General features: G+C 44.9%; 3 protein-coding genes across 5 annotated transcripts; all 3 read right to left on the bottom strand.

The window, feature by feature from the left end:
- Window positions 1-100363: 100363 nt before the first annotated feature.
- On the bottom strand, window positions 100364-118866 carry LOC142368787 (P2Y purinoceptor 3). Its single transcript, XM_075450964.1, has 3 exons — window positions 118673-118866; window positions 112300-112426; window positions 100364-102853 (listed from the first exon to the last, which is right to left on the bottom strand). Exon 3 carries the CDS (start codon window positions 102704-102706, stop codon window positions 101273-101275), a length of 1434 nt encoding a protein of 477 aa, XP_075307079.1. The 5' UTR covers window positions 102707-102853; window positions 112300-112426; window positions 118673-118866; the 3' UTR covers window positions 100364-101272.
- Window positions 118867-120856: 1990 nt separating this feature from the next.
- LOC142369063 (schwannomin-interacting protein 1) lies at window positions 120857-186946 on the bottom strand. 3 transcript variants are annotated; one of them, XM_075451300.1, is made up of 7 exons: window positions 186580-186946; window positions 178481-178714; window positions 173473-173630; window positions 157784-157886; window positions 157459-157584; window positions 121938-122055; window positions 120857-121841 (listed from the first exon to the last, which is right to left on the bottom strand). In XM_075451300.1, exons 2-7 carry the CDS (start codon window positions 178712-178714, stop codon window positions 121741-121743), a joined length of 840 nt encoding a protein of 279 aa, XP_075307415.1. In that variant the 5' UTR covers window positions 186580-186946; the 3' UTR covers window positions 120857-121740. The 3 variants fall into 3 exon arrangements, with proteins under 3 accessions (XP_075307415.1, XP_075307416.1, XP_075307417.1); XM_075451301.1 differs by having other exon boundaries at window positions 173473-173627; XM_075451302.1 differs by having other exon boundaries at window positions 173473-173597.
- An 8345-nt stretch (window positions 186947-195291) lies between these two features.
- Window positions 195292-270377, bottom strand: ache (acetylcholinesterase (Yt blood group)). The gene is made up of 9 exons (XM_075451755.1): window positions 270134-270377; window positions 236538-237020; window positions 232376-232599; window positions 232014-232274; window positions 228342-228564; window positions 227653-227898; window positions 227304-227496; window positions 211474-211643; window positions 195292-199294 (listed from the first exon to the last, which is right to left on the bottom strand). Exons 2-9 carry the CDS (start codon window positions 236959-236961, stop codon window positions 199173-199175), a joined length of 1863 nt encoding a protein of 620 aa, XP_075307870.1. The 5' UTR covers window positions 236962-237020; window positions 270134-270377; the 3' UTR covers window positions 195292-199172.
- Between the last annotated feature and the right edge of the window lie 17981 nt (window positions 270378-288358).

Genomic DNA, 288358 nt, shown 5'->3' with positions numbered 1-288358 from the left:
GGACACCACCTGATGACATCTGTCCCTGGCCTAAGGCTACAGCTACCTGCTAAGGTAGCTGAGGAAGGCACCTTTAAGTGTATTCATCAAGTCTTATCTGATCATTTTTTGATAACCTTTGAGTTTACATTACTTGACTATACAGTTTCTGAGAAGAAATTTACATATAGAAGGTGTCTATCAGAGGATGCTGTAACCAGATTTAAAGAATTAATTCCATCATCCTTTTCTTCACTGCCATGTGCAGATATGACAGAGGACGACTACCTAAATTTTACTCCAGCAACACGTGACTCTCTTGTTGACAGCACTATAAGCCGCTTTCGGACAGAGCCGTTCTAAGAAAGTAGTTATCAGAACGGTCCTCCTCGAATTTCGTTCTGATAACTGCCCTTCCCCAGCGGAACTGTTTCAGTCTGCATCCCACATGAGTCGGACCTGACAGGGACTGATGCGCCGCAGCCGTCTGCGACAGCAACGTGTTACTTTAGCGCCACATTCAACAACAAAACAGAACAAAACAAAACCCGGTAAAAGTAAGGAGAGAAGAAAAAACACCACCAAGAAGCTAACATGGAGAGCGGGGAGGCCACCGTGTTCATGGTCAGCATGATGGTGATATTAATCATGGACGATCACATCAGGCGTCTAACATGGAGGCTGGAAGAGCTCACAGAGAGAGTCAGGAGACGAAGGATGGAGCGCAGGCCATACTTCTTGGTTTCATGAGGGAAGGAGAGCAGAGCGCCGCAGACCAAGGAGACCACGTGGAGGTTTAACTTATTAAACACGCCAAGGTTGTGTCCGTGTCGTATGAGGAAACATTTCAGCCTGACAACATGACAAGGGGCGGAGCTACCAACCACCAAACACCTCTGTCAGATGTGTTCCTGTAGAACCCAGAACAGACCCAGCTGAGGAGAAGGAGCTGAAATGGTTCCAGGAACTGAGGGAGATGGTCCCGACTCCCGAGTTTCTGCATGTGCGAATGCGGGAGAAAACGGCCCCGTGGATTAAAAGGTTATAGGAACTGCTAAAGGTTCCTACAGAGCGAATGCGGCTATAGTTTCAATGTGTACAGCACTGGACAATGTTGCCCCTCTGAAAAGGAAGGTAATCAGTCAGAAGAGGCTGGCTCCTTGGTATAATTCACAGCTCTGTGCTTTAAAGCAGACTGCAAGAAAGCTGGAGAGACAGTGGCGTTCCTCTAATTTAGAAGAGTCTCAGTTAGTCTGGAAAGATAGTTTAACAATGTATAAGAAAGCCCTTCGTAAAGCTAGAACTGCTTATTATTCATCATTGATAGAAGAGAATAAGAACAATCCCAGGTTTCTCTTCAGCACTGTAGCCAGGCTGACATAAAGTACAGCAACTGTAGAAGTATCTTTAGAACCTGATTTGTATTTAGACGGCTTCTGCCCAGTTGATCTCTCTGAACTAACAACAGCAATAGTCTCTTCTAAACCATCAACTTGTATTTTAGACCCAATCCCAACCAGACTGTTCAAGGAGGTTTTCCCCTTAATTGACACTTTGTAACCACACCCCGGTGCCGCCTCTCAGCCGACACGCCGATTTTTCCTAGTAGCCACTCGTGGTATTGCAACAAAACATCCCTTGTGGCCCAAAAAGCATTTTTCCCATAGACCGCAATAGTAAAAGAGATGCCTGTGAAACTGCTCACAGTATGCGTCCAGCTGTCCGTCCGTCCATCCATCTATCCATCCATCATCTTCCTCTTCTCCGGGGATCGGGTCACGGGGGCAGCAGCCTGAGCAGAGAAACCCAGACGTCCCTGTCCCCGGCCACTTCCTCCAGCTCTTCTGGGGGGACCCCGAGGCGTTCCCAGGCCAGCCGAGAGACATAGTCTCTCCAACGTGTCCTGGGTCTTCCCCGGGTCTCCTCCCAGTGTGACGGGCCCGGAACACCTCACCAGGGAGGCATCCAGGAGGCATCCTAACCAGATGCCCCAGGAGGCATCCTAACCAGATGCCCGAGCCACCTCATCTGACTCCTCTCGATGCAGAGGAGCAGCGGTTCTACTCCAAGCCCCTCCCGGATGACCGAGCTTCTCACCCTATCTCTACGGGAGAGCCCAGACACCCTGCGGAGGAAACTCATTTCGGCCGCTTGTATTCGCGATCTCGTTCTTTCGGTCACTACCCACAGCTCGTGACCATAGGTGAGGGTAGGAACATAGATTGACCGGTAAATTGAGAGCTTGGCCTTCTGGCTCAGCTCCTTCTTCACCACGATGAGCCGGTGCAGAGCCCGCATCACTGCAGACGCCGCACCGATCCGTCTGTCAACCTCCTGCTCCATTCGTCTCTCACTCGTGAACAAGACCCCGAGATACCTGAACTCCTCCACTTGGGGAAGGATCTCATTCCCGACCCGGAGAGGGCATTCCACCCTTTTCCGGCCGAGGACCATGGTCTCAGATTTGGAGGTGCTGATTCTCATCCCAGCCGCTTCACAATCGGCTGCGAACTGCTCTAGTGAGAGCTGAAGGTCACAGCCCGACGACGCCAACAGAACCACATCGTCCGCAAAAAGCAGAGATCCGATTCTGAGGTCGCCAAACCGGACCCCCTCAACGCCCTGGCTGCGCCTAGAAATTCTGTCCATAAAAATTAGGAACAGAATTGGTGACAAAGGGCAGCCCTGACGGAGTCCAACCCTCACAGGAAACATGTCCGACTTACTGCCGGCAATGCGGACCAAACTCTGACACCGGTCATACAGGGACCGAACAGCCTGTATCAAGGGGTCCGGCACTCCATACTCCCGGAGCACCCCCCACAGGACTCCCCGAGGGACACGGTTGAACGCCTTTGCCAAGTCTACAAAACACATGTTGGGCAAACTCCCATGCACCCTCCAGGATCCTGCCGAGGATATAGAGCTGGTCTACTGTTCCACGCCCAGGACGAAAACCACACTGCACCTCCTGGATCCGAGATTCGACTATCCGGCGGATCCGGCGGATCCTCCTCTCCAGTACCCCCGAATAGACCTTACCAGGGAGGCTGAGGAGTGTGATCCCCCTATAGTTGGAACACACCCTCCGGTCCCCCTTTTTAAAGAGGGGGACCACCACCCCGATCTGCCAGTCCAGAGGCACTGCCCCCGATGTCCACGCGATGCTGCAGAGGCGTGTCAACCAAGACAGCCCTACAACATTCAGAGCCTTGAGGGACTCGGGACAGACCTCATCCTCATCCAGCAGACCTTCACAATACGTTTGGGCCTGCCAGGTCTGACCGGCTTCCTCCCCCACCAGCAGAGCCAACTCACCACCAGGTGGTGATCAGTTGACAGCTCCTCCCTTCTCTTCACCGGAGTGTCCAAGACATACGGACGCACGTCCGACGATACAACCACAAAGTGGATCATCGAGCTGTGGCTTAGGGTGTCCTCGTGCCAAGTGCACATATGGACCCCCTTATGCCTGAACATGGTGTTCGTTATGGACAGTCCATGACGAGCACAGAAGTCCCACAACAAAACACCACTCGGATTCAGATCGGGGGGGGGTGTTCCTTCCAATCAGCCCCTTCCAGGTCTCACTGTCACTGCCCACGTGAGCATTGAAGTCCCCCAGCAGGACGAGGGAGTCTCCCGCAGGAGCACACTCCAGTGCCTCCTCTAGGGCCTCCAAAAAGGGTGGGTACTCTGAACTGCTGTTTGGTGCATAAATACAAACAACAGCCAGGACTCATCCCCCCCACCCTAAGGCGGAGGGAGGCTACCCTCTCGTCCACTGGGGTAAACCCCAATGTAAAGGCGCACAGCCGGGGGCAATAAGTATGCCCACACCTGCTCTGCACCTCTCACCGCGGGCAACTCCAGAGTGGAAGAGAGTCCAACTCCTCTCTAGGAGACTGGTTCCGGAGCCCAAGCTGTGCGTCAAGGTGAGTCTGAATATATATAGCCGGAACTACTCAGCCTAGCGCACCAGCTCAGGCTCCTTCCCCAACAGAGAGGTGACATTCCACATCCCAAGAGCCAGCTTCAGTAGCCGAGGATCAGACCGCCAAGGTCTTTGCCTTCAGCTGCCACCCAGCTCACATTGCAACCGACCCCCTTGGCCCCTCCCATGGATGGTGAGACTGTTACTCTACTGCGTATGCTCTATAGGCCGCAAGAAACTTTTTGGGCATATGCGCCAGGCGAGCAACCATTGAAATCAACGGTGGCCATTTTGCAGGGCCTTATCCTGTTAATATAATACATCCATGTTTGTAACGGGGAATTGGAGGAAAGCTTAGCCACAGATGTTTTTAGCATAGTTCCAGCGTGAAATAATGTTGCGAGGCAGGAGACGACGTGGAGGGATTTTCCACAGTATACATTTATTTACAGATACGGGCTATAAAAGGTCTCAAGGCATAAACTATAACTCTCAACAAAATAATAAATGAAGGACAAAAATGTTCGTGGCCTGCAGCCTTCACCAACGTCCACATTACTGAAGTCAAGGAATTTGACTAGGGGAGGAGCAAGGGTGATACCAAGTGACAAAACAAAGGCGTCAACTTGCAATGCTCTGATTTACTCTGGCTGTTACAACTTCCATATTGGTTTTGATCAATCTGTCTTTGTTGACAGGATATGTACCTCAGACTTTCAAGGTTGCTGTAATTAAACCTTTACTTAAAAAACCTACTCTTGATTCAGAAGTGTTAGCTCATTATCGACATATATCCAATCTCCCTTTTTTGTCTAAAGTTCTTGAAAAAATAGTTGCAGCTCAACTTTGTGATCATTTCCACAGAAATAATCTGTTTGAAGAGTTTCAGTCAGGATTCAGAGTGCATCATAGCACAGAAACAGCACTGCTGAAAGTTACCAATGATCTCCTCTTAGCCTCTGATAGCGGACTTGTGTCTGTGCTTGTCCTGTTGGATCTCAGTGCTGCATTTGATACGGTCGATCACAGTATCTTATTAAAGAGACTTGAACATGTTATTGGGATTAAAGGAACTGCATTAGGCTGGTTTCAGTCATATTTTTCTGATAGATTCCAGTTTGTTCTTGTAAATGAAGAATCTTCCATACACCAGAGTAAGTCATGGAGTTCCTCAGGGTTCTGTGCTTGGACCGATTCTTAACTCATTGGCTGCCTTTGACGGCTGCTCACGTCATTTCGAATAGTGACGCTCCCTGCCTTTGACGGCTGCTTCCGTCAATTACGTTTTTTTACAGCTAGGCCTTGGTAGTCATCTCTCCTATGTTGTGTAAAAATTTCACGCTCCTACGCACTCGGGAAATTATCCTGTAGGTGGCATAAGTGTCATGTAGCTAATGCCTCAGTGTCACGACAGCCCTGCACAGATAGTTAATGTGAATGTGTGACCGGATCCGATCACCGAGGTGGCAGTATAATGTGATGAGTTTACACTGTATGTAAGGAAGATGCAGGACCTACAGACTTCATTTGCAACTGTGTAAAAAAGAAATCAGTCTTCACAAAAACTGTTTGTCAGAGTAGAAGAGGGCATGAAACAACATGGAAAGCAGATCCTATTCCAGGTCTGGCTTTATATTTCAAAAAATAAAGAAGAGAGAGAAAAAACGATCACAACGAATTAGCATTTAGCGAGCATGCTATCTGGAACAGCTAGCCTATTTGTGATTCTGTATGCATGCTATCTGGTCTGGAGAGCTAGCTGAAACTTTAGACATGAATGGATATGAATGCTACTATGAATGCGGGATGGGATCCGATCGTGTAGAAGCACTTTGAATTGCCCTGTGTATGAATTGTGCTCTATAAATAAAATTGCCTTGCCTTGCCTAGATGGCAGCACTGCACCTTTGTTTTGATATGTGATTAGTTTACACTTCGAAGAAGATGCACAATATAAACCAAGACGCACGGCACGTTATTCAATCACACTTAGCATGGCCATGCGCAGTCGTGGACGTGGTGACCTTCGGGGGCTCAAGCAGCTCACCCTAGAGCAAACGTTCCATGGAGCCAGGACACAACCCGGAACCTCACGCGAGCCAACGCTACAGCCAGACAGTGACAGTGATGGTAGTTCCAGCTTCAGTGAACCAGACCCCGACTCCTCTGACGAGTGGATACCCCCTGGCTCTGGGACTAATAGCAGAGCCTCCTCTCCCCTAAGCCGGAGATCGCTCTCTCCTCGGCCATCACGGAGACACGATGATGGTAAGTCGATCTGACTTTTTCATGAGCTTCAAAATATTGTTTGATTGCTACTGTGTCATCTGTGTGTTCGTTTCTGCGCACCAGTTAGCTCCACGGTTCTATTTTACACAGCATCTTTTGAATTACAATGTTTTGGTTGTGTTGTTGATGCTGTGGCGTGCGCGTTTCTGCCTGTCAGTTAGCCACCCAAGTCATTTTTTACCTCGCGTCTAATCTTATTGTTTTGGAAACGTCTTTTGATGGCTTGCGTGTTAGTTTTTCATCATTCTAGTCCATGGTACATAAGCGCTATCAGTCTTGCTTTTTATCGTTTCAGTTGTGGTGTGGTAATTTTATATTTGTCATTTATAGACACCACGCGCACACAGCATCATCCCTCTACATCAAGCAGAGGGCGACATGCACGGCACCGCCCCCATGCCCTCAAGCGTGCAACCAAAGCAAAGAATAAAGGTAAGTCGAAATGACATTTTCATGGACTTCATAACTTTTTTGATGGCTAGCCTAAGCTCAAGTGTTCGTGTCTGTGCATCCCTTAGCTCCACCAGTTCAATTTTACGCAGCATCTTTTGAATTACAATTTTTTGATTTGTGGTGTTGATACTAGTGGCGTGTGCGTTTCTGCCTGCCAGTTAGCTACCCAGTTTTTTTTTTTTTTTCCTAGCGTATTTTGAATTTCATTGTTTTGGAAACATACATTGATTGCTTGCACCGTTCTAGTCCATGGCATATGAGTGTCCCATCAATCTTGCATTTCATTGTTTCAATTGTCTGTGAAGATTCTTATTCATCCAGACCATGTTAGGTGAAGATGTTGTTGCAAGCAACTGGCTTGGGCAAAATGTTTTTCAATCTCCAAGTATAGTAAACTCGTTGGCTACTAATGATTTTGAAAAGAGTGGTATGATGAGTGTATGTTTTCTGTAATTTGCAGATACTACATCCAGCACTCTCATCCAACGTCCCTCTACATCAAGCAGACAGGGCTCACGCACACTGCCGCACACTACCAAAGCAAAGAAGAAAGGTAAATTATAAAAGTAAATGTAATTCTGCTTATGGCACCACATGAATAAATATGAATGTATACTTATGGCAGTTGTATGTGTATAATTTTCAGCTGGCAGACATTCTGGCCAAGACACAGGGGCCTGGCATGAAGCTGGCTGGCAGCCAAGCCAGATTCCATTCACCGCTACTCCAGGACCCCAGAATGCTGCTGCCGAGCTGGACAGCGACCAGCCAGCTGACTTCTTTGAGCTCTTCCTCACCAATGAACTGCTACAGAACATTTTTGATCAGACCAACCTATATGCACATCAATATTTTCAAGCACACACAGAAACATTGCCACATAGCCGACATAAATCATGGACACCAGTCACATTGCTAGAGCTAAAAACCTTCTTTGGGCCAACCTTCCTAACCGGTTACGTCAAAAAACCCAGCATCGAGATGTACTGGAGTGTGGATGAGGTGGATGGCACTCCCCATTTCGGAAGAACCATGTCTAGGAACCGTTTCCAACTAATTTGGCGATTCTTACATTTCAATGACAATCACAACCAAGACGTCACTGACAAAATGTACAAGGCGCGCCCAGTCTTAGATTACCTAGTTGGCAAATTCAGGGACCTTTACCAGCCAGGCCCCAACATCTGTATTGATGAGGGAATGATGCAGTGGCGGGGGCGCCTATCATTTAGGGTTTACAACCCCCAAAAGCCAGTGAAATATGGCATTAAGTCATATATACTCTGCGACTCTGCGACAGGGTACTGTTTCAACATGAGGCCTTATGTCGGGGAAGCCAGTACCCTGCCAGAGATAGTTTTTGACTTACTGAATCGTCTCACAGGCCATGGATATACGTTGTATATGGATAACTTTTACAACTCGATCGCTCTCTGTGAACAATTGCTGGATGTAAAGACAAATGTGTGTGGCACACTAAGGAGGAACAGAGGGGAGCCTACAAGCATGAGGGAGATGGCAAACTTGGAGGTTGGGGAAAGAGTAGTGCGGCACAATGGGAGGGTGATGGTGGTGGTCTGGCAGGACAAGAGGTTGGTAAAAATGGTGACAACATGTCACCAAGACCAGATGCAGAGGGTTGAAGTGTGGCAGAGGGGAAACAGAGACAAGGTGGCTCAGGTCAAACCAGAGTGTGTGGTTGCGTACAATAACCACATGAATGGTGTGGACAGGCTAGACCAAAATGTTGCCTTCTACACCTTCATTCGAAGGACCTTGAACTGGTCAAAGAAGTTTGTGGCCTATCTCTTTCAGCTATGCCTATTCAATGCATACATCCTCTACCGAGCCAGACACCCATGGGCGTGTAAAACCCTCTTGGAGTTTATTCGACGGGTGGTGAGGTCTTGGACGGTGAGGCGCAGATTGGGAGAGGATGAGGTTGTCGAGCAGACACAGGGGGAGGGTGGAGGTGCTGAGGGGGGTGTGGATTTGGAAGGCAGAGGTAATCAGAGAGCACCTTACAACACTGACCCACACAGCAGGTTAGATGGCGACCTATTCAGACACAAACTTGAATGCTTGAGGCCCACCAGAATGAAGCTGAAACCTGCAAGGAGATGTAGAGTCTGTCTACGCAGGGGCATACGTAGTGAGACAAATCTGTGGTGCACGTCGTGTCGCGTTCCCTTGCATGCAGGAGATTGCTTTACAGATTATCACACCAAACGTAACTATTCACAAGAAATGTAACACACACACACACGACACTAAATGCACTTTGTTGCATGCTGATATGTTTCTCTGTTGAATATGTTGATGTGCCTATATGTCTGTTTATTATCTAAATTCTGCTTGCTTTCCATGTATTGTATTATTCTATGTTGCTACTTCTTCTTTATCATGTGTTGGACAATCCTGTCAGTGTTACTTACAACTGTGCACTGCACCTAGATATTTGTATACAAATAAGCCTTTTTTTTCAAGTAAAACCAAATCTATGATTTGTGTTCTATATTTATATTTCTACTCTAAATAAATAATTTCTTACTGTCTAAACCATTTTCTTTGTTGTTTCTACTGTATTATATAAGGATGAAAAGAGAGTCTAATCTCTCTTTTGGTATCTTTGGTGTTGATGTAGACAAAGAACTCAATTTTCTGTTGGACTTCAAAAAACACCCAAAATGGTGAAAAACGGCTGGCAGCACGGGTGGAACTGCTGTGAAAATGGCTGGCAGCCAATGAGTTAATTACTTTATGCTTCCATTAGGTAACATTATTAGACAGCATGGCATAAATTTCCATTGCTATGCTGATGATACTCAGCTGTACTTATCTATAAAACCAGATGAACCCAATAGGTTGGTCAGACTACAAGCATGTCTTAAAGACATAAAGACCTGGATGACTCAGAACTGTCTGCTTCTAAATTCAGACAAAACTGAAGTCGTTATCTTTGGACCTGAGCGTTTCAGGGAGAAATTGTCTAGCTATAAAGTTACTCTAGATGGTATTTCCTTGGCTTCTAGTTCTACAGTGAGGAACCTTGGAGTTATTTTTGACCAGAACTTATCATTTGACTCGCATATAAAACAGGTTTCTAGGACTGCCTTCTTTCACCTTCGTAATATTGTTAAAATCAGGAACATCTTGTCTCAGAGTGATGCAGAAAAACTGCTCCATGCATTTGTTACTTCAGGATTGGACTACTGTAATTCTTTATTATTGGGCTGTCCCACATATTCTCTGAAAAGCCTTCAGCTGATCCAAAATGCTGCAGCCAGAGTTTTGATGAGAACTAACAGCAGAGATCATATTTCTCCAGTTTTAGCTTCTCTTCATTGGCTCCCTGTTAAATTCAGAATAGAATTTAAGATTCTTCTCCTCATGATAAAGCTTATAGTTAGGGATGGCTCAGGTGACCCATAGTTAAGCTGCTATAGGCCCAGCCTGCTGAGGGGCCTCATCTGTCACACCTTTCCTCACTTTCCTCTTAAACCCCAGCTGGTGGAGGCGGATGGCCACCCTTCCTGGTTCTGGTTCTGCCAGAGGTTTCTTCCTGTTCAAAGGGAGTCGTTTCTCTCCACAATTGCCTCAGGCACGCTCAGGACGGGAGATTGGACTGAAGACAAGTTTCTGTGCAATCTGTTGGTTTCCTTAGCTAGGAAATAGTTTTTTGAATTGGCTCTATATCAATGAATTGGATTTTTTTTTTTAAATTTAATTAATTGGATTTGATTGGATTATGATTACAATGGATTTAACTATATTATTGGACTTTATAAGTGCCTTGAGATGACATTTGTTGGCGCTATATAAATAAAACTGAATTGATTAGGTGGGCTGTTCGCTGTGATTAATGTGTAAACTTGCCCGACAGACACACTGCTTCTTTGAGCAGGTGTGCACACCTTACCAGTGTGTTAGATGCACATGTGTTCCAGTAGGTGTAATCCACTACTTTAATGGCACAGGGCTGGACCCGGGCTGCAGCTGGGTGGGCCCGGGCTGCAGCTGGGTGGTCCTGGGCAGCAGCTGGGTGGGCCTGGGCAGCAGCTGGGTGGGCCTGGGCTGCAGCTGGGTGGGCCTGGGCGGGCCTGGGCGGGCCTGGGCGGGCCTGGGCTGCAGCTGGGTGGGCCTGGGCAGCAGCTGGGTGGGCCTGGGCTGCAGCTGGGTGGGCCTGGGCAGCAGCTGGGTGGGCCTGGGCTGCAGCTGGGTGGGCCTGGGCAGCAGCTGGGTGGACCTGGGCTGCAGCTGGGTGGGTGGACCTGGGCAGCAGCTGGGTGGGTGGGTGGACATGGGCTGCAGCTGGGTGGGCCTGGGCTGCAGCTGGGTAGGTGGGCCTGGGCAGTAGTTGGGTGGACCTGGGCTGCAGCTGGGTGGGCCTGGGCTGCAGCTGGGTGGGCCTGGGCTGCAGCTGGGTGGTCCTGGGCAGCAGCTGGGTGGGCCTGGGCAGCAGCTGGGTGGGCCTGGGCTGCAGCTGGGTGGGCCTGGGCGGGCCTGGGCGGGCCTGGGCTGCAGCTGGGTGGGCCTGGGCAGCAGCTGGGTGGGCCTGGGCAGCATCTGGGTGGGCCTGGGCAGCAGCTGGGTGGGCCTGGGCTGCAGCTGGGTGGGCCTGGGCAGCAGCTGGGTGGGCCTGGGCAGCATCTGGGTGGGCCTGGGCAGCAGCTGGGTGGGCCTGGGCTGCAGCTGGGTGGGCCTGGGCGGGCCTGGGCGGGCCTGGGCTGCAGCTGGGTGGGCCTGGGCAGCAGCTGGGTGGGCCTGGGCAGCAGCTGGGTGGGCCTGGGCAGCAGCTGGGTGGGCCTGGGCTGCAGCTGGGTGGGCCTGGGCAGCAGCTGGGTGGGCCTGGGCTGCAGCTGGGTGGTCCTGGGCAGCAGCTGGGTGGGTGGACCTGGGCAGCAGCTGGCTGGGTGGGTGGACCTGGGCTGCAGCTGGGTGGGTGGGCCTGGGCAGCAGCTGGGTGGACCCGGGCTGCAGCTGGGTGGACCTGGGCTGCAGCTGGGTGGGCCTGGGCTGCAGCTGGGTGGACCTGGGCAGCAGCTGGGTGGACCTGGGCTGCAGCTGGGTGGGCCTGGGCTGCAGCTGGGTGGACCTGGAACTGACTGGAAGACCACAGATAGTGAGAGTGGGTTATGTATGTTCCCCAACACTCACACTCAACACAGGGGTCGCCCAGGACTGCGCGCTGAGCCCCCCACTGTACTCCAGACATACCACCAACTCTACTGGGAAGTTTGCTGATGACACAGTGGCAGTGGTGCTCATCTCCAGGACCAATGAAAAGGCCTGATGGAGTGAGGTGGACCACCTGGTGAACTGGTGTATGGAAAATTACCTGGAACATTAACAAAACCAAGGAGATTGTGATTGACTTCCATAAATCCACATATCCAGAAGCGAGGAGTTAGTGATGGGAAGTTCGGCTCTTTCGACTCCCGAACGGCTCTTTATTTAGGATCTTTTGTAGCCTATATTTTACCTTAACTTTGCAAAAAAAAAATCAGGGTTTATGTGTTGAAAACCCTTTTCCTTTCAGTGTTTTTATGAGAGACCTTATAATTGCCTAATTCTTTGCATTTATTCTGTGACAAAACCACTTTTACATTTGTTTATTTCAATTAAACTTTTTTATTGCACAAATTAACAATAAACTTCAAACACATCCACAGAACAGAACCAAACTCCTTAATTCTCACGTGAATACCGCATGCTGGTCGCCATGCTGGCCTATCATAACAAAGCTCTGTCGTAACCAGAGCTGGGACTGAGCACTCAAAGTGAAACCTAAGCAGCAAATGGAAAGAAACTGGGAGTCGGCTCTTCTGATTCACTACAAAGAGCCGGCTCTCAGAGCCGATGCTTGTGCGCATGACCCATCACTACGAGGAGTCTTCTCAACCAGCACATAAAGGACAACACACACACACACACACACACACACACACACACACACACACATACACACACACACACACACACACACACACACACACACATTCACAAACACACACATACACACACACACACACACACACACACGCACACGCACACACAGACACACACACACAGACACACACAAACATACACACACACACACACACACACACATACACACACACACACATACACAGACACACACAAACATACACACACACACGCACACACACACACACACACACACAGACACACACAAACGAGTCGTTTCTCTCCACAATTGCCTCAGGCACGCTCAGGACGGGAGATTGGACTGAAGACAAGTTTCTGTGCAATCTGTTGGTTTCCTTAGCTAGGAAATAGTTTTTTGAATTGGCTCTATATCAATGAATTGGATTTTTTTTTTTAAATTTAATTAATTGGATTTGATTGGATTATGATTACAATGGATTTAACTATATTATTGGACTTTATAAGTGCCTTGAGATGACATTTGTTGGCGCTATATAAATAAAACTGAATTGATTAGGTGGGCTGTTCGCTGTGATTAATGTGTAAACTTGCCCGACAGACACACTGCTTCTTTGAGCAGGTGTGCACACCTTACCAGTGTGTTAGATGCACATGTGTTCCAGTAGGTGTAATCCACTACTTTAATGGCACAGGGCTGGACCCGGGCTGCAGCTGGGTGGGCCCGGGCTGCAGCTGGGTGGGCCCGGGCTGCAGCTGGGTGGTCCTGGGCAGCAGCTGGGTGGGCCTGGGCAGCAGCTGGGTGGGCCTGGGCTGCAGCTGGGTGGGCCTGGGCGGGCCTGGGCGGGCCTGGGCTGCAGCTGGGTGGGCCTGGGCAGCAGCTGGGTGGGCCTGGGCTGCAGCTGGGTGGGCCTGGGCAGCAGCTGGGTGGTCCTGGGCAGCAGCTGGGTGGGTGGACCTGGGCTGCAGCTGGGTGGGTGGACCTGGGCAGCAGCTGGGTGGGTGGGTGGACCTGGGCTGCAGCTGGGTGGGCCTGGGCTGCAGCTGGGTAGGTGGGCCTGGGCAGTAGTTGGGTGGACCTGGGCTGCAGCTGGGTGGGCCTGGGCTGCAGCTGGGTGGGCCTGGGCTGCAGCTGGGTGGACCTGGGCTGCAGCTGGGTGGGCCTGGGCTGCAGCTGGGTGGACCTGGGCTGCAGCTGGGTGGACCTGGAACTGACTGGAAGACCGACCACAGATAGTGAGAGTGGGTTATGTATGTTCCCCAACACTCACACTCAACACAGGGGTCGCCCAGGACTGCGCGTTGAGCCCCCCACTGTACTCCAGACATACCACCAACTCTACTGGGAAGTTTGCTGATGACACAGTGGCAGTGGTGCTCATCTCCAGGACCAATGAAAAGGCCTGATGGAGTGAGGTGGACCACCTGGTGAACTGGTGTATGGAAAATTACCTGGAACATTAACAAAACCAAGGAGATTGTGATTGACTTCCATAAATCCACATATCCAGAAGCGAGGAGTTAGTGATGGGAAGTTCGGCTCTTTCGACTCCCGAACGGCTCTTTATTTAGGATCTTTTGTAGCCTATATTTTACCTTAACTTTGCAAAAAAAAAATCAGGGTTTATGTGTTGAAAACCCTTTTCCTTTCAGTGTTTTTATGAGAGACCTTATAATTGCCTAATTCTTTGCATTTATTCTGTGACAAAACCACTTTTACATTTGTTTATTTCAATTAAACTTTTTTATTGCACAAATTAACAATAAACTTCAAACACATCCACAGAACAGAACCAAACTCAAGCTAACATTAATAATGTCCTCAATTAAACTTTTTTATTGGACAAATGAACCAAAAAATTTCAACAAATCCACAGAACAGAACCAAACTCCTTAATTCTCACGTGAATACCGCATGCTGGTCGCCATGCTGGCCTATCATAACAAAGCTCTGTCGTAACCAGAGCTGGGACTGAGCACTCAAAGTGAAACCTAAGCAGCAAATGGAAAGAAACTGGGAGTCGGCTCTTCTGATTCACTACAAAGAGCCGGCTCTCAGAGCCGATGCTTGTGCGCATGACCCATCACTACGAGGAGTCTTCTCAACCAGCACATAAAGGACAACACACACACACACACACACACACACACACACACACACACACACACACACACGCACACGCACGAACAGAATAAAAACATGCAACAAAAAATATTTTGCAGTTCAAATTTATTTAGATCGCATCAAATCACAACAAATGTCATCTCAATGCACTTCAAGAGGTTAGGGTCAGGAAGGGCGGCCATCTGCCTGGACCAGCTGGGGGTTGAGAGGACAGAAAAGAGGGGACAACAAACACCGTAACACACTGATTTCCTCATTCATTCAGTCAGCAGAGCGAGTTCTTCTACTTCTAGAAGTCCATCAGGCACAGCAGGAGGCGACTGTTTCCACCAACATGTCCTTTAGACAACGATCCCGTGGATGAAGGAGCAGCATTACTGCGCAGAGAATTAAATATTCATCAGGAGATGGTTATCATAGATGTTTTAGCATTTCCAGACAATTATCTTTTTGATAAAAAAAGACATTAGAGACAAATAAATATTTGTATGAATAGGCTTAAAAAAGATATATATAGGCCTATTATATTTTATAAAGGCACTTGTGTATTGGGGGTGGACTCCCTCCAGGGACTCCCTCAGCCACTGGCCCTCCAATATTCTGCTTAGGGCCAGCTGCTCTGCCTCCGTCAGAGGTGGCGGTGCTGGGCACCACCCGTTTTACGGGCATCTGCCTTCTTTCTGTTGGCTCAATAGAAGTCTGTGTTAGTGTAAATAAGCTTAATTATTTAACAGAACATGATATAGATGAGAAGACATTTATGTGTGTGAAAACAGCATTATGTTGGTGATAAAATAACTGCACAGTCAAATAGCCACTTAATATTTACCTTACAGTGTAAAACATGATCAAAATGAGGTACCTCCATGCCGAGGTCTCACCTGTTTTAACAATGTTTTTAGATTTCATCTTAAACTGCTGCCAACTGCGCTTCTCCCCCGCAGGATTGCACCTAAATGAAATAAATGAATGGGCTACCATTCAAGCAGTTTTCCTTGTAATATTATTGTGATTGCAAAGGACTACATTTAAACTGACGCATTGACCCGAGCAGCAATGTTTTCCCAATGTGTTGCACTTCTCTGTACTCAGAAGAGTTCAGGATTAGACTCAGAGTTTGTTGAAGCTGCTTTGTGAAACGGAGCCCAGGTGTTTGTGTATGAGTGCAGATGGTCACTCCTGTTTTATCTTTCTGCAGGTGTCTATCCACTCCTTCTCCTTCACAGTCAAAGCTACTAACAGCACTGAGAGGCACCAATATCACAGAGCTTAGGACCATCATGGCTATTCTACATGATACAGACAGGGGGCTGATGACACTGTAAAGCACCTAAGAATAATGGCAGACTGGGATGCTTTTAGTCCACAGCCTGGATGCACTCTGTGAGCCACATGGAGATGATATCAATCACAGTGTGAGAGATTGCATCAACTTCAGTGTGGAGAGTATTATTCCCACAAGAACACTGAGGAGCTTCTCCAATTACAAACTCTGGGTTGCCTTGGTATAATTCACAGCTGCGTGCTTTAAAGCAGACTGCAAGAAAGCTGGAGAGACAGTGGCGTTCCTCTAATTTAGAAGAGTCTCAGTTAGTCTGGAAAGATAGTTTAATAACGTATAAGAAAGCCCTTCGTAAAGCTAGAACTGCTTATTATTCATCATTGATAGAAGAGAATAAGAATAATCCCAGGTTTCTCTTCAGCGCTGTAGCCAGTCTGACTAAGAGTCTGATCTCTTCTGAGCCAGGTATTCCTTTAACTCTCAGCAGTGATGATTTCATGAGCTTCTTTATTAATAAAATTGTTTCTATCAGAGAGAAGATTGATGGAGTCCTTCCCACTATTATCAGTGATGTATCATCAAGTACAGCAGCTTTAGAAGTATCTTTAGAACCTGATTTGTATTTAGACGGCTTCTATCCAGTCAGGCTCTCCGTAACATTCTATTACTAAGACTTGAACGTGTTCTTAATTGTTCTTAATTGGGATTAAAGGAACTGCATTAGGCTGGTTAAAGTCATATTTATCTGATAGATTTCAGTTTGTTCTTGTAAATGAAGAATCTTCCTCACACACCAGAGTAAGTCATGGAGTTCCCCAGGGTTCTGTGCTTGGACCGATTCTTTTCACTTTATACATTGTAGTGTTCTCAACTTTTGAGTTAATTAAACCTCGTTAACAGGGGAGCACCATCCTTTGGTAGAAGGAAAAAATCTATTTATCTTAATTCAATTCAGATTATTTATATAGCGCCAAATCACAACAAATGTCATCTCAAGACACTTCAATAATATAGTCCAATTCAAGCCAATTGGAGTTCAATTCATTGTAATCATAATCCAATCAATCCAATTAATTAAATTCAAAATGAGGCAATTCAAAAACAGTTTCCGAGCAAAGGAAACCAACAGATTGCACTGAAACTTCTCTTCAGTCCAATCTCCCGTCCTGAGCGTGCCTGAGGCGACTGTGGAGAGAAACGACTCCCTTTGAACAGGAAGAAACCTCTGGCAGAACCAGAACCAGGAAGGGTGGCCAACCGCCTCCACCAGCTGGGGTTTGAGAAGACAGAAAAGAGGGGACAATTTTCTGTTCTCAAATAGACATGATCCACTCAGGGCCAAACTCAATGTGCATTATCACTGTATTTGCCTGAATAGATCAGCATGCCAGTATTGGTGGTAAAAGGAAGAGATATTTTCTACACCTTCAAACACTCAGCCTGTTGATCTAATTTACTTGAAGCTTTGTCAGTAAATTCTTAAGATATCAATGACGCCTCAAAGTTAAAATTAAATTTTTGCGCATGCTGTAGCCATGGCATCATGACAAATATTGATATCTCGCCATGACAGCAAAAGTTGTGCTAACTGATACATGTAACATCGAGGCCTCACCAAACCACATAGAAGTAAAGTACACCCCAGCCTGAGCACATCTAAAGGACAATATTCCCTTACTACTTGTAACAGATTAGACAAACATCACTCAGTTTTCATCAAATTTACAAGGCAACATTAAATGTTTTTCTGTAGGGATCCTCTGACACCCCACAGTTGAAAGAAGTTGATTTATTGCTACATCGCATAACATTCAGGGTCTGGGTGGTATCCAACCTTTGTGTTCGTGACAAGAGCCCTAAACTGCTACCTCACCTGACTCGCCTAGAGGTGCTTATGTCAACTGGTGGATCAAGGCTTTTTATCGTGTTTTTTATATGATGTATTTTAGAGTGTTGTTTTAAAGCAAGCAGCATCTGTGACTTTTAAGATTATTTTGTGTTGCATGATGTGTGATGAACACTTTGCATGCCTTTGATATTTTTATGTTGGACTTTTATTAATTGACTCAAAGTCCTTGATCTGACCACACCCTCACCCCGTATCACTGGCTTGCGCAGAGGAGCGCCAGTAACGAGAAATGGACATCAGGTGCGCTCACAGATTGACAGCATGGAAATAAGTGGGGAGGTTGGACACAGAAGGGGGAGGGAAACAGAGGAACAAGGGAAGGAACGGCATGTAGGCCCGGTTGGCCCGGTAGGCCCGGTAAAGGGGGAACCGGCAAGGAGGTAACGGCATGTAGGACGGACAGTGGGACCGGTAAAGGGGGGGACCGGGGGAACTGACACAGGGGAACAAGAAAAGAAGAAAGGAAGGACAGCAGCAACGGCAAGGGGAGCCGATACGAGGAAGGACAGCAGCACGGAACGACAGCAGGACCATGGGAACGACAAGGAGAACGGAGTGAAAGGAAGACGACCACACCTTTGCTGGGGCCAACTGGGTGAAACAGGAGCCTGCCGTCGGCTACGCGGATATGAGCAGGGGTTTCAGCCCAGGACGGCGGTGAGGTGACGAGGACAAAGTCTTAACACAACGACCTTTGTTCAAGTGGTGAAGGAAAGTACTTTCTCCTTCTCTAGCTCGTTGAATGTGTTTTTCCTGTCCCTGTTGTTGCTGGAAAGCTGAGTACTCTCCTTATTCTTTGAGGTGCAGTGGCGGGCCGTGATCACGGATATCCGCTCAGTACACAGAACGGAGAACTCCACGGACCCGCCCACTTGACAACTGACGGCGTACTGGACATTGAAGACCATTCAAAGACTCTGTGACCCTTTGACTGCTACATTTTATCCATTTTATTATCTTACCTATTTTATCCCCTTTTATTTGTTATAATTTAATGGTTTTAACAGATGTTTTTTTTTTCCATTTCTGATTGACACATTTTATTGTTTTTTTAGCTTTTGCCTTTTATTTGTTTTTAGTCTATTGCCGGTTGATTTGATCCCCAAATAAAATTTAGGCAAGGCAATTTTATTTATAGAGCACAATTCGTACACAAGGTAATTCAAAGTGCTTCACAGCTACATAAAATCACAAGAAGGCAATAAAATCATTAAAAATAAATTAAAAATAAAAATTTAAAAACCCATTAAAAATAATCATTAACTAATTAAAAAGTGAAGAGTGCATATAAAATACTTTCAGGTGTCATATGCACAGCTAAAAAGAACTGTTTTCAGCCTGGTTTTAAACATTGTCAGAGCTGAGGCCTGTCTCACATCTTCTGGAAGACTGTTCCAGATTTTATTAGCATAAAACTGAAACGAAGCCTCACCTTGTTTAGTCCTGACTCTGGGCCCCAGCAGGAGACCCCTCCCTGGGGCAGGAGACCCCTCCCTGAGGTTCTCAGAGCCCGAGTTGGTTCATATGGCTTTAACATGTCAGAGATGTACTATGGCGCTTGACACAAGCAGAGCTGTTTTAAAGTCTATTCTCTGAGCGACAGGAAGCCAGTGCAGAGACCTGAGCACTGGACTAATATGGTCGTATTTCCTGGTTCTAGTCAGGACTCGAGCAGCAGCGTTCTGGATGTACTGCAGCTGTCTTACAGCCCGTTTAGAGCCCAGTGAGCAGGCCGTTACAGTAGTCTAACCTGCTGGAGACAAACGCATGGATCAGTCTCTCTAAGTCTGGTTTAGACACTATTCCTTTGATTCTGGCAATGTTTTTTAGATGGTAAAAAGCTGCTGATGTTACAGATTTAATGTGGCTGTTAAAGTTCAGGTCTGAGTCCAATATTACCCCGATATTTCTAACTTGATAGTTAGGTTTTAGAGAGAGAGTCTCAAGGTGACTGATAACACTTTCTCTTTGTTTCTGTGGGCCACAGACAATGATTTCAGTTTTGTCTGAGTTTAGCTGGAGGAAATTGTTTTGCATCCACACACTGATCTGTTCCATGCAGCGACACAGTGTATCTACAGGCCCGTGTTCTCCTGCCATCAGTGACACGTAGATCTGAGTGTCATCTGCATAGTTGTGGTAGGACACATTATAGCTGCGTATTAGCTGGCCTAGTGGAAGCATGTACAGATTGAACAATAGGGGTCCCAGGATTGACCCCTGGGGAACCCCACAGGTCATAGCCATTTGGTCTGAGACACAGTTACCAATTTCAACAAAATATTTCCTGTCCTCCAGATAGGACTTGAACCAGTTTAAAGCACGACCAGAGATTCCCACCCAGTCTTCTAACCTCTGTAATAAGATCGCATGGTCAACTGTGTCAAAGGCAGCACTCAGGTCCAGCAGAACTAAGACTGTGACTCTACTTGCATCTGTGTTCAGGCGGATGTCATTTGTCACCTTGATCAGAGCTGTCTCAGTGCTGTGGTGGGGCCTAAAGCCTGATTGGAAAGTATCAAAAGCATTGTTAGACAGGAGAAAGTCACTAAGCTGTTGGTATACAACTTTTTCTAGGACTTTGCCTAAGAATAGCAGGTTTGATATGGGCCGGTAGTTGTTCAGTACTGTGGCATCAAGATTGCTCTTCTTTAGAAGAGGCTTAATGACAGCGGTTTTTAAGGCCTTTGGAAATGTTCCAGTCTGGAGTGAGATGTTGACTAGATGAGCGAGTTGTGGTAACAAACTGCTCAGCACAGACTTTAGGAAGCTAGTGGGCAACTCATCAAGGCAGCGAGTTGATGAACTCAGACTGCAGATGGTCTCTGACTGTTTTGTCAGTAACAGGTGTGAAATGTGTCAGCTCTAGGTGTCTAGCTGGCTGCAGAGTAGTTATTTGTGTTGTGGAAATTATTGCATTTTTAATGCCTTGAACTTTGTCATTAAAGAATGTTGCAAACTCATTACACTTGGATGTAGAAATGAGTTCTAAAGGCAGTGAAACTGGAGGGTTTGTTAATCTGTTTACTGCAGCAAATAGGACACGAGAGTTGTTACTGCAGTTTTTGATGATTTCAGAAAAATAACTCTCCCTTGTTCTACGCAAAGTCTGGTTGAACACACATAGCTTTTCTTTGTAAGTCTCATAATGAACCTGGAGCTTTGATTTGAGCCATTTCCGTTCGGCTCTCCGGCACTCCCTTTTCTGTGCCCTGACCGACTCTTCTTTGTTTAATTGTGAATCCCAACCTTTTGGTGCCTATCATTTCTCAACAGTGGAATCATTGCTGGTGTTACTGGTTAATATTTGATTTTGGAAACCCACGCACTTGTGACACCCACAGTTTTTACAAGGTGATAACTTACCTTAGTAGTCATGACTAAATGTGCAATAAACGTAGGGTTTAATGTGCTCACTGCTCTATCTCTGTCAGTCCTGCTATCTATGAGGTTGCTCTGCACCCTGACACTGGGTGTAAACACTTTTTAAGAGCTAATCCACTGACGCCGTAAACATTATTAAACCTAGGAAGTGCCCCGTGACAGATGCATCTGTGGACATTTTGTGTTCTCATCATCGAGATTTGAGTATTTTTGTCATTCATCTTGGGCATTCACCACTGCCTGGAGTACACTCTGAATATGTCTTTTTCTTTACATTTGCTGATTATCTCTGCGTTGCTCATCTGCCTATGTTCTTCTGATGGTAAGATTAACAAGTCATTTCCACTGAGGCATCTAAACTATGTTTTGAACCAAGGCAACAATTGTAGATTTCACAAGTTTGTTCATGAACTAATAATGAACTTTTTAGCTGATTTTAGGTCGGCTGAAGTGTTGATGGAGTCCTAACTTTATAGAAAACCAGCGAGCAGATTCTTATCTGTACCGCTACCTTCAATTTAGTTAGTTCACTTTTGAAAGGAGCAAATGGTGACTTTGTCTGGAGTCATTTAAAATTTAGTCTATATGGTTGGAACTGGCCAAACTGCCATTGCATCTCAAACTTAGAGTCAAACTTAGATGCTGGAAAGGGGTTTTCTTGTTGAGTTTTTGGTTTTGTTATTTTTTTGGTGGTTGGCGTGAACATAAAACGTTTAGGACTTTGACTTCAAAGGCAAGAGTTTGAATTGAGAAACATAAATGCGCATCTATACTTTTTTTTTGGTCAAACTTCTATGTATAACTTGTAAAACACTTTTTGCTTCCTTCTGATGAGAACTAAATCAACCAATCAGCTTGTTTGACTCAAAGTGTGCATAAAAGGTTGTGGTTCTCTTTGTGTCAGCCACAAAAAGAATTCCTCAGAATGAAATGGATTTGATAGTACAGTAATAACTGGAATAAATAATACTGTAGAAATGAATTATGGAAATGACGATGGATATTTCATAGTACTAATATCAAATGATGATACTCTTTAACACAATTTCTACACAATTGAAATGAATATTTGATATGCTAAGTTTAATACAAAGTGAATGAATATCATATCATTTTGTGTTTTGTCTGTGGGCCGTGCTGCTCTTGCAGGTTCATTTGACCACTTTGTCACTTCTGATTTTTTCAAATGTAAAATCATAAACTTAAAGCTAATTCATAGTTACAGTGGAGTAAAAGTTAACACAGTTAGAACTTTTCAAAAGAAAAAGATCATTCTAAAATCATAATATACTAAATCTGTAATTGCTAGTGCTAATGTAGGAAAATGGAAAGTTGAGATTTCATTGTGTGTAGTAGGAAAACTACAAATGCAGTCAGCTCTGATATGTCTGAACAGCTACATGCAAGAGGTTATTGGAAACCTGTTTCAAGAAAAGTTGGAAAGTTTTCTAAATCCAACAACAACAAAACAGCTGAAGCAGGAACACACTCAGTAAAATCTGCTCCAGAGTCATGTTCCATCAGCTTCCTTTAATGACACTTTTTTAACGCTTTGGGAACTGAGGACACTGACTGTATGGACTCAGGAATCTGGGTCCATTCCTGCTGAATCCAAGATTTCAGCTGCTCAACAGTCCGTGGTTGTTGTTGTCTGGTTCTCCTCTTCATGGTGTGGCATACGTTATCCACAGGATGGATGTATTTCTCTTATCTTCTTTAAGTCTGTGCTGAAGAGTGCATTGGGCAGCGGCATCAAAGCCAGTGTCCTGTTATCCTGCACTGTTGCATCTTTGAAGTTTTTGGATATTCTGTTCTTTGGCGCCCTTGAATTGTTTGATAAAGACTTTTCGTTAGATTGATAGCTTGCATTGGGCCAGTCTACATTTGGGTCCCCCTCCATCTCTTTGATCCTGGATCATAACACGAATAATGAAAAGAAATACAAGATTTGCCAAATAGTCAGAATCCTAAAATCCCTCTTGAAGAGTAAACATATCAGAAAAGATACAAATGGGACGGGCACATGTCCAACATACCTTCTTAGGAGGTTTGATTTTCTTTGCTTCACTCATTTCTACATGTAGCTTTGAACTTTTTGAATTTTGAAAATTTTAAAGGAAATAGATTGAAAGAACATGAAATATTGATTGATCCATTCAAAGGATACCTGTTGGAACAGAGAAACAAGTTAATGACCACAATAATGTCACATGTACATATTGAGAATTTAAACGGGGGAAAAGAGAGTAAAGTGAGGAAAGGTGTGACAGATGAGGCCCCCCAGCAGTCTGGGCCTATAGCAGCTTAACTATGGGATGTTTCAGGATCACCTGAGCCATCCCTAACTATAAGCTTTATAAAAAAGGAAAGTTTTAAGCCTGGTCTTAAAAGTGGAAAGGGTGTCTGCTTTCTGAACCTAAACTGGCAGCTTATTCCACAGAGAGGGGCCTGATAACTGAAGGCTCTGCCTCCCAAACTGGCAGCTGGTTCCACAGAGAGGGGCCTGATAACTGAAGGCTCTGCCTCCCAAACTGGCAGCTGGTTCCACAGAGAGGGGCCTGATAACTGAAGGCTCTGCCTCCCATTCTACTTTTAGAAACTCTGGGAACCTCAAGTAAACCTGCAGTTTGGGAACGAAGTGCTCTGTCAGGAAAATATCTTACAATGAGCTCTTTAAGATATGATGGAGCTCGGTCATTAAGAGCTTTATATGTAAGGAGAAGAATCTTAAATTCTATTCTGAATTTAACAGAGAGCCAATGAAGAGAAGCTAAAACTGGAGAAATATGATCTCTGCTGTTAGTTCTCATCAGAACTCTGGTTCAAACCCACTTTTAGTTGGATTTGTGTTTGAAAAGTGCTATATGATTAAACTTAAGAGTTGAATTAATTGATGAGGGTTTTTCCAGTCTCACACAGAGGTTGGGCTTTGGAAAGCTCAAACATTTGCTCAAACTTTTAAACAACTCCTTTTGGCAAAGCTAATCATGATACATGATTACTGCAAAAGTAATGTATATGGTGAAGGATCAGACACATCTTTTAATGAATGATTTCTTGATTTCTTACCAGGAAAATATGGTAATGCAGGAAAAAGATAGATTCCAAGTCTATATTAGGAATTTATGAAATGATAAGAAATACTGTCAAATCATGAAATATTTTAAAAAAAAGTCCCAATTCACTTTCATTTGAATCAACAGGTAGATCCCTGCAGTCTACAGCCTCCACCGGCACAGAAACTGTTCAGACTTCTGACACCACCTTAACAACTCAACAAACCTCTCTGGCCTCTCAGTCTACAGCCTCCACCGGCACAGAAACTGTTCAGAATTCTGATACCACCTTAACAACTCAACAAACCCCTCTGCCCTCTCAGTCTACAGCCTCCACTGGCACAGAAACTGTTCAGAATTCTGATACCACCTTAACAACTCAACAAACCTCTCTGCCCTCTCAGTCTACAGTCTCCACTGGCACAGAAACTGTTCAGACTTCTGATACCACCTTAACAACTCAACAAACCCCTCTGTCCTCTAAGTCTACAGCCTCCACTGGCACAGAAACTGTTCAGACTTCTGTTACCGCCTTAGCAACTCAACAAACCCCTCTGGCCTCTCAGACTACAGCCTCCACCGGCACAGAAACTGTTCAGACTTCTGATACCACCTTAACAACTCAACAAACCCCTCTGCCCTCTCAGTCTACAGCCTCCACCGGCACAAAAACTGTTCAGACTTCTGATACCACCTTAACAACTCAACAAACCTCTCTGCCCTCTCAGTCTACAGCCTCCACCGGCACAGAAACTGTTCAGACTTCTGATACCACCTTAACAACTCAACAAACCCCCCTGGCCTCTCAGTCTACAGCCTCCACCGGCACAGAAACTGTTCAGACTTCTGTTACCACCTTAACAACTCAACAAACCTCTCTGCCCTCTCAGTCTACAGCCTCCACTGGCACAGAAACTGTTCAGACTTCTGATACCACCTTAACAACTCAACAAACCTCTCTGCCCTCTCAGTCTACAGCCTCCACTGGCACAGAAACTGTTCAGACTTCTGATACCACCTTAACAACTCAGCAAACCTCTCTGCCCTCTCAGTCTACAGCCTCCACTGGCACAGAAACTGTTCAGACTTCTGATACCACCTTAACAACTCAACAAACCTCTCTGCCCTCTCAGTCTACAGCCTCCACGGGTACAGAAAGTGTTCAGACTTCTGATACCACCTTAACAACTCAACAAACCTCTCTGGCCTCTCAGTCTACAGCCTCCACTGGCACAGAAACTGTTCAGACTTCTGATACCACCTTAACAACTCAACAAACCTCTCTGCCCTCTCAGTCTACAGCCTCCACCGGCACAGAAACTGTTCAGACTTCTGATACCACCTTAACGACTCAACATACCTCTCCTGCCTCTCAGTCTACAGCCTCCACTGGCACAGAAACTGTTCAGACTTCCGATACCACCTTAACGACTCAACATACCTCTCCTGCCTCTCAGTCTACAGCCTCCACCGGCACAGAAACTGTTCAGACTTCTGATACCACCTTAACAACTCAACAAACCCCTCTTCCCTCTCAGTCTACAGCCTCCACCGGCACAGAAACTGTTCAGACTTCTGATACCACCTTAACAACTCAACAAACCTCTCTGCCCTCTCAGTCTACAGCCTCCACCGGCACAGAAACTGTTCAGACTGCTGATACCACCTTAACAACTCAACAAACCTCCTTGGCCTCTCAGTCTACAGCCTCCACCGGCACAGAAACTGTTCAGACTTCTGATACCACCTTAACAACTCAACAAACCTCTCTGCCCTCTCAGTCTACAGCCTCCACCGGCACAGAAACTGTTCAGACTGCTGATACCACCTTAACAACTCAACAAACCCCTCTGCCCTCTCAGTCTACAGCCTCCACCGGCACAGAAACTGTTCAGACATCTGATACCACCTTAACAACTCAACAAACCTCTCTGCCCTCTCAGTCTACAGCCTCCACTGGCACAGAAACTGTTCAGACTTCTGATACCACCTTAACAACTCAACAAACCTCTCTGCCCTCTCAGTCTACAGCCTCCACTGGCACAGAAACTGTTCAGACTTCTGATACCACCTTAACAACTCAACAAACCTCTCTGCCCTCTCAGTCTACAGCCTCCACTGGCACAGAAACTGTTCAGACTTCTGTTACCACCTTAACATCTCAACAAACCTCTCTGCCCTCTCAGTCTACAGCCTCCACCGGCAAAGAAACTGTTCAGACTGCTGATACCACCTTAACAACTCAACAAACCTCCTTGGCCTCTCAGTCTACAGCCTCCACCGGCACAGAAACTGTTCAGACATCCGATATCACCTTAACAACTCAACAAACCTCTCTGCCCTCTCAGTCTACAGCCTCCACCGGCACAGAAACTGTTCAGACTTCTGATACCACCTTAACAACTCAACAAACCTCTCTGCCCTCTCAGTCTACAGCCTCCACCGGCACAGAAACTGTTCAGACTTCTGATACCACCTTAACAACTCAACAAACCTCTCTGCCCTCTCAGTCTACAGCCTCCACTGGCACAGAAACTGTTCAGACTTCTGATACCACCTTAACGACTCAACATACCTCTCCTGCCTCTCAGTCTACAGCCTCCACTGGCACAGAAACTGTTCAGACTTCTGTTACCACCTTAACATCTCAACAAACCTCTCTGCCCTCTCAGTCTACAGCCTCCACCGGCACAGAAACTGTTCAGACTTCTGATACCACCTTAACAACTCAACAAACCTCTCTGCCCTCTCAGTCTACAGCCTCCACTGGCACAGAAACTGTTCAGACTTCTGATACCACCTTAACAACTCAACAAACCTCTCTGCCCTCTCAGTCTACAGCCTCCACTGGCACAGAAACTGTTCAGACTTCTGATACCACCTTAACAACTCAACAAATCTCTCTGCCCTCTCAGTCTACAGCATCCACCGGCAAAGAAACTGTTCAGACTTCTGATACCACCTTAACGACTCAACATACCTCTCCTGCCTCTCAGAATACAGCCTCCACCGGCACAGAAACTTTTCAGACTTCTGTTACCACCTTAACAACTCAACAAACCTCTCTGCCCTCTCAGTCTACAGCCTCCACTGGCACAGAAACTGTTCAGACTTCTGATACCACCTTAACGACTCAACATACCTCTCCTGCCTCTCAGTCTACAGCCTCTACCGGCACAGAAACTGTTCAGACTTCTGATACCACCTTAACAACTCAACAAACCTCTCTGCCCTCTCAGTCTACAGCCTCCACCGGCACAGAAACTGTTCAGACTTCTGATACCACCTTAACAACTCAACAAACCTCTCTGCCCTCTCAGTCTACAGCCTCCACCGGCACAGAAACTGTTCAGACTGCCGATACCACCTTAACAACTCAACAAACCTCTCTGCCCTCTCAGTCTACAGCCTCCACCGGCACAGAAACTGTTCAGACTTCTGATACCACCTTAACAACTCAACAAACCTCTCTGCCCTCTCAGTCTACAGCCTCCACCGGCACAGAAACTGTTCAGACTTCTGTTACCACCTTAACATCTCAACAAACCTCTCTGCCCTCTCAGTCTACAGCCTCCACTGGCACAGAAACTGTTCAGACTTCTGATACCACCTTAACAACTCAACAAACCTCTCTGCCCTCTCAGTCTACAGCCTCCACTGGCACAGAAACTGTTCAGACTTCTGATACCACCTTAACAACTCAACAAACCTCTCTGCCCTCTCAGTCTACAGCCTCCACTGGCACAGAAACTGTTCAGACTTCTGATACCACCTTAACAACTCAACAAACCTCTCTGCCCTCTCAGTCTACAGTCTCCACTGGCACAGAAACTGTTCAGACTTCTGATACCACCTTAACAACTCAACAAACCCCCCTGGCCTCTCAGTCTACAGCCTCAACCGGCACAGAAACTGTTCAGACTTCTGATACCACCTTAACAACTCAACAAACCCCTCTTCCCTCTCAGTCTACAGCCTCCACCGGCACAGAAACTGTTCAGACTTCTGTTACCACCTTAACAACTCAACAAACCTCTCTGCCCTCTCAGTCTACAGCCTCCACCGGCACAGAAACTGTTCAGACTTCTGATACCACCTTAACAACTCAACAAACCTCTCTGCCCTCTCAGTCTACAGCCTCCACTGGCACAGAAACTGTTCAGACTTCTGATACCACCTTAACAACTCAACAAACCTCTCTGCCCTCTCAGTCTACAGCCTCCACCGGCACAGAAACTGTTCAGACTGCTGATACCACCTTAACAACTCAACAAACCCCTCTGCCCTCTCAGTCTACAGCCTCCACCGGCACAGAAACTGTTCAGACTTCTGATACCACCTTAACAACTCAACAAACCGCTCTGCCCTCTCAGTCTACAGCCTCCACGGGTACAGAAACTGTTCAGACTTCTGATACCACCTTAACAACTCAACAAACCTCTCTGGCCTCTCAGTCTACAGCCTCCACTGGCACAGAAACTTTTCAGACTTCTGATACCACCTTAACAACTCAACAAACCTCTCTGCCCTCTCAGTCTACAGCCTCCACCGGCACAGAAACTGTTCAGACTGCTGATACCACCTTAACAACTCAACAAACCTCCTTGGCCTCTCAGTCTACAGCCTCCACCGGCACAGAAACTGTTCAGACTTCTGATACCACCTTAACAACTCAACAAACCTCTCTGCCCTCTCAGTCTACAGCCTCCACTGGCACAGAAACTGTTCAGACTGCTGATACCACCTTAACAACTCAACAAACCTCTCTGCCCTCTCAGTCTACAGCCTCCACTGGCACAGAAACTGTTCAGACTTCTGTTACCACCTTAACATCTCAACAAACCTCTCTGCCCTCTCAGTCTACAGCCTTTACCGGCACAGAAACTGTTCAGACTTCTGATACCACCTTAACAACTCAACAAACCTCTCTGCCCTCTCAGTCTACAGCCTCCACTGGCACAGAAACTGTTCAGACTTCTGATACCACCTTAACAACTCAACAAATCTCTCTGCCCTCTCAGTCTACAGCATCCACCGGCACAGAAACTGTTCAGACTTCTGATACCACCTTAACGACTCAACATACCTCTCCTGCCTCTCAGACTACAGCCTCCACCGGCACAGAAACTTTTCAGACTTCTGTTACCACCTTAACAACTCAACAAACCTCTCTGCCCTCTCAGTCTACAGCCTCCACTGGCACAGAAACTGTTCAGACTTCTGATACCACCTTAACAACTCAACAAACCTCTCTGCCCTCTCAGTCTACAGCCTCCACTGGCACAGAAACTGTTCAGACTTCTGATACCACCTTAACAACTCAACAAACCTCTCTGCCCTCTCAGTCTACAGCCTCCACCGGCACAGAAACTGTTCAGACTTCTGATACCACCTTAACGACTCAACATACCTCTCCTGCCTCTCAGTCTACAGCCTCCACTGGCACAGAAACTGTTCAGACTTCCGATACCACCTTAACGACTCAACATACCTCTCCTGCCTCTCAGTCTACAGCCTCCACCAAAACAGAAACTGTTCAGACTGCCGATACCACCTTAACAACTCAACAAACCTCTCTGCCCTCTCAGTCTACAGCCTCCACCGGCACAGAAACTGTTCAGACTGCTGATACCACCTTAACAACTCAACAAACCCCTCTGCCCTCCCAGTCTACAGCCTCCACCGGCACAGAAACTGTTCAGACATCCGATATCACCTTAACAACTCAACAAACCTCTCTGCCCTCTCAGTCTACAGCCTCCACTGGCACAGAAACTCTTCAGACTTCTGTTACCACCTTAACATCTCAACAAACCTCTTTGCCCTCTCAGTCTACAGCCTCCACCGGCACAGAAACTGTTCAGACTTCTGATACCACCTTAACAACTCAACAAACCTCTCTGCCCTCTCAGTCTACAGCCTCCACTGGCACAGAAACTCTTCAGACTTCTGTTACCACCTTAACATCTCAACAAACCTCTTTGCCCTCTCAGTCTACAGCCTCCACCGGCACAGAAACTGTTCAGACTTCTGATACCACCTTAACAACTCAACAAACCTCTCTGCCCTCTCAGTCTACAGCCTCCACTGGCACAGAAACTGTTCAGACTTCTGATACCACCTTAACAACTCAACAAACCTCTCTGCCCTCTCAGTCTACAGCCTCCACTGGCACAGAAACTGTTCAGACTTCTGATACCACCTTAACAACTCAACAAACCTCTCTGCCCTCTCAGTCTACAGCCTCCACTGGCACAGAAACTGTTCAGACTTCTGATACCACCTTAACAACTCAACAAACCTCTCTGCCCTCTCAGTCTACAGCCTCCACTGGCACAGAAAGTGTTCAGACTTCTGATACCACCTTAACAACTCAACAAACCCCCCTGGCCTCTCAGTCTACAGCCTCAACCGGCACAGAAACTGTTCAGACTTCTGATACCACCTTAACAACTCAACAAACCCCCCTTGCCTCTCAGTCTACAGCCTCCACTGGCACAGAAACTGTTCAGACTTCTGATACCACCTTAACAACTCAACAAATCTCTCTGCCCTCTCAGTCTACAGCCTCCACCGGCACAGAAACTGTTCAGACTTCTGTTACCACCTTAACAACTCAACAAACCTCTCTGCCCTCTCAGTCTACAGCCTCCACTGGCACAGAAACTGTTCAGACTTCTAATACCACCTTAACAACTCAACAAACCTCTCTGCCCTCTCAGTCTACAGCCTCCACTGGCACAGAAACTGTTCAGACTTCTGATACCACCTTAACAACTCAACAAACCTCTCTGCCCTCTCAGTCTACAGCCTTCACTGGCACAGAAACTGTTCAGACTTCTGATACCACCTTAACAACTCAACAAACCTCTCTGCCCTCTCAGTCTACAGCCTCCACGGGTACAGAAACTGTTCAGACTTCTGATACCACCTTAACAACTCAACAAACCTCTCTGGCATCTCAGTCTACAGCCTCCACTGGCACAGTAACTGTTCAGACTTCTGATACCACCTTAACAACTCAACAAACCTCTCTGCCCTCTCAGTCTACAGCCTCCACCGGCACAGAAACTGTTCAGACTTCTGTTACCACCTTAACGACTCAACATACCTCTCCTGCCTCTCAGTCTACAGCCTCCACTGGCACAGAAACTGTTCAGACTTCCGATACCACCTTAACGACTCAACATACCTCTCCTGCCTCTCAGTCTACAGCCTCCACCGGCACAGAAACTGTTCAGACTTCTGATACCACCTTAACAACTCAACAAACCCCTCTTCCCTCTCAGTCTACAGCCTCCACCGGCACAGAAACTGTTCAGACTTCTGATACCACCTTAACAACTCAACAAACCTCTCTGCCCTCTCAGTCTACAGCCTCCACCGGCACAGAAACTGTTCAGACTGCTGATACCACCTTAACAACTCAACAAACCTCCTTGGCCTCTCAGTCTACAGCCTCCACCGGCACAGAAACTGTTCAGACTGCTGATACCACCTTAACAACTCAACAAACCCCTCTGCCCTCTCAGTCTACAGCCTCCACCGGCACAGAAACTGTTCAGACATCTGATACCACCTTAACAACTCAACAAACCTCTCTGCCCTCTCAGTCTACAGCCTCCACTGGCACAGAAACTGTTCAGACTTCTGATACCACCTTAACAACTCAACAAACCTCTCTGCCCTCTCAGTCTACAGCCTCCACCGGCACAGAAACTGTTCAGACTTCTGTTACCACCTTAACGACTCAACATACCTCTCCTGCCTCTCAGTCTACAGCCTCCACTGGCACAGAAACTGTTCAGACTTCCGATACCACCTTAACGACTCAACATACCTCTCCTGCCTCTCAGTCTACAGCCTCCACCGGCACAGAAACTGTTCAGACTTCTGATACCACCTTAACAACTCAACAAACCCCTCTTCCCTCTCAGTCTACAGCCTCCACCGGCACAGAAACTGTTCAGACTTCTGATACCACCTTAACAACTCAACAAACCTCTCTGCCCTCTCAGTCTACAGCCTCCACCGGCACAGAAACTGTTCAGACTGCTGATACCACCTTAACAACTCAACAAACCTCCTTGGCCTCTCAGTCTACAGCCTCCACCGGCACAGAAACTGTTCAGACTGCTGATACCACCTTAACAACTCAACAAACCCCTCTGCCCTCTCAGTCTACAGCCTCCACCGGCACAGAAACTGTTCAGACATCTGATACCACCTTAACAACTCAACAAACCTCTCTGCCCTCTCAGTCTACAGCCTCCACCGGCACAGAAACTGTTCAGACTTCTGATACCACCTTAACAACTCAACAAACCTCTCTGCCCTCTCAGTCTACAGCCTCCACCGGCACAGAAACTGTTCAGACTTCTGTTACCACCTTAACGACTCAACATACCTCTCCTGCCTCTCAGTCTACAGCCTCCACTGGCACAGAAACTGTTCAGACTTCCGATACCACCTTAACGACTCAACATACCTCTCCTGCCTCTCAGTCTACAGCCTCCACCGGCACAGAAACTGTTCAGACTTCTGATACCACCTTAACAACTCAACAAACCCCTCTTCCCTCTCAGTCTACAGCCTCCACCGGCACAGAAACTGTTCAGACTTCTGATACCACCTTAACAACTCAACAAACCTCTCTGCCCTCTCAGTCTACAGCCTCCACCGGCACAGAAACTGTTCAGACTGCTGATACCACCTTAACAACTCAACAAACCTCCTTGGCCTCTCAGTCTACAGCCTCCACCGGCACAGAAACTGTTCAGACTGCTGATACCACCTTAACAACTCAACAAACCCCCCTGGCCTCTCAGTCTACAGCCTCAACCGGCACAGAAACTGTTCAGACTTCTGATACCACCTTAACAACTCAACAAACCCCCCTTGCCTCTCAGTCTACAGCCTCCACTGGCACAGAAACTGTTCAGACTTCTGATACCACCTTAACAACTCAACAAATCTCTCTGCCCTCTCAGTCTACAGCCTCCACCGGCACAGAAACTGTTCAGACTTCTGTTACCACCTTAACAACTCAACAAACCTCTCTGCCCTCTCAGTCTACAGCCTCCACTGGCACAGAAACTGTTCAGACTTCTAATACCACCTTAACAACTCAACAAACCTCTCTGCCCTCTCAGTCTACAGCCTCCACTGGCACAGAAACTGTTCAGACTTCTGATACCACCTTAACAACTCAACAAACCTCTCTGCCCTCTCAGTCTACAGCCTTCACTGGCACAGAAACTGTTCAGACTTCTGATACCACCTTAACAACTCAACAAACCTCTCTGCCCTCTCAGTCTACAGCCTCCACTGGCACAGAAACTGTTCAGACTTCTGATACCACCTTAACAACTCAACAAACCTCTCTGGCCTCTCAGTCTACAGCCTCCACTGGCACAGAAACTGTTCAGACTTCTGATACCACCTTAACAACTCAACAAACCTCTCTGCCCTCTCAGTCTACAGCCTCCACCGGCACAGAAACTGTTCAGACTTCTGTTACCACCTTAACGACTCAACATACCTCTCCTGCCTCTCAGTCTACAGCCTCCACTGGCACAGAAACTGTTCAGACTTCCGATACCACCTTAACGACTCAACATACCTCTCCTGCCTCTCAGTCTACAGCCTCCACCGGCACAGAAACTGTTCAGACTTCTGATACCACCTTAACAACTCAACAAACCTCTCTGCCCTCTCAGTCTACAGCCTCCACCGGCACAGAAACTGTTCAGACTGCTGATACCACCTTAACAACTCAACAAACCTCCTTGGCCTCTCAGTCTACAGCCTCCACCGGCACAGAAACTGTTCAGACTGCTGATACCACCTTAACAACTCAACAAACCCCTCTGCCCTCTCAGTCTACAGCCTCCACCGGCACAGAAACTGTTCAGACATCTGATACCACCTTAACAACTCAACAAACCTCTCTGCCCTCTCAGTCTACAGCCTCCACTGGCACAGAAACTGTTCAGACTTCTGATACCACCTTAACAACTCAACAAACCTCTCTGCCCTCTCAGTCTACAGCCTCCACCGGCACAGAAACTGTTCAGACTTCTGATACCACCTTAACAACTCAACAAACCTCTCTGCCCTCTCAGTCTACAGCCTCCACTGGCACAGAAACTGTTCAGACTTCTGTTACCACCTTAACATCTCAACAAACCTCTCTGCCCTCTCAGTCTACAGCCTCCACCGGCAAAGAAACTGTTCAGACTGCTGATACCACCTTAACAACTCAACAAACCTCCTTGGCCTCTCAGTCTACAGCCTCCACCGGCACAGAAACTGTTCAGACATCCGATATCACCTTAACAACTCAACAAACCTCTCTGCCCTCTCAGTCTACAGCCTCCACCGGCACAGAAACTGTTCAGACTTCTGTTACCACCTTAACGACTCAACATACCTCTCCTGCCTCTCAGTCTACAGCCTCCACTGGCACAGAAACTGTTCAGACTTCCGATACCACCTTAACGACTCAACATACCTCTCCTGCCTCTCAGTCTACAGCCTCCACCGGCACAGAAACTGTTCAGACTTCTGATACCACCTTAACAACTCAACAAACCCCTCTTCCCTCTCAGTCTACAGCCTCCACCGGCACAGAAACTGTTCAGACTTCTGTTACCACCTTAACATCTCAACAAACCTCTCTGCCCTCTCAGTCTACAGCCTCCACCGGCAAAGAAACTGTTCAGACTGCTGATACCACCTTAACAACTCAACAAACCTCCTTGGCCTCTCAGTCTACAGCCTCCACCGGCACAGAAACTGTTCAGACATCCGATATCACCTTAACAACTCAACAAACCTCTCTGCCCTCTCAGTCTACAGCCTCCACCGGCACAGAAACTGTTCAGACTTCTGATACCACCTTAACAACTCAACAAACCTCTCTGCCCTCTCAGTCTACAGCCTCCACCGGCACAGAAACTGTTCAGACTTCTGATACCACCTTAACAACTCAACAAACCTCTCTGGCCTCTCAGTCTACAGCCTCCACTGGCACAGAAACTGTTCAGACTTCTGTTACCACCTTAACATCTCAACAAACCTCTCTGCCCTCTCAGTCTACAGCCTCCACCGGCACAGAAACTGTTCAGACTTCTGATACCACCTTAACAACTCAACAAACCTCTCTGCCCTCTCAGTCTACAGCCTCCACTGGCACAGAAACTGTTCAGACTTCTGATACCACCTTAACAACTCAACAAACCTCTCTGCCCTCTCAGTCTACAGCCTCCACTGGCACAGAAACTGTTCAGACTTCTGATACCACCTTAACAACTCAACAAATCTCTCTGCCCTCTCAGTCTACAGCATCCACCGGCAAAGAAACTGTTCAGACTTCTGATACCACCTTAACGACTCAACATACCTCTCCTGCCTCTCAGAATACAGCCTCCACCGGCACAGAAACTTTTCAGACTTCTGTTACCACCTTAACAACTCAACAAATCTCTCTGCCCTCTCAGTCTACAGCCTCCACTGGCACAGAAACTGTTCAGACTTCTGATACCACCTTAACAACTCAACAAACCTCTCTGCCCTCTCAGTCTACAGCCTCCACTGGCACAGAAACTGTTCAGACTTCTGATACCACCTTAACAACTCAACAAACCTCTCCTCCCTCTCAGTCTACAGCCTCCACCGGCACAGAAACTGTTCAGACTTCTGATACCACCTTAACGACTCAACATACCTCTCCTGCCTCTCAGTCTACAGCCTCCACTGGCACAGAAACTGTTCAGACTTCTGATACCACCTTAACGACTCAACATACCTCTCCTGCCTCTCAGTCTACAGCCTCTACCGGCACAGAAACTGTTCAGACTTCTGATACCACCTTAACAACTCAACAAACCTCTCTGCCCTCTCAGTCTACAGCCTCCACCGGCACAGAAACTGTTCAGACTTCTGATACCACCTTAACATCTCAACAAACCTCTCTGCCCTCTCAGTCTACAGCCTCCACCGGCACAGAAACTGTTCAGACTGCCGATACCACCTTAACAACTCAACAAACCTCTCTGCCCTCTCAGTCTACAGCCTCCACCGGCACAGAAACTGTTCAGACTTCTGATACCACCTTAACAACTCAACAAACCTCTCTGCCCTCTCAGTCTACAGCCTCCACCGGCACAGAAACTGTTCAGACTTCTGTTACCACCTTAACATCTCAACAAACCTCTCTGCCCTCTCAGTCTACAGCCTCCACCGGCACAGAAACTGTTCAGACTTCTGATACCACCTTAACAACTCAACAAACCCCTCTGCCCTCTCAGTCTACAGCCTCCACTGGCACAGAAACTGTTCAGACTTCTGATACCACCTTAACAACTCAACAAACCTCTCTGCCCTCTCAGTCTACAGCCTCCACTGGCACAGAAACTGTTCAGACTTCTGATACCACCTTAACAACTCAACAAACCTCTCTGCCCTCTCAGTCTACAGCCTCCACTGGCACAGAAACTGTTCAGACTTCTGATACCACCTTAACAACTCAACAAACCTCTCTGCCCTCTCAGTCTACAGCCTCCACTGGCACAGAAACTGTTCAGACTTCTGATACCACCTTAACAACTCAACAAACCCCCCTGGCCTCTCAGTCTACAGCCTCCACCAGCACAGAAACTGTTCAGACTTCTGTTACCACCTTAACAACTCAACAAACCTCTCTGCCCTCTCAGTCTACAGCCTCCACTGGCACAGAAACTGTTCAGACTTCTGATACCACCTTAACAACTCAACAAACCTCTCTGCCCTCTCAGTCTACAGCCTCCACTGGCACAGAAACTGTTCAGACTTCTGATACCACCTTAACAACTCAACAAACCTCTCTGCCCTCTCAGTCTACAGCCTCCACTGGCACAGAAACTGTTCAGACTTCTGATACCACCTTAACAACTCAACAAACCTCTCTGCCCTCTCAGTCTACAGCCTCCACCGGCACAGAAACTGTTCAGACTTCTGATACCACCTTAACAACTCAACAAACCCCTCTGCCCTCTCAGTCTACAGCCTCCACCGGCACAGAAACTGTTCAGACTTCTGATACCACCTTAACAACTCAACAAACCGCTCTGCCCTCTCAGTCTACAGCCTCCACGGGTACAGAAACTGTTCAGACTTCTGATACCACCTTAACAACTCAACAAACCTCTCTGGCCTCTCAGTCTACAGCCTCCACTGGCACAGAAACTGTTCAGACTTCTGATACCACCTTAACAACTCAACAAACCTCTCTGCCCTCTCAGTCTACAGCCTCCACCGGCACAGAAACTGTTCAGACTTCTGATACCACCTTAACAACTCAACAAACCTCTCTGCCCTCTCAGTCTACAGCCTCCACCGGCACAGAAACTGTTCAGACTGCTGATACCACCTTAACAACTCAACAAACCTCCTTGGCCTCTCAGTCTACAGCCTCCACCGGCACAGAAACTGTTCAGACTTCTGATACCACCTTAACAACTCAACAAACCTCTCTGCCCTCTCAGTCTACAGCCTCCACTGGCACAGAAACTGTTCAGACTTCTGATACCACCTTAACAACTCAACAAACCTCTCTGCCCTCTCAGTCTACAGCCTCCACCGGCACAGAAACTGTTCTGACTGCTGATACCACCTTAACAACTCAACAAACCCCTCTGCCCTCTCAGTCTACAGCCTCCACCGGCACAGAAACTGTTCAGACTTCTGATACCACCTTAACAACTCAACAAACCGCTCTGCCCTCTCAGTCTACAGCCTCCACGGGTACAGAAACTGTTCAGACTTCTGATACCACCTTAACAACTCAACAAACCTCTCTGGCCTCTCAGTCTACAGCCTCCACTGGCACAGAAACTGTTCAGACTTCTGATACCACCTTAACAACTCAACAAACCTCTCTGCCCTCTCAGTCTACAGCCTCCACTGGCACAGAAACTGTTCAGACTTCTGATACCACCTTAACAACTCAACAAATCTCTCTGCCCTCTCAGTCTACAGCCTCCACCGGCACAGAAACTGTTCAGACTTCTGATACCGCCTTAACAACTCAACAAACCTCTCTGCCCTCTCAGTCTACATCCTCCACCGGCACAGAAACTGTTCAGACTTCTGATACCGCCTTAACAACTCAACAAACCTCTCTGCCCTCTCAGTCTACAGCCTCCACGGGTACAGAAACTGTTCAGACTTCTGATACCACCTTAACAACTCAACAAACCTCTCTGCCCTCTCAGTCTACAGCCTCCACTGGCACAGAAACTGTTCAGACTTCTGATACCACCTTAACAACTCAACAAATCTCTCTGCCCTCTCAGTCTACAGCCTCCACCGGCACAGAAACTGTTCAGACTTCTGATACCACCTTAACAACTCAACAAACACCTCTGCCCTCTCAGTCTACAGCCTCCACCGGCACAGAAACTGTTCAGACTTCTGATACCACCTTAACAACTCAACAAACCTCTCTGCCCTCTCAGTCTACCTTCTCCACCGGCACAGAAAGTGTTCAGACTTCTGATACCACCTTAACAACTCAACAAACCTCTTTGGCCTTTCAGTCTACAGCCTCCACCGGCACAGAAACTGTTCAGACTTCTGATACCACCTTAACAACTCAACAAACCTCTCTGCCCTCTCAGTCTACAGCCTCCACTGGCACAGAAACTGTTCAGACTTCTGATACCACCTTAACAACTCAACAAACCTCTCTGCCCTCTCAGTCTACAGCCTCCACCGGCACAGAAACTGTTCAGACTTCTGATACCACCTTAACAACTCAACAAACCTCTCTGCCCTCTCAGTCTACAGCCTCCACCGGCACAGAAACTGTTCAGACTTCTGATACCACCTTAACAACTCAACAAACCCCTCTGGCCTCTCAGTCTACAGCCTCCACTGGCACAGAAACTGTTCAGACTTCTGATACCACCTTAACAACTCAACAAACCTCTCTGCCCTCTCAGTCTACAGCCTCCACTGGCACAGAAACTGTTCAGACTTCTGATACCACCTTAACAACTCAACAAACCCCTCTGCCCTCTCAGTCTACAGCCTCCACTGGCACAGAAACTGTTCAGACTTCTGATACCACCTTAACAACTCAACAAACCCCTCTGTCCTCTCAGTCTACAGCCTCCACTGGCACAGAAAGTGTTCAGACTTCTGATACCACCTTAACAACTCAACAAATCTCTCTGCCCTCTCAGTCTACAGCCTCCACCGGCACAGAAACTGTTCAGACTTCTGATACCACCTTAACAACTCAACAAACCTCTCTGCCCTCTCAGTCTACATCCTCCACCGGCACAGAAACTGTTCAGACTTCTGATACCGCCTTAACAACTCAACAAACCTCTCTGCCCTCTCAGTCTACAGCCTCCACGGGTACAGAAACTGTTCAGACTTCTGATACCACCTTAACAACTCAACAAACCTCTCTGCCCTCTCAGTCTACAGCCTCCACTGGCACAGAAACTGTTCAGACTTCTGATACCACCTTAACAACTCAACAAATCTCTCTGCCCTCTCAGTCTACAGCCTCCACTGGCACAGAAACTGTTCAGACTTCTGATACCACCTTAACAACTCAACAAACCTCTCTGCCCTCTCAGTCTACAGCCTCCACCGGCACAGAAACTGTTCAGACTTCTGATACCACCTTAACAACTCAACAAACCCCTCTGCCCTCTCAGTCTACAGCCTCCACCGGCACAGAAACTGTTCAGACTTCTGATACCACCTTAACAACTCAACAAACCTCTCTGCCCTCTCAGTCTACAGCCTCCACCGGCACAGAAACTGTTCAGACTTCTGATACCACCTTAACAACTCAACAAACCTCTCTGCCCTCTCAGTCTACATCCTCCACCGGCACAGAAACTGTTCAGACTTCTGATACCGCCTTAACAACTCAACAAACCTCTCTGCCCTCTCAGTCTACAGCCTCCACGGGTACAGAAACTGTTCAGACTTCTGATACCACCTTAACAACTCAACAAACCTCTCTGCCCTCTCAGTCTACAGCCTCCACTGGCACAGAAACTGTTCAGACTTCTGATACCACCTTAACAACTCAACAAATCTCTCTGCCCTCTCAGTCTACAGCCTCCACTGGCACAGAAACTGTTCAGACTTCTGATACCACCTTAACAACTCAACAAACCTCTCTGCCCTCTCAGTCTACAGCCTCCACCGGCACAGAAACTGTTCAGACTTCTGATACCACCTTAACAACTCAACAAACCCCTCTGCCCTCTCAGTCTACAGCCTCCACCGGCACAGAAACTGTTCAGACTTCTGATACCACCTTAACAACTCAACAAACCTCTCTGCCCTCTCAGTCTACAGCCTCCACCGGCACAGAAACTGTTCAGACTTCTGATACCACCTTAACAACTCAACAAACCTCTCTGCCCTCTCAGTCTACAGCCTCCACCGGCACAGAAACTGTTCAGACTTCTGATACCACCTTAACAACTCAACAAACCTCTCTGCCCTCTCAGTCTACAGCCTCCACTGGCACAGAAACTGTTCAGACTTCTGATACCACCTTAACAACTCAACAAATCTCTCTGCCCTCTCAGTCTACAGCCTCCACCGGCACAGAAACTGTTCAGACTTCTGATACCACCTTAACAACTCAACAAACCCCTCTGCCCTCTCAGTCTACAGCCTCCACCGGCACAGAAACTGTTCAGACTTCTGATACCACCTTAACAACTCAACAAACCTCTCTGCCCTCTCAGTCTACAGCCTCCACCGGCACAGAAACTGTTCAGACTTCTGATACCACCTTAACAACTCAACAAACCTCTCTGCCCTCTCAGTCTACAGCCTCCACTGGCACAGAAACTGTTCAGACTTCTGTTACCACCTTAACAACTCAACAAACCTCTCTGTCCTCTCAGTCTACAGCCTCCACTGGCACAGAAACTGTTCAGACTTCTGATACCACCTTAACAACTCAACAAACCTCTCTGCCCTCTCAGTCTACCTTCTCCACCGGCACAGAAAGTGTTCAGACTTCTGATACCACCTTAACAACTCAACAAACCTCTTTGGCCTTTCAGTCTACAGCCTCCACCGGCACAGAAACTGTTCAGACTTCTGATACCACCTTAACAACTCAACAAACCTCTCTGCCCTCTCAGTCTACAGCCTCCACCGGCACAGAAACTGTTCAGACTTCTGATACCACCTTAACAACTCAACAAACCCCTCTGGCCTCTCAGTCTACAGCCTCCACCGGCACAGAAACTGTTCAGACTTCTGATACCACCTTAACAACTCAACAATCCAGTCCATCATCCCCTCCGACCTCTATCAGTACAGTCACTGTTGGAACATCTGAGACCACTCGTACATCTGAACCTACAACAACAGTAGAACCTACCAATTGCATAAATGGGGGTGTTTTCAATGGAGTCAACTGCACGTGTCCCCCTGGATTCAGTGGGACGTCATGCGAGTCCTCGGTCACCATTACGCCAGGTACTCTTATTTTGAAAATGTGTGATTTATCTGTTTATGTTTCGTTGAACACAGCTAGAAGAACTTGACTAGCTAAACTGCCCACATTTGATCTTCACTATGTCTGATTTTTTCTTGCAGCTACATTGGACCGAACAGTGGCAGTTAATGTAGTGATCGATCAAACCTACCATGAGGCGTATAGTGATACAGGATCAACTGAATACAAAGAGTTTGTTGGAAATTTCATCAAACAGGTAAATTAAATGAACACACCTAAAATAAGTAATCATAGAATATGGAAACTTCAAGTCTTTTTTTCTATTTGTGTAGCAACTGGATTTGAAAAAGAGTATTTTATATGAATTTACCAAACATAGTTTAACTCCCACTTTGGTATAAATGCTTTCGCTGGGATCAACCATGAATGAGTGCTCCTGATCACCAGGATTAAAACTTATTTCCCTTTTTTCTTTCAAACATTTTGCTTTCGACATCATGAATAGATCACTCACAGATTTTACTCACAGTGGGTCCGTTATACAATTCTTTAACATTTTTAGCAGATGTACTGATTCTAGAAAGCTTTGACATGTATCATTTTGTTTGAAATGAAACGTACTTGGTCTCCAAGTCGACTTGTCAAGTCAAGACTTGGCTGTGTGAGTGAGTCTGTGGGGTTGTATGACACAGAAAGGATCAGATTATTGGCTAAATTACAATAAGAACTAGAAAATTTCTGAAGAAATTTTGATGGGTGCCGATCTACTGCCCGCCCTATCAACAAACCCTTTTGTTCAGTTAAAGTTCAGTTAAAGTCTCTGTAAGGCCCAAAATGGTCTGCTGTAGACAGCCATGTCATTTCTATCAAGGTCCTGTTTAAAATACAGCTTTTATGGCATTTTCAAAATGCATTTTGGGGCTCGTTAAGTGCTTTTCAATCGATTTTCCCATTGCATTTTGGGATTCTGCAAGAACCAAGATGCAGAAGACATTTATTTAATTTTTGGTATCAGCAGCGGAGGTTAAAAACGCGCGACGTAAAAACATGGATGACGATAGACGAACAAATACAAAGAAAGCGTCTATCTTTAGACTACTTCATTCTTCATTCATATCTTTCTTTGAGTCTTTTCTTCTTCCTCGTCCAACCTGTCTTCTTCTGCATGTTCATTCTCTCCGCATCATTCTATTGTCTTTCTGCTCTCTCCCTGTTTCAAAGGGGAGAATGCCATGAGATAAGACAAGAACTAGACTCAGACTGAACTGAACTGGAACTCAACTCATTTTGAACAGGAACTGATTTTGGATCGCGGGTTCCGTTGTTTGACTCGCGGAGGCGGGGCATGACGTAGGCTTACGCTACACTTTCAGCCAATGATATGCCTGAAACTGTGGTGACGTCTGGCTGGGTCTCTGTGTAAGGCGATCTAATTCAACGTTGATAGAGATGTTGGATAAAACAAAGAAACTCTATTATTCTATTTCTCCATTTCTTCCGTCTCATAAAACAATTGTCTCAATGATTCTGAAAACTTGTTAAGATATGCAGATTAAAGATATAACATAGACTTATGATATAAAGACATCCAATAACACATAACAGGACAGAGACGATGATTATGAGTCTCAAAATTCAGATGAATATCTGTAAAGTTGTGACATGAATAGCGAACCACACAATGTTATTTTCCTGTGTTAAGAATGGAGTACAAAAAGATACAGAAGGGACATCGTTAAACATTTGCATTACTGCATATAACTTGTCCAGTTTACTGACTCCGTGTGGATTTAACTATTCAACACTACAGACCACTAGGGGGGCAATGTGGTTCCATAGGCGGGTTGGTCACTTTTCAACAAGATCATTTCTTCGTCACACTTTCAGTCCCAATCATGAAAATCGTCTCTAAATACGTCTCGTGACTTTGCTGAGAACCTTAAAGAACTTGTACAAAGTTATCAAACACATTTAATAAAGTTTTAAGATTCGGCTGAAAGTGGATCTAGCTAAAGGTAATTTTAGTCTTATTTAGGCATGTGGTTCTCTTATCTGGGGGGAATGAGGGTAAAATGTCAACTTCGATTTATTGGTCCAGATAAGATAGGGAATGGGTTAGTCTCCAAAAAGGGTTCTTTATTTGTTCAGTTGAAGTTGTCAATGCATCCCTCAAGTTTAATCCACTTTAAATCCACTCCCAAAAGCTTGGCAGGCCAGTCTCCGTTTCACATCCACCTTAAAGTGGGACCACTTCTTCTCCACCTCCACCTTAATGTGGGACCACTTCTTCTTCACCTCCACCTTAATGTGGGACCACTTCTTCTTCACCTCCACCTTAATGTGGGACCACTTCTTCTTCACCTCCACCTTAATGTGGGACCACTTCTTCTTCTCCTCCACCTTAATGTGGGACCACTTCTTCTTCACCTCCACTTTAATGTGGGACCACTTCTTCTTCACCTCCACCTTAATGTGGGACCACTTCTTCTTCACCTCCACCTTAATGTGGGACCACTTCTTCTTCACCTCCACCTTAATGTGGGACCACTTCTTCTTCACCTCCACTTTAATGTGGGACCACTTCTTCTTCACCTCCACTTTAATGTGGGACCACTTCTTCTTCACCTCCACTTTAATGTGGGACTACTTCTTCTTCACCTCCACCTTAATGTGGGACCACTTCTTCTTCACCTCCACCTTAATGTGGGACCACTTCTTCTTTGCCTCCACCTTAATGTGGGACCACTTCTTCTTCACCTCCACCTTAAAGTGGGACCACTTCTTCTTCACCTCCACTTTAATGTGGGACCACTTCTTCTTCGCCTCCACCTTAAAGTGGGACCACTTCTTCTTCACCTCCACCTTAATGTGGGACCACATCTTCTTCACATCCACCTTAATGTGGGACCACTTCTTCTTCACCTCCACCTTAATGTGGGACAACTTCTTCTTCACCTCCACCTTAAAGTCGGACCACTTTTTCTTCACCTCCACCTTAATGTGGGACCACTTCTTCTTCACCTCCACCTTAATGTGGGACCACATCTTCTTCACCTCCACCTTAATGTGGGACCACTTATTCTTCACCTCCATCTTAATGTGGGACCACTTCTTCTTTGCCTCCACCTTAAAGAAGGACCACTTCTTCTTCACCTCCACCTTAATGTGGGACCACTTCTTCTTCACCTCCACCTTAATATCGGACCACCTCTTCTTCACCTCTTCTTCACTCCACAGTTTTCGTCCATATTATTTGCCAAGAGAGTTCACCAGTGTTGTTTTGGTGGCTGTTTACATTCCACCCTCAGCTGTTGCCGACACTGCATGTGATGTCATCAGTTCCGTTGTTGCTAAGATACAGACACAACACCCCAATTCTTTTGTGGCAATATCTGGTGATTTTAATCATGCCTCACTCTCTGCTACACTGCCAACTTTTCAACAGTTTGTCAGCTGCTCTACCAGAGAAAACAAGACATTGGATTTGTTTTACACAAATGTCAAGGATTCATACATTTCCAAATCAAGACCTCCCCTGGGTAAATCAGATCACAACCTTGTTTTTCTCTGTTCAGCATATGAACCCATTGTCAAGAGACTACCTGTCACAAAAAGGACTGTTAGAAAGTGGTCACAGGAAGCTGAAGAAGCCTTACAGGGTTGTTTTGATGCAACCGATTGGATTTCTCTTTGTAAGCCACATGGAGAGGACATTAATGCCATGACTGAGTGTGTGACTGACTATATAAACTTCTGTGTGGACAACACCATCCCCACCAGAACAGTGAGATGTTTCCCTAATAACAAACCCTGGATCACCAGTGAGCTAAAGGAACTATTGAACAGGAAAAAAAGAGCCTTTAGGGAGCGAGACAGGGAGTTACTGAGGAGTATACAGAAGCAGCTCAAAGTCAAGATCAGAGAGAGCAAGGAGGTGTATAGAAAGAAGCTTGAGAGTAAACTGCAGAGGAACAATATCAGAGATGTGTGGTCAGGAATGAAGAAGATCACAGGCCTCAAGCAGAGCGAGGATCGGATGGATGGAAGTCTGGACAGAGCAAATGAGCTGAACACATTCTTCAACAGGTTCAGTTCAGGAACAAGCTCACCATCCTCCCCTCCTGTTCCCAGCCAAAGAGACATCCCACCCTCCTCTGACCCACAGCTTTCCTGTAACATCTCCACCTCCACCTCAGTCATGGATTCTTCTGCTTCCACTAGTTTGTCATCAACCCAATCAGGAGATGCTGCTGTCCCCTTTGCCTCCCCCTCCCACTTTTCTGTTTCTAGAAGTCAGGTGAAGAGGCAGTTGGAAAGACTGAACCGGAACAAGGCTGCAGGTCCAGATGGTGTCAGCCCCCGAGTCCTGAAGGCCTGTGCAGAGCAGCTCTGTGGGATTCTGCAACACCTTTTCAACCTTAGCTTGACCCAAGAGAAGGTACCACTGTTGTGGAAGACATCCTGTCTGGTTCCGGTACCAAAGAAAACTCACCCTTCAGATATCAATGACTACAGACCTGTTGCCCTGACATCCCACATCATGAAGGTCCTGGAGAGACTCCTGTTGACCCACCTGTGTAAGCAAACCAGCACATATCAGGACCCCCTGCAGTTTGCTTATCGCCATGGAGTTGGAGTTGAAGACGCTATCATACACCTGCTTCAACAAACCCACTGTCATCTGGATAAAGCAGGCAGCACTGTGAGGATCATGTTCTTTGATTTCTCCAGTGCATTTAACACAATCCAGCCTGATCTGCTTCGTCTGAAACTCCAGAAAACTCAGGTGGAGGCCTCAATAATCACCTGGATTAATGACTACCTGACAAACAGACCACAGTTTGTCAGACTGAAGAATTGTGTGTCTAACCAGGTGATCAGCAGCACAGGAGCACCACAGGGGACTGTACTCTCACCATTCCTTTTCACTCTGTACACTTCAGACTTCCAGTACAAGTCAGACTCCTGTCATCTACAGAAATATTCAGATGACTCTGCAGTTGTCGGGTGTATCAGAGATGGACAAGAAGCTGAGTACAGAGAGCTGGTGGACCGCTTTGTGGCATGGTGTGGGAACAATCATCTCATCTTGAATGTTAACAAAACAAAGGAGATGATTGTAGATTTCAGGAGAAACAAGGTCAGATCAAACCCTGTTTCCATCATGGGAGAAGAAGTGGAGGTGGTTGAGGAATATAAATACCTTGGTGTTCATGTGGACAACAGACTGGACTGGAGACACAACAGTGAAGCAATCTACAAGAAAGGACAGAGCAGACTGTACTTCTTGAGGAAGCTAAGGTCCTTCAAGATTTGCAACAAGATGTTGCAGATCTTCTACAAGTCTGTTGTTGAGAGCGTCATTTCCTCTTGCGTCATCTGTTGGGGCAGCAGCATCAGAACCAGGGACCTAAAAAGACTCAACAACCTGATAAAGAAGGCTGGTTCTTTTCTGGGGACGACTGTGGAACCTCTGGAGACAATAATGCAAAGAAGGATTTTGCATAAAATCAAGAGAATTATGGACAACCCTGAACATCCTCTCCATGAGACTGTTATCGGAAAACAGAGTCTCTTCAGTCAAAGGCTTCTTCGGTTTGGATGCAAAACGGACCGCTACAGGAAATCATTCCTGCCCACAGCCATCAGCATCTATAATAACTCTTTGATTTAATTGAGCTACATCAACATTTAATTTCCCTCTGGGATAAATAAAGTATTTTTGAATTTGAATTGAATTGAATTGAATTAATGTGGGACCACTTCTTCTTCACATCCACCTTAATGTGGGACCACTTCTTCTTCCCCTCCACCTTAATGTGGGACCACTTCTTCTTCACCTCCACCTTAATGTGGGACCACTTCTTCTTCACATCCACCTTAATGTGGGACCACTTCTTCTTCACATCCACCTTAATGTGGGACCACTTCTTCTTCACCTCCACCTTAATGTGGGACCACTTCTTCTTCACATCCACCTTAATGTGGGACCACTTCTTCTTCACATCCACCTTAATGTGGGACCACTTCTTCTTCACATCCACCTTAATGTGGGACAACTTCTTCTTCCCCTCCACCTTAATGTGGGACCACTTCTTCTTCACCTCCACCTTAATGTGGGACCACTTCTTCTTCACATCCACCTTAATGTGGGACCACTTCTTCACCTCCACCTTAATGTGGGACCACTTCTTCACCTCCACCTTAATGTGGGACCACTTCTTCTTCACCTCCACCTTAATTATTATTATTATTTTTTTTTTTATTTTGAGCACAATTCATACACAGGGCAATTCAAAGTGCTTTACAGCTACATAAAATCACAAGAAGGCAATAAAACCATTATAAAGGAATAAAAAAAATAAAAGAAAGAAATTAAAAAAGAAAGAAATTTAAAACCCATTAAAATAATCATTAAGTAATTAAAAAGTGAAGAGTGCAGATAAAATACTTTCAGGTGTCATATGCACAGCTAAATAGAACTGTTTTCAGCCTGGATTTAAACATTGTCAGAGCTGAGGCCTGTCTCACATCTTCTGGAAGACTGTTCCAGATGTTAGGAGCATAAAACTGAAACGCAGCCTCACCTTGTTTAGTCCTGACTCTGGGCCCCAGCAGGAGACCCCTCCCTGAGGTTCTCAGAGCCCGAGTTGGTTCATATGGCTTTAACATGTCAGAGATGTACTTTGGCGCTTGACCGTGAAGAGACTTGTACACAAGCAGAGCTGTTTTAAAGTCTATTCTCTGAGCGACAGGAAGCCAGTGCAGAGACCTGAGCACTGGACTAATATGGTCGTATTTCCTGGTTCTAGTCAGGACTCGAGCAGCAGCGTTCTGGATGTACTGCAGCTGTCTTACAGCCCGTTTAGAGCCCAGTGAGCAGGCCGTTACAGTAGTCTAACCTGCTGGAGACAAACGCATGGATCAGTCTCTCTAAGTCTGGTTTAGACACTATTCCTTTGATTCTGGCAATGTTTTTTAAATGGTAAAAAGCTGCTGATGTTACAGATTTAATGTGGCTGTTAAAGTTCAGGTCTGAGTCCAATATTACCCCGATATTTCTAACTTGATAGTTAGGTTTTAGAGAGAGCGTCTCAAGGTGACTGATAACACTTTCTCTTTGTTTCTGTGGGCCACAGACAATGATTTCAGTTTTGTCTGAGTTTAGCTGGAGGAAATTGTTTTGCATCCACACACTGATCTGTTCGTTGCAGTGACACAGTGTATCTACAGGCCCGTGTTCTCCTGCCGTCAGTGACACGTAGATCTGAGTGTCATCTGCATAGTTGTGGTAGGACACATTATAGCTGCGTATTAGCTGGCCTAGTGGAAGCATGTACAGATTGAACAATAGGGGTCCCAGGATTGACCCCTGGGGAACCCCACAGGTCATAGCCATTTGGTCTGAGACACAGTTACCAATTTCAACAAAATATTTCCTGTCCTCCAGATAGGACTTGAACCAGTTTAAAGCACGACCAGAGATTCCCACCCAGTCTTCTAACCTCTGTAATAAGATCGCATGGTCAACTGTGTCAAAGGCAGCACTCAGGTCCAGCAGAACTAAGACTGTGACTCTACTTGCATCTGTGTTCAGGCGGATGTCATTTGTCACCTTGATCAGAGCTGTCTCAGTGCTGTGGTGGGGCCTAAAGCCTGATTGGAAAGTATCAAAAGCATTGTTAGACAGGAGAAAGTCACTAAGCTGTTGGTATACAACTTTTTCTAGGACTTTGCCTAAGAATGGCAGGTTTGATATGGGCCGGTAGTTGTTCAGTACTGTGGCATCAGATTGCTCTTCTTTAGAAGAGGCTTAATGACAGCAGTTTTTAAGGCCTTTGGAAATGTTCCAGTCTGGAGTGAGATGTTGACTAGATGAGCGAGTTGTGGTAACAAACTGCTCAGCACAGACTTTAGGAAGCTAGTGGGCAACTCATCAAGGCAGCACGTTGATGAACTCAGACTGCAGATGGTCTCTGACTGTTTTGTCAGTAACAGGTGTGAAATGTGTCAGCTCTAGGTGTCTAGCTGGCTGCAGAGTAGTTATTTGTGTTGTGGAAATTATTGCATTTTTAATGCCTTGAACTTTGTTATTAAAGAATATTGCAAACTCATTACACTTGGATGTAGAAATGAGTTCTAAAGGCAGTGAAACTGGAGGGTTTGTTAATCTGTTTACTGTAGCAAACAGGACACGAGAGTTGTTGCTGCAGTTTTTGATGATTTCAGAAAAATAACTCTCCCTTGTTCTACGCAAAGTCTGGTTGAACACACATAGCTTTTCTTTGTAAGTCTCATAATGAACCTGGAGCTTTGACTCCCTTTTCTGTGCCCTGACCGACTCTTCTTTCCTCCATGGCGGCCTTTGCCTACTTTTAACCATTCTAACCTTGACGGGAGCAATGGTATCCAAAACATTTAAGAGACTTGATGTGTAAGAGTTCAACAGATCATCAACATCAGAACACAGGGTGTTCTCAAACCTAATCATTTCCATAAACTGTGTCCCTATTCTGTCATTTATGAGTCTTCCCCGAACAACTGCAGACCCAGCTGGTGTTTTGGGTAAAGTAGATAGGTCGAAGAAAACACAGAAATGATCAGATAAAGCAACATCAACGACATTCACGTTTGAAATAACAACACCCCTTGAAATGAGCACATCTAGAGTGTGCCCCCTGCTGTGGGTGGGCTCAGTCACATGCTGAGTTAGACCAAACATTTCAAGGACAGCAGTGAGCTCTTTAGCTCCTAAACGTGGGACCACTTCTTCTTCACCTCCACCTTAAAGTGGGACCACTTCTTCTTCACCTCCACCTTAATGTGGGACCACTTCTTCTTCACCTCCACCTTAATGTGGGACCACTTCTTCTTCACCTCCACCTTAATGTGGGACCACTTCTTCTTCACCTCCACCTTAAAGTAGGACCACTTCTTCTTCACCTCCACCTTAATGTGGGACCACTTCTTCTTCACCTCCACCTTAATGTGGGACCACTTCTTCTTCACCTCCACCTTAATGTGGGACCACTTCTTCTTCACCTCCACCTTAAAATAGGACCACTTCTTCTTCACCTCCACCTTAATGTGGGACCACTTCTTCTTCACCTCCACCTTAATGTGGGACCACTTCTTCTTCACCTCCACCTTAAAGTAGGACCACTTCTTCTTCACCTCCACCTTAATGTGGGACCACTTCTTCTTCACATCCACCTTAATGTGGGACCACTTCTTCTTCACCTCCACCTTAAAGTGGGACCACTTCTTCTCCACCTCCACCTTAATGTGGGACCACTTCTTCTCCACCTCTACCTTAATGTGGGACCACTTCTTCTTCACCTCCACCTTAAAGTGGGACTACTTCCTCTTCACCTCCACCTTAATGTTGGACCACTTCTTCTCCACCTCCACCTTAATGTGGGACCACTTCTTCTTCACCTCCACCTTAAAGTGGGACTACTTCCTCTTCACCTCCACCTTAATGTTGGACCACTTCTTCTCCACATCAACCTTAATGTGGGACCACTTCTTCTTCACCTCCACCTTAATGTGGGACCACTTCTTCTTCACCTCCACCTTAATGTGGGACCACTTCTTCTTCACCTCCACCTTAATGTGGGACCACTTCTTCTCCACCTTAATGTGGGACCACTTCTTCTTCACATCCACCTTAATGTGGGACCACTTCTTATTCACCTCCACCTTAATGTGGGACCACTTCTTCTTCACCTCCACCTTAATGTGGGACCACTTCTTCTTCACCTCCACCTTAAAGTGGGACTACTTCCTCTTCACCTCCACCTTAATGTTGGACCACTTCTTCTTCACATCCACCTTAATGTGGGACCACTTCTTCTTCCCCTCCACCTTAATGTGGGACAACTTCTTCTTCCCCTCCACCTTAATGTGGGACCACTTCTTCTTCACCTCCACCTTAATGTGGGACCACTTCTTCTTCACATCCACCTTAATGTGGGACCACTTCTTCTTCACATCCACCTTAATGTGGGACCACTTCTTCTTCACATCCACCTTAATGTGGGACCACTTCTTCACCTCCACCTTAATGTGGGACCACTTCTTCTTCACCTCCACCTTAATTATTATTATTTTTTTTTTTTTTATTTTGAGCACAATTCATACACAGGGCAATTCAAAGTGCTTTACAGCTACATAAAATCACAAGAAGGCAATAAAACCATTATAAAGGAATAAAAAAAATAAAAGAAAGAAATTAAAAAAGAAAGAAATTTAAAACCCATTAAAATAATCATTAAGTAATTAAAAAGTGAAGAGTGCAGAGAAAATACTTTCAGGTGTCATTTGCACAGCTAAATAGAACTGTTTTCAGCCTGGATTTAAACATTGTCAGAGCTGAGGCCTGTCTCACATCTTCTGGAAGACTGTTCCAGATTTTAGGAGCATAAAACTGAAACGCAGCCTCACCTTGTTTAGTCCTGACTCTGGGCCCCAGCAGGAGACCCCTCCCTGAGGTTCTCAGAGCCCGAGTTGGTTCATATGGCTTTAACATGTCAGAGATGTACTTTGGCGCTTGACCGTGAAGAGACTTGTACACAAGCAGAGCTGTTTTAAAGTCTATTCTCTGAGCGACAGGAAGCCAGTGCAGAGACCTGAGCACTGGACTAATATGGTCGTATTTCCTGGTTCTAGTCAGGACTCGAGCAGCAGCGTTCTGGATGTACTGCAGCTGTCTTACAGCCCGTTTAGAGCCCAGTGAGCAGGCCGTTACAGTAGTCTAACCTGCTGGAGACAAACGCATGGATCAGTCTCTCTAAGTCTGGTTTAGACACTATTCCTTTGATTCTGGCAATGTTTTTTAAATGGTAAAAAGCTGCTGATGTTACAGATTTAATGTGGCTGTTAAAGTTCAGGTCTGAGTCCAATATTACCCCGATATTTCTAACTTGATAGTTAGGTTTTAGAGAGAGAGTCTCAAGGTGACTGATAACACTTTCTCTTTGTTTCTGTGGGCCACAGACAATGATTTCAGTTTTGTCTGAGTTTAGCTGGAGGAAATTGTTTTGCATCCACACACTGATCTGTTCGTTGCAGTGACACAGTGTATCTACAGGCCCGTGTTCTCCTGCCGTCAGTGACACGTAGATCTGAGTGTCATCTGCATAGTTGTGGTAGGACACATTATAGCTGCGTATTAGCTGGCCTAGTGGAAGCATGTACAGATTGAACAATAGGGGTCCCAGGATTGACCCCTGGGGAACCCCACAGGTCATAGCCATTTGGTCTGAGACACAGTTACCAATTTCAACAAAATATTTCCTGTCCTCCAGATAGGACTTGAACCAGTTTAAAGCACGACCAGAGATTCCCACCCAGTCTTCTAACCTCTGTAATAAGATCGCATGGTCAACTGTGTCAAAGGCAGCACTCAGGTCCAGCAGAACTAAGACTGTGACTCTACTTGCATCTGTGTTCAGGTGGATGTCATTTGTCACCTTGATCAGAGCTGTCTCAGTGCTGTGGTGGGGCCTAAAGCCTGATTGGAAAGTATCAAAAGCATTGTTAGACAGGAGAAAGTCACTAAGCTGTTGGTATACAACTTTTTCTAGGACTTTGCCTAAGAATGGCAGGTTTGATATGGGCCGGTAGTTGTTCAGTACTGTGGCATCAGATTGCTCTTCTTTAGAAGAGGCTTAATGACAGCAGTTTTTAAGGCCTTTGGAAATGTTCCAGTCTGGAGTGAGATGTTGACTAGATGAGCGAGTTTTGGTAACAAACTGCTCAGCACAGACTTTAGGAAGCTAGTGGGCAACTCATCAAGGCAGCACGTTGATGAACTCAGACTGCAGATGGTCTCTGACTGTTTTGTCAGTAACAGGTGTGAAATGTGTCAGCTCTAGGTGTCTAGCTGGCTGCAGAGTAGTTATTTGTGTTGTGGAAATTATTGCATTTTTAATGCCTTGAACTTTGTCATTAAAGAATATTGCAAACTCATTACACTTGGATGTAGAAATGAGTTCTAAAGGCAGTGAAACTGGAGGGTTTGTTAATCTGTTTACTGTAGCAAACAGGACACGAGAGTTGTTGCTGCAGTTTTTGATGATTTCAGAAAAATAACTCTCCCTTGTTCTACGCAAAGTCTGGTTGAACACACATAGCTTTTCTTTGTAAGTCTCATAATGAACCTGGAGCTTTGACTCCCTTTTCTGTGCCCTGACCGACTCTTCTTTCCTCCATGGCGGCCTTTGCCTACTTTTAACCATTCTAACCTTGACGGGAGCAATGGTATTCAAAACATTTAAGAGACTTGATGTGTAAGAGTTCAACAGATCATCAACATCAGAACACAGGGTGTTCTCAAACCTAATCATTTCCATAAACTGTGTCCCTGTTCTGTCATTTATGAGTCTTCCCCGAACAACTGCAGACCCAGCTGGTGTTTTGGGTAAAGTAGATAGGTCGAAGAAAACACAGAAATGATCAGATAAAGCAACATCAACGACATTCACGTTTGAAATAACAACACCCCTTGAAATGAGCACATCTAGAGTGTGCCCCCTGCTGTGGGTGGGCTCAGTCACATGCTGAGTTAGACCAAACATTTCAAGGACAGCAGTGAGCTCTTTAGCTCCTAAATGTGGGACCACTTCTTCTTCACCTCCACCTTAATGTGGGACCACTTCTTCTTCACCTCCACTTTAATGTGGGACCACTTCTTCTTCACCTCCACCTTAATGTGGGACCACTTCTTCTTCACCTCCACCTTAATGTGGGACCACTTCTTCTTCACCTCCACCTTAAAGTAGGACCACTTCTTCTTCACCTCCACCTTAATGTGGGACCACTTCTTCTTCACATCCACCTTAATGTGGGACCACTTCTTCTTCACCTCCACCTTAAAGTGGGACCACTTCTTCTCCACCTCCACCTTAATGTGGGACCACTTCTTCTCCACCTCCACCTTAATGTGGGACCACTTCTTCTTCACCTCCACCTTAAAGTGGGACTACTTCCTCTTCACCTCCACCTTAATGTGGGACCACTTCTTCTTCACCTCCACCTTAATGTGGGACCACTTCTTCTCCACATCCACCTTAATGTGGGACCATTTCTTCTTCACCTCCACCTTAATGTGGGACCACTTCTTCTTCACCTCCACCTTAATGTGGGACCACTTCTTCTCCACCTTAATGTGGGACCACTTCTTCTTCACATCCACCTTAATGTGGGACCACTTCTTCTTCACCTCCACCTTAATGTGGGACCACTTCTTCTTCACCTCCACCTTAATGTGGGACCACTTCTTCTTCACCTCCACCTTAAAGTGGGACTACTTCCTCTTCACCTCCACCTTAATGTGGGACCACTTCTTCACCTCCACCTTAATGTGGGACCACTTCTTCACCTCCACCTTAATGTGGGACCACTTCTTCTTCACCTCCACCTTAATTATTATTATTATTTTTTTTTTTATTTTGAGCACAATTCATACACAGGGCAATTCAAAGTGCTTTACAGCTACATAAAATCACAAGAAGGCAATAAAACCATTATAAAGGAATAAAAAAAATAAAAGAAAGAAATTAAAAAAGAAAGAAATTTAAAACCCATTAAAATAATCATTAAGTAATTAAAAAGTGAAGAGTGCAGATAAAATACTTTCAGGTGTCATATGCACAGCTAAATAGAACTGTTTTCAGCCTGGATTTAAACATTGTCAGAGCTGAGGCCTGTCTCACATCTTCTGGAAGACTGTTCCAGATGTTAGGAGCATAAAACTGAAACGCAGCCTCACCTTGTTTAGTCCTGACTCTGGGCCCCAGCAGGAGACCCCTCCCTGAGGTTCTCAGAGCCCGAGTTGGTTCATATGGCTTTAACATGTCAGAGATGTACTTTGGCGCTTGACCGTGAAGAGACTTGTACACAAGCAGAGCTGTTTTAAAGTCTATTCTCTGAGCGACAGGAAGCCAGTGCAGAGACCTGAGCACTGGACTAATATGGTCGTATTTCCTGGTTCTAGTCAGGACTCGAGCAGCAGCGTTCTGGATGTACTGCAGCTGTCTTACAGCCCGTTTAGAGCCCAGTGAGCAGGCCGTTACAGTAGTCTAACCTGCTGGAGACAAACGCATGGATCAGTCTCTCTAAGTCTGGTTTAGACACTATTCCTTTGATTCTGGCAATGTTTTTTAAATGGTAAAAAGCTGCTGATGTTACAGATTTAATGTGGCTGTTAAAGTTCAGGTCTGAGTCCAATATTACCCCGATATTTCTAACTTGATAGTTAGGTTTTAGAGAGAGAGTCTCAAGGTGACTGATAACACTTTCTCTTTGTTTCTGTGGGCCACAGACAATGATTTCAGTTTTGTCTGAGTTTAGCTGGAGGAAATTGTTTTGCATCCACACACTGATCTGTTCGTTGCAGTGACACAGTGTATCTACAGGCCCGTGTTCTCCTGCCGTCAGTGACACGTAGATCTGAGTGTCATCTGCATAGTTGTGGTAGGACACATTATAGCTGCGTATTAGCTGGCCTAGTGGAAGCATGTACAGATTGAACAATAGGGGTCCCAGGATTGACCCCTGGGGAACCCCACAGGTCATAGCCATTTGGTCTGAGACACAGTTACCAATTTCAACAAAATATTTCCTGTCCTCCAGATAGGACTTGAACCAGTTTAAAGCACGACCAGAGATTCCCACCCAGTCTTCTAACCTCTGTAATAAGATCGCATGGTCAACTGTGTCAAAGGCAGCACTCAGGTCCAGCAGAACTAAGACTGTGACTCTACTTGCATCTGTGTTCAGGCGGATGTCATTTGTCACCTTGATCAGAGCTGTCTCAGTGCTGTGGTGGGGCCTAAAGCCTGATTGGAAAGTATCAAAAGCATTGTTAGACAGGAGAAAGTCACTAAGCTGTTGGTATACAACTTTTTCTAGGACTTTGCCTAAGAATGGCAGGTTTGATATGGGCCGGTAGTTGTTCAGTACTGTGGCATCAGATTGCTCTTCTTTAGAAGAGGCTTAATGACAGCAGTTTTTAAGGCCTTTGGAAATGTTCCAGTCTGGAGTGAGATGTTGACTAGATGAGCGAGTTGTGGTAACAAACTGCTCAGCACAGACTTTAGGAAGCTAGTGGGCAACTCATCAAGGCAGCACGTTGATGAACTCAGACTGCAGATGGTCTCTGACTGTTTTGTCAGTAACAGGTGTGAAATGTGTCAGCTCTAGGTGTCTAGCTGGCTGCAGAGTAGTTATTTGTGTTGTGGAAATTATTGCATTTTTAATGCCTTGAACTTTGTCATTAAAGAATATTGCAAACTCATTACACTTGGATGTAGAAATGAGTTCTAAAGGCAGTGAAACTGGAGGGTTTGTTAATCTGTTTACTGTAGCAAACAGGACACGAGAGTTGTTGCTGCAGTTTTTGATGATTTCAGAAAAATAACTCTCCCTTGTTCTACGCAAAGTCTGGTTGAACACACATAGCTTTTCTTTGTAAGTCTCATAATGAACCTGGAGCTTTGACTCCCTTTTCTGTGCCCTGACCGACTCTTCTTTCCTCCATGGCGGCCTTTGCCTACTTTTAACCATTCTAACCTTGACGGGGGCAATGGTATCCAAAACATTTAAGAGACTTGATGTGTAGGAGTTCAACAGATCATCAACATCAGAACACAGGGTGTTCTCAAACCTAATCATTTCCATAAACTGTGTCCCTGTTCTGTCATTTATGAGTCTTCCCCGAACAACTGCAGACCCAGCTGGTGTTTTGGGTAAAGTAGATAGGTCGAAGAAAACACAGAAATGATCAGATAAAGCAACATCAACGACATTCACGTTTGAAATAACAACACCCCTTGAAATGAGCACATCTAGAGTGTGCCCCCTGCTGTGGGTGGGCTCAGTCACATGCTGAGTTAGACCAAACATTTCAAGGACAGCAGTGAGCTCTTTAGCTCCTAAACGTGGGACCACTTCTTCTTCACCTCCACCTTAAAGTGGGACCACTTCTTCTTCACCTCCACCTTAATGTGGGACCACTTCTTCTTCTTCACCTCCACCTTAATGTGGGACCACTTCTTCTTCACCTCCACCTTAAAGTAGGACCACTTCTTTTTCACCTCCACCTTAATGTGGGACCACTTCTTCTTCACCTCCACCTTAATGTGGGACCACTTCTTCTTCACCTCCACCTTAATGTGGGACCACTTCTTCTTCACCTCAACCTTAAAGTAGGACCACTTCTTCTTCACCTCCACCTTAATGTGGGACCACTTCTTCTTCACATCCACCTTAATGTGGGACCACTTCTTCTTCACCTCCACCTTAATGTGGGACCACTTCTTCTTCACCTCCACCTTAATGTGGGACCACTTCTTCTGCACCTCCACCTTAAAGTGGGACCACTTCTTCTCCACCTCCACTTTAATGTGGGACCACTTCTTCTCCACCTCTACCTTAATGTGGGACCACTTCTTCTTCACCTCCACCTTAAAGTGGGACTACTTCCTCTTCACCTCCACCTTAATGTTGGACCACTTCTTCTCCACCTCCACCTTAATGTGGGACCACTTCTTCTTCACCTCCACCTTAAAGTGGGAATACTTCCTCTTCACCTCCACCTTAATGTGGGACCACTTCTTCTTCACCTCTACCTTAATGTGGGACCACTTCTTCTTCACCTCCACCTTAATGTGGGACCACTTCTTCTCCACATCCACCTTAATGTGGGACCACTTCTTCTTCACCTCCACCTTAATGTGGGACCACTTCTTCTTCACCTCCACCTTAATGTGGGACCACTTCTTCTCCACCTTAATGTGGGACCACTTCTTCTTCACATCCACCTTAATGTGGGACCACTTCTTCTTCACCTCCACCTTAATGTGGGACCACTTCTTCTTCACCTCCACCTTAATGTGGGACCACTTCTTCTCCACATCCACCTTAATGTGGGACCACTTCTTCTTCACCTCCACCTTAATGTGGGACCACTTCTTCTCCACCTTAATGAGGGACCACTTCTTCTCCACATCCACCTTAATGTGGGACCACTTCTTCTTCACATCCACCTTAATGTGGGACCACTTCTTCTTCACCTCCACCTTAATGTGGGACCACTTCTTCTTCACCTCCACCTTAATGTGGGACCACTTCTTCTTCACCTCCACCTTAATGTGGGACCACTTCTTCTCCACATCCACCTTAATGTGGGACCACTTCTTCTTCACATCCACCTTAATGTGGGACCACTTCTTCTTCACCTCCACCTTAATGTGGGACCACTTCTTCTTCACCTCCACCTTAATGTGGGACCACTTCTTCTTCACCTCCACCTTAAAGTGGGACTACTTCCTCTTCACCTCCACCTTAATGTGGGACCACTTCTTCTCCACATCCACCTTAATGTGGGACCACTTCTTCTCCACATCCACCTTAATGTGGGACCACTTCTTCTTCACATCCACCTTAATGTGGGACCACTTCTTCTTCACCTCCACCTTAATGTGGGACCACTTCTTCTTCACAACCACCTTAATGTGGGACCATTTCTTCATCACCTCCACCTTAATGTGGGACCACTTCTTCTCCACCTTAATGTGGGACCACTTCTTCTTCACCTCCACCTTAATGTGGGACCACTTCTTCTTCACCTCCACCTTAATGTGGGACCACTTCTTCTCCACCTCCACCTTAATGTCGGACCACAACTTCTTCACCTCCACCTTAATGTGGGACCACTTCTTCTTCACCTCCATCTTAATGTGGGACCACTTCTTCACCTCCACCTTAATGTGGGACCATTTCTTCTTCACCTCCACCTTAATGTGGGACCACTTCTTCTTCACATCCACCTTAATGTGGGACCACTTCTTCTTCACCTCCACCTTAATGTGGGACCACTTCTTCTCCACCTCCACCTTAATGTGGGACCACTTCTTCTTCACCTCCACCTTAATGTGGGACCACTTCTTCTTCACCTCCTCCTTAATGTGGGACCACTTCTTCTCCACCTTAATGTGGGACCACTTCTTCTTCACATCCACCTTAATGTGGGACCACTTCTTCTTCACCTCCACCTTAATGTGGGACCACTTCTTCTTCACCTCCACCTTAATGTGGGACCACTTCTTCTCCACATCCACCTTAATGTGGGACCACTTCTTCTTCACCTCCACCTTAATGTGGGACCACTTCTTCTTCACCTCCACCTTAATGTGGGACCACTTCTTCTCCACCTTAATGAGGGACCACTTCTTCTTCACATCCACCTTAATGTGGGACCACTTCTTCTTCACCTCCACCTTAATGTGGGACCACTTCTTCTTCACCTCCACCTTAATGTGGGACCACTTCTTCTTCACCTCCACCTTAAAGTGGGACTACTTCCTCTTCACCTCCACCTTAATGTTGGACCACTTCTTCTTCACCTCCACCTTAATGTGGGACCACTTCTTCTCCACATCCACCTTAATGTGGGACCACTTCTTCTTCACCTCCACCTTAATGTGGGACCACTTCTTTTTCACCTCCACCTTAATGTGGGACCACTTCTTCTCCACCTTAATGAGGGACCACTTCTTCTTCACATCCACCTTAATGTGGGACCACTTCTTCTTCACCTCCACCTTAATGTGGGACCACTTCTTCTTCACAACCACCTTAATGTGGGACCACTTCTTCTCCACCTTAATGTGGGACCACTTCTTCTTCACCTCCACCTTAATGTGGGACCACTTCTTCTCCACCTCCACCTTAATGTCGGACCACAACTTCTTCACCTCCACCTTAATGTGGGACCACTTCTTCTTCCCCTCCACCTTAATGTCGGACCACAACTTCTTCACCTCCACCTTAATGTGGGACCACTTCTTCTTCACCTCCATCTTAATGTGGGACCACTTCTTCACCTCCACCTTAATGTGGGACCACTTCTTCTTCACATCCACCTTAATGTGGGACCACTTCTTCTTCACCTCCATCTTAATGTGGGACCACTTCTTCTTCACCTCCACCTTAATGTGGGACCACTTCTTCTTCACATCCACCTTAATGTGGGACCACTTCTTCTTCACCTCCATCTTAATGTGGGACCACTTCTTCTTCACCTCCATCTTAATGTGGGACCACTTCTTCACCTCCACCTTAATGTGGGACCACTTCTTCTTCACCTCTGCTTGTGACGCTTCTCAGACCCCACAGCATTGACAGCCTCAGGCTCTCCCACCCACTCCTCTTGCGTTTGCTGCTTATGCTGGAGGACAGCGCGCCAAAGAACACATTTTTGCGCGCCTCCACTTCAGAAAGTAGCACCGACATCTCCCTTTCCGCAAAGTTCTTCTTTTTTCCCGTCTTATTCAGTCTTTTTTCTTTATTTTCTGACCGTATACAGAGGGGAATCGCAGGTGCAGGGCTCAATTAAATATGATTTGAGTATTTAAGTAGGGGCGTGGACAGGGAGGAGTCGGGTGCTCCGACATGTGCGCTCAATTCCACGTGTATTGGGATGTACAAAGGAAATGTGCTTGGATTGATGCGTGCGCACAGATTCATACATCCGACGTTGGAGGTCATTTGGGATTGAGCGTACGCCATGTTTCAGGAGGAAATCCAGCAAGTCTTTGTACATGAGGCCCCAGGTCCGTACCCAGAAAAACATCCCCCACAGGAATGCTTGTATCTTCCAAAGGTTTAAGGCCTATTAATTCCACACTGGAGCGTGCTTCAATTTCAAAACTTAGTCATCTTCCATCTCCCTCCACAAACTCTCCTCTCACTTATCAAACTGCCTGCAGCCGATAGGATTAAATGCCTGATCTTTCTTTGGCAGTTTGGCTAACATATTAGAATAGTACCTCCAAAAGCAAGTGATTCTATCGAGGAAATACTTTTTTTCCACTTTTGTGGCTTTGACACTTCTGCTTCGTCCCACTAATGACTAAATTGACTGTAGGAGTGAGCGTGCATGGTGTGCGTCTCTGTGTGGCGCAGTAATGGACCAGGGATCCGTCCATGTACCCCGCCTCTTGACAAATTTTACTCCCGTGACCCTGAGTTGGACTTAGCACGTATATAAAATGGATGGATAGATGGACACAGGAATTTAGCTTTGAAACATCATTGTGTTCTTGTTCCAGATGGAGAAATACTACAAGGTAGTAGCAAACTTCAAAGCAGTCGTCGTGACAAGTGTGAGGTAAAACTTCGTTAACATTGTTGTACATATGCTGTATCATCTAAACACAGATATTCTAGTAGCTACTATTAAGAAAGAACACGTTGATGTTTTTGTTTTGATTTTCTTTCTTCTTCTTTTTCTTTAATAATATTTTTTCCTTCTCTTACTCTTAGCCCTGGAGGCTCTTTGCTCAGATCATCAGATAACACCATGGGGGAGGTAAAGCCGTTTTCAGGGAGACATTTAAGGTGAGGTCAAATATTAACATTAACATTGGTCACTGATAGTTCTATCTTCATTTCAGATGCGATTATCAGGTGAAGTCATGACTAATAAAGCAAGCATAAAGCAAGCACAACGGTAGGTGATGCAAAGAGATATCTAAGAACATTTCACTATTCACTATCACTTTAACAATTCAATTCAGTGTATTCCTCATGCAGAGCAAAGATGAGCAAAATATACGGATCACCCTGTATATATGTGGATATTCATTTATTATTAGGATGAATTGTTCAAGTCAAACTGACAAATGAACAGAGAAGACAGAAAGTTGGAGAGAGATCAGATCCATGAATTCTAATGAAAAGTGTAATGTCATGTTTGTGTAAATGATAAAAGAAACGAAGCAGTTATACCGTAAAGTTGGAATAATGGTGCAGTGGATTTTTATACTTATCACCAAAACTGTCCACACAGATTTCTGGAAATGAGCCGGAGGTGTTTTACTCTCAGTAAAATATTAATGATTATGTGAAAATATTGACGTGTATTGAATTATCTCTGCCTCAGTGTGAATGTCGCACATGATGTGGTTTTGGAAATTTCTAACAACAACGCTGATGACCAGTATAACGTTGGTGTTGATGATGTTCGAGAGGTTGTTGACGGTCTCATCAGTTGCTCAGGTGAGACAAATGATCATAACTATTGTTTTTTACCAAAACTACAAGATCACTTGTAGACTTGAATTACGGGTTCCTATATGAAAACTGTGTTGTTTTTTTAGATTTTGCATTCTCACCATGTAAATGTACTGTTGTAAAGGATGTTGCTGCATCATTTTCCCTTCTACGTTTTCAGATTGTCCTTACAATATCACAGACGGCAATGCCGCTGAAACAGACGTAGATCCCAACAGTAAGCATTACTACTCTGTGCCTTTCTAAATATGTGTGTGACTTTATTACTCATGCTGTAATGTTAAACAAAGGTGCTATGTAGATGCTCTTCAACAGCTACCACACTGGCTGAAAGACTTAAAAAAAGCTTAGAAAGCTTTTGCAGAACTTTAGATACAGAGAAGGTTACAATCATTGTAAGGTGGTTATTATAATTAGGCGTTTTTAGGTATCTCAAGTGAGTGAAAAGAAACTTTTAACTCCACAATGTTGGGAAAATATAAGCATAGGGGAAACAGTCACTTCTTTTGGTTTGTAACAGTCCAAGAGATTTTTGGGAAAGTTTTGCATGAGAGGTATCAGATTTCTTTTGTTACAACATACTTGGGTAAGTGCTGGAAAAAGTAAAATATTCATTCTCGTTTATTTCTAATTGTAAGGATAGCAATCATTGAGATAATTATTAGATATTGGTTAAAGAACGAGGAAGGAATTTAGTTTGGAAAGGTCTTGAAAATGAAATCTGTCACAGAAAGATGTGACCATGAGAATTTAAAATCAGTGGCATGTTTTTGAAGAAAAATGGCGAAAACGAAAGAGCTGTACAATATGTGAGTATTATAGATTCTTATGTTAAGTGAGTTAAATAGTTAAATAAAATGTTAACTGTATTTCCTCTGAGCTAATTATTCCATGAATCGATGCTCATGTTTTGGGTTATTTTGTGGAGTATTTTCTGATATATTGATTCATTTGGGTTTTTTTCTTCATCTTATATGTTTGTTTTTTCTCCACCTGTATGAAGAAATAATCTCAAATTGAAATTACAGTGAATTAAGAACCCTCAGTTCCATAAACGTAGCATGTAAATAAACAACATGTCTTTGGACTGTGGGGGGGGCATTATCAGTCCTGTTGTACCTTATAAGTGTGATAAGACTGCAGGTCGGAGGTTAAAATAATAACGTTGGTCTCATCAGTGATAATTTGGCTAATTTATAAAGAATAATATTCTGAAAATTTCACTTTTAAATGCAGTGTATACTCAGGAGCCATGTACTGCACTATTTGAATCATTCTAGTAATTTGTTATTTTGGTTAAAAATGGAAGAAGAAAAATAATTAGAAGGTTCAGCAGAGCTACATTACTAACAGCAAACCTCATATGAATCAAAATTCTTTCAAAATGATTATTTTTTTTCATTTTCTGGAGGCACGAAAAGCCTATTAATTGGCAGATGTACCGCTGAGTTCTGTTTACTGAGGTTTAAGTGGACAGAGATCTTACAGACCTCTTCTTCTCTTCATTTGTCTAGCTCTATGTGACAGTCTTTTTGAAGATCCAGCTGTTGCTCAGCACTACAGCGCTCAGCTGGATAACGGAACCTACACATGTCTCACCCAATGTGATCCTCGACATGAGGCTGCTAAGACATGCAACAAAAGGGGAACCTGCAGAGTGTACAGAGATACTGGACCAGTTTGCGAGTAAGTTGATATTTTAAAGGAAGTTTAAAACATTGTTCCAAACAGTGGCATCATTTTCCAAGGTTGCTGCATTGAATGCATCTGCTGCTGCAGAGAACAAACTTAAACCCGTTCTGCTGATTCACTAGACAGACAGACATATTTCAGAGTTCAGACTGTGATCTTTGGGATGTGCGGAAGAAGACATTCAGGAGCAGTTTGACTCTCCATCATCGATACAAGATGTTGGAGAAAAATGACTCAAGCTTGTCCAAAGTTTGCCATGGAAAAATTCAGAGCAAGATGCATTCAAAATAGGGAATAATAACTAAGATATCAGGCCAGAACAAACCTCAAGAGGGCAAAAAGACACAAAGAGTAGCGATAGATTTCAACTTTGACCCGTTACTTGTATTTTATTTTCATTAATTACCTTTACATATAATTTCATTTTTGTTCTCAAAATGAATTGTAACGTGTAAGTTCCCAGAAAAGTATCTTATTGCTGTTTTAATGCTCTTTTTCTCAGGTGTGACAGCCTTGATTCCACTTGGTACTTGGGGGAGGACTGTGATCTGCCTATACAGCAGACTGCTCTCTACGCAGGCCTGAGTGTAACCCTGGCTTTGCTTTTTCTAACCGTGGGAGCTCTGGCAACATATATGTTGGTCAACAAACGGAAACAAGCACAGTAAGCTGTACTCTGACTATTTCAATTCTTATCTACTGGCAAATAGTTTTTGTGTTTTTACCTTGACATGTTTTGACTGCCTATAGATAAGAAACTGATAGAAAAATGATCTTTAAGAATATGGAAAATTAGTCTGTTCAGAATATCTCAACTCTTAGTCAAAAGCATGGTTTTGTTAAGTACAGTGGAAGAGCACCAAAAGCTGTAAGAAAATGAATCATGATAGGTTGATGACAACGATTCACATTAGCAAGATGTGCTTTAAGGCATGAAGTGATACATTAAGTCTTTTAGGTTTGTGCATGAGAAGTGCATGGTGCTTTGGATTGGAAATAAAACAATAAATCAGTACAAAAATATTAAAGGCCTTTCACGCTGAGAAGTCATAAATAAGTCCGACCATGTTTGTGCTGTCTAGTATAAATCTATTGACACGATGTTTTATATAATAGTTTGTTGTAGGTGTAATAACTAGACTACAGTATAAGATCTGTACATAGGTTTACGAGTTCAAAACACTGATGTTACCTGTAATAGTAAAACTGAATGCTTATTAGTTGTGTTTTCCAACGTTCTTATATATTAGTTCCACATTTACATGCAATGCAAGTAGAGTTTTTGATGCAGAAGGTTATAGCCAATAATGTTACTGTAAATCCAAACCCAGACCTGTTGCTAAGTTTACCAGTTTTAAGGAAATGGTCATTAGTAAGGGTCATTTCTCTGCATGTGTTGTAATGGAAATTTGAAATGAGTAAAGTTGTCCGTCTCTGCAGAAAGAAAGACATCAAAGAAAAACTGGTGAATCAGTGGATTGATGAGGACTTGACGTGGTCCCGACCCAACACGCCAGCAGAAACCTTTAAAACAAGTAAGTCTATTATAAATGAAAATACATATACTTAATTACAATTAATTGAATTCCAATTGGCTTGAATTGGACTTTATTATCTAAGTGCCTTGAGATGACATTTGTTGTATTTGGCGCTATATAAATAAAAATTAATTGAATTGAATTAATTACTATTAATTAATAAGAGCTGGAGGAAGTGGCTGGGGACAGGGATGTCTGGGTTTCTCTGCCGGAGAAGTGGCAGATGATGGATGGATGAATTAATTACACAGTGGGGGATGTGTAATTTTGTTAAAATGCAAGGGCTAAAATTTCAAAGAGAAATTTCCCTAATAGAAGTATTTAAATCAAAACCATCCATCATCTGCCACTTCTCCGGGGGTCGGGTCGCGGGGGCAGCAGTTTGAGCAGAGAAGCCCAGACGTTCCTGTCTCCGGCCACTTCCTCCAGCTTTTCCGGGGGGACCCCGAGGCGTTCCCAGGCCAGCCGAGAGACATAGGCCGTTTCTCAGTATGAGTACTTGTCTGTACTTGCGTACTCGTGTACTCCTGAAACGTCATCACCGAAGGACCAAGTACTGTTCCAATTCAAAGTACGCATCCAGACAAGTACGCTCCACATTCCCGGATGTGTGCTTGCTCCGCCCATTTTATCGAGTTTGCTTCTGTGGTGACTTGTGTGGACTTCACACAGCCCAGAAAGCAGCGCGGCACGAGCGATGATGACGCTTCCGTTCCAAATGCACAATGAGCGTACTCACAAGTCCGTACTTCTGACAAGTCCATACTTGTAAGCACACGAGTACGGACTTGGGAACTTGGGTATTGAGAAATGGCCGTAGTCTCTCCAACGCGTCCTGGGTCTTCCCCAGGGTCTCCTCTCGGTGGGTAGTGCCTCACCAGGAGGCATCCTAACCAGATGCCCCAGGAGGCATCCTAATCAGATGCCAGAGGCACCTCATCTGACTCCTCTCTGTTAGATTCGGTTCTTTTAGTAGGAGGCTCAAGAACGGACCGAAGTAATTCAAGTGAAAATGAAGTGTTTATTGGTAGTCACACATCCAAGCATATCAGCGCTGGGCTCAGTGGAACAGAGCTCCCGCAGGAAGTCTGTCAGACTGGCCATGATTTCCGGTTATCATGTTTATTTATAGTCTCATAGGTTGGACTCACATTCGACCGAGTATGATTGGACATGAGTAGGTTCAACGTGCTTCGTCATATTCTCTGGATCAGCCCAAAACAATGTGTGTGTGTGAATCTGCCCTTGCTTTCCCAGGCTTTCCTAATTGTTTTGTCTTTCTAGTCCTGGATCACTTTAGGTCATATGGAAAAGTACTGAGCCCTATTTCATTCATAATGTCTAAGAACAAAGCCAATTTTAACATCTCGATGCGGAGGAGCAGCGGTTCTACTCCGAGCCCCTCCCGGATGACCGAGCTTCTCACCCTATCTCTAAGGGAGAGCCCAGACACCCTGCGGAGGAAACTCATTTCGGCCGCTTGTATTCGCGATCTCGTTCTTTCGGTCACTACCCACAGCTCGTGACCATAGGTGAGGGTAGGAACATAGATTGACCGGTAAATTGAGAGCTTTGCCTTCTGGCTCAGCTCCTTCTTCACCACGACGGGCCGGTGCAGAGCCCGCATCACTGCAGACGCCGCACCGATCCGCCTGTCAACCTCCTGCTCCATTCGTCCCTCACTCGTGAACAAGACCCCGAGATACTTGAACTCCTCCACTTGGGGAAGGATCTCATTCCCGACCCGGAGAGGGCATTCCACCCTTTTCCGGCCGAGGACCATGGTCTCAGATTTGGAGGTGCTGATTCTCATCCCAGCCGCTTCACAATCGGCTGCGAACCGCTCCAGTGAGAGCTGAAGGTCACGGCCTGAGGACGCCAGCAGAACCAAATCGTCCGCAAAGAGCAGAGACCCGATTCTGAGGTCGCCAAACCGGACCCCCTCAACGCCCTGGCTGTGCCTAGAAATTCTGTCCATAAAAATTATGAACAAAATCGGTAACAAAGGGCAGCCCTGACGGAGTCCAACCCTCACAGGAAACATGTCCGACTTACTGCCGGCAATATATATATATATATGTATATATATATATATATATACATATATATATATGTATATAAATATATCTATATATATATATATATATATATATATATATATATATATATATATATATAAAACAATAATATCAGGAAAATGTTATTTTGTGATAAACTAATAGTGAAAATTGCGACTTTAATCTTGTTAACATGTTCATATGGGGTTGTTTTATATGTTAGGAGACACATGAGTGAAACATGCAGTCATGACAAAGGATTTCTACTTGGAACTGCAGTACACTAGTGCAGAGCTGACAAGTCCCATGCAATCATCTGGAGTCTCACGTTTCACTCACTCTTATACCACACATCTATTTCCTCAGCAAATTTAACTACTTTTCAGATTCTCTCAGCAACTTTTCTTCAAAACAGCAACAAATCTGGGGACTTTTAGGGAACACATACAAGTACTACCTTGTACGATTGTGAACTTTACCCCACTGAAGCAGTATCTCTCTCTACCAGCAAAAGCTTTAGTTCCTTTTGCGTTCCTTTTGTAACTTTTCCTCATGTTCGTTGTAGATTGGGGCAAAGGAGGAGCAGGAGGAGGAAGAGCAGTCGCCTGCCAAGTGTCAGGTCAGTAGTTTGATTCCCGGCTTCCCCAGACCACATGTTCAAGTGTTTTTGTGTGAATCTGATGTGGAAATAAGAAATGGAACCATGAGAGGAGATTACAGGATGCAAATATCCTAACAGAATGAGACACAGAAAGCAGTTCTGCCATCACTTGACACGCATGGACTGAAATTTATTCTGGTTAAATGTGTTGTGAATTCAAATAAACTTTATTTTTCTACTTGTAGGAGATTACAGAAACCCTTCATTCACACATGAAAAATCTGCTGTCAACAAATATGATATCGGGCTATCAGTGCCTCTCCACCAGCTGACTCAACCATCTTCACATACTGACCTCGGACAGCTGAGCCCGTCAGTAGGCAAGCCCCCCCCACTATCATTTTATTCTTCTGGATGCTGAAGATGAGGATGCGCTGGCCAAGGCCCAGGACACCCAATGTCTAAGCCTTCTTTAAAATGATAACCAGTTACAACTTCATTTCAATCTTTCTGTTGCCTTTATAAAGTATTTATCTCTGCTGGATGTTCATGTTTTTACAATTGTCGGCTTTATTTAGAGAGTTTCTTAAACTGTGTAGTTAAAAGAGTAAAAGCACAGCTATGTAAGTATTAGTCTTTATTTTTACATTTTATACATTCTAATAATGTGAAAAAGTTCCTCTTCCATTTGTGAGCATGGGAACAACAAATGTAAATGTCATCTGGATAACCTCTCTTTGTAATTCGCTTTGGATAAGAGCGTCTGCCAAATGCATAAACATAAACATGAAAACCTTTATGTAAATTTCAAACATAAATCTGAACTAATCAGATCAGTCTAGGTTTCCACTGGTCTAGCCATTCCTTCAGTGTGTTGGCACAAATTGTCTTTTCATGATAGATCACCTTCAGTCATGGTTTCTTTGCAACAATTCCATGAATTCATTGAACTTAAGTTGAACGTAAGATGTGTGACTCTGTTAAGCATTGATGTGGCTTTTAATGGAAGGAGTATTGATGGTTTGTTTCTGAGGCTGGTAGCTCTGCTAAACTTAGCTTCCTCAGCAAGCACAAAACATGGCTTTCTTTTGGAGGGCCAGTTAGAGCCACATTCATCACTGTTGGTGGCTTTTGTGACTCAGGGTGAAGGAGCCCCCAACCCATACTTTAACCCTCACACTTTACCCTCTTAGTTTAAAGCACAGTAATGATGGACTGCCATTTCCTTTTCCTTCGCTAAGGAAGTCTTGTTTTAGTATGGATCATTAAGGTAGGTGAGTAAGCTCTGGTGACTGGTTTGATCAATGAATGAGCGAATGAATGAATGAAGGCTTTTTAACATGAAAAAACAACCAAAGAAAAGAAAAAACAAAAACAACAAATCAAGAGTCAAAATGACAAAATATAAATAAATAAATGGGAAAATAACATGTCCGAAAGGGAGTAGGAAGAAGCATTTTATTTAATCGTACCCCTTCTCCTTTCTTTCTTTGTTTAGCTATATGTATGTACCAGCACGTCATGAATGTACATATTTACATATGAAAAAATAAATAATTTAAATAAACAAGTGAATAATTGATCTATGAAAACACCTGCGGTCCGTTGCACAAAACTAGGATATGGGATTGAGCCGGGATATCTTGGTTATCCTGGCTCAATTTATCCGGGATCCGGTTGCACAAAAGCGGGATGGGGGTAGTAGGATATGTTATGGTATAAGTTACCATGGAGACTTATTCTGTGGAGCTAGCCTGCTCCAGACCAGGCTCTATTTCCAGGATCCAGGAAATAGAGTTCCAGGATCTATTTAATCTCATCCCTTAAGGCCCGGTCACACATGTCCTCCACGGGCATATCGCGGCCGAATCACGGCCAAAACTGTCTGCCCGTGAAGCAGACGCTGTTGGACGCTTTGAGGTCGCGATTGAGACGCGATACAGCCGTACTTCACCCGTCGTTACACGCGGTAAGAAATTCACACGCGGTTGGCCGCGCGAAAAAGTTTTGGGCTGCCCAAAACTTTAGACCGCGGGTAATCGCGGGCGGTACACGTTGTACACACGCGGTAAAGACGCGGTAAAGACGCGGTACAGACGCGGAACGAACGTGCTGGGACGTGCTACGGCCGCGGTTAAGACGTGGTTACACGCGGTAGGATCAGCGGGTAATCGCGGGTGGAGCACGGTCATAACACGTTTGTTCCGCGTCTGTACCGCGTTGTTATCACGTGCATTAGCGTGTGTACCGCGTGTAAGCACGGACAAACGCCTTTCTCCGCGATTTGCCGAGCATTCGTCAGTTGTGCTCCAGACGTCAAGGGGTGAACATGGATCCCCGTCACAGTAATGACCTCGTCTTGCTGCTCCAGCAGCATCAGAACCAAGTGTTACAGTGTTACAGCACTGGGCTGCCTTCATCTGCTGCCTTCGCCCTCGGCTTCTTGCTCGCACGCTGCTTCTTCTTCGGTGCCATCTTCACGGGACTGTGTCTTGAGCGGTTATGATTTCTACAGCCCGGTTCGGCTGCTTTATTATACCCGTGGTAGGCCGCGGTACCGCCGGGCTTCACCCGCGATAAGGACGCGGAACAGTCGCCGGCGTCTTTATTGTCATTACACATATAGCATAACGAAAAGTAGGTTTTGGCATCTCACCAGAAGTGCAAATAGCACCACGGTATGACAAAGGTTTCAAAACCACTAAAGTTTTCTGTCATACCGTCCCTGCAGGATGAGCGTTTTTTTATTTTCATTTTATGTGGCATCTCTTCAGAGAGTAAAGGCCCTAGCATGGTTGCCGCAATGGCTCGTGCGAGCGGGGTTGATGACGTCACGGTTTCGTGCCCGCCATTTATAGTGGCGTGAGTCGATGTGCCAGCAGTTGCAATTTTCTCCGTCACAGAGGTGTTGCTGCTACGTGAAGGTCACCGCTAACTACTCTACAACGACGAAAGTGGAGAAGAAAACTATGCCCCTGCAGCACTGGCATCAATGATACTGCTGCTTAGAACCTTGTCGGCGAAAAGAGAAAGATTACTGACATAATAGCTGATGAGCCTGCAGAAGTTGAAATTTCAATAGGCATAGGTTGCTGCGTAGTTTATGCTCGAACTATTTTCTTAGCCACCTCACAGCCGTGGATAAACGTCCGCTCAGCAGTTGAATCTGACTTGCTATACTCCACACCACTTGATGGCGCCATTGATGGCGATTGTTCATTGTCCTTCGGCACGTAATCGGAGTAATATCAACGAACATCCAGTCTTCAATAGAACTCAATGGGATTTACAAAATGTCAAATAAAACACGACAGAAGCAACTTTTCGCAACGAAATTTGATATGGATTACCAGTGCACACCAGTAACCACTCCGGTGAGTTGATGATTTTGAAAACGGACGTTTATTGTGCTTTTACGGACCTTTTTGGACATGCACATGACTTGCCATTCTGAAGCAGGTTGAGATGAATCAAAATTAGGCAAATACCGGAGACAGCAGTAAACATCAAAAAAGCGGTGAGGGGGGTTCTAAAACATTGCAGACGACTCAGAAAAGAGGCTTAATGTTGAAAATACCGCAGTTCCCCTTTAAGAATAAAAGACTGTTCAATGGAAAAGTTTTTTTATTTTTCTTTCATTCAAAATACACATTTTAGAGCTGTAGTCATAATACCGTGAAACCGTGATATTTTTGCCTAAAGTTATCATACCGTCAGAATCTCATACCGGCCCACGCCTAGTCAGCAGTCACCACAAACGGAAACCAAAATAATTTACAGTTCCCCATAGACTATAAGGCTATATACAATTTTACTCTGTGGCCCTAAAATTCATTTTATATAGTAAAACTGTTGCTGACCACACAGGCGGAATATTTCTGTAAATGATCATTTCTATACACAAAGATGAACCAAGTCATGCAAAAACTGTCCAATAAGACCAAACTGGCTTATTTGTTGGATGACATTTATGTACACTACATGGTATAAGTGTATAAAACACTATATATGTGTTCGGAATAAGGGGCTTCCCTCTCCTATGAGGACTTATTAATACTCTGGACAATGTGGTTCCCCCACCTGGCCTCTCAAAGCAACTGGAGATCATTTTTTATGACCAGAAGATGGCAAGCAAGAGGTTCCCATATACCATCTACCTACACAGAAGCATCTTCAATGAGGAGGAGCTCATTTAAATTCTTGTAGGTGTCAGAGGATCATTGGGCCTCATGGAACAACCGTTCGTACGCACAGATTTGTTCTTAAATCGTGCGTACGACTGTGTAACTGCCTCACATGTTAATTTAATACATTCTCATGTATTTATTTTTGGTTCCTACCTGCCTTTCAGGTGAGGGGGGGCTCATTAGTTGTTTCCTGTTTCTACACGGTACCCTTTTAATTAGACCCCGCCTGGCAGAGCATGAGAAGGGAAAAACAACACGGCCGGTTGTCTCCACACTCGGTAAAAGGTTTAAGTAAGGTTAAAGAGTTACAAAATTAATGTAAACAAAGAAAACGAAGAAAGAAGACAAGAAAAGATTCAGCCCTTTGGTAGTGTGCAGCCTACAAGGTGTGTTTTATTGGTGTATTTGTGTAATTACATTAAGCTACAAGCTCTGCATTAGCATACTTATTTACATGATTATTTGTTACTTTCCTTTTCTTCAGTTCTCACGGGTCGGTCGGAGACTGTAAATAAACCCTGTTTTGAAACGATCTCGGGTCTCATGCTTACTACCTAGAGGAGCTACAGTGAGAACTCGACTGCTTCGCGTGAGAAGCCGAGGAAACGACGCTAGCTAGCACGGTGATCCACGGTCGGGATGAAGCCTCTCCACGTCACGGGTGCATCGTTTATTGCCGTCCACGTAGCAACCAAGGAAGCAGCTGCGGGAGGGTTAAGGTGTTATTAGTGTGAATCTGATGTAAATAAGAGACTTTGAGTGCTTTGCACAAGAGACTGAAACATTTTGCATCATTTTCTAGTTTTGTTGTTTTCACTCACCTTTCATTGTTGAAGTCCGTCATTGATACTAACATTACGTTGATGCTGAGATTGTGTTTATCGACAGTTACACTGTAAATTTTCTGTCAAAACAAGTAGTGTTAATATTATGATATAACAGCTCCATAGTAATTTAATGGTGAATTGCTAATCTTTAATGCATCTCTAACTATGCTGACATGTTTTTTGTTTAGTTATCACTGATGGTAATAAGACAATTAGTGAATAAGCCAAATTATTGAACAGAAAGTATAACCATTGCTATATGTTAAAAACTGAGTGGTGATTCAGCTACACTAAGGCTATTTGGCCATTCCATGAGTGCATATAACTACAAAGCTAAGGGTAGTACAACATTTAAATCTAACTGAAGTAATCAAGTTAAAATGTCAGACATAGAACATTTCTCTGAGAGTGACAGAAATGGTGGTGGTGAAGACATACAGCAGCATGGGACAGACACTCAATCACAAGCATCTGAAGGCATCGAAGCTGCTTGCCACGCTTCGCCAGAGCCACAAAGAAGTCAAAGAGCTCGCAAGTTAACGGAAAAAGGCCAAGAATTGCACAAAGAGCAAGTCAAAAGGGTTGAACACCGATTCACGAAGAGCTATAAGAAGTGGAAGACAGTCGTTAAGGATGCTAAAGATGGGCTGAGTGGAGCATGCTCAGACAGCCTGCTGCATGAACACATCACTAAGGTAAGCGATGCTGCAAGGGACCTGAATGATGTTTATGAAGAGTTGAGGCGCATTGACATTCCAGACCCCGACACACGTCGCAGAATAGACACCTGTGAAGCAGTAACAAAGACAATAATTAAAACTGCTAGAAGCTATCTACACGCAGAAACTGATGAAGATCAAGGGATTGAAAAACAAGACAGGAAAGAGGGAGATAGAGAATCTGTGTTTAAGTCTGCAGCATCAGATAGAACAAATATCTCTCACCATAGCAAGCCCAAGTCCGCCAGGTCTTCAGTTCATTCTCGAAGCAACTCAAAGGTCACATCCAGACGTTCAAGCCAGTATTCTGCTCACAGAAAGGAGGCTGCTGCTGAAGTCGCCGCCAATGAAGCCGCATTGCAGGTACTGTTAGAGAAAGAACGTCAAATCAAAGAACTCGAACAACTTGAGGCTGAAAATGCAGAGAGACAAAGGGTGATAGAGGCCAAGCGAAGAGAAGTGGAACGATTGGAGACAGTAAAGAAGTTAAAGGCTGCCAAAGCACGACAGCAAGTGTATGAACAGAATGTATGCTCAGATGATGAAATAGATGAACTGCTCCATCAACATGTCTCCCTGAAGGAGAAGGAAGAAATTAAAGATGAAGGTAACTTGTCTCAACATCTGCCTCCACTACAAGCTATGACACTGCTAGGGAGAGAAGATAACACAGCAGCTCTTTTGAGAGTGTTTGCAGAGTCCATCAGTGCAAGTCGTCTTCCTATACCTGAACCAACAACATTCGGTGGTGATCCACTCAGATTTAATGACTGGAAGGTTTCATTTCAGACACTCATTGACAGAAAAAACATACCAGGTGAAGAAAAAATATATTACCTGCGAAAGTATGTGAGTGGCACAGCCAAAAAAGCCATAGAGAGCTACTTCCTGCTAGGCACAGACTCAGCCTATCATGCAGCATGGACCATCCTTGAAGAGAGATATGGCAATCCATTTCTCATCGCCAAAGCCTTCAGGGACAAGCTTGATTTATGGCCCAAAGTAAGTTCCAAGAGCAGTGTGGAACTTCAAGAACTTGCTGACTTCCTCCGCAGCTGTGAGGTGGCCATGTCCCAAATCAAGGGCCTTGAGGTACTTAATGACTGTAATGAGAATCAGAAGATACTCGCTAAACTTCCAGATTGGCTGACTTCTAGATGGAATAGGAAGGTCATGGAAGTTGAAGAGCGAAGTCATAAGTTCCCAAGCTTCAGCAACTTTGTTGAATTCCTCACACGTGAAGCCAGAATCGCTTGCAACCCAATAACATCTCTGTATGCTCTAAAACCAGGTGAAAGTGAGAAGAACAAGGTTCCAAGGAACAGAGCTCCTGGAGCAAAGGTGCTGGCAACAAACTCAGGCGAAAGGACTGTCGTCGCAAGCTGTGCCTTCTGTGAGAAGACAGGTCACGGTTTACTCAAGTGTTACAAGTTCATGGAGGAAACAGTCTCCGCACGAGTTAAGTTTGTTCAGGAAAACAAGTTGTGTTTTGGCTGTCTGCAATCCGGTCATCGCTCAAAGGAGTGTGAAAGGAGACAGACCTGCAACATATGTGAGAAAGGACATCCAACTTGCCTCCATGATAATCGCACTAAAGAAAGAAAGATGCTAACAAGGGTTAATCGAGCAAATGACTATGACAAGCAGAAAGAAGGAAGCTTTGAACGGCGACAAGACAAAGCAATGAGTTCCTCGTTTGAGGCAACGTCAAACAGAGTCACACAGAACATCAAAGACACTCATACATCCACTATCATTCCAGTGTGGGTGTCAGCCACAAGTGAGCCTGAATGTGAAATTCTTGTGTATGCACTCCTAGATACACAGAGTGACACAACCTTTCTCCTTGAAGAAACTTTAAAGGGTCTGCACACAAAAAATGAACCAGTTCAGTTAAAGCTGTCCACCATGGCTTCAAGAAACACCATTGTGCCATGTCGAAGAGTTACTGACTTGCAAGTAAGAGGATTCTACTCAGACAAGGTAATACCTCTGCCGGTGACCTATACAAGAGACTTCATACCTGCAAACAGAGAACATATTCCCACACCAGACACGGCTAAAGTTTGGCCTCACCTTGAACACATCGCAGCTAAGATAGCTCCACTACAAGGTTGCGATGTTGGCTTATTAATTGGCTACAACTGTCCTCAAGCTCTTGTTCCAAGACAGGTGGTGCCTGGTGAAGGAAATCAGCCATTTGGACTGAGAACAGACTTGGGCTGGAGCATAGTAGGCTATGGCAACCTCTGTCTTGATTATGGTGATGCAATAGGAGTAAGTCACCAGGTTGTTGTGAAGCAAGTCATTCCAGATTGTCAGTTGGCTTCAAACACCACAAGTGAAGTGCATTATGTCTGTAGAACACAGATCAAAGAAGTAGTCTCACCTATAGATGTCAAGGTGGGAGAGATCCCAAGTAGCGACCCAGAGCTCAAGAAGGCCCACGTTTATGACACGCAGGCAAAGGAGGTGAGGTCACTGTTGGATCGCCTACACAAGTTCTCTGATTGGTCAAGATTGGTTAAGGCCATTGCTAGATTAAAGCGCCTTGCTAGAGAAGTCAAAGGCCTGAAGCCACGGTCCTGTGAAGCCACCAGTCTAGAAGAAAGGAGGGAAGCACAGTTAACCATAATAAAAATGGTTCAAGACACAAACCTCTCTCAAGAAATCCAGCATCTCCAGCATCACAAGGAGACACAACCGAAGTCCAAGCTGCACAGACTGAATCCATTCCTGGATGACCAAGGTATCATTAGAGTCGGAGGCCGCTTGACTCATGCTGCCTTACATCCACATGTAAAGTATCCTGTGGTTCTTCCAAGAGACAGTCATATCTCATCATTGCTGGTAAAGCACTATCATGAAAGAGTGCACCATCAAGGCCGGGGAATGACAACAAATGAGCTCCGTTCCAATGGCATATGGATCCTCGGATGCAGCAACCTGGTCTCATCCCATATCTACAAGTGCACCAAGTGCAGGAAATTCAGAAGAGGTGTGGAACAACAAAAGATGTCAGATCTTCCTGTGGACCGAACAGAAGCTACGCCGCCATTCACCTTCTGCGGTATGGATTGCTTCGGTCCATTTTACATCAAGGAAGGGAGAAAGGAGTTGAAAAGGTACGGACTGTTGCTCACCTGTATGTGCTCCAGGGCAATTCACATTGAAATGCTCGATGACTTGACCTCGGATGCCTTCATTAACGCCCTGCGTTCATTCATCGCCATTCGTGGAGCAGTGCGGCAGATAAGATGTGATCAGGGGACAAACTTCGTTGGTGCAAGGCGAGAGTTTGTTGAAGCGTTGAAAGAGATGGATCAAGAGGAACTCAAGGAGAAGGAATGTGAGTTCATCTTTAATACCCCAGCCTCAAGCCACATGGGCGGAGTCTGGGAAAGACAGATCCGTACCATCAGAAGTGTTTTGACGTCTATCCTAGAACAGTCTGCTAAACAACTTGACTCCTCCTCTCTAAGAACATTTCTATATGAGGTCATGGCAGTTGTGAATAGTAGACCACTGACTACTGATAACCTGAATGATTCATCCAGTCCAGAGCCATTAACACCTAACCACATTCTGACCATGAAGTCCACAATCATATCACCTCCCCCTGGGAAGTTCATCAGGGAAGATCTATACCTCCGCAAAAGATGGCGTCGAGTTCAACTCCTGGCCAACAACTTCTGGTTACGTTGGAAGAAGGAGTATCTTTTAAATCTCCAACACAGACAAAAGTGGATCAAGGAACGCAGAAATGCACAGATCGATGACATTGTTCTTCTGAAAGATGATGGGATCCCACGGAACAAGTGGAAGATGGCAAAGGTCATACAAGTTTATCCTGGGAAGGATGGAAGAGTGAGAACACTCAAGTTGTTACTCAGTGATCCAACACTGGATAAAATGGGAAGACGCACCTCCAAACCAGTCTACCTGGAGAGGCCTATTCAGAAGACGGTTACACTGTTGGAAGCAGACTAAGACCACAGTGTACCATTGTCTAGTTCTCAGTCTATCAGTTAGCCTTATTGATTAGTTGTTGATTTGTTACATGATAATATTTGAAGTAATGTTCATGTACAGTATATGTTTCCATAAGTCGTTCTAAGAAATCACTTGTGATTTGGTGATTTGGTGGGAGTGTAACTGCCTCACATGTTAATTTAATACATTCTCATGTATTTATTTTTGGTTCCTACCTGCCTTTCAGGTGAGGGGGGGCTCATTAGTTGTTTCCTGTTTCTACACGGTACCCTTTTAATTAGACCCCGCCTGGCAGAGCATGAGAAGGGAAAAACAACACGGCCGGTTGTCTCCACACTCGGTAAAAGGTTTAAGTAAGGTTAAAGAGTTACAAAATTAATGTAAACAAAGAAAACGAAGAAAGAAGACAAGAAAAGATTCAGCCTTTTGGTAGTGTGCAGCCTACGAGGTGTGTTTTATTGGTGTATTTGTGTAATTACATTAAGCTACAAGCTCTGCATTAGCATACTTATTTACATGATTATTTGTTACTTTCCTTTTCTTCAGTTCTCACGGGTTGGTCGGAGACTGTAAATAAACCCTGTTTTGAAACGATCTCGGGTCTCATGCTTACTACCTAGAGGAGCTACAGACTGATTTAAGAAAATTTGCGCATTCACCAATCTTTTCGTACTTTACGTTTTCTTTCAGGTACGAACAGAATTTACAGTGATCCAGACCTGTTGTAGGAGTTTCCTAGAATAGTGAATTCCAATTGGCTTGAATTGGACTTACTATCTAAGTGCCTTGAGATGACATTTGTTGTATTTGGCGCTATATAAATAAAAATGAATTGAATTGAATAGTCCGCTGTTATTCCAATCAAGTTTGCTTGACTAAAGGATTGTATATTTAATTACTTTGAAGCAAACGTAAATAAATATAGGCATTATACCCCATAATGATGCTGACATTATTCTGTTTGAATAATGTCATTATGCACTTAAATGCACTTAAATGATGCACTAATTGAAGGTTAATTTGACTCTGGATATAACAAGGTCAATGGGAAGCGTAACCAGAGGCTGACTTGTTACTTTTGGATGCCTGCGCGTCAGGCTCTTGGAATTTTAAGACCAGGCTTAAAACTTTCCTTTCTGATAAAGCTTATAGTTAGGGATGGCTCAGGTGATCCTGAAACATCCCATAGTTAAGCTGCTATAGGCCCAGACTGCTGGGGGGCCTCATCTGTCACACCTTTCCTCACTTTACTCTCTTTTTCCCCCGTTTAATTTCTCAAATGATATTATGTACATGTGACATTATTGTGGTCATTAACTCGTGTTTCCCTGTTCCAACAGGTATGAATCCAGCTGGGATGAATAAAGTAGTTCTAATCTATTCTATTCTTTGAACAGGTGTAGGTGTGGAGGGCACCCCGCCCCCGCCCCCTCCCCTCCCCCCTCCTCCCTTCTTCGCCTGTCTTCTCAAACCCCAGCTGGTCGAGGCCAACGGAGATTCTTCATGAATGAGGTTGTGGTTTCAGAGGAATCTTCCTGTTGAAAGGGAGTCGTTTCTCTCCACAGTCGCCGAAAAAAAAAAGTTTCAGTGCAATCTGTTGGTTTCCTTAGCTAGGAAATTGTTTTTTAATTGGCTCTATATGAACGAATTGGATTATTTTATGAATAATTATGATTACAATAAATTGTATTCCAATTGGCTTGAATTGAGATGACATTTGTTTTATTTGGTGCTATATAAATAAAAATGAATTGAATTGAATTGAATAGAGCGTGTGTTCCGAGAGCGTGTAGATATCCTTGCAGAGACAGACGAATGGCTAACATCGCGATTTAGATTGCCAAGGACTGTGCTGCTGTAAATATGCAGCTTGCGAGAGCCACAACTCCAGAGAGAAACATGCCGATCAAACCCAGTTCCACCACACGTCCAGGTCCTCACCACCCTTGGATTTTTGGTCACCGGAACCTTTCAGAGGGAGATTGGAGACAGATCGGGGGTGTCCCAGTCCTCTGTGAGTCGTGCGCTCCCCTTGGTCATCAAAACTCTCATCAGTTTATCACCCATGATACATCAGATTCCCATACACCGCTGTCCAACAAGTACAAGTTAAGAGGGACTTTCATGCCGTGGCTGGACTGCCAAACATAATCGGAGCAATAGACTGCACACATATACGCATCAAAACATACATGCTGTTGTGGAGTCAAGGCAAGTATATTATTTGTACAGCACAATTCAACAACAAGGTGATTCAAAGTGCTTTACAGAGATATTAAAACAGTAGAAATAAAAAGCATGATTTGAAATTTAAACAAAAAAGAAAGAAATAAGAACAATAGATAAAATCAAACAACTAAAATATGATTAAGTGTTGAAACTCAAGCTTCAGATTTGGAGCTTTATTCAAATGCAGCTGAAAGTAGGTGTGTATTCAGCCTGGACTTAAACACACTGAGTGTTTAAGCTGATCTGAGGCTTTCTGGGAGTTTGTTCCAGACATGTGGAGCATAGAAGCTGAATGCAGCTTCTCCATGTCTGGTTCTGACTCTGGGAACTGATAGAAGACCGGATCCAGATGACCTGAGGGGTCTGGAAGGTTCATACTGGGTCAGGAGGTCACTGATGTGTTCTGGTCCTGGACCATTCAGAGCTTTATAGACCATCATCAGAACTTTAAAGTCTATCCTCTGATGGACAGGCAGCCAGTGTAAAGACCTCAGAGCTGGACTTATGTGGTCCACTTTTTTGGTCTTAGTGAGGACTCGAGCAGCAGAGTTCTGAATAAGCTGCAGTACAGACCTGCAGAGATGCTGTTACAATGATTGTCACGCCAACTGACAGAACAGCACATCCAAAGCATCACATTCACATTCACAACAATCCAAACAACCAGTCTTCAGCCGGACCTACAGGGGGCAGACCATCAGTGGAACAACCACACCACAGCACCCCAACTGACTTCCTGTCTGGACAGAGCAACTAACTGAAAGACGGCAATTTTAACTTCAGATGAACACATGCAGCAGAGGAGAGGGAAGCAAATGTTTGTTCAGAGCAATTGCTTGGAGAAAGACAAACAAAAACCAACTAAAGAAACCAAAAAAAAATCCCTCAGTTCACCGGTCAGACGCAACTGGTTTTCAACCTAACTAATTGATTGAGACAACCCCTTCCATCAAGAAAATCAATCCAACAAAAGAACTTGAATAAAAACACAAAAAGGGGAAATCTTTGTTCGAGTTGTTCCTTGCCCGACCGGGCTTTTTCAAGTTGAAGCTTTACTGAGGGAACCATCACAACCACCAAAACTTGACAGTTGAAAACCACCGTGGCAACAGAGACGAAGGATCAACGGCCTCCACTCGACCTTGTCTACGTGAGGAATAACTGCAAGTATGGCAGAAGAATCCACAGGGAAATCCATCAAGCAGCTGAAGACAGAGAGGACTTCAGCAAAGACGGCCTTCACAAAGCGGGCAAACTACCTCACAAGAGAAATTGAACACCTGACAAAATCAGAGATTCAAAGAGCATACAGGGAACTCTGCTCACTCTCCAGGACAATCAATGACGCCAATGACGAGTATGAGCTTGGTCTGCTAATGGAGGTTGATGAAGGAGAGGTGAAGCTGGACCCCAAAGAACAAGCAGACATTTCAAAGACCACAGAAGACTGCAGGAAAAGACTGGAAGACGCCAGAGAAAATGTGCAGTACAGTCTCTGGTTGAGGTACGCTGAGGGGGAGCTGACCTTCGCCATCAAGGAGGCAGAGTTGGCATGCGAACAGGCTCGTGGAATCCCTGTGTCCCTGGTCAACGAAGACGCATACGAGTACCAGGTGGAAAATGCAAAGCAACTGGTCGCAGACGCAATAGCTGCATTCAAGGAATGGGAGGATTGGATACCCAAAGAGGAAAAGACTCACATGGATGGCAGGACAAAAGACCTAAGAAAACTGAAGAACAACCTTGATGCAAAAAAGGCTGAATTCCTTACCTTGCAGAGAACTGCAGAGGAAGAAAGGCGAAGAACAACTCTTCAGGCCCAGTCAGCACCGCAGCCAGTCCAGCGACCTATCCTCAAAATAAAACCCACCAGCCTACCCAGATTCCATGGCTCAAAAAGAGACTACCATCAATGGAAAAAGGACTGGGAGAGTCTTCAGCGACAAGGCGAGCCAACCAGCTCGGCGGAGGCGAAGAAGATGGAACTTCTCGACAGTGTTGACGACAAGATCCACAAAGACCTCAGGCTCTCCACCTACAAGTCAGCTGAGGAGATGTTCAAGGTCCTGGAAAACCGATTTGGTAATAAGACCACCATCACCCTGGAGGTCATTGAGGACCTGGAGAAGATCCCGCCTCTAAAATTCCACCAGCCCAGGAAGATGATCGAACTCATCCAGTCTGTCGAAAAGGCCTTGAACGACCTCACAGAGCTCGGCAATACTGGAGCCATCAAAAACCCTCTTGTCATCAAGTCAATCGAAACCAAACTGCCTGACACAATGAAGAGGGACTGGCTAGTCTTCATGGTCAATCCAACAAACGCAGTGACCCCAGACAACCACTTCGACAAGCTCCTGACCTACCTGAAAACTCAAGAGGAAGTCTTGGAGAGGCTTGAGCAACTTGGAGTGTGTGAGAAGCTGGACAAGAGACCAGCTGACTCCAAGAAGTACGCCTCTACCAAGTCCACGAGTAAAGAAGGATGCGTCGTCTGTGGTGATGAGCGGCACGCAGAGAAGCTCTTCTTCTGCAAACAGTTCAAAGACCTGAAGGTGAAAGACAAACTGAGTGCTGTGGAAAGGCTGGGAGCCTGCACAAAGTGCCTGGAGCGTCATTAAGACAATACCTGCAAAGACACGTACCTGTGTAGAAAGCCGGGATGTAGAAGAGGCCATCACTTCTTCCTGTGCCAGAAAGGAGACCCTAAAAGGGATGAGACAGAAACATCTAAGTCAACCATGAAGAGGCACAAACTGACAGAAAAACAAAAACAATTCATGTCAGAACTGTCCCCTGAAATGGCAGAAAAGTGTAAGAAGGCCTTTGCAAATGTCTCAGCAAGATCTCTCTGCACAGACAAGCCTGGAGGCATGAAAGGAAGTGCAGTTCAAGAACTCCCAGTGATCCTCATGCTCCTCGAAGTCACCACCAATGCAGGTCAGAAGATCGGAACTCTAATCGACTTAGCATCTGACACGAATTACATTACCCACCGTGCAGCCAGGAGGCTTGACCTGAAGAGTGAGAAAATCACACTAGTTGTCAATGGGGTTGGAGAAATGGCCCTTAAAGTAAAGACAAGGAGATACCATCTCAGAGTGAGAGTGAAGACCCCCACAGGAACCGAGAGAGCCCATGAACTTCTCTGCTATGGCTTGGAGGAGATAGCCAAGGTACAAAAAACAGTCACACCCCAACAGCTGAAAAACTTCTTTCCAAAGACCAGCCTGGATGACCTCCACAGACCGGAGCAAATAGAGCTGCTCATCAGTCATCGCGAGGGACGACTTGTGCCACAGAGGATGAAGGTGGTGGGTGATCTCGTGCTATGGGACAGCCCATTAGGGAAGACTGTCGGAGGAACGCACCCAGACCTCTTCGAAACAGTGAAGTTGGAAGCGCATACATCAAAAACCCACTTCGCACGATCCATGAGGGCCACAGCTGTGAAGTACCAAGAACTCTGTGACACCAATGGAATCAGAGCTGAAACCAAAACCACTGTAACCAACAAAGAATTCCTCAACTGGTGGAAATGGGACAGTATTGGAGCAGCATGCCAGCCAAAGTGTGGAGGATGCAGATGCGGCAACTGCCAACCAGGAGGAAAAGAAATGACACTGAGTGAGGAGAAGGAGCTTGAAATCATCAGGACAGGCCTCACCTACGTCAATGCTGACAATCACAGCAGTGAACCACACTGGGACACAAAGTACCCATGGATTGAAGATCCAACTTCTCTGTCCAACAACAGAAGTGGAGTAGAAGCCACTTTTCTGAGAACAGAGAAACTGCTCAAAAAAGAACCAGAGTGGAAAGTGGCATATGCAACTCAAGTTCACGAAATGGTGGAAAGAGGAGCAGCAATGAAGCTCACCAAAGAGACGATGGCCAACTGGACGGGACCAGTATGGTATGTCAGCCACTTGGTGGCGCCAAACCCACACTCTGTCACAACACCTGTACGCCTAGTCTGGAACAGCAGCCAAAAGTTCAAGGGACTCAATATGAATGATCTTCTGCTGAAAGGACCTGATGTCCTCAATCCAATCCGTGCAGTGTTACTCAGGTTCAGGAGAGGTGTGCATGCTGTCCTCGGAGACATCAAGAAGATGTATAATTCAGTGTGGTTGGAAGACCTGGAAGTGCATCTTCACAGATTTCTCTGGAGAGACACCGAAGACAATGAACTTGAAGAGTATGCCATCACCCGAGTCAACATTGGTGACCGACAAGCAGGGTGCATTGCACAGCTGGCCATGAGAGAGACCGCAAAGCTGCCCATGTTCACTCATCTGGAGGAGGAGCGCAGGATTCTGGAGGAAGACTCTTATGTTGACGACGTGCTTACTTCCCACAACGACCTGGAAAAGCTGGACAGAAACACCAGAGGAGTTGAGGAAATCCTGAAAACAGGCGGATTCTTCCTGAAGCCCTGGGTCCGGTCAGGCCAAAGTGGGAGGGACACGCTCGCACCAGAAGCACCAGCAAAACAATTCCTTATTCTCCCAAATCAAAGGAGAGAAGAAGATGACAAAGCCCTGGGAGTCGGCTACCTTGTCGAAAGTGACAAACTGTACCCCATGACCTCAGTCAACTTCTCCAAGAGAAGGAAGAAAATGAGAGTTGGTCAAAATCTCCTGGAAGAAGAGGTGAGAGGAAAAACTCCCAAGCCACTGACTAGAAGACAGCTGTTGAGCCAAGTAGCTAGCCTGTATGACCCAATAGGTCTTGTCACTCCTGTGAAACAGAAGGGTGCTATTCTAGTCAGGAGAGCCTTCCAAGAGGCTGGAACCAGCTCAGCCCGAGACACTTGGGACAAGCCACTGTCAGAACAATTGAGGGAAGAAGCAATCCAGCTTTTTGAAGAATACATCCGCCTCAGCCAAATAACCTTCCACAGAAGTCTAACACCATGCAACTGGACCACAAAACCATGGGGAATAACGTTCTCTGATGGGAGTGACCAGAGCTACGGAGCCGTGGTGTACTTCAGGTGGGAGACTGCAGAGGGCATTGAAGTCAGACTCGTCGAGTCAAAAGCAAAGCTCACACCACTCGACCAGAAGGGAGAACCAGTCAAAGCTGAAATCTGTGGTGCTGTCTATGCAGTCCGCCTCAGAAGATACATTGAGAAGCACAGTCGGATGGAGATTGAAAAATGGCTCCACCTGCTGGACAGTCAAACTGTGTTGGGAGCAATCCAAAGAGACAGCTATGGATATCAGACGTTCTTTGCGAACAGAGTCGGAGAAATCCAGAAGACCACATCCCCTGATGACTGGTGGTGGATCCAGGGAGACCTCAATGTGGCAGACATCATAACAAGAGGTGCAGCTCCAGAAGATCTCAAAGAGGATTCTGTGTGGCAGAATGGACCAGACTTCCTGAAATTACCTCTCGAAGAGTGGCCGAAAAAGTCTGCCAAAGAAGTTGCAGCTCACGCCAGAGAGGGGATAAACAAGCTTCAAAGGAAGTCCTTCTCAGCAGCTCTGACCAGATCACAGGTCAAGAAACCCACACACAATGTGCCACCTTGTTGTACAATCAGTCCAGTGAAAATCACAGGCAAAAGAGAGATTGATGCTCAGCTAGGCACTGCAGACGGAAAGGAGACCAAGACTCAACTCCGAAGACCAGCAGCTGGTTCTGGAGTGAAAGAACTGATCAATGTCACAAAGTTCAGCAGCCTAACTAAGGTGATCAGAGTAATTGCCTGGGTGTGGAGAGCTGCAATTAAATGGAAGAAATTACTGGACAAAACCCAATCCACAAGTAAGCCAAAGTGGGAGGGGCTTTCATCAGAAGAGATAAAGTCCAGAACCAAACAAGCTGTACTTACCGTCAGTGAGTATGAAGACGCACAGAGAGATCTCTTCCTCGCAGCACAAGAGGGTGCATCCTTCCAAGACACCACTCTCAACAGGCTGGCTGTTTACAAAGATGCAGAAACTGGTCTCTTGGTCTGTGGAGGAAGATTTCAGATCTTTGATGACGACAAAACTACGGTACCTATCTTACCTTGTGATGCATGGATATCCTCTCTTCTAGCACAGGAAGCCCACAATGTAAACCATGAGGAAATAGCAGGTACACTCCTGCGAATGAGAAGGAAAGCATGGGTTACAAGAGGCAGGAAACTGGCTCAGAAGATTGTGGACAGCTGTGTGACCTGCAGAAAGGCCAGAGCTAAAAAGTGCCAACAAATCATGAGTGACCTCCCATCAGAATGGATAACACCAGCCAGACCATTTGAATTCACAACAGTGGATCTATTCGGACCTTATGAAGTGAAGGATGAAGTGAAGAAGAAATCAAGGCTCAAAGTATGGGGGTTAGTCTTCTGCTGTATGGCATCCCGAGCTCTGCACACAGATGTCGTAAGTGACCAGTCTTCTGAAGGTTTCCTGCTGGCCTACAAAAGATTCACAGCACTAAGAGGACATCCAAAGAAACTGTGGTCAGACCCTGGGAAAAACTTTGTGGGCGCCAGACCTGCCCTCAATGAGCTGCACACCTTTCTGGACCAGCTACAGTCGTCAGAGGTTGAAAATGAAGCCTCCAAGCATGGGACAGAATGGAGCTGGAAACTTCACCCCGCTGATTCTCCTCACAGGAATGGAGCTGCAGAGGCTGCTGTACGCACAACGAAACGCGCTCTGCACAACCTGGGAGGAGATGGATGCTTTACTTGGAGTGAGTTCCAGACCTTCCTCTACATGGCTGCAAACCTTGCCAACGAGAGACCCATTGATGCCAGAACTCGAAGCCGAGAAGACTGTGTAGACTACATCAGCCCAAATTCCCTTCTGCTCGGGAGAACAGGACCTAGAGGAGACCTGGGAAGCTTTGACTTTGAGGGCTACCCCTACAAAAGGCTAAAAGCCATTCAGACAGAAGTTGACCGGTTCTGGAGGAAGTGGAGTCAGTTGACTGGGCCCAATCTGTTCGTCAGGAGCAAATGGCACACAGCACACAGAAATGTAGCCACAGGAGACATTGTCTGGATTGCTGACCAAAATGCTCTGAGGAGTCAGTACAAACTTGCCAGAGTCATCAGTGTCAACCCTGACAAGAAAGGTGTTGTCAGAGATGTTCATGTCCGAACCTTCCCCAGCTACCCAGTCTCGACCGTCAAATCAACCCAAAGGTCAACAAAGAAACTATCCACAAAAATACCCTCTACAATCCTGCACAGGGACGTACAACGTGTCATTGTTCTACTACCAATTGAAGAACAAAAGTAATCACCAAGCAAAAAGAAGACTTACCATCCACAACTCTTGTGACCTCTCTGGGTTCCAGAACCGAGAGGTCAAGTGGGAGGTGTCACGCCAACTGACAGAACAGCACATCCAAAGCATCACATTCACATTCACAACAATCCAAACAACCAGTCTTCAGCCGGACCTACAGGGGGCAGACCATCAGTGGAACAACCACACCACAGCACCCCAACTGACTTCCTGTCTGGACAGAGCAACTACCTGAAAGACGGCCATTTTAACTTCAGATGAACACATGCAGCAGAGGAGAGGGAAGCAAATGTTTGTTCAGAGCAATTGCTTGGAGAAAGACAAACAAAAACCAACTAAAGAAACCAAAAAAAATCCCTCAGTTCACCGCTCAGATGCAACTGGTTTTCAACCTAACTAATTGATTGAGACAACCCCTTCCATCAAGAAAATCAATCCAACAAAAGAACTTGAATAAAAACACAACAAGGGGAAATCTTTGTTCGAGTTGTTCCTTGCCCGACCGGGCTTTTTCAAGTTGAAGCTTTACTGAGGGAACCATCACAACCACCAAAACTTGACAATGATCAAGCCTACTAAATATGAATGCATGGACGGGTTTTCCAGGTCCTGCTGAGACATCAGACCTTTTAACCTTGATATATTCTTAACCCTTAGATGCATAAATGGGGTCAAAAATGACCGCGAGGGTTGTTATTCTTCAAAATCTCTGACATTAAAAGTTTTCACACTTCCATATTCCAGGTATTCCTCATAAAACATGTTTGTGACTTGAGGCCATTTGAATTTTTTTTAAATGTTTTTATACATTTTAAGAAATTGCAGTTTTTGTGTCACTACCCCAGTTTTTCATAAGCGGGGTCAAAAATGACCCCAAGCCTTTCCTATAGAATCTCAAGGGTTTGCTTTGGGAACCTTTGATTCTTACCAACTGTGAAAGGAAGATGCAAGAGTTTCTATGCTCTCTTTGTTACGTGGAGTAGAAGAGGTCAAAGAGGAAAGATAAAGAAAGCATAGAAATACTATCCTCAAGTTAAAAGTCAGGGTCTGCATATAAAAAAGAAGACAACCTGAGAGCAAGCAAGGAAGCAATATGGCATTCAGATAAACTGACGTGGCGCCACGCCAAAGAGGAAGGAGACAAGTCCTGCTGATATCTGACTGGATCAGTCAACTTGGGGGCAGAGTCTGACTGTGGCCGAAACCTGACTGGCTCTAAACAAAAGTTATAAGAAATGATAACGACTGTCTAGATATAACAATGCAGTAAAATGAAACAAAATAAGAATAATCAGAAGGATAGAAATAAGAGGCTTCCTGCCTGGAAGAAAATATGCATACTCCTGTGACGGGAAATCTGTATCTGTATTTGTATCACTCAAAACTAAAAAACTAAAAAATTCTGAAGCGGCACACAAAACTCTTCTTATGTCACACACTTGCATCCCAAACTTGTTTTTTTTATGACATACCCTAAGACTGTACAGTCACGGTCAAAATTCTTAGCACACCCAATTTTCAAGTGTGTAATTTAGACGTTCTTCAGAAATAAATTCATTTCAATTCATTTTTATTTATATAGAGCCAATTACAACAAATGTCATCTCAAGGCACTCAGATGTAAACATTTCCCAGTTTTGTGTAATCAGAATACTCTACTTATAGGGCCAAGTTTGTTAAAATAAGGAAAAAAGTACCTGCATGAAATATACCTCCGAAACAATTACACACGCTGCTCATTAATATTTATTGGCTCAACTTTCTTTTCTTTTCTTTTTTTCTTCAATCATTTATCTTTGAATATGTTGGGGTTTTGGAAGTGGGTTCTCTTTCCTTCCAGTAGGTGGCGCCAGGAGACCGGCAGGAGTTCCATCAGGAGCACCTGGGGTCAATTACTCCTCATTACTGGGGAGCATTTAAGCAGCATGCTGACGGCCCTTCGGCGCCTGAGTGTTTGCCACACGTGGTAACTTCAAGCCTGAACTTACAAGTTCTTAGTCCAAGTTTTCATGCCTTCTATGACTACTTACCAGTTGTGTCTTTGCTATTGTTCCCCAAGGTATCCTGAGCTCCTTAAGTGCCGAGCCTGTTTTCTGCAGTCGTCTTCAGCTCCAGAGTTTCAGTCCAGACCAAGCCAGGATCTAAAACTCAAAGCTTCCGCCTCACTGCCTGGTCAAACCCTGTCCGCTCTCCTCCGCTCACCTCCTCGATTCTGGAAGGAACGATCTGCCGCCACCTGAGAACCCAATAACCCATCTGGAATCCCTCAGCCCCTTCCTTTCCCAGAGGACTTCATCCCGAGCCCACTGGAGATCCAGCCGTGATACCTGAACTCAAAGTATCTTCTTCATTCCTAAACTCACTTTGGAAAGAAAGAATGAACCTTTTTTTGAACTGCTATCATTCTCCTGAGTTTACTCTGTACGTGGGTCAGAAAACTAAAACAAAACCATGACAGAATATAAAATACTGTTGGATGGAAACACTGATAATTCAGTACTAAAACGTGTTTGGTAGAAGGGGAAAACAGTCTGTGGAAAAAAGGTGAATATGATAAAATGCAATTGAAATATAAAATCAAATGACCAACAAATACACAAACAATGTTACATAAAACTCTTTCAAGAGCTCATATTTGTGTTATTAATTGACCAAAGATGACTGTAAAGCTGTCATCAGGTATTCCATCATGTCAGTTTAATTTCTATCAATTTCTTGTTATATCATCGGCTTATTTCTAATAATTAGGGACCGAGCAGTGAAACTGCAAGGACCCTATTGTATCTGTAAGGTTTATTGTTTTTCTCCTTCTCTGTTATTCTTATTCTTTGCAAAAGGTATGCGAAAACTCAGGAAATTTTGCGAGCGCCACCTGCCAGTCGATGACATGAAAGAATCTAAACTTTATATTTTTGGGAGTCGATCATTGACTCTGTAGCGCCCCCTATAATGCTTAAAAATTCTCCCCTTAATAGGATTAGTTTCGTGTAGGACAATGAAATTCGGTACACTCATTCATCATGCCCAGACGCACAAAAAAGTCTCATGCCGCCATGGTCCCCCGTACACAGGAAGGCGGCCATTTTGGATGGAAAGTGCGTTTTCGTGCCATTTTTGACCGATTCCACGCCTTGCATAAGATCGAACTCGTCCTACTGGCAGCTGGTTCCACAGAGAGGGGCCTGATAACTGAAGGCTCTGCCTCCCAAACTGGCAGCTGGTTCCACAGAGAGGGGCCTGATAACTGAAGGCTCTGCCTCCCAAACTGGCAGCTGGTTCCACAGAGAGGGGCCTGATAACTGAAGGCTCTGCCTCCCATTCTACTTTTAGAAACTCTTGGAACCTCAAGTAAACCTGCAGTTTGAGAACGAAGTGCTCTGTTAGGAAAATATCTTACAATGAGATCTTTAAGATATGATGGAGCTCGGTCATTAAGAGCTTTATATGTAAGGAGAAGAATCTTAAATTCTATTCTGAATTTAACAGGGAGCCAATGAAGAGAAGCTAAAACTGGAGAAATATGATCTCTCCTGTTAGTTCTCATCAGAACTCTGGCTGCAGCATTTTGGATCAGCTGGAGGCTTTTCAGAGAATATGTGGGACAGCCCAATAATAAAGAATTACAGTAGTCCAATCTTGAAGTAACAAATGCATGAATTAGTTTTTCTGCATCACTCTGAGACAAGATGTTCCTGATTTTAACAATATTACGAAGACGAAAGAAGGCAGTCCTAGAAACCTGTTTTATATGCGAGTCAAATGATAAGTTCTGGTCAAAAATAACTCCAAGGTTCCTCACTGTAGAACTAGAAGCCAAGGAAATACCATCTAGAGTAACTATATAGCTAGACAATTTCTCCCTGAATTTCTCCCAGGTCCAAAGATAACGACTTCAGTTTTGTCTGAATTTAGAAGCAGACAGTTCTGAGTCATCCAGGTCTTTATGTCTTTAAGACATGCTTGTAGTCTGACCAACCTATTGGGTTCATCTGGTTTTATAGATAAGTACAGCTGAGTATCATCAGCATAGCAATGGAAATTTATGCCATGCTGTCTAATAATGTTACCTAATGGAAGCATGTATAAAGTGAAAAGAATCGGTCCAAGCACAGAACCCTGGGGAACTCCATGACTTACTCTGGTGTGTGAGGAAGATTCTTCATTTACAAGAACAAACTGAAATCTATCAGATAAATATGACTTAAACCAGCCTAATGCAGTTCCTTTAATCCCAATAACATGTTCAAGTCTCTGTAATAAGATACTGTGATGGACCGTATCAAATGCAGCACTGAGATCCAACAGGACAAGCACAGACACAAGTCCGCTATCAGAGGCTAAGAGGAGATCATTGGTAACTTTCAGCAGTGCAGTTTCTGTGCTATGATGCACTCTGAATCCTGACTGAAACTCTTCAAACAGATTATTTCTGTGTAAGTGATCACAAACCTGAGCTGCAACTATTTTTTCAAGAACTTTAGACGTAAAAGGGAGATTGGATATAGGACTATAATGAGCTAACACTTCTGAATCAAGAGCTCGGACTCTTAGTCAAACTGGCTACAGTGCTGAAGAGAAACCTGGTATTGTTCTTATTCTCTTCTATTGATGAATAATAAGCAGTTCCAGCTTTATGAAGGGCTTTAAACTATCTTTCCAGACTAACTGAGACTCTTCTAAATTAGAGGAACGCCACTGTCTCTCCAGCTTTCTTGCAGTCTGCTTTAAAGCACGCAGCTGTGAATTATACCAAGGAGCCAGCCTCTTCTGACTGATTACCTTCCTTTTCAGAGGGGCAACATTGTCCAGTGCTGTACGCATTGAAACTATAGTGCTGTCAACAAGAGAGTCAATTGCTGCTGGAGTAAAGTTTAGGTAGTCGTCCTCTGTCATATCTGCACATGGCAGTGAAGAAAAGGATGATGGAATTAATTCTTTAAATCTGGTTACAGCATCCTCTGATAGACACCTTCTATACGTAAATTTCTTCTCAGAAACTGTATAGTCAAGTAATGTAAACTCAAAGGTTATCAGAAAATGGTCAGATAAGACAGGGTTATGAGGGAACACTGTTAACTGTTCACTCTCAATGCCATAAGTCAGCACAAGATCAAGGGTGTGATTAAGGCAGTGAGTCGGTCTGTGAACACTCTGAGAAAATCCAATAGAGTCTAATATAGAATTAAAGTTCATATTCAGGCTGTCATTTTCAACATCTACATGAATATTAAAGTCACCCACTACAATGACTTTATCTGTACTCAGCACTAACTGGGATAAAAACTCTGAGAATTCAGACAGAAACTCAGAATAAGGGCCAGGTGGACGATACACAACAACAAACACAAGAGGTTTCTGGGATTTCCACTTTGCGTGGGAAAAACTGAGAATCAGAGATTCAAAAGAGCTCAAACTAATCTTGGGTCTGGGACTGATTAGTAACCCTGATCTGAAAATAGCTGCCACTTATCCTCTGCTTGTGGTTCCAGGAACGTGAACATTTAAACAGTCAGAGGGAGTTGCTTCATTAATGCTAACATGATGCTAACATGATCCTCCTGCTGCAGCCAGGTTTCTGTAAGACAAAATATATCAATATGATGATCACACATCAACTCATTCACTAACAGAGACTTCGAAAGGAGAGATCTGATATTCAGCAAACCACATTTAATAGTTTTAAGTTTTAGTTCAGTTAAAGTTTTTGTTTTAATAATTTCTTTTTGCACAAGAGGATTTGCTCCTTTTGTGTTAATTGATTGGGTGGGTAGCAGCAGGTGGGAAGCTGCAGAGAAGTGTGTAAGACTACAACTCTGCATCCTGGTCTGAGCCCTGGGTTGTCATGTTTTAGGGTGGCAAATAAATTCGTCCATATTTCTAGAAATGAGAGCTGCTGCTTCCAAAGTGGGATGGATGCCGTCTCTCCTCATCAGACCAGGTTTTCTCCAGAAAGATTGCCAATTATCTATGTAGCCCACGTTGTTTGCTGGACACCATCTAGACAACCAGCGATTGTAGGACGACATGCGGCTAAACATGTCATCACTGGTCAGATTTGGCAGGGGTCCAGAGAAAACTACGGAGTCCCACATTGTTTTGGCAAAATTACACACCGATGCAACATTAATTTTAGTGACCTCTGATCGGCGTAACCGGGTGTCATTAACGCCGACGTGAATAACTATTTTACCATATTTACGTTTATCCTTAGCCAGCAGTTTTAAATAGGATTCTATGTCGCCCGCTCTGGCCCCTGGAATGCATTTGACTATGGCCGCTGGTGTCTCTAATGCCACGTTTCTGACTATAGAGCTGCCAGTTACCAGGGTTTTGTCCTCAGCGGGTGTGTCGCTGAGTGGGGAAAATCTGTTTGAAGCGTGGACAGGTCGATGGTGAACAACGGGCTTGACTTTAGAGCTATGCCTCTTCCTGACAGTCACCCAGCCACGTTGTAATCCTGGCTGCTCAGGTTCTGCTAGGGGGAGGCTAATTGAGCTAGCTACGCTAGGTGGCTCCACACTGGCTAAAGGGACCTGGCTCGCTATCGGTTGATTTTCAACAGTGCAGAGCCGAGCTTCCAATTCAGATAACCTCGCCTCAAACTACAAAAAGACTACATTTGTTACATGTACCATTATCGCTAAAGGAGGCAGAGGAGTAACTAAACATCTGACACACGGAGCAGGTGAAAGCAGGAGAAGGAGGAAGAGAACCGGTAGCCATGCTACGCTAGAGAACCAGACACACCGCTAAAAAGTGAGAATAAAGATTAAAGATATGTAGGAGTGTGTTAGAACGGTAAGCTATAGAGTTTAACTATGCAAAATTGTGTAAGTTATAGATAGAAATAAAGTGATTATCAGTATTCCAAGCGGAGCAAGAAATTCCACAGTGCACAAGGTAACAGGAAGTGATGCAACACGTCTTACCGCCTCTTCTACTTATCAAAATGGCTACACCTCTTTGTCTGGAGTTGTAACAGGCTGAGTACACATGAGGAAGCTGTGCTGTGGTGAGAACATCAGCTGCAGTCTTTGATAAATGAATCTCCTGTAGTAAGACAATGTCTGCCTGTAGGTCCTTCAATCTATTGGAGATTTTTAGTCTCTTCTCCCTGGACCCAGCTCCATGCACATTCCATGAAATAAACCTTAGCGTGGACATGCTCAGGTTAACGTAGTGAGTACTGGATGCTTGTTAAGAGCATCCCTTGCATGCGTGTGCATTTATGCTTGCAGGCGACTGATTGTGATTCTGGTCTGAGTGCTTGTGCGCTGTCAGTGCTGTGTAAGCGTGGTGTTTGATTACGTGTGCTACTCAAATCTCCTTCTGTGCCGTGCATGTTAACATTAATATGACATACTGAGGTGGAAACGCGGGAAGAGAGAAAGAAGAGAAAAACAGTGCAAAAGAGTAGAAGTGTGAGATAGAAAAAAAGCCCAAAACAAACCCAAATAGACGCAACAACCATAACAACAACCACAAGAGCAACAACAACAACAACAACAACAACAACAACAACAACAACAACAACGAAAAAGGATATGGAGGTGATGAGGGGTGAAATGTTCACAACCATAAAGCAGTGATCTACCTTTGTGCGGCTATGTGTATTATGTATACTAGTGTTACCTATAGTCCTAAGTTTTATTTCAAGCCAGTATGCGTAAAGGCGCTAGCATGGTTGCCGCGTCTGTCACGGCGGTGGCGGAACGTGACGTCAAAATGACGTTTCAGGCATGGCACTTGCCTTGAAAAGACGGCGCTGCGCGTTGTCGTGCACCAGTCGATTTTTGTAACTTGGCGGCGCCGAGCACAACGAACCGGATGGACCGATGTGAGACCAGGCTCAGTCAGGAGGTGCGTTTGTACAGGCAGCTGTACGAAACTGCAGTGAAACAGCACAGGGAGCACGTAAACTCCCAAAACTGGTGCACAGAGATGGGCAGAACTTTGGGGAAATGGGGAGAGTTCTGTAATGCTGCGTGTTCACTAAGAGCGACCTCCGCTATCTGGTAGCGGAGGTCGCTGGAGAAGCTTCGCTTGAGAATTTGCTTTGGTTGCTTTGGTAGCTCGTGACGTCACATTTAGAATGTTCAAGGCCCCGCGGCTGTGCAGCACCCCCGCGGAAAAGAACATGAGGAAAGAGAGGGCAGGGACACGAATAAACGTGTTGTTATTTACAATTTGTTATACAAGATATACATCACGTTACAAATTATGTAAAACTACATTAGGTACACCTGAGAAGAGCAGGAATAGCAGAGGCAGCTGTGAAAATAAACTGAATTGGAAATAAAATCCGAAATAAAACTTTATTGCAGTGAGAAAGGTATGCGTGGGGTTACTACACTATTGTATTGATGCACTCGACACGGCAATTGCAACAGTCAGAAGTGTTGGCTCATTATAGACCTATATCCAATCTCCCTTTTATGTCTAAAGTTCTTGAAAAAATAGTTGCAGCTCAGCTTTGTGATCATTTCCACAGAAATAATCTGTTTGAAGAGTTTCAGTCAGGATTCAGAGTGCATCATAGCACAGAAACTGCACTGCTGAAAGTTACCAATGATCTCCTCTTAGCCTCTGATAGCGGACTTGTGTCTGTGCTTGTCCTGTTGGATCTCAGTGCTGCATTTGATACGGTCGATCACAGTATCTTATTACAGAGACTTGAACATATTATTGGGATTAAAGGAACTGCATTAGGCTGGTTTAAGTCATTTATCTGATAGATTTCAGTTTGTTCTTGTAAATGAAGAATCTTCCTCACACACCAGAGTAAGTCATGGAGTTCCTCAGGGTTCTGTGCTTGGACCGATTCTTTTCACTTTATACATGCTTCCATTAGGTAACATTATTAGACAGCATGGCATAAATTTCCATTGCTATGCTGATGATACTCAGCTGTACTTATCTATAAAACCAGATGAACCCAATAGGTTGGTCAGACTACAAGCATGTCTTAAAGACATAAAGACCTGGATGACTCAGAACTGTCTGCTTCTAAATTCAGACAAAACTGAAGTCGTTATCTTTGGACCTGAGCACTTCAGGTGTAATAACCAGATCAGAAAACCCGATAATTCAACCAGACACAAGCTTAGTGGTAAAAGGTTTATTGGATCACAGGTGCTGGACAGGAGTTGAATGTAGCTGGAGTCCGGATAATCCTCCAATGGAGATGTGGATCCGTGGTGGTCAGAGTCCGCTCCAGGGTACGGAGAACAGGTCCAGAGAAGACAGTCAGGGGTAATCCAAGATTGGGTATGATCCTGAGGATCCAGGGAGGTCTTCTGGAGGTAGAGGGTTATAATCCACAAAGGTGATTCAGGCAACGGTCGGAACAGGAAATCAGGAAGACACGGTAGAGAGGTGAGGCTGGACATCTGCTGGCTGTGAGGCTTGCGATAATCTGGCAGGGAACTCTGGCAGGAAGGAGTTGATTTAGGCGGAGTGCAGAGTGGGAGAGAGCAAACGTTAATCAGGCACAGGTGAATATCATGAAGGCAATTAGTGTCAGAGCAAGGAGCAGACCAGGAAATGAACAGCTTCCAGGCTGCAACATTACATCAGGGAGAAATTGTCTAACTATATAGTTACTCTAGATGGTATTTCCTTGGCTTCTAGTTCTACAGTGAGGAACCTTGGAGTTATTTTTGACCAGAACTTATCATTTGACTCACATATAAAACAGGTTTCTAGGACTGCCTTCTTTCATCTTCGTAATATTGTTAAAATCAGGAACATCTTGTCTCAGAGTGATGCAGAAAAACTAGTCCATGCATTTGTTACTTCAAGATTGGACTACTGTAATTCTTTATTATTGGGCTGTCCCACATATTCTCTGAAAAGCCTCCAGCTGATCCAAAATGCTGCAGCCAGAGTTCTGATGAGAACTAACAGGAGAGATCATATTTCTCCAGTTTTAGCTTCTCTTCATTGGCTCCCTGTTAAATTCAGAATAGAATTTAAGATTCTTCTCCTCACATATAAAGCTCTTAATGACCGAGCTGCATCATATCTTAAAGATCTCATTGTAAGATATTTTCCTAACAGAGCACTTCGTTCCCAAACTGCAGGTTTACTTGAGGTTCCCAGAGTTTCTAAAAGTAGAATGGGAGGCAGAGCCTTCAGTTATCAGGCCCCTCTCTTGTGGAATAAGCTGCCAGTAAATGTCCGGGAAGCAGACACCCTTTCCACTTTTAAGACCAGGCTTAAAACTTTCCTTTTTGATAAAGCTTATAGTTAGGGATGGCTCAGGTGATCCTGAAACATCCCATAGTTAAGCTGCTATAGGCCTAGACTGCTGGGGGAGTTCATCTGTCACACCTTTCCTCACTTTACTCTCTTTATGTATATGTGATATTATTGTGGTCATTAACTCGTGTTTCCCTGTTCCAACAGATATCCTTTGAATGGTGTTACAGTGTTTGTTGTCCCCTCTTTTCTGTCTTCTCAAACCCCAGCTGGTGGAGGCGGATGGCCACCCTTCCTGGTTCTGGTTCTGCCAGAGGTTTCTTCCTGTTAAAAGGGAGTCGTTTCTCTCCACAGTCGCCTCAGGCACGCTCAGGCCGGGAGATTGGACCGAAAAACAAAAAGTTTTCAGTGCAATCTGTTGGCTTTCTTAGCTAGGAAATTGTTTTTGAATTGGCTCTATATGAATGAATTGGATTATTTTATGAATAATTATGATTACAATGAATTGAATTCCAATTGGCTTGAATTGGACTTTATTATCTAAGTGCCTTGAGATGACATTTGTTGTATTTGGCGCTATATAAATAAAAATGAATTTAATTGAATTGAATTGAATCAGCAGGCAGTTAACAGAGTTGTTGTGCTTGATTAGTGATTAATGATTAGTCACCACAGAACAAGTATTTCTCCATTGTTGATATAAGTAATGCTTTCTTTTCTGTACCTGTGCATCCAGATAGTCAATTTTGGTTTTCTTTTACCTACAGAATGAAAAGGTACACTTATACCAGGCTTCCACAAGGATATTGTGAATCACCAACAATATTCTGACAAGCAATGTCGGCTAACTTAGCCAAGTTCAATCCTCCAAATGGCAGCCAAATATTGTTATATGTGGATGACATTATTTTGGCTTCACCAACAGAGCAGGACTGTAAGGCAGGCACCTCAGCACTCTTGCGTTTCATAACTGAACAAGGTCCAAAGGTCAGCAAGCTGTGGAAAACCACTGTTAAGTACCTAGGCTACAATCTCTCACAGGAAGGTAGACACTTAGAAGAAGACATAATGACATCCATCTTACAAGCACCAATAACTAAAAGACAGATGATGTCTTTTCTGGGAATGATCAATTTTTCCAGGAGTTGAATCTCTAACTACGCCCTCCTCACAGCCCCCTTATCTGCATTGATCTACAACACGAGAAGCTGACGTGGTATTTATAAGAATAAAACAGTGTGAGACCTCTCCAACCACAGGTAGGAAGACCCCCCAACCCCAAATCCCTTGACACAGGCTGACCACAGGGATAGGAGGTCCCTCAGGCTCAATAGAACCTACATTTTGTTACAGGAATAGATGGGGTGGCCGAGGTTGATTTATGCTCAGTTATCACATGTGGAGGCAACTAAAAAGACTATGTGTATTTTGAGAAGTACATATGTTGGTACAAGATTTCCAAGGGATCGCCGGTGTGGCAGTTGGAATTTTGTAATAATGAATAGTGGTCCATCACCTTGAAATTATAAATCCCCGAGGGCATCAGCAAGCCCGGATCCCCTTATTGACCGTCAATCCGGAATTAAGGGACAACTTGAACCCAGCTGTAAGCTGAACAGATGCAATCCACTTTTAATCACCTTAAAGAGATCTAGGTCTAGTGACACATGATGGGCTCACATGAATCAGGTTTTGATCCACTAGGACACTTCATCATTACAGTCACAGATATCGAGACTGCACCCAGGACAAATAGGTCCTACATCAGTACAGTACAGCCATCACTACACCCTGGCCTGAGCCCACTCTGGACCCTGACGTCAGATATCTCACTGATCTAACTTATGAGGACAAATTAGCTTTAACAAACAGGTTATACTGATCGGAATGAATGGCTGGAATGGATGATGTGTACCGCACAACAAAATAATCAGTCTAATTGTATCGCATGTGCTAAAGCCATACCAAATTTAGGAACTGCAGCATTTAAATGAAACAATCACTCCGATCCAACTGGTTTACAATGTGCATTACAATTAAAAAATTAATCTTTTGTACCTAACACAAAGCAATATAAAACTCTTTCTTTATTGTTCCCAGCAGTTAAGAAAAGAGATGTACCGCCCTCAGCGTTGGCTTGTAATGGTAATTATACATGTTTCATCCACAGGGGTACGGATAAGAATGTGGGTACACCATGCCAGATCATTGTCAACAATCCATCAATGTCACTCAGGACGAAGGTAACTACTCGCCATCTTGGTTTCGGAACCAGACTTCCATGTGAGCAGACCTCTGGTGGCTGCGTGGGGATATGAAACTGAGGCCCGCCCTTCCGCTGGGAACTGGGAATCATCAGTATTGTTCCAGTTACATTTTTCTACTACTGTAGTTTAAGGTATCAGTGATGTAATGTGTGCATCTTCAGATATGTTATTACATTTCAATTAGCATAATAGTATCCAGATATTCTCCAACTCAAAAGGAAGGTATTTATTTTTACAGTGAATATCAACAGAAAATTCATTTAGATTTGGCATGTCTCATTCTAAAAAATAGAATTTCTTTTTAGTTATATTTCCACACTGCTCCAACTTTGTTTTATCAAATTTGAACAGGCATACATTCTTCAAAAACAATTAGACCTCTCAGTTTCTAGTTACATTTGTACTACTTTCAATTAAATATCGGAGTTAAATTACTTCCCAACAGTTGTAGAAACAATGTACTTCAAATCAAGTTAGTCATATTTGGTATTAAGTTGTACATGTGCTGCCATTGTATCCTCATTTCCCGAAGAAGCTACATGCAAGAATCCAAATGCAGGCATCAATTAAACCAGAGTATGTATGTAAAAAAAACTAAAAAACTGTAACCATAACAACCAGAGAAAACAAGTAATAGATTACAACCATAGAATTCACGACAATGACTAATGAGAAATTAGGAAAATACACACACACATAGGGAAATAAAGGTCCATTAGGCTTATTGCTTCAGTAATCTTTAATCATTGTGTCGGTCTGTCTATCTATAAGTGTGTGTATATATCCTGCTACAATTGATTCCTCATGAATAGATCATTCAGATATATATTTAACTTTTGCTCTGTTTGTGTATGATGAACTGTGAAATGGTTTATTGTCCTTATTGTCAGCTTGGTTTTCCATTCCTTCATCCCCCGCACCCTCAGCTCTTCCCATCATTCTCAGTGGAAACAGAAGTCCATCATTTTGTTGTGTAGTGGTGTTTACTGCTTGGCAGCAGTGAGCTCCCACCTTGTCTTTGGTCAGGAAATAAAGCAGGGCATTGAGCCAGGCGTTACATGAAGCCAAAGGCCTTGTGATTTTATAGCACATTGACACTGTGGTCATGGTGTGACAAGGGACTTTCCTGAAAACTTTCAGCAGCAGAAAGATGGTTCTTGTAACATGGAAGGGGAAGAAACACAGCGCAAAGAGCAGGGTGATGGTGATGATAGTCTTGATAGATTTACGTCTGCGACTGGCATATGGTGACTGAGCACCAAGGAACACAAAAATCCCCTCATCCGTTCCCACTGCTCTCAACAGGCCATTGCTTCCTCTTTCAACTATTGCAGAGCTACTTCTGCTCCTTCTCTCCATTCCTTCATGGCCTCCATCTCGCGGACCTGAGCGGGGTGAGGGTTGAGAATGCAGAGTCCTAAATATTGTCAAAACTACGTGAGAGTAACACCAAGCAATTACTGAAAAAGGCACAAAAAAGCCCAGCAAATGTAGTGTGATTCCATAGGGTACATAATCAAGGAACTCTTCATCTATGGCATCATCCCAACAGTTCTGGTACTCCTCAATTACCCGTCTCAAGTTACCATAGCTGACATTACCATTTACAGATGACATGTCATGGCTTGGATCATGAGTACTTGTGCTTATATTGCTCCCAAGCCCTGCCAGTCTTGTCACAAGGCCAGTCTGAGCAAACCGGAATATAGGGCAGGTCAAAGCAAACACTATAATCCAAACCAGGACACAAGTACACTTGACAGCTTTCTTGGTCTCCAGCGTGATCACTTTCATTGGGTGGCAGATACCCAGGTATCTGTGCACAGAGATACAAGTGAGGAAGAAGATGGAGCAGTAGAGATTGAAATAGAAGAGAAAACGAACCAGGCGGCACATGAAGTCCCCAAAGACCCAGCGGTCACGCATGATGTAACTGGCCACAAGAAATGGTAGAGACAGGCCGTACATAAAGTCTGTTGAGGCCAGGTTAACCATATATATCAGAGATGCATTCCAGCGCTTGGTCTGACGGAAGGAGCGGTAGAGCACCACAAAGTTAAGAGTGATGCTGAAGATAAATGTAAAAGAATAACAAATGGGGAGGAAGATATATTTGTAAGACTCGTCTATGCTGCAAGATGATGTTGAAGGAATAGAATGGGGAGAGGAAGAGGGAGTGAGGTAGCTCAGAACATCAGTGAGTATGGACACACTAGCATTTGGAGGATCTCCACTTCTTGATGACATTGTGAGAGATGAAGTTATTTTTACGTGAGAGAGAACTTGAAGAAAGCTGTAACTTGTATATTTTGAATTCCGGCAGGGTTCTTTTCTGTCATCCTTGCATCATTGAGTGATCTTGATTTTAGATGGCCTTGTCCAATGTGTGTTAACCTAGAAATAAAGACATAAATTAGTCATTTATTCAACGTTGTGACCGGACACACTACGTCTGATGTCTATGATATGGTATAGTGTGTCACATCTGGTTATTATGCATTGTGCTGGGCTGCTGTTTGCTGGATGTCTTAGCTCAACAAATACAGTATTGTACAGACGTATTGAGACACTGCCCATTTCTTTATACATTTCAAGGAAAACAGGCAATGGGTCCAGCAATATATTGAAATGGAAGATTTATAGAAATAGAGTATATAAGGCAGAAACCGAGTTAGTTCAGTTCTGAGCAGCTTTAAAGTGAATCTCTGCTCTGAGCTGCTTTCTCCTCCAACACAGCCTGAACCCTCTCAGACGAGCTTTCTGTCCTTTCTTTAAGGAGTCTTCAGGAATAGTTCTCCAGGCTTCTTGAAGGACATCCCAAAGCTCTTCTTTGGATGTGGGCTGCCTTTTGTTCCGTTCTCTGCCAACATGATCCCACACTGCTTCAGTAATGTTGAGGCTCTGGGGAGGATTCATCCCTCCATCAGACCTGCTGCCACTGATTTTCAGCCCACTTCTTGTGTCCTTTGGCACAGCTCAGCCTTTTCTCCCTGTTTCCCTTCCTTAAGAACGGCTTCCTGACAGCCACCCTTCCATGGAGCCCATTTCTGATGAGGCTTGGGCCAACAGCAGATGGATCAGCTGAAGGTCCAGATGCATCTCGCAAGAAATGAAGAAGTATAATTTTTTACAATTTTGCATAGTTAAACTCTATAGCTTACCGTTCTGTTCTAACACACTCCTACATATCTTTAATCTTTATTCTCACTTTTTAGCGGTGTGTCTGGTTCTCTAGCGTAGCATGGCTACCAGTTCTCTCCCTCCATCTCCTTGCTTTCACCTGCTCCGTGTGTCAGATGTTTAGTTACTCCTCTGCCTCCTTTAGCGATAATGGTACATGTAACAAATGTAGTCTTTTTGTAGTTTTGGAGGCGAGGTTATCTGAATTGGAAGCTCGGCTCTGCACTGTTGAAAATCAACCGATAGCGAGCCAGGTCCCTTTAGCCAGTGTGGAGCCACCTAGCGTAGCTAGCTCCATTAGCCTCCCCCTAGCAGAACCTGAGCAGCTGGAACCTCAGGCTGGCTGGATGACTGTCAGGAAGAGGCATAGCTCTAAAGTCGGTGTGTAATTTTGCCAAAACAATGTGGGACTCCGTAGTTTTCTCTGGACCCCTGCCAAATCTGACCAGTGATGACATGTTTAGCCGCATGTCGTCCTACAATCGCTGGCTGTCTAGATGGTGTCCAGCAAACAACGTGGACTACATAGATAATTGGCAATCTTTCTGGAGAAAACCTGGTCTGATGAGGAGAGACGGCATCCATCCCACTTTGGAAGGAGCAGCTCTCATTTCTAGAAATATGGATGAATTTATTTGCCACCCTAAAACATGACAACCCAGGGCTCAGAGCAGGATGCAGAGTTGTAGTCTTACACACTTCTCTGCAGCTTCCCACCTGCTGCTACCCCCAAAACCCCATAATGACTGTTTCTGCTCCCATCCATCCATCCATCTTCTATACCCGCTGAATCCGTCAGTTGGGTCGCGGGGGGGCTGGAGCCTATCCCAGTGGTCAATGGGCGAGAGGCGGGGTTCACCCTGGACAGGCTGCCAGTCCATCACAGGGCCACACAGAGACAAACAACCACACACATTCACTCCTAAGGACAATTTTAGAGACACCAGTTAACCTAACATGCATGTTTTTGGACAGTGGGAGGAAGCCAAAGTACACGGAGAGAACCCACGCATACACGGGGAGAACATGCAAACTCCACACAGAAAGGCCCCAGCCGGGAGTTGAACCTGGAACCTTCTAGCTGTGAGGCGACGGTCCTAACCACCACACCACCCAAATGAAATAAATCAATAAACACAAAAGGAGCAAGTCCAGAAAACCTAAAAAAATTAAAACAAAAAACTTTAACTGAACAAAAACATCAAACTATTAAATGTGGTTTGCTGAATATCAGATCTCTCCTTTCCAAGTCTCTGTTAGTGAATGAGTTGATTTGTGATCATCATATTGATATATTTTGTCTTACAGAAACCTGGCTACAGCAGGAGGATCATGTTAGCATCATGTTAGCATCATGTTAGCATTAATGAAGCAACTCCCTCTGACTGTTTAAATGTTCACGTTCCTGGAACCACAGGCAGAGGAGGAGGAGTGGCAGCTATCTTCAGATCAGGGTTACTCATCAGTCCCAGACCCAAGATTAGTTTGAGCTCTTTTGAATCTCTGATTCTCAGTTTTTCCCACGCAAAGTGGAAATCCCAGAAACCTCTTGTGTTTGTTGTTGTGTATCGTCCACCTGGCCCTTATTCTGAGTTTCTGTCTGAATTCTCAGAGTTTTTATCCCAGTTAGTGCTGAGTACAGATAAAGTCATTGTAGTGGGTGACTTTAATATTCATGTAGATGTTGAAAATGACAGCCTGAATATGAACTTTAATTCTATATTGGACTCTATTGGATTTTCTCAGAGTGTTCACAGACCGACTCACTGCCTTAATCACACCCTTGATCTTGTGCTGACTTATGGCATTGAGAGTGAACAGTTAACAGTGTTCCCTCATAACCCTGTCTTATCTGACCATTTTCTGATAACCTTTGAGTTTACATTACTTGACTATACAGTTTCTGAGAAGAAATTTACGTATAGAAGGTGTCTATCAGAGGATGCTGTAACCAGATTTAAAGAATTAATTCCATCATCCTTTTCTTCACTGCCATGTGCAGATATGACAGAGGACGACTACCTAAACTTTACTCCAGCAGCACTTGACTCTCTTGTTGACAGCACTATAGTTTCAATGCGTACAGCACTGGACAATGTTGCCCCTCTGAAAAGGAAGGTAATCAGTCAGAAGAGGTTGGCTCCTTGGTATAATTCACAGCTGCGTGCTTTAAAGCAGACTGCAAGAAAGCTGGAGAGACAGTGGTGTTCCTCTAATTTAGAAGAGTCTCAGTTAGTCTGGAAAGATAGTTTAATAACGTATAAGAAAGCCCTTCGTAAAGCTAGAACTGCTTATTATTCATCATTGATAGAAGAGAATAAGAATAATCCCAGGTTTCTTTTCAGCACTGTAGCCAGTTTGACTAAGAGTCCGAGCTCTTGATCCAGAAGTGTTGGCTCATTATAGACCTATATCCAATCTCCCTTTTATGTCTAAAGTTCTTGAAAAAATAGTTGCAGCTCAGCTTTGTGATCATTTCCACAGGAATAATCTGTTTGAAGAGTTTCAGTCAGGATTCAGAGTGCATCATAGCACAGAAACTGCACTGCTGAAAGTTACCAATGATCTCCTCTTAGCCTCTGATAGCGGACTTGTGTCTGTGCTTGTCCTGTTGGATCTCAGTGCTGCATTTGATACGGTCGATCACAGTATCTTATTACACAGACTTGAACATGTTATTGGGATTAAAGGAACTGCATTAGGCTGGTTTAAGTCATATTTATCTGATAGATTTCAGTTTGTTCTTGTAAATGAAGAATCTTCCTCACACACCAGAGTAAGTCATGGAGTTCCTCAGGGTTCTGTGCCTGGACCGATTCTTTTCACTTTATACATGCTTCCATTAGGTAACATTATTAGACAGCATGGCATAAATTTCCATTGCTATGCTGATGATACTCAGCTGTACTTATCTATAAAACCAGATGAACCCAATAGGTTGGTCAGACTACAAGCATGTCTTAAAGACATAAAGACCTGGATGACTCAGAACTGTCTGCTTCTAAATTCAGACAAAACTGAAGTCGTTATCTTTGGACCTGAGCGCTTCAGGGAGAGATTGTCTAGCTATATAGTTACTCTAGATGGTATTTCCTTGGCTGCTAGTTCTACAGTGAGGAACCTTGGAGTTATTTTTGACCAGAACTTATCATTTGACTCGCATATAAAACAGGTTTCTAGGACTGCCTTCTTTCATCTTCGTAATATTGTTAAAATCAGGAACATCCTGTCTCAGAGTGATGCAGAAAAACTAGTCCATGCATTTGTTTCTCCAGTTTTAGCTTCTCTTCATTGGCTCCCTGTTAAATTCAGAATAGAATTTAAGATTCTTCTCCTAACATATAAAGCTCTTAATGACCGAGCTCCATCATATCTTAAAGATCTCATTGTAAGATATTTTCCTAACAGAGCACTTCGTTCCCAAACTGCAGGTTTACTTGAGGTTCCCAGAGTTTCTAAAAGTAGAATGGGAGGCAGAGCCTTCAGTTATCAGGCCCCTCTATTGTGGAATAAGCTGCCAGTAAATGTCCGGGAAGCAGACACCCTTTCCACTTTTAAGACCAGGCTTAAAACTTTCCTTTTTGATAAAGCTTATAGTTAGGGATGGCTCAGGTGATCCTGAAACATCCCATAGTTAAGCTGCTATAGGCCCAGCCTGCTGGGGGGCCTCATCTGTCACACCTTTCCTCACTTTACTCTCTTTATGTATATGTGATATTATTGTGGTCATTAACTCGTGTTTCCCTGTTCCAACAGATATCCTTTGAATGGTGTTACAGTGTTTGTTGTCCCCTCTTTTCTGTCTTCTCAAACCCCAGCTGGTGGAGGCGGATGGCCACCCTTCCTGGTTCTGGTTCTGCCAGAGGTTTCTTCCTGTTCAAAGGAAGGAAGTGAAATTGTTTTTGAATTGGCTCTATATGAATTAATTGGATTTTGAAAACTGAATTGAATTGAATCTCTCAGCTCCTGTGCAAGTATATCGGCGTTACTAACTGCGTTATTTTTCCAGTAACAGAGTAATCTAATTAATTATTTTTCCCATCGTTACAACGCCGTTATCGTTACTGAGAATATAAAGTGGCGCGTTACTACAATTTGGTTGTAGGCTTTAGGCTACACATCAGCTGTAGGTGAGCAGGATAGTGTTCTGTTTATTGTGCAGTAGGCCTAAAATACAGTTACAGAGAATTGCACTACTTAATGGCCAGATTTCCCTTTGGTTCTTTTTACCCAAGTTTACATTTGTGAGTCTTAATTTTGCACTTGAATTTTATATTCAATATTTATGTTTTTATTTCTATGCATCATATGGCCGGCTGCAATCTATTGAGTTCAAATAAATACCTAATGTTCTAAATTACTGTACATAGTGTTTTTATTCTTCAATCAGTTAATATAAACATATTTGATGTCATAGAACGTAACAGCGTTATAGAACATAAAAAATAACGCCACAGTTACTTTGCTGAGTAACTAATTACTTTTACAGTGTGGTAACTGAGTTACTAACTCAATTACTTTTTGGGAGCAGTAACTAGTAACTGTAACTAATTACTTTTTAAAAGTAACTTGACCAACACTGCTCCTGTGTCAGGTCTTTGCTGGATGTTTTCCTCTTTCTTAAGGACATCACTTTCAGATCCTGTTCATCTGCTGTAGATAGTTCTTTAGGCCTGACACTTCTTCTTCTGTCCTCCACTTGTCCAGTTTCCTCAAATGTTTTAAGGACACACTGCACACCATGCTGAGATATGCCAAGTTTTCAGCTAACCGCTCTTTGGGAATCAGCTTGTTGCTGCAGAAATCCTGTTTTCTGTCTGTCACACTGTGTTATCTTTGCTGTTTTTCACACATGCAGCTAAAGAAATGGGAACAAATGATGTGTTAAAATAGCTTCTTTGCTAAGTTGGACACAACACTGATTCATCCCTTGAGTTTTTCTGCTTGAATGATTCATTAGTCAGTGTTAAGCTGCTTTTCCTCTGAAAATGCTCAGGTACAAGGACTAGAAAGAAAATAAATGTGTCTACCTCCAGAAAGCCTGGAGAACTGGGGTTCTAGGCTGCTTGGAAGCCAAATATAATGCACAGAACTGTATTACAAAAATGATCTTTATCAGAACACGGGAATGGCAAGGCAAGGCAATTTTATTCATAGAGCACAATTCATACACAGGGCAATTCAAAGTGCTTTACAGCTACATAAAATCACAAGAAGGCAATAAAACCATTAAAAAGGAATAAAAAAAAAAAGAAAGAAATTAAAAAAAGAAAGAATATTTAAAACCCATTAAAATAATCATTAAGTAATTGAAAAGTGAAGAGTGCAGATAAAATACTTTCAGGTGTCATATGCACAGCTAAACAGAACTGTTTTCAGCCTGGGTTTAAACATTGTCAGAGCTGAGGCCTGTCTCACATCTTCTGGAAGACTGTTCCAGATTTTAGGAGCATAAAACTGAAACGCAGCCTCACCTTGTTTAGTCCTGACTCTGGGCCCCAGCAGGAGACCCCTCCCTGGGGCAGGAGACCCCTCCCTGAGGTTCTCAGAGAATGGAGAATCCTATTTGAAAGTTCTGGCTCAGGATACAGAAGACACACTAAGAACGTATTTCCCATTGGCAGAAAGTACATGATTGCCTCTGTTGGTGAAAACTAACATTTATGTTTCACTGGTATGTAACTTTGCTAAAATAACATTAACTCTTGATGTATTTTGTCCATCCAGCCTTTCTCTGAGTCACCAGCCTTTTTATCTGAATGCTGAGCACAGAAATCATCAAAGTGGGTGACGTTCACTTCATATTCATACGACAGCCTAAATGCTGCTTGCACTTCCATGTTAGCCTCAGCTGGCTTTTCTCACCTGTGTACATGCAACCACCTGCTCTTTTAAATCTTATTTTGTCATGTCATGTCTACTTTTTGAATGTTTCAGTTTAAATCATCGTACCTCCCAGCATTTGAGTGAAAGTCCTTGTACAATCGGAGTTCATCTGTTGTAGGGAACTGAGTGTAGAATAAACAGACCCAGCAAAAAGTGACACACTAAGAACTATGTTTTGGATTTATTGACTCACAGACCTGCACACAACTTTCTACATATAACCAGAGGCTTCGCTGGCCAGAAACCATAAAAACCCACCATTCTTTTTTTGGGGGGGGCTTTTTATGCCTTTATTAGAAAGGACAGTGTAGAGAGACAGGAAGCAGGGGGCAGAGAGAGGGGGAATAACACGCAGCAAAGGGCCGTCCGATGCAGGACTCGAACCGGGGCCGGCTGCACGAGGACTACAGCTTCTGTACATGGGGCATCTGCTGTACCCACCACGCCACGGACCACCCCAAACCCACCATTCTTAAAGATAAGTTCAGAGTCACCACTCTGCTCAACAACTCAATCCCAAATCTGCCACGGTAACCCTGACACCAGACCTAGATAAAAAGACAAATCATGTCTTATCACCCAGAATATACAAAACCTTGAAATGCAAAAGAGAACCTAAGTTTCAGGACTGTGACTGAATGCTCTGAGACACTGAGACACTGCCTGTGTCTATTTCCATTCAACAAGAAGCTCTTTCCCTCATGGTCTGTTATCATGTGTGTTATTGAAACTGTTAAATGTGCTAAATATCAGTGTGTGAGTGATATAAGGTTTTTGTTGCGATATGGAGCGATATATATACATATATATATGTGTGTGTGTGTGTGTGTGTGTGTGTGTGTAAGCCAGGCTCAAGAACGTGTGAGAGACCTTTAAAGCTGCAGTCGGCAACTTTTTTTTAGTCATATTAGCTTGAACTGTCATGGGATTCTGGAAGTAGAATATTAAATAGGCTGTTTAGGAAAAATAACGAAATCTGTAGCTCCCTCTGAAGCCTGTAATCATGCTTGCAAAAATCGAGCGCTCCCGGCTGTTTTTAACCAATCAAGTTAGGGTGGAGGAATCCTACCTGTCAATCACAGCTTGTGCACACGCTGCTGAGCGTGAGTCTGCCCCAGCTTGTGCGCGCTCACACTGGTGTGAACTCACGTGCACAACCTCGTCCACAGAGGGGGAGGGGTTTGGGGGGCGAATCGGAGCTTGTTAGAGGTTGGGGGAGGGACCTGAAAGTTGGATCAGTTCGAATTTTCCGACTTTAGACTCACAATTTTGAAAACTTGCCGACTGCAGCTTTAAAGAAACTGTATGCCGAGTATCAGAATCACAGGAAAGATGTGTTATTCTGTACGTACATCTGGGTATAAAAAGGAACTGGCTTCTTTGTTCTTTGTCTTACATCTTTAGTATGCAAACTGTATGCCACTACAGACATATTAATGAATACGCTCCACGAACGACGTTTGTATCCCTCATTGCTTCTGGGCTTCTTGGTTGCTTTTGCCTCTTGGTATTGAAGACATTAAAGCAACTGCACAAAGAAATCCTACTAATAATTGTTGCAGGATTTTTTTCCACTCGTCAACTTAAGCTGTCTTTGCATATGAATATTTCTGCTGGCAAGAATGACATCCTGTAGCAGTTCTCTTACAAAGCATCTGACTGAATACACTCTGTTGTTTGATCACTGTGCAGAGAATGTGCAGAATTATCCATGATGTTCATCATCTTCTTTGCACAATCAGAATCAGCTCCAGAGCAGCCCCCCACACACAGCCAGGCTTTTTTTGATCAGTTTGTTCAGTGTCTTTGAGTCTCTGGCGCTGCTGCCCCAACAGATGCTGCACAGCATATTTCACTCTCCACCAAAGACTTGGTGATAAGGTATGCAACATCTTGGTGCAGACATTGAAGAATTCAGATCCAGTGTTGTATTTCCAATTCAGTATGCTAGCTGAAACAAGCGGATGATGGTATCATCCACCCCAACCCCGGGGCAGTGGAGGTCTCATTGTGTCCTGATGTGGGGGGAGATGTTGGTGAGGTTGTGTTAAGATCCATAACTGAGGTGCAGGGTGAGATTATGGAGGTGTCACAGGTAGGCTGTGTTGTTGGAGGCAGAGAAGAGCTTGGTAAGTGTTGACCTGAGCTGAGCATATCTGTTGATGTTCAGTTCATTAGCTTCTGTTCCACTGGGGCTTGCTTTCTAGCTTTTTTTGTACCTGTACTTCTCTGCTCTTTATCATATTATTTTTCAGCTCTTTTTGAACAGTCCTCAATAACTCACTGTCTCCAATCTTAAGACTTCTTTTTTTATGTTCATTAGCTTTTTAAAGTCACAGGGGATCCAGGGTTTGTTTTTGGGGAATCAACTAACTGTCCTTGTGGGAATAAAACTCTCCACACAGAAATCTATAGTCTGTCACATACTCAGTCATAGGCCCCCATGTGCCTAACGAAGTGCATTCCAGTCTGTGGCCTCAAAGCATCCCTGCAGATCATCTTCAGCTGCCTGTCAACTGAGTCTGTGGGGTCAAAGGATGCCGCTGAACACTGGGTACATACTTTGACACGAGGACACTTGGCTTATGATATGATTTTACAAATGATTTTTTCATTTTCCTCTTGTGGAGCACTTTACAAACTGTTGAAAAGTGCATTGGGATGTTGTGTTTGTAGCCTTGGAACAACTGAGCTGTTGATATTACAGTAAAATGTTCACTGCAAGCAGAATAACACAGGTTAACTCTCAGAGGATAATAAAGATTTCAACTCACAGGTTCAATGTCCCGGGTACAGATCCTCTTCTTCACAGTGTCCAGAATTACATCTGTTGTTAACAGCAACTGCAATACCTCCACCTTTGTTATTGCTGCACCTGATGTCTCTGTCTGCCTGTATCACCTGTCAACAGGGTAGAGTGGAATGGAAATATCAGTAGAATCTACTGAAGCAGCACAGCGTCCAAGCCAGCATGGAAAAAAATGCTCCTTATAAATCTCAAAAGTACAAAACAAACAGAATATGATCAGAGGTATTGTAACTTGTATCTAGTCCAACATCTAGGGCTTTAATGGATACGCCTCATATAATATATTATATATGATATATTATATCAGAATTGTGGCTTTTTTTATCTAAAAAGCCACAAAGTCCTCATGAGGAGGAGAGAGATCGTGGATGAACCATGAAACTTTGTGTGGCATGTGAGATCAGCATACAGTCCGTTAATAACACAACAGCACTTTACTAAAACATTCTTATCACTCCTAGTTGGGTTTAGGGAATAACAATACTTGGGTAGGGTTATAAAACAATCATGGTTAGGGCTAAAAAACACGACCATACCATCATAGACACCATTTTTATCTTTTACGTGTAGCTGCTCTCATGACCACTAGAGGTCATATATTCTTTGAGTTATTGGCTACATGCGCCTGCATGAACAAATGCCACATTAACACACTTTGGGAAGGACAGTCTCTTTCAGTTATAGTTATCTGAGAGATTACCTTATTTGTTTTATTAGTTTATTTGAATGTCCTGTCTCCAAGAGATGCAGAAAATCTGGTTCATACATTTATGAAATGAAAATGAAGATGAAAAAATACTTTATTAATCCCATAGGAAAATTATTTTGTTGCTTTTTTATTTGTTTGTTTTTGTGTGTGCTGCCGCCTGTCGCGCCTGTTACGGTGTTTGCTGCTCGCTCTGCACAGCAGGCAGTGATACGAAGGGAGAGAAAATAGGGCCAAGCGATTGTGAGGTCTGACTTTTTCCTGGAGAACCATTTTGTGATGCAAATGTATTACTCTGTTGAACGCATATTGTTTTGAGAAGCAAAACGCTTTATTTTTTAAACCCCAGCCAACTATCCCTTTAACTTGAAGGTCCGTGGATAAATATTTTTGATCTAATTTTCATTTATCTTTCATGAAATTGTCCCACAGGAGCAAACTCTCACCTCTTGTGTTGTGACTGCCAGCGTAACATAAGACGCGTCCCATGAGGTCCATGATGATTCAGTGATCATGTCCTTACTCAGCAGTAATGAACCCTAAAATTCATTTAGACTTTAGACCATTGTCATACTATGCAGTAAAACTGCAGGGACAACATATAAGGTTATATATGCTGAATAAGGTTAGGTCTTTAAAGAAGACCCAGTCAAACCCTGTGAGAACATGCTGCTTTCATCCAGCTGCAGAAGTCTCCCAACATGCTGGACTAATACTAAAATTGATTTATTTTATATATATATATATATACTGTATATACATACATTTTTAATCTATTTTAATGTATTGTTAATCTGGTAGTTGTATGTATTTGCATGCTGTAAAACAAATAGCTCTATGTATAACATAAAAGAAACATTATATGCAGAAGAGAACTAGGACATGCTGTGATCCACATGTGTCAGAAGCTGTCTGGGCTTTCTGAGCTGAGCTCTGCCTGCATCTATGTTCCTGCAGATCAGTTAGCTTTAAAGCTAAAAACTGAGACAGATTATTTGTAACAGAGCTACAACCTCAGGTATTACAGGCAGAAAAAAACATCTGTTTTTTTTTTCAATTGAAATTTAAAATATGCACAAAGAAAACTGAAAGAAATGATAGGTGATTTTTAGGAAGAACAGACCACAATGTGTTGTTCATTAATGGGGAGGAGGTACAGAGAGTGATGAGCTCCAGATTTCATGGCTTTGCACATAGCTGAGGACCTGAGCTTCACTGTCTTTCCCAAAGACACTTGGACTTGTGGAGGAGCTGAGGATCAAACCAGCCACCTTCCCAGTGGAGTAGGACGACTGCCCCCCCCCACTTCAACGATGGCCGTTCCTGGCTGTTAGATGTTAGCATCAGTCAGAGAATTGCCTTTTTTCATGAAAAAAATGGAGGTGTTTCTTTTGATCAGGAAGAGAAAGCGTCTGCTTTCCATCCCCCTCCCCCTTCTCCTCTGGCTGCTGGCTGAGATCTTTGCTCAATCTGTTTGACCTCCTGCCGCATGCTGCTGTTTGTTTGAAGGCTTGTTTGCCTTCCTGTGTACAAGGGTATGCTGCTGATTCAGTCCCTTCCCGCTCCATTAACTCAGTAATAAGTAACCATACTTCCCCAAAGCCTCTCCATGCATCCCTCTGTATGCTGCTCAGTGTTTCACTCACCTACTATAACTCGGTGAAATGACAATCCCATCATATAATGCCATTTATATCTGATCCTGAGCTCCAGCATCAACAAGGTCAATAACTTTGAGCTAAGCAGGATTCAGAGGCGGTCAGTGACAGGCTCCCATCATCTGCATATTAAGATCAGCACAGAGGCAGGTGCAACTGTGTGTTTGTGTGCTGCCGAGTGGGCCGTCCGCAGGCTATACAGGCGCTCCATGAAGCAGCTCCATACTGCAGTACATACTGTGCTGTTAAGGAAGTGATCGACATTATGGTAAATCTTAAAACTTCAGCAGCAGGTCACGACAAAATCAAGGCCAAGCTGCTGAAGGAAGTAGTTATCTACATTAGTAAACCTTTAAAGCGGCGCTATGCAACTTTCAGTAATACAGAGTTTGTTTACCATGCAATACACACCCCAAAGCTGTAGGGGGAGCTCCGTAGAAAATGAGGCGACAGTCTAGCCATATTATATATTACTACTCTAGAAGCTAACCGCATTCAATTTAGCCGTCGACAGCTAATGGAGAGATGTGTGTCTTATCAGGCTACCTGGCTCAGCTCTGAGCCCTTTAGACCTGCCATGAAGCAGTAGTTCTCGGCTCTCATGTGTCGCGAGACTTCCAGAGGTAAACAAAGCACGCGGCGCCACAGGCAAAGTTGCAAGCGCTGTTTCGGGCTAGGGCCACCAGATGGAGATGGAAATGTCACCGTTTTCATCAGAACGGGTCAGCCAAGCAAACTGATGATTGCCAAGCAATTTTATGACCATGAAAAAGTTGCATAGTGCCGCTTTAACACATGTCTCTGTGTCACTAAAGACTGGGGTAGTTCCTAATGGTCTGAAAGTGGCAAAGGTATTACCTCTCTTTAAAGAAGGTGAACCCAGTGTTTTTAACAATTATAGACCAATGTCTATTTTACCTCGTTTTTCCAAAGTTTTGGAAAAGTTAGTTTACTCCAGACAGGGGCGCCGAAAAGGGGGGTAAAATGGGAAGGATTCTAGGGGCCCATGATTAAGAGGGGCCCAGAGAGGCCCTAATAAAATTATAATACTGGAAAAAAATAATATGACACTAAGTTATTTACTAACTTATAATCACAAATATATTTTATTTACAATTTACTGGTAACAATAACTTTATTTGTTTTGGAAACATTACGTTTATGTTTTGTATTTTTCAGGTAGCCTAATTAAGAGTTTAGAATCAGAGTATCAGTGTTGCAGCAAATAAATGAATTCCATTGGATTCCTTGTGCTCAGTGTTACCTACCTCAACTGTCATGTTTCTCTTTTTTCACAAATATGGGAACGATAGTCAGAAATACCATTAAAATGCAAAGTTTTATGTAAAACAGCATCACAAATTTTCACCGACCTCCTGGCCGGCTGTTTGGGGGCCCAGTAAAAATGATTTTCATGGGGCCCAAAATCCCAAGCGGCGCCCCTGACTCCAGAGTTATTAAACACCTTAATGATATTAATATTCTGTTTAAACACCAATATGGGTTTCGCAAAAAGCATTCAACATATATGGCTGTTTTGCAACTAATAGATCAAATTTCTACTGCTCTGGATAAAAATATGTTTGCTATTGGTATTTTCTTGGATCTCTCAAAAGCATTTGACGCAGTTGACCATGATATTCTTTTGTCAAAACTTGGTCTTCAAGATGTTGTGTTCAAATGGTTTACTGATTACCTTAGTAACAGAGAACAGTATGTTTGCTTTAATGGTTATGAATCTATGAAAGCAAAACTATCCTATGGTGCCCCAAGGGTCAATTCTTGGCCCCCTTTTGTTTTTAATTTTCATTAATGATTTTGCTGTAATGTCTGACTCTTCTTTGTCCATTTTATTTGCGAATGATACCAACATTGTCACATGTCACTCTGACTGGATGTCTAATCAGAAATGCTAATACCACACTGGAATACGCCTCAGAATGGTTTCAGATGAACAAGCTTTCTTTGAATGTGAACAAATCCAATTATATACTTTTCAGAAACAAAAAGAAAACTTTTCCTAAGCAGGACTTAAAGCTGCAAATTAATAACCTGGAAATTAAACAAGTCTAATGTATGAAATTTCTTGGGATATTAGTCGATGAAAGATTGTCCTGGAGAAACCATATTGAGTATGTATGCAAAAAAATTATGAATGTATTATTATCAGAAGAGTCGCTCCCTTAGTTAATCAATTTTGTCTCATGACATTATATTACAGTTTAATTAATCCATATTTAACATATTGTAATATTGCTTGGGGTGCCTCATATTCTTCTTACCTTAACCAGATACTCCTAATTCAGAAAAGATTCTTAAGAATGATTTCAAACTCTACAAATCAGGCGCCATCTGCACCTTTATTCAGTAAATTCAGACTCTTGTAAATTTTTTCTATTAATATGCTTCAAACATCTCTGTTTATGTTTAAATTCATTCATTGTAAACAAGACATTCCAGGCACTTTTCATACGTTCTTCTTGTTATCATCAGATATTCACTCATATTCAGTAAGAGGTCAGAACAACTTTCTTTTACCTCTTTGTAGAACTTCCAGACATAAATGTTTTATCAAATTCCATGGTCCCCAGCTCTGGAACTCCCTAGACAGAAGTCTCAAGCTTTTATCCTCCTACAAAAAGGTATTAATTAAGGCTTAATGGTATTTCCTAAAGGGGGAACTGTTAAACCTGGCAACGCAGCCCGCTTAACCCACCATCACACTTGACTGGCTCCTTTAGCCAGCGCGAGATGCAGGCACAATGGATCATTTTTTGATTAAAAAAGCACAGAAACCATGCTCATCTTGAATATCTCACTATGATTACAACAACAAACTACAAATACAACATGAAGAAAGTTAAGGAGATGCATGCCAGCTTCCGCTCATCCCAGTATTAAGGTAAATATGGTCTGAATTTAAAATGTATTGGCTGTGTTGTTTCCTTTTTTGTGGGATGTTTTATATGTAGAAATGCATATTTGCAAAAGGGGACTTTAATATGTTGTCGTAAAAGTGGCTCTTCCCTTGATTTTGCTCTGCCAATGTGGCTCTTGTGAAATAAATAGTGAGAATCACTGGTGTAGAGAATGAAATGTGCTCGGTGTTCCCCTTCACCCCACACACCATGTTCACTTCACCACCAATGTGCTGAGCAGCAGCTCTACGTCCACACAAGCTGCAACATTTAGCCAGTGTGCTGCTGCTTGATGGAAGAACCTCTCGTTCATTTAGTGAGCTATTGATTTGCACTTGACTGTATAATCCTTTTATGTAACCACTTAGATTGGGAGCATTAGTTCAGCCGCTATGAATGCCAGCTACTCATTTTTATATGTTCGGGGGGGGTTTCCTGCCCTCTCAGGCTGCTTACTGGTTTCCCGTTGCTTAAGTTGTGCAACCATAAACATGAAGTCTGAATTCATTTTCGTCTGTTCTGTTGTTCACATCATAATGCTGTGGCAGCGACTGATAAGACTGCATGAATAGTTTCCTAACTGGAGGTCAAATGTTTGGCCTGGCCAGTAAACCCAGCGACTCTGCACTTCTCACGAGGGCTTCGCTGTTTGCAGACATTTTAACTCGCATTGTTTGCATCTATGCGGGGAAAAAAAAGTATTTGTGAACTCTTGAGTCAGTAAGATCTGATGTGTGAGCCCGCTTACATGTTTTCATGAATCTCTTTTTTATAGAAGTCATTGAGTTTTCTGGAGTTTGCTTAGGCCCACACCCAGATGAGTGAATCTCAGGACAGACACAGACTTTTTGGAATCTGACTGAATGAGGGACCAGTCAATTCCAATCCAAAGTAGTTTTCTAGTATCTTTACATCTTTCTTCTAAAACACATTTCTGAACTGATGTTGATAAATGAACTGTTTAACTGCTTTGGCAAATGTTCTGGGGAAATGACAACTGCTTCAATCCCATAAATACCTGCATCACTGCAATCTGCTGTTGGACAAAGAGCTTACCTGCCCGCGATGGCTCTTACTCCATATGACTTAGTCCATCTGTTGCCCATCAGAAAACTCCCAAGCAAAAATCAAATGAAAAAAAGAGAATCTGTAAAAGGCTTTCTTCAGAATGAGGGAGCAGCGTCGGACGTTACCTTCGCTGGTTCTTCGGACGCTCAGCAAACAGCAGCTGGGAGCCGTCTGGCTGATCAGTGACACTGACAGTCGGACCACTTCAGCTTTCACCCGCTTCCCATAACAGTCAGAGCAGTTTCTATGGCGATGCAGTCCCTGCCCTGTTCCTCACTGCATGTCATCCTATTTTTCCTCCACGCTTCACCTCTGAGTCTGTTTTCTGTTGAGCTAAGCAGGTAGTTTTACACACAGGGCTGATTCTCTTAAAAACACAAAACTAGAAATTCTCCCTCAGTGACTTCCATCTGTGTTACGCTTAGTGTCAGTAATATTAATAACAATAATGACTCATATATATATATATATATATAATATACTCTAAATTCTGTACTATAGAGCACCTGAATATAAGTCGCACCCTCTAATTTTAAAAGAAAATCCATTCTGTACTTGTATAGGCTGCACTGGATAATAAACTACGGCTGTCCACATTGTAATATGAGATATTTACACAGAAAGATATTACACGTGAGAAACTTTTTATTAATGCGTATGGTAACATAAACAAACACATACTGCAAATGCTTTTTTCCCCGAACAGAGCCTGTAACACCGATGGTAAAAAAAAAAAAAAAGACAGTAGCCTACCAGGAAAAGTCACTGATCGCCTTCTTCTTCCTCCTGCGCACTAAAACCATCAAAGTCACCTTCTTCAGTGTCCGAATTGACCAGCCTCAGAACCTGGTCACTGACTTCAGTCTGCTGAGTGTGAGCGGTCCTCTTCATCAAATGACCCGTTTACAATCATTTAGTAGTGTAAGTGTGTTTGATTTATCGTACAATTTCATTGGACCACTGAACCACTCGTTCATTTTATTTGTCTAATGTTACGAGGCAAAATGTTTTTGGCGGCATGAAAAAAAAAGAAAAAACATATATTAGCCGCACCGTATTATAAGCCGCGGTGCTCAAAGCCTGGGAAAAAGCAGCGGCTTATAGTTCGGAATGTACGCTATATATAAACTGCTGTCCATACTGGACCCTCTGCACAACACCTTCATCAATTAGTCTGGAAAGATAGTTTAACAATGTATAAGAAAGCCCTTCGTAAAGCTAGAACTGCTTATTATTCATCATTGATAGAAGAGAATAAGAATAATCCCAGGTTTCTTTTCAGCACTGTAGCCAGTCTGACTAAGAGTCCGAGCTCTGCTGAGCCAGTTATTCCTTTAACTCTCAGCAGTGATGATTTCATGAGCTTCTTTATTAATAAAATTGTTTCTATCAGAGAGAAGATTGATGGAGTCCTTCCCACTATTATCAGTGATGTATCATCAAGTACAGCAGCTTTAGAAGTATCTTTAGAACCTGATTTGTATTTAGACGGCTTCTGCCCAGTTGATCTCTCTGAACTAACAACAGCAATAGTCTCTTCTAAACCATCAACTTGTGTTTTAGACCCAATCCCAACCAGACTGTTCAAGGAGGTTTTCCCATTAATTGACACTTCCATATTGGATTTGATCAATCTGTCTTTGTTGACAGGATATGTACCTCAGACTTTTAAGGTTGCTGTAATTAAACCTTTACTTAAAAAACCTACTCTTGATTCAGAAGTGTTGGCTCATTATAGACCTATATCCAATCTCCCTTTTATGTCTAAAGTTCTTGAAAAAATAGTTGCAGCTCAGCTTTGTGATCACTTACACAGAAATAATCTGTTTGAAGAGTTTCAGTCAGGATTCAGAGTGCATCATAGCACAGAAACTGCACTGCTGAAAGTTACCAATGATCTCCTCTTAGCCTCTGATAGCGGACTTGTGTCTGTGCTTGTCCTGTTGGATCTCAGTGCTGCATTTGATACGGTCGATCACAGTATCTTATTACACAGACTTGAACATGTTATTGGGATTAAAGGAACTGCATTAGGCTCTACAGGAGTACATCTGGAGTCATGACTGTGACTTATTTGAAATGAATGCGTTGTTATCTTCTCAGCATCTGAAACGATTTAACACACCGTCCATTATAAATACTCTGAGCTTCAGATAAATAACAGGAAAACCATTCAAACCAGTAAGTGGGTTTATTGAACATGTCAGAGATCATTTACTGTCATTCCGCCTCTAAAATGTCCCAATAAAAGGCTTTCAGTTACATGATCTGATGCAGTTTGGGGAGTTTGATAAACTGGACCCTAAAATCTTTTTTGAAATCTTAAAATCCAACAGAAACCAAAGTTTCAGAGTTACCAGTGGCTGTTTTAGGTTGGGTATTCTGGTCTGCTGAGACCAACCCGTGAGCTGGTCTTTCACACACTAACTGGGACAGCCGCTCTCTGACTGATCAGGAGGAGGAGCTTTCAGATGTGCTGCTTCCTCAACCTGCTCTCCAGCACGGGTTGCTATGGTGATCCATCCTGGTAGGAAGTAAAGCAGCTGTGTGTTACTGAAGCACCTGTTGCACGGGCCGGATGCAGGGGGGGCTTTACTGACTTTTGTGATGGCAGCTTAACAAGAGAGTACATGGTGAGATACTTTATGGGATGCTGATGTCACAGAGAAACTTGGGAAGCATTCTGATAGGCAGAATAGAGTGTGTGCAACACTGTCCTGGAAAAGCAAAGAAAGAACTGGAGAATGTGCTGTAAGAGCATTCTGTCCTGTACTAAAAACACTTCCTGACCAGATGACAGAACAGAAGTACAGCCTCCCTGAGTGCCCGGTGAGTCTGCAGAATCAGAACGGGCATCAGGGAACAAAGTGGAGACCCTGCTGGGCCAGGTGGGGGTCCTTCAGGGTGGTCCTTCAGGGTGGCCCAGGACACATTTCTGTGTGCTCACATCTTTCACAGCAGCACTGCACATGCTGGACATGTGGCTGTGTGACAGAAACCCCCCCTGCTTCCCACTGAGGGTCCCGGTCCCGTCAGGAAGTCACAGTCTGCAAACCTCACAGTGATGTCAGGTCCTGCACCTCCAGCAGCATGGCGTCCTGCTCGGTCCTCAGCTGGTCTCTGACATGAAGAAGACTCACCAGCTCCGAGCTCAGGTCTGAGAAGGACACATGGACATTTACAACTTCTATTCAAAGAGTATCTGAGAAAGAAAAAGCTGATCATTGGGAGAGAAAATAAAGTAGCAGGCCACCTTGTATTGCCTGGCTGAGAGATGTGCAGAGCCCCCTCAGGTCCTCCGTACTGAAACTCTGCAGATCCCCGAGCTCCAGATGTCTCCTCCGGACTTCAGGTTCTCCACGAGCTGCCGGCTGAGGAGACCAAAACACAGGTTCCACTGATGGAGATCATTCAAAGCTACTCTGCTCTCAGGACACAACGTGAACTCCAATGAGCCTGGGACTGTATCTGTTAGAAAACTAGACTAAACTTAATCTGACCCCAGCTGGGAGACTGTTCCAAAGCTCAAACAATACAGAAGCATGGAAGAAATCGAATTAGAAAAGGAAGAAAATCATGATTCAACTACTGTAGGCTCCCAAGGAGAAATGGGGTCAAAGTTTAACGCGACTCAACAATGTGTGCTTTATCATTGGAAACAGCTCAGACAGTGAGATGAAGTTCACCAAGCGATCCAACATGGTTGTTACGGACAGATTTGAGTTTGGGACTGATTGACATGCTTGGGTGGTGACGTGAGTAGATTGGGTCACATGGTGATTAATTTTGTATTTCACCTGGGCGCTGGGGAGATGGAAGATTCAATCACTAGTATGAGAGTGGGTGACTGGGGAGGCCTACTTTTTGCTGACCGCTTGCTTGGGCTACGCTACACATCTTAAGCTTTAGTTTGCACAGCACTTTGGCACTTTACGCACGTTTTGCACACCTGGCTTTAATCGCTATATATGGATTTTAACGATATCATTGATGGAATACTGTGACGTTTTAACCTTTGAAGCAAGACAAGTGAATAAACAAGCAAACGGAAACGTGGATCTTCTGGAAGCTTATTTGCACAACCAGCGCGTCGGGCACTACTTCCCCAGTTCAGCTGCTCGGCGACTAAAACATTTGTTTGATTTGCCGCCACTTCATTGTCAGCAAAAACGGCATTTGCACCCGCAAATCAGAGCACAGCTTGAAACGCCGAAGTGAGCCTCACAACAGAACGCAACAACGTAAAGAAAGCGGTTTACCTGAAGGAACAGAGAAGACATCGGTGGTAATGTACCCATGTTTACTGTGTTTATCGCTGGGCTTAACGCAGATGGTTACTTCCACGAGAAGTTGACGTTGTTGTTCTCACGTTTCATTCATTGTTGGACTGTGGCTACCGCTAACGCTAGGCCTGTGGAATTCATTGGGAATTGGCTTAGTGTGTGTTTTCGTGGCTCTGGCGTCCGGGAACTGGAAAATTGCTGTTGCTCTGATATTGTGTTTGATGCGGTGATTTGCGTGCCTTGTTTGAAAAACTTAAAATGAGTGACAAAGAAGCTCCTGGTGTGGAAAATGCAAAAATGAGTGACAAGGAAACCCCTGTTGTGGAAAATGCACAAGATAAAAGGAAAAGTGTTCTCACCGAAAATGCTCTGACAAACAAAATTGAAAACATTCAAGCAGAACGGGAAAAGTAAGTAAGTAAGAAAGTAATTTATTTGTACAGCGCCTTTCGCAGACCAGGGTCACAAAGCGCTTTACAGGTACAGTAGAAACACAGAGTTAAGAAGTACATAAAAGTATAAGTTTAAAAAGGCCAAAGCAACTCAGTCACAATCATAGCAGCCCAAGACAATTAAGAAAATTAAGACAATTAAGAAAAAACCTGAACAAATAAAAAGGTCTTAAGTTGCCTTTTGAAGGCGTCAACAGACTCCATCGAGCGCAGAGAGAGCGGAAGATCGTTCCAAAGCCTGGGAGCAACAGCCTGGAAGGATCGGTCTCCTCTGGTCCGGAAACGCGTGCGCCATCAGAAGATGTGGCGCCATCAGAAGATTCTGATCCACAGACCTCAGAACCCTAGCTGGGGTGTAAGACTGGATCAGATCTCTGATGTAGGGTGGAGCCTGACCATGCAATGCTCGGAAAGTTAAAACCAAAATTTTAAAATTTATCCTAGAGGAAACTGGTAGCTAATGAAGAGCTTTAAGAATAGGAAAAAGCATGTAAACAAAATGAAAAGAGTGATTACTTCCCTTAAAGGGCTCATGAATGCTGATGAAAATGAATCTCAGGTCAGGTCTCTGCTTAAAGCGGCAGTCGGCAACTTTTTTTTAGTCATATTAGCTTGAACTGTCATGGGATTCTGGAAGTAGAATATTAAATAGGCTGTTTAGGAAAAATAACGAAATCTGTAGCTCCCTCTGAAGCCTGTAATCATGCTTGCAAAAATCGAGCGCTCCCGGCTGTTTTTAACCAATCAAGTTAGGGTGGAGGAATCCTACCTGTCAATCACAGCTTGTGCACACGCTGCTGAGCGTGAGTCTGCCCCAGCTTGTGTGCGCTCACACTGGTGTGAACTCACGTGCACAACCTCGTCCACAGAGGGGGAGGGGTTTGGGGGGCGAATCGGAGCTTGTTAGAGGTTGGGGGAGGGACCTGAAAGTTGGATCAGTTCGAATTTTCCGACTTTAGACTCGCAATTTTGAAAACTTGCCGACTGCAGCTTTAATGAATTATCACACCTGTTTAAAACTGCCAGTGAACTGCATAACTCCCTGTTACCACTAATGGCTACTGAGGAGCAAGATAAACAAAATGAATGGTTTTCAAGCATAACAGAATACAATGAACGGTTTATTGAGGATGTACAAGTATGGCTCGCAGGATTTGTTAAACTTACAGGTAGACCACCTGAAGTATCATCTCAAAATGCCCCACTGGAGGGAGATGTTAAAGTAAATGAGCAAACAGAACTTCCCCTGCCTCTTCATTCTCATGATGTTCAAGATGATGTGTCTCCAATGGACAGTGTGTCAAACCATGGCAGTAGGGCAAATACAAAGGTCTCGTCAACTGCATCTGACTTTCGCAGGGCCAAAGCTGAAATGGCCGCCTTGCTCACTCGGCAACAAGCGCTTAAAGCGATACAATGTAACTTCTCAAAAAGCCCACTCTGGAGCTCCCCCTACAGGCTTGGAGGTAATGTACGGTTACACTGTCGTAAATACAACACCCTTTCACTTTTCACGTTTGTTGACGAACCGGCGAGGAGTCAGATGGTGCAAGCTATGTCGACCGAGAAGGTAAGAGTAATCAAATGTACCTGGGAGCGTGAGAGGGGTCTATTTGTTTTTGCAGTAGGTGTGCCAGAAAGCAAGTCGCAGTACTTCCGCTCAGCTCCCGGGCCGCCACCGGGCCGCTCCAGCAAAGTTACATAGCGCAGTTTTTCCAACTCGACCCCCGAAGGGCATAGGAGACAGGCCAATCGTAATATTAAAACTCATTCTAGCCACACAAATTTTTTCAAGCTGTTATTTTAAGGTAGAAATGTTACATAGTATTGCTTTAAAGAGAAGCACAGCATTGAAGAACAGGAGGAGAAATTAAGGAGAAGGAAAGAGGAGCTTCAAATGGAGGCAGATATCGCAGCAGTTGCTGCAAAAGCGAATGTACTGGAAGCAGGATCAACTGTGCGGAGCAAGGCATCAAGGAAATCGAATGGAATGGAGTCATATTTTGAAGCGAATGAAAAGGTCTTTAAAAATCTTATGTGGATGCAGAAACGTTTGTCCCACACACACTTGGTTTAAAATCAAAAGGAAATCCAGCTGCTTTCAACACAAAGCCTACAGTGAAATCTATGCAGCAACAAATGGAAAAGTATAAATCAGCCCCTCCTCTCACTGGACCTCCTGCGCATGTGAAATACAATACAATACGAACTTGCCATCACAACAAAATGCATACTTGTCTTCATAACAAGATGCTGGCTCAGCAACCAATGCCAATCTGGTGTCAATCATGCACACACAAAATCAGTTGACTCAGATGTTGGTCCATCAACAAAGTTTGTCATCATTGCCTAAGAGAGAAATATCAGTCTTTGATGGTAACCCTCTTCACCTCCATGCCTTCATGCGATCGTTTGAACAAGTAATCGAGTCAAAAACTAATGACCTTGATGATTGCCTACACTACCTTGCACAGTACACTAGGGGGCAACCTCATGAACTTGTAAAGAGCTGTCAGCATATGGCAAATGGTGCTGGATATGCAAAGGCAAAAACTCTTCTGTACGAACACTTTGGAAATGAGCATGTGATCACTGCTTCCTATCGGAACAAAATTCACTCATGGCCATTCATTAGATCTGAAGATGCAGAGGCCCTTCGAGCTTACAGTCTTTTCTTGCGTGGCTGTTGCAATGCAATGGAGGAGGTTGACGGCCTCTCAGAGTTGAACACACCCAGCAATATGGTTTCTGTGATTAACAAATTGCCTTACAAGCTGAAGGACAGATGGCGATCAGCAGCATGTGGTATACAGGAGAAGCAACATCGTAGAGCTACATTCATGGACATTGTCTCTTACCTGGAACGCCAAGTCAAAATGGCCACCGACCCTGTGTTTGGGAACTTGTCTGACCACTTGTCCAACCAGCCAGCAGCCAGCAGCCAAGGCCAGCAATGGAGGGAAGCTCACAGCGCGATCAAGAATGAAAGGGAGTAGCTTTGGCACAACTGTCACAGGTGTTGAAACGGATCAAGCAGCAGTGCAAGAACGTCACAATCACAAGAAAAACTGTCTGTTTTGTAAAGGCGCACATTCATTGGAGTTGTGTTCTCATCTCAATAAGAAGCCTCACAATGAGAAGATTTCCTTTCTTAAAGGGAAGGGCATCTGTTTTGGCTGTTTGTGTACTGGGCACATTTGTAAGGATTGTAAGCGCCGGCTTTCTTGTGAAACCTGCAACTTCAAACATCCAAGTCTGCTCCACATCCATAAAGGAAATAATGAAGTCAGGTCTGACACCACGGTATCTGAAAATCCTGTTACAGTTCAGTCTGGTGGTCTTACTGGGGCCGGTGAGCAAGATTGCAAGCTGGCCATTATACCAGTTAAAGTAAAGTCAAAGAAAGGCCACAGAACAGTTGAAACATATGCCTTCTTAGACCCGGGGAGTTCAGCGTCCTTCTGTACAGTGGGTCTACTGGACAAGCTGAATCTGACCGGGAGGAAGACAAAGATTCTCCTGCGCACAATGGGGCAGGAGAAAGTGGTTAACAGTGGCATCATGCCAGATCTAGAGGTTGCTGGACTGCAGAGTGATGTCTTCTGTGAAATGCCTGATCTTTTTACTCAGCAGAGCATGCCTGTCAATTCGTGCAACATCCCGAGGCAACAGGACCTGGAAAACTAGCCGCACTTAAGCCATGTTCGTCTGCCATAAATACAGGCACGAGTGGAACTTTTGATTGGCATGAACATGCCGAGAGCACTGGAACCTCTAGAGGTTGTTCAGAGCGTGGACAATGGGCCCTTCGCCATTAAAGGGATAATCCGGAGTAAAATGCACTTTAGATCAATTTACGGGATGTTGGGAGTACATACGTTGAGTTGACATCAAAATCATGACATTCGGATGTGTTTTGAGAATTTCGATTTGACCGTTTTTAGCCAAAAGTCGTTAGCCTGGAAGTGATGAGGGCATCGAGTATCGCCGCTACAAAACGCTATTTTTATACCTCTTCTACAGCTCCAAACAACATAACACTTACGTGGTAGTGAGTAGAGGGTCCCTAAAGCCAAACCGAAGTGTCCCGAGGTCTTCATGTGGTCGGATATAGAGTCCAGAATTAATTTAATCAAGCCAGTACCTTTCCGGAAATGTTGCTGCTGCAGCTGCCGCTACAGACCGTGGTGAAGTTGGTTTGATATTGGTTTGAAAAAAAAGACACCTTATTTCCTTATTGTGTGTAGCAGTCACAGTGCCGTGTGGATTAAGAGTTTTTCAAACTTTGACAAAACCAACATTCCTGTGGGGGATGTTTACGTATGTGGATAAAAACCAGATCTTCATTTTCTTTCCACAAAGGAAAGAGAGACAGAAACTGCCTAATTTACAACAACCTTCGGCCTTTGAAAGCTTTTGGGGAGTCGAACTCGCAACAGACGCTTGCAATAAAAATTGGGATAAACTCGAATGAACAAAGGATCTCTCTGTTGGAGATGTGGGAGACTTACTATCTTATCTTCACCATGAATCGAATTGACATTTTAACACCCTCTCCCACCAGAGAACCGACCAGTTGGCTACACACGAACTGAGAAGACTTCACTAAGACTCACTTTTAGTCGAACCTTAAAACTATATTAAATGTGTTTGATAACCGAATACAATTTCTTTCAGGTTTCCAGCTTGATCACAAGACGCATATAGAGACAATTTGTACGATTCTGGCTTAAATATTGACAAAGAACTGATTTTGGTGGAAAATGCCCAACCTGCCTGATGGAACCACATTGCCCCCTAGTGGTCTGCAGTGTTGATTAGTTGAACATTTAAATCCCCGAGGACTCAGTAAAATGGACAAGATATATGCAACTTTTAACTTTTAACGATGTCCCTTCGGTATCTATTTGGTATTTGTTTGGTATCCCCATTGTTAACACAGAAAATTAACATTGTGTGGTTCACTATTCATATGTCACGATTTCATAGATATTCATCTAAATTTTGAAAGTCATAATCATCAATTACGTTGTGTGTTATTTGATGTCTTTATATTGCAAGTCTATATTATATCTTTAATCTGCATATCTTAACAAGATGTGGTGTTTTCAGAATCACCGAGACAAATGTTCTATGAGACGGAGTAATGGAGAAATAAGAGTTTCTTTGTCTCATCCAGAAATCCCCATATAAAAACAGATCATCTTACACAGACACCCAGGCAGACATTCACCACAGTTCAGGCATATCATTGGCTGAAAGAGTAGTGTAAGCTTACGTCATGCCCCGCCTCCGAGAGTCAAAACCCGGAGCCCGAGAAAAACACAGGCTCTCGTTCCAGAAGAGTTTCAACCCAGAGTTTCAGAACAGAACAGAGAACACAGTTGCTCAGAGAGATTTGGAGATGGTTTGAGAAGAACAGAAGAGCTCACCAGAGTTTGGGAGTTTTCCCATAATCTCAGGAGAGAGCGGAAGGACGTGAGGATGAGCGATGCAGAGGACGACCGGAGGAAGCCCTCCAGAACCCAGTGAGACCCCGGAGACGAGAAAGAAAGACCCGAACAAAGATAAGAACAGAATGAAGTTTTCCTACCCAGAAAGCCAACTCAAGCAACCTTTTATTAATCTTCTGTGAACTTAAGTTCACTTCATCAGAGAAGCAACGGACCCACTGACACTCAGAAGATTCGATCATCTAACCACAGCCCTCGGCACCATCGTTCCCGTTTCCCGGTGAAAGAAGCAACTGAGAAGTCCGCTAAAGTCAGCCACCACAACCAGGAAGGCCCAGAGAGCGGAAGAGAAATCCCCTCGGACCCCGCGTGGCCGCTGCCGTGTTCCGAGCTGACTAAGCAGAACTTCAGCACAGTAAGACCGACCCGTTTTCACCTTAAAGTGGGTTTGATGGATGTCTCGAGGCTTTCACAGAATGATAAATTAATCCGAAATGTCAGTATTTAGCGTCAAATAGTCAGCCAACCTGAACTATTTGAAAACATCCAGTATCTCCCCATTCCCCATATTTTATTTTCCATTCACTAAGTGTTTTATATAATCACCCATATTCAATGCATCTCCTGTTTGTTTAAAGGTTCATGTCTAAGATCATATCATTTTAATAAATAGTTCATATATCTATATATATATGTTATAATCACAGATTGTGTCGTATGCTTCCTTTACGTAATGTCTGTCCAACCAAACGAGAACTTTCACGAAAGCAGCGAGATATGAGACTGATTATTAACTGATTATTAATTGATTATTAATTTAACATACCAGGATCTTAAGATTTTAACAGTTTTCCTCCCTGACTGTAACTTAAAGCAAGTTAAAATAATGGTAGGTGGTGCCCTTAATTCGAGGTTTAAGGTTTATTTGAGACAGTGAGAACGTCTTATAAATCCATATATTTGATGCATATAGAAATGCCCAATAACGCTACATGTGAATATCTGTCAAATCCAATGCACGCAAATGCACGGGACAAAAACAACCTTGAGACAGAGAAGCAGGAGCTTCAGAACAAGCTCAGTCTTACGAAGAAAGACGTGGAGAGCTACGTCCGTGAATGTGCAGAGCTCAGAGCCTCCAAAATGAGCCTGACCCAGATGCTGGAGGAGTTCAAGACGAGCAGTCAAGTGACTGATTCTGAAAGGCTTCACCTTCTCCAGGAGAAAGAGGACCTGCTTTCAGTCCAAAGAAAAGTCTCCAACGACAAGGAGGAGCTGCTCAGAGAGCTGCAAGACATTCGAGAGAAGCTTCAGGTCTCAAAAGAACAACTGAATCAGTCTAATGAGAAATTGAATGAAGCACTGTCCTCTTCTGAGCAAGAGAAAAAAGCGCTGCGCCTTCAGAATTCTGAAACTGAGATGGCTCTACATGATCTGTTCTGGAAAAGATGGATCAAAAAAAAAAAAAAAGAAAAAAAAATTTCTTCATGGACTTTGAGTGTTGCCGTATTGGGAATGTATGATGTAATGTGCATGAATACTGTTTTGGGTTGTTAGAATATATAATTATTACTGTGTAATGTCGTAATAATTAGGGGCCGGAATGTTACGGACAGATTTGAGTTTGGGACTGATTGACATGCTTGGGTGGTGACGTGAGTAGATTGGGTCACGTGGTGATAATTTTGTATTTCACCTGGGCGCTGGGGAGATGGAAGATTCAATCACTAGTATGAGAGTGGGTGACTGGGGAGGCCTACTTTTTGCTGACCGCTTGCTTGGGCTACGCTACACATCTTAAGCTTTAGTTTGCACAGCACTTTGGCACTTTACGCACGTTTTGCACACCTGGCTTTAATCGCTATATATGGATTTTAACGATATCATTGATGGAATACTGTGACGTTTTAACCTTTGAAGCAAGACAAGTGAATAAACAAGCAAACGGAAACGTGGATCTTCTGGAAGCTTATTTGCACAACTAGCGCGTCGGGCACTACTTCCCCAGTTCAGCTGCTCGGCGACTAAAACATTTGTTTGATTCGCCGCCACTTCAATGGTCTCAGTGAAGCAACACGATGAACCCGGTTACTCAGTCAGAGGAGGTGTGGGTAGTGATCCATCATCTCGAGCCCACAATAAACACCATTTAATCATACAGGGTTCGTACGGTCATGAAAAACCTGGAAAAGTTTTTGAAATTTTAAAAATAAATTTCCAGGCCCTGGAAAAGTTATGGAAAAAAATATTTTGTTGAGAAGTTTTGGAAAAGTCATGAAATATATATAGTGTTTAATCGATTATCTTAATAAAATTGATGCGCCGTAATAAAATGTAAATTGTAACGAGTTGTCTTGGGTGGAAATGTTTTCAAGCGCAGTCTAGCGTGATGCTGGGCGATGTTACAGTATAAGGCCTATTTCAGACCAGGGCGGCAAAGCGTGGCGGAACGGAAGCGATTTTCACCGGCGGAGGTGAAAATACATGGAAACAGATCTGTCCTTGCACACCGACGCGGCGGTAGTCGGGCGGTAGCGGCGCGGAGACGCCTCCGTCCCGCGCTGCTTTTGGAAAATAGAACTCGAGCGGAATTTTGACGGCAGCGGCCGGCGGCGGCCGGCGGTGTCCCGTTGAAATGAATGGGGAATGCAGACAGGGCTGGAGCAGAACTACCGCGGCCGCGGACTGTCCGGTGTGAAAAGCCAAGTTGAACACACCGCCTGATAACCGGCATAAGACTGCCGTCGTTTCGCTGCCGCCACGCCACGCTCTGGTCTGAAATCGGCCTAATGGGGAAGTGTAGCTTTAATAATCTGTGGCTGTCAAAAGAAAGTTACCGGCAATGGCTTGCCAGGGACAACGACCAGACTCGTGCCCGATGCAAGTTGCGTCACAAAACTTTCGATGTTTCAAATATGGGCGAAGCGGCCCTTGTTAGCCACCTGAGTGGTAAGAAACACAAGGCTATCGCCTCAGCTACTACTAGCAGCCTAGCAATAACGGCTTTCGTGAGAACACCGGCAACAGACAAGCCACCATCCAGCAGTGCCGCGGGTTCTTCAATAAGGCAAACGACGATCTACGAGTCAAAAAACGAAATCGAAACGAAAAAAAATACAAATTGTCAGAAGACACAAGCAAGCTGTTCGCCGCTATGTTCCCCGACAGCGAGATTGCTAGGAGATTCAGCTGTGGAGAGAGGAAGTGTGCGTATGTGTGTACATTTGGGATCGCCCCTCATGTGAAGAGCCATAGTGCCAATGGAAAAAAAACCAGATGAAATAGTGTATGAACCCTGTTTATATCTATCTCCACAACATACGTATGTTGATATAAATACAAATTTGTCTTCATGATGATTTCACGACCTAATTTCCTATAGGCCTATTCAAAGCCTCCAGTTGATCCAAAATGCTGCAGCCAGAGTTCTGATGAGAACTAACAGGAGAGATCATATTTCTCCAGTTTTAGCTTCTCTTCATTGGCTCCCTGTTAAATTCAGAATAGAATTTAAGATTCTTCTCCTTACATATAAAGCTCTTAATGACCGAGCTCCATCATATCTTAAAGATCTCATTGTAAGATATTTTCCTGACAGAGCACTTCGTTCCCAAACTGCAGGTTTACTTGAGGTTCCCAGAGTTTCTAAAAGTAGAATGGGAGGCAGAGCCTTCAGTTATCAGGCCCCTCTATTGTGGAATAAGCTGCCAGTAAATGTCCGGGAAGCAGACACCCTTTCCACTTTTAAGACCAGGCTTAAAACTTTCCTTTTTGATAAAGCTTATAGTTAGGGATGGCTCAGGTGATCCTGAAACATCCCATAGTTAAGCTGCTATAGGCCTAGACTGCTGGGGGGCCTCATCTGACACACCTTTCCTCACTTTACTCTCTTTATGTATGTGTGATATTATTGTGGTCATTAACTCGTGTTTCCCTGTTCCAACAGATATCCTTTGAATGGTGTTACAGTGCCCCCGCCGCCGCGCCCCCCCCCCCCCCTTTCTGTCTTCTCAAACCCCAGCTGGTCGAGGCGGATGGCCACCCTTCCTGAGTCTGGTTCTGCCAGAGGTTTCTTCCTGTTAAAAGGGAGTCGTTTCTCTCCACAGTCGCCTCAGGCACGCTCAGGCCGGGAGATTGGACCGAAAAACAAAAAGTTTTCAGTGCAATCTGTTGGTTTTCTTAGCTAGGAAATTGTTTTTGAATTGGCTCTATATGAACGAATTGGATTATTTTATTAATTATGATTATTATTAATTAATTGAATTCCAATTGGCTTGAATTGGACTTACTATCTAAGTGCCTTGAGATGACATTTGTTGTATTTGGCGCTATATAAATAAAAATGAATTGAATTGAATTGAATTTTCATCTCTGACTCAAGGCCTACACCAGGCAAGTGAATAAAAATAAAAAAGTGAATATAATTAATGTAGTATAGCATAGTATAACGGCAGCGTATAGCCTATAGTAAAGCATAGCCTATAGTATACGTAAATATATATATATATCCTGCGTGCTGCTATCTCAGCAGAGTTAGGAGGGGTTATGTTTTTGGGGCATAAATGGGAAGACTGGACCCTTTATATTTGTATTCTTGTTGTTTGTAAGCTTTTTGTTTTTTACTGTGTACCACTAACTTCAATGGTGTTAGGTATGACTGACTTTTTATACGTCAAGGGATACAGGTCAATATTACTTACAATCTGTCTGTGTGGATATGGCTAACAATATTGCAAATTATGCTAGCTCAGCCGTGAGGTTTACTTGGAACGTTAAAAGCCTCAACGGCCCTGTAAAAAGAGGTAGAATATTCTCTCATATTAAAAATCTGAAAACAGATATCGCCTTTCTTCAGGAAACGCATTTAAGCAATTCAGACCAACTGCGCTTAAAGAAACAATGGGTGGGCCAAATATTCCATTCTAGTTTTAACAGCAAGTCAAGGGGTACAGCAATAATAATGCATAAAAAAATTCAGTTTACCACTTCCAGTTTCATCTCTGACCCACAAGGCCGGTATGTTATAGTATCAGGGACACTTAATCAGACCCCTGTATTAATGGTTAATATTTATGCTCCCAATTGGGATGATGTGGGATTTGTGCAAGGAGTTGTTGCTCAGCTGCCAGACCTTAACACCAACTTGTTGATTCTGGGGGGAGATTTTAATTGCGTAATGGATCCTAATTTAGACCGGTCTAACCCCAAAGCGCTAACCCTCTCTAAAATGGCTGGTAGGTTTTCAGAATTTTTCAACCATGCTGCATGTGTGGATCCATGGCGACACTTCAATCCACATATTAAGACTTTTTCTTTCTTTTCAAATGTACATCATACTTATTCTAGAATCGATTATTTTTTCATTGACCGAAGACTTTTGAATTCAGTAGAGACAGTTGAATATTCAGCCATTGTAGAATCAGACCCCATTGTAATGAATCTCATTTTTTGCCAAAACTACAGCTGTCGTCCTCAGTGGCATTTTAATACCACACTATTGTCAGACAACAAATTCTGTACTTCAATCGAAATAGCCATTAATAGATTTCTGGAAACTAATAGAATTGATGATGTGTCCCCATCACTGTTATGGGAAACCCTTAAGGCTTACCTTAGAGGAGAAATAATAGCATATTCTTCTTACATTAATAAAGAAAGAAAGAAACAAAAACAACAGTTGACTGAAGCCATATTTGAATTAGACAAGAAAAATTCCACATCCCCAAGCGCATCACTTCATATGGAAAGAATATCCTTACAAACACAGTACAATTTACATTATCTACATCTGAAACAGAACAACTCATTATGAGATCGCGAGGGTTTTATTATGAGCAGGGAGAAAAATCAGGACGTCTTTTGGCACATCAACTTAAGTCTAAGTCGGCGGCACAGATTATATCAGGAATAGAAGATGAAATGGGAACATCCACAACAGACCCCTTCAAAATTAATAACATTTTTAAAGATTTTTATTCTGATTTGTATAGTTCAGAATCTTTAAAGGACACAACATTGTTTCATAATTTTTTCAAAAACCTGGACGTCCCCACCTTGTCTTCTCATCGGAGAGAATGTCTGGATGAATCAATTGAATTGAGTGAAGTCAGTTCCGCCATCTCGGCCATGCAAAATGGCAAGCCTCCAGGCCCGGATGGCTTTCCGATTGATTTTTATAAAAAATTCTCTAAACAACTAGCCCCGTTGCTGTTAGATACTTTTGTTGACGCTCTGTCAGAGGGCAAATGACCTGATTCTCTTAATAAAGCAACCATAACTCTATTGTTAAAGCCAGGCAAGGATGCTTCTAAGTGTGGGTCATACCGACCAATATCCCTTTTAAACACAGATATTAAAATCCTTTCCAAATTACTAGCCATACGTTTGGAAAAATCACTGCCACATATCATTTCACTTGACCAAACAGGTTTTATTAAAAACAGACATTTATTCTCAAACATAAGACATCTCTTGAATGTGCTATACAGCCCCTCATCAACCGATGCTCCAGAAATTGTGGTGTCTTTAGATGCTTTTAAAGCATTTGACCGAGTTAAAATGGACTTCCTCTTTTATGTCCTAAAGAAATTTGGTTTTGGTAAGATGTTCATCAAGTGGATCCAACTACTTTACTCCTTCCCCCAAGCCTCAGTTATCACTAATCGCATCCGCTCCCAAAATTTTCCTCTGTCTAGGGGCACCAGACAGGGTTGCCCATTGAGCCCTTTACTATTCACACTTGCTATAGAACCACTAGCCTTGGCTCTAAAATCAACACCATTAATAAGAGGTATCATAAGATGGGGACTGGAATCAAAGTTGTCATTGTATGCAGATGATTTATTGCTTTACTTATCAGATCCATTGAATTCAATCAATACAATTATTTCATTGTTGCACAATTTTGGTCAGATCTCAGGGTATAAACTTAATCTAACTAAAAGTGAATGTTTACCCATAAACAAATTAGCTATGCAAATCCCAGACCATGCTCTACCATTTCATATTTCTAGGTCAGGGTTTAAGTATTTAGGTATCAACATAACACCTTCATTTAATAACCTCTTTGATGAAAATTTAGCACCACTCATGTCTAAATTGAACTCAGATTTGCAAAGATGGGATGTTCTACATTTAACCATGGCAGGCAGAGTGAACTGCATTAAAATGAATGTTTTGCCAAAATTTTTATTTTTATTTCAATGCCTTCCTATTTTCTTGACAAAATCTTTTTTCAGTAAACTTGACAAACTCATATCTAGATTCATATGGAAAGGTCATAACCCTAGGATTAAGAAGGAGTTCTTACAAGGATCAAGGCTAGAAGGAGGGTTGGCTCTGCCAAACTTCAGAGCTTACTATTGGGCAGCAAATTTCCACAAAATAGCGTATTGGATTCAGTCATCAGATACAGATTGGTGTGAAATGGAGTACAAGTCATGCATATCATCATCTCTTCTTGCTCTGGTTTCATCCAAACTTCCATTGAAGATTTCCTGGTTTACTTCTAACCCTGTGGTAGTATCTACACTAAGAATATGGGCTCAGTTCAGAAATCAGCACGGCTTGAGGGATACTTTTTTGACTTATACTCCATTATGTTACAATCACAATTTCCTACCAGCCAACCTTGACCATACATTTGTCACATGGCATAGGAAAGGAATTAAAAGGTTTAGTGATCTGTATATTAATGGATCATTTTCCTGTTTTGAGGATTTGTGTGCCAAATATGAGCTTCAACAAAAGGACATGTTTCGCTATTTCCAAGCTCGCCAATTTGTTAGAAACCACAGCCCACAATTTTCCATCCTTCCAAGTGAATCACTCTTAGACTTAATATTGGAGGCTCCCTTTTTTCTGAGGGGTTTCACTACACACTGTTATTCAATCATCATGAAAACTGATATTATCAACCGAGACAAGATCAAAAATCACTGGGTTAACGAACTCGGTACTGAAATCTCAGAAGACTCTTGGACTGACGCTTTAAAAAGAGTGAACAGTAGCACGTCATGTGCAAGACTAAGTCTCATTCAGTTTAAAGTTGTCCATCGCTTGCACTGGAGTAGAGCAAGGATCGCTTCCATTTACCCGAATATTGACAGCAAATGTGTCAGATGTCATATTAATGTAGCAGATTTGACTCATATGTTTTGGTCTTGCCACCTGTTAACAGGCTATTGGTCTGATATATTTGATGTACTGTCAAAGGTCTTTGGTGTGATTTTACAGCCGTGTGCAGTGATAGCATTATTTGGTGTATCGAACAAAGAAGCAGATTTAACTAAGTACCAACAGAACATTATAGCATTTGTTTCTCTGCTGGCACGAAGGCAAATTTTGCTTCATTGGAAGTCAAGTGCGCCACCGACTGTCGCTCAGTGGTTGAAAGATGTAATGCTATTTTTGCACTTGGAAAAGATCAAATTTGCTATAAGGTGCTCAGACAAATTCCAATCTGTTTGGGAACCATTTCTATCATACTTTAGTAGCCTTCAAGAGCTCCCACAGGCATTGCAATAAATTAAAAAGATTTTATGGGATTAGTTTTACAATTTGGGCACACAACAAGGCACACTTTGTTGACTGTAAAGTCCTCTGAAGGCATATTGAGCTACTTATTCACTGTTTTAATTTTTTAATTTTTTTAATTTTGTCATCTACCTACGTCTACCAAACACAAAACTAAGGTCTATTGATGGTACAGTTTCTGTATTCTTGTTATAATTATCAATATTTTTGGGTCCAGTTTGGGTGGGGGGAGGGCTGGGAGGGGGGTGGTTTTGAGTGTGTACAAAAATTGAAAAAAAAAAGAAAAATCTTTTGTAAACATTCTGAAGATTTACTGTTTGTATCTTCGATTTTTCAATAAAAAATATAAAAAAACTAGAAAGCTGCAAGCAGCTGTGAGCGGGACCGAGGTGTGCGTACGTTGGATGTGCGCACGTTGGGCATGCGCTGGACGCCGTAGTCGCGCAGCTCTGCCCACACGCACGATACCCTTTGCGTACGTAAGAGCACATAATAACTCCAATGCGGAGGGGATTTTGAAAATTTCTAGGGGGCGCCACTGAGCCATTTTGCTCCGCACACACACGATACCCTTTAGTAACCTGGCCAAGTTTGAAGTCTGTAGCATTAAATCTGTAGGACAAGTTCGATCCTATGCAAGGCGTGGAATCGGTCAAAAATGGCACGAAAACGCACTTTCCATCCAAAATGGCCGCCTTCCTGTGGACGTGGCACATTGGCGGCCTGAGACTTTTTTGTGCGTCTGGGCATGATGAATGAGTGTACCGAATTTCGTCGTCCCACGCGAAACTAATCCTATTAAGGGGACCATTTTTAAGCATTGTAGGGGGCGCTACAGAGTCAATGAGCGACTCCCAAAAATATAAAGTTTAGATTCTTTCATGTCGTCGACTAGCACGTGGCGCTTGCAAAATTTCATGAGTTTTCGAGCACCTTTTGCAAAGAATAAGAATAATAATAATAACTAGAAAGCTGCAAGCAGCTGTGAGCGGGACCGAGGTGTGCGTACGTTGGATGTGCGCACGTTGTGGCATGCGCTGGACTCCGTAGTCGCGCAGCTCTGCCCACACGCACGATACCCTCTGCGTACGTATGAGCACATAATAACCCCAATGCGGAGGGGTTTTTGGAAATTTTTAGGTGGCGCCACTGAGCCATTTTGCTCCGCCCACACACGAATCCCTTTACATACACACGAGGTGGTCAGGGTGGACGTGTGTGCCAAGTTTCATGATCTTGCAATGGTGATAAGGCTTTCAAATCACAAACGCCATCACACTATTTTCACCGCCTGGCCACGCCCACACCATTCAGAGTTTTAAAAAGTTTCTCCATGATTAATTTCCTCCATGTCTTAAGAGTAATCTGGCCAAGTTTGAAGCTTGTAGCATTAAATCTGTAGGACGAGTTCGATCAAATGCGAGGTGTGGAAAAAAAAAGACATTTCCAACCACCAGCAGGTGGCGCTATAGGTGGATGTCGTTATGATAATATGTACGCGTTCAGGCTGGGTCCAGCATTCACCGTATGAAGTTTGGGACAGATTGGATAATGTATGTGGGAGTTATAAGCGACTTCATTTTTTGTGGCGAGTGATGGCGAGTCATCGAACTTTGAGGAGTTGCCACGCCCACGCCCTTTAAGTTTTGAAAAAGTTTCTCCATTAATTTCCCCCCCCATGTCTTAAGAGTAACCTGGCCAAGTTTGAAGTCTGTAGCATTAAATCTGTAGGACAAGTTCGATCTTAAGCAAGGCGTGGAATCGGTCAAAAATGGCACGAAAACGCACTTTCCATCCAAAATGGCCGCCTTCCTGTGTACGTGGGACCATGGCGGCAAGAGACTTTTTTTTGCGTCTGGGCATGATGAATGAGTGTACCGAATTTCATTGTCCTACGCGAAACTAACCCCATTGCGGGCACCATTTTTAAGCATTGTAGGGGGCGCTACAGAGTCAATGAGCGACTCCCAAAAATATAAAGTTTAGATTCTTTCATGTCGTCGACTGGCAGGTGGTGCTCGCAAAATTTCCTGAGTTTTCGCATACCTTTTGCAAAGAATAATAATAATAACTAGAAAGCTGCAAGCAGCTGTGAGCGGGACCGAGGTGTGCGTACGTTGGGGAATGCGCTGGACGCCGTAGTCGCGCAGCTCTGCCCACACGAAGGATACCCTCTGCGTTAGTACGAGCACATAATAACCCCAATGCGGAGGGGTTGTTGAAAATTTCTAGGGGGCGACACTGAGCCATTTTGCTCCGCCCACACACGATACCCTTTAAATACGTACGAGGTCGACAGGGTGGACGTGTGTGCCAAGCTTCATGACTTTGCGATGATGATAAGGCTTTCAAATCAGAAACGTCATTACAAGATTTTCACCGCCTTGCTACGGCCACGCCCTTTGAGATTTGAAAAAGTTTCTCCATGAATTTTTGCCCCCATGTCTTAAGAGTAATCTGGCCAAGTTTCAAGTCTGTAGCATTAAATCTGTAGGACGAGTTCGATCAAATGCGAGGTGTGGAAAAAAAGAGATGTTTCCAACCCCCAGCAGGTGGCGCTATAGGTGGATGTCGCTATGATAATATGTACACATTCAGGCTGGTTCCAGCATTCACCGAATGAAGTTTGGGACAGATTAAATAATGTATGTGGGAGTTATAAGCGACTTCATTTTTTGTGGCGAGTGATGGCGAGTCATCGAACTTTGAGGCGTCGCCACGGCCACGCCCTTTGAGGTTTGAAAAAGTTTCTCCATGAATCTTTCCCCCCATGTCTTAAGAGTAACCTGGCCAAGTTTGAAGTCTGTAGCATGAAATCTGTAGGACAAGTTCGATCTTATGCAAGGCGTGGAATCGGCCAAAAATGGCACGAAAAAGCACTTTCCATCCAAAATGGCCGCCTTCCTGTGGACGTGGCACCGTGATGGCATGAGACTTTTTGGTGCGTCTGGGCATGATGAATGAGTGTACCGAATTTCGTCGTCCCACGCAAAACTAACCCCAATGTGTGGACCATTTTTAAGTACCCTAGGGGGCGCCACTGAGCCACTTTGCTCCGCCCACATACGATACCCTTCACATACGTACGAGGTTGTCAGGATGGACGTGTGTGCCAAGTTTCATGACGTTGTGATGATGATAAGGCTTTCAAATCACAAACACCATCACACGATTTTCACCGCCTGGCCACGCCCACATTGTTCAGAGTTTGGAAAAGTTTCTCCATGAATTTTTGCCCCCATGTCTTAAGAGTAACCTGGCTAAGTTTGAAGCTTGTAGCATTAAATCTGTAGGAGGAGTTTTATAAAATGTGAGGTGTGGCAAAAAAAGACGTTTCCGACCACCAGCAGGTGGCGCAATAGGAGGATGTCACTATGATAATATGTACGCATTCAGGCCGGGTCCAGCATTCACCGTTTGAAGTTTGGGACAGATTGGATAATGAGTGTGGAAGTTATAAGCGACTTAATTCTTCATGGCGAGTCATAACTTTGAGGCGTCGCCACGGCCACGCCCTTTGAGGTTTGAAAAAGTTTCTCCATGACTCTTTCCCCCCATGTCTTAAGAGTAATCTGGCCAAGATTGAAGCTTGTAGCATTAAATCTGTAGGACGAGTTCGATCAAATGCGAGATGTGGAAAAAAAGAGATGTTTCCAACCCCCAGCAGGTGGCGATATAGGTGGATGTCGTTATGATAATATGTACGCGTTCAGGCTGGGTCCAGCTATCACCGTATGAAGTTTGGGACAGATTGGATAATGTATGTGGGAGTTATAAGCGACTTAATTTTTTTTGGCGTGTGATGGCGAGTCATCAAACTTTGAGGCGTTGCCACGGCCACGCCCTTTAAGTTTTGAAAAAGTTTCTCCATGATTTTATCCCCCCATGTTTTAAGAGTAACCTGGCCAAGTTTGAAGTCTGTAGCATGAAATCTGTAGGACAAGTTCAATCTTATGCAAGACGTGGAATTGGCCAAAAATGGCACGAAAACGCACTTTCCATCCAAAATGGCCGCCTTCCTGTGGACGTGGGACCATGGCGGCAAAAGACTTTTTTGTGCGTCTGGGAATGATGAATGAGTGTACCGAATTTCATTGTCCTACGCGAAACTAACCCCATTGCGGGCACCATTTTTAAGCATTGTAGGGGGCGCTACAGAGTCAATGAGCGACTCCCAAAAATATAAAGTTTAGATTCTTTCATGTCGTCGACTGGCAGGTGGCGCTCGCAAAATTTCCTGAGTTTTCGCATACCTTTTGCAAAGAATAAGAAAGAATAACGGAGGAGAAAAATAATAATCCTTACAGATACAATAGGGTCCTTGCAGTTTCACTGCTCGGTCCCTAACTAGAAAGCTGCAAGCAGCTGTGAGCGGGACCGAGGTGTGCGTACGTTGGATGTGCGCACGTTGGGCATGCGCTGGACGCTGTAAACGTGCAGCTGTGCCATAACACACGATACCCTCTGCGTATGTACAAACACATAATGACCCCAATGCAGAGGGGTTTTTGAAAATTTCTAGGTGGCGCCACTGAGCCATTTTGCTCCACCCACACACGATACCCTTTACATACGTACGTGGTCGTCAGGGTGGACGTGTGTGCCAAGTTTCATGACTTTGCGATGATGGTAAGGCTTTCATATCACAAACGCCATCACAAGAATTTCACCGCCTGGCCACGCCCACACCGTTCAGAGTTTGGAAAAGTTTCTCCATGAATTTTTGCCCCCATGTCTTAAGAGTAACTTGGCCAAGTTTGAAGCTTGTAGCATTAAATCTGTAGGAGGAGTTTGAGGTGTGGAAAAAAAAAAGACGTTTCCGACCACCAGCAGGTGGCGCTGTAGGTTGATATCACTATTTTATATGTGCGCGTTCAGGCTGGGTCCAGCATTCACCGTATGAAGTTTGGGACAGATTGGATAATGTGTGTGGAAGTTATAAGCGACTTAATTCTTCATGGCGAGTCATAACTTTGAGGCGTCGCCATGGCCACGCCCTTTGAGGTTTGAAAAAGTTTCTCCATGATTCTTTCCCCCCATGTCTTAAGAGTAACCTGGCCAAGTTTGAAGTCTGTAGCATTAAATCTGTAGGACGAGTTCGATCAAATGCGAGGTGTGGAAAAAAAAAGACATTTCCAACCACCAGCAGGTGGCGCTATAGGTGGATGTCACTATGATAATATGTACGCGTTCAGGTTGGGTCCAGCTATCACCGTATGAAGTTTGGGACAGATTGGATAATGTATGTGGGAGTTATAAGCGACTTAATTTTTTGTGGCGAGTGATGGCGAGTCATCGAACTTTGAGAAGTCGCCACGGCCACGCCCTTTAAGTTTTGAAAAAGTTTCCCCATGAATCTCTCCCCCCATGTCTTAAGAGTAACCTGGCCAAGTTTGAAGCTTGTAGCATTAAATCTGTAGGACAAGTTCGATCTTATGCAAGGCGTGGAATCGGTCAAAAGTGGCACCAAAACGCACTTTCCATCCAAAATGGCCGCCTTCCTGTGGACGTGGGACCATGGCGACATGAGACTTTTTTGTGTGTCTGGGCATGATGAATGAGTGTACCGACTTTCGTCGTCCCACGCGAAACTAATCCTATTAAGGGGACCATTTTTAAGCATCCTAGGGGGCGCTACAGAGTCAATGAGCGACTCCCAAAAATATAAAGTTTAGATTCTTTCATGTCGTCGACTGGCAGGTGGTGCTCGCAAAATTTCCTGAGTTTTCGCATACCTTTTGCAAAGAATAATAATAACTAGAAAGCTGCAAGCAGCTGTGAGCGGGACCGAGGTGTGCGTACGTTGGGATGTGCGTACGTTGGGGAATGCGCTGAACGCCGTAGTCGCGCAGCTCTGCCCACACGCAGGATACCCTCTGCGTTAGTACGAGCACATAATAACCCCAATGCGGAGGGGTTGTTGAAAATTTCTAGGGGGCGACACTGAGCCATTTTGCTCCGCCCACACACGATACCCTTTAAATACGTACGAGGTCGACAGGGTGGACGTGTGTGCCAAGCTTCATGACTTTGCGATGATGATAAGGCTTTCAAATCAGAAACGCCATTACAAGATTTTCACCGCCTTGCTACGGCCACGCCCTTTGAGATTTGAAAAAGTTTCTCCAAGAATTTTTCCCCCCATGTCTTAAGAGTAACCTGGCCAAGTTTCAAGTCTGTAGCATTAAATCTGTAGGACGAATTCGATCAAATGCGAGGTGTGGAAAAAAAGAGATGTTTCCAACCCCCAGCAGGTGGCGCTATAGGTGGATGTCGCTATGATAATATGTACACATTCAGGCTGGTTCCAGCATTCACCGAATGAAGTTTGGGACAGATTAAATAATGTATGTGGGAGTTATAAGCGACTTCATTTTTTGTGGCGAGTGATGGCGAGTCATCGAACTTTGAGGCGTCGCCACGGCCACGCCCTTTGAGGTTTGAAAACGTTTCTCCATGAATCTTTCCCCCCATGTCTTAAGAGTAACCTGGCCAAGTTTGAAGTCTGTAGCATGAAATCTGTAGGACAAGTTCGATCTTATGCAAGGCGTGGAATCGGCCAAAAATGGCACGAAAACGCACTTTCCATCCAAAATGGCCGCCTTCCTGTGGACGTGGCACCGTGATGGCATGAGACTTTTTGGTGCGTCTGGGCATGATGAATGAGTGTACCAAATTTCGTCGTCTCACGCAAAACTAACCCCAATGTGTGGACCATTTTTAAGTACCCTAGGGGGCGCCACTGAGCCACTTTGCTCCGCCCACACACGATACCCTTCACATACGTACGAGGTTGTCAGGATGGACGTGTGTGCCAAGTTTCATGACGTTGTGATGATGATAAGGCTTTCAAATCACAAACACCATCACACGATTTTCACCGCCTGGCCACGCCCACATTGTTCAGAGTTTGGAAAAGTTTCTCCATGCATTTTTGCCCCCATGTCTTAAGAGTAACCTGGCTAAGTTTGAAGCTTGTAGCATTAAATCTGTAGGAGGAGTTTTATAAAATGTGAGGTGTGGCAAAAAAAGACGTTTCCGACCACCAGCAGGTGGCGCAATAGGAGGATGTCACTATGATAATATGTACGCGTTCAGGCTGGGTCCAGCATTCACCGTATGAAGTTTGGGACAGATTGGATAATGTGTGTGGAAGTTATAAGCGACTTAATTCTTCATGGCGAGTCATAACTTTGAGGCGTCGCCACGGCCACGCCCTTTGAGGTTTGAAAAAGTTTCTCCATGACTCTTTCCCCCCATGTCTTAAGAGTAATCTGGCCAAGATTGAAGCTTGTAGCATTAAATCTGTAGGACGAGTTTGATCAAATGCGAGATGTGGAAAAAAAGAGATGTTTCCAACCCCCAGCAGGTGGCGCTATAGGTGGATGTCGTTATGATAATATGTACGCGTTCAGGCTGGGTCCAGCATTCACCGTATGAAGTTTGGGACAGATTGGATAATGTATGTGGGAGTTATAAGCGACTTCATTTTTTTTGGCGTGTGATGGCGAGTCATCAAACTTTGAGGCGTTGCCACGGCCACGCCCTTTAAGTTTTGAAAAAGTTTCTCCATGATTTTATCCCCCCATGTCTTAAGAGTAACCTGGCCAAGTTTGAAGTCTGTAGCATGAAATCTGTAGGACAAGTTCGATCTTAAGCAAGGCGTGGAATCGGTCAAAAATGGCACGAAAACGCACTTTCCATCCAAAATGGCCGCCTTCCTGTGTACGTGGGACCATGGCGGCAAGAGACTTTTTTTTGCGTCTGGGCATGATGAATGAGTGTACCGAATTTCATTGTCCTACGCGAAACTAACCCCATTGCGGGCACCATTTTTAAGCATTGTAGGGGGCGCTACAGAGTCAATGAGCGACTCCCAAAAATATAAAGTTTAGATTCTTTCATGTCGTCGACTGGCAGGTGGTGCTCGCAAAATTTCCTGAGTTTTCGCATACCTTTTGCAAAGAATAATAATAATAACTAGAAAGCTGCAAGCAGCTGTGAGCGGGACCGAGGTGTGCGTACGTTGGGGAATGCGCTGGACGCCGTAGTCGCGCAGCTCTGCCCACACGAAGGATACCCTCTGCGTTAGTACGAGCACATAATAACCCCAATGCGGAGGGGTTGTTGAAAATTTCTAGGGGGCGACACTGAGCCATTTTGCTCCGCCCACACACGATACCCTTTAAATACGTACGAGGTCGACAGGGTGGACGTGTGTGCCAAGCTTCATGACTTTGCGATGATGATAAGGCTTTCAAATCAGAAACGCCATTACAAGATTTTCACCGCCTTGCTACGGCCACGCCCTTTGAGATTTGAAAAAGTTTCTCCATGAATTTTTGCCCCCATGTCTTAAGAGTAATCTGGCCAAGTTTCAAGTCTGTAGCATTAAATCTGTAGGACGAGTTCGATCAAATGCGAGGTGTGGAAAAAAAGAGATGTTTCCAACCCCCAGCAGGTGGCGCTATAGGTGGATGTCGCTATGATAATATGTACACATTCAGGCTGGTTCCAGCATTCACCGAATGAAGTTTGGGACAGATTAAATAATGTATGTGGGAGTTATAAGCGACTTCATTTTTTGTGGCGAGTGATGGCGAGTCATCGAACTTTGAGGCGTCGCCACGGCCACGCCCTTTGAGGTTTGAAAAAGTTTCTCCATGAATCTTTCCCCCCATGTCTTAAGAGTAACCTGGCCAAGTTTGAAGTCTGTAGCATGAAATCTGTAGGACAAGTTCGATCTTATGCAAGGCGTGGAATCGGCCAAAAATGGCACGAAAAAGCACTTTCCATCCAAAATGGCCGCCTTCCTGTGGACGTGGCACCGTGATGGCATGAGACTTTTTGGTGCGTCTGGGCATGATGAATGAGTGTACCGAATTTCGTCGTCCCACGCAAAACTAACCCCAATGTGTGGACCATTTTTAAGTACCCTAGGGGGCGCCACTGAGCCACTTTGCTCCGCCCACATACGATACCCTTCACATACGTACGAGGTTGTCAGGATGGACGTGTGTGCCAAGTTTCATGACGTTGTGATGATGATAAGGCTTTCAAATCACAAACACCATCACACGATTTTCACCGCCTGGCCACGCCCACATTGTTCAGAGTTTGGAAAAGTTTCTCCATGAATTTTTGCCCCCATGTCTTAAGAGTAACCTGGCTAAGTTTGAAGCTTGTAGCATTAAATCTGTAGGAGGAGTTTTATAAAATGTGAGGTGTGGCAAAAAAAGACGTTTCCGACCACCAGCAGGTGGCGCAATAGGAGGATGTCACTATGATAATATGTACGCATTCAGGCCGGGTCCAGCATTCACCGTTTGAAGTTTGGGACAGATTGGATAATGAGTGTGGAAGTTATAAGCGACTTAATTCTTCATGGCGAGTCATAACTTTGAGGCGTCGCCACGGCCACGCCCTTTGAGGTTTGAAAAAGTTTCTCCATGACTCTTTCCCCCCATGTCTTAAGAGTAATCTGGCCAAGATTGAAGCTTGTAGCATTAAATCTGTAGGACGAGTTCGATCAAATGCGAGATGTGGAAAAAAAGAGATGTTTCCAACCCCCAGCAGGTGGCGATATAGGTGGATGTCGTTATGATAATATGTACGCGTTCAGGCTGGGTCCAGCTATCACCGTATGAAGTTTGGGACAGATTGGATAATGTATGTGGGAGTTATAAGCGACTTAATTTTTTTTGGCGTGTGATGGCGAGTCATCAAACTTTGAGGCGTTGCCACGGCCACGCCCTTTAAGTTTTGAAAAAGTTTCTCCATGATTTTATCCCCCCATGTTTTAAGAGTAACCTGGCCAAGTTTGAAGTCTGTAGCATGAAATCTGTAGGACAAGTTCAATCTTATGCAAGACGTGGAATTGGCCAAAAATGGCACGAAAACGCACTTTCCATCCAAAATGGCCGCCTTCCTGTGGACGTGGGACCATGGCGGCAAAAGACTTTTTTGTGCGTCTGGGAATGATGAATGAGTGTACCGAATTTCATTGTCCTACGCGAAACTAACCCCATTGCGGGCACCATTTTTAAGCATTGTAGGGGGCGCTACAGAGTCAATGAGCGACTCCCAAAAATATAAAGTTTAGATTCTTTCATGTCGTCGACTGGCAGGTGGCGCTCGCAAAATTTCCTGAGTTTTCGCATACCTTTTGCAAAGAATAAGAAAGAATAACGGAGGAGAAAAATAATAATCCTTACAGATACAATAGGGTCCTTGCAGTTTCACTGCTCGGTCCCTAACTAGAAAGCTGCAAGCAGCTGTGAGCGGGACCGAGGTGTGCGTACGTTGGATGTGCGCACGTTGGGCATGCGCTGGACGCTGTAAACGTGCAGCTGTGCCATAACACACGATACCCTCTGCGTATGTACAAACACATAATGACCCCAATGCAGAGGGGTTTTTGAAAATTTCTAGGTGGCGCCACTGAGCCATTTTGCTCCACCCACACACGATACCCTTTACATACGTACGTGGTCGTCAGGGTGGACGTGTGTGCCAAGTTTCATGACTTTGCGATGATGGTAAGGCTTTCATATCACAAACGCCATCACAAGAATTTCACCGCCTGGCCACGCCCACACCGTTCAGAGTTTGGAAAAGTTTCTCCATGAATTTTTGCCCCCATGTCTTAAGAGTAACTTGGCCAAGTTTGAAGCTTGTAGCATTAAATCTGTAGGAGGAGTTTGAGGTGTGGAAAAAAAAAAGACGTTTCCGACCACCAGCAGGTGGCGCTGTAGGTTGATATCACTATTTTATATGTGCGCGTTCAGGCTGGGTCCAGCATTCACCGTATGAAGTTTGGGACAGATTGGATAATGTGTGTGGAAGTTATAAGCGACTTAATTCTTCATGGCGAGTCATAACTTTGAGGCGTCGCCATGGCCACGCCCTTTGAGGTTTGAAAAAGTTTCTCCATGATTCTTTCCCCCCATGTCTTAAGAGTAACCTGGCCAAGTTTGAAGTCTGTAGCATTAAATCTGTAGGACGAGTTCGATCAAATGCGAGGTGTGGAAAAAAAAAGACATTTCCAACCACCAGCAGGTGGCGCTATAGGTGGATGTCACTATGATAATATGTACGCGTTCAGGTTGGGTCCAGCTATCACCGTATGAAGTTTGGGACAGATTGGATAATGTATGTGGGAGTTATAAGCGACTTAATTTTTTGTGGCGAGTGATGGCGAGTCATCGAACTTTGAGAAGTCGCCACGGCCACGCCCTTTAAGTTTTGAAAAAGTTTCCCCATGAATCTCTCCCCCCATGTCTTAAGAGTAACCTGGCCAAGTTTGAAGCTTGTAGCATTAAATCTGTAGGACAAGTTCGATCTTATGCAAGGCGTGGAATCGGTCAAAAGTGGCACCAAAACGCACTTTCCATCCAAAATGGCCGCCTTCCTGTGGACGTGGGACCATGGCGACATGAGACTTTTTTGTGTGTCTGGGCATGATGAATGAGTGTACCGACTTTCGTCGTCCCACGCGAAACTAATCCTATTAAGGGGACCATTTTTAAGCATCCTAGGGGGCGCTACAGAGTCAATGAGCGACTCCCAAAAATATAAAGTTTAGATTCTTTCATGTCGTCGACTGGCAGGTGGTGCTCGCAAAATTTCCTGAGTTTTCGCATACCTTTTGCAAAGAATAATAATAACTAGAAAGCTGCAAGCAGCTGTGAGCGGGACCGAGGTGTGCGTACGTTGGGATGTGCGTACGTTGGGGAATGCGCTGAACGCCGTAGTCGCGCAGCTCTGCCCACACGCAGGATACCCTCTGCGTTAGTACGAGCACATAATAACCCCAATGCGGAGGGGTTGTTGAAAATTTCTAGGGGGCGACACTGAGCCATTTTGCTCCGCCCACACACGATACCCTTTAAATACGTACGAGGTCGACAGGGTGGACGTGTGTGCCAAGCTTCATGACTTTGCGATGATGATAAGGCTTTCAAATCAGAAACGCCATTACAAGATTTTCACCGCCTTGCTACGGCCACGCCCTTTGAGATTTGAAAAAGTTTCTCCAAGAATTTTTCCCCCCATGTCTTAAGAGTAACCTGGCCAAGTTTCAAGTCTGTAGCATTAAATCTGTAGGACGAATTCGATCAAATGCGAGGTGTGGAAAAAAAGAGATGTTTCCAACCCCCAGCAGGTGGCGCTATAGGTGGATGTCGCTATGATAATATGTACACATTCAGGCTGGTTCCAGCATTCACCGAATGAAGTTTGGGACAGATTAAATAATGTATGTGGGAGTTATAAGCGACTTCATTTTTTGTGGCGAGTGATGGCGAGTCATCGAACTTTGAGGCGTCGCCACGGCCACGCCCTTTGAGGTTTGAAAACGTTTCTCCATGAATCTTTCCCCCCATGTCTTAAGAGTAACCTGGCCAAGTTTGAAGTCTGTAGCATGAAATCTGTAGGACAAGTTCGATCTTATGCAAGGCGTGGAATCGGCCAAAAATGGCACGAAAACGCACTTTCCATCCAAAATGGCCGCCTTCCTGTGGACGTGGCACCGTGATGGCATGAGACTTTTTGGTGCGTCTGGGCATGATGAATGAGTGTACCAAATTTCGTCGTCTCACGCAAAACTAACCCCAATGTGTGGACCATTTTTAAGTACCCTAGGGGGCGCCACTGAGCCACTTTGCTCCGCCCACACACGATACCCTTCACATACGTACGAGGTTGTCAGGATGGACGTGTGTGCCAAGTTTCATGACGTTGTGATGATGATAAGGCTTTCAAATCACAAACACCATCACACGATTTTCACCGCCTGGCCACGCCCACATTGTTCAGAGTTTGGAAAAGTTTCTCCATGCATTTTTGCCCCCATGTCTTAAGAGTAACCTGGCTAAGTTTGAAGCTTGTAGCATTAAATCTGTAGGAGGAGTTTTATAAAATGTGAGGTGTGGCAAAAAAAGACGTTTCCGACCACCAGCAGGTGGCGCAATAGGAGGATGTCACTATGATAATATGTACGCGTTCAGGCTGGGTCCAGCATTCACCGTATGAAGTTTGGGACAGATTGGATAATGTGTGTGGAAGTTATAAGCGACTTAATTCTTCATGGCGAGTCATAACTTTGAGGCGTCGCCACGGCCACGCCCTTTGAGGTTTGAAAAAGTTTCTCCATGACTCTTTCCCCCCATGTCTTAAGAGTAATCTGGCCAAGATTGAAGCTTGTAGCATTAAATCTGTAGGACGAGTTTGATCAAATGCGAGATGTGGAAAAAAAGAGATGTTTCCAACCCCCAGCAGGTGGCGCTATAGGTGGATGTCGTTATGATAATATGTACGCGTTCAGGCTGGGTCCAGCATTCACCGTATGAAGTTTGGGACAGATTGGATAATGTATGTGGGAGTTATAAGCGACTTCATTTTTTTTGGCGTGTGATGGCGAGTCATCAAACTTTGAGGCGTTGCCACGGCCACGCCCTTTAAGTTTTGAAAAAGTTTCTCCATGATTTTATCCCCCCATGTCTTAAGAGTAACCTGGCCAAGTTTGAAGTCGGTAGCATGAAATCTGTAGGACAAGTTCAATCTTATGCAAGACGTGGAATTGGCCAAAAATGGCACGAAAACGCACTTTCCATCCAAAATGGCCGCCTTCCTGTGGACGTGGGACCATGGCGGCAAGAGACTTTTTTGTGTGACTGGGCATGATGAATGAGTGTACCGAATTTCATTGTCCTACGCGAAACTAACCCCATTGCGGGCACCATTTTTAAGCATTGTAGGGGGCGCTACAGAGTCAATGAGCAACTCCCAAAAATATAAAGTTTAGATTCTTTCATGTCGTCGACTGGCAGGTGGCGCTCGCAAAATTTCCTGAGTTTTCGCATACCTTTTGCAAAGAATAAGAAAGAATAACGGAGGAGAAAAATAATAATCCTTACAGATACAATAGGGTCCTTGCAGTTTCACTGCTCGGTCCCTAATAATAATAATAATCCTTACAGATACAATAGGGTCCTTGCAGTTTCACTGCTCGGTCCCTAATAATAATAACTAGAAAGCTGCAAGCAGATGTGAGCGGGACCGAGGTGTGCGTATGTTGGATGTGCGCACGTTGTGGCATGCGCTGGACTCCATAGTCGCGCAGCTCTGCCCACACGCACGATACCCTCTGCGTACGTATGAGCACATAATAACCCCAATGCGGAGGGGTTTTTGGAAATTTTTAGGGGGCGCCACTGAGCCATTTTGCTCCGCCCACACACGATACCCTTTACATACATACGAGGTCGTCAGGTTGGACGTGTGTGCCAAGTTTCATGATCTTGCAATGATGATAAGGCTTTCAAATCAGAAACGCCATCACACGATTTTCACCGCCTGGCCACGCCCACACAGTTCAGAGTTTTAAAACGTTTCTCCATGATTCATTTCCTCCATGTCTTAAGAGTAACCTGTCCAAGTTTGAAGCTTGTAGCATTCAATATGTAGGAGGACATTGATAAAATACGAGTTTTGGAAAAAAAGAGACGTTTCCAACGACCAGCAGGTGGCGCTATAGGTGGTTGTCACTATTTTATACGTGCGCGTTCAGGCTGGGTCCAGCAATCAACATATGAAGTTTGGGACAGATTGGATAATGTGTGTGGAAGTTATAAGCGACTTAATTCTTCATGGCGTGTCATAACTTTGAGGCGTCGCCACGGCCACTCCCTTTGAGGTTTGAAAAAGTTTCTCCATGACTCTTTCCCCCCATGTCTCAAGAGTAACCTGGCCAAGTTTGAAGGTTGTTGCATTAAATTTTTAGGACAAGTTCGATCAAATGCGAGATGTGGAAAAAAAGAGATGTTTCCAACCCCCAGCAGGTGGCGCTATAGGTGGATGTCGTTATGATAATATGTGCGCGTTCAGGCTGGGTCCAGCAATCAGCGTATGGAGTTTGGGACAGATTGGATAATGTATGTGGGAGTTATAAGCGACTTAATTTTTTGATGCGAGTGATGGCGAGTCATCAAACTTTGAAGCGTCGCCACAACCACACCCTTTGAGGTTTGAAAAAGTTTCCCCATGAATTTTCCCCCCCATGTCTTAAGAGTAACCTGGCCAAGTTTGAAGTGTGTAGCATGAAATCTGTAGGACAAGTTCGATCTTAAGCAAGGCGTGGAATCGGTCAAAAATGGCACGAAAACGCACTTTCCATCCAAAATGGCCGCCTTCCTGTGTACGTGGGACCATGGCGGCATGAGACCTTTTTGTGCGTCTGGGCATGATGAATGAGTGTACCAAATTTCGTCGTCCCACGCGAAACTAATCCTATTGCGGGGACCATTTTTAAGCATCATAGGGGGCGCTACAGAGTCAATGAGCGACTCCCAAAAATATAAAGTTTAGATTCTTTCATGTCGTCGACTGGCAGGTGGCGCTCGCAAAATTTCCTGAGTTTTCGCATACCTTTTGCAAAGAATAAGAAAGAAAGAATAATAACTAGAAAGCTGCAAGCAGCTGTGAGCGGGACCGAGGTGTGCGTACGTTGGGATGTGCGCACGTTGGGGCATGCGCTGGACGCTTGAGCTGCAGCTCTGCCCACACGCACGATACCCTCTGCATACTTACAAGCACATAAAAACCCAAATGCGGAGGGGTTTTTGAAAATTTCTAGGGGGCACCACTGAGCCATTTTGCTCCGCCCACACACGATACCCTTTACATACGTACGAGGTCATCAGGGTGGACGTGTGTGCCAAGTTTCATCACCTTGCGATCATGATAAGGCTTTCAAATAACAAACGCCATCACATGATTTTCACCGCCTGGCCACGCCCACACCGTTCAGAGTTTGGAAAAGTGTCTCCATGAATTTTTCCCCACATGACTTAAGAGTAACCTGGCCAAGTTTGAAGCTTGTGGCATTAAATCTGTAGGAGGAGTTTGAAAAAATGTGACGTGCGGAAAAAAAAGAGGTTTCCAACCACCAGCAGGTGGCGCTATAGGAGGATGTCACTATGATAATATGTACGCGTTCAGGCTGGGTCCAGCATTCACCGTATGAAGTTTGGGACAGATTGGATAATGAGTGTGGAAGTTATAAGCGACTTAATTCTTCATGGCGAGTCATAACTTTGAGGCGTCGCCACGGCCACGCCCTTTGAGGTTTGAAAAAGTTTCTCCATGACTCTTTCCCCCCATGTCTTAAGAGTAATCTGGCCAAGTTTGAAGCTTGTAGCATTAAATCTGTAGGACGAGTTCGATCAAATGCGAGATGTGGAAAAAAAGAGATGTTTCCAACCCCCAGCAGGTAGCGCTATAGGTGGATGTCGTTATGATAATATGTACGCGTTCAGGCTGGGTCCAGCATTCACCGTATGAAGTTTGGGACAGATTGGATAATGTATGTGGGAGTTATAAGCGACTTCATTTTTTGTGGCGAGTGATGGCGAGTCATCGAACTTTGAGGAGTTGCCACGCCCACGCCCTTTAAGTTTTGAAAAAGTTTCTCCATGAATTCCCCCCCCCCCATGTCTTAAGAGTAACCTGGCCAAGTTTGAAGTCTGTAGCATTAAATCTGTAGGACAAGTTCGATCTTAAGCAAGGCGTGGAATCGGTCAAAAATGGCACGAAAACGCACTTTCCATCCAAAATGGCCGCCTTCCTGTGTACGTGGGACCATGGTGGCAAGAGACTTTTTTATGCGTCTGGGCATGATGAATGAGTGCACCGAATTTCATTGTCCTACGCGAAACTAACCCCATTACGGGCACCATTTTTAAGCATTGTAGGGGGCGCTACAGAGTCAATGAGCGACTCCCAAAAATATAAAGTTTAGATTCTTTCATGTCGTCGACTGGCAGGTGGTGCTCGCAAAATTTCCTGAGTTTTCGCATACCTTTTGCAAAGAATAAGAAGAAGAAGAAGAAGAAGAAGAAGAAGAAGACGGAATAATAATAAACCTTACAGATACAATAGGGTCCTTGCAGTTTCACTGCTCGGTCCCTAATAATAATAAACCTTACAGATACAATAGGGTCCTTGCAGTTTCACTGCTCGGTCCCTAATAATCCTTACAGATACAATAGGGTCCTTGCAGTTTCACTGCTCGGTCCCTAAAAATATATATATATAATATATATTATGTATAATATAGGCTATGTATATAATATGCCCCCCGCACACACGCGATTAGTCATTGGTCTTTTGGTCATGGAAATTCAGTAAAAGGTTTTGGAAAAGTCATGGAAAAAAGTAGGTGAAAAAGTGTATTAACCCTGATCATAGAATTTAAAGCAACATAGAAATGAAAATGAAATCAAATACCATTTGACTGACAGGTGAAAACCAGGATGAAACTTATGACAAAGTAAATATTTGTATTTGTTTCGGGGGAGGGGGGTCATTGAGCTCTGAAAGGATGGCATGAGCACACTCTTTCACGGCTTCTTTTGAACGCATCGCCTCTACTCTGAGCTGAGCTCCCCTTGGATGACTGAGCTCTTCTCAGTTCTTAAGGATGAGCCCTGACTCCCTTCAGGGCAGCTCAGTTTGTATGTTTGCATCTACTTAAAGAAAGGGGGGGGGCGGACATGTGTCTACAAAACAAATGGTTTTGTAGACACATGTTCACACTGATCAAATTTTTTAAACTACTTCTGCAAAAATGATGTAAAGTACTTTGGTGTGTTGTGACGGACTAACTAAGCTCAGCTCCCAGTTTCTGCTGTCTCACCTTCATATCTTGAGTGGGACTTGGATGATATCAGCTCATGCTTACATTTCAGAATACACATGGCATCCCTCTCCTGTTATAGTACCAAACACAGCGGGCCGAGCCAGCTTAGCTCATTTCCTCATTTATTCATAAATACCATTTGCAAACGTACGTATACCGGTGGCGAAACAGCAACCCCAACGAAATATGTCGGTAAAAAAAGCCATTATTTTACCCGTAACCAAGATGGCTGACTCATCTCCACAAGACGCCATAACCATGATGACTAAACTGCAGGGTATCAAGAATATTGAGTTTCCATCTGCGGCAGATGCCAAAGCATTTCTCACCCGCCGCGGAGGTGAGGGGACGACGGGGGCAGCGGAGGAGGGGAGTGCGACACCGACAAGGCATGAAAACATGGAATAATGCCGAAAATACGCTGAGAATATTGAACTGATCGTGTGAGATCTTTACATGGATGTGGTCAGAGACTTTAGGGATAAGATTGATCCCATGGAAGCTCTGGATGGAGCAGGGAGGAATTATTAAAGGGATAGTTCGCCTCTTGACATGAAGCTGTATGACATCCCAGGCTCAACTTTCAGCCAATAATAACCCGTTTGCCTGGGTGTGTAATGTAGAAGTTTTAATTCTCGTGTTAAGAGTTTGATAAAACAAAGAAATGTTTGCATTCTTTTGTTTTAACACACATTTGTTTAGAGGATTCTACAGACCTTGGTTTGCAAATTAAACATTTTCTGCACAGTTCACAAAAATCCTGAAAGAGTCCAATCATAACTAATTCTAAGCTAATTCTAATGGGTGATCTCAACTTAGATTGGGACAACAAATCAAAAAGGTGAATCAAAAGTGAAGGGTGCAACAAGGATCTAAAAAAAATAAATCACCCAACTTGACTTTATATTCAGGAATATTACCAGAAAGAATAACTAAAAGTTACAGTTTGATCATAACTGCACCCTGGTGACAAGAAAGCTGACCAAGAATAGATTCTACTTCAAGGACATTCCTTCAGATGTTTCCTCCTGTATACCAAAAGGGAGTCCAGCTGCCAGGAAATGAGTGATTTGACATGAAGTGACATCATGAATGCTGAAAATCTTGAGAAGTGTTGTAAGATATTTGCTGATGAAATTGTCTAACTCTGTCAGGGATCATTTTGTTGTAAAGGTCCAGAGGAAAAGAAAGAGAAGATGCAATCTGCCTTGGCTAAATGAAAATGTATAGAAAACTCAGGAGGGATAGAGATAGTGCACCAAAAGAAGCAATTGAATCAAACAGTTACAGACATGCTTATTTTTCAGAGGTCTGAGGATAATGTTACTCAAGAAATGAGGCAAGCCAAATCTGGTTTTTCCATTCGCACATTAGATGTCACCAAAGGTGATGGTAAAGCAAATCTCATGGGACAGGAACCACATTTCAGGTGACGTTCACCTTAAAATTCAGGGGAAATTAATTGATGATAAGGCCAGTAATGCTACTACTTTTAATAATTATTTTCTGATTCAGTAAAAGAGTTGGGTTTGAACTTTAAAGAGAGGAAACTGGATATTGTCCCTCTAACCACCACAAATGGAATTCTTAATCTGATTTAACATTAGATGTCGTCTCTCTATGGATGCTGCCAAGATTTTCAGGATTCTTTCCCATCTGTCAGAGGACAAACTGGGGAAACGGTCACCAAACCACTGGAGTGGATTCTAACCCAACCCTACAACTGTAAGGTCTTATAAATCTTCAACGTTTTGTCACTTTTTTAACTTCTGCTCAGCGGAATCCATAAAATCCTCCAGAATATCTTGAACTGGAGACTGTTCCATACACTTCTGTGGCTCTGCTTAAGGGCAGTTATCTTACTCGGCAGAGCCCCAACTCACTGTAACATCCTGCTTGATCCCATTCAGAGCTGGAATTCTATCAGCAGCTTTAAGAACAAACTGAAAAATCTACTGAAAGACACTAAATAACCAGTGACTTTCTGTCGGTTTTCATTGGAATAGCCGGGGCGTGTGTGTATGAATACATGTGCATAAGTGTGTTGTTGTGATATATTATTGCTGGAACTTTTTGAATAAAACCTGCTAAGGGACTCCAGATGTAAATTAGCTTAAAGCTAATTCTGGTGCAATACATCAAATGACAACATATATGTTTAATATACTACATGGTACCTTTTAAAATAAATTCTATAAAGAAAATAACTAAAAAAAATGAGATGTAACCAACATCACAATTTGACCCATGCAGAGCAGGGAAAGCCATCTGAACTATATTTGCAAATCAGAGCAACGAAAAGGATGAATTATTGCAACATGACGATATGTTTGGCTTCTAAAGTGGGTCTTACCACTGATTTGTGGTCCGCTCTCAGTCGGTCTCGGAGGTTCCTCAGAGTGTCCCTGAAGCCTCTTGATTTTGGTACCTTGGGCTTAGCAGGATGCTGAGAGTTGTCACAAATCTGAACAGCTGTTCTCTACGAATGAGGAGGGGATAGGAAACTGTGAGCATTCACCAGAACAGAGAAGAAGACGAGCAGTGCTGCTGCCGTTTCTTTTCCCTCCTCTTTACATCCTTTCACCGACAGATAACAGAGTGATCAGTGCACTGCTAATCTTGACATTTGTATTGTAACATAACATGTTCCATCTTGTGTTGGATTGTGGAATGGTTACCCAGGAGTTGTTGCTTTCCTTTCCCTTTTTCTCCTCCTCTTCCTCCTCCTCACTTTCACTGTTGTTGATGAAGCAGAGCTGAAGATTCGTCTGTGTCTGCAGGCTGGAAGGTGCACAACAATCAACACACTTCTATTATATCCTGACTCACAGTACAAAGAGCTGGAAAATATTGACATGGCAGAAGAGGTCTACTTATTCCCATCAAATGAAGGGATTTGAACAAAGCTTCTAAAACTTGAATAAATATCTGGCTATCTGGCTCAGGGGTGGAAGAAATATTTCTAGCTTTGACTTAAGAAAAGGAAGTAATACCGCACTGTAAAATTCGTCATACTAATTGCATAAGCAGCTGCAGCAAGCCAGTCATTTCCCAGTTTCTTCCCAACCACACAACCATGGTGTTAAACTGCCACTCTGTCTTTGTGTATGGGGCATACCTATAAAATACTAACTGGAAACCCTGTTATGTTTATGCATCACATCAAATCTGCAGAGATCTACAGTTAAAAATATGTTTATGTATGTGCTGCCATGACAACAGAAGCAGTTCAGAAGCTGTTGTTGATGAGCCCCACCACAGTGGTGCCATCCTTGATGAAGAGGTTGCTGCTGTGTGACGCACGGACTGCAAACTACAGGGGCGAGGTGAGCCAACTGGCCCCGTGGTGCAGAGACAACCATCTCTCTCTTAATGTGGAGAGGACGAAGGAGAAGCCCCCACCCATCCCCCACCCATCCCCCTCCACTGACCATAAACATGATGCTGTGGAGAGAGCGAGCAGCACCAAGTTCCTGGGTGTGACTTCACTCACCCACCCACTGCTTCTTCAGCCTCCTGCCCCCCGGGGGAGACTGAGGAGCCTCCGGGCGAGAACCAGCAGACTGAGAGACAGCTTCACCCACCAGGCTGTCAGGATGCTGAAACCACCCCCCCCCCCCCCCCATTAGGGATGGGAATCGAAAATCGGTTCTTGTTGAGAACCGGTTCCCAGTGTTTCAATTCCTTGGAATCGTTTGGCGATTTTGCAAACGATTCTCCTATCGATTCCAGTGGGCGCGAATGATGTCACCACGCACCGTTGCGTGGCGAGTCCAGCGCAGCCAGCAGCCAACAGTAAACATGGCGCCCAAGCGGTACAAACGCTCGAAAGTTTGGTTACACATCCCTAAAAAAGACGACAACAGGGCAACTTGCAAAGTGAATATTTCACCAAAGGGAGGAAATACTACCAACATGCAATAACTATGAATGAATGTCGCGTTTTCGATCTGCTCCGGACTAACGTTGGTGAATCTGAACCCAGCAACGTTAGCAACGTTAGCATGTACTCGGCTAACACTGCAGGTAACTAACTAACTAACAAACACTGCCTATCATGTTTGCGCCATTTGCCTCATTGTAAAACCTGCTGTTAGTAGCGGTTAAGGTTAAATGAATGCCTTCTCAGGCATAACATTTAGATGAAATCATGAGAGACAGAGCCTGACTGGCTCAGAGCCAGAGGCTGGTGGTCTATCTTAGATAATTATCGACCCATTTCTAGGTTGTCAACCCTAGCTAAAGTGTTTGAATCTCTTGTCAGTGAGCAAATGAAACACTACTTAGCTGAAAACAATATTTTAAGTTCAACTCAATCAGGCTTCAGGCAAGGTCATAGCACTGGAACTGCCGTGACATCTGTTTTAAATGATTTTATTTCTGCCTTGGACACAAAAAAATCATGTTGTGCACTTTTTGTTGACCTCTCCAAGGCGTTTGATACTGTTGATTTTAAAATACTATTGCATAGACTTAAGGCTATAGGTTTTAGTAGCCCAGTGTTACAATGGTTTTCAAATTATTTAGTTGGCAGAACACAGTGTGTTGCCCTAGAGAACCTTCAATCACCCTTACTTACCATAAAAGCAGGTGTCCCGCAAGGGTCAGTTCTTGGCCCAATCTTGTTTTCTCTGTATATTAATGATATAGATAAGGGCCTAAATCCAGCCAAGGTACATCTATATGCAGATGATACCATTCTATACACTGTTAGTACCTCAGTGCAAGATGCCTTGGATTCTTTACAAACGTCCTTCATATCCATTCAAAATGCATTATTGCAGTTAAAATTAGCACTAAACACAAATACGAAGTATATGATTTTCACGCGATCAAGAGCATGTCCTGATGGTAACTTAACAACACTTGATGGTACCTTCCTGGAGCGGGTTATTTCTTACAAATATCTTGGTATTTGGTTAGACCAAAAGCTCACATTTGAAGTGCATATCAATAATCTTTTAAGAAAGCTAAGGCCTAAGGTTGGTTTTTATTTTCGTATGAAAAAATGTTTTTCATTTTTAGCAAGAAAAAGGCTGGTCCAGAGTACTTTTCTCTCAGTGTTGGATTATGGTGATACAATTTATATGCATGCGCCCTTATGCTTCCTCAAGAAGCTGGACGCAGTTTATCATTCTGCATTGCGATTTGTAACAGGTGCCCCCTCAAGAACTCACCATTGTGATCTATACTCTAAAGTCCAATGGCCATCTCTGTATTTAAGGCGTAAATTGCATATGTTACTTTTTATTGCTAAGGCATTGCTGGGTAAACTTCCTCATTATATCTGTAATTTATTGACTTTTTGCACTTCATCTTATGGTACACGTTCCTCACAGAAGTTGTTACTTCAGTCTAGCACTCCTCGTACTGAATTAGGGAAGACAGGCTTTTCTTTTTATGCTCCTCACCTATGGAATGAGTTGCAGAATATATTGTGTATGGATTCTCTGCCCTCTTTGGAGACTTTTAAGAGGGAAATTAATGCTGTTTACACAGAGGAATGTCATTGTTTTTAAACATACACCACATAACCTTGATCTGATGCTATGTTTTATGTAGGCCTAAGTTTATCATTATTATTTTTTTTCTCTTAAAGGTAGGGTAGGAGATCCTGGATTTTGAGTCCAGCGAAGCTGCATTTTGAAAATACACAGGTAAAAAGTCCCAACCCTTTTCTTCACTTTCCCCCCGAAGGCACGCCTCTAGAGTACATGAACGCGCACGAGCACTAAGGTGCACGAGCGCTGTTCTGACAGCAAGCATCGATCGTTGCCATATTTAGTATTTAGTATTTAGTTTATGCTAACTATACGTTTAATAATGCTAGGTGCTAGCCAAGCTGGCTCTAGTTTAGCTTCCTGCCAAGCTTCTGGACGTGTAATTCGTTCACGGAGCAGGGTACGCGCACAGGGGGAAGGAGGGGGAGGGAGGAGCAGATTGCAGTTTGATAGACGGCATCGTTTTTCCTAGATTGTACGTTCTAGAGGCCACTAAAACTTTTGCAATGGGGGTGTGAAGAGTATTTCAAGCAATATGTAAAAAAATGTTCCAGAAAAAGATCCCCTACCCCGCCTTTAATGTATTTTTTGAAAGTTTATTTTCCTTATTATATGTTTTGTGTCTGTCTGCGTCTGGAAGTGTATGTAAGCTGCCATTTTGACCAGGACTCCCTGGCAGAAGAGACTCTTAGTCTCAATGGGACAATCCTGGCTAAATAAAGGAAAAATAAATAAATAAAAATAAAAACTACCCCCAGTTCACCTCTACCTCCAGCTTCTCCTTTCACCAGAGCAGGGAAGAGTTAAATTACCCAGGCCATGATAGACCAATGTGGACCTCACCGTCGTTGGGTTTGTGAGGTCATGACTCGTGTAACTTCTAAACGAAACAAAGTTGATGCTAATCGACCGGTTTGTTGTCCTTTTTCTCCAAATGAGAATCGATAAGGGAACCGATAAAGAACCGAATCGTTAAGCAGAATCGAAAATGGAATCGTAAAAATCTTATCAATTCCCATCCCTACCCCCCATGCACAAACCAAATGGAAATGGTGAATGGACTGTGTCTAGCTGACCACTCACTTCCACTACATGCCACATTCACACATCCGTGTCTTACTCTAAAGCATGGCTGTCAAACATAGGAGCCCTGAAACCTGTGTGCTTGGTGTGTTTACAGCAACTCATCAGGGCAAAAAGTACAACAACTTGCAAGGACAGCTGTTCTCAGAGAAGGTAAATGAATTGTTAGTGGGTCTGAGTCTGTTTTTACCCGGAGCCGAGACATCAGTTTATCGTTTTATTTGGATCCCCATTAGCTGCAGCAGAAATAGAGTAGAATAGAATAGAAAAATACTTTATTTATCCCCCAATGGGGGAAATTCAAATTCGTCAAGTAGCTCAACATTTTTTTTTAAATATTTACAATGATTGAATTAACAACAATAATAATACTACTACTAACTTAATAATAATAAATGAATAAATGGCAAAATAAACAAATAAATAAAAATCAATCAATCAATTTGAGAAGAACTCAGCAGTCACTGTTAAAAAGCCTTCTGGCTGTGGGGACAAAGGACCTTCTGAACCTCTCAGTCCTGCAGCCTCTCACTGCAGCTGCTCCTCTGTCCTGCAGGATGCTGTGGAGAGGATGTTTATTATTCTCCATCACAGAATCTAACTTCCTCCTCATCCGTTTCCCCACCACATCACTGAGAGGGTCCAGCCTTCTGCCTTCATATCACTGCAGACATTGAAGGACCTGAGCAGTCTCAGGAAAAAGAGACGGCTCTGGCCCCTCCTGTACACTGCTTTTATGTTGGCAGACCACTCCAGTTTATTATCCAGCACCACCCCCAGGTATTTGCAGGTCTGAACGGTCTCTATCTCCCCTCCATCAATGCAGACTGACTGGTTTGGGGTTTTAGATCTCCTGAAGTCCACCACCAGCTCTTTGGTTTTGGTGGTGTTCAGGAGCAAACAGTTCTTTTTGCTCCAGTCAGTAAAGGCCTCCACAAGGTCCCTGTACTCCTTCTCCTGTCCACCGCGCACACATGCCACAACAGCCGTATCATCAGAATACTTCTGTATGTGGCAGGACTTTGAGTTGTACCTGAAGTCTGATGTGTACAGGGTGAAAAGAAAAGGAGCCAAAACAGTACCCTGCGGAGCCCCAGTACTGCATTCCAGTGTTCCAGAAACACATTTCCCCATCCTGACATACTGTGGTCTGGCAGACAAATAGTCTATAATCCATGATGTCAGGGAGGGGGCCACACCCATACCGAGCAGCTTGTCTTTCAGTATGGGAGGCCGTATGGTGTTGAAGGCACTGGAGAAGTCAAAGAACATGACTCTCACATATGAACCAGGCACATCCAGATAAGCATATGCCCGATGCAACATGTACAGAATCGCGTCTTCCACTCCTATGTGTTTCTGGTAGGCAAACTGGAGGGGGTCAAGAGCCTTAGCAACCTGCAATCTGATGCAACGAACAAGGAGTCTCTCCAAGGTCTTCATGATATGAGATGTCAGAGCCACCGGTCTGTAGTCATTCAGCTCCACCGGTTGCCCTAATTTGGGCACCGGTATGAGACAAGAAGTTTTCCACAGCACCGGGACTTTTTCCATCTGAATGCTCATATTAAAGCGCCTCTGAAGAGGGACTGCTAGTTGACCAGCACAGTCCCTCAGAAGCCTTGGACAGACTCCATCTGGGCCTGAAGCCCTCCCTGGCTTAAGTCTCCTGAGCTCAGCTCCAGCCTCCTCTATAGTTAGACACAGAGGTTGTAGCGGAGGGATGGCGACAGGAGTGATGTTGCTATCAACCATAGAGATGGGGGTGGGGGTGCAGCTAGACAGAGGAGGGCTAGTTGCTGCAGAGGTGGAGGAGCAGCTGGACCGAGGAAGCCAGGCGGTGGAAGCTGCCGCAGAGGTGGATGTGCAGCTGGGCTCTGGATGCCTGGTGGTGGAAGCTGCCGCAGAGGTGGATGTGCAGCTGGGCTCTGGATGCCTGGTGGTGGAAGCTGCCGCACAGATGGAGGTGTGGCTGGGTTCCGAAGGCCTGGCATTTGAAGCTGCCGTAGAGGTGGAGGTGCAGTTGGGCTCAGGATGCCTGGTGGTGGAAGCTGCCACACAGGTGGAGGTGTAGCTTGGCTCAGGAGACCAGGCGGTGGAAGTTGCTGCAGAGGTGGATGTGCAGCTGGGTTCAGAAGGCCTGGCAGTGGAAGCTGCCGCAGAGGTGGAGGTGCAGTTGGGCTCAGGATGCCTGGTGGTGGAAGCTGCCACACAGGTGGAGGTGTAGCTTGGCTCAGGAGACCAGGCAGTGGAAGTTGCTGCAGAGGTGGATGTGCAGCTGGGTTCAGAAGGCCTGGCAGTGGAAGTTGCTGCAGAGGTGGATGTGCAGCTGGGTTCAGAAGGCCTGGCAGTGGAAGCTGCCGCAGAGGTGGATGTGCAGCTGGGCTCTGGATGCCTGGTGGTGGGAGCTGCCGCAGAGGTGGAGGTGCAGCTGGGCTGATGAGGCCAGGCGGTGGGAGCTGCCGCAGAGGTGGAGGTGCAGCTGGGCTGATGAGGCCAGGCGGTGGGAGCTGCCGCAGAGGTGGAGGTGCAGCTGGGCTGATGAGGCCAGGCGGTGGGAGCTGCCGCACAGATGGAGGTGTGGCTTGGCTCAGGAGACCAGGCGGTGGAAGTTGCTGCAGAGGTGGAGGTACAACTGGACAGAAGAAGCTTGTTGGTGACAGCAGAGGTAGAGGTGCAGTCAGGCGGAGGAGGAGGCTTGGCGATGAAGGTTGACATTGAGGTGGAAGCACAGCAGGGCAGTGGAAGCAGTATAGAGGAAGCAGCTGTAGTGGTGGGGGTGGAGGGAGCAGCAGCAGAGGAGGGAAAAGCCACACTGTCAAACCTGTTGTAATATTGGTTGAAAGTATTGGCTCTGTCCACATCACCTTCCACAGACTGAGAGTTCTTCAGTCTGTATCCAGTGATGGTCCTCATGCCCCTCCACACCTCCTTGGTGTTATTGTTCTCCAGCTGTCTCTCCACCTTTTTCTTGTACTCCACCTTAGCTCGACGTAATGTCTTTTTAAGCTCCTGTTGTACACTCCTCCGCCTTTCTCTATCCCCATTCTGGAACGCCCTCTTTTTCTGGTTCAGGAGGTCTTTGATGTCACTGGTGATCCATGGTTTGTTATTTGGATAGCACCTTACAGTCCTGACTGGAATCACAGTGTCCCTACAGAAGTTAATGTAGTCTGTGATGGTGCTGACCCTCCTGTCCATGTCAATGTCCATTTCATCTTCCTCCAGCAGTACAGCCCAGTCTGTGACATCAAAGCAGTCTCTCAATGCTTCACTCGCCTCTGGTGACCACTTCCTGAAAGATCTGGTAGTAACAGGAAGTCTTTGTACACAAGGTCTATATGTGGGTTGTAGATAGACCATGCTGTGATCAGATCTACCCAGTGGTGGAAGAGACACTGTCCTGTAAGCCTCCTTCACGTTAGCATAGAACAGATCTAATGTCCTTTCTCCACGTGTTGGACAGTCCACATACTGTACAAAGCCAGTCAGGCAGGAGGATAGAGAGACCTGGTTGAAATCTCCTGTGATTGCAATGAATGCCTCAGAATGCTGGGTCTGTATCCTAGCAACGGCGTCATGGATGACGTCACACGCCGTTGTAGGTGCCGCCCTCGGTGGAATGTAAACAACAATGACGACTGTGTATGGGAACTCTCTGGGCGCATAAAATGCACGGAAACCAACTGACAGCAGTTCAATGTCTGGACAACAAACCCTCTCCTTAACGGTCACATTGCGGGGGTTTACCCATCTTTGATTAAAGAACAGTATAACACCCCCGCCTTTCCGCTTACCGCCGCCCGTACTCAGGTCTCGATCCGCTCGTACGGCTGTGAAGCCGGGTATGTCCACACATGAGTCTGGTGTGTTGTCGTTCAGCCAGGACTCAGACAGACAAATCAAACTGCTCTCCTTATACAGCCGTTGGTTCCGCACAAGCGCCTCTAACTCATCACACTTGTTAGGCAGTGAGTTAGCGTTTCCCATGATCACAGAGGGCAGAAAAGGTTTGTACCTCCACCTCCTGTTGTGCCTCTTTGCCTTTAGTTTCGATCCAGCTCTGCATCCACGGTACAGCTTTTTAAGCTCGGTCGGAATTGGATGTTTAATTCCGCGTCCAATCCTTGACAGTGCCAACAGTTCTTCTCTTGTGTACACTGCTTTAGTAGTAGTGCACATTGTCAAAAAAAAAATTATTAAAACAAAAAAGCAGATCAATAAAAATAACTAAAAATGTTTAGATAGAAACTTAAAAAATGAAAAATGACAAATAATCATATAAACGATGAGAAAAATTGAGAGCTACACAGACTGGCTGCCGATAAGGTCGGCGCATAGCAACCGTATGAAAATGCAGCTTTTCTTCCTGGGGTCCGACATATAATGTACAGACAAAACGAAATTCAAATGGATAAAGAAACAAAACAAACAAACAAACAAATATATATATATATATATATACTCCCCCTTGAGCTGTCACCTTACCGTGGTGGGGGGGTTTGCGTGCCCCAATGAGTCTGGGAGCTATGTTGTCTGGGGCTCTAAGCCCCTGGTAGGGTCACCCATGGCAAACAGATCCTAGATGAGGGACCAGACAAAGAACAGCTCACAAGACCCCTATGATGAGTGATACTTTTGGACGCCATGTTCCCTTGCCCGGACGCGGGTCACCGGGGCCCCCCCCTGGAGCCAGGCCCAGGGGTGGGGCCCGCCGGCGAGCGCCTGGTGGCCGGGTCTGTGCCCGTGGGGCTCGGTCGGGCACAGCCCGAAGAAACGACACGGGTCCCCCTTCCTATGGGCTCACCACCCGTGGGAGGGGCCATGGGGGTCGGGTGCAATGTGAGCTGGGCGGCAGCCGAAGGCGGGGACCTTGGCGGTCTGATCCTCGGCTACTGAAGCTGGCTCTTGGGACGTGGAACGTCACCTCTCTGCTGGGGAAGGAGCCTGAGCTGGTGCGCGAGGCTGAGCGGTTCCGGCTAGATATAGTCGGACTCACCTCGACGCATGGCTTGGGCTCCGGAACCAGCCTCCTCGAGAGGGGTTGGACTCTCTTCCACTCTGGAGTTGCCCGCGGTGAGAGGCGTAGAGCAGGTGTGGGCATACTTATCGCCCCCCGGCTGTGCGCCTGTACATTGGGGTTCACCCCGGTAGACGAGAGGGTAGCCTCCCTCCGCCTTAGGGTGGGGGGACGGGTCCTGACTGTTGTTTGTGCTTATGCACCGAACGGCAGTTCAGAGTACCCACCCTTTTTGGAGTCCCTGGAGGAGGCACTAGAGAGTGCTCCTCCGGGAGACTCCCTCGTCCTGCTGGGGGACTTCAATGCTCACGTGGGCAATGACAGTGAGACCTGGAGGGGCGTGATTGGGAGGAACGGCCCCCCCGATCTGAATCAGAGTGGTGTTTTGTTGTTGGACTTCTGTGCTCGTCACGGATTGTCCATAACGAACACCATGTTCAGGCATAAGGGTGTCCATATGTGCACTTGGCACCAGGACACCCTAGGCCGCAGCTCGATGATCGACTTTGTAGTCGTATCGTCGGACTTGCGGCCGTATGTCCTTGACACTCGGGTGAAGAGAGGGGCGGAGCTGTCAACTGATCACCACCTGGTGGTGAGTTGGCTCCGCTGGTGGGGGAGGAAGCCGGTCAGACCTGGCAGGCCCAAACGTATTGTGAGGGTCTGCTGGGAACGGCTGGCGGAATCCCCTGTAAGGAGGAGTTTCAACTCCCACCTCCGGCAGAGCTTCAACCATGTCCCGGGGGAGGTGGGGGACATTGAGCCTGAATGGGCCATGTTCCGTGCCTCCATTGTTGAGGCGGCCGACCGGAGCTGTGGCCGCAAGGTGGTCGGTGCCTGTCGTGGCGGCAATCCCCGAACCCGCTGGTGGACCCCAGTGGTGAGGGAAGCCGTCAAGCTGAAGAAGGAGTCCTATCGGGCCTTTTTGGCCAGTGGGACTCTGGAAGCAGCTGATGGGTACCGACAGGCCAAGCGGAACGCAGCCTCGGCGGTTGCTGAGGCAAAAACTCGGGCTTGGGAGGAGTTCGGGGAGGCCATGGAGAACGATTTCCGGACGGCCTCGAGGAGATTCTGGTCCACCATCCGGCGGCTCAGGGGGGGGAAGCGGTGCACCGTCAACACCGTGTATGGTGAGGGCGGGGCTCTGCTGACTTCAACTAGGGACGTCGTGAGTCGGTGGGGGGAATACTTCGAGGGCCTCCTCAATCCTACCGACACGCCTTCCGATGAGGAAGCAGAGTTGGGGAGCTCGGACGTGGGACCTCCCATTTCTGGGGCTGAGGTTGCCGAGGTGGTCAAAAAACTCCTCGGTGGCAAGGCCCCGGGGGTGGATGAGGTCCGTCCTGAGTTCCTCAAGGCTCTGGATGTTGTGGGGCTGTCTTGGTTGACACGCCTCTGCAGCATCGCGTGGACATCGGGGGCAGTGCCTCTGGACTGGCAGATCGGGGTGGTGGTCCCCCTCTTTAAAAAGGGGGACCGGAGGGTGTGTTCCAACTATAGGGGGATCACACTCCTCAGCCTCCCTGGTAAGGTCTTTTCGGGGGTACTTGAGAGGAGGATCCGCCGGATAGTCGAATCTCGGATTCAGGAGGTGCAGTGTGGTTTTCGTCCTGGCCGTGGAACAGTGGACCAGCTCTATACCCTCCGCAGGATCCTGGAGGGAGCATGGGAGTTCGCCCAACCGGTCTACATGTGTTTTGTGGACTTGGAGAAGGCGTTCGACCGTGTCCCTCGGGGACTCTTGTGGGGGGTGCTCCGGGAGTATGGAGTGCCGGACTCCTTGATATGGGCTGTTCGGTCCCTGTATGACCGGTGTCAGAGTTTGGTCCGCATTGCCGGCAGTAAGTCGGACATGTTTCCTGTGAGGGTTGGACTCCGTCAGGGCTGCCCTTTGTCACCGATTCTGTTCATAATTTTTATGGACAGAATTTCTAGGCGCAGCCAGGGCGTTGAGGGGGTCCGGTTTGGCGACCTCAGAATCGGGTCTCTACTTTTTGCAGACGATTTGGTTTTGTTGGCGTCGTCAGGCCGTGACCTTCAGCTCTCACTGGAGCGGTTCGCAGCCGAGTGTGAAGCGGCTGGGATGACCATCAGCACCTCCAAATCTGAGACCATGGTCTTCGGCCGGAAAAGGATGGAATGCTCTCTTCGGGTCGGGAATGAGATCCTTCCCCAAGTGGAGGAGTTCAAGTATCTCGGGGTCTTGTTCACGAGTGAGGGACGAATGGAGCAGGAGATTGACAGACGGATTGGTGCGGCGTCTGCAGTGATGCGGGCTCTGCACCAGCCCGTCGTGGTGAAGAAGGAGCTGAGCCAGAAGGCAAAGCTCTCGATTTACCGGTCAATCTATGTTCCTACCCTCACCTATGGTCACGAGCTGTGGGTAGTGACCGAAAGAACGAGATCGCGAATACAAGCGGCCGAAATGAGTTTCCTCCGCAGGGTGTCTGGGCTCTCCCTTAGAGATAGGGTGAGAATCTCGGTCATCCGGGAGGGGCTCGGAGTAGAACCGCTGCTCCTCCGCATCGAGAGGAGTCAGATGAGGTGGCTCGGGCATCTGGTGAGAATGCCTCCTGGACGCCTCCCCGGTGAGGTGTTCCGGGCCCGTCCCACTGGGAGGAGGCCCCGGGGAAGACCCAGGACACGCTGGAGAGACTATGTCTCTCGGCTGGCCTGGGAACGCCTCGGGGTCCCCCCAGAAGAGCTGGAGGAAGTGGCCGGGGACAGGGACGTCTGGGTCTCTTTGCTCAAGCTGCTGCCCCCGCGACCCGATCCCCGGACCAGCGGAAGATTATATATATATATATATATATATATCAGTGGCGGCTGCTGACTTTTAAAACAGGGGAAGCCCAAATTACGCATTCAGGGTTGTAGTGGCTCGTGCCATCCCAAAGCAGAAGATAACAAAGTTAAAAAGAATTAGTTATAACATAGCTGTGTGTAGTATGACAAGTATGCCCAGCAAATACACAGAAAGAAGGTATAGACTTTGAAAATTCACACAGCAAGGCCAACATCAAGTATGATCGAATCTAAGGCCTGTAAATGGCTGGATCTGTGGCTGGATCAGAATCTGTGGAGCATTTTTCCGTCATAATGAATACTTAAGCCTGATTCTTACTCAGCGCAACCGTTCTGGCTCGAGAACCATTAATGACGTCATCGAAAGCGCCAGCCCCTTCACAGTTCCTTCAGCTCATAAGCGCAGTTTGCGCCGAGTATGCGTCACATTTGCAGTTCTCTCCAGACCAGCGGGCGTCACTGTTGAGGAAACAAGCTGAAGAACCGGACGAAGAAAAGCATACGAAGAAAGCATACACAATGCCACCTGTGGTGTCACGTCAGCAGAGGCTGGCACATCTGATGCGGATGCGGAATGAATTTACTCTGGGTGTAGAACTGTATATGTATCTCAGAGCTAAGCGGCTGCGGCAAAAACAGAAGAGAAGGTGGAATGTTCGTCCTTTGCAACAAGACGAACTTTGTCAAACGTTGTCCTTTGGGACAACGTTGTCCCAGTGTAACTTCATAGACGTGTCGTACAGATGTTTGTAGAGGCGCACCCTCTCGGTCACCGCGGTCTCTGCAGTGTTCATGTTTCCTTTCTCTTGGTCAGCTGTTTCCGGTTGAGCTTGCGCGAAGTCAGAAAAAAAGTTATGTGCGCGACCTTGCGACGCGCGAGGATTTTTTTTGCTTGCGACGGGGGGCGTGGCGGAATTTTGGGTCACGTGACCGTTTGCGCCATTTGCGACCAGCTAGTAAGAATGGGTCAAAGCGAGGTTGCGCCGAGTAAGAATCAGGCTTTAGAGTTTGATGGAGCATAGCCGCCATTGTGACAAAACTACTAGCTAACACGACAAACAAATTCACAACAGGAATATGATTGACAAAACTTCTAAACAACAAGGATGTGTTTCTTATTTACAGTGTAATATTTACAAAAGTGTATGTGTGTGAGGATGGAAATGGAAACGATGGGAAATGAGTGAAACTCCGACAGCACTTTCACAGACAACCAGTCTCTTTCGTATCCGCTTTGGGACTGAAGTTCCAGCGTGCTTCTCCCCGCTTAAAAATTCGGCTGCCACAACATCTCTCATGATGGACAAACACTAACTCCAATCATCACGACACAGCCCCTCATATTGACACGCCCACGTCTAATCTACCCCCAGAGACGCCGGGCTGCCTCGGAAGTGATGAGTTTTTGTCGATTTAGCCAATGATGACCTAGAATTGTAGAAAAAAACTTGACTCTCTCTTCCCCCCCCCTCCCTCCTGAAGCCGGGCAGCCCTCGGCTCGGAAGCCTGGCTGTTAGTGGCGGCTTCATAACATGATTTCCTCAGTGAACGGCGGCGATTTCAGAACAAATCACTTCATTAAGCTACAGGACAATAGGGGTGGGCGATATGTATTGTTTGCGAAATTATCGTGAATGTTGTTTTGACGATGAGTAATTTTGCAATATTGAGATGTATTTTTTTTTTTTTTTTTTTTTCAATCGCCAAAAATCAATAAAGTGCGGCGCCAGTGGTCCTCTGCCCTTACCACGGCGTTACGCCCTGCTTTGAACACTAATTTTTTCAAAGTAAACGCTTCGGACCCGCGGGACACTCAGCTAAGAGCATCGAGGGGGCGCCGAGAGGCAGGGGCTGGGACAGACGGTAGCTCGCCTCGCGGCGGACCGTCAGCTCGATCCCGTGATTCAACTACGAGCTTTTTAACTGCAGCAACTTTAAGATACGCTATTGGAGCTGGAATTACCGAGTGAGAAGTAGCCTGAGAAACGGCTCGAGGTTATCTAGAGTCACCAAAGCGGCCGGGGCAGCCCGAGAGGCACCCCGCATGGGTTTTGGGTCTGATAAATGCACGCATCCCCGAAGGTCAGCGCTCGTTTGCATGTATTAGCTCTAGAATTGCCACAGTTATCCAAGTAACGGTAGAGCGATCAAAGGAACCATAACTGATTTAATGAGCCATTCGCAGTTTCACTGTACCGGCCGTGTGTGCTTAGACTTGCATGCTTGTGTTCATTTTATTGTGATCTTAACGCAAGTTTTAATTTTTTTTTTAAATATCGTCAAAATATCTTTATCGTGAAAATCCTAAAAAATATCGAGATATTTTTTTTGCCCATATCGCCCACCCCTACAGGACAACATGTTGTAGTTATGAAAGTAAATGCAGTATTGGGCCTATCTTGTGTTTTGTGAATAACTGTTTTATCGTCAATTTAACATTGAAGATTTCGCAATTTCGAATTTCAATCTCTCAATGGGAGAGGCTGTCCGGCTTCCCGTGTTGTCTCTGAATAGCCGCGGCTGATATATATATATAAAGTAAAATTTACAGAAACAAAATAAAAAATTAGGTAACATGTATTTACAACAAATGCTTCAAAATCTTAAGCAATTCATGCATTCCATAAGAGGATGAACAGCAGAGGTAAGGGTATGCAGGCTTGAGGGGAGCCAGTGGAGGTGTGGGAGAAGCGGGAGAAGATGTTGTCAACCAGCACTCTTTCCGTCCTATTGGTGAGAAAGTCGTTGATCCACCGAGTTAGCTTGCCCTCTAAGTTGGGGAGGGTGCAGAGTTTGTGTGTTAGCATAGTGTTGAATGAAGATCAGAAGTCCGTTGTGTTGGGGAGTTTCAGATGCTTGTGCATTGTGTCCATAATAGAAAGTTTTTCATCATCAACCTCCCTCCCTGCCCGGTACTGGGGAGGGTCCTTCAGTGGGCCGCTCATCTCTATGACCCTCTCCATGACCTTCGTAACTAATGAGGTGAGAGCCACAGGCCTGGGGTCCTTCAGAGCCTTAGCTGTTCTGACCTGTTGGGATGGCGACCACAGTGGAGTGCCTCCACAGCTGGGGAACTGTGCCGCTGTCCATCAATCCAGTTGATCATCAAGCCAGTTTGGATGCTGAGAATTGTCTTGAATAGCCTTAATATGTGAGGAAGAAAGTTTTTCAAACCTGTGTAACACAGAGCCAGGTGCACGGCAAACAGTTTCTGGAACAATAATCCCCTGCTGTCTGGGAGGAAAGCATTCACCAACAAAGCTTGGGAGGAAAAAGGTATCCCAACCCTGCAGGACGTGAACGGGGCTTACCTTTCATTTACCACTCCCTTTTCTTCTATTTCACACGGAAATCAGCCTGTAAAGCCAATACAGTCCTCCGGGGACCAGGTTTAAAAGAACATTCCAATTTAAGGTGGATACCAAGTTAAACGCTTTCTTTTATTTAGAATAAATTCAACTCCCATAGGTCCACATAGGCAATGAAAGATAGAAAGATAGAATACCCGACCAGAAATGTAACTGAGGCTTCAAAAATCACAATCATCAGTCTACAATTGGTTCACAAAGTTATCTCACACCAAGAATTAGGCCCCAAAAGGGACTGTGATGGGACCCGGTCAGCCAATCCTGTCCCCAGGAAAGAGTCGGCTTGTTTATACATGATGCATGGAATTATTATTATAGTTCTGATGCTCCTAACATCAGATTCAAAGGACTGTGGATGGTGAAAATGTGAGAGGCACAAGCATGTTTAATAATTACAATTCACTTTGCAGTGCTACTGATGTGGGAGCTGTTGCCAACGGACCTAATCATACGTGAAATGTTATGCCAGGTGTTTTGGTAAGGACCACACTTTTTTATTGACCATGGTGCGAGCATCAGATTTGAAATGAGTATGTAATGCACCATTTCTCAGTGTGAACCCTGAATGTAAGAAGGAAGGGTGTGTTTACCGAGAGGTGAGCGCCAGCACGTGGCTGTTGCAGGCGTCGCTGCCGTCCTCCCAGCTCCCCGTTCTCCTCCCTCTGTCCTCGGCCCGGCCCACGGGGTCTCTGCCTCTCTCCAGGGGGGCTCCACTCTGAAAGGCACAGCAGCCGTGCGTCAGCGCCTGCTGTGTGAGGGAAGCACAGCTACTTCAGATATAATCACATTAGAAATGTGAGAAAAACATTCTGCCACACCATGTTTGAATCCCATTTTAGTTGGGTGAGAAGAACACTTTGGGAACTTTTTATTTGATTATTCTCTCAAATGTACACTTGAATATTTTGATTCATTTGAGGAGTCAAGTTGAGTTTTCTCCTGAACTTAATATCTGCTTCCTCTAAGAGCCAGCCTGAGCATTCAGCCAGGAATGAACAGGAACCTGAAAAGAGCCTCTTTCACAGATTGGAATTCAAGTGTGACAGGCGGAGGAGGCTCAGCATCATGGACTCAGCTGGGTGGGCTTTGAGGGGTGAGCTCAGGCTCAACTGTGCTCACACACACAAGACGGGACAGTTTGGTCTACAAATGTTCTATCCCAGCCCCTGTAAAATCCCTGGAACCTCAGCTGGAGCAACGTATGAACATGTGGAGCATTTCCTGCTGGTGTTCCTGTGCATGTGTGTGTTCGCTGACCTGTTGCTGCTTTCCACTCACTCTATGCTATATGTACAATTATGTACAATTACAGGCGGGACTGATGTCCACTAAACAAGGAGCCTGATCTGCTGTTCTCAATCGGCCCAACTTGGTCCTACCTCCTGCACACCGGGGACAGGTTTGCCCACATTCCCTCCCAGGGGAGCACATCACCATCAGGAAGCCCCTCGCTGTGAAATACATGTGAAAAGCCGCCATCAGGGAAAAGTCTGCGCTTTCCCCAGGAAACCTCTGGCATTGATATAGGAAAATGACTAATGAGCATCTAAAACGATAGAATGGCACACACATAAAATCATACTATAGGACAACCCTGCTTACTTATCAATTCCAAGAAGCAATGGATCTGTCTTACAGGCAGAAAACAAGTGTTTTTTCTTATGAATTCAAATTCATACATTCAATAGAAAGCCCAGGGGCCTTCTCTGACATTGCAACTGTGGGGGCCAAATTGCCTAACAGCACTGCAAAACATTGAGTCCTGAAAAAAGAGCAAGAAGACATCTGTGGAAGCTCCAAAAGAACAGCCCATGCAACGCGTGTGGTCAGGGATGGAAAGGTGGAACGGGGAGGAGACTGCTGGAAGCTTGGACACAGCCAACCAGCTCAGTGAGTAGCAGGTTGCTCATCATCCTGGGTGGGGTTGAAGATGCCACCATCAACTCAGAGTCCTATCATCCACAGAAAAACTGATGACTCTGCAGTTGTTGAGTTTAATAGTGATGGACAGTAGCCCACTCTGAGCACCTTGTTGTCAGAGTAAAGACACTTCAACTGCTAAAATATTGCTGTCTTTGGTCTTTTGGTGCGCTCTGGAGGTGCACACTTGAAGTGGAACCGCAGAACCTTCAGAGTGCAGCAGCCCGGCTGACCACGACATGAGTGAGGAAGGAAATATGAAGGCGTCCTGCAGTGATTTGCAATACAACTTTGGCTGTAAACACATTAAAGCAATACTATGTAAGATTTCTACCTTAAAATAACAGCTTGAAAAAAATTGTGCGGCTAGAATGAGTTTTAATATTACGATGGGCCTGTCTCCTATGCCCTTCGGGGGTCTGAGTTGGAATAACTGCGCTATGTAACTTTGCTGGAGCGGCCCGGGAGCTGAGCGGAAGTACTTCGACTTGCTTTCTGGCACACCTACCGCAAAAACAAATAGACCCCTCTCACGCTCCCAGGTATAAGGCTAAGCTAGCGCAACATTGTCAGTACGATCATCATGGCAGAGGCACCGAAGAAACAGAAGAAGACGTTGACTGATGAAGCAAGGAAGAGAAAGAGAGAGGCCGACAAAGCAAGAGACCGGACTAGAGTTGCTCTCGGAACAGCTTTTACTCGTTGGCGAGTGTCGTAACCGTACATTACCTCCAAGCCTGTAGGGGGAGCTCCATAATGGGCTTTTTGAGAAGTTACATAGTATTGCTTTAACTAAAGCATCTATATAGAACTGACACTAGCCCCTTTCACACTGAGGAATAACCCGGGTTTAATCCGCGAATTTAGCGTGTCCGCTGTTGCGTTCACACTGCCGACCCGGGCTGCCGCGTCAACTCGACTCGCCTTTCGACCCGCGTCGGACCCTAGTCTTTTTGCCGAGCCGAGTTTGGTGTGAACGCAATCGACGCGGGTCGGACGTGGGCGTGGCGTGACGTGAGGAGTTTAAAAGACAGAATGGACAGCTGATTCAGAACAACAGCGACAGGTGAGGACAAGTTTTACTCTGTTTTAGCCTATATCAAGTTCGAGACATTTTTGAAGATGGCCAACTGGGGAGACAAGGAGGTCCGCGAGCTCCTCAGCCTCCGAGCAGAGGACGTTATTTACCGCCACATTTCGGGGACTATAGTGCTCTTGTATTCTCCGCATATGTTCTTCGGCGGCATCCCACGTTGTAACCATCCACACCCCGTAAAATAACATCTCCATGAACTGCATATACAATTGCAAAAACGAGTCCTCAAGGTGTATTTAAAGCTGCAGTCTGCAGGATTTGTTGTTGTCATACGTAAAGTCCTAATTTTTGGCATTTTAAGAGTTTACATGATCTATCAGAACGCTTGAAGTTGAAAACGGTGACCTCCGTAGTCGCAAAATGCAAGAAATGCTAATTTTTTAACCGAAAAATAAAAAGTTATTCAACTTCCTGTCCCGCCCCATCAAAACACATGAGAACTCGTGCACGTAGACGTGCACGCCAGATGCGCTTACACGACTCCTCATTCATCAACTCACCTGTCATTTGCGATCATGGAAGACACAGTAAGTAGACTAGCCCGTAATGAAGTTCAATAGTCCAGATAAATAAGCGTGGGGACGAGCCTACCTTGTATCGTGCGTGCACAATCGGTGATTGACAGGCAGCAGAGCCCAGCTCGTAACCTGATTGGTTACCTTTTACCGGTCCGGTCTGCAATTTTGTAAACAAACCTGCTGGCTTTGGAGGGACCTAGCGGGACATATAGGGGACCTAGAGAACTCTTTTTTTTTGTATCGGGGTATTTAATGTACTACTTTCAGAATCCCCGGACAGTTCCAGGCATTATGCTTGAAAAAGAGTTGCAGACTGCCGCTTTAACCCTACCTCCGACGCATGGCTTGTGCCTATGTCATTGTACACGCCCAGCATTTTGTGTGTTTCGTGTGACGCTCTGCCACTAGGCAACGCCCCCTGAACTCGGCTTCAGGCGACACGGGTCACCAACACGCCAAGCGTTCACATTGCTCGACGCGGGTCGAAGGTGCAATTTGGACCCGCTAAGGTAGCGGGTCGCAATGTGAAAGGGGCTTATGACTGCAGACTGAAATTTCAAATCACAACTAAAAACCCATCTGTTCAAAATTGCTTATTCTGTTTAATATCAACTTAACAATCCATATTCTGTCTATTTGTGATATTGTTATGTTTTAGTTTTTTACTATTTGTGATATTAATGTGTTTTTATCCATTTTATGTACGGTGGCCTTGAGTGTCCAGAAAGGCGCCTTCTAAAATTAAATTTATTATTATTATTATTAAATGAATATGGTGTCATATCGCCCCACCGCACGTGTAGAAGTTAGACCCAAATATGAGAGAGAGCTCATATCATCAGTAGGGCTGTCGCGATAACCGCAAAATGCAATCACCGCGGTGCTGAGAGGACCTCCGCGGTGCGTGTCCAGGCCACCGCCACCACCGCCCACCGCACGCACGCTTGCACGCGCAGAACAACTCGAGAAACTAAACGAGTTTTTAAGACTGCACAGTAGATACAAAGCGACTGACAGAACTGATACTTTTTAAAGCCAGCACAGTAATAATGATACATTGTATATTCCCCTCAAGGCAAGAGAAACACATTAACACAGCGAGGTGCCGCGTTTCTGTCGTCATCTTTGCATATAGGCACCGCACACGCACACACGTCTGCATGCTACTCGTTGTGGTCTCATTCTCCCTCGGCAGCTGATATTACAAGAATATGCCTACTCAGTGTCGTAGCAATAGAAGTTAAAATAAAATGCAGTGGCCTACCTTTATCTCGGCTTTACTCCTCTGCCTAGTCCGGACACTTTATGGCTTTGAATCTTCCCTTATTATCCATTTTAACATTGTAAATGCGACCGTCTAATATCAACAAACAACTAGCTTCCACAGAACCACAGCTTGGTGTGCACATTTGCTGTTGGGAAATACCTGATCATTTCAACAAAACTGTGTGAAACTATTTAAAAAAAAAAAAAAGTTTAAAAAATGTGCCGGGGTTGGTTGGTCGGCGGCAGTCTGTTAAAAAAAACTGTATCCCGGACACGTGAGCTCAACTGCTGCACTGATCTGCTTCGTTTTTCTCCGTCATTACTAAACGAAACGTGCCCAGGTCTGCAACAATGTTGATATTTGCCATGTGGCACTGGCAACAATGTTGCAGACCTGGGCTATGCTGCTTGATCTCCGCTATGTTGGTCTGTGAGCGAGTAAATGACAGGCAAAGCAAAGTGAAATGTCAGAATCGCTGGGAAAAAAAGACGGATTATGCGCTCGATTTTCATCTAACATTGCATGTCGTGGAAAGTAGCCTAATGAAAAAAAATGCGATATCACCGCATACCGCGCTGTTGAGCGGCTATGAGTCACCGCGGTGGGAATTCCCTCACCGCGACAGCCCTAATCATCAGTGTTACTGAGCCCATCTGCTGGGAACAGAAAGCTTTCCTGAGGAGAAACAGAGTGCGCTCATTGACAGCCTCCATCAGAAGCCCCCCAGGTCCATCCAGGGCTCCATGGCTGGGAGAAGAAAGAAGCAGACATGACACAGCATCACATTCCACTCTGACCTGTGCTTTCTTCTTCTCCTCCTGCTTCTCCAGCTCAGCGATGCGCAGACTCAGTGCCTCCCAGTGCATGATGGGAAGGCCCAGGTTGTCCTTGTCACTGTTCTCTTGCCAGATCAGCACTGCCCCGTCAGAATGTTCGTTGTCAGCTTCATCATCACTCCTCCTGTCATCCTCTGCCTCATTGCTCTCCTTCTCCTCCCACTGCTGCATCTGTCTCTCCTTCTCTCCTTCCATCTGTGCAACAAAGACAGCAGCATGATTCACGTTCACACAGAAAACACTGTATGCATTAAAGCATGCCGTCCAATGCCTGAAGAACTGAAAACCTGAATGTTTTCCCAGAAATCCTCTCTGAACCGAGTATTCAGATGCATGAAAGGTGGAGGGGAAAAAAGAAAAGTTGATCTGAACTTTTGGAACTCTTCAAGGAGTCAGAATTTGCCTGTATGGCCACACCTCCATGAATAATAAATTCCTTCCATGGATAAAAAAGGAAGGTCACTTAGGGCTGTTATATAGATTTCTGTACTTAGAATTCTGGACTATAAGCCGCTGCTCTTCTCCCAGGCTTTGACCACCTCATAATACATATATATATTATATATATATATATATCTTTTTTTTCAAGCCGCCAAAAACATTTTGCCTCGTAACATTAGACCAATAAAATGAACGAATGGTTCAGTGGTCCAATGAAATTGTACGATAAATCAAACACACTTACACTACTAAATGATTGTAAATGGGTCATTTGTACTCACCCTTAACATGGAAAACAAATGAAGAAATGCACATGATGCAACTTTTAGATTGAAGGCGATCAATGACTTTTCCTGGTGGGCTACTGTCTTTTTTTTATTTATTTTTTTTTTACAGGCACTGTTCGGAAAAAAGGTTCAGGTTCTACATTTGGTTCAGTTTACAATAAAGCTGGTCAGGGAAAACTGAGAATCATCGCTTATTCTGTCTGTTAAATCAAAGAGAAAATAGAATAGGTGAGGATGAGGCATCTGAAACAGCACATACAGCACTGACTCGCTGCTTGATGAGTTTATCAGACGGGTTTCATTTCCATAGAAATCTCAGTGAGACTAAATAAAATGACTTTTTAGTTTATATGTGAAAACAACAACAGAAAGGTAGCCTATCCCTCAGGATCAACTAAAGCAGGCGTTAGCTGATAGATCATTGTAGGATCTAAGGGGGTGTTCCACATGAGGGGGCGACAGTCTACATGCAGTATATGAGACCCTTGTTGGCCAACGTGAATGAGGCAAGAACACAGCCATCTGACAGCTCTCGCTGCCTTTTCCCTGCTCCTGGCTCTGAATTCGGCTTGGACTCAGGAGCAAACACACTTGTGGCTAAAGGACTTGATGGGTGACTTTTTGGGAGAAATGCTAATGATCTGCCTCCTATTGAGCCCTGACTGAATGCCCCCTGGTATGCAGTCACACAGTGTGTACGGAGGGCAGAAAGTGGAAGAAAGGATCTTTAATGCTCGGCCTCGACTATGTGGGCAGTAATAAAACGCTCAGGTCCACAGAAAAAAGGCAGGAATGCAGATTTATAAGAACACGCCTTTACAAACATTAATCAGGCTTGCTGTGTTTACTGAGAAATCTCAGGTTTGATTTAAACATGCTGACGTGTGGTCATCAGAATAAGATTATTTTTTGTTGTTCAGTATTTCCTTCAGACATGCATTATTACTCAGATGGAAGACTGCTGAGCAGCTCCTCTCCATCCAGACAGCAACAGAGATGAGGTCATGCCTGAATCTGACAGATCCCAAGACACTTTCTGACATACTTAAAAACCTTGAAGTTGGAGAAGTACTCAATATCTAACCGTCATCCGCTTCATCTGAAGCTGTCCAACCCCTAAGTTACACAACACGTGGGGAGCCCTCCATCTTTTCCCTGCTCATTTATTCCTTTCCTCTGTCTCTCTTGGATGTGTGAACCATGAGGATTGTTGTTCTCTGTTGGCTTCCTCCTCTGTGTGACATGACTTCCAAGCTAACAGAAGAAGCAGGGCTTGTAGCTGCAGTACAGTAAGGGCATCCCAGCTTTTTAAGTTTTTACAGGCAAAGCCAAGTTGAGAACATGCCATGGGGGTGCAACCAAGTTATGGTTGGACATTTTTCCATTTGCTTTGGTCTCATCCCACACACAGTTACAGATTCTGGAAATTCAACCAACTCTGAGGTTGCAAATGCGGGCTGGTGTGGGGCCTCTGAAAAGGCTCAATCACACCTCAGCCATGGGGCTGCGTGCTGGATAAAGGATGATGGTTAAGACTACTGACATTACACAACTTTTGGGTGAACGCTTTGATACATTTCCCCCGCCAGGTTCAAAACCATTGACACTGGAAGCAGTTCCTAAAATGAGCCTCTACAAAGTAAAAACAACAGAAACTATAGCAAAGCCCAGGCTTAACCCCACAGTCAGGTTTAATGTGGCAGTTCCACAGAAAGGGTTTAGAAAAGGCTAAAACCACCAAACATCTGATGGATCTGAGGGAAGCAAGCCCGATCCACAAGGATCCCACCCCACAATTCCCAGGGCCGGTCCCAGTGCAGTCATTTCCTGACTGCTCAGAGCTGCTTTGGCTTGAAATCAGGGAGTAGGCCTCAGCACAAAAATGGTGCTGTGTGTGTCATGGCTTAACCTACTGACCATCCAGCTAAAGCACAGAGAGGCCTTCCTGCAGATAACTTCTGCAGTGATGCACTTTATGAGGGAATTTAACATGACCAAAAGACGAGTGGCCAAGCCTCTGCACCAGAGACTGCAGACAGAGACTGCAGACAGAGGCTGCAGACAGAGACTGCAGACAGAGGCTGCAGACAGAGACTGCACCAGAGACTGCAGACAGAGACTGCAGACAGAGACTGCAGACAGAGGCTGCAGACAGAGACTGCACCAGAGACTGCAGACAGAGACTGCAGACAGAGGCTGCAGACAGAGACTGCAGACAGAGACTGCAGACAGAGACTGCAGCAGAGACTGCAGACAGAGAGTGCAGACAGAGGCTGCAGACAGAGACTGCACCAGAGACTGCAGACAGAGACTGCAGACAGAGACTGCAGACAGAGGCTGCAGACAGAGACTGCAGACAGAGACTGCAGACAGAGGCTGCAGACTGAGACTGCAGACAGAGGCTGCAGACTGAGACTGCACCAGAGACTGCAGACAGAGAGTGCAGACAGAGGCTGCAGACAGAGACTGCACCAGAGACTGCAGACAGAGACTGCAGACAGAGACTGCAGACAGAGGCTGCAGACAGAGACTGCAGACAGAGGCTGCAGACAGAGACTGCAGACAGAGACTGCAGACAGAGACTGCAGCAGAGACTGCAGACAGAGACTGCAGACAGAGGCTGCAGACAGAGACTGCACCAGAGACTGCAGACAGAGACTGCAGACAGAGACTGCAGACAGAGGCTGCAGACAGAGACTGCAGACAGAGACTGCAGACAGAGACTGCAGCAGAGACTGCAGACAGAGAGTGCAGACAGAGGCTGCAGACAGAGACTGCACCAGAGACTGCAGACAGAGACTGCAGACAGAGGCTGCAGACAGAGACTGCAGACAGAGACTGCAGACAGAGACTGCAGACAGAGGCTGCAGACTGAGACTGCAGACAGAGGCTGCAGACAGAGGCTGCAGATAGAGGCTGCAGACAGAGGCTGCAGACAGAGACTGCAGACAGAGACTGCAGACAGAGGCTGCAGACAGAGACTGCAGACAGAGACTGCAGACAGAGGCTGCAGACAGAGGCTGCAGACAGAGACTGCACCAGAGACTGCAGACAGAGGCTGCACCAGAGACTGCAGACAGAGAGTGCAGACAGAGGCTGCAGACAGAGGCTGCAGACAGAGACTGCACCAGAGACTGCAGACAGAGGCTGCACCAGAGACTGCAGACAGAGAGTGCAGACAGAGGCTGCAGACAGAGGCTGCAGACAGAGACTGCAGACAGAGCAATAACAGGAAAGGAGGGGGCTCACAGAGCTGGTTAACAACAGATGCTATAATCCTGGACCTGGAGTCTCTGCCCCCCAGATGTTGACCAGCTGGCTGGGAGCTTCTGTCCATGTTGTCTGCTGAGAGAGTTCACCTGAGTTACCTGCTGACGCTGTGTGTGATATCATCAGTTACCTGCTGACGCTGTGTGTGACATCATCAGCTGGGCTGTTGCTAAGCTACAAAAACAACAGCCCAACCCACTGATGGAGGTCTGAAGGTTTCTACAACAACTTCCTCTCTGCTGCACCATCTTCTCTGCTGCACCTTCCTCTCTGCTACACCTTCCTCTCTGCTACACCTTCCTCTACCTCTCTGCTGCACCTTCCTCTCTGCTGGACCTTCCTCTCTGCTACACCTTCCTCTGCTGCACCTTCCTCTCTACTCCACCTTCCTATGCTGCACCTTCTGCTACACCTTCCTCTCTGCTGCACCTTCTGCTACACCTTCCTCTGCTGCACATTCCTCTCTGCTACACCTTCCTCTGCTGCACCTTCCTCTCTGCTACACCTTCCTCTGCTGCACCTTCCTCTCTACTCCACCTTCCTCTGCTGCACCTTCCTCTCTGCTACACCTTCTGCTAAACCTTCCTCTCTGCTACACCTTCCTCTGCTAAACCTTCCTCTCTGCTGCACCTTCCTCTCTGTTCCACCTTCCTCTGATACACCTTCCTCTCTGCTACACCTTCCTCTGCTGCACCTTCCTCTCTGCTACACCTTCTGCTACACCTTCCTCTCTGCTACACCTTCCTCTCTGCTGCACCTTCCTCTGCTACACCTTCCTCTGCTGCACCTTCCTCTCTGCTACACCTTCCTCTCTGCTGCAACTTCCTCTCTGCTCCACCTTCCTCTCTGCTGCACCTTCCTCTCTGCTGCACCTTCCTCTCTGCTACACCTTCCTCTCTGCTACACCTTCTGCTGCACCTTCCTCTCTGCTCCACCTTCCTTTGCTGCACCTTCCTCTCTGCTCCACCTTCCTCTCTGCTCCACCTTCCTCTCTGCTACACCTTCCTCTCTGCTGCACCTTCCTCTCTGCTCCACCTTCCTCTCTGCTCCACCTTCCTTTGCTGCACCTTCCTCTCTGCTCCACCTTCCTCTCTGCTACACCTTCCTCTCTGCTACACCTTCTGCTGCACCTTCCTCTCTGCTGCACCTTCCTCTCTGCTACACCTTCCTCTCTGCTGCACCTTCCTCTCTGCTGCACCTTCCTCTCTGCTACACCTTCTTCTCTGCTGCACCTTCCTCTCTGCTACACCTTCCTCTCTGCTACACCTTCCTCTCTGCTGCACCTTCCTCTCGGCTGCACCTTCCTCTCGGCTGCACCTTCCTCTCGGCTGCACCTTCCTCTCTGCTGCACCTTCCTCTCTGCTACACCTTCCTCTCTGCTACACCTTCCTCTCTGCTGCACCTTCCTCTCTGCTACACCTTCCTCGGCTGCACCTTCCACTCTGCTGCACCTTCCTCTCTGCTACACCTTCCTCTCTGCTACACCTTCCTCTCTGCTACACCTTCCTCTCTGCTACACCTTCCTCTCTGCTGCACCTTCCTCTCGGCTGCACCTTCCTCTCGGCTGCACCTTCCTCTCTGCTGCACCTTCCTCTCTGCTGCACCTTCCTCTCTGCTACACCTTCCTCTGCTGCACCTTCCTCTCTGCTACACCTTCCTCTCTGCTACACCTTCCTCTCTGCTGCACCTTCCTCTGCTGCACCTTCCTCTCTGCTGCACCTTCCTCTCTGCTACACCTTCCTCTCTGCTGCACCTTCCTCTCTGCTGCACCTTCCTCTGCTGCACCTTCCTCTCTGCTACACCTTCCTCTCTGCTACACCTTCCTCTCTGCTGCACCTTCCTCTGCTGCACCTTCCTCTCTGCTGCACCTTCCTCTGCTGCACCTTCCTCTCTGCTACACCTTCCTCTCTGCTGCACCTTCCTCTGCTGCACCTTCCTCTCTGCTGCACCTTCCTTTCTGCTGCACCTTCCTCTCTGCTACACCTTCCTCTGCTGCACCTTCCTCTCTGCTACACCTTCCTCTCTGCTGCACCTTCCTCTGCTGCACCTTCCTCTCTGCTGCACCTTCCTCTGCTGCACCTTCCTCTCTGCTACACCTTCCTCTCTGCTGCACCTTCCTCTCTGCTACACCTTCCTCTCTGCTGCACCTTCCTCTCTGCTACACCTTCCTCTGCTGCACCTTCCTCTCTGCTGCACCTTCCTCTGATGCACCTTCCTCTCTGCTACACCTTCCTCTCTGCTGCACCTTCCTCTCTGCTGCACCTTCCTCTCTGTTACACCTTCCTCTCTGCTGCACCTTCCTCTCTGTTACACCTTCCTCTCTGCTACACCTTCCTCTCTGCTGCACCTTCCTCTCTGCTGCACCTTCCTCTCTGCTGCACCTTCCTCTCTGCTACACTTTCCTCTCTTCTACACCTTCCTCTGCTACACCTTCCTCTCTGCTACACCTTCCTCTGCTACACCTTCCTCTCTGCTGCACCTTCCTCTCTGCTACACCTTCCTCTCGGCTGCACCTTCCTCTCTGCTGCACCTTCCTCTCTGCTGCACCTTCCTCTCTGCTACACCTTCCTCTCTTCTACACCTTCCTCTCTGCTACACCTTCCTCTCTTCTACACCTTCCTCTGCTACACCTTCCTCTCTGCTGCACCTTCCTCTCTGCTACACCTTCCTCTCGGCTGCACCTTCCTCTCTGCTGCACCTTCCTCTCTGCTGCACCTTCCTCTCTGCTGCACCTTCCTCGGCTGCACCTTCCTCTCTGCTACACCTTCCTCTCTGCTACACCTTCCTCTCTGCTACACCTTCCTCTCTGCTACACCTTCCTCTCTTCTACACCTTCCTCTCTGCTACACCTTCCTCTCTTCTACACCTTCCTCTGCTACACCTTCCTCTCTGCTGCACCTTCCTCTCTGCTACACCTTCCTCTCGGCTGCACCTTCCTCTCTGCTGCACCTTCCTCTCTGCTGCACCTTCCTCTCTGCTGCACCTTCCTCGGCTGCACCTTCCTCTCTGCTACACCTTCCTCTCTGCTACACCTTCCTCTCTGCTACACCTTCCTCTCTGCTGCACCTTCCTCTCTGCTGCACCTTCCTCTCTGCTGCACCTTCCTCTTTGCTTCACCTTCCTCTCTGCTTCACCTTCCTCTCTGCTACACCTTCCTCTCTGCTACACTTTCCTCTCTGCTGCACCTTCCTCTCTGCTACACCTTCCTCTGCTGCACCTTCCTCTCTGCTGCACCTTCCTCTGATGCACCTTCCTCTCTGCTACACCTTCCTCTCTGCTGCACCTTCCTCTCTGCTGCACCTTCCTCTCTGTTACACCTTCCTCTCTGCTACACCTTCCTCTCTGCTGCACCTTCCTCTCTGCTGCACCTTCCTCTCTGCTGCACCTTCCTCTCTGCTGCACCTTCCTCTGCTGCACCTTCCTCTCTGCTACACCTTCCTCTCTGCTACACCTTCCACTCTGCTGCACCTTCCTCTCTGCTGCACCTTCCTCTCTGCTACACCTTCCTCTCTGCTACACCTTCCACTCTGCTGCACCTTCCTCTCTGCTGCACCTTCCTCTCTGCTTCACCTTCCTCTCTGCTACACCTTCCTCTCTGCTGCACCTTCCTCTCTGCTGCACCTTCCTCTCTGCTACACCTTCCTCTCTGCTACACCTTCCTCTCTGGCCCCTGTGCTGGCCTGGTGTTGGGGCTCTCAGCTTCTTTCAGCTGCTTTCTGTGAAACAGCTACTCTGGTTTTAACCTGTTTAAACTCAATTTGAAATCTAAGAACTACTGTTTTAAAAATGGAGACTGGCTTACTAAAGACATCGTTTAATAGATTAATGCCAAGAGACAGCCTGTAAATATGGGATTGAGTTCAAATGATAGGGTTTTAACACACTCCAACTTTAATCAGTAAGAAAGTAAATGAGAAAAAGAAGCAGCTCTTGATGGTAGCAGTAGCTAAACACTGAGACCAGCTACGGCCTGTTCTGATCCTTACACTGGGTTCATGTTCGGTTTGTAAGCTTCCAACTGGCTGAAGGAAAAGGTGGAAGCAGCTTCCGAAGGTGACTCACCACATCATCCCGAGTTGGTCAAAGTTAGCTCAGCCTCGCCCGCAGCGCCTCCTTTCCTTTCTCCTTTCCTCTCTCCTTTCCTCTCTCCTTTCCTTTCTCCTTTCCTTTCTCCTTCCCTTCTAACTTTCTGCCATCTGATTTGCCCGCTTTGTGTGGACCAAAGTGGCAGTTATATCCGCGCGAGCCCTCCAACTCTCATGTCCCGCGGTCACAGCTCGTGTGCGTCTTCTTTTCCGTTTTGTTTTCTTGGTTCTTGTTGAGCCAGATATTCATTCCCTCTCGGTCCAAACACAGGAGAAAGAAAAAGAAAAAAAAGTCACACTTGAGGAATGTCTTCGAGAGAATCTTACAGGATTTCCAAAGGAACTTCCTGTTGTAATCTTCAAAATAAAGGCGCAGATGTCCGGTGAGGGAATGTCGTCTGCAGAACGGAAGACCCTAAGTTTTATTCTGTGGGATGACTTCACGGTGGGACACAGCAAAAGAGAAGACACTTTTCTTTTAACAATATATTTATTAAAGTTTTTCACAGATATACAAAGTACACAAACATACATACATGAACAATATACAAACACTAGGTATATTCAATAAAAGCACTTGAGTCCATGAGAGTACATACAGGTGTTCTAAAACAATCTTCAGATTACAGCATATGATTGTGGTCCTGTACAGGGAGTAATTATGCTGTCCCTGTTTCACACAGTAGGTCAGATAAATCTTTGTTCTTAATATACTGGATGTAGCACCCCCATATCTTCTGAAACATGTCTTGTTTATCTTTTAGAGTATGTGTAATTTTTTCCAACGGTAAACAGAAAGATACTTCTTTAAACCAATACACAATACTTGGTTTGCCAATACTTTTCCAAGTTAAGCCTATCACTCTCTGCTTGTAGTATTCCCATATTTATGAAGATTTTTTCAAATTGATTTAAGTTATGTCCTATAGGATATAAGCCCAGTAGGAAAAGTTTGGGTTCCATAAATAAAATCTCCTGTATTACTTCTCTAACCTCTTCCCATGAGAAGACACTTTTCTGTCTTTGTACAACCATATTGATTTGTATTTTTGGTGGTTATTAAGGCAAACTTGCACAAATTCTGAATAGTTGCACACACACAGAGAAGCGTGTTCAGCGAGGGGCTGCTTCTCCCCAAGTGCAGGACCACCAGACTGAGGACCCCCGTGCCATCAAACTGTTTAACTCCCCCCTGGGGGGAGGAGGGGTAACAGAAGGTCAGGTGGCAGTCAGTCGGTCTGTCTAACAGATGTGCAATAATCTTCCTTTAATCATTTAAATCTTTCTTTATACTTCAATTTATATACATATTATTATTTTTTATTATCATCATTATTACTATTTTCATTACTAGTATACTAATATTATAACATTGTTATTATCATTATTATCATCATCATCTTTATACGGGTGCTGGTGTTTTCCTCTGTTGTGTCCTATCCATCCATCCATCCATCTATCTACTCACAATTTTACGGAAGCCAAGAGCAGCCTTGCCTGTAATGATTTAGTTTACAGTTATTTTAAGACAGTGAGTTGATTTTTGTGTTATTTCTAGTTAACACAGGTTGTTGTTAGGAGATAACATGATGATTTATCTAGTTCTCCCTGTTATTTTCTCTCGATCGTTACATGTTACCAGTAGAAAGCAAAGTCTAGATGGCGGGGGAGAGGAACATTTTATCAGGTGTTGTAGGTGATTTTGAACAGGTGGGTTTTGAGCTGGCTTTTGAATGAGGGGAGTGTATCGGAGTTCCGGGTGGCGGGGGGCAGGGAGTTCCAAAGGGTAGGGGCAGCGATGGAGAGCGCTCTGTCCCCAAGGGTGCGGTACTGGGTCTTGGTGATGGGAGTGAGGAGGTTTGCATCAGAGGAGCGGAGATGTTGAGTGGGGGAGTAGGGGTGGAGGAGGTTTGTAAGGTATGGAGGTGCAAGGTTATTGAGGGCTTTGTAGGTGATGAGAAGGAGGTCAAGCTTATTTTCTTCCTTCTTCTCCTTCAAATTTCTTAAGAGGGTTCGGGTCAACAAACTGTTGATAATAAACCAAAGCTGCTGAAAGTGTAAGTCAGCTTGTTTGCAAACTGTTCTACAGTCAGATGTTGTGTTGTCTGTATTTCTAAGTAAGTGGGGTGGCTGTGAGACATGAGAGGCATCTTACTGTTGAAAGAATTACATGTGAATAATACAGCCTGTCATCTGTAAAATTTGCTGGTCAATGTTATATCAGCAATATTTGCATTATTTCTACAATAGCATTCTTGTGTCAGTTGTATCTGAGCCTGTGTTATGGAATTTATGATTTATAAAGTCTCAGTTGGCCTAATAGCCGGGTGAACACCGGCAGTGAACATAGCCTAGCTTAACGTTTGCTGACTACGATTTCGCTGGCGGACATAAATACAGTAGGAATAATATTCTATTCACAAAGTACAACCAATAATAATGTGGAATCTTACGTGTGAAAAGTAATCCCCTGACCCTGTTCGCAATCGTCCGCCGTTTTGCACAGGAATACGCTGCACAGTGCTCTGGCATCTTGAGTACTCTATGACCGGTCCAAGATGGCGGCTGCATTTCTCACGCCCCAGCGGGCGATGCGGCCTCTACTCCTTGGCCGTTTCTCAATAACAAGTACGCTAAGTACGTAGTTACAAGTATGGACTTGTCGGAAGTACGGACTTCTGAGTACAGAAGTACGCAAGTACGCTCATTGTGCATTTAGAATGGAAGCGTACTTGGAAGCGTACTTGCCAAAAATATAAAAAAAGAAAAACGATTGTTTTAGATTTTTCTGTTCATCGCTGCCCGTGTGTGATTCCAACAGCAGAGAAAAATCGAAACTTCTAGAAAAGATTGAAAATGGACCGAGCTGTGCTTGCAGCTGCTGCTGGAGTTCTTTATTTTAAAGCTGCAGAGGAAGTGGTGAGACTGAGGAGGGAGAAACGGGAGCGACGAGCCAGGAGGCGGAGGAGGAGCAGGTTAATGGCATACCTTTTGTCCCGCACTGCTTTCTGGGATAGCAAGCTGTGTGAAGTCCACACAAGTCACCACAGAAGTATACTCGATAAAATGGGCAGAGCAAGTACACATCCAGGAAAGTGGAGCGTACTTGTCTGGATGTGTACTCTGAATTGGAACAGTACTTGGTCCTTTTGTGATGTTGTTTCAGAAGTACACAAGAACACAAGTTCAGACAAGGACGCATATTGAGAAACAGCCGTTATGTCTATGTTTACAGGTGTTTGTGATGTTTCACGGGCCATGAGTTTGACAAATTGCATCACTTCCTGTTACCTTGAGTGTGTTCTGTGGAATTTCTTACTCTTCTTGGATTATTAAAAATCACTCAATTTCTTCTTATACATTTTTGCAAAGTTAACTCTATCATATACTTGTTCAACCCTAACACACACTCCTACAGATCTTTGGTGTTTATTCTCACTTTTTAACGGTGTGTCTGGTTCTCTAGCGTAGCATGGCTACCAGTTCTCTCCCTCCTTCTCCTGCTTTCACCTGCTCCGTGTGTCAGATGTTTAGTTACTCCTCTGCCTCCTTTAGCGATAATGGTACATGTAACAAATGTAGTCTTTTTGTAGTTTTGGAGGCGAGGTTATCTGAATTGGAAGCTCGTTGGAAACCATAGACACATAAAGAGTAATGCCGGGCGCAATATCCTTTTATTATACAAGTTAGGGGTAGCCTGGGAATTCCCATGCTGCTTTGCGCGCGATTTCATTCACACTGCAAAGGCAACCACCGCCCTTATTTTTGTCTGAGTTAGGGAACCAATCACAGAACGGGGGGGGGGGGGCAGCAAGACGATGACGACGTCTATGCGCGACACCGAAGCTTGTAGAGTGTTAATCCAACATGGCAGCGGACACAACATTACCGTTCAATGCAGCCTTAGAAAGTGTTTTAAGTAGCTTAGAACGCAAGTTTACTTTTAAAAAAGAGCAACGTTTGGCGTTGAAAGATTTCATTGCCTTCTTCCTCGTCGAATTTCTGTCGCTCTACACATGTCATCTGGTATAAGTGATACAATTGGCTATGAATCGCGCGCAAAGCAGCATGGGAAGAACCTGACGCCATTTGATAGACATTCGTAGCGCCCAATAAACGGCTCTAGGCATTCGTAAACCACGCCTCAAATACGAGAAAATGCACACCTAGTTCCCAGACCACCATCTCTGTCACACTTCGAGAATGGAGGACGCAGATGAAGGAGATGTAATTCCAATACTTTTATTCGGAGGGCAGCAGATCAACAAGTTCCTCGTTAGAGAAGCAAAACGGGCTATGAAATATTAATCTGATAATATACTTTTCCAAAATGGAAAAGTATATCTATAAAAATTATCAAACTCAAAATCACTCCTCTAACGGAGGAAAAAACAAAGACCATGAAACTTTAACTTTAACTAAATATCACTCCTACTGTGGAGGAAAAAACAAAGAACCTCTCCTAAAAATCGGAGGAAATACACTATGAAAGATTTACAAACAAAAACCACTCCACCTAGGAGGGAAAACAAAAAGGCTATAAACAAAACCAACACTGTAACTCTTACAGGTTCTACTTTATCAAAACTTACTATGGGAAACAAAAAACACTCTTACGAGGATAAATACCACTTGGTAACTTGGTAACTTGGAAACAGGCTTGGTAAACGGGCTTGGCAATAACGCGAGGATGATGCACTTCACAGATACAACACACTGGCACAAGACAGGGGGAGACGCAGACTCTTAAGCACACCGGGGTAATGGGAAACAGGTGGAATCATTCATACCACAATCAGACTGGAGCACGAGAGGAAGGGCAAGTGACCTGGAACGAGAGGGAAGTTAGTCTTTCAAAATAAAACAGGAAATGACGAAACAATACGTGAAACGAGACAAAAACCCAACTTAACCTCACCGCGGTGTGACAATCTCATCGAGATGTGGACGCGTCAGCCAGACTAAGTTAGGGGAGGGTTTTACAGAATATTGATGGTCTATGTCTAGAATCTGGTGTGTGATTTCAGAGAGGCTTTTGATCCGTGCTCGGTTAGATGATGCATTATAGGATATAATTTGGCCACGAATATACGCCTTTAAAGCCTCCCAAAGGGTTTGTTGAAATAAACAACTGTGTCTGTGCTGATATGAAATTAATAAATGATTTATCAGACAGTAAAAGATTGTTCAGATGCCATGTTGTAGACATATTTTTGTTATGGAAGGCTAGTTGCAGCAAGTTTGGAGCGTGGTCCGAGAGGACAATCGCCTCGTAATCCCAATATTTAATTACAGGGAGGAATTTACTATCAATAAAAAAATAATCTATGCGCGAATACGAGTGATGCACTGGGGAAAAAAATGAACATCAACAGGTAACTGGATCTTTGAATCACCAGGGGTCCACCAGGGGTAAGTAAGTCTTAAGAAAAGATTCTATCAGTCTAGCTGACTTAGATAGTGGTGGAACTGTCTTAGACGATCTATCCAATTTTGGATTTAGAACGCAATTAAAATCACCTCCCATAATCTAACTGTGTGAATATAAATTAGGAATAGAGGAAAAGAATTTTGAAAAAAAACGTTCATTGTCATAATTTGGAGCGTAAATACTAGCCAAAATCAGTGGAACATTGTAGAGATGCCCTGTTACTAGAACAAATCTGCCATCTCTTCTCATGCCTACAGAGACATGAGAAGAGATAAAAGAAATGTTCTTGCTAATCAAGATGGCAGCACCCCTAGATTTCAATTGAAAGTGAGAATGAAACACTTCCCCTACCCAACCCTTGCGTAGGCGGAAATTATGATGAAATTCTGATTTTGTAGGTGGGTCTCTTGCAGAAACACGATATCTGTGTTATGATTCTGGCTCGTCTGCCTGCTCTGCGGAGCAATCAGACGGCAGATTTTTGAAAGCCTTGTGTTAGTAGATGTCCAGCGTTCTCTCTCTGCCTGACCTTGTTCTTGATCACGTTCTGCCCCACGGATTTCCCTGTTCTGCCTTGCCCTCGTTGGATATCTCTGTTCTGGACATCGACCCCGTTTCTGCCTCTCGACCATCGTCTCCTGCCAAGCCCAATGAAAAGGTTTGCTTCTGCCTCCCTGGTTCTGACCTTGTTTTCGCCTTCCGGATTCCGAGCTCTGTTCTGCCCCTAAACCGGACCCCACAGGTTTTCTAGACCTCGCCTCTGGTTCACGCCTAACCATCCCACAAAGGAACGGAACCTCTGCCCACAGTCACAAACGGATTCCGAAAAGGTTAGTGGCAACCTTTCAGAACTCTCGATCATTGTTCTGGATCTTTGCAAGCCACTAACCTGTGTCTCCGTCCCCAGGGGTTCCAGTCCAGAACTCTTTTGTTACAATAAACCTGTTAACCCTTTGTTTGCTGTCTGGCTGAAATTCTGGGTCCTCTGTCCCAGGACCTTTCCCCTCTTAATAGCATTGTTTAAGCCTTTTGTTTTCCAGCTGGCATATTGTACCAAACTCTCTCCTGGGACATTTGAATTAGTCATCATTCCTTAAATCAAAAAATCTCCATTTTTTTGTAATCATATCGAAAAGGGGTTGAAATAGCAACTTTCTAAAACGTAGGGTAACACATTAAAAAGTGGGCAAACAAACAGTAAACCTATAACACCTGCCCACCCCCCTTGCCTTTCCCCAATTGAAAGGCAGAAAGAAAACCATGATTGCATAAAACTCCACATAGTGCAATCACACTACAACCGCTTAACTGTGTGAACCTACAGTTAAGCTTAAACTCCCTTTCAGCAACAACAAAAAGTATATTACACACATTGCCACCGTCCTGTGATATTAGAATATAACTGTGACTATAACACATAAACATACCATTAATAATAAGCTAAAACAAATGTTCTTTAAAGCCAGTATTATGCTCTATTAAGAGACTAGTCCACATTATGTGGAGTAAACTCTGTGTAGTACAGAGTAGTACTCTGTGCTTTTTGACTGGTGAGGCCACCGTAGTCCGCGGGAGGTTTAAGTACTAGATCAAGAAAAGCTGGCTTGCAAAACAAAACTGACATACTCAACTTTCTCTCAACTTGTTGTGACAGTAGAAGCACACGAAATAATGAAATAAAATAGAGTCTGATCTACCGTCTCGTGGCAATATGACGGAGAGGCGTATTCCTCATCAATCTCACATGCGAGCCTCGCGTTAACATATAACTCGCCAGTTAAAACAATAATAGTGACTGCAGTGCTAGCTTTAGTACCACATTTTACGTAAATGGTTGGAATAGTAATAGATTACCGTTTTAACGTTACCTGTTGTGGCTAACCAATAAAAATCTAAACATAACAGAAATAAGGTTGTCACCAAATATGGTCAATTTGCAGTCATACACTGCTCATCCGCGATGGCCTTTATCAAAACACACAAACAAAAGTCAAAGGGCTAGTCGTAGCATTGTTCATATCCGTACCATATGCCCAGCTAGCAAAATGTTCTGCAGAATAGATGAACATCAGTGGACGGTCACTCGTTTGTCCGGGGGCCTCCTCCAGCCAAAGCAAAGTGGACTCAGGCTTGCTCGTCTCGCCGCGGGGAAACCTTGGCACGGTAGAACTCCTCAGCTGCGCTTGGAGAGACGAAAGTGTGGCGGACGCCGTTCGGATTGACAGCCAGGACTGCAGGGTAGTAGAGGCTGTAGCCGATTTTTGCCTCATGTAGTTTGGCTTTCACCGGCTTAAACGTGGCACGAAGCTTGCTAACTTCCACCGGGAGGTCGGGGTAAATGTGGACCGGTGAACCTCCATACAGAAGGCGCTCCATGCCTTTGGCGAGACCCAAGATTTTTTTCTCTCTGTGCATAATAATGCACAGAGGGCCTCCTTTCTTGGGTTTGGGGGCCAGTGTTCGGTGAACCACGATCAATAAGCACAGGAGAGGTAAAGTTATCAGCACCCTCGTGAATAAAACTGGGTCATGAACTTGGTGGGGTCGATGCCTTCAGCTCCTTCAGAGATCCCGATAAATCTCAAATTCTGCCGCCGACTCCTGCTCTCGAGGTCAGTGCATTTATCCGTTTTACCTCTTTGGACTTCACCTCATTCTGGTGTTCAAGCTTTTGAATTCGATCTATGGCCTCATTGAGATGAAGCGCCATGTCTGCTTTCTCGCTGGTTGTTTCAGCGTGGCCTCGGTGAAGTGTGTTTATGTCCCGCTCCAAATCAAGGCGCAGTCTTTGTAGGCCGGATGACGTCTCGGAACGAATAGCCTCCATCTCGTTTCAGCTCTTGTCGGAGGATTGACGTTTCAGTTCTGAAGTCAGCGAGAGTAGCGTTGCGGGAGCGGGTTAGTTCGTTTCTTAAAGTTTCGATAAAGTGATTTGCTCGTGTTCCGCCATTTTGTCTTAGCTTTATGCTAGCTTCCCGGGCTCGGGGTGCGACTCAAGTTGAACTATGATCTAATATCAACAGTCTTGTAAATCTGTTTTTCAAATAAGAAGTAGCAGTGTGTGAAAGTAAAATTGAAACATGGGAGCGGTCGGGACCTTCGTCTAGCTCAGGTCAAGCGGAAACGGAAGTCCTTCGGTGGATCATGTTTTTTACAAAATAAGCCATGTAGAGGTGTGATGCTGCGATGGTTTCTGAGTGATGTCACTTCATAGTGTGGGAGATGTTTCATGCTGGAACTCAATAAAAGCCCCAGGTGGACAGATTCAGCAGGGAGTTTTTATTTCTGTTTCTATAGCTTTGTCAAGTCAGCATTCATGATACACAGCCACATACTAGGAAGCTACAGAAGCTTTCAGCACTTACACGATCAGTAACTAGGACACAGAACAGTGAGGCAGAGGACTGGAACACGCCAAACCCAAAAAAAAGCTCATGGCACTCATGTTCAGTTTATACTCAGAATAATATTGCTTTTAAAACAACTCTTTCAAACCTCATGGCTGTTTTGTCACGTTATGGTTGCACTGCATTTAAATATCAAATATATTCCTTTACTGATGTGTTTCCCTTATTGCTAACATCAAACAAAGCTAACATTATATATACATATACATATGACTTATTTTGATAATAGTTGGGTTGAACAGTACAAACTTTACAGAAAATAACAGTCCAAGACTGGTAGGATATACTGAGGGCGGTGGAGTTCAGTATGGACGGCCGTACAACTTCGAACATTACCCAAACAAGACACCACCTGTTCAGCTGGGCAGCTTATTTTTGAAAAAAATCATCTTTTACAAAGAAATCTTTCATATATACCAACAGATGCAAACATGATTTAACAATATGCAGAAAAAAGAAGGAATTCAAATGAATGAATATTTGACAGTTTCATTACTTACTTTTTAAAGTTTATCTCTGAATCTTACTGTATTTTTTTATATTTACATAGTAATCAGGATCAGTTTTCTGATATTTTACTGTGAATCTAAAAAGAAAGGATGTTTGGATACAGAGATAAAAATATAGGCTAACCTATATGTTATTTATTTACTGGGAAAATCTTTTTTAAAAATAGTCCGTTGTACTATTCTGGGTTTTACTGTTTAGTAATTATCACAATGACAGCGTAGTGCTTGATATGCTTTTAAACAATAAAAATCACCTGCTTACCACAGTAGCCTTTTGTGTGCTGATGTTTGAGCTCACCAGTAGATGGCAGTAGCAGTTTTGGGATGTTAATAATCTGGAAGCCTTTCTGGTGCTCCACCCTCCAGAACACACGACACAGTTTTAAGGAGAGTCAGAGAAATGATCAAAAACAACCCTAAAGAAGACTGTTTTAATGTCAACAGAAACATGGTTATCACCATGGTCTAACCATCACTGTTCACAGCAACTCTTCTGGATGATTAGGACGTCCTGGTGGGAGCCTTCAGAACAACAAACGGCTCATTGTTGGAACACTTGTGAGGCTGACTGGGCAGCTGTGGTGTCCTGTGGGTTATGCAGAGCATCCAGCAGGACACGTGGTATCTTTTTGGCTCATCTTTTTCAAAGTTCTGGCCTACCATAGCTCAGGACATGCAGTGGTGATAGAAGGAAGACGGAGGGAGCGACATGGGGCATAAGCAGGGTTTCCATTGGAAGAAAGGAGCTGCAGGAGCTGTCACTCACAGCCTGTGACACATGCAGTCCTCACTTTGAATAGACACATAGTACAATCCTTTTTTCATATATAGTTCTTTTGAAAGCTAGGCTACACAGCTCTGAGCCATAAATAGGAGCTTCACATGCCAACAGAGACACTTTGCAGGGTAAGCCATCAGCAAATTAGGGCGCTGACAGTAATAGTACACACACACTAACATGTTTGTTTCACTGTCCCTGTGAGGACAGTCACTCACTTCCCCTGACCCTAATCTTAACCTTTGCATAATTCTAACCCTTACGCCCAGTCCTAACCCTAAAATAGCTACACGCACACACACACACACACACACACACGGGTTCAGTGGTAGACACAGAAATACTGACCAGTGGAGTACACACAGGTGAAGTGAGAACATAAAAGATGGTAAGAGTATGAAGGGTGAGGATCTCTTTCCCTCAAGAGATAAAAAAAGAAAAGTTTCCTCCAAACTCTAGCTTATGGTACTGCATACAGACACGTTATTACTGAGTGTGCACTAATGGATCCTGTAAATGTTGATTCATATACGATACATAATCTTAATACAGTGGAAGGAACACCAGGATCAAGATTAAATGAGATAACAACCGACACAAAAACCCAAAAACCTTTGTTAAATATATTGTACCAACAAGATTCAGAAGGAAATAAATGCATCATCTGCAAACAAGACTACAACTCAAGGCATTCAAACACACAGAAGGCAGTAACAACAAACCATGAGAGACGCATGTATGAGCTCATCTCTGAGGAGCCCAACACCAGAACAGGAGCAGAGTGCTCCGGCCACCAGGGGGCTCCAACACCAGAACAGGAGCAGAGTGCTCCGGCCACCAGGGGGCTCCAACACCAGAACAGGAGCAGAGTGCTCCGGCCACCAGGGGGCTCCAACACCAGAACAGGAGCAGAGTGCTCCGGCCACCAGGGGGCTCCAACACCAGAACAGGAGCAGAGTGCTCCGGCCACCAGGGGGCTCCAACACCAGAACAGGAGCAGAGTGCTCCGGCCACCAGGGGGCTCCAACACCAGAACAGGAGCAGAGTGCTCCGGCCACCAGGGGGCTCCAACACCAGAACAGGAGCAGAGTGCTCCGGCCACCAGGGGGCTCCAACACCAGAACAGGAGCAGAGTGCTCCGGCCACCAGGGGGCTCCAACACCAGAACAGGAGCAGAGTGCTCCGGCCACCAGGGGGCTCCAACACCAGAACAGTATCAGATCCAGTGTTTGTCCGGGACTGGGACAGTTCTTCCAAATGGGTCCTAATGCTGCTGAATAAAGGCCTTTCCTGTCCCAATAAGGATGCTAAGACCATGAATGGAATAAAGTCCACATCTAAGGAGAAAATGTTTCCACTTTGAATACTTGTGTCATATCATCAAGGCCACGGGCCAAAACTGCAAAGCACGTTCACACAGATATTCTGCAGTTATGTAACGCTGGGTATCTGACTGTCTTTTCATCTTTCAATCACATCTCCTCCTCTCTCGCTGTGTCCATCTCCTCTACCTACCCCCCCCCCCCACCCCCAGTTCTCTCCTGGCCTTCTCTCTCTACCCTTTCTCTTCCATTTTCCATCAATCCATGGTGTCGTGCTGGCTGGAGAGCCAGAGGCTGAGCCAGCGCTCTGTCACATTATCTTGCTGCTGAGTGAATTACTGTGCCTCCATTAGTCTAACAAGAAAGCAGCAGGACAGAGGGAAGATGGAAGTGGGGGTGGGGACCTAACTGCACGAGGAAGGAACAAGAGATAAGAAACATGAAGGACGAGTGAAATTAGATAAGTGAAAAAGAAGAAGGGATGGAGAACAGGATGCAAATTAGGGATGGGAGGGTTGGCAAAAGGAGAGTGAGAGGAGGGAGGGAAGACAGGAAGGATGGGTGGGGTTAGAGATGAAAAAGAAGAAAAGGCAGTGATGGAGGGAGAGGAGCAAAGACTCCAGATGGGTATGAATATAAAAGAGAAGAAGACGTTGGTGTTAGAGATGAGATGGGAAGGGAGAGGAAGAACAACAGAGGAGAGAAAAAGGGAGACGGAGGAATAAAAGAGGAAGATGATGGGAGGAGAGGAAGAAGAGGCAGGGACAGAAAAACCACAGAGCAGACAAAGTGCTGTCTCACATGAGATACACACACACACGCGCGCGCGCGCGGACGCACACACACACACACACACACACGAGGTAATGACTGATGTTTGACATTTCTAAAATCCAACTCATGACTAGTTCCCTCCATAGCTCATCATTTCCACAGACACACACATCAATTCAAAACAAAATATGAATAAATAGAATAAATAATACAGATAAAGATGGAACAGTGCTTGAGTTTGTGTGTGTTGTAAAACAAGTCAGACATCACTGAGGACTATGGAGGAAAATGGCCATACAGTGTCCGTGGTGCCCTCCCCACCCCATCCTCCCCCTCTCTGCCCGGGCCCTCAGAGGTCGGTGCAGCGCTCCTGCTTGCTGTAGTGGTCAAACTGGCTCTTCCAGTGCATCATGTAGGAGGACCAGCGGTGAAACTCCACCTTCCACTGACGCTCGGCCTCATCTATGTTGTCTGAGAGAGGGAGACAAAGAAAGAAAAAGAAGAGTTATCAGCAGAACTTCACTCTGTTAGAGCTCAGGAGATACCCCGGAGATACCACCGGAGATACCACCGGAGATACCACCGGAGATACCACCGGAAATACCACCGGAGATACCACCGGAAATACCACCGGAGATACCACCGGAAATACCACCGGAGATACCACCGGAGATACCCCGGAGATACCACCGGAGATACCACCGGAGATACCACCGGAGATACCCCGGAGATACCACCGGAAATACCACCGGAGATACCACCGGAGATACCACCGGAAATACCACCGGAGATACCACCGGAGATACCACCGGAAATACCACCGGAGATACCACTGGAAATACCACCGGAGATACCACCGGAAATACCACCGTAGATACCACCGGAGATACCACCGGGGTCCATGAGAGGCTGTGGCTTCCCATGGAAAACCCCACCAACAGGTCTAACCTCTGCAGGTCTAACCTCTGCAGATTTAACCTTGGAAATTGGATTGGATTTTTGATCAAATGAAAGCAAAATAACAGAAAGAAAGAAATGAAAAAGGTTGTGGACATAACTCAAAGTAGTCTTGCTGTTCTGCGCTGCAGTGAAATGATTGACTTGGTTTCTTTTTATTCACTATTTTCTGAAATATCTAAAAGCAAAACACCTTCCTATTCACCTACAGATGAGACAATGTGACCATATGACTGCTCTCATACCATCGGCCCGTCTTCTCAAAGAGACCTTTGGCCCGTCTTCTCAAAGAGACCATTGGCCCGTCTTCTCAAAGAGGCCATTGGCCCGTCTTCTCAGAGACCATTGGCCCGTCTTCTCAAAGATGCCATTGGCCCGTCTTCTCAAAGAGACCTTTGGCACGTCTTCTCAAAGAGACCATTGGCCCGTCTTCTCAAAGATGCCATTGGCCCGTCTCCTCAAAGAGGCCATTGGCCCGTCTTCTCAAAGAGGCCATTGGCCCGTCTTCTCAAAGATGCCATTGGCCCGTCTTCTCAAAGAAGCCTTTGGCACGTCTTCTCAAAGAGACCATTGGCCCGTCTCCTCAAAGAGGCCTTTGGCACGTCTTCTCAAAGAGACCATTGGCCCGTCTCCTCAAAGAGGCCTTTGGCACGTCTTCTCAAAGAGGCCATTGGCCCGTCTTCTCAAAGAGACCATTGGCCCGTCTTCTCAAAGAGGCCATTGGCCCGTCTTCTCAAAGAGGCCTTTGGCCCGTCTTCTCAAAGAGGCCTTTGGCCCGTCTTCTCAAAGAGGCCTTTGGCCCGTCTTCTCAAAGAGGCCATTGGCCCGTCTTCTCAGAGACCATCGGCCCGTCTTCTCAAAGAGGCCTTTGGCCCGTCTTCTCAAAGAGGCCATTGGCCCGTCTTCTCAAAGAGGCCTTTGGCCCGTCTTCTCAAAGAGGCCTTTGGCCCGTCTTCTCAAAGAGGCCATTGGCCCGTCTTCTCAAAGAGGCCTTTGGCCCGTCTTCTCAAAGAGGCCATTGGCCCGTCTTCTCAAAGAGGCCATTGGCCCGTCTTCTCAAAGAGGCCTTTGGCCCGTCTTCTCAAAGAGGCCTTTGGCCCGTCTTCTCAAAGAGGCCATTGGCCCGTCTTCTCAAAGAGGCCTTTGGCCCGTCTTCTCAAAGAGGCCTTTGGCCCGTCTTCTCAAAGAGGCCATTGGCCCGTCTTCTCAAAGAGGCCTTTGGCCCGTCTTCTCAAAGAGGCCATTGGCCCGTCTTCTCAAAGAGACCTTTGGCCCGTCTTCTCAAAGAGGCCATTGGCCCGTCTTCTCAAAGAGGCCATTGGCCCGTCTTCTCAAAGAGACCATTGGCCTGTCTTCTCAAAGAGGCCTTTGGCCCGTCTTCTCAAAGAGACCATTGGCCTGTCTTCTCAGAGACCATCGGCCCGTCTTCTCAAAGAGGCCATTAGGCCCGTCTTCTCAAAGAGACCATTGGCCCGTCTTCTCAGAGACCATCGGCCCGTCTTCTCAAAGATGCCATTGGCCCGTCTTCTCAAAGAGGCCTTTGGTCCGTCTTCTCAAAGAGACCATTGGCCCGTCAGGTTTTAGTCTTTGAAGCAAAACCTTGGTCAGAAGATAGAAATTTATTGTGTGTGGGACTGACTAATGGTTATACATGTCTACTATTCGGTGGATCTGCTATATCTCTTTCTGTCAGAGGAGTCCTTTATAAATCTGATGCATACTGAATATAGTTCTCCAGGAGAGACGCTGCAGCCTGATGTGTCCCAGTTATCAGCAGTGGCACAGCTTTCTTTATTTCAGCTTGCCTCTGTGAGATCCAGTGGTTCTTTCTCAAACTGGATGTATACAGCCTCTTGCACTTTTGTTCCTTTGAAATTCATCCCAACCTTTAATGGCGGATATTATATTTGGGTCCCTCTCTTCTCTCTGGCTAATTATTTCCCTCCTAGATCACCACATTCATAAACATTAGTTTCTAATCTGCTCAGACCACATTCTACTATGTTTTTACAATGAATCTCATGGTACTGCAATGTGGGACTGAGGATTTTAACTTTGAGATGTGCAGTGTCTCTAATCCCAGTATACTCCTCTGTCACCGATAAGATGACCAATGTGACAGAAAACAGTAGTCCTCCAGCAGACAGTAAGAGATGTTCAAAGTGCACTGTTATCATGCCTTTGCTAGCAAACATAGGCAGTCACTATTTCTGACAGTGTGAGTAATTTAAGATGATCAACACTGCTGGGACTGCTGTTACCGCGTACAGTCATATCCTAAGCAGCTTGTAGGAATGTGGCACGGAGTGACATGTTGATCAATGTGACGCACCATCATGTAAAAACCTAACGCTGCAGACAGAAGCCAAACAAGTCAAACATCTTTTGTGAAAGTCAGAATCTAATCAGGCTGGGTTGCAGCTGGATGATGGCTCTCCCAGCTCAGGCAAATAAATAGAATTTGAGCTTTTAAGTAAGTAGCTGACATGAATACACAGTGTATACAGTGTATGAATACTTCAGAAACATAGTGTCGTCATTTTTAAGTCTGTCAGACTGGAACATGAGGATATGGCTGAATCTGACAGTCTGCACACATCAAACATGTTAATGTATACACACATATACATAATATATATATATATATATATATATATATATATATATATAGTTGAATTATTAATATATTTATATTTCAGAATGGCACCGCCCTGAAGGGTCGTTTTTTTAAAATTTTTTTTTTTTACATCTGTTCATATGTAACCATGGCAATGTGAAAGTTGTTCACCTGTAGGAGCAGCTAACTGAGCTTTCCAAAACCCAACTAATGTCTGGAATAAGACCCCAACTCAAGCTGAGTTGAAGAAGACACAAGGATGCAGAGCAGGAACAAAATGGTGAATCGAGATGAGGATGTCATCTGTTCAAATCATCTCTTCCCTTGATCATCAGGGGAAATGTGAGATCACTGGTGGACAAATTGGACGAGCTTGGAGTCCTAATGAGGACACAGCAGGAATATCAGGCAAAGACCTGGCTGCAGGAACAGGCTTGCTGCTGGTTTAGTTTCACTGTGTGATAACAGCCCCCATTGAAACTAGTTTCAGCCAAGAGTGGCCAATTTGCCTGTTAATCTGTGGGAGGGGCCTGCACTCCTGCAGACAATCAGCAATTAGTGAATCAGTACAAAGTAACTCCTGTTGTTGGAAGCGTCAGTCTTCAAACGAAGGCTGTTGTACAAAGGCACTCAACTTTTTGAAGTCCGACTTTCTCAAGGACCATCTTCATCTGGACGGCACCTGTAAGTGTAAAGTGCCATCTTTGGACTAACCATGTGCTTCATTCCCGTACTTTCCTCTCGGTCTCGGCGACCACGCAGATTCAGGGTCAGACCCAGAGGCCGGGACCCCACTAACCTTATCCATCCTTCTCTCTCCACTTGTGTTGAGCAAGTGGTGGCAGGGGGGCTGTGGAACTGCCAGTCTGCTGTGCAGAAGGCTGAGTTAATCTCAGGCTATGCATCCATGCTCTCCCTGAACTTTCTGTCTCTAACAGAGACCTGGATCACCCCAGAAAACACTGCCACACCCGCAGCTCTGTCTGATGTGTACTCTTTCTCACACACTCCCAGAGCTGCGAGGCGGGGCAGTGGTACTGGCCTGCTCATTTCCAAGGACTGGAAATACTCTCTTTGTTCCCTCTTGAAATTCTCTCCTTCCTTTGAATTTCATGTTGTCACTGTCTCTCACCAGGTCAAGCTCACCATCGCTGTACTTTATCGCCCACCAGGCCCTATTGCGGACTCTGGTCACTCCTCTTCATCTCTCTGACCACTACTTCAGACGGAAGGATGCTGTCCAGGATCAAATCCATGCTGGACAATCCTGCACATCCTCTTCATAATGTGTTGGTCAGCCACAGAAGCACCTTCAGCCAGAGACTGATTGCACCACGCTGCACCACAGAGCACCACAGGAAGTCATTCCTGCCTGTGGCCATCAAACTGTATAATTCCAGTCTCTGACATCACTTCACCATGTGCAATAACCCGGTCATAACAATAATAATTAGCTACTGAGTAGCATTGTAAATACTGTTTATTGTTTATTCTATTTTTGTACATATCGATATTTTTATTCTTATTTTATTTTTATTTTATTTTTTTCCCTATCTTATTCTTATTAATCTTTATTTTCCTGTAAATAAGAGCACTGCAACAAAAGAATTTCCCGCAAGGGATTAATAAAGTTATTCTGATTCTGATTCTGATTCTGATGTCCTACACCCTCTCCCTCTCCTCTCCTTTCCTCCCTCCCGACCTCCCCCCACCCATATGGTATCTTCTCGTCTCTACGCTCTCTCTCCCCCACTGACTTCTCCTCTTCTGCCCCTCGGCCTGCAGGCTCAACTCCACCTGCCCCTTGGCCTGCAGGCTCAGCTCCACCTGCCCCTCGGCCTGCAGGCTCAACTCCACCTGCCCCTTGGCTGTGGGACTCAGTGCGTACTGAGAGGCGGAGCTTGAGGGCGGCTAAGCGCAAATGGAGGAAAAGTAAACTTCCTGAAGACCTTCTTGCCTTCCAGTCTTTGCTTTCCACTTTCTCCTCCTCTCTCTCTGCTGCTAAAACTGCCTTCTTCTGTAACAAAATTCAAACGTCTGCTTCCAACCCCAAAAAACTCTTCCAAACTTTCTCATCCCTCCTCCAACCCCCACCCCCTCTTCCCTCCTCTTCCCTCCTCACTGACGATTTCGCCGACTTCTTTGACAAGAAGGTTAACGATATCCGATCTTCCTTCCCTCACCTCCCAGCTGTCCACACCACCCACACCTGTCGCTCTCCCACCCCTCCCTCCCTACCACCTTCTCCCTCACCTCCCTCTCTGTCCCACTTCTCTCCCCTCTCTGCAAATGAGGTCCTTCACCTTGTAACATCCAGCCGCCCCACCACATGTTCCCTTGACCCAGTCCCTTCCCCTCTCCTTCATTCTGCTGCACCTGATCTTCTTCCTTACCTGACCCACCTCATTAACACGTCTTTGACATCAGGCTCTTTTCCTTCTGCTTTCAGGACTGCCAGAGTCACTCCTCTTCTAAAGAAACCAGCTCTTGACCCTTCAGAGATCAAGAATTACAGACCGGTATCCCTTCTAACCTTTCTGTCCAAAACTCTTGAACGTGCTGTCTTTAAACAACTGTCATCTTACCTCCACCAGAACAACCTCTTGGATCCCTACCAGTCCGGGTTCAAGGTGGGCCACCCAACTGAGACGGCCCTCCTAGCAGTAACTGAGTCCCTCCAAACTGCTCGAGCTAACTCTCTCTCCTCTGTCTTGATTCTCCTGGACCTGTCTGCAGCATTTGACACAGTGAACTACCACATCCTTCTCTCTACCCTGGAGGGAATGGGGGTTTCTGGCTCTGCACTCTCCATGTTCTCATCCTACCTGACAGATCGCTCCTACCAGGTCACACTGAGAGGGTCTGTGTCGAAGCCACGTAGGCTCACTGGGGTTCCCCAAGGTTCGGTCCTGGGTCCTCTTCTGTTCTCCCTCTACACATCATCTCTTGGTTCTGTCATCCACTCCCATAACTTTTCCTACCACTGCTATGCAGACGACACCCAGCTGATTCTGTCTTTTCCCCCTTCTGACACCCAAGTGGAAGCACGCATTGCTGCGTGTCTGGCAGACATCTCGGGGTGGATGTCGATGCAAGACCTTAAGCTCAACCTGGACAAGACTGAGCTGGTGTTTCTCCCGGGGAAGGGCTGCCCGTTCAGAGATCTGGCCATCACCATGGATGACTCCGTGGTAACGTCACCGCGAGGAATCTGGGTGTGACCCTGGACGACCAATTGTCGTTCTTGGCAAACATCGCATCAGTGACCCGTTCCTGCCGATTCCTCCTCTACAACATCCGGAGGATTCGCCCCTTCCTCACCGACAAGGCAGCGCAGGTGCTCATCCAGGCTCTGGTCATCTCCCGCCTGGACTACTGCTACTCCCTCCTTGCTGGCGCCCCGGCTTCTGCCATCAGACCTCTGGAGCTGGTTCAGAAAGCTGCTGCTCGTCTGGTGTTCAATCTCCCCAAGTTCTCCCACACCACTCCCCTTCTCCGCTCTCTACACCGGCTCCCTGTAGCTGCTCGCATCCAGTTTAAGACTCTGGTGCTGGCCTACAGGGCAGTGGAAGGAACAGCTCCTTCATACCTCCAGGCTATGGTCCAGCCCTACACCCCCGCCCGACCACTTCGCTCTGCGGCCTCCAGGCAGTCGGCTGCCCCGTCACTCAGCGGTCCCTGCACACCATCCACACGGTCACAGCTTTTCTCTGTTCTGGCACCCCGATGGTGGAACGATCTCCGACTGATGTCAGGACAGCCGAGTCGCTGCCCATCTTTCGCCGGAGGCTGAAAACCCACCTCTGCAGGAAACAATACCCTGATCCGCCCTCTGAGGACATCACCTGTTTCGTCCTAGCTTCTTACGCACTAATTTGTTTCCTAAATTGTCTTCCCATTTGTCTAGGTACCTAACTTACCGCACTTACTCTAGCACTAGTTATTTTGGTTTGGTTTTGGAAGGAAATGCACTTAGGATTTCTTGTGACCTGAAGTTCTTTTACCTACCGATGTGGAACACACTGATTGTAAGTCGCTTTGGATAAAAGCGTGTGCAAAATGACCGTAATTTAATGTAATGTAATGTAACAGCTCTAACAGCTCTCTGCTCAGCTTTAAGACTATCCGGGCAGACAGAGACTGCAGACAGAGCGGTAACAGGAAAGGAGGAGGATCACAGAGCTGGTTAACAACAGATGGTGTAAAATGGTGTTGTTTCAATGCGTACAGCACTGGACAATGTTGCCACTCTGAAAAGGAAGGTAATCAGTCAGAAGAGGTTGGCTCCTTGGTATAATTCACAGCTTTAAAACAGACTGCAAGAAAGCTGGAGAGACAGTGGCGTTCCTCTAATTTAGAAGAGTCTCAATTAGTCTGGAAAGATAGTTTAATAACGTATAAGAAAGCCCTTCGTAAAGCTAGAACTGCTTATTATTCATCATTGATAGAAGAGAATAAGAACAATCCCAGGTTTCTCTTCAGCACTGTACCTAGCAGGGCCTGTAGCAGGGCTCTAGACTAATTTTTTGCACTGGTTGCACTGGTGCGCCTAACTTTTTTTCTTAGGTGCAACAGCACAAAAGTTAGGTGCACCCAAATTTTCAAACACATTGCATTTAACACCGCAGTTTTACAGGTTCACTTTATTTATTTAATTTAAAATCGCTGTCCATATATGTCTATTAACTAGCAATCTGGTCAAAATAAAGTTCTTTATTTGAAGCACAATTCTACAAACTTACTGAACTTAACTTACTGAAAAAGTGTTGGTGCTTAAAGTGCTTCACTGGCCTGAAATTTAAACTTAAAACATCTCAAGATAAATTAAATAAAAAGAAAATCTAAATTTAAATTGCAAGTGTTTTAAGGGCTTCAAACTGAACATCTCAATGTCTTATGGACTATCCTCCATTGCAGTCACATGCCCCTCGGATGGCCAACTCCTGTAGTTGGGTTAAATATATATATCAGTGTATTCACCGGTCTTCCTCTCCTCAAGATACGGCCGTACACACTGACGCATTCCTGAACGATCAGGAATGCCATGTACTCACTGTTCGCAATTAGCACAGACGTCTTTTTTTTCAATGTATCTGCGATGACTCCTATAGATTGCGCGCTCGCGACATCATTGCTGTACGTTGGGTTTATGTTCAAGCCATTTTTCTTCTGGAGAATTATTTCGGACTTGAACTTGGTGAAGGGAACTTTTGCAATATGGTAGGCAACGTTAAACTTGATTATCATCTGGGCCTCGTCCAATGATGTGTTTGCTGCTGCCTGCCGCTGAAAGGCAGCGGGGAGAGGGGACACTGCGCAGGTAATGTGTTTCATAGATGTGTTGTGCTTTTTCAGCGTTTCAATTCGAAATGTATTAGAACCAGTCACAAATGCACTATTGCCACACTTTACAGTAAATGCAGTGCATTATATTATCGGCTTTACTGTATTTTAGCCAGGTAAACTGGTCAAGCCACTCTCTTAGAAATGTATACACTTTAGCCCTTTTAATTTCAGTTGGTTCTGGCTCGGAGTCGATCGTATGTGGCTCATTATCTGATGCTAGCTCCGGATGCTAGCTCTGGACCTGGGCTTGACATAATGTGGGAGGTTGATGGCTCCGTGTCAGAGCATTGGTTGTGGTTATTTTCGGACGAATCAGGCCTTAACTTAACCAAAAAGTTGTCAATCGTTCTTTTCATCTTATCACCCGCGGCTACATCCACTGTTTATCTGGCGGGCCGAGGTTCATCAACTTTGTCTGACTAGCAAGCACGTGTTCAAACGTACACACACGTACACGGGCCAATCAGAAGGGGGTCCCGCCCTTCACTATCTCTGATTGGTTTAGACCACGATATGGGTCTAATGTGTGTCTGTTGTTGAACCACGGAGACTTTCAGAGTCGCGTAGACTTTTTTTTTTTTCCTTGAACGGGTGGTTGCACCGGTGCAACCTGAGATTTTTTTTTAGGCGCACCATTGAGAAAATAGGTCGCACTCTAGAGCCTGTGTAGCCAGGCTGACTAAGAGTCCGAGCTCTGCTGAGCCAGTTATTCCTTTAACTCTCAGCAGTGATGATTTCATGAGCTTCTTTATCAATAAAATTGTTTCTATCAAAGAGAAGATTGATGGAGTCCTTCCCACTATTATCAGTGATGTATCATCAAGTACAGCAGCTTTAGAAGTATCTTTAGAACCTGATTTGTATTTAGACGGCTTCTGTCCAGTTGATCTCTCTGAACTAACAACAGCAATAGTCTCTTCTAAACCATCAACTTGTGTTTTAGACCCAATCCCAACCAGACTGTTCAAGGAGGTTTTCCCATTAATTGACACTTCCATATTGGATTTGATCAATCTGTCTTTGTTGACAGGATATGTACCTCAGCCTTTTAAGGTTGCTGTAATTAAACCTTTACTTAAAAAACCTACTCTTGATTCAGAAGTGTTAGCTCATTATAGACCTATATCCAATCTCCCTTTTATGTCTAAAGTTCTTGAAAAAATAGTTGCAGCTCAGCTTTGTGATCATTTCCACAGAAATAATCTGTTTGAAGAGTTTCAGTCAGGATTCAGAGTGCATCATAGCACAGAAACTGCACTGCTGAAAGTTACCAATGATCTCCTCTTAGCCTCTGATAGCGGACTTGTGTCTGTGCTTGTCCTGTTGGATCTCAGTGCTGCATTTGATACGGTCGATCACAGTAACTTATTACAGAGACTTGAACATGTTATTGGGATTAAAGGAACTGCATTAGGCTGGTTTAAGTCATATTTATCTGATAGATTTCAGTTTGTTCTTGTAAATGAAGAATCTCCCTCACACACCAGAGTAAGTCATGGAGTTCCTCAGGGTTCTGTGCTTGGACCGATTCTTTTCACTTTATACATGCTTCCATTAGGTAACATTATTAGACAGCATGGCATAAATTTCCATTGCTATGCTGATGATACTCAGCTGTACTTATCTATAAAACCAGATGAACCCAATAGGTTGGTCAGACTACAAGCATGTCTTAAAGACATAAAGACCTGGATGACTCAGAACTGTCTGCTTCTAAATTCAGACAAAACTGAAGTCGTTATCTTTGGACCTTAGCGTTTCAGGGAGAAATTGTCTAGCTATAAAGTTACTCTAGATGGTATTTCCTTGGCTTCTAGTTCTACAGTGAGGAACCTTGGAGTTATTTTTGACCAGAACTTATCATTTGACTCGCATATAAAACAGGTTTCTAGGACTGCCTTCTTTCATCTTCGTAATATTGTTAAAATCAGGAACATCTTGTCTCAGAGTGATGCAGAAAAACTAATTCATGCATTTGTTACTTCAAGATTGGACTGCTGTAATTCTTTATTATTGGGCTGTCCCACATATTCTCTGAAAAGCCTCCAGCTGATCCAAAATGCTGCAGCCAGAGTTCTGATGAGAACTAACAGCAGAGATCATATTTCTCCAGTTTTAGCTTCTCTTCATTGGCTCCCTGTTAAATTCAGAATAGAATTTAAGATTCTTCTCCTCACATATAAAGCTCTTAATGACCGAGCTGCATCATATCTTAAAGATCTCATTGTAAGATATTTTCCTAACAGAGCACTTCGTTCCCAAACTGCAGGTTTACTTGAGGTTCCCAGAGTTTCTAAAAGTAGAATGGGAGGCAGAGCCTTCAGTTATCAGGCCCCTCTCTGTGGAACCAGCTGCCAGTTTGGGAGGCAGAGCCTTCAGTTATCAGGCCCCTCTCTGTGGAACCAGCTGCCAGTTTGGGAGGGAGAGCCTTCAGTTATCAAGCCCTTCTCTGTGGAACCAGCTGCCAGTTTGGGAGGCAGAGCCTTCAGTTTTCAGGCCCCTCTCTGTGGAACCAGCTGCCAGTTTGGCTTCAGGAAGCAGGCACCCTCTCTACCTTTAAGACCAGGCTTAAAACTTTCCTTTTTGATAAAGCTTATAGTTAGGGATGGCTCAGGTGATCCTGAAACATCCCATAGTTAAGCTGCTATAGGCCTAGACTGCTGGGGGGCCTCATCTGTCACACCTTTCCTCACTTTACTCTCTTTATGTATATGTGACATTATTGTGGTCATTAACTCGTGTTTCCCTGTTCCAACAGGTATCCTTTGAATGGTGTTACAGTGTTTGTTGTCCCCTCCTTTCTGTCCTCTCAAACCCCAGCTGGTGGAGGCGGATGGCCACCCTTCCTGAGTCTGGTTCTGCCAGAGGTTTCTTCCTGTTCAAAGGGAGTCGTTTCTCTCCACAGTCGCCTCAGGCACGCTCAGGACGGGAGATTGGACTGAAGACAAGTTTCAGTGCAATCTGTTGGTTTTCTTAGCTAGGAAATTGTTTTTGAATTGGCTCTATATGAATGAATTGGATTATTTTGTAATTAATTATGATTACAATGAATTGAACTCCAATTGGCTTGAATTGGACTTTATTATCTAAGTGCCTTGAGATGACATTTGTTGTATTTTGGCGCTATATAAATAAAACTGAATTGAATTGAAATCCTGGACATGTCACTGAGAAGGAGCATCTCTGCACACATGCTGTGTGTGACATCATCAGCGAAGTTGTTGCCAAGCTACAAAAAATATTATTTTGTTATCTATCTTTACTAATTATTAATACTGTAGCAATCAAAATTTTCTATGGGGATTAATAAAACATTACTGAATTGAATTGAATTATAAGACCAAAACTTGTCTGGTCAGTTTGTCACTGCTCACTTATGACAACACATCTGGTCCACCTTTACTTCATCAGGCCTCCTTTCAATCTGTGGCTCTGAATTTACACACAAATCTGTCTTACTTTTCAAAGCTGTGCAAACCTTTGACATACTAATGTGGTGATAAAACTCATTCAACTATGTACTCTGACTGCTCACACTGATTCATTTTGCATCATGTCAACTTCCTTGGTTGGTCTTGCATTGTTGTCTATGTCACAGATGCAATCAAATTCATAAATCTTAGTTGTTCTCGGATGCAGCTGTGTTATGGCATCATAGGATCCAATGAGGACTTACACTCTCTTAGACTTTAGTGTGTTGAGAGGTGCAGTGTTTAGAAGCAGTGTTTACCAGTGATGTTGAGGAGGCGTGGCAGGAAGCGGTTCCAGAACGCACACATTTGATTGCGCAGACCCTTGTGGATCTTCAGCGGTTCAGTGTTGAGTCCGACATGTTTCTGCTCGCTGACAGTGAACAGAGGCCAGCGTCTTCCTCGGTCAGGCAGCCCTTCATTGGGATTTCTGAGCAGCAGGACGAGGCAGAAGAAGAAGAAGAGACACGAATAGAACAGGAAAGGAGCACACAATTAAGGATAGATCAAAATGAACAAAACTGCTTTAGCTCTTCTTTCAGTCAACTATAGCTGTGTAGCCAAGTAATATCAGTTCTGATTAACACTGATCATACTGTTGAACAGGAGCTGTGGGTATGTTTGTCACTGGGACACAGCTTTATAAGTCAAGCCAAGCTTGGCAGTTTTAAACTTCTTCCAACTACTCTTAACTTTTTCTGAGTGTGTTGACTGTAAGAAGTGTTCTTTATGAAAATTAACTGTATCACACAATTAGTTTATGCGATGGTCATTGAAAACACAAATATTATATGTTAATGTCATACTGTATATATAAAACAGATTTTTGCTACATTTTCAATGCTGGTTTGGATGCTGTGCAGCTGGAGTGATTTCTGTTCGTAACTGCCACTTTTTCACTTCTGTTATGATGCTTAACCATGACAATGAGAACGTTGTTACCCTGTTGGAGCTGTTCAAAGCCCAAGTAATGCCTGGAATAAGACCCCAAAGCCACACAAGTTGAAGCAGAAATGAAGAGGAGGATGTTCAAATCATCTTTTTCCTTGATCATCATGGATGGCAGATAAAATGGCAGCGCTTGGAGCCCTGATGAGGACACAGCAGGAATATCAGGCAGAAACCTGGCTGCAGGAACAGCTGTAACAGCTCTCTGCTCAGCTTTAAGACTATCCGGGCAGACAGAGACTGCAGACAGAGCGGTAACAGGAAAGGAGGAGGATCACAGAGCTGGTTAACAACAGATGCTGTAATCCTGGACCTGGCTGCAGGAACAGCTGTAACAGCTCTCTGCTCAGCTTTAAGACTATCCGGGCAGACAGAGACTGCAGACAGAGCGGTAACAGGAAAGGAGGAGGATCACAGAGCTGGTTAACAACAGATGCTGTAATCCTGGACCTGGCTGCAGGAACAGCTCAAACAGCTCTCTGCTCAGCTTTAAGACTATCCGGGCAGACAGAGACTGCAGACAGAGACCGCAGACAGAGCGGTAACAGGAGAGGAGGAGGAGGATCACAGAGCTGGTTAACAACAGATGCTGTAATCCTGGACCTGGAGTCTCTGCCCCCCAGATGTTGAACAGCTGGCTGGGAGCTTCTGTCCATGTTGTCTGCTGAGAGAGTTCACCTGAGTTACCTGCTGACGCTGTGTGTGACATCATCAGCTAGGTGGTTGCTAAGCTACAGAAACAACACCCAAATACATTTATTGTGACCACCTTTCTGCTACAATTCAACTTTCTAAATCTTTGTTAGGTGAATTTGATTTTATATTCATTTTATTATACGTATATCACAATAGTATATCTTTAATAAAATGAACACTGCAGCATTGTTACTTCTGGGATTATGAAAGTATCATTTAGTTTCTCCAGGAATTTGCAATATTGCACTTGCAACAATTAACACAAATCCAGCCAATTCTCATGATTTTTGCACATCGCAATGTCACCTCAACTTTAATGCAACTTTGACCAATCACAGCACTCACTCGCATCAACCTATATAAATATGTCATCAGCTTCACTTCCATGTTTGTTTAGGAACAATGCAGACATGCGCGACAGAAATGTGTCACATTTACCATAACAAATGACTGCCAAGGCCCATGCACATCAGTTTCCTAGTGCTCTGCATGAAAGTGAAAAATAATTTTCTACCACAAAACACTGTTAATGAGTTGCGCTAACAGACAAAACAAATAACCATGACAGAGTCTATGATCCAGATCTGTAGCAAGTGCTGAAATAATCAAGGTGAGTTTGATTTGTTAAAGATTTATTAAACATGGTTTGCAATAATAAGAAAATAGTAAAAGGATTTGTCTGCATCTATGACAATCTCTGTTTTGTCATAAAGAATTTCCATCCATTCATTTTCTATACCCGCTTAATCCGTCGGTCGGGCTGGAGCCTAACCCAGCAGTCATTGGGCGAGAGGCGGGGTACACCCTGGACAGGCCGCCAGTCCATCATAGCCCATTCAAAGTCCTAACTATATATCCATTCAAAACATATAACATTCTTGTCTCCACATGTGTATTGCCCCTAAATTAGTCAGTGCTTTGTAGAGCCACCTTTTGCAGCAATTACAGCTGCAGGTCTCTTAAGAGTAAAAATTTTTTTTTTTTTTTTATAATTCTTCAAAGCAAAGCTACTCCAGCTCCTTCAAGCTGGATTCTGCTGATCATTTTACTGAACTACTTTCAGTTGTGTGCACTGCTTTTGGCTGTTTGGTCATAACAATGGACTTGAATGTGCATGTGGATGTAGCCCATAACAAGCAAGCTAAAGAGCTCACTGCTGTCCTTGAAATGTTTGGTCTAACTCAGCATGTGACTGAGCCCACCCACAGCAGGGGGCACACTCTAGATGTGCTCATTTCAAGGGGTGTTGTTATCTCAAATGTGGATGTCGTCGATGTTGCTTTATCTGATCATTTCTGTGTTTTCTTCGACCTGTCTGTTATACCCAAACCAGCAGCTGGGTCTGCAGTTGTTCGGGGAAGACTCATAAATGACAGAACAGGGACACAGTTTATGGAAATGATTAGGTTTGAGAACACCCCGTGTTCTAATGCTGATAATCTGTTGAACTCTTACACATCAAGTCTCTTAAATGTTTTGGATTCCATTGCTCCTGTCAAGGTTAGAATGGTCAAAAGTAGGCAAAGGGCGCCATGGAGGAAAGAAGAGTCGGTCAGGGCACAGAAAAGGGAGTGCCGGAGAGCCGAACGGAAATGGCGCAAGTCAAAGCTCTAGGTTCATTATGAGACTTACAAAGAAAAGCTATGTGTGTTCAACCAGACTTTGCGTAGAACAAGGGAGAGTTATTTTTCTGAAATCATCAAAAACTGCAGCAACAACTCTCGTGTCCTGTTTGCTACAGTAAACAGATTAACAAACCCTCCAGTTTCACTGCCTTTAGAACTCATTTCTACATCCAAGTGTAATGAGTTTGCAATATTTTACCGGCCCATATCAAACCTGCCATTCTTAGGCAAAGTCCTAGAAAAAGTTGTATACCAACAGCTTAGTGACTTTCTCCTGTCTAACAATGCTTTTGATACTTTCCAATCAGGCTTTAGGCCCCACCACAGCACTGAGACAGCTCTGATCAAGGTGACAAATGGCATCCGCCTGAACACAGATGCAAGTAAAGTCTCAGTCTTAGTTCTGCTGGACCTGAGTGCTGCCTTTGACACAGTTGACCATGCGATCTTATTACAGAGGTTAGAAGACTGGGTGGGAATCTCTGGTAGTGCTTTAAACTGGTTCAAGTCCTATCTCGAGGACAGGAAGTATTTTGTTGAAATCGGTAACTGTGTCTCAGACCAAATGGCTATGACCTGTGGGGTTCCCCAGGGGTCAATCCTGGGACCCCTATTATTCAATCTGTACATGCTTCCATTAGGCCAGCTAACACGCAGCTATAATGTGTCCTACCACAACTATGTAGATGACACTCAGATCAACACAAAGCCTGCATGGACCATTTTCCTGCTGACCAAGCCAAGACGAATGTATGGCTAAGAGGGCTACTTATCCACCATTGTTGTAGCACATGGTCCTGGCCGCCACCTTGTGACTTACTGAGCACATGATTACGGCCACCATTTTGTCTCATAGTTTCTCCCTCTTCCTCCATACACACACACCCACACACATTCATACGTATTCATGTGGCAGCTTCGTGGACAAAAGTGTTTATTGATAAAAGTACCATTGCTTTAATCATTGTGCCATCCATCCATTTTCCATACCCACTTAATCCAACTGTAGGGTTGTGGGGAGGCTGGAGCCTATCCCAGCCGTGTGAGAGGCAGGGTACACCCTGGACAGGTCGCCAGTCCATCACAGGGCCATACATTGACCCCACACACGCTCACACTCACTCCTAGGGACAATTTAGACACCAATTAACCCAACATGCATGTTTTTTGGACAGTGGGAGGAAGCCGGAGTACCCAGAGAGAACCCACGCATACACGGGGAGAACATGCAAACTCCACACAAAAAGGGCCCAGCTGGAAATCGAACCTGGAACCCTCTCGCTGTGAGGCGACAGTGCTGACCACCACACAACTGCTGATTGCGAAGGTCAGTGCATCATATGTGTCCCAGATTGACAAGTATAGAACAACAAATTTTGAGACAGGTTTAGCTATTAACTTCAGACCTTTCTCAGTGGTGCCCCATAGTTAATGAGTTTGGTTAATATTTTTATTGAATATGAACAATTAGCCTTGGATATTTGCTAATAACTAAAATTAAAAAGTAGAAAATCTAAACAAAAGAGAAAATAGAATGTGCCACACAAAGCTGGCTGCATGTTACAGTAGCTCTGGAAACATTTAGTGTATTTTTGCATCATTTGTGATTCATACTGAGCTTTTGTTTTTCTGAAAAAAAGTGATTATTGAGATTTTTTTTCTCACTAGTTTGGAAGCTGTGTCGCTTGAGCGGATTCTCCTTGTATATTTTAAACTTTTAAATGTGTGTTATGATGAGTTGCTATGCCAACGGAAGAGTTATTTAGTGATGGGAGCAGCATATTGAACTTTCCAAATGTCAACTGAAGCCCTAAATAAGACACCAAGTCCCTGAGGGTTTGAAGAGAAACCCCTGTGGATGTTGGGATAGAGCAAGATGGAGTTATAGATGGAAGAATACATACAGACCGGGTCTTCTTTTACAGAAAGAAAATTGAGAATGCAGAATTATGTGTTTCACTGAGACATGGCTGCAGGAGCGTGTACCAGACTCAATGCCTCTCTAACTGACTTGATGATATGAGCCGACAGAGCTGCTTGTTAACAATAGATAGTGTAATCCTGAACATGTCACCATGAAGGAGAGGATCTGTATCCTGTACACTGAACTGCTAGCTGTGAGTTTATATCCATACTATCTGTCTTGTACCAGGTGTAACCTTGTAACCACAGGTAGGTTACTTCGAATAGCCTTATTAGTTAACACTTATGGTAAAGTTACTTAAACCACCAATACTACGCACACATAAGGGATATTGGGCCTGATCAGAAGACTCTGGATTCGTGGGAGCCTAGGTGTGAGCAACAACAGAGAAAGTACACACAGTCATAGAAAAAAAAAAACAGTATAGTTTACTGGTTGAACACAGGGACCCAAGTTTGTATACACATAACAACAACACAACTGCGCGCTTTTGAAGGAAAGAAGAAAAATAAATAGCAAACTAAATTAAGTCTTTCAGTCTTTGTAATCTTTTAGTCCTCTGCAATGTGTCTGTCAAATGTTTCTGTATTATCCCATCTTCAAGATGGCGGCGCGCACAGTCGCAGCGGCTTACGGCTCTCCATTTCAGTGTCCTTTCTTCTTATTTTTATTTTGTTTTTTCTTACCTTGGTGCACTTTCTGTACTGCGAATTTACAGTACACCCGCCAGTCGATTTTGGATATCGGTTCTGGCATCAGATACCTGTTTCGAGTGACTTTCACCACAAACACAGCATTCCAGCCTACATAGTGAGACCGCCGGGCTCCCTGTGGATTGTTGTCGGGTCCGGGCGGCGGCGCAGACGGAGGAGGGAGAGGAAGCAGAAGCGGGGCCGCAGGGCCGGTGTTATGCTAAGGCTACGCACGAAACCTCACAAGCCACCACTCCCGAGCCTCTATCTCTCCAATGCCAGATCCCTGGTGCACAAAACGGACAACTTAGATCTACAGCTCGCTGGAAACAAGTATGTTCGGGACTGCTGTGTGCTTATTATTACCGAAACCTGGCTCCACCCGACATACCCGATGCTAGCGTGCAGCAAGCAGGCCGCACTCTGCTCCGCGGAGACAGAACAGAGGACTCCGGGAAGAGCAAAGGTGGGGGACTCTGTATTTATGTGCATGATGATTGGTGTAAAAACGGGACTATCATATCAAAAAAAATTAAAATCAAATTTATTTGTATAGCACATTTCATGTACAAACAATTCAAAGTGCTTTACATAAAATAAATGCATTGCAGCCGACACTAGACAGACACTGTTCCCCAGACGTCGAGTACATGTCTGAAGTGCCAGCCTTTTTTCCTCCCGAGAGAGCTAACTGTTGTGGTCATCACGGCTGTGTATATTCCACCCAATGCCAATGTAAACACAGCGCTCTCTCTCCTGCTGAACACCGTGAACGAACAGCAGCGGGCCCACCCTGATGGTGTTCACATTATTGCTGGGGATTTCAACAAGGCCAACTTAAAGACTGTACTGCCCAACTTCTATCAGCATGTGGAATGTGCTACACGAGGGGAGAACACTCTGGATCACGTCTACACTAACATCAAGCACGCATACAGAGCCACACCCCTCCCTCACCTGGGACAGTCAGACCATCTCTCCCTCCTGCTCTCCCCAACCTACATCTCCCTCAGACACAGAGTCAGGCCCATCATAAAGACTGTGACAACCTGGCCTGACAATGCACTCACCAAACTCCAAGACTGCTTTTTACAGACAGACTGGGACATATTTGAGCATCAGGACCTGGAGACACACACAGGAACGGTCCTGGACTATATCCAGTTCTGTATCACGAATGTGACTGTGGAGAAAAACATCCAGGTTTTCCCTAACAAGAAACCCTGGATGACCAACCAGGTCCGCACACTCCTCAAGGCCCGTGACACCGCCTTCAGGTCAGGGGATAAAGCGCTTTACTGTGCTGCAAGAACTGACCTGAGACGAGGAGTGAAAAGGGCAAAAACAGACCACAGGATGCAGATAGAGTCCCATCTGTCCAGCAACAACACACGGGAGGTATGGCAGGGAATACATGACATTACCAACTTCCGAGGTCGTGATGCGTCAACAGCAGACCTGAGTGCACCACTGGCAGAGGAGCTAAACAGCTTCTTTGCCCGGTTTGGATCATCCCAGCAGCACTCATCTGTTCCTGCCCTGCCCCCACCTCCACCTCCACCCGGCTCCTGCATCACTCCACTCACTGTCCAGGGCTGTGTTCGAAACCGCCTACTTCTCCTACTATTCCTACTAGTCATACTTTTTTAAGTTCCCGGATGTACACTAGATGCATACTAGATTCGCCGAAATGTTGAGTATTCATCATGAGGTTACTTGTCACACTCAAACTACCCAAGATGCAACGTAACGTGACGTCGCCCATCGCCATTTGAACGGTCAAATTCCGTTAACGGGACGAGAGCAGTCAAAACTTATCTATAAAACCAGATGAAACCAATAGGTTGGTCAGACTACAAGCATGTCTTAAAGACATAAAGACCTGGATGACTCAGAACTGTCTGCTGCTAAATTCAGACAAAACTGAAGTCGTTATCTTTGGACCTGAGCGTTTCAGGGAGAAATTGTCTAGCTATATAGTTACTCTAGATGGTATTTCCTTGGCTTCTAGTTCTACAGTGAGGAACCTTGGAGTTATTTTTGACCAGAACTTATCATTTGACTCGCATATAAAACAGGTTTCTAGGACTGCCTTCTTTCACCTTCGTAATATTGTTAAAATCAGGAACATCTTGTCTCAGAGTGATGCAGAAAAACTAATTCATGCATTTGTTACTTCAAGATTGGACTACTGTAATTCTTTATTATTGGGCTGTCCTACATATTCTCTGAAAAGCCTTCAGTTGATCCAAAATGCTGCAGCCAGAGTTTTGACGAGAACTAACAGGAGAGATCATATTTCTCCAGTTTTAGCTTCTCTTCATTGGCTCCCTGTTAAATTCAGAATAGAATTTAAGATTCTTCTCCTTACATATAAAGCTCTTAATGACCGAGCTCCATCATATCTTAAAGATCTCATTGTAAGATATTTTCCTAACAGAGCACTTCGTTCCCAAACTGCAGGTTTACTTGAGGTTCCCAGAGTTTCTAAAAGTAGAATGGGAGGCAGAGCCTTCAGTTATCAGGCCCCTCTATTGTGGAATAAGCTGCCAGTAAATGTCCGGGAAGCAGACACCCTTTCCACTTTTAAGACCAGGCTTAAAACTTTCCTTTTTGATAAAGCTTATAGTTAGGGATGGCTCAGGTGATCCTGAAACATCCCATAGTTAAGCTGCTATAGGCCTAGACTGCTGGGGGGCCTCATCTGACACACCTTTCCTCACTTTACTCTCTTTATGTATATGTGATATTATTGTGGTCATTAACTCGTGTTTCCCTGTTCCAACAGATATCCTTTGAATGGTGTTACAGTGCCGCCGTCGCGGTGGCCCCCTGCCCCCTTCCCCCCCCCCTTTTTCTGTCTTCTCAAACCCCAGCTGGTCGAGGCGGATGGCCACCCTTCCTGAGTCTGGTTCTGCCAGAGGTTTCTTCCTGTTAAAAGGGAGTCGTTTCTCTCCACAGTCGCCTCAGGGAGATTGGACCGAAAAACAAAAAGTTTTCAGTGCAATCTGTTGGTTTTCTTAGCTAGGAAATTGTTTTTGAATTGGCTCTATATGAACGAATTGGATTATTTTATGAATTATGATTATTATTAATTAATTGAATTCCAATTGGCTTGAATTGGACTTACTATCTAAGTGCCTTGAGATGACATTTGTTGTATTTGGCGCTATATAAATAAAAATGAATTGAATTGAAAAAACGGCATAACCGGAAGTGCGTTGCTCACTGCGGCTAGCTTTAGCGCCAAATTCGTGGGTACAAAATTGTAAACAGCCGGTATTTTGTCAGGTTTTCAACACGTTGGGGATCTAAACGACTACTTTCTCGCCTGAAAATGTTTCAAATGTTGCTAAAGTTTACAGAGTTTAGAGCTTAAGAGAAATCAGCTTCAGGCCGGCTGATTTCGGCTCGGGCAGGAGTCAAGTGCACTGTGTGTAAACGCTCTGCATACTGTCTGATCGATGAGTATGCCGTTTTCTAGTATGTAGTAGGCGGTTTCGAACACAGCCCAGGAGCACAATGTCAGAAGTGTGCTCCTCGCTGTGAACCCCAGGAAAGCTGCTGGCCCAGATGGAGTTCCTGGAAAGGTGCTCAGAGCGTGTGCCAACCAACTCGCCCCCACCTTCACCAGGATCTTCAACCTCTCCCTGGCCCAGGCAGTCATTCCATCCTGTCTGAAAACATCAACAATAATTCCGGTGCCGAAGAAGTCTCCCATCACTAGCCTGAACGATTACCGTCCGGTGGCCTTCACTCCGGTAATCATGAAGTGCTTCGAGAGACTGGTCCTTCAGCACATCACGGACTACCTCCCCCCAGACCTCGACCCCCATCAGTTCACATACCGGGCGAACAGATCCACAGAGGATGCCATCGCCGTAGCTCTCCACTCTGCACTAAACCACCTGGAGCAGCAGCAGAGCTATGTCCGGATGCTCTTTGTGGATTACAGTTCTGCCTTTAACACCATAATCCCGGACAGACTCACCACAAAACTGGAAACCCTTGGCCTCCCCCTGTTCACACGTGCCTGGATTAAGAACTTTCTGTCCGACAGACCCCAGACTGTACGACTGGGGCCCCACCTCTCATCCACCCGCACGCTGAGCATTGGATCCCCACAGGGCTGTGTGCTGAGCGGTGCTCAGAGAACAACCTTTCTCTGAACACCAAGAAAACCAGAGAGGTCATCATCGACTTCAGGAGGCACAGCACTGATACAGCCCCCCTTCACATCAATGGCGAGCGCGTGGAACAGGTCCACACGTTCAAGTACCTCGGCGTCCTCATCTCTGACAACATTTCCTGGTCAGAGAACATCACAGCCATCATCAAGAGGGCTCGGCAGCGGCTACACTTCCTGAGAGTTCTCAGGAAGCACAACCTCAACTCCAACCTGCTGCTGACCTTCTACCGCTCATCCATCGAGAGCCTGCTGACATACTGTATCACAGTATGGTTAGCAGCTCCACCGCCGCTGACAGGGAGAGGCTGCAGAGAGTCGTCAAGGCAGCACAGAAGATCATCGGCTGCCCTTTCCCCTCCCTGATGGACATTTACACCTCCCGCTGCCTCAGCAGAGCCAAGGCAATCTCCAAAGACAGCTCCCACTCTGGCTCTGCCCTGTTTGACCTGCTGCCCTCAGGGCGGCGCTACAGGTGCATCAGGACAAGGACAAGCAGATTTAAAAACAGCTTTTTCCCCAAAGCCATAATCAGTCTCAACTCTGACACTCACTGATCATCCCTCTGGACAATTCCCTACTCTTGTGCAATATCCAAAAAATGCCAAAAACTGTTGTGTGCAATATATCCTTTTACTTGAATTTACTTACACCTTATTTATCTATCACCACTAACACCATATTTTATTCTATTTATTTTATTTACCGTAACTAAAACTGTTGCATCTTACACCCTTCCCTTATTGTACATACTTATATATATTTTTTAACATTATTATTTTCTCTTTGCACTGTTTTGGTGGCTTTAAATCTCGCTGTACCATGTACAATGACAAATAAAGGCATTCTGATTCTGAACCAGTCGGGTCACAATCTACCAGTTCGTTCGATCCTTTGGGCTGGGGCTCGCCATTCAGTTCTGGAAAGGGTGATCCAGTCTTCTCTGCAGCACTATAGGTTGGATAATGCATCAACAAAAAAACCTGACCGATGCTATATGAAGCTAGAATGACTTTCCGGACTCCAATCTGCTCAACCCGGAAGCTTTCGAATCTCAAGTTCTCGAGCTAGTTTTCAAGAATATCAAACGAAGCAAGGTGGGCCTTTTTACGACAGTGTAGAATTTCAGGTTGACCAGTAGAGATCCCTATACTGCCGCTATACTACCTTGTATCCCTTTAATCCAGAGGCTTTAATATGACGTCGGACCACCCTTTGCAGCTAGAACAGCTTCAGCTCTTCTGGCCAAGCTTTCCACAAGGTTTAGGAGTGTTTATGGGAGTTTTTGACCATTCTTCCAGAAGCTCATCTGTGAGGTCAGACACTGATGTTGGACAGAAGGCCTGGCTCACAGTCTCTGCTCTGATTCATCCCAAAGGCGTTCTATCGGGTTGAGATCAGGACTCTGTGCAGGCCAGTCAGGTTCTTCCACACCAAACTGGCTCCTCCATGTCTTTATGGAGCTTGCTTTGTGCACTGGTGCGCAGTCATGTTGGAACAGGAAGGGGCCGTCCCCAAACTGTTTCCACAAAGTTGGGAGCATGAAACTGTCCAAAATCTCTTGGTATGCTGAAGCATTCAGAGTTCCTTTCACTGGAACTAAGGGGCCAGGCCCAGCTCCTGAAGAACAACCCCACACCATGATCCCCCCTCCACCAAACTTTACACTGGGCACAATGTGGGCAACCGCCAAACCCAGACCCCTCCATCAGGTTGCCAGATGGAGAAGCGTGATTGGTCCCTCCAGAGAAGGCGTCTCCACTGCTCTGGAGTCCAGTGGCGGCGTGCTTTACACCGCTGCATCCGACGCTTTGCATTGCACTTGGTGATGTATGGCTTGGATGCAGTTGCCATGGAAACCCATCCCATGAAGCTCTCTGCGCACTGTACTTGAGCTAATCTGAAGGCCACATGAAGGTTGGAGGTCTGAACTCTGCAGAAAGTTGGCGACCTCTGAGCACTATGAGCCTCAGCATCCTCTGACCCGCTCTGTCATTTTACCTGGCCCACCACTTCCTGGCTGAGCTGCTGTCGTTCCCAATCTCTTCCACTTTGTTATAATCCCACTGACAGCTGACTGTGGGATATTTAGCAGAGAGGAAGTTTCACGATTGGACTTGTTGCACAGGTGGCATCCCATCACGGTACCATGCTGGAATTCATTCTTTCACAGATGTTTGTAGAAGCAGTCTGCATGCTGAAGTGCTGGAGTTTATACACCTGTTACCATGGAAGTGACTGGAACATTTTAATTTAATTATCTGGATGGTTCACGAGTGAGGGACGAATGGAACAGGAGATTGACAGACGGATCGGTGCGGCGTCTGCAGTGATGCGGGCTCTGCACCGGCCCGTCGTGGTGAAGAAGGAGCTGAGCCAGAAGGCGAAGCTCTCGATTTACCGGTCAATCTATGTTCCTACCCTCACCTATGGTCACGAGCTGTGGGTAGTGACCGAAAGAACGAGATCGCGAATACAAGCGGCCGAAATGAGTTTCCTCCGCAGGGTGTCTGGGCTCTCCCTTAGAGATAGGGTGAGAAGCTCGGTCATCCGGGAGGGGCTCGGAGTAGAACCGCTGCTCCTCCGCATCGAGAGGAGTCAGATGAGGTGGCTCGGGCATCTGGTGAGAATGCCTCCTGGACGCCTCCCCGGTGAGGTGTTCCGGGCCCGTCCCACTGGGAGGAGACCCCGGGGAAGACCCAGGACACGTTGGAGAGACTATGTCTCTCGGCTGGCCTGGGAACGCCTCGGGGTCCCCCCAGAAGAGCTGGAGGAAGTGGCCGGGGACAGGGACGTCTGGGTCTCTTTGCTCAAGCTGCTGCCCCCGCGACCCGATCCCCGGACCAGCGGAAGATAATGGATGGATGGATGGATGGATATCTGGATGGGTGAGCCAATACTTTTGGCAATATAGTGTATATATGTATATCTATATCTAGAGCAGCTGGAGCTTCCTGAGCTGCCGAAGGAAGCACATCCTCTGTTTAACTCTCTTGATGATGTGCAGCTGATTTCAGCTCCCACTTGAGCTCCTGTGTAATGATGGTCCCCAGCAGCAGCATTCAGAACCAGAGACCCAAAGAAACTGAACAAACTGATACAGAAAGCTGGCTCTGTGCTGGGGACTGCTCTGGAGCTGCTGGACCTGACTGTACAAAGAAGGATGCTGCACAAGTCAATAAACATAAAGAACAACACTGACCACCCTCTTCATGACATCGTGTTGAAACAACTGAGTCTGATCAGTTTGAGGCTTCGCTTCAGCTCCGCTGCAATCCAGCAAAAACACACCAGGTCCTACCTGCCAGCAGCAATAAGTGTTCAGAATGAAAGCTTATAATACAATGACTGCTTGATTTAACCTCTTCCCGATCCGACGTCCCAGGTTGAGGTTTTCCTCAGCCCCCCTTTCAATCAATCCAGGATACAATCCTAACCGTAGTCACAGTCAACATTTATGTCAAACTAGTCGCAAATATAAAAAATGATGCACTTCACCTATGAAGCCTCACAGCATTCTAAGAACAGATACAACTCCAACATAAATGGTCCTGTTACGTTGGCAAGGGTCCAGTTAATGTACTGCAGTAAAATAGTTAGTCTACAACAAGTCTTACGTCCATAAAGACACAAAGTCCGATGCTGCAAACTTTCAAAATTTCTGTCAGATGCATATATTTTGCAGATATTCCTGATGGTAACTTCAGTTAGCATGTATGTATTAGCCACACCGTGATACCAAAACAGCTCTGATCTTTGAACAGCTGACTTGCCCCTTTAGATGACCATTTACCCTGTCTGCTGGGGCACAATAGTCAATGTCATATCATCTGTGGTATCTTGTGTTCTGCTTCTTTGTTTGTTGGTCTGCGACCATGCTCGGAACCCAATCTCTCTTCCGCACCTGCTGTCCGAGGCCGGCGCCTCGTTTTCGCCATTATCTAGACAGAGCTCATCCTAACCTCAAACAATATGCATGATTCCAGCACAACAAGGCACAATGTGTCATTAGGACAATGTGTCAAGGTTCTGCCCTCCCACAAGCCCAAGATCATGACTGTATGTTGAAGCTTCAAGAATAGCAGCCTTTTATCCTTAGAAAAAGCTGTGCAAAATACTCATAGTTTGTTGTATTTCATTACTATTTGAAGTGGGACTAGGTAAGACTTCAGGCTGTAGTCTCATTGTGTTTTCCATGCCACAGTCACAATGAAAACAAATATTTGAGAAAAAAATTTAGCGGACATAAAAATCCTTTTTCAGTGTATTCAAGCTCATATTACTCTGTAACAGCAGCACTTAGACATATTCTGACTGTTGTGGAGGAAAAATCAGTGTTCTCTTTCAAAGAGACCTCAGCCAGGCCTCTAGTCCAAGTGGTTCATCAACAGCTTTCAGTTTACTTTGGGTTTGTTGGATTAGCCTTCCTGCTTCGTCCTGCTACGCTTACACTATCTGCTCTCTGCCTGCTTTGCTTATTTTATTGATTTTATCGTGATTTTTCCCCTTTTTTCCATGTGAGCCTACCTGCGATAGCTTCTGGACACTTATAAATCTCTGGAATTAAAGTTTTTTTTAACAGAAACAGCAACATTTTTTAGAGTTCTTTATCTTCAGCGCTCCGTGTGCGTGGCCTACACACAGCTGAAGCCTGATCCACAGTGTCCGGGCACCTAGCACTCAGCTAAAGCTAAATAGTCTGGAAAGGTGCTAACCGTTAAGCTAACTAGCAGCAAGATGCCTCCCTTCTCCAGAGATGACTACTACAGCCCCCTGCAGAAGATTGCAGAACTGGAGACAAAAATCCATCGCTTAGAATAAATGTGGAGGTAAATGGACTGTGTGGAAATGAAACAACCTTGCCATTGATTCAGAATAGTGGAGACGAGCAAGCTAACACACAGCTAAGGAGCACAGATAACGCGACCAAGAAAGCAGACTCTGTGCACTATAATAAATCATCAAATAATAATCCTCCCTGGAACCATCTCGGTGCAAAACCAAAAAGTAAATCATGTCTCCTGGAAGTGGGAGGACGTATCACAGGCAGGGCACAGCGAGCCGAAATATGTGAAACCGACTGGCCTTCACTTCCCACGAGACAGAGGAGCTGTTCTACCCCTGTACATGGGAGGAAACAGGACTGGGCATCCATGAATGGGAAGGTTAAGAACAAACCTCCAAAACAACCGAGCGTGAAACTGCAGAACAGATTTGCTCCACTATCGAAGGACTCTGGATCTCTATTGGAAGACCATCCATCCCAAAGCAGCAAGTCAAGGACTGAAAACCTGTCAGAAAGTAAAAGGCCACAGGGAAAGCTAAAGGCTGGGCCTGAAACTCTGATTGTGGGTGACTCTGCCGTAAATGATGTACAAAGGATGTGCGGTAAGAACACTAAAGTCCTCTGCTTTCCTAGGGATATGGTCAACGATATGAAGGAGAGAATTCCTGAAATTGCAGATGAATGTCCAACTGTGACAAACATCGTTCTGCATACAGGGTCAAACGATGTGTCCCAGCAACAATCTGAGGTTCTGAAACGGGACTTTATTGGATTATTAAAGGCAGTGAGCTCGCTGAATGCAGCTGTATTCATCAGTGGACCTGTACCACCCGTCAGAGGGGGAGAGGAAAGATTCAGCAGCTTGTTGGCACTGAATAAATGTGCTGACCACTCAGTGCATTTTATTCATAATTTTAACATTTTTTGGGAACGCAGGCAACTTTTTAAGGCAAATGGATTTAATTTGAACAAGTCAGGGGTGAAACTGTTCACCTCCTATATGCACTGGTTTCACTTGCCAGAGGTTTGCCATCTTCAGCTTTGTGGTCACCTCCTCCACAAACATGAGCATTGGAAAATGTTGGATGAATGTTTACTCTGGTTTGGTCTCTAACTGACCGGCTCATAGCTTCTCTGGAGCAAAACAGCCTAATGAAGACAAACTGCTCTGCTCTCTCTGCTGCTCATTAGAAGTTAAAGGAGATTATTTCTTTCCATTCTGTGATGCCTTACCCTGTCCGTGCAAAGTTGGCCCAATATCTCATCATGCGCCGACTCAGTTTCTCTTCCTCCAGGGTGTAATTAAGTCGCTTTTCCAGAGGCAAGCCAAGGACAAACTCGATTTCATAGCCGTGGATCACACCCATCCACTCTGGCCAGGCTAAATTGGAGGCACGGTGATCAAAAAGGTAGAGGTACACTCCTCCTTTAAGAGCAAGGAAACAATACATTTATTATGAAGATGTAGTCCAGGCCATTTAATAGACTTTTCTATACAAAGTTACATAAATATGGGGGGACTGATACAGCGGAGCACAACACCCCTCGAGCTGCACGGCAAAGCCCCACAAACTCATCTTACCTTGCGGGTTTCCTGCATTGTTCACCTGGCTGAAGCCAGCTCCGCCCATGTTAGCCTTAAGAGCATGCCGTTGAGCATAGGAGCGAGCAAAGTGGGCCAGTGGGCAAATGACGTTGTGGTCACCCACAATGTCATCCATGGCGTCCCGGTTTTTCACCCCGTTATTCTCATCCATCCAGTCGGTATATTGTAGCACCACTGCTTCCAGACCAATATCATTAGCATGTGGTACACTCAGCTTGACACCTGAGGGATCAAATGAAAAGGTTTTAGAGACTTTCCATGCAAAGCTGTGACTGGAAGTAAGGTCATGGCTGTAAACTTTCAACAATTCTTTCTGGTGACTTAACAGAAAGGAGAGCCATTAGTTTGAAAACTTTAGATTTCCTTTCAGTGTTGCATTAGTCTGAACTTTGTCCATTATTATTAAGTGTTAACCCAACACCATGCATGATCCCCCATGTCAGGCTGTGTGATTGGGATTCTCTCAGCGGCTAACACGCTCTGGTAGTGACACGAGCAACCTGTGGCAAGGCAGTGCAACTTATTTATTAAATCACATTTCATGCAAAAAAGTTTAAAATGGGATGTATGTGATCATTTTATTTATCCTATTCTCTTTCAGATGGGACCACAACACTTCTCCTTGTTCTGGTCTGCCCTGCATTTTGCAGAATGCTATCCTTCACCTTCCAGGAAGTCCTCTCTGGAGATGAGGCTGTCGTTGTCCTTGCTGAAGCCCGGGGCCCCGTACAGCAGGAAGTATGAGCCCTCATCCTGGTTGACCCCGAGAAGGATCTGAGTGTCTTTAAAGTTGCCTGAGTTAAGCATGGCATCAGGAGTGTCAGGCAGAAATTCCCCATCCACAACTGGTACAAAGGAAAACCGGAACAGAGCTGACCAAGGCAGAACCTGTTCACAACAGGAGGACAAAATCCACATGGGCCAATGAGTTGATCTGCCTGAATGCAAACAGACATGCAAGCACAGAATACCAAAGACCACATGACAGACATCTTCAGTGTTTTCTCCAAACAGATTTTGTGCCTACAGGATGCTCATAGTCACTGCTTTAAGATTAGTGCATGCAAGTGATTCAGTAAAAATGTATTCCTAAAGCACATTTAAACAACTGCAATTCACCAAAGAGCTGTACCGAGCGGATAAGATAAGAAAAGTAAAACATAAAAGCAGAGACAGATTCAAAACACTTGAAAGCAACAAAGACAACACTGAGTAAAAGCTAATAAAAAGGACTTCCCTAAAAAGTAAGAAATAAAACAATAAAGACACTTAAAGGGGAACTCCGGGGCATTTGAAGCGCAATCCCATTGCTAGAGGTTGTCAAATACTGATAGTAGAACACAGACTGGTGCAAATCGGCGCTCCCTGTGCGGCGATTGCGCTGTTTGCGCAGCCTGTCATGCTAGCCAAATACGTGGTGGCCAAGGAGCAAATTCTAAACCTTTAAAATGCAGTAAAAGGCCAAGTAGGACAAAAATGCTTTCAGTTGTGTTTAAAGCTGTAAATAAAGAGGCCACATTCAACTGAAAGAGGAAGGCTGTTCCACAGCTGTGGAGCGGCCCCTGGAGCGGCCCCTGGAGCGCAACAACAGCTAAAAGCAGAGGATCTGAGGACCCAAGAGGTCTGAAGTTAGAGGAAGGGTAGAGGAGTTGTGTTTCTAACCGAGCAGCCCACCGGGACAGCTACTGGCTCTTCAAACTCTGACAACTGCAGCTGCATTCGATACTGATGTCAGACTAGTTTGCTGGTGCTATTGGAATACAAGCAAAGTAAATTCAATTAATGCCAACCATCCACAGCTGGCATCAGACGATGGCCTTTGACCTATGATTGTGTTTACATCCAACTCTGCCATCACCCCATTTCCCAATTTGTATCTCCTCAATTCCAAGGGCTCACCGGGTTCTGCATTGCTGCACTTTTGCTGTACATATATTTTTATTTTTTATTCTTATTTTTATTTTTACTTGTCTGTATGCTGCAACTGCGAAGTAATTTCCCGGCCGGGATGAATAAAGTACTTCTATTCTATTCTATTCTATTCTGTGCATCATCCGGATGTGTGAAGTCCAGCATGGTAGCTGATGTACCTGAGTAGTTTATGTTTACCAGCCAGAGTCGGACCACCGACTGCTCTCCCTCCTGAGCTACAGCCGCCCCCCTTATCTGGTTGAAACAGTTTCTGAGGAATATTAGAGCCATTTTTTTCCAACTGTATGGTCACATGTGCAACGGATATGCTATCTGATGGGAAGACTTTCCCCTGACAAGGCCACAAAATTGATTGGTAGATGAACAGTAGAATTATCCCACTCTTAAAGAAATATTAACATACATTACTCATATAATTAATATGTAATATTATTGTGGGAAATGCTATTTTTCATCTGGCTGTGCCGTCAAAATTTTGTTCCATGGTTCTCAAAGTTACTCATGATGAAAGTGGACACTTCGGCTTGAGAAAAACTTAGCAAAATATTTTGAAACATTTCTTTTGGCCGTACCTGAAACAAGATTTCGCAATATATATTAAAGCGTGTCATGTGTGCCAGTTAGCTTGAAAGCCAAATCAGCCTGCTACGTTTTCTCCATTAACCTGACACCTATATCCACCCACTCATCCACTAGAACACAAACTGGCCAACATAATAAATTCAATTGTATTCAATTCATTTTTATTTATATAGCGCCAAATACAACAAATGTCATCTCAAGGCACTTAGATAATAAAGTTCAATTCAAGCCAATTGGAATTCAATTAATTGTAATCATAATTATTCATAAAATAATCCAATTCGTTCATATAGAGCCAATTCAAAAACAATTTCCTAGCTAAGGAAACCAACAGATTGCACTGAAACTTTGTTTACGGTCCAATCTCCCGTCCTAAATCTATATCATTCGGTGGAAAGTGTCACGACTTAGGCCGAGGGAGAGAAAAAGAACTGAAGAAATGAACCCAAACATTACATCTGCAACTAGAGCCACCAATTAGTGAGCATGGTTGGTCACACCTAAAACCTCCCCACAAGCATGAACTTTATGCTGAAGATGGATTTTCTCATGACTGTGATCTCACAATCTAACAAGAATCAAGCTGCTTCACTTGGGGCCTATATGGGTATGATTAATATGAATATGCTTCTGCTAAGGTAGTGAACGTGCTGTCATGTCTGTTAGTATTGTTAGGTTTTAAGTTCCTGGTTAGTCTTTGGAAAGTCTTTGCCATGTTTAGTTTCTGTTGCCCTGCCATCAGCTTCACTGTGTTTCTGCCCCCAGCTGCCCTCCATCACCAGTCACCCTCCTCAGAATTTAGTTTCCCGATTTTTTCATGCACATTGCCAGATCCCCACTGTCACTGAATTCATGTCAAGTCAGGTTTGTACTTCCTGTTTTTTCACAGTCATTGTCAGGTTTTGTTTGCCAAGTTTTTCCATAGTTAGGTTTTTGTTTGGTTTGTTTATAATAAATCAAGTGTTTTTGTTGAATATCTGCATCCGGGTCCTCCTTCACCACGCCACGACCACAACCAATGTGACATGTGCATTAGCAAAAATTGGGCCCACTTGAGTCCCCCCCCATACGATAGCCTAGTGGGCCCTCTATGTGGCCCCTAGCTGGATCACTACAGACAAATGTGAGCCCAGGCTGGAAATGACCATCATAAATGTGACCCATTTCATGTCACAGAAAATGTGAAAGTCCATTTGGGGCCCACTTATTCATTCACCAAATCCACACGGGCAATGAACATTGGGCAAACATACAACCTTATATAGGCCTAATTTTTTAGCCCATTTCTCTGCTGCATAGGCACCACATGGCAGCCACATGTTGCTTCTAAGTCAACTCTTAAATACTCACATCTTTATGACCTCTTTGTTGCCCTGGGAACATGTTACCCAACAAATCAGTATGTAGCACGGGGCTTAAATCACATTATTGCTTGGAAAGGACATTTTTAATTTTGACAGATTTGTGTAGTGTTGCTGAAAGCAAACACTGAACGCACAGACACTGCCATTGTAGTGAAAGCTTTTTCCATATTTGCCTGTGACATAACTGTCCATTTTATCTACTTTAGGGGTGACATACATACAATAATGATTTGTCAATAATTAAAAGATTTTTGACATGTACTGAAGCATCTAGATGGAACTTTTTTTAAACTGTATTAGAACATAATGGAAATGAGCGGGACTCATTGGTGGTAATATTTGACATTTACATGATCTTGTTATAAGTGTAATGAAGTTTCTTAATCACTAATTGCTGTGTCAAAAAGGTTGTGAGAGCTAAAGAAGAAAACAGCGAGCTTCAGATTGAGTCTGCATCACCTGCCATTCCTGGTCGATAAGCTCCTGTGGAGTTTTACCGCGCAGACAGTCCACCAGCTCAGTGTCGTTGCCTCCGTTGCAACCAACCAGCTTGCCCAGTAGCGTGGCACGTCTTCGGGCCTCAGCAGGACTAACTGTGGCCCAGGGACAGTTGGGGACCCCACTCTGGAGAATGGCCCTTGCGAAAGTAGGCCTGCTGTCTGGAGATAACAGGTGGAATCCTACTGAAGCAGCACCGGCACTCTCTCCAAAGATAGTCACCTGTTTGACATGGAAGAAGAGGAAACCTAAAAACCAGGAGGAAAACTGCTTCTTTTCATCTATTGTGTTGAAGAGGCCGGACAAATAACAGAGATGTAAACCTGTTTTGGGTTTCCACCAAAGAAATGGATGTTATCTTGCACCCACTGCAGTGCCATCCTCTGGTCCACCAAACCCACGTTTCCAGGAGCCTCAGAGGAGCCGTGCAGAGCAAGGAAGCCAAAGGCCCCGATCCGATAGTTCATGGACACGACAATGACCGTCTCACTGTGAGCGAGGTAGCGACCGTCATACACATCCAGAGAAGAAGAACCACTGTAGTACCCTGAAAATGTTTCATATCAAACTTTACTGTTAGCCTATGTTCTCACAACCCTTTACCACTTACATAGCTTTTAACTGAAGAATGTAAAGAATGTTTTTGAGAATGCAGAAGCACGTATTACTGATATAAAGCAGAGCATTCTGGCAGGCCCCGTGGTCAAGCTTAGCCCATATCAACAGATTGGTCAGGTGTTTCCCTTCTGCATATTCATTTGGTAAATCTGACACATAACCAGTTCCAAAGCTGGCTCACGTCTGGTGCTAGAGACAGTTCTAAGTTTATCTAGCTAAGAGCTGATTTGCTTTCCCACAGCCAGAAAGCTCCACCTTCCAACTCATGTTCCTTCCTTCAGTGTACTCTGAGTTTCTGTAGAGGACCACAGCACAGGGAGACACTTTATCTTCACAAAAACAACAAAACATCACAGGGTTTGTCTCATTTCCCCAGCAAACACACGTCTTTAGGGAGTCGTTTCTCTCCACAGTCGCCTCAGGCACGCTCAGGCCGGGAGATTGGACCGAAAACAAAGTTTCAGTGCAATCTGTTGGTTTCCTTAGCTAGGAAATTGTTTTTGAATTGGCTCTATATGAACGAATTGGATTATTTTATGAATAATTATGATTACAATTAATTGAATTCCAATTGGCTTGAATTGGACTTTATTATCTAAGTGCCTTGAGATGACATCTGTTGTATTTGGGGCTATATAAATAAAACTGAATTGAATTGAATTTAGAACAACAGTCGAGTTTTCAAATGCTACTTGAAACATCAGTTTGTTTGTTTCCAAATGCTAACTAGTATTTATGAATGGTGATAACACACCCAACACAACAGAGCAATATAAATACACATTTATCAACTATGAAACACAAAATACACAAGTGACTCAATAGCAGGATGTGTGTTAGGATGAACTACTTCAGAAGTGTGTTGTGCAATGGACATGAAAATGTTTCAAAGCAGGAATGAAAGAGAAGGAAAACTGATGTGATGTCACTAACGAGGTTGACTTTAAGCTAACTGTACATAGCCTGATTAATAAGTTTAACTGTAAAAATAAAACAGAAAATTAAACTGATCAGATTGTCACATCAAGCGAGCCTTTTAGAGTTGGAAGTGCCTCAGGAGGTAGGGGAAGCAAGAAGCTGAAGCCTCCCAACTCTGCTTCCCACACCGGATCAAGGTGGGTTCTCCTGGAAACCAGGATCAGCTGGAGTTCTGCCTTAGCTCTGCTGGGTAAAATCTCCAGGAGACTTTTGGACCATACCTCTTTCTGTAGGATGAGTGGTCTTCTTTCTGGTCTCCCACAACTCTGGGTGTGGTGAATCTGATAAGCTGGTTCTTGTGAAAAGTTTGATATCTTTGGATGTCGGCCAAATGAGGCAAAATGAATGAAACTCTCGGAAGGAAATGGCTGGATGTCAAAGCTGAAAAAGTGCACGAGGTGACACTAAAAAGCTGATTAACAGAAAAATAACGTGTGTCTGCTGTTCTTCACAGATAACTTCCACAGTCTCTTCCTCTGTGGGTAGGGAGTAAGAGAACGCTTTAAAAGGTGTAAAATGCAGATCTGCTAAAGGAATAAGAGCTAATTGTTCATCCTGCATGCATAAGATGGACATAAATGAAAAAAAAAGATACATAGATGATTTAAAGAGTAAATGTAAATAAACATTTATAACATCAATGATCTGCTGGAAGTTGATGATGGTTCCAAACTAAAGCGTTTGTTTAATGGAGCGTGGGGGAAGGAAAGATGATTGCAGGAGAAGTCTGAGCTCTTCAGAATCCTTTTTATGAGCTTTTCTTTAGATGAGTCTGGTTTGCTGCTTCTTTTTTTCTCATCTTTGGTCTCTGGTTGTTATAATTCTCTAGTATCTACAGTATCTCCAGCAGCCTGCCTCCAGCCTCTGATGGAAACACTCCTTTGCTCTGGTCCAGCAGCTGGTATGGATGTTCGTACAACTACAGGACCAGGTTGTCACTGCTGGACCCAGAGCTTTGGTGGTCAAAAGAGAAGGAACTGGTTCTTTAACATAGAGACTGTGATATTCTGGTAGTGGTATATATATTAGTGCTGCTGCTAAGCTCAGTTTTTGCCAGGCTATAAACACAATAACATGCATTCATGGTGAGTTTAACCAAGTCTCCCTCTCTGCTACACTTCCAGAAGATGCATCCTCTGTCCTGCCTCCACAAGGAAAATCAGACCACAACCTGGTTCTCCTTACTTCCAACTATGCACCCAGCATTCAGTGGCAACCTGTTAGCATGTGGACTCAGGAGGCTGAGGATGATCTGTGGGGATACTTTAAGTCCACAGACAGGAATACATAATATATAATGAGTGTGGGACAGATTATCTAAACTTCTGTGTGAAGAGAATTATTCCTACAAGGACAGTGAGGTGCTTCCCCAGTAAAAAACCCTGGATCACCAGGCTGACTGGAAAAAGCTGCTGAACATGAAAGAAAAGGACTTCAGGGAGGACGACTCGGTGTTATTGAGGACTCTTCAAAACCCGTGGAAAAAGAAGATAACAGAGAGCAAGGTGTACAGTAAAAGCTAAAAAGCAAGCTGGAGCAGAACAACGTGAGAGATGTGCGACCGGGATATAAAAGGCTGTGAGGTGAAAGAGACTCAGACTGATGGAAGCCTAGACACAGCTACTGAACATCAGCCATCAATGATCAACCTCCTTAGAGTCAAGAACAAGTCCCAGCACCTAGTAAATCAAATCCATGTGCCTTAAGTGTACACAGAGCAGTTAGAAGATCCAGGTGGATGCCTCCACAAGCACCTGGATTATTGGCTACCTGACGAACAGAGACTGAAGGGTCTGAGAAGGTGGTCCGCAGCACAGGAGCCCCACAGGGGACTGTTCTCTTCACTCTGTTCACCTCAGACTTCCAGAACAACTCAGAGTCCTGCCTTCAGGCAGCTTAGAAATACGTTTAGAAAAGATAACTGACTAGCTGACTGTTTCCTCACCAAAACCACTAACAATCTAAATAAAAAATAAAAAAAACAATTAAATCTTTGTCTGACAACAATAAAAACCTGGAGCTTCCCCAGAAATTACAGACAAGATAAAAAGGCTCAATTGTTTCCACCAACATTTTATAGCTTCTGGCTCTTTATTTGAGTCCCTCAATCGTAATAATGGCAGGGCAGTTTCAGTTGGGTCAGTTGGACAGGTTTGTTAAAACCATCTTTTAATTTGAATCCTATTTTAACATTGGAGGATCACAAATGAATGATGAAAGATGAAGCTTACCTTTAACCCACATGTTCATCAGCTGGCAAAAAGGATGCAATTGAAGTTGGGTTTTTATTTCAGGATTAAATCCTGCCTTTCATGTGAATCCAAAAATATGTTGCTTGCTGCACCCTTTTGGGTTATGGGGATGTTTTGTACATGAATGCCTCATCTCGGTGTCTACGTGCTCCTGATACTATGTATCACAGGTCTCTGAGGTTCATCACCAATTCTACATCTCTCACCCATCACTGTTTATCATACCAATGTGTTGGATGGTCTTCTTGTCAATACATAGGCTAAGACACTGGCATATTCAGTGATACAATATTCCAATCTTTTGCACATTGTAGTTACATAATCATAGTATATTATTGGTCCCATTCTGTGTTTTTATTTTATTGTATTTAAATATACCAGACTGCTATGACGACCTAATTCCCCTTCGGGGATGTATAAAGCCATCCATCCATCCATCCATCCATCCTTTTATATGTCTATAATGGAGATATTCCCCATCTCCGGTACATGTTTGTATGTTAAACGACGGGGAGCCATACCACCAAATATGAACTATTGTGAGTGTTAATAGCAGATTTTTTGTAATGATCTTTTTGATGAGAAGTTTCTGTCTAACATATAGTCTACTCTTTGGTAATCAGGTCTAAGCGCATACCTCCACCATAGATCCAGACCATGACTGTGAGGTTGTGGGGTTTGGGCGAGGAGGGCACCCATACATTGAGGTACAGACAGTCCTCGCTCATCTCTGTGTTAGGATTCCACATCTCAGCGCCCTGGAAACCTGGGAGCGATGTGTCCACATACTGGTAACAGGCGTTAGGGTAGGCGTTGGCTTCAAACACCCCTGTCCACGGACGCTTTGGGTCAGCAGGACGGAAACGCCGCTTCCCCATCGGTGGCTCAGCAAAGGGAATGCCCAGGAAAGCGGAGACGTAGCTTCGGTCTGGAACAGGCTGGCGGATGCCTTGAACTCGACCAGTTCGTGTCTGAACAATGAGGTCCGACTCACTCTGGGAGAAGCAGATGGGGAGGAACAGGAAGAAGGCTGAGCAGAAGAGAAGAATGGAGGACTGCATGATGGAGGCAAAATGGTGGACGTCAGTAAGGGCAGGGTCTGCTCTGCGTCACCTCAGATCTATGGAGGACAGAGAGAGAGTAAAGTGATGAAGAACAGACTAAAGAGGGAAGGAGAAATCAGATGAGAATACAAAGGAAGTTAGAAAGTCCAGCCCAGATCCAAATAATCAGGTTTAACACATGTGAAGTACAACAAAATTAAGGTGCATCTTCAAATTGTGCTTATATATACATTAAAATAACAATAAACAATGCAAAAATGTAACTATATAAACATATAAAAGGGCCTGAGTTGCCGTTCCATGCTTGTGGAATCTGCAGATGGATTAAGAGTCTTAAGGCAGTTTATGCATGTTTAGAGTTGTGATGGCCCGGGGAAAGAAGCTGTTCGTCATCCTGACTGTGTGGACTTGAAGCTCATCTGAAGCTCATCTTGGAGGTCTGGTCTGCACGTCACCTTCTACTGGTGACGCTTCTCCTATTGCTTCCAGTTTAATATTTAATGATTTTTGTGATCGCAAATCTTTGGGATTTTTACACGTTAACATCCGCAGTTTGTTGCCTAAACTTGATCAGGTAAAATCTTGGGTACACACTGCTAATCCTGATGTCTTAGCTATCTCTGAAACATGGCTTAAGCAAAGTGTTACAAACGCTGACATCCTAATACTGGGTTACAATGTCTTTCGCCAGGAGCAAACCACTAAGTGTGGGGGAGTGGCTATCTTTGTAAAGAACATTTGCAATGTTCTGTATCTTTGTCTAAAGCTGTCCCGAAACAATTTGAATTGTTAGTTTTAAAACTGAAATGATCAACAACCTTCTCTCTTTCTGTTGCCGTTTGTTAGAGACCACCCTCTACCCCTGCTTGTGCACTTTCGTCGCTCAGTGACCTCCTGGCTCCTCATATCTCCTCAGAGTTTGTCCTTTTAGATGATTTGAATTGGGATATGTTTAACCCTCCTGTTTTAGTTACACAGCAATTCGATGCCTTTGAATCTCTTTCAAATTATATCTAAACCCACCAGATTTAATTTGAAATCTCTCACAGCTGCTCCACCGATCGACCTTATTATGGGTGCCAATGCCCAAGGCATTAGAGCACACATATTACTATTGTGCAGACTTATTATTCTCCCGTTTCCGCCCTAAATTTCGGCGCCCTACTAGTGATTTCTCTCAAATCACCTCTGAGTGCAGAGAGCAACCACTCGGGCTCCCATGCACGGCCATTATAACCAGGTCGCCTCATCTCCTTATCAAATCAATGTGAAGGCTGTTTTTAAAACTGCCATTAAAAAAATACCGTACATAGGAGCAGAATAAAAATGACACCAGCGGCTTCTGCCTTTTCAGATATGACGTTTTAAAACAGCGATCGTTTGTTCGAGGCATACCTATCAGTACTGAACACCAAGGTTATCTGTCAGTTGGCCACAGTGAGAGCCAAGATGGCTGCCCTATTCTCATACTGCTTATGAGGGCAGAGCCAAGATGGCTGCCCTATTCTCATACTGCTTATGAGGGCCGAGCCAAGATGGCTGCCCTATTCTCATACTGCTTATGAGGGCCGAGCCAAGATGGCTGCCCTATTCTCATACTGCTTATGAGGGCAGAGCCAAGATGGCTGCCCTATTCTCATACTGCTTATGAGGGCCGAGCCAAGATGGCTGCCCTATTCTCATACTGCTTATGAGGACAGAGCCAAGATGGCTGCCCTATTATAACAGGTTTATGCCAGCCACTCTGTTATGTGTGCTCCCAATACAATATAACATGACAGCCTCTGTCTCTCAGCGGGCAGTAGCTCCGACTAATCAACTAATCACACAGCTGCTTCTCCTCATGATGGCGGACAATGATCCTCTCCTTCAACGTTTCTGCTGCATTGTGTTATTTCTCCATCCTGTTATAAATTTGCTTTTATCGTTTCCTTGGCAGGAGTGAACAGGTGAGTAAGAGTTTTGTTCTGAACTTGTCCAGAAAATTCTGTCTGTCTGAAAAAAGTTTTCACTGTCATCCACTACTGGATTCTTTTAGGCACAGAGGCTGAGGAGGTGTTCTGCCTGGACAGTGCAGGCCAGCTGGTGGCATCACAAAACTCAGACCGCTGAGCTCTACCCATTACTCTTTATCCCTATCACTTGTGAAGATGATTTACTCCTGGGTTTTGCTCCAAGAGAGTTCTGAGAAAGACTTCCACTTATAGATTTATAACCTGATACATTTCCTTCATGTTTCATAATAATCCTGCTGGTAGTAATGAACAGTGTGTTGATTTGCGTGGTCTATTTTCGCAGTCCATTTACCTTCACCTCTCACCTGTGAACTTAAGATTTGAGACTCAATGAAGAGAAAAGAAGGAAAATCAATCGTAAGCTTGATGCGAGGGCAAGCAGCAAAGTGTCTGTGTCAGCACTGTACCACTTCATTTTCCAGTATTTTGTTGGCCCTGCCTCAACATTTTTTAGATTTTTTTGTGACCATCAAATTCAAGATGAGCGAATATCTTTTTCATTCATGAGTAAAACATCTCACTTTCAACATTTGCAATGTTTTCTATGTATAATCGTGAATAACACGTTGGTTAATGATATTTGCAAACTGTTGTATTCTATTTTTATTTAGATTTCACACAGCATCCAAACCTTAAATGTATTGAACTAAATTGATCATATACTGATCGTATCTCAGTGCAACATTTGATACGGTCGATCACAGTATCTTATTACAGAGACTTGAACATGTTATTGGGATTAAAGGAACTGCATTAGGCTGGTTTAAGTCATATTTATCTGATAGATTTCAGTTTGTTCTTGTAAATGAAGAATCTTCCTCACACACCAGAGTAAGTCATGGAGTTCCCCAGGGTTCTGTGCTTGGACCGATTCTTTTCACTTTATACATGCTTCCATTAGGTAACATTATTAGACAGCATGGCATAAAATTCCATTGCTATGCTGATGATACCCAGTTGTACTTATCTATAAAATCAGATGAACCCAATAGGTTGGTCAGATTACAAGCATGTCTTAAAGACATAAAGACCTGGATGACTCAGAACTGTCTGCTTCTAAATTCAGACAAAACTGAAGTCGTTATCTTTGGACCTGAGCGCTTCAGGGAGAAATTGTCTAGCTATATAGTTACTCTAGATGGTATTTCCTTGGCTTCTAGTTCTACAGTGAGGAACCTTGGAGTTATTTTTGACCAGAACTTATCATTTGACTCGCATATAAAACAAGTTTCTAGGACTGCCTTCTTTCATCTTCGTAATATTGTTAAAATCAGGAACATCTTGTCTCAGAGTGATGCAGAAAAACTGCTCCATGCATTTGTTACTTCAGGATTGGACTGCTGTAATTCTTTATTATTGGGCTGTCCCACATATTCTCTGAAAAGCCTCCAGCTGATCCAAAATGCTGCAGCCAGAGTTCTGATGAGAACTAACAGCAGAGATCATAATTCTCCAGTTTTAAGAATTTAAAATTCTTCTGGAATTCTCTTGATACCACTGTACTGTCTGTAAAAGCAGAAAAAGATGGCGGACCTTACTTTGGTTGGCACTTAGCCCAGCTGTGAACACACCGGGTCGATGGCCAGCGGGATCTAAGTGGGTCTCTCTCTGGTCCGCTATATCTGGGCCTTTCTTGGTAGTCAGCTGTTAGTGGATGAATTTCCGTTGGCTTTCAACGAGCCTGAAAAGCTGTGGGTCTCTTTTCTCCACCTGGGCATCTCGTTGCCAGAGGTTTGATATCGAGAATTCACCATAAAACAACACAATTATAGATTCACCTGAGTGTTGGAGTTGGTTTGATTTCATGATTTCAATGATTTCATTCTGCTTTCTTTCTTTTCTTTCTTCTCTAACTCTAATTTTCTCTGGCGGTTTTTCGAGTTTGATTCGCAGAGGTGGGGCATGACGCAGGTTTAGTCTCAACTTTCAGCCATTAAACTTTCAACTCCTCACTGACATGAAAAAGTTTTGTTTATTCAACCATATCTTTTGCTAGCTGGTATTTTAATGCCCTCTAGATAAGTTATGGCACAGGTCTGGTGGAAGAGAGTCCCTCAAACTGTCTCCAAAGGACAAAGGTTATTGTAAATAGAGGTGGTGTCTGTCTCTTCCTGGTGTGGAAGTCCCATATCTGTGTCTGAATCAACATTCCCATACAAGAATGTTAATGGGGCCTCGCAAAGATTACAGTGTTTCCCACACATAGACTAATTCGTGGCGGTGCGCCACAGATTAAACACCGGCCGCCACATATTGCGTTTCGTTATTATTATTTTTTTTAACGCTATTTAAAAAATACTCGTATTCGTTAAAGGATAAGACCGTTTTTTTTTTACATTGGGCCCTTGATTTCACATTATAACATGATGTTCTACTCACCCCTGCTTGTTGTTGGTCATTTGGAGCTGTTCCGAAGATATTCGAGAGGCGTCTGGCTGCTCTCTTGAGATATTCGGCCATGAAACGGTTTCCTATGGGCAACGTTATACAGGCACAAACTATGCTGTTTATAATTTATTAATTACTGTACACTAGCACTGATAACGTGGAGGTGCGTCGCTTACTTAAAAAAATCCGGGTTAATGTAATTTTGAATTTTTGTCATAAAGTGGGTGTTACTGACGTCCTCGTGGTGCTACTGCCACAGACAGCCCACAGACCTGCTGCCTATTTATTCATTCGGCTAAAATTCAAAATTACAGTAACCCGGATTTTTTTTAAGTAAGCGACGCACCTCCACGTTATCAGTGCTAGTGTACAGTAATTAATAAATTATAAACAGCATAGTTTGTGCCTGTATAACGTTGCCCATAGGAAACCGTTTCATGGCCGAATATCTCAAGAGAGCAGCCAGACGCCTCTCGAATATCTTCGGAACAGCTCCAAATGTTCAACAACAAGCAGGGGTGAGTAGAACATCATGTTATAATGTGAAATCAAGGGCCCAATGTCAAAAAACCGGTCTTATCCTTTAAAGGGGAACTCCGGGGCATTTGAAGCGTGTTTCCATTGCTAGAGGTTGTCAAATAATGCTAGTATGACACAGAGAGGTGCGTATCTGCGCTCCCTGTGTGGAGATCGCTCTGTCCGCACAGCATGTCATGCGAGGCTAATACGTGGTGGCTAAGGGGCAAGCGCTAACCCTTCCACGTAAAACAACAACTTGCACACTGCAGAAACGTCACACTACTTTATAACCCATCCGACAATAAAGTCACAAGCCTTACCATCAAAACCATATGCATGGTTCTCACATTACTGGCATGGGGACGTTACAAAACAACTTTATAAACAGCATGTAACTCACCGGCTGGTTGTAGGCTCGCGCATGTGAAAGCCCAAAAGAGTCGATGGAGAATAATCCCATATACAAAACAATTATATTCTCTAGAAAAACTGCGTTCAAGTATTTAAAACATTACAACAATATTACTGGGCATGTATTGTTGTAATGTTTTAAATACTTGAACGCAGTTTTTCTAGAGAATATAATTGTTTTGTATATGGGATTATTCTCCATCGACTCTTCTGGGCTTTCACATGCGCGAGCCTACAACCAGCCGGTGAGTTACATGCTGTTTATAAAATTGTTTTGTAACGTCCCCATGCCAGTAATGTGAGAACCATGCATATGGTTTTGATGGTAAGGCTTGTGACTTTATTGTCGGATGGTTTATAAAGTGGTGTGACGTTTCTGCAGTGTGCAAGTTGTTGTTTTACGTGGAAGGGTTAGCGCTTGCCCCTTAGCCACCACGTATTAGCCTCGCATGACAGGGTGTGCGGACAGAGCGATCTTCACACAGGGAGCGCAGATACGCACCTCTCTGTGTCCTACTGGCAGTATTTGACAACCTCTAGCAATGGAAACACGCTTCAAATGCCCCGGAGTTCCGCTTTAAGCTGCATTTCCTTTCCCTGCTCTTCCTCCGTCTCTCTGTCCCTCGCGTCTCTCTCGCATAGCCTACTCACACACACAGCCCCTCCCCTCCGTGCTTCCCTGGAAGCGTGGAAGCTTGCTAGCTTCAGCGTCGCGTTAGATTAGCTTAACCGAAAGAATTCACGAAAGGTTGGTATCACGTGCACCTTTATAAAATCACACATTAAAAAGTCCTATAAAAATATTTTATATTTTGAATACAATGTTGTCCCGTCCCGTCCCGTCCCGACCCATAGCAAACAAGCGATTGCGCCTTCTTTATAAAGTTAACTAGTTGCAAGTTTGCCGTAAAAAAAAAAATGTAGTTGGGTTGTCAAGGTCTAAACACTAGCAGCTGTGAATCAAATAAATTAGTTTTTTTAAACTCTTACACTGAATGTTTGCTGCTTCAATCCAGATGAGTATTGAAAAATATTTTCCGCGATTGAAAGAGAGACGTGCGTGTTGAGGATGAGGAGCAGCCTGAACCGGAGGTATCAGTCTGAAACAGCTGAACAGTCCGACCAGTGTAATTAGCTATGTTATTCATTTGTTTACAATGAAGATGTGAAAATCTGCAGATAAGCCGCACCTGTGTCACCCACCTGAAATGGGTTCTATGTGGTCTATTTAGTCTGTTATAACCCTTAATTTTCATTTAAGTAGAAATGGGTCTGGGTTCTTAAGGATTAATACAATAAAGTTTTGTGTGACCAATTATTAACGAAGGAATTATTTTGAAGAATTTTTATTTTTTACCCCCCCCCCCCCCCCCCCCGGCCCACCACCACACATTGCCTTCACATCTGTGGGAAACACTGGATTAGGTTCCAAGTTAAATCCACACTTGAGTTCGCTACACTCTTAATGACCGAGCTCCATCATATCTTAAAGATCTCATTATAAGATATTTTCCTAACAGAGCACTTTGCTCTCAGATTGCAGGTTTACTTGAGGTTCCCAGAGTTTCAAAATGTAGAATGGGAGGCAGAGCCTTCAGTTATCAGGCCCCTCTCTGTGGAACCAGCTGCCAGTTTGGGAGGCAGAGCCTTCAGTTATCAGGCCCCTCTCTGTGGAACCAGCTGCCAGTTTGGGAGGCAGAGCCTTCAGTTATCAGGCCCCTCTCTGTGGAACCAGCTGCCAGTTTGGCTTCAGGAAGCAGACACCCTTTCCACTTCTAAGACCAGGCTTAAAACTTTCCTTTCTGATAAAGCTTATAGTTAGGGATGGCTCAGGTGATCCTGAAACATCCCATAGTTAAGCTGCTATAGGCCTAGACTGCTGGGGGGGCTTATCGGTCACACCTTTCCTCACTTTACTCTCTTTTTCCGCTGTTCAATTTCTCAAATGACATTATGTACATGTGACATCATTGTGGTCATTAACTCGTGTTTCCCTGTTCCAACAGGTGTCCTTTAAATGGTGTTACAGTGTTTGTTGTCACCTCTCTTTCTGTCTTCTCAAACCCCAGCTGGTGGAGGCGGATGGCCACCCTTCCTGAGTCTGGTTCTGCCAGAGGTTTCTTCCTGTTCAAAGGGAGTCGTTTCTCTCCACAGTCGCCTCAGGCACGCTCAGGACGGGAGATTGGACCGAAAACAAGTTTCAGTGCAATCTGTTGGTTTCCTTTGCTGGGAAATTGTTTTTGAATTGGCTCTATATGAATTGAATTCCAATTGGCTTGAATTGGACTTTATTATCTAAGTGCTTTGAGATGACATTTGTTCTAGTCTTTATCAAAGTCTGTTTGATTACAAGAACTATTACTTAAGCATTAAGTACTGTAAAACCACACAGGCACATAACACATGGGATATATGAGCAGGAAAATATCTGCAGTGTAGTAGTATTGCTACAGAGTCTGTAACTCGACACAGTCAAGGAAATTCAGACCAGATTTCTCTTTAGCTTTTGATAAAACTGTCCACGTTGGAAGTCATTATGATCTATCAATCATACAATAGTTTGGTTAAGTGAATATCAGTATGACAGGGAAAGAACACACAGCTCACACATGCAGCTGCCTCCTGTCCTCTAAATCCCCTCCAAGCTGATCCTGTCACTCTGACAACCATACGTTGCTAAACATAAACAGCAGTCTGAAGCCTAACAGGTGGAACACAACTGCCACCAGCCATTGTGGCTCATTTAGAAGTTCACTTCAGCAAACAGACACCAGGGAATCTCTTCTAAGAACTCCATTACATTTAAAGGCCTACAGAAAGGTGATTTTTTGCACAAAACTGAAATAGCAGATCGATTCCTTATATACCATGGAATTTTTTTATGATTTTAAAATAATTTTAGGCCCCTGGATAGTCCTGATTAGGCCCAATAAACTATCACCCCATTTGACTCGAATTTGGCAAACTGGAACGACAGGTGCGTGACGTCGCGAGTGCCAGCTGCTGGAACAACCCCCAGTAGTTCTAGTAGCGAAGCCAGCAGTTTGCCAGACCTGGACAGCTTCTTCACGGCAAATTTCGATGTGTGCCACGGGACGTCGCTTGGAAATATAAAACGTTGGGTTCAGTGCAGTTTTTATTGCGAGTAGATGTACGAAGTGCATAAGTAACTGAGCAATAAACGTCTTAGTAGGAATGGTGACCAACAACTAGAGATGCACCGATCAATCGGCCGCCGATTAAAAAAGACGGTTTTATATCCAATCGGCCCCAATCGGTGACTGGCCGGTGACTGTCGTAATTTCCGGCTGATCAAACTGACCCGCATGCGCGGTGCGTAGCAGCTCAACGCGCCCAGAGCAAAACAGCTAAAAACTAGCAAGACTCAGGAAGAAAACATGTCACTGATTTGGACTTATTTCACTTTGTGCCAGGGAGACCCAAAACATGCTGTTTGTAATGCTTGCAAGTCAAAAGTAAGCCGCGGAGGATCAACGCCGAAGACATTTGGAACAACAAACTTAATACGCCACTTGGAAAATAAGCACCTAGGTTTGTTTTGCAAATATAAGGAGGACACTGCCGCTAAGAGGAGGGATGCAGCAGAGTCGCAGCCACCACAACAACCCTCCACCGTGGCTGCTGTGTTCCACATCAACACTGAAAAGTCCACCGCCACCACTAGGAGAATAATGGAGTTCATGGAACTGGACGACCAGCCGTTTAGCGTAGTACAGGATAAAGGCTTCGTAGATCTGATGAAACACCTGAGTCCACGGTACAAGCAGTACCAAGCAGGCGGTACTTTTCTGACACAGCGCTGCCAGAGTTGTTTGAGAGCGTTTCAAGCCATATACACAAACGCCACTAAATCCCCAGTCAGTTTCACAACGGACATTTGGACTTCCAACGTAAGTTTAAAGGGACAGTTTGCCTCTTTTGACATGAAGCTGTATGACATCCCATATCAGCAACATCATTTATGAACATCTTCTTACCCCCTGCTGCGTCCTGTGAGCAGAGTTCCAGCCTCGTTTTGGTGTTGATGAAAGTAGTCCGGCTAGTTGGCTGGGGTTTAAAAAATAAAGCGTTTTGCTTCTCAAAACAATATGCGTTCAACAGAGTAATACATTTGCATCACAAAATGGTTCTCCAGGAAAAAGTCAGACCTCACAATCGCTTGGCCCTATTTTCTCTCCCTTCGTATCACTGCCTGCTGTGCAGACCGTGCAGACCGAGCAGTCCCCTGCTTCCGAGCAGCAAACACCGTAACAGGTGCGGCTGTCGGCAGGCGGCAGCAGGCAGTGATACGAAGGGAGAGAAAATAGGGCCAAGCGATTGTGAGGTCTGACTTTTTCCTGGAGAACCATTTTGTGATGCAAATGTATTACTCTGTTGAACGCATATTGTTTTGAGAAGCAAAACGCTTTATTTTTTAAACCCCAGCCAACTAGCCGGACTACCTTCATCAACGCCAAAACTCAGCTGGAACTCTGCTCACAGGACGCAGCAGGGGGTAAGAAGATGTTCAGAAATGATGTTGCTGATATGGGATGTCATACAGCTTCATGTCAAAAGAGGCGAACTTTCCATTTAATGTCAATGTTGAGCCTGACTGCTCAGTGGCTGGATGATGAATTTGAGCTACATCAAGTCCTTCTACACTGTGAGGAACGCCCCGGGTCCCACACCGCCGACAATCTAAGAGCCAAATTTGAAAAAATGCTGGTGGAGTGGAAAATCGACAAGAGGAGGGTTCATGTCATGTTGCGTGACAACGCTCGGAATATGAACAAAGCACTGGATGATGGCAACCTTCCCAGTCTCCCGTGTATGGCACATACACTACAGTTAGCGGTGAGTGAGGGACTGCAGTCTCAACGCACTATCACTGACGCTGTGGCAACAGGCAGGAGAATTTCAAATCAAATCAAATTTATTTATATAGCACATTTCATGCACAAAACAATTCAAAGTGCTTTACATAAAATAAAAGCATTGCAGCAGGGAGTGGAAGAAGCACTAAAATACATAAAAGAATATAAAGAGAAACAAATAAAATCATTTAAATGAATTTAAAAACAAGCAACAGTCCAGATAAGTTCAAAGATAGCGTGCAGATTTCATGCATAGACACATGAGAACAGAAATGTTTTTAACCTGGATTTAAAAATGTCTCCATTTGGTGAAAGTTTAATCTCCACTGGCAGTTTGTTCCACTTGTTTGCAGCATAACAGCTAAATGCTGCTTCTCCATGTTTAGTCTGGACTCTGGACTGGACCAGCTGACCTGAGTCCTTGGATCTAAGAGCTCTGCTGGCTTTATATTCTCTGAACATATCACAGATGTATTTTGGGCCTAAACCGTTTTGGGATTTGTAAACCATCAGCAGACTTTTAAAATCTATTCTGTGACTGACTGGAAGCCAGAGTAAAGATTTTAAAACTGGTGGGATGTGTTCAGATCTCTTAGTGCGGGTTAAAACTCTAGCAGCAGCGTTCTGGATGAGCTGCAGATTTTGAATGCTCTTTTTGGGAATAGTCACGCACTAGTGTCTATTATAGGATTATAATTATTTCTTAGATAGAAAATCGGTATTGGAAAAACCGGTTTTGGCAGGTCAGACCAATACTTGAGATGTGCTGCATCAATCGGGAACTACATGCTGAATAGCACTATTTTGAGATGAAATGTCAGCTGGTGAGATTAAAACATCAAACTATGTTTGTAAACAAAGCTGAAAACACTGTCAATAAACATAAGCTATATGATAATTGACCGAACAAAGATGTTATTTTAATGTTCTTCCTTATTTTGACAAGTTTTCCATGCTTATATCTGTGTATGTTAAATGTTGTAGAGACTAAAGCCTGGTTTATAGTCGGTAACGCAAGACGCAACGCAAGCCCTTGCGCGGTTGCAAGCCCCCCTTGCGTGCTTGCGTGTGTCACCTCAATTTTCTAAACTTCACGCAAGACGCAAGCGCAAGCCACTGGCTGTGGTCGAAACCGCCTACTACCAGAGAGTCTGTAAAAGGGCTGTGCTACTACTTGAAAACGGCATACTCGCTCTGACAGTATGCAGAGCGTTTACACACAGTGCACTTCACTCCTGTCCGAGCCCAAATCAGCCAGCCTGAAAAGCTGATTTCCCTTAAGCTATAAACTCTGTAAATATATAACTTTAGCAACATTTTAAACATTTTCAGGCGAGAAAGTAGTCGTTTAGACCCCCAAAGTGTTGAAAATCTGACAAAATACCGGCTATTTACAAGAAGAAGAAGCATGAATCACTCGAAGAGGTCCTGGTGGTGAATTTCCTTTCATCGTAGTAGGCTTGTCATTGAAAAAACCCGCTGCTCCACCTACTGTCCTGGCGGTGAATCGCCACGCAGCACACGCAACCGCCGACAAAGCAAAATGAAGTATAAACGTCTCGAGCCATTAACATACGCGCAAGACGCAAGCGCAAGGGCAGTTAAAAGAAGTATAACTCAGCCTTAAAGTGCTTATGAAACGAATTTTAATTGTTGGAATTTCACAGTTTTTGCTGCTGATTCTAAAGGTTCCAAGCCTTGCGATTAAAATGAGATATTGTCTGGATAATAATTTATCTGGGAAGTCATGTTAAAACGGGCTCAAAAGGAGCCACATTTTGTCTTTTTGTGCGAATTCTTTTTTTAATGCGTGACGTCATAGGGTTGACACAGAAGTTCTCGTAGTCTAACTGTAATGGCGGCATCTATGGCTAAGACGTCAAAGCACGGTGGAAAATATTGTGTTGCTGGAGGAACAAATGGTGTTAGTTGCAAAAATAGCAGCTTCACTGAAGGGATCTCTCTGCACATGTTTCCCAAACCAAAAACTACTGGAACTGAGGCTGACAAGGAGAAGGCAAAGACGAGAGCACGGTGGATACAGTTTGTACGGAGGCATCGTCGTGATTTTGAAGTGTCCTCAACATCCGTGTTGTGCTCCGTACATTTCCATCACAACTGTTTCACTAAAAATGTGGAGATCGCGGGAATGGTTGGGAATAGGAGACGTCTTTTAGCTGAAGCTGTTCCAACTATTGACATCGCTGGACCTGGTGTGCCGACGGAGACTGTCCCTGCTAGAACTACTGCTCGGGCGCGAAGACAGGTGAGTCTGAAATTTCCAGATCGGACATTAATGGACTTGGTTTTTTTATATATAATAATGTTCGCTTACTGTTCGCTTCTGAGAGGCAAGTGTCGACCACTGCTATTGGCTGAGAGCACGGTGGATCGTATCACTGCGTGCTGCCGCCTGCCGATAGCTGCACCTGTTACGGTGTTTGCTGCTCGGAAGCAGGGGACTGCTCGCTTTGCTCTTCGGTCTACACACATATCCAGCTAGAATTGCTGTCTGGTCTCTCCGGTGATTGCGCCGGCTACGACATCCGAGGCTCCGTGGATCAGTCCTACCGATGGCTGCTGTCAGTCGTGCCGAGGCCGGGTGCCCATCTCCCTGCCGCCGACCCGTGAGGATCCGCAGATGGGGCCGCGCACTGGAGGATCTCCGACCCGTTAATCCACGCCATTGTTTATTAAGCTTACATTAAAACCATGTTATTATCACATACGTTTTTTTTAAGTGGCTGGATTTCAAAGTGCCCCTTCGTTAGGTTTCAACGTGTCAAAGACAGCGCAGCAGAATGCCATATCTGCGAAACCGGCATGTTCAAATCTTTTCCAGTTTACCACAGCAAACATACACTATTGTGTCATTTGATTGATAACATCTTAATAATAATCAGCGTGTAGTAGGAGCGATGGCTGTTTTGTGCCGCCGATCCTGTGCCGAAAATGGTAACTTTCTTTCATTTCCATTACCCATACGGGAGGTGCAGAGAGCCTCTACAATATAGATACTAAATCGATTTGTGTGGCTTAAATTCAACGAAAGTTTTTCCACATAATGTTAGAGGTGTGTTCTTTTGACCTGCTGATGTTTGTATCAGAATTTTGGTTCCTTTATGAGATATAGGTCCATCAAATGTATGTTATTATCACAGCCAGCCATACTAGCAAATAAGGGAGTCAACCCTATGACGTCACGGTCACGTGGCCAATTTCGCACCAAAGGCCATATAATTCACACTTTTAAATGGCCGTTTTAACAAGTTATGCCTGGAAAATTTAGTTCAAGTTGGGTTGATGGTTTTAGAAAACGACAAAAATTTAATTTGAATGATAGATGAACATTCGTTTCAGTTCATCTTTAAGAAAAGCAATGTCAGCTTTTCCTGTCAGAGGGTAAAGGACAAGTCCAGTTTGTTCTCTTTATACTGGGAACTCAGTGTTTCCCGCAGCGCATTATAGTGAAGGCAGCCGCTAGCAAACTCGCACTGTCGCCTTGCCAACGTTCCACCCCCAAAAAAAAAAATAAATAAATTTTTTTTTTTTTTGGGGGTGGAAAAATTTTTTTTATTTTTTTTTAAAGTAAGTAATAATGCTTTGCCAGGCTCAGACATTAAAAGACAGCATTGATAACATTGAATTGCAACACCTAATGGTTGTTAATGTAAATAGTTAATAATGTAAATAAAAAAATGTTAGCTCCTAAACAGCTTCGTTATTACTCTAACAGCCCCCGTCCCATTCCAAGTACCACCCCCCCGCCACCCGACGGAACGCTATCCGCACAAAACCCCTGCTCCCGGCCGACGACTCACCACCTTAGTCAAGGTTAAGCAATTTCCTGCGGGAAACAGTGGAACTTATTGATCCCACAAGAGATACACATAGGCTATAAACAGATCCAGTTTCCCCAGAAACAGGACAGTCACTCTCCTGAGTGATTCCATTGGAGGATGACCATCACCACTGTACACGATCCATCAGGGTCCTCCCACAAGTAACTAGCAGTCGTACGGCTTCTTCCCCGCACAGCCTTGGCTTCACATTTGATCACAATTCTGAAATAAAGGCTGCGATCACTTTGGGCAAAATGTCTAGGTGTCCCTGTACTTTTGGCCCATCAGCATACATTAACTTTTACAACTTCTGTGAAGAAAACAATCATATACCCTCTCATTTATCTCTGTTACTATTAAAACAGAGAAGTCCAGATAGTCCCATTTCCTCCATGTACAGTTCAGTGGTCAGAAGTCTATCTGTTACCCGTGTGTAAGAGACACAACTGGCTACATTGTGCAGGCGGTCTACTTATAAACTTCAAACTTCCACTAAACACTGGTTCAATGATTTTTTTTTCCAACTCAGGCATGGTTTTGAATCCTTTATTTCTTACCTTTTCTTTAATACATTCTATTTCGTCCGTATATTCAAAATATACCAAATCTGGTATGGAAACAGCTCCTCAGATGCAATCCTATTAAGGACAGCAGTACGCAGTAAAGCTGTGTGCTGTACACTTCAGTTTACATCACATGTATTCTCTGGCTTTCTGCTGTGCAAAAGTCTGTTACATCCTTCAGATTCAGTCAGCAGGCCTCAGTGTTCTTTCACTCCTTTATAGCCGTCTTCTGAAACCACCACACCACCTTTTGTCAGTTGCTGTGTCACATCTATAAATAGACATCTGTTACTGTCCCAATGCGGTTGCATTTGTTGTAAATAAGGCATTTGAGCCTATGTCTGGAGCAGAAAGCATTGCAGTTCCGCTGGGGTACACACCTACAGTGTGTGTGCAGGCATCATTCAGCATGGCATGTTCACTGTTGACAAGAATGTTGTTCAATGCCACAAGATAGAGCTGCGCTCACTTCACAATAGTGCCAAACAGCCTTGGGTCATTCCAAAATTCAGCAAATATATCAACCCCGCTGATGAAAGCATTCTTTTTTACGCTTTTACGTACAACACAGGTGGTCTCTGAGCTGGGAGCAATCACTTGCGAGCTGCGTGAGACAGTCTCTGCCTGGGGGTCTTTTACTCTGTCCTCAGCAGACAGTCCGAAAAACTGGGGCTGCCCTGCAAGCATCTGGCTCCACGAGTCTCCTTGTGAGTGAGCAGGGGTTAGCTTTTAGCTAGCTTTAACTAGTTAAAACTGACTTTTAGTTAGCTTTAACTTTTTTTTGTTGTCTGTTCTTTGTAATACAAGTGTAGCAGAGTGGGTTTTGCTGAGTTGGAGGAGACTAAGAAGATATCAAGATGAAAAGAGATTTTTTCGTGAGGGAAAAAACATTTTTTAAATGCAATATTCAGTAAAACATATTCGGCTTCAGGGGACTTCCTACTGCTGGATTGGGACTTTGAATAATAGAAAACACCAAAAGCATTGTGTTCTTACAAAATGTTACGGTTAAAAACAGATGAAAACTGCACTCAGATGAACTGCTAACTAGAACCAAGATTCTAATATCCATAGCAGTATTTAATGGGAACTTTAAACCAGGTGAGTAAATACAGACAACAGCATTTAACAAAAGATTACTAAAGAGTTGAGCCAGAACCATGTAACTACCTGTTACTGTGTAGCATCTCTTCTTCTTTTGAAAAAGTCTGTAAATATCTGGGAACTGGGAAGACCAGGTGCTGGATCTGTGACAGAAGAATACGGTCCCTAAACTAATGGTCAACTCAGTAGTTTCCCCTGTAGTTTGGTCAGGTATAGGCTAGTGTTTGAAAGACGTAGGAAAATGTTTATTTAAGGGTCATTTCATATCTCTGGAACACATTATGGCCAAACCCTTTCGCAAAAATATGGACTAATGTTTCTTGAAAAGACAAAACAAGACTGGTGTGTTTAAATTTGATGAACACACAAATAATTGGACATTACGCAGAGCCCAGGATTTTTACAATTCATAGTGTGAACTTATTTATTGTAACGATAACAGAGGAAAACTAAAATTTAAAAGAGGAGTATGAGAGGAAGGGAAAGAGAATGCAGGGGTAGCGGAGGCAAGGGGGTTTGAAATTGTGGTGTTGCACTTATTAATAGCAGTGACAGCTGCATGGCATGTAAAACAGGGAGGGTAAGGATTAGGATCAGTGGTTCGATTCCCAGTAAGGGCATGCTTCCAGCAACCTCGGAATTAACATGAGCGAAAAAAAAAAACGAAATTGAGCCATGACGTCTCCTGAATTAACAAGGTCCTTGTAAGATGTTGGGGGACCAGAACATGCTGATGAGAGCAGGCTACTCTAGCATTCATGGACTAGAATGGAAAAAACACTACTGCTAGAATGTTACTATACCAGCAATCATAGTAAAAGGGGAAATATGCAGAGGATGTGGAACCAAAGGATACCTCAAAACCCAACATCTAAACAAATTCTAACCCAGCGTTTTAATGTTTGGAAACAGAATTGCTATCACAACTAGAGATCTATGAGGTATAACAAATGATGCAGCAAGAGGGATCCAGGGCAGCTGACCTGAGATGGAAGACCATGTAAGCTGGATACTTGGAGCCTAAGTGGCTACTGTCCAAAGCTAGTGGCCACTTATGGCGCTTTTCCACTAGCTCGCTTCGGCTCGGCGCGCTATTGCGTGTTTCCACTAGCACGCAGTACCTGCAACCGGGACGATTTTCCGTACCACCTCAGCCCTGGTTCCAAGCGGGCCGAAGCGTTACTAAAACGTGACGTCAGCCGACTGCCTTCCACTGATTGGGCGATGAGTGACGTCACTGGAAGCGTCATAACGCGGATAATAAAAGCTAGCGTTAGCAACCGTTAGCTTACCTCCAAACGTCGTCTTTTTGAAGCTCGTAACAAAACTCTCCGGTACTTTTCAATACTGTTTTGTCTGGCGGCCAGGAGTCTTCTCTGGCTCTCTTCTCTTGCCTTCTGTGCGACAAAAAGCCACAGGGTGAGCAGCAACACGCACAGCCGTGTTACCACCACCCCGCCCACGTCGAGGAGGCACGAAGTATACTCGTTTGTAATGGAAACACAACCAAACCAAGCCGTGGCCACTGGCCAAAGCTAGTGGAAAGACGTGAAAGACGTGAAAGAGTGAAAGACGCATCATGTAACACCAATGCTACCGGAGAGCTGACTATAGCAATGTAACAAAACACGGACCATCATAGTGACAGACATCCAAGAAAAGGTCTCAAGTACTCCTTGGATGCTGTGCAACACAAATTAACCACCTGCTAATGAATGGGGCCGACACAGACTGGTTAACTCAGGGTTGCACAGTCTTGAGCATGAAGGAACCTGCCTCTGTACAATATGGAAGCTCCTGTTTGGCATCATAGAGGATATGATGAGCAGGTACATGTGTCAATACATGAGTGGGGCTCAGAAGGGATTTTGGGGTAATATGAAAGACGCCACACACCAATTACTGATTAACAGAAATGTCACTCGAGACAGTAAAGTCAGATAACCTCTACACTATCTGTATTGACTACAAGAAGGCATTGAGGCTACGATTCAAGAGTAAAGAATTCTTTATTGTCATTATGCATACACATAACAACATTTTCAGTTGGTAGCTCTCAGCATCATAAAGTCACAGTATGCACAAAAAATATCAAAAAGGTACATATTAAAAAAACGCCAGAAATAAACACACTATAAATACGTACAAATAACAAAGTGATGTGTGCAATAGTGTAGTAGCAGGGAGATGTAAACGGGGAAATGAACATGTAATAAAAGTGTGATAAAGTGCAGTACTGTGCCAAGTCCCTGTCTTAAACGCATGATGAGTTTGTGAGTGTGTGCTGGCGAGATACTAGTAATCTGTGTGACTGCAGGGCGGAGAATGGATTTCACAGTTCTGGGGAAGAAGCTGTCCTTCAGTGTGGTGGTGCATGTTTTTATGTTTCTGTACCATTTTCCATAAGGAAGCTGTACAAACAGGTGCTGGATCTCCTCTCTGCAGCTGGTGTCATCGTTGTCAGATATGAGACCCACTATGGTGGTGTCACCCGCAAAGTTCACAACCATGTTCGTGGAGTGGGTGGCAGAACAGTCATGTGTGGGCAGAGCACACAACCCTGCAGCGTACCTGCGTTCAGGATCAGTGTGGGCGATGTGCAGTCTCCTATTCTCACCCCCTGAGGCCTGTTGCTGAGAAAGTCCCTGATCCTGTAACACTATGTGGACAGTCCAAAGTCATGTAGCTTCAGCGCCAGCTTGTCCGGGATTACAGTATTAAACACTGAACTTGAAGTCAACAAATAGCATCTGAGCATAAGTGTTAGCGTGCTGTAGGTGGGTTAGGGCTGTGTGAAGCACTATTGAGACTGCATCCTCTGTTGATCAGTGCCCCCTGTATGCAAACCGAAGGCTCTCCGGACCAGCAGGGATGATGTACTTTATGTGCTTTAGGAGGATCCTCTCAAAACAGTTCATGATTAACGGGGTCAGAGCGACAGCGCGGCAATCATTGAAAGCAGGTGATGAGTGATTGTTTTTATTGAACAATAAGGTATATTTTATTTATTTTTTATTGTCCAGATGCTTCTCCACATATTTAAAGGGTTATTATTGTCAAACCATCCCTCAATGTGCTGTTTGTAACTGTGTTTTGCCTTTTTAACTTCTTTGTGCCCTGCAGTAAGCCAGCCTATCACCTGCTTTGAGAAGGGGCCATACTGTGCTTTCCAGCCATGGTTTTTGGTTTGGAAAAAACCCTGATGGACTTTGTGGGAAGGACAGCATCAGTGCAGAACATTCCATAGGACAGGACAGATAAAGTGCATTCCTCAAGGTCCATGTCCACTTTGAACACTCCCCACTCTGTGTGGTCAAAACAGTCCTGCAATGCCGAAGAAACCTCCTCAGTCCATACCTGTATGGTTCTGGGAGTTGGTTTTGTCCTTCAGATCAGAAGTTTGGAGGCTGGGATGAGCTCAACAGCGATGTGGTCTAAAGAGTCGAGGTGTGGAGCTGCTACAGTCTTGTATGTTCCTGGGATGTTGCAGTAAACCTGAGCCAGAATGCCACTGTCTCTGGTTGGAAAGTTAAGGAATATTAGAAATTGAGAAACACTGCTTTCAGCTCTACATGGTTAAAGTCCCCAGCCACTATCACGACCACCTCTCGATTGGCGTTAATCTGTCTCATCAGCTCCTCCAGTGCTAATTTAGCATGATTGTGATTGAGTAGAACTCAAATAATTTTGAATGGTTTGCATTTGACTGCCAAATACTCTAAATCAAGGGGGTAGCATGTTCCAATAACGTTTGTAACTGTACACCAGGAGTCATGAATGTACAGTGCCAAACCCCCACCTTTACATTTATCCAAGGCTGCAGTCCTGTCTCCCCAGAACAGAGAGAGCCCCTCTAGCTCCACCGCAGTGTCTGGGATGTTGTTATCCAGCCAGGTCTCGTAACAGTCACCCCACTGCTGTTCGTCCTATGTGAGATGATCCTTAGTCGGATCTCATCAAACTTGTTGGTGAGTGACCTGACATTTGCGACGAAGAGATTCAGAAGAGAAGATCAACAGAAGACGCCACTCAGCCACCTCGAGCAGTCAGGAAACTGTATCAGAATGCTGTTCATAGATTACAGTTCAGCATTCAACACAATCATTCCTGGAATCCTGGTCGACAAGCTGATTAACATCGGTCTATCCCCCTCCACCTGTGACTGGATCAGGGATTTTCTGTCCAACCGCCAACAGGTGGTTAAAATGGGCCATGCCTGCTCCTACACCCTGACCCTCAGCACAGGCTCCCCCCAAGGCTGTGTGCTGAGCCCTATCCTTTCCGCCCTGTACTCTTATGACTATATACCCACGTACCCCTCCAACACCATCATTAAATTTGCTGATGACACTACGTCATTGGCATCATCAGCGGAGGGGACGAGACCGTGTATAAGGAGGAAAACTGGCAGGATGGTGCATTGAACACAACTTTCTGCTGAATACCATCAAAACTAAGGAGATGGTGCTTGACTTCAGCAGGCACAGAGGGGAACTCACTCCTCTCCACATCAACTGGGACTGTGTTGTCCTCCTTCAAGTTTCTGGGGACTCATATAGCTGAGAACCTCTCATGAACCACAAACACCAAAAAAGGTTAAAAAAGCCCAACAAAGATTCCACTTCCTTAGGATGCTGAGAAGGAACCATCTGGAAAAGAAGCTGTTGGTGGCTTTCTACTGTAGCACCATAGAGAGCGTCCTCACCTACTGCATCATGGCCTGGTATGCAAACTGCTCGGTGACATCAAGTTGGCTGGTGCTTATAAGGAGAAGAAGGATCACCTCTCGTCGCCGGATGACTAACCCTGATGGTACTTCCAGCCTGAATGTGAATTTGAAGGATTTAAAGAAGAATCTGCCTTCTTGTGAACTCTTTCATTTGGATCCTGTTTTGCTTCCAGACAACCAGAGAGCCCAGTTCATCCCCGATCCTCCTGGAAAGGCCTAACTCGTGTACAGCCGTTCTCAATCTCCTTCACCTACCTGTCCACTCTCCAGCGCGACGCCTCCTGCAGAACCTATCCTCCCGGATCTTGCTCTCACCCTTCCTGGATCACCAACGGTACTATCTGCAGACCCTCCGCATTAAATACGTTACCCGGTCCATGCTTCCCCCCTTCAACAATCAATGTAAGCGTATTCAATCAGTTATCCGCTAAGATCCAACTACACACCTCTAATCAGTCTGTTTCCTTCCCTCAGATTAATTGGAAGGCTGGTCGTTACTTCCATCCATCCATCCATTATCTGCCGCTTGTCCGGGGATCGGGTCACGGGGGCAGCAGCTTGAGCAAAGAGACTCAGACGTCCCTGTCCCCGGCCACTTCCTCCAGCTCTTCTGGGGGGACCCCGAGGCGTTCCCAGGCCAGCCGAGAAACATAGTCTCTCCAACGTGTCCTGGGTCTTCCCCGGGGCCTCCTCCCAGTGGGACGGGCCCGGAACACCTCACCAGGGAGGCGTCCAGGAGGCATCCTAACCGGATGCCCGAGCCACCTCATCTGACTCCTCTCGATGAGGAGGAGCAGCGGTTCTCACCCTATCTCTAAGGGAGAGCCCAGACACCCTGCGGAGGAAACTCATTTCGGCCGCTTGTATTCGCGATCTCGTTCTTTCGGTCACTACCCACAGCTCGTGACCATAGGTGAGGGTATGAACATAGATTGACCGGTAAATTAAGAGCTTGGCCTTCTGGCTCAGCTCCTTCTTCACCACGACGGGCCGGTGCAGAGCCCGCATCACTGCAGACGCCGCACCGATCCGTCTGCCAATCTCCTGCTCCATTCGTCCCTCACTCGTGAACAAGACCCCGAGATACTTGAACTCCTCCACTTGGGGAAGGATCTCATTCCCGACCCGGAGAGGGCATTCCACCCTTTTCCGGCCGAGGACCATGGTCTCAGATTTGGAGGTGCTGATTCTCATCCCAGCCGCTTCACACTCGGCTGCGAACCGCTCCAGTGAGAGCTGAAGGTCACGGCCCGACGACGCCAACAGAACCGCATCGTCCGCAAAAAGCAGAGACCCGATTCTGAGGTCGCCAAAACGGACCCCCTCAACGCCCTGGCTGCGCCTAGAAATTCTGTCCATAAAAATTATGAACAAAATCGGTGACAAAGGGCAGCCCTGACGGAGTCCAACCCTCACAGGAAACATGTCCGACTTACTGCCGGCAATGCGGATCAAACTCTAACACCGGTCATACAGAGACCGAACAGCCCATATCAAGGGGTCCAGCACTCCATACTCCCGGAGCACCCCCCACAAGAGTCCCCGAGGGACACGGTCGAACGCCTTCTCCAAGTCCACAAAACACATGTAGACCAGTTGTGCGAACTCCCATGCATCCTCCAGGATCCTGCCGAGGGTATAGAGCTGGTCCACTGTTCCACGGCCAGGACGAAAACCACACTGCACCTCCTGAATCCGAGATTCGACTATCTGGCGGATCCTCCTTTCCAGTACCCCCGAATAGACCTTACCAGGGAGGCTGAAGAGTGTGATCCCCCTATAGTTGGAACACACCCTCCGGTCCCCCTTTTTAAAGAGGGGGACCACTACCCCGATCTGCCAGTCCAGAGGCACTGCCCCCAATGTCCACGCGATGCTGCAGAGGCGTGTCAACCAAGACAGCCCTACAACTAGGGCTGTCACGGTTACCGGTGTACACGGTAACCGCGCTAAAATATTTTGACGGTGAGATAACCTTCTGAATTTCAAAACACGGTGTTATCTCGGTGGGTTACCTTACCGCACACCGTTACACCGGGAGAGCTTTCATTTCCCTAATACTCCCACGGTTACACTGTATTACACTGTTACTGCGCTAAATACTTTGCATTTCAAAACATAATGTTATCTAGGTGCGTTACTAGAGCTCTACACCGCACACGTGACACTTTCGAACGTTCGCGGGCGCCACTAGTCCGAGGTTCTTTTCTCACACTCTCTCACTTTAAGCATGGCAGCAGAAGAAGGAAGCCGCGATGGTACCATTTTTCCACCTTCTAAGCGCACAAAATCGGAAGTGTGGTCCTACTTTGGATATTTCAAAATCTCTGAGGGGCAACTGGTGGAGGACGGTGCCCCCGTGTGTAGGACATGCCGGCGGAAGGTATCCGCGAAAGGGAGCAACACATCCAATTTGATCACTCACCTACGAGACCATCACCCGCAGCTGCACAGCCAGTGCAAGGTATATTTGTTATATTAACACATAGTTTTAGCTGAAATGCTCGAAATAACTTTTGCCTTCGGGTAAAGGGGAAATGTAACAATTATATCCGACTGTCAATAATGTTAAATCGTGATAATAATCATTTACATTACATTAGCAATGCACCTGCTCTAGTGTGTTCACCATTCTTAGATGGGCGCTAAACGCCATTCTAAGCTAAGTTGAATAGCTAAACTCTCATCCACCCCCTGGGCTTTGCCACCGAGGAGTTTTTTAACCACCTCGGCAACCTCAGCCCCAGAAATGGGAGGCCCCACGTCCGAGCTCCCCAACTCTGCTTCTTCATCGGAAGGCGTGTCGGTAGGATTGAGGAGGCCCTCGAAGTATTCCCCCCAACGACTCACGACGTCCCTAGTTGAGGTCAGCAGAGCCCCGCCCTCACCATACACGGTGTTGACGGTGCACCGCTTCCCCCCCTGAGCCGCCGGATGGTGGACCAGAAACTCCTCGAGGCCGTCCGGAAATCATTCTCCATGGCCACCCCGAACTCCTCCCAAGCCCGAGTTTTTGCCTCAGCAACTGCTGAGGCCGCGTTCCGCTTGGCCTGTCGGTACCCATCAGCTGCTTCCAGAGTCCCACTGGCCAAAAAGGCCCGATAGGACTCCTTCTTCAGCTTGACGGCTTCCCTCACCACTGGTGTCCACCAGCGGGTTCGGGGGTTGCCGCCACGACAGGCACCGACCACCTTACAACCACAGCTCCGGTCGGCCGCCTCAACAATGGAGGCACGGAACATGGCCCATTCGGGCTCAATGTCCCCCACCTCCCCCGGGACATGGTTGAAGCTCTGCCGGAGGTGGGAGTTGAAACTCCTCCTTACAGGGGATTCCGCCAGCCGTTCCCAACAGACCCTCACAATACGTTTGGGCCTGCCAGGTTTGACTGGCTTCCTCCACAACCAGCAGAGCCAACTCACCACCAGGTGGTGATCAGTTGACAGTTCCGCCCCTCTCTTCACCCGAGTGTCCAGGACATACGGCCGCAAGTCTGACGATACGACCACAAAGTCGATCATCGAGCTGCGGCCTAGGGTGTCCTGGTGCCAAGTGCACATATGGACACCCTTATGCCTGAACATGGTGTTCGTTATGGACAGTCCGTGACGAGCACAGAAGTCCAACAACAAAACACCACTCTGATTCAGATCGGGGGGGCCGTTCCTCCCAATCACGCCTCTCCAGGTCTCACTGTCATTGCCCACGTGAGCATTGAAGTCCCCCAGCAGGACGAGGGAGTCTCCCGGAGGAGCGCTCTCCACTGCCTCCTCCAGGGACTCCAAAAAGGGTGGGTACTCTGAACTGCTGTTCGGTGCATAAGCACAAACAACAGTCAGGACCCGTCCCCCCACCCTAAGGCGGAGGGAGGCTACCCTCTCGTCTACCGGGGTAAACCCCAATGTACAGGCGCACAGCCGGGGGGCAATAAGTATGCCCACACCTGCTCTACGCCTCTCACCGCGGGCAACTCCAGAGTGGAAGAGAGTCCAACTCCTCTCGAGGAGGCTGGTTCCGGAGCCCAAGCCATGCGTCGAGGTGAGTCCGACTATATCTAGCCGGAACCGCTCAGCCTCGCGCACCAGCTCAGGCTCCTTCCCCAGCAGAGAGGTGACGTTCCACGTCCCAAGAGCCAGCTTCAGTAGCCGAGGATCAGACCGCCAAGGTCTCTGGCTTCGGCTGCCGCCCAGCTCACACTGCACCCGACCCCCATGGCCCCTCCCACGGGTGGTGAGCCCGTCAGAAGGGGAACCCGTGTAATTTCTTCAGGCTGTGCCCGACCGAGCCCCACGGGCACAGACCTGGCCTCCAGGCGCTCGCCGGCGGGCCCCACCCCTGGGCCTGGCTCCAGGGGGAGGCCCCGGTGACCCGCATCCGGGCAAGGGCACACGGTGTCCAACATTGTCCATCATCATAGGGGTTTTATGAGCTGTTCTTTGTCTGGTCCCTCATCTAGGATCTGTTTGCCATGGGTGACCCTGCCATGGGTGACCCTACCAGGGGCTTAAAGCCCCAGACAACATAGCTCCCAGACTCATTGGGGCACGCAAACCCCCCCTCCACGGTAAGATGACAGCTCATGGGGAGGTGGTCATTACTTCACCGCTGTAAACTGTCCACATTGTCCTGTTTATCATTGTAAATAAAACATTTAAATATACCGGTTCTCCGAGTGATTCTGCATGTGGGTCAGAAAACTTAAACGGGATGGTCAGGATTTTGTATATCACGTGATATGAGAAATGTTCAAGCTGTTTGGTGTTAAGCAGGAGTTTGGTTGTGTGTATCATCCACAATCACAGGTGTCAGTTGAGCATGCTAATGGTGTGCCGATACTAAAATAGCCAAGATCATTACAGACAGCAAGGGCCAACTGAACTGGGTCGATTCATTACTGTTGGCAGTTATGGCTATGCATTCACAAACTACAGACTAACACATCTAACCCCTCACGAAATAATCACCAGCCAACCTATGCCACTTCCACAGTATTGGCCGTATTGAAAGCTTCATGCTTGAGCAATTACAGAAAGAACTGGGTTATAATTTGCATGGTTTAACTAAATCCTTCCCTGTGTGTGTACTGATCAGTATTTACCCACCCTCTGATTTAGAAAGGAAGAACAAAAAACATGAAAATCTTCAATTATTAATATATACATACTGCATGAAGCTCTTAATGACCGAGCTCCATCATATCTTAAAGATCTCATTGCAAGATATTTTCCTAACAGAGCACTTCGTTCCCAAACTGCAGGTTTACTTGAGGTTCCGAGACGTTCTAAAAGTAGAATGGGAGGCAGAGCCTTCAGTTATCAGGCCCCTCTCTGTGGAACCAGCTGCCAGTTTGGGAGGCAGAGCCTTCAGTTATCAGACCCCTCTCTGTGGAACCAGCTGCCAGTTTGAGAGGCAGAGCCTTCAGTTATCAGGCCCCTCTCTGTGGAACCAGCTGCCAGTTTGAGAGGCAGAGCCTTCAGTTATCAGGCCCCTCTCTGTGGAACCTTTTTGATAAAGCTTATAGTTAGGGATGGCTCAGGTTATCCTGACATGAGATGACATTTGTTTAAATTTGGGGCTATATAAATAAACTGAATTGAATTAATAACAAAGCAAGTGTTACACTCAATTTACATACATACTTAGAATATATTGACCATTGGGTGACACTGCTGGTACATGTAACTTGACTTATTTTTTGTTTTTGATTGAGTAGATCACCTGCTTTTTTGCAAGGCAAGGCAAGGCAAGTGTATTTGTATAGCACAATTCAACTACAAGGCGATTCAAAGTGCTTTGCAGAGACATTAAAACAGTAGTAATAAAAAGCATGATTTAAATTTTAAACAAAAAAGAAAGAAATAAGAACAATAGATAAAATCAGTAGTTAAGTTTTGAGCTTTATTCAAATGCAGCTGAAAATAGGTGTGTCTTCAACCTGGACTTAAATACACTGAGTGTTTCAGCTAATTGCAGTATGAGACCACTCTCTCTCTCTCTTTTCCTGTCCCCTCTCTCTGTTCTCTCTATCTCTGTCCCCTCTCAGCCTGCAGCCACCCAGAGGCTGCTCTACACCGTTGGTCTGCCATGGACAGACAAAGCCTGTCTCTTGCTGAGGAAAGCTGGACAACTTGGCTATGACAAACATTTGTTCCTGGTCCAGCCTCAGGCTGTGGATTTAACTAGATTGACATCATTCAGGTCGGTGCTCAAGGCCTGGCAGATTTAAACTTCAGGGCGTTTGCTGAAAACCGGACTCCATCTGACCAATGGGATGATGAATGTGAGTACGCTTTTCCCTCCCTGGCTGTGTGTCCAGCTGTGGGACAATGGCAGCCAAAGGAGAACGACCTGGTGAGTCTGAGGACCCCAGAGTCCACAGACTTTGAGACTGGGGAAAAAAGACATCTACTTCCTCTGCGTTAAGGTCTTATACGCTCGCTGGCAGGGGTGAAGGTGTCGAGGTGGACTGAGGTCTTTGGCGTGAGATCCTCCCCAAAGGGCTGTTGGCGGTCCTGTAAAAAACCTCTTGTCAACAAACGGACAGGAAACTTCCAGAGGAGGATTGTACACGGGGTCATAGCTAGGGCCGGACCGATATGGTTTTTACCAATACCGATAATTATGGAAATGGGAGTCCGATAACCGATATGTGCAACCGATAAATAGAAACATTATTCACGATAAATTAAAAATAGCACACACTGACACAAACTTTCATATCCATTAAGTCTTTGATGAGAAATTTGTGCAATGAGCATGTTAACTCCCATTGGAACACGAAGATTTAGGGAATGTGGGATTGGTTAAAGGGGAAGTTCATTTTTTTTTTTTTTTTAAACCTGGCATTAAATACGTTCATCTACTCACCGATAACAGTTTGGTGAAAGTTTGGAAGATATTTAGATCACTGGAGATCGGCGTATACCCATATAATGGGAGAGAACAGGTAATTGATAATACAGCCTCTGAATAAGGCATTATCTGTCTTTATTTCACCAATAAAGTGTTTCCCGCAGCGCATTATAGTCAAGGCGGCCGCCTTAGCAAACTCGCACTGCCGCCTTGCCAACGTTCCCCCCCCCAAAAAAAAAACTTTTTTTTTTTTTTATTGATTTATTTTTTTTAAACCGAACTAATAATGCTTTGCCAGGCTCAGACATTAAAAGACAGCATTGATAACATTGAATTGCGACACCTACTGGTTGTTGTGTTACAGCTCTTAAACAGCTTTGTTATTGCTCTAACAGCCCCCCCTCCCCCCCCGGCCAACGACTCACCACCTTGACTAAGCAATTTCCTGCGGGAAACACTGCAATACTTTTCACCAATACTCATTCACTCCGGTAAGGACGTCCATCGTACTCAAAGTCGTTTTCCACGTCGTCAAAATCTGATAAATATCCTGCCATGTTGCACAAAACTAGCAGTAGCAAACTCCGTGTGAAGTTAGCCGACCGTCACAGAGCACGGAGTGAATGAGCTGTGCTGCAGCGGATATGATGCAGCTCGGTCATTAAGAGCTTTATATGTGAGGCGAAGAATCTTAAATTCTATTCTGAATTTAACAGGGAGCCAATGAAGAGAAGCTAAAACTGGAGAAATATGATCTCTCCTGTTAGTTCTCATCAGAACTCTGGCTGCAGCATTTTGGATCAGCTGGAGGCTTTTCAGAGAATATGTGGGACAGCCCAATAATAAAGAATTACAGTAGTCCAATCCTGAAGTAACAAATGCATGAATTAGTTTTTCTGCATCACTCTGAGACAAGATGTTCCTGATTTTAACAATATTACGAAGATGAAAGAAGGCAGTCCTAGAAACCTGTTTTATATGCGAGTCAAATGATAAGTTCTGGTCAAAAATAACTCCAAGGGTCCTCACTGTAGAACTAGAAGCCAAGGAAATACCATCTAGAGTAACTATATAGCTAGACAATTTCTCCCTGAAGCGCTCAGGTCCAAAGATAACGACTTCAGTTTTGTCTGAATTTAGAAGCAGACAGTTCTGAGTCATCCAGGTCTTTATGTCTTTAAGACATGCTTGTAGTCTGACCAACCTATTGGTTTCATCTGGTTTTATAGATAAGTACAGCTGAGTATCATCAGCATAGCAATGGAAATTTATGCCATGCTGTCTAATAATGTTACCTAATGGAAGCATGTATAAAGTGAAAAGAATCGGTCCAAGCACAGAACCCTGAGGAACTCCATGACTTACTCTGGTGTGTGAGGAAGATTCTTCATTTACAAGAACAAACTGAAATCTATCAGATAAATATGACTTAAACCAGCCTAATGAAGTTCCTTTAATCCCAATAACATGTTCAAGTCTCTGTAATAAGTTACTGTGATCGACCGTATCAAATGCAGCACTGAGATCCAACAGGACAAGCACAGACACAAGTCCGCTATCAGAGGCTAAGAGGAGATCATTGGGAACTTTCAGCAGTGCAGTTTCTGTGCTATGATGCACTCTGAATCCTGACTGAAACTCTTCAAACAGATTATTCCTGTGGAAATGATCACAAAGCTGAGCTACAACAAGGATGTTGAAAACGTAGGAAGTGAAGGCAAAAGTGGTGCCAGTGGTGAATGTCACTGGCTCTGCTCCATAACGGGTAAATGTGGTAAGACTGCTGGCTTGTACAGTTTCTCTACTTCTCATTGTGGTGGAACCAAATCACATTAAATAAATAAATTGGAAGAAAAAACATGTAATTATTTGGGTTGTCACAACTGTCACAATGTAGCTTTTTCTGGTCATTGGCAGCTGCTGCAACCTTCACCACGCCGCAACTCGTAGAGAAACCTGGTGCGCAAAGTGCTATATGGAATTACTTCGGCTTTCAAACAATGAGCACGGTGAAGCCATCAACAACAAAGCACCACTGTGCACTGTGTCTGACCAAGGGTGGAAACACTTCCAACTTAGCAAAACACCTGAAGGACGAGCACCCAGACCTGCATAAGGAGTTCAGAGAACGACAGGTAATAACTGATATACACATGAGAAAAAGCCACATTCAGTGCTAAAAGTGAGCAACACCAGCCCCCTTCACTCTCCACAGAAAGAGCTCTGGCAAAAAATTAAAGCTGCATTGCATTTAACTACCACTTTCTCTGGTTTAAATAGGCCATTTATATCGTTTTATTTTATATTTGATTTATCTTAAAATTGCCTGTGCATTAGAAAAGCCCGTCTTTGTGGTAGTTTATTTTATTTACTGATGCTTATAGTTATAGTTCTAAGATTTTCTATTAAAATAAAGTCAATAATGACATTTTTTGTGTTCTTTTATTTGGAAAAGTATTGAAAAATATCCAAAAGTATCGAAATACATGCTGGTACTGGTATTGATACCAAAATGTTGGTATCGTGACATCACTATTCAAAAGTTGACATAACTTTAGTTTTGGTTTACTTCACTACCAGGCAATGTATCATTTGAATTTATCTGGGCTTATCTGCGCTTAAGATAACATTTTACACTTAAAGACTAAATGTACCGTAGATGCACATTTAGAGCAATCATTTCAATAGGAGATGTCTTAATCATCTATTGAGTATTGATTATGTTCAACAATCTCTAAATGGATATGTCCTCCATTTGCCACAATAACTGCTCCGTGTTTGATTGGCAGCGACCTGAAAAAGAAAGAAATACCAATAACTTCATTAGATTATTTGACCTCTATTCAGTTACTGAATGAAAATATGTTCTCTGTGCAGAGTACATCTCTGGGTGCAATAAATGTGCAATAGCCTAAATTCAATGTAAATTCATAAGTGGAGCGCTCACTTTCCCCTTTTTTCGTGTGTCCAAACCACTGTTTCAAAGTTCTGACAGGGCCTACACGATCTAATGGCATGGGGGGCAACTGTATGTGGATTTAAATATTTTACTAGGGTTTGATGTCATACTGAACATTAATTAATCATCTAATTGTGGTGTTTCAGAGGCCTCCCTGTTTTCTAAAAGTAGTTTTAGCATAAAAAGCTGTCTGCTTCACATTCTGTGGCTGATGCTACACGAGCTCCATGCCACAGCTTCCCATCTTATCTTCCAGTAGAAGTCTGCACCATATTCTGCCTCAGCTTCCATCACTTATCACACAGAGAAAGACATTCTGTTCGTCACTTTGTCTTTCTTTCACCGTTAACTCGCCTTTACCAAGGACATTATGTAACAAAAGCTTCACTTCCAGCGACACACGAGATGCAGCAGCACATTGCTGCTTTCTGCTAGATTTGTTCACAGCAGGACAAAATAAAGAACCACACCAGCTTTAGTCCTCCATCTTCTAAAATTGTCAGAGTAGCAAAGTGGCATAGCACACAAACCCCACTGTGGGACAGACATAAGTCAAAATGTACTCACAGATATTATCCCAAACTGCATGCACATGCAAATGAACAAGCGAATCCAATAAAAGCTGCAGCATTGATTACTCATCATTCAACAGAGAACACAGGTAAGCACTGCAGGCTGCCAAAAGTGCATTAACTGGTATTACTTAGAGATGCAATAAATTAAGGGCACAGTGAGCCCAGGCTGCCAAGAAAAGGACCAAATGATTGCTTTGTGTTGAACAATTCAAGAAGCACACAGGTTACATCATCCTCGTTTTCTTCAACTCATCAGGCCATCTGACTGACAGCTAAACATTTTGCCAGGGACAGGTACTACCTCCAGTAGGGTTCCTTAGGCAAGACCCCCGTTACCCCACCTGGCTGTAAGGCGCTTTGGATAAAAGCGTCTGCCAAATGCAGAAACATAAAACATTCCGATAAGTAGTGTAGGAGGGATAGAACAGAATATGCAACCTGAGAAAGCCCAGCTTCGCAGCTTGGGACTGCCATCACAACATGGAGTATCTATGTCCATGTGAAAGTCTGGTCCTGTCAGTGTTGCCAGGGTTCATACATCAGGTAATTACAGGGATATGCAGATTATCCAGCCAATCACAGCACTGTGAAGCAGTGTCCCCGCACAAGCTCCATTTAGTGAGGCAGAATATTCCTGAGACACTGCGTCAGCTCCCAGCGTGCACGTCTCCACCCTCTGCAACCCAAACATCTGCACATGGAGTACCAGCAGAGTGAACGTGTGCACGAAACAAGACACCATCACCACAGAGACCACGTGTCTCACCACATGTCTCACCACACGTCTCACCACCACACGTCTCACCACCACAGAGACCACGTGTCTCACCACCACATGTCTCACCACATGTCTCACCACAGAGACCACGTGTCTCACCACATGTCTCACCACACGTCTCACCACCACACGTCTCACCACCACAGAGACCACATGTCTCACCACCACATGTCTCACCACACGTCTCACCACCACACATCTCACCACCACAGAGACCACATGTCTCACCACATGTCTCACCACCACACGTCTCACCACATGTCTCACCACATGTCTCACCACAGAGACCACGTGTCTCATCACATGTCTCACCACCACACGTCTCACCACCACACGTCTCACCACATGTCTCACCACATGTCTCACCACAGAGACCACGTGTCTCATCACATGTCTCACCACCACACGTCTCCCCACCACATAGACCACATGTCTCACCACCACATGTCTCACCACACATCTCACCACCACAGAGACCACATGTCTCACCACCACATGTCTCACCACACATCTCACCACCACAGAGACCACATGTCTCACCACATGTCTCACCACCACACGTCTCACCACCACACGTCTCACCACCACACGTCTCACCACATGTCTCACCACATGTCTCACCACAGAGACCACGTGTCTCACCACATGTCTCACCACCACAGAGACCACATGTCTCACCACCACACGTCTCACCACATGTCTCACCACAGAGACCACGTGTCTCATCACGTCTCACCACCACATGTCTCACCACATGTCTCACCACAGAGACCACGTGTCTCATCACATGTCTCACCACCACACGTCTCACCACCACATGTCTCACCACCACAGAGACCACATGTCTCACCACCACATGTCTCACCACCAGCGACCACATGTCTCACCACCACATGTCTCACCACCAGAGACCACATGTCTCACCACCACATGTCTCACCACCACATGTCTCACCACCACATGTCTCACCACCAGCGACCACATGTCTCACCACCAGCGACCACATGTCTCACCACCAGCGACCACATGTCTCACCACCACATGTCTCACCACCACATGTCTCACCACCACATGTCTCACCACCACATGTCTCACCACCACAGCCCAGCAACTTCAGCTGACTTCATCATCACTTTCAGTGACAGTTGAATCAATGCAGCGGACATATTGTGCTCTGTGTTCCTGTCCATTCTGCAGACTCGCTGCTGCTGTGACTGTGTGCAGCAGGAGGGAAATCCGATGGTACCCAGCCATGTTCCAGGAGCTGTGCACTGGTGCTGATCAGAATATGAAATGGAGAACAGGCTGGCAGCCCGCACCTGTTAGACAGGCTGCAGCAGCGCCGCCAGCCCCGCTATTCTTTAATCAAGTAACCATGGCTACCATTGATGTGATAAGATCAAAAGATAGCAATCTACCGTGCAGGTGCGGACATAGTTTTGTAGCTATAGCGGGATGAAAGCACAAACAGAGCGACTACATCGGCGATGTGTTGCGATGATGTCATTTAAAACAAACTATCAAACCCAAGGGAATGAGAAGAAAGCGGCGCCTTACCCGGTTCCTCTCACTGCCCCGGCTATGTCTCCTTTCCTCTGCTTAGCCCCTCTGTCTCTCTGGCGAATTGTGGGGGAACTGAAACGTCTCCGGTGGGTTGTCAGAGACCAAGTGTCGCTAATGCCCCCTCACAACAGCAGCCACCCACAAGACCCAACCGCACAAGTATGACGACAGGGGGAGACTGCCGCTGCGAATAAATACTGCCAGTAAACACCACCAGGAGCGTTTCTATCGCGAGAGCACCTGCGATTCCCGGTGCCAAATCACGCTCAAAAGCAGAGTGTTAAATCACTGAAGCTCTGTGGGAGCCAGCAGACTGCACGGTGAATAACCAGTGTTATCATTCAGGGGCGTGGCTACGGGGGGGCTGGGGGGGGGGGGGGGGGGGGGGGGGGGGGGGGTACTGCCCCCCCAGGAAAAAGTCCTGCCCCCCTGAGAAATGCCCTGTCCATCCAAAGAAAACTGGCCAGAAAAAAGGCCACGATTTATTATCTCTGTTTGTGTCTTGTATTGATAGAATAAATGCAGGTGGTGATTTAAAAAAAGCATATATCTGCAAAGTTTATAGCTTTATTTATTTTTTTTTATCGTGATTCCCCCCCCCCCCTGTATATAATGCTGTATATAATGATCTGAAATGTAGACTTAATGAAGGTAATAAAAAGCTGGAGTTGGCTGGATGTCTTGCCCCAAGTATCTACTTGAATTTAAACCCTCAATGGAGAATGTGGAGCATGTTAAACAAAAGCCATTGCATCCTAAAGTCCTCTCAGCTTTATTTCTTCTCTTTAGCAGTTACTTGGTGAACACATTTCTTGTGACCCTGATGGCGTTGTAATGGTGCGTTTGCATGCATCATACAAGTTCTACATTTCTTTACAAAAAAAAAAAAATATATATATATATATATATATATATATATATATATATATATATATTATATTTTCATTACCGAATTGAATTATTATTATTATTATTATTATTATTATTATTATTATTATGCTTGAAGTTGTAGTAGTGGTTTTCCACCGATTTTTTTTCAGGTATTGTTTTCTGCTCCCCCAGATGAGCTAACTGCCCACCCACACATGCCATTCTGGTCACACCTCTGTTATCATTTAGGTCAAACTCTTGAACCCTCTGTACGACATGGCTGAGGGTTTCACACGATAAGGGTCACAGTATTTAACACGTAAAATGACAATAACAAGAAAATGAAACGTAAGACATTTGAATTAAAACAAAAAAATGATTGCAAAATTTTTTAAATACATAAAATAATATTTTGTAGTGCAATAATATCAGAATAAAGTGTTGAGTGCTCTTGAGACTTAAAAAAAAAAAAGTGTTATCTGTAAATGACCAATTTAAGAAACAGGAATACGGTATTCGGATAGCCTGCAGCTAAAACCTTTTTTCAGTCTCTCAGTTTTGGCAAAGCGGCTGCTGTAGCACCTGCCTTACCTCAGCAGTTCCATTGTTTGGATGTGACGTGTCCTTGATGAGGATTTGGGCTCACAGCCTCACTCTCCTGGTATAAATGTCATGTAGGGAAGGGAGAGGTGCTCTTATGGTGCGTTCAGCTGAGCATACCACTCTTTGCAGGACAGTGTGGTCACAGGTAGTACTGTTTCCATACCAGGAGGTGATGCTGCCAGATAAGACACTTTCCACAGCAGAGGAATAAAAGGTCCTTAGGATGGTGGTTGAGACCTTAAATTGATAGAGCTCTTAAAGGGCTAGTCGTGGCTGTAGATGTTGTAGAGCAGTGGTTCCCAAACTTTCCACAGCCACGTACCCCTTCAGACATCTGACCTCCACCCATGTACCCCCTACTCTTGCACACACATTCTGTAAGCCCCCCCACCACCATCATCACCACACACACAGCATATAACACATCAGAAATCGCTTAAATTATTATTTTATTCTTCACCAAATAGGTCAATTTCTACCAGCATTTTCAGTGAGCAACACCAGTTCACTTTTGAAAAAATGAATCTACCAAACATTTCTACATTTCTAGAACATATTCAGTTGTAAATCTGTCTATAAGTCTGCAATATTGGGCTGAATTTCAGAAAGTCTTAGTCTTAAATCATCCTCCACACAAAGTATCGCTCTCCATTTTGTTTTCATAATTGTTAGGGCTGAGAATCCACTCTCACACAAGTACGTGATGGCACATTTTCGCCTTTTTGACAAGGTTGTTAGCTTGACCAGCCACAAGTGCAACGCAAGGTGAAGAATAACGTGGGTTGTTGGCACTGGAAAGTGCACCTTTGACTGTGGACTGATGTCCCTCTGGAAGGGCAATTTATCCTTTTTAGCCATTTATCCATTTTCGGCGGTTAGCCTCGGGGCTAGCCTTTCGGTAGTGCAATTTATTCACTGACCACTAGAGGATAGCCTATCTATGCATGGCAGTATCTTGTGTTTTTGCCACTGTAAACAGGTACTCCAGTATATGCCAGTTTAAAAATGTAATCAGGCTCTTTGCAAACCATGTTTTTATGCATTTTTTCGTGTACCCCCTACGTCACATTGCGTACCCCTGGGGGTACGCATACCACAGTTTGGGAACCACTGTTGTAGAGGATAGGACTCAAGACACAGTCTTGTGGGGCCGCTGTGCGAAGGTAACAAAAAGGGTTGAAGCTGTTTTCACCATCTGTACCAACTAGGTTCAGTTGGTGAGAATGTTTAGGATCCAGTTGCACAGTGTGGTGTTAAGTTCAAATGTCCATACCTTCACGGACAGGGTGAGGGGGGCAATGGTTTTAAATGCTTAGCTGTAATCAATGAACAGCATAGTTCACAGCATCACATAGTTCCCCTCCCCCCTTCCAGGTGGGTCAAAGTGGTGTGTAGGAGGTTGGAGATGGCATTGTCACAGCTCATATTGGCTCTATAGGCAAATTGGAGTCGATTGTGCCAGGCAGGAATGAACTGAATAAATCTTTCACAGGTTTCTCAAAACATTGACATCTAGTGGGAGAAAGACACTGTGGGCTATTGTTTTTGGACACAGATAGATAGAGATAGAGAATCTGAACTTGTCATAGTGGGGACGGACACACGCACATATGTATCTCACAAAAGTGAGTACACCCCTCACATTTTTGTAATTATTGTATTATCTATAGAATATTTATATATACAGTATAACACTGAAGATATGACACTTTGATACAATGTAAAGTAGTCAGTGTACAGCTTGTATCACAGTATAAATTTGCTGTCCCCCAAAAATAACTAAACACACGGCCATTAATGTCTAAACCGTTAGCAACAAAAGTGAGTACACCCCTAAGTGAAAATGTCCAAATTGTGCCCAACTTGCCATTTTCCCTCCCTGGTGTCATATGACTCGTTAGTGTTACAAGGTCTCGGATGTGAATGGGGGGCAGGTGTGTTAAATTTGGTGTTATCGCTCTCACACTCTCTCATACTGGTCACTGGAAGTTTAACATGGCATCTCATGGCGAAGAACCCTCTGAGGATCTGAAAAAAAGAATTGTTGCCGGCCAAGACAATACAGCAGTTTAACAGGACAGGTGCCACTCAGAACAGGCCTAGTGTAGCGTTATTGGGCATTTCTATAAGCATCAAATAAAAGGATTTATAAGACGTTCTCACTGTCTCAAATAAACCTTAAACCTCGAATTTAGGGCACCACCTCGCTGACATTTTAACTTGCTTTAAGTTACAGTCCAGGGAGGACGACTGTTAAAATCTTACGATCCTGGTATGTTAAATTAATAATCAATTTAATAATCAATTAATAATCAATTAATAATCAGTCTCATATCTCGCTACTTTCGTGAAAGTTCTCGTTTGGTTGGACAGACATTACGTAAAGGAAGCATACGACACAATCTGTGATTATAACATATATATATAGATATATGAACTGTTTATTACAATGATATGATCTTAGACATGAACCTTTAAACAAACAGGAGATGCATTGAATATGGGTGATTATATAAAACACTTAGTGAATGGAAAATAAAATATGGGGAATGGGGAGATACTGGATGTTTTCAAATAGGTTGGCTGACTATTTGACGCTAAATACTGACATTTCGGATTAATTTATCATTCTGTGAAAGCCTCGAGACATCCATCAAACCCACTTTAAGGTGAAAACGGGTCGGTCTTACTGTGCTGAAGTTCTGCTTAGTCAGCTCGGAACATGGCAGCGGCCACGCGGGGTCCGAGGGGATTTCTCTTCCGCTCTCTGGGCCTTCCTGGTTGTGGTGGCTGACTTTAGCGGACTTCTCAGTTGCTTCTTTTCACCGGGAAACGGGAACGATGGTGCCGAGGGCTGTGGTTAGATGATCGAATCCTCCGAGTGTCAGTTGGTCCGTTGCTTCTCTGATGAAGTGAACTTAAGTTCACAGAAGATTAATAAAAGGTTGCTTGAGTTGGCTTTCTGGGTAGGAAAACTTCATTCTGTTCTTATCTTTGTTCGGGTCTTTCTTTCTCGTCTCCGGGGTCTCACTGGGTTCTGGAGGGCTTCCTCCGGTCGTCCTCTGCATCGCTCATCCTCACGTCCTTCCGCTCTCTCCTGAGATTATGGGAAAACTCCCAAACTCTGGTGAGCTCTTCTCTCCTTCTCAAATCATCTCCAAATCTCTCTGAGCAACTGTGTTCTCTGTTCTGTTCTGAAACTCTGGGTTGAAACTCTTCTGGAACAAGAGAGTGTGTTTTCGCGGGCGGGGCATGACGTAAGCTTACACTACTCTTTCAGCCAATGATATGCCTGAACTGTGGTGAATGTCTGCCTGGGTGTCTGTGTAAGATGATCTGTTTTTACGTGGGGATTTCTGGATGAGACAAAGAAACTCTTATTTCTCCATTACTCTGTCTCATAGAACATTTGTCTCGGTGATTCTGAAAACACCACATCTTGTTAAGATATGCAGGTTAAAGAAATAACATAGACTTGCAATATAAAGACATCAAATAACACACAACATAATAGAGACGATTTTGAGTTTCAAAATTCAGATGGATATCTATGAAATCATGACATATGAATAGCGAACCACACAATGTTGATTTTCTGTGTTAACAATGGGGATAGCAAACAAATACCAAATAGATACCGAAGGGACATCGTTAGAAGTTAATAGTTGCATATATCTTGTCCATTTTACTGAGTCCTCGGGGATTTAAATGTTCAACTAATCAACACTGCAGACCACTAGGGGGCAATGTGGTTCCATCAGGCAGGTTGGGCATTTTCCACCAAGATCAGTTCTTTGTCAATATTTAAGCCAGAATCGGACAAATTGTCTCTATATGCGTCTTGTGATCAAGCTGGAAACCTGAAAGAAATTGTATACGGTTATCAAACACATTTAATATAGTTTTAAGGTTCGACTAAAAGTGAGTCTTAGTGAAGTCTTCTCAGTTCGTGTGTAGCTATCTGGTCGGTTCTCTGGGTGAAAAAGGGTGTTAAAGTGTCAACTTCGATTTATGGTGAAGATAAGATAGTAAGTCTCCCACTTCTCCAACAGAAAGATTCTTTGTTCATTCGAGTTTTCCAATTTTTATGGCAAGTGTCTGTTGCTTATTTTTCACTCCCAAAAGCTCTTAAGGTTGTTGTAAATTAGGCAGTTTTCTGTTCTCTGGATCTGGTTTTTATCCACATACGTAAACATTCCCCCCATAGGAATGTTGGGGTATCTTCAGAGACTGAAGGCCTCTTAATCCACACGGCACTGTGACTGCTACACTAGCCATGGTCAACCAAAGACGTTGAGTGCACGTGCTCAGCGACACATCCAGAAGTTGTCTTTTGAAAATAGACGTATGAGCAGTGGTGGCTGGTAAGATATTTTTTAGGTGGGGTTGTGCCACATCCAATGATTGTCAAACGGGCCAGAGCCCCGAGAGCTAGAGCCCCGAGAGCTAGAGCCCCGAGAGCTAGAGCCCCGAGAGCTAGAGCCCCGAGAGCTAGAGCTCCAAGAGCTAGAGCCCCGAGAGCTAGAGCCCCGAGAGCTAGAGCTCCAAGAGCTAGAGCCCCGAGAGCTAGAGCCCCGAGAGCTAGAGCCCAGAGAGCTAGAGCCCAGAGAGCTAGAGCCCAGAGAGCTAGAGCCCAGAGAGCTAGAGCCCACAGAACCCACAGAACCACAGCCCAAAGACCCACAGCTCCGAGCCCTTCCCTCCCACCCACATTTTGGGATGTCTGGGATACATCCCTTGAAGGGGGGGCTCTGCCGTCGCCGGATGTCTGGCCGCCCGCCAGACCGCCTCCGGCTTCGAGCCCCTCCCCTCCACCCACAGGTTTTTGGTTATTTGGGATCCATCCCTTGAGGAGGGGTCTCTGTCACGACCTTGGGGTTTTTTGCCTTGTTTTTAGTTCTTAGTTTTGTGTTTTATCATGTTTTAGTTTATCTCATGCCTTGGTGTTTAGTTCCTGTTTAGTCCTTAGTTTTCCCATGCTTTAGTTTTCGGTCATGTCTTTAGTTTTCTAGCTCATGTTTAGTTTTAGTTTTCCCTCATGCCTTAGTTTTCTAGTCATGGGGGGTATTCCACGAAGCTGGCTTAACGGAAAGCCTGGCTTTTCTCGCTACTTCTGGCTAATCTTAGAGAGAGTTCCGTTCCACGAACGTGGCTTATTTGAATGCCCGCTGAGTAACTATGGTAACTGATGCCGCTGAACTAGCCTGCTCCTGGGCAGGCTAAAGTTGAAGCTTAGCTTAGCTGCATCTCAAAGAATGTCCGACCGGCTGAAGCAGACTCCCGAAAGAAATGTTCACCTAGAATTCTGCGCTCCCGCAACGTTGTATAAAAAACTAAACAAAAACTGTGGTTATCATATCACCACTTTCACTGTCTCGAAAAATCAATCAGGCGGTGCCAGTGCAACTAAAGAAACGCAACTATACACACATATTGAACATGAAATTAAATGAGAGAGAAGATGGTATTCATTAAAACTAATCAACCTAACAAACATCCGATCTACACCCACGTAGGACCAGACTCAGAAAAATGGGGCACAGGTAATAATGTTAATGATACAAATTATTGAAAGCTCCTTTCAAAACAGTCAAGGACACTGTACAAACAAGATATTATATAAAACGCAGGAATTAAAACATCTTACCTTATTAAAAATACACAGAACGGAGCAAACAATGGAGATAAGCACACTTGAACGGATAGGTTTTGAGTCAACAGAGGGAGAGTGTCAGTATTGCAAATGTGTGGGGGGGGCATTGATTCTAGGATGTTCCGAGCATCCTCACTGGCACAGAGGTTTGCACAAGGTGTGAGAATTTTACTTACCCGAAGGAGTGTACCTTTGAAGTAAGGTGTAGCATAGGCATAATTTTGGTAATCTAATGAGAGGTCAGGTGTAGAGGTCATCTTAAGGAATTTAAAGTGCTCGTCATACTTTATTATAGATAGCCATAAAAGGCACATATTGCATCAAATTGCCTAAAGTCTTAACACATGTATATCCATCCAACATTTCTCTTATTCTGCAGGAGAGTTCAATGGTGTCCTGCTTGGGTACAGAGGCTATGCATGCTGGCCGTACCTCCTCACGCCATATCCTGATCCAGGAACAAGGGCATGCACATGCACATGCTAAAACAAGGGCACGGATAGAAATGACCTTTGGCCAAATTAAATACAGGTTCATTGCTTAAAGTTCTCAGGCACCATGGCTGACTTCTGACAGAGCCATCTTAAATTTGATAGTATACTTCATATTTTATACATTTTGTCTTGTGGACAACTTTTCAGGCTCAAGTCTTTTCTTCCTTGAGTCCCTGCAGGTTATAGTGCCTGAAAGGACTCAGTTTCTCCTGACACAGTGAGGGACCTATACAGGGACACATATTTCCATTAATCCTTATTGTTGTGACCTTTGAGTTAGAACTTCTTTTCATAATTTAGCATTGACACAGTAGCAGTTTAAGTCAGAGCAAGTGTAAGAAGGCTAAATGGACAGAGATGATTTATAACTTTCCACACGTTAGGTCATGGCACCCCACTGTGAATATAAATCTAAAAAACACATTTCTAACACTTTGCATGAACCATACAATAATGACAAGTTTGAGTTCAAGTTGTGTTGAATTGTTTAATTATTATTACATGTTTCTCAAGCTGTGGAGAGAAAACAGAATTAAATACAGTTCACACTACGAAATTCTCCTTTATCTGAATTTATAGTGACATCCCTCTCCAGTTTCATAATCTCTAGCTTGATCTTTTTTATTTTCAGTTTCTTGTATTCCATATCTAGTTTGGTGCTCTCTTTATTGGACAAACACATTTCTTCAAAGGCTACTTACCACTCTGAAACATGTTCCTGTACTTTACTTTCACCTGCTGCCAGGTACGCTTTTGGCTGTTAAGATAGCTCCTGTTGAGATGTAACAGTGAAAAAATAATATGTGGGTCTCACACTCACGATAATATAGTCACAAAGTATGATGATGCGTGTCGATTATTGGGTTATTAATAAACTAAGCAGGGCCAGTATATTTGTGCTGTACATCTCATACAGAGACAGTTCAGCATGCTTTATGTAAACAAATTATAACACAAAGAGGAGAGTATAAATACATGAGGACAGTAAAATAAATGTCTAACAATTGACAATGGTATGAAACTTTCATAACTTACGCATTTAGTCTGTCGGCCGTTGTTTGCCATGCCGTTTCTTCGCTTTATTGATCACAGCTGTATTACCATTTCTGGTGATGACACTTTTAAAATCCTCATACAGCTCCATAAGCATTATTTGTTCAGCTGCCGAAAAAATAACAGCTCTTGTCTTCCTCTCCTTTTCTGCCATATCCGTTTTTCATCCATCCACTCGTCAGGGCTTCTTACGTTCCTCGTGCACTCGCACTTAGCCAGGCTATGTAAGCCTCACTTGGATTAGCCTCGCTGAGATGCAGCTAAACTGGCTTTGTGGAACGACTCGAGGCTTAGTTGGGAGATGGTGTTAGTTCAAGCGAGGCTTTCTCTCTACAGCCTGGCTTGCTTTAGCTACTTTCGTGGCATACCCCTCAGGTCCGGTATTTAGTTTAGCCATGTTTTCCCCACAGTTTTTGTTGCTCTACCATCACCCTCATTCACATCAACTGTAATTTTCCCATCAGCTGCACTCACTCACCTATCACCCAGTCAGTATTTAGTTTCCAGGAGGGTATTCCACGAAGCTGGCTTAAAATGATAGTTCGGAGTAGATTCACCCTAGGCTCATTTGAACCGTGACATCCAGCCAAGTAGCCCACCCAAAGTTTTTTCGATCTTGGCTGAACATCAACATCAGAGCAAGGCTGCTCAATTTCTCCATTGATAAAATAAATTCACAACTCTACAACATAAAAATTCATGTAGAATATAGCATATACTTTGTTGTCTACAGTAGTAGATCAACCCTCATCTTACTATAGCCCCTTTCACACTGCGACCCGCTACCTTAGCGGGTCCAAATTGCACCTTCGACCCGCGTCGAGCAATGTGAACGCTTGGCGTGTTGGTGACCCGTGTCGCCTGAAGCCGAGTTCAGGGGGCGTTGCCTAGTGGCAGAGCGTCACACGAAACACAGAAAATGCTGGGCGTGTACAATGACGTAGGCACAAGCCATGCGTCGGAGGTAGGGTTAAATACACCTGTCTGCATCAAATTTTTCAAACAAACGATGGCGGGACACCTTGAGAACTCGTTTTTGCAATTGTATATGCAGTTCATGGAGATGTTACTTTACGGTGCGTCTTGCTGCGTGGGAAACCGCGCTCTCCCATCTTTCTCGCCAGCCCTTCCAGCAGAGGTCCATCCTTCACCGTCCCCGACATGTGGCGGAAAATAACGTCCTCTGCTCGGAGGCTGAGGAGCTCGCGGACCTCCTTGTCTCCCCAGTTGGCCATCTTCAAAAATGTCTCGAACTTGATGTAGGCTAAAACAGAGTGAAACTTGTCCTCACCTGTCGCTGTTGTTCTGAATCAGCTGTCCATTCTGTCTTTTAAACTCCTCACGTCACGCCCACGTCCGACCCGCGTCGATTGCGTTCACATCAAACTCGGCTCGGCAAAAAGACTAGGGTCCGACGCGGGTCGAAAGGCGAGTCGAGTTGACGCGGCAGCCCGGGTCGGCAGTGTGAACGCAACAGCGGACACGCTAAATTCGCGAATTAAACGCGGGTTATTCGGCAGTGTGAAAGGGGCTTTTGAAGCTCCCAGATCAAGGAAGTGACGTCGATGCAGCTTTAGCAGCAGAGAAGCTATTAGGCTTGTGTTGATAATAATAAACTCCTGGACTATGTACAAACTTCCAAATGCATCGTTTTGTGAGTACAGACCATATTTGTACTACTGTAGAAGTTTGGTGTCATGGCATGTGATTTTAGTGTGGTAATTTTGGAGATACTGCCAGGGTCCATTAGCGCTTGTACTAAGCTATTCGGGATAACTCAGTAACTCAGCTGATGTTCAGCCAAGATCGAAAAAACTTCGGGTGGGCTACTTGGCTGGATGTCATTGCCTGGCTTTTCTCGCTACTTCTGGCTAATCTTAGCGAGAGTTCCGTTCCACGAACTTGGCTTATTTGAATGCCCGCTGAGTAACCATGGTAACTGATGCCGCTGAACTAGCCTGCTCCTGGGCAGGCTAAAGTTGAAGCTTAGCTTAGCTGCATCTCAAAGAATGTCCGACCGGCTGAAACAGACTCCCGAAAGAAATGTTCACCTAGAATTCTGCGCTCCCGCAACTCATGTGTTGTATTTAAAAACGAAACAAAAACTGTGGTTATCATATCACCACTTTCACTGTCTCGAAAAATCAATCAGTCGGTGCCAGTGCAACTAAAGAAACGCAACTATACACACGTATTGAACATGAAATCAAATGAGAGAGAAGATGGTATTCATTAAAACTAATCAATACCTAACAAACATCTGATCTACACCCACGTAGGACCAGACTCAGAAAAATGGGGGACAGGTAATAATGTTAATTATACAAATTATTGAAAGCTCCTTTCAAAACAGTCAAGGACACTGTACAAACAAGATATTAGATAAAAACACAGGAATCAGACCGTCCAATCAGAAAAATCTTATCCATATCCCTTGCAAGAACACAGCATCCAGTTCAACTATAACTAATCTCAAACACGCAGTACTCAATGTCAGATCTTTAAGTAACCGGCTGTGACGCTTTGCTTTGCGGTAAGACGTATTGCATCACTTCCTGTTACCTTGTCTGTGTACTGTGGAATTTCTTGCTCCTCTTGAACTACTGATAATCACTTTATTTCTATCTATAACTTACACAATTTGCATAGTTAACTCTATAGCTTACCGTTCTGTTCTAACACACTCCTACAGATCTTTAATCTTTATTCTCACTTTTTAGCGACGTGTCTGGTTCTCTAGCGTAGCATTGCTACCAGTTCTCTCCCTCCATCTCCTGCTTTCACCTGCTCCGTGTGTCAGATGTTTAGTTACTCCTCTGCCTCCTTTAGCGATAATGGTACATGTAACAAATGTAGTCTTTTTGTAGTTTTGGAGGCGAGTTGGAAGCTCGGCTCTGCACTGTTGAAAATCAACCGATAGCGAGGCAGGTCCCTTTAGCCAGTGTGGAGCCACCTAGCGTATCTAGCTCCATTAGCCTCCCCCTAGCAGAACCTGAGCAGCCGGGACCCCAGGGTGGCTGGGTGACTGTCAGGAAGAGGCATAGCTCTAAAGTCAAGCCCGTTGTTCACCATCGACCTGTCCACGCTTCAAACAGATTTTCCCCACTCAGCGACACACCCGCTGAGGACAAAACCCTGGTAATTGGCAGCTCTATAGTCAGAAACGTGGCATTAGAGACACCAGCGGCAATAGTCAAATGTATTCCAGGGGCCAGAGCGGGCGACATAGAATCCTATTTAAAACTGCTGGCTAAGGATAAACGTAAATACGGTAAAATAGTTATTCACGTCGGCGTTAATGACACCCAGTTACGCCAATCGGAGGTCACTAAAATTAATGTTGCATCGGTGTGTGTTTTTGGAATTGATGTCCGGATTCCAGAATGTTAAAAAAGTACTGTCTAAAAAAAGTGCAGCGGCCCTCTATTCTCAGTCACCATCTTGTGTGCTGTACAGTTAGTCAGGAGTTTATCTGTTTTTGAAGCATCTTTGAAAGTCACAGCCAACGGTTTTCACATTGCCTAACGAAACAACACTTAATTACTACCTTAAATAGTAATTTTGACAAGCACTTAGAAACAACGCTTACTTATTATCTTAAAAAGTAATTTTGATTTCAAGGGGACACTTTGTAATTTCTTCCCCCATCTAGTGGTGCAATTTTATTTTGAAAAATGTCGAATGAATTTGCTCTCTAGCGCCTCGCGTTTTCAAATGTGCGTTGCAACTTCTTGAACTATGGCAGGAGGTATGTGTCAAGATTCAAGAAGCTATAGCTTCAGACTCAAGGTCCATACAAACAAAAAGACATCAAGACACACAGTACAAAGGATTACATAACACACATACAATAACACTATAAATACAGATGACAGATAATATGTTAGATAACATAAGTTGACATAGCCTTTGGTGTGCAAACAATGCAATTAGTCATATTCCGGGAGTTACCGGAAGTGACGTCGACGCAGCGGTAGCGTTAGCAGCAGTGTGTAGTTGCTATCTGGAAAGTGTTCTTTTAAATAAACTCCCGGTAAACTTACAAACTTTCTAATGCCTCGTTTTGTGAGTTAAGAGCCTATGTGTACTACGGCAGAAGTTTGGTAACAATCAGTGCATTATTAGTGGGATAATTTACGAGATAAAATCTATTTACCATTAGCGCCGGTAATAAGCCATTCGGCGGACATGACGTCAAAATGACGTCATTTCCGCTTGCAGGCCTGGCGTTGGGGAAAACGCGATTCCAAGTGCTTTATGTCCCTCTTGGCACTTCGTCGTTTTTCATAGACCGGAAGGACATGGCAGCCTCCATAGAGCTTGCCCGCTCTATATAGATACAGAAAGTTATTCTTCACTCAGGAGGATAAGTGAGATTTTTGACAGAGATAATTTTACACCAATGAGGACTAATTTATGAATGAATATGTTGATTTGAGCTAATAAATGACTTAATTTATTACATAGTGTCCCTTTAAGACAAGCAAAATGAGTCAAACCAAGAAATCATCTCCTCCACTTCAGTGGTGTGACATGGTAGACAACGATTTGCCCGAGGGTTTCTACACCTGTACCATAACTTTTGGCAGAGGCGAAAGTTATGAACCCGCCAACCTGTTGGAAAAACAACCGTCCCAGGTCCCCGAGGATTCCCCCTCTCCTCTAGCATCAAATGACGAGGTGGAAGAAGCATCCCAGGTCCCTGCTCCAGCTGTGCCTCCTCACGTCTTGGAGGTCCAGCTCCTACAGGATCATCACCAGGCCTCCGTAGTTCGTCGCATCAAGTTGAAGTTACCAGTTTCACAAACCGAGGGGATTCCATCTGACGCCTCTGCTGCCGACCAAGGTTACGGATCGGAGAAATCCTACAACTCTTACCAGCAGAAGAATGTCAAGATAAACTATCTCTACCATCGGATGGATATTCTAAAGACAAAGCTGATGAAGAAAAACTTCTTTCTGACAAGAGAAACAGACAGAAGAGTGGCAGCAGAGAGCGTCCTCTCCCTGGCCGAGGAAAAGCTAAACAACCTGGAAAACTCTTTGACCTGTGAGCGTCATCTCCGGCAGAAGTGCGAGCAGGAACTCAAACAGTGCAACCAAGTTATTGCAGAACTGAGTGAACCTTTAAAACCAGCAGCAACTGAATACCAGGCAGTTCTGAAGGAGGTCGGAAACCTGAAAGAACAACTGAAAGAACAGACTGCCGCCAACATTAATCTGGCCTCCCAACTAACATCACAGGAGGAGGCAACAAAGACTCAAGAAGAAGGAGATAGAGCTCATGAAGGCTGTTATGCAATCTGTCATCAACAAGCCAGAAGAACAAAGAGAGCTGTACATCATCCCACAACTCCATTTAGATCAGATCATTGTTCCACCAAATATCCCAACTGTAGAAGAGTCGGCTTCACAAGAAGTATTGAATCTAGAAGTGGAGGAACAGAACCACAAAAGATCCCTGACCAACCAAAGGAGAACGTTACACCAAAGAAGCCTCGGCGCAAGAACAAGAAGACGCCAGAAACCATCGTGAAGAACGACCAGCCTGAAATCATCCAAGAACCACAAGACACGGAGGACATTCCATCACCGATCGATGTCCAGGAACCAAACCAAAGATCTCCGAACCCGTGGAAGAAGAAACAGAACCAGAAACGGCCTCTGCAGACACACAGGAAGTGGTTCCATTAGACTTGGCTCATCAGGCTGGATCGGACACGGTGCCAGAACTGGTGAGTCAAGTCGAAGTGGAATTAGTCCAACAGTCAAAAGATGTCTCAGAGCCGAAAGGAAATATTTCCTCTGAAAACCAAATCCAAGAAAGACTCGTCATCGTCACTGAAATGGAACCAACATCCAGAGGACTGTGAACCATCAGCAGCCTTACATCCCACAGAAGACACAGCAGTTCCAGAACAACTCGTGGACCAATGTGAGCCCTCAGAAGAAAGAGCAGAGGTGCCTTCAGGGTGGAGGAAGTTAAAGTAATACCTGACGCCAAAACACCGCCGCCAGTACAAAGAGAAAACCATCGAGAGACTAAAGCCCTATTCGGACGGGACTAGTTTAATGGGGGGACCTGGGGTAAAGTAATAATAACCGGGAAATCTAGTCCCGTCCGAACGCGCCATGTCAGTAAAGATAGCGGAGTGTGTCGGTAAACTTTGCCGAGAATTCTACCTCCTGTGAAACGGTCCGGAGTATCTACCATAGGTAATACTAATCCCGTGCGAATGCGACCTTCGGTAATAAGTACGGAATATGTCGTCACATCCTTTTAAAGAGAGAAACAATTAGGTGTGTCTGTTTGCAAACATGGAGGTTCTGGATGAAGCGCTGCTTGCAAGCACGCATGTAGGCCTACCGATGATGGCGTATTCCAAACCCATACGTCGAAAAATGAAGAGGCGCAAGAGATCAACCACCAGAGGCCTATGTGCCTAGTAACTATTATGACGGTCCTGATGATGGACAATATAACCGGCTATTTCCCAAAGGATAATAATAACCTTTTCTATTTTTTTTACTTCAGCTGAAGCTTTATGCCCTGCCTCTCTGACGGCTGCTGTAATTCCCAGAGACACTTGTTGTGCGTAACCAACAACTCCTCCCATGTTAGTCCCGTCCGAATAGGACTAAAGACACACCAGCGTTAAGAACTCGCACACAATACTCGTCAACAGCTTGTCAACCTCAAATGAATATAAAATCTTCTCCATACATCATATTATAACATCAATAAAATATGATTCAAATTCATATAACTTTTGTTCATCTGTATCTTTTCATCCTGAACAACTGCACTGCCTGATAGCGTCAGTGAATTGTTCTCTCAGCTGTTAACAGCATTAATGTGTCATTTAGAAAAGAACATGAAGATATGTTCCTTCACAAATCATCATTGCATTAATTTATATGTTTAAATAGAATAAATTATTTAAAAAAAAACTAAATTAAACACTCGTTTGGATTCTGTTATCAAAATAAGAAACGGTTTTACCTGTCAATTAAAAGGTCATTCTCTTTGTAATACCCTGTAAAATGTGTGTAGTACCCTGTGTACCTGGTGGAGATACTGTGTCAGAGACCCTATGGAGCTACAATTCCCAGAATGCTTTGCCCCTGAACTGCAGTTCCCAGACTGCTTTGCAGCCCTGCTGGCCAATCCCAGCCCGGCAATGAGTGAGTGACAGCTTATATTAGGGGGCGGGCCCTTCTGCTGGGGAGAAATGTTTGTTGATGCTGCAGCCAAGCACGCCGAGAGACAGAGCCCGGGACTTATTTTGTTCTGCTGCTGGTACCGACTGTGCTGGTTGCCTGAGACTGATCGTTTGGGGAGTTGTTTCACTCGTCTCTGCTGATTCTACGGAGGACTCTGGTCGTGGTGTCTCCGGTGCGGGGCCCCAAGGGAGCTTCTTCTTCACCAGAGCTAGGCGATTAGCTCGTGGCTACATCCAGCATCAGCCGACGCATCCCAGCAGTGCCTCCAAAATGTAACCCCTTCTTACGAGTGGCCTATCTTAATAAGACGCCTATGGCTATCACTACGTAAAGGTTTTACACTTAAACATGGTTTTGGCGCAACAAACAGATCCTGAGTCCTCCGCAGTTGATGGTGAGCTGGCCGACCCTCCGGTGCAAACAAGTAGGTGGCGCCTTTAATGCTGAGAGTCCTGGCATAATACACCCAATTAACCAGTCTACTCTACAACAAACGATGCAGTGCCTCCACTGGGGACATACTACACTTCCCTAGGGCCCATGCATACGTACGCCTCAGATCCAAAATATATTATCCAATGAGGTTGGGGGTGCATGCAGGGCTAACCTACATGTATGTGTGTGTGTGTGTGTGTGTGTGTGTGTGTGTGTGTGTGTGTGTGTGAGTGTCCCAGCCAGCCTTTCTTAAAGCTGCAGTCTGCAAGATTTGTTGTTGTCATACGTAAAGTCCTACTTTTTGGCATTTTAAGAGTTTACATGATCTATCAGAACGCTTGAAGTTGAAAACGGTGACCTCCGTAGTCGCAAAATGCAAGAAATGCTTATTTTTTAACCGAAAAATAAAAAGTTATTCAACTTCCTGTCCCGCCCCTTCAAAACACATGAGAACTCGTGCACGTCTACGTGCACGCCAGATGCGCCTACACGACTCCTCATTCATCAACTCACCTGTCATTTGCGATCATGGAAGACACAGTAAGTAGACTAGCCCGTAATGAAGTTCAATAGTCTAGATAAATAAGCGTGGGGACGAGCCTCCCTTGTATCGCGCGTGCACAATCGGTGATTGACAGGCAGCAGAGCCCAGCTCGTAAACCTGATTGGTTACCTTTTACCGGTCCGGTCTGCAATTTTGTAAACAAACCTTCTGGCTTTGGAAGGACCTAGCGGGACATATAGGGGACCTAGAGAACTCTTTTTTTTTTGTATTGGGGTATTTAATGTACTACTTTCAGAATCCCCGGACAGTTCCAGGCATTATGCTTGAAAAAGAGTTGCAGACTGCAGCTTTAACCATGCCTACCTAGGCCATAGAATGAGCAACCCAGCATGGTATACGTTTAACGTATTTATTTTTCTGTGGTGCAACAGGTAGAAAAGGAAAAGAAAGACTAGAAAGAGAGGAAACAACAGAGAGTATTCACAACTGTTACAGTATACCCATGGCAGGACAACGGGTCCCCAATAGCAAACAAACAAAACAAAACAATAATCTCTAATCAGAGAGTCTGTGGTAGCCCTGGTACCAAAAAGGAGAAAAAGAAAAAAAAGTTCTGGGCCAGTCAGTGACCCACTGCTATGGTTCACCAGGCCCACCCCTGTTGTTTTGAAGCCAGGGCAAGTGTTACAGCTGCCAGGGTTGCCTAGGTTACCTGGTACGTTTGCAGAATCATTAGTGTTGGTAGAGCAGGCTACTGCTGCTGATGATTCAGCTACCTCTGTGCTTCAAGTGAGGCCTGAAGTTCATCCTGCTTCTGTGGTGTCTAGTCGGCGTGTTCTGGTTACGGTGCGAAATGTCTCTTCTAAGGAAGTAGTGATTACTAGAGGGAGTCCCCTTGCTCACATTTTTCCGGTAGACCTAGTACCACCGATTTTGTCTCCTGGTCCCCCTGAGGATGCCAGTGTGCTCAGCCCGTCCTCCTTTGACTTTGGCACGTCCCCTATGCCCTTGGAGACCAAGCAGCGTCTCTGTAAACAGATGATGCAGCGGAGAGATGTGTTTTCTTGCCAGGAGTGGGAGGTTGGTTGTTCGCAGAGCACTCAGCACGAGATACGGCTAGTGGACTCACGGCCTTTTCGTGAGAGATCGCGGCGCTTGGCTCCCGCTGAGTTGGAAGATGTGCGGAAGCATTTACAGGAGCTTCAGGCACATGGAATTATCTCTAACTCCCGGAGCCCATATGCATCGCCGATCGTCGTTGTGCGCAAGAAAACTGGCAAAGTCAGGATGTGTGTTGACTATCGCACCTTAAATCAGCGCACTATCCCTGATCAGTACACGGTTCCCCGAGTTGAAGATGCCCTCCATTGCCTCTCTGGTAG

The sequence above is a fragment of the Odontesthes bonariensis genome, chromosome 19, assembly GCF_027942865.1.
Source record: "Odontesthes bonariensis isolate fOdoBon6 chromosome 19, fOdoBon6.hap1, whole genome shotgun sequence".
NCBI lineage: Eukaryota > Metazoa > Chordata > Actinopteri > Atheriniformes > Atherinopsidae > Odontesthes > Odontesthes bonariensis.
The sequence above is the reverse complement of the archived record's forward strand: the minus strand, read 5'-3'. Positions and strand labels throughout refer to the sequence as shown.

Bases quoted from the DNA above. Each gene is read 5' to 3' on its own strand.
- LOC142368787 (XM_075450964.1), bottom strand. From the start codon at position 102,706: ATGTCATCAAGAAGTGGAGATCCTCCAAATGCTAGTGTGTCCATACTC.
- LOC142369063 (XM_075451300.1), bottom strand. From the start codon at position 178,714: ATGGAAGGAGAGAAGGAGAGACAGATGCAGCAGTGGGAGGAGAAGGAG. The intron at 173,631-178,480 runs GTCAGAGTGGAA...TCCCTCACACAG, and splicing joins AGGAGAAGAAGAAAGCACAG to CAGGCGCTGACGCACGGCTG. The intron at 157,887-173,472 runs GTAAACACACCC...TGCACCTTCCAG, and splicing joins GTGCTGGCGCTCACCTCTCG to CCTGCAGACACAGACGAATC.
- ache (XM_075451755.1), bottom strand. From the start codon at position 236,961: ATGCAGTCCTCCATTCTTCTCTTCTGCTCAGCCTTCTTCCTGTTCCTC. The intron at 232,275-232,375 runs GTTTACATCTCT...CATGTCAAACAG, and splicing joins TTGGTGGAAACCCAAAACAG to GTGACTATCTTTGGAGAGAG. The intron at 199,295-211,473 runs GTAAACACTGCT...TCCCTCTCTCAG, and splicing joins ACGCCTCCTCAACATCACTG to ACAACATAGATGAGGCCGAG.